Source organism: Leptidea sinapis, chromosome 16, assembly GCF_905404315.1.
Source record: "Leptidea sinapis chromosome 16, ilLepSina1.1, whole genome shotgun sequence".
Classification (NCBI taxonomy): Eukaryota; Metazoa; Arthropoda; class Insecta; order Lepidoptera; family Pieridae; genus Leptidea; species Leptidea sinapis.
Window position 1 is genome coordinate 14,128,549 of NC_066280.1, and position 288,358 is coordinate 14,416,906.

Consider the following 288,358-nt stretch of genomic DNA (forward strand, 5'->3'; position numbering starts at 1 on the left):
TATATATATATATACTTTTGATAAGTATTAAATAATATAGAGCATTTATTATCTTTCCTAATGTCAGGATCATTCATGTTAGTGTAATAGAACATTACTGTATGTAAATTTGCTATATAAATGAAATAGGCGCTGTGCTTAAGCTATATTATACAATAATTGCTCGCAGGCAGGCAAGGGGGTTCGTTTGTGGTAAAATGTTTTTATTACTTGCAATATTATAAGCGCAATGAAGTAGATGGATTTCTCTCAGCTGAAGTATTTTCTTTTTGGCGTCGGGTCTGGCCGTTAAAGCGATAGATTGCCCCTCCTCCATTTGCACAGGATATCTATTGCATTTCGAAGGATCTCGAACAAAATAAGTACTTAATATTGAAAACATGATAACTTGGTATGCATAAGACATGGAAGTTTACGATTTTATTATATTTATATATTACAACTTATTAGTTTATGTATATCTGTTGTCATAATCCCAATTTCATAGATGGACTTAAAATAATAGTAGGTACCTTTCACCTGTTGGAAAAGGGGTAATCTTTGCCCGGCTGCTTCATAAAGAATACTAACTAGCATTAATTAGCTGCAAATATAATATGTATTTAAAATATATTCTGTATTTCCAAAGTTTTCACAGAAATATACGATAAGGGGCTCATGAAATTTTCTGTCCTGTCCGCAGAGTAGCTGCCTCTTCGGGTTAGTTAGCATCTTCGCAGTACATGGATACTGACAGTAGTGACAAGTTCGGAAGAATAGTGACAAATAAAACCAGCTTGGTCGAATTGATTTGCATGTATTCAAAATCTAATTGAACCGGTAAGTTAAATTAAATCTTGATAAATAAGTAAAATCTCCACTGAGTTTCTTGCGCCCAGTCTGTTGAAACTGCTAAAAGACATGCCCGAATAGGATTCTGACTTCGAATGAATGATTGCAAAATATAATTAGAATCGAATATAAATGTCAAAGTTTCTCAAAACTGGCCAACTTTCCAATAGTGAGATTTATTATCATGTCATATTCTTAATTTAGCTAGACTAGGAAAAGTACGCGCTTGACAAAAAATTTATTTTCTACAATTTAATTAATTAAATAATAATTCAAAATAAAAAAAAACATCGTTAAAAATAGTCAACTGAAGCCGTTACGTTTAAACGCGTGCCATTTTTACGCTGTTGGTGCGTTCGTACATACGTCATAATTCATAACAAAAAAATACCGATCGAATTGATAACCTCCTCCTTTTTGAACTCGGTTAAAAAACAACCAAAATTCGATACCAACTAAAAAAATCTATATTTTCACAGCTGTCATAGTCTATCTAGACGTATAACTAATGATCTAAGATGTCCAACATACTTCATTGAAAATTTTAAATTATTGGGAAATGTATATATATATAAGAGATTTCCACGTATATAGTCACTCATCACGATATCTTTGGAACCATTAGAGCTAAAGACTTGAAATTTGGTAGGAATATTCTTTTCACCGAGTAGAGGTCACTTAAGAATTTTTTGGGAGTTTTTTTTTTATTATGAACAGAACAACGTCTGTCGGGTCAGCTAGTTACTAATAAAGCTGATCATACCAGTTAGATTCTAATAACTCTTCAAACTTTCTATTTACTATAAAAGTTCTGAATACAAGCATAAATAAGGCTTTACTTTTATTTATAGTAAATTGTTTGTAAGTTCCCATACAATTACTCTTTTGTTGCCACTTTTCGTTAAAAATAATGGATGTCGTTGTTTATTAACTATGCTTGCGTGATTTACGTTATTACACTAAAATGATTTTTACATTATAATACACAATTCTCACACCTTACCTTTACCTTTACCTTGGAATGTATTTCATTTTACTTATCTTTTACACAATCAAGCAATCTACAATAAAACAAGCTTTCATTTAATAATATTTAATCGTAATCGACTGTTTTGTAGTATAATTTGAATTCGAGTTTCAAGTTAAGAAATATACATAATATATAATCTCTAAATATATTTTATGTACAGATTAATAGAAAAAAGGTATTCAAGTTCTACCAACTATCTTTAGATCCAAGCGAGGGTGCAGGCGTCTGGCGAAGAGCGGTGCTGACGAGGCGCACCTCGCCATAAAATCTTTAGAAAAATAGATAAATCGATCAAAAAACGTCAGAATCAGTCAAGAAGATAGAATAGTTTGAAGTGGGCACTCTTTGGGCCCACGCTACTTGAACCACTCTAAGCATACTCCGTGTCCGTGGAGAGTGACCGTTCTGCTGGCGATCGCCTGCCTCCACCCTCGACTGGCGCCGGCTCGCTCGCTTGGGCTTGCGCGTACGCCAAGCTCTTCTGATAGCTGAACAACTGACGCTCCAAAGAGTAGTTCTCCGCTTGAAGAACAGCTATTTCTCGTCTGAAAATGAAAAGATTTTCCCAATTGTATAGCTGCTTTTTAAGGACTTAAAATGTTTAGCATCTTCGTGCAAATTTACCTCATTTGATGCGCATGCAAACGACATAGATCATCGTAAACATGATAAGTTGCTTGGAAGAGTAAATAAGTGTCTCCCCATTCCAGGCGCACTCGTAGCTCTCCCCCGGGGTGAACGTAAGGACATCCAGCTCTTGACACCTCCTCAACCCGCAATGCTGTTTCCATCATGAGCCCTTCATCTGCACTTTCTTGAGCATAATAGTTTTCAAACGGTGCTCCAGGGAGTTCAATAGCGTCTGCTTCACCAGGAGCAGTTGTAGTCCTCACTAACCATGCAGACCAACTCACATAACGAAGATGGTTTCTGGGTACGTGATGAACATCACGATATAGCATATGAAGACGAACTAGTTCAGAATGAGTATCACAGCGAAGGCCCCACGCTTGTTTGTCGCGATCGTAGCATGTTGATGCCCTTCCAGCGACGGGAATTGCCAACTCTGACAGAGCTCTAGCCCACAACAGTTCCACAGTCAGACGGGCACCTTTCTGAAGAAGGCGGGAAGGAGGACGAGGAGTCCACGGTGGAGTGCGCCCATCCCCATCACATAAACATTCTAGAGAACCAGACTGTATCCGTCGATCTCCTTCTCCAAGTGAGAGAGCATATCGAACTCTGCATAACTGTCCTTCACCCGACAGACGTACTAGCCTTAGACTTAAGGGGTCTTTTCCACTACCACCACTCGCAGATACCGACCAATCAAATCCAGCAAATGCGAAGGGAGGTGTATCAAGTCGTGGAGCGCGAAGTTCACAAGTGTATAGAGTTCTTACTCGCGACATGCTCAGTTCGAGCTGGAACTCTCCTCGAGCGTCTGCGAACTTGGTGTTGAGCTCTGCGATGGAGACAAGACGTCCCCGACCTTGAGCAGCACATCCTGCATTAAATCTGACTTGTTTTCCAGAGAAACTTTCGTTTGCAGTAAAGTGATCTCGACTTAGTAGAGTAAAAGTGAAGTCAACATAAACTCGCATGCCTTCGCATACTCCTCGCCACACCAAGTAAACTCCTGAAACAAACAAATTTAATGAGTTGATAAGGAATAATTATTAGGCCTGAGGAGATTATGAAAATACTCTAAATATAATTAATTGGGTATTGGTGCAACTGACCGCACCGAGGATGCCGTACGTAGAGATAACTAGAACAAAATCTTAAAGAAAAGTAATTAAAAAGTACAACGCAAACTTTGCTATCAATATTATTTAGGTGTTTATGGTTTAGGTTTCGCGCTTCGATATTTGTAATACTATACTCGTGTTGTAGAAACCGTAGGTACTCGCCAGATTTCATGATCCCAGTACATTGAGAAGTAGATAGAATATGTTATATAGGCTTAAGATAATCTATTGTGATTGTAACCAATCACAATAGATTCACCTTTTTTAACCGACTTAAAAAAGGAGGAGGTTATCAATTCGTTCGGTATTTTTTTTATATATGTACACCGATTAGTCTGAGATTTATGATCCAATTTACGTAATTTTACTTTAGTTCGATGCAGAATAGATGCCATTTGGTCCCATAATTTTGCAAAGTTTGGGCCAGTAGTGTTCATTTTATGAAAATTTTTGTTAACCTCGATGATATAATTGTCTTTTGTGTACAGCTTTTTTAGAAGTTTTCATTCAGGTTGATTATATATTATAATTATTAACTGAGTGGGCTTGGCACCGACATTAAACCAATATAATACAATACAAATAATAGTATTTTATTAATATTAAAGGTAAAGATGTATTAAATTAAATTTTTAGTTATTTGATACTTTTTAGTTTTTGAAGTCGGGTTTTTTAAACGAAGTTTTTTTATTGATTGGCAAATAGTAAGCATTTTTGGAATTAGCTACTATAAGCATTGAATTAGTTTTAAACTGGTTTTGAATAGCCATTAGGCTTAGCTAATGCTAACGCACACTTTAACAAATCACGCATTATCGAGCTGTCAGGTGGACTAATTTAATCTAAGTCTATGCATATAATGCCAGTTAATTTGGCGTTGTGAACGCATAGAGATTTCTGTATGATTGCTCAAATATAGCAGACGTGATATTTTACCAAATATTATGGATTTGTGTATTTCTCTCTCTTTATTGTGATTGGGGAAAATATAGACGGACAATATCTGCTTGTTTTCGGATAATAGACGAAAACGCACTGCGAATTGAAGTGACTGCAGTAGATATTATGTTATGACGTAATTTGAATGTAGGCAGTCTTTAAGGGAAATTCGAGTGTTAATCTCTGATAGTCTATACAACACGCAATAATTTAAAGGACTTTGTGATTTGATTGTAATAGAATTGTCGGGGACCCAGTGCTCTGTGAACGGCTCGATCACTTGGCGTTGCGTAGAGATGTCGGTTGTTTGTGTGTCTTCAACCACATTTATCACGGGGAGTGTTCGGAATGCTGTTTCACCTGATTCCTGCAGCCGAAAATCAGGCTATCACATTATATATCGAATTCCACCTTCGTACGACGCTCCAGAAATTAGACTATTATCCCCACCATCTGGATGTGTGGCGTTCCTCCACAGTGCGGTTATCTAGGAACTTTCTTCCACGTACAACAAAGCTGTGAAATGAGCTTTCTTGTGCGGTGTTTCTGGGACGATACGAAATTTGTACCTTCAAAAAAGCGTACACCTTCCTTAAAGGCCGGCTTAATTGTTCCTGTGATTCCTCTGGTGTTGCAAGGGAACGTGGGCTTACTTAACATCAGGTGACCCGAACACTCGTTTATCTTCCTCTTCCATAAATAAATAATAGATTTATTTTATATTATTGATGATTATACTTCTTTAGGCGGGTTATGAAAGAATGATGAGAGTGAAATTTTGTGTGAAGTAGGTTCCTAAGACTTTCTGACGTTTGCGTCATTCGGTATTTTTTTTTTGGTTTCTTCGTACATTATTAGGACAGGCAAAGGGTTCAAGCCCATACAGCCGTATTCATTATTTAATGATTAATTGTCAAAGCGATCTTTGCAAGACTGTTACAAAATTGATCTTTCTAAAAACATAGAATAGCACGGAGAATAAATCATTTCAATGAGTTTTGCTTCGTTAGGCCAAAGAAGTATAACTTCTTGCGTGCATACATAAGTACACACACAATTTTTTTTTAAATATACCAACCCAGCGAGGCATCCGTGCGACTGAAAGCGACGGCCCATCGCTGATGAGCACAGCAGAAGTCCTTGGAAGTCACGTCGCGGTCGGGCTCCCTCGTGGCAGATCGTGTGACGACGAACGTGAACACGTGGGAGTCGGCGCGGTCTTTGAGCCGCGTCGCGCGGTACAGCAGAGCCATGCGCCCGCGCTACGCAAGCCCGACCCGCCAGTCTCTGGAAACAATCAGAACATCCTTAACAAAACCGTGGAAAATTCATATTTAAATCAAGATATGCAACTCAGATAGGTCTTAATATCACAGCGGGTACCTTAATACCCTTCATTAAATGAATGCGAATTCTTAGGGAAGTTTCTTCCGTACACTCCCAAATTATTCAACGTAATAATCTTTTTTAATGGAAAAGGAGGACAAACGAGCGTACGGGTCACCTGGTGTTAAGTGATAATGGAACTTAATATAAAACACCACATTAGAGGTACCTACGATAAAAAATAAAAGAAAATGTATCCTGACTGCTTTTTTAATGCAAAGAAATTTTTCAAGTGATCGGAAAGCATCAGCCATAGTTTGGTGAGGGTTGTTTTGTAAATATATTTTTTAATACCGCCAAAGCTCATACGATTTATCGACAAGATACAATACCCGATGTATTTACCTGAGTAGGTTTGGTTAGGCCCGGCAACATAAATATTCGAATTTCAAAATTTAAAAAAATCTCATCGGCCCACGATTACGGATGACACTTCACTTATATTCAAATTGAAACGATGCCAAGTTTTACATGACGAAGTAAACAATGCCCTATCTGACATCGTGTACTGGTTTAGCGCCAATAACTTATTGTTAAATAGTCATAAAACCAAATATATTAAATTCACCGCGCCAAATGTCAAAAATGTAGAATGTAGTAGAAAAGCGAATATTTTATTAAATGGAGAGGTGGTAAAACCAGTGGAATCTGCTATATTTCTTGGCATTACTCTTGATTCCAAATTGCAGTGGGGCCCCCATATTGAAGGATTGGCGAATAGGCTTAGTGCTGCAGCATATGCGGTTAAGAAAATCAGACGGTTAACTGACATAGATACGGCGAGATTAGTATACTTTAGTTATTTTCATAGTATTATGTCCTATGGTATATTGTTATGGGGCAGTGCGGCCGATATTAATACTATCTTTGTGCTGCAGAAGAGGGCTATTCGCGCGATTTATAACCTAGGTCCTAAAGAATCATTAAGAGAAAAATTTAAAGAAATAAACATTTTGACTGTTGCTTCTCAATACATTTTTGATAATGTTTTGTATGTTCATAAGCACATTGAGGAATTTTCTAGAAACTGTGACATTCATAATGTTAACACGAGGAACAAACATAAACTTGTTATGCCTACTACTCGGTTGGGTCAAGTTAGTAAGTCTTTTGTTGGGCGATGTATATGCTTCTACAATATGATCCCAGAAAATGTACAAAACAAATGTGTTACGAAACTTAATAGAATTGTTAAAAAACGTTTGTGTGGGAAAGGTTATTATAGCATAAACGATTTTCTTAATGACACCACGGACTGGGATTAAAGCGAACACCCTCAGGCTCTTTAATTATTAATGTTTATTGTACGATATTACATTGTAATCCATATTTTATATAAAAAAAAAGCCCGCTGAGTTTCTTGCGCCCATTCTTCTCAGGTCTGAGGCAGTCTCTTTTGAATGGGTGGTAGATTTTGACGTTCAATAAGTGATTATAAATCCTATTTTGAATTAAAATATTTGAATTTGAATTTGAATTATCTAAGGTAACGCTTTAATTTTTAAAAAGTAAACCTTCGCTAAGTAATAATTCGTTAGGTTTATAAATTTTGTAAATAAATATATTTTCGCATAAGATTGAGGTAAAATAGGATATTCTGGAATGCAGATATCCCTCAGGGATAGAACAGGATGTATTTTTCGAAAGGAAAAATATACTTCTCTCACAGGAAAACTCAATTTCCAACGACATCGTTTGCATAAAATCACGTTATGCCGTGGGGAATACCTTGTAACGAAATTAAATATTTATTGATCTCTCAACGTAAAAAACAAGGGTTCTTTTGAAAAGTTGAAAATAATGTGAGTTTTGAATTAATTTCTTTATTGTTTTCGATTCTTTCTTTTACGTTGGGGACCGCTTTTAGTTGCTACTTTTGTTAATGATGTGAGTCAGCTGTACTTAAAAGGTTGTGGTTGTTATCAATGTTTATATTAGTTAATTTATTATTATATTACGGTTGTTCCATTAATAATGGATTGATTTATATCATATTGCTTGATTTACTGCTTTTTCACTAGGATACTAAATTGCATTTTTAGGGTTTCTGTTGAAAATTGGTAGGTAGATGTATTCTGTGAACCGCATTAACATTTTCATACGAAAATAGGTTCCCCATACTTAGAACTGAAACTCAAAAATTTTTTTCATCAAACCCATACGGGTATCTATGGATAGAACTTCAATGATATTGAGGTTTCTAATATGTTTTTTTCTAAACTGAATAGTTTGCGTGAGTCTCTCGCGCAAACTATTCCACTTCCAAAGCACTTCCAAAGTGGTAAAATGTGTGCGCCCCCCTGTAACTTCTAAAGCAAGAGAATGATAAAACTTAAATAAAATGTATGATGTACATTACCATGCAAACTTCCACCGAAAATTGTTTTGAACAAGATCTAGTAAGTAGTTTTTTTTAATACGTATAAATGATGAGAGCTCATTTGCCCTGTACGATCTTGAGCAAAGATTTTTTGCCTTTTCCATTTAAATAATTTTGATATCACTTTCCTTTCTATATAACTTCTATATTATGTTACTCGCTGCTACAAAACTCTTCATGGTCTAGTCCGACTCGCACTTGGCCGCTTTTTTATGCAATGGCCATACATTGCTAATTACTTCTCTAAAGTGCAAAATTTAATTATCACCTGTAAGCTTCTTATCTCGCAAAGTCACTTCGTGAAATATCCTGCCATCTAATGCAGACAGAATCTCGTAATCGTTACGATTTGGGACTTATTTTATCTGAAGAAGCTTAATTAGACATCAATATAAGACTTTAATTGGTCTTTTAGATTCTTATTTCTTATTATTTAATTTTAATTTAAGACTGTTGGTTCTTGAAAATAAAATATATTTATATATATATATATAGACGCTTCCCTAAAATGCTAAATGTATTTTTCGTTAATTAGTTATTTTTTTTCAAAAATAGTTTTTTATCTGTTTTAATGAATAAATTCGATGTATTTGGTGTGTTTGTAATGGATTGTCTTTTTTTGTCGTAAATATTATTAATACGAACTTTCGCTAAATGAAAATGAATTTAATATCCAGTTATATATCTGCACTAATATATTAATTATGAATGCAAATGTGAGTTTGTTGTTTATCATGAAAATTTTCATACACATTGTTTTTGAAGTGAAAACTTCTTAAGCGGCGTTGAGCACTTTCTTGTGATGAATTATGTAATATAAATTGGCATTATTGTGTACGATAGCGCAATAAATGAATATTGTATTTAACCACTTAATCATTTATACACACATACTTTTATACTGATGAATAAAGCAATATTTCGTGCGAAATTATTCTCTAACCATTTCAAAATATTTACAAATACACAACGTTAATGTTCAAGTTTTCACTTCTGCCGGCACTTCCGAAGTGCAACCCGTTATTTTTTTTAGAGTTCCCGAGGAAGCGCGACACTTATGTCTTTGAAATCGGATCACAGAACACAGGTGGGGTCGGATGCACATAATTTAACAAAATATCAAGGCGGATAAACTTTCTGGATCGATAATTATCATTACAGCAATATGTATATTGTTTCCAAGGTTCGCCAGGTTGCAAGTAACGTATTTGGAATCATTTTGTAAAAACCAAGATGGCCACCATGTAACGTCATTGTACGGAAAAGTTATTTTATATTTATTTTCTCAAAATTTAATATAACAAAATTATATTTGATGTAGCGTTTTACCAGTGGGAGGCTCTTTTGCACAGGATGCCGGCTAGATTATGGGTACCACAACGGTAACTTTTTCTGAAGCAGTAATGTTTAAGCATTTGTTTTTCGGTCTGAAGGGCGCAGTAGCTAGTGATATTATTGGGCAAATGAGACTTATCATCTTATGTGTCAAGGTGACGAGTCCTGAGTGGCACTGCATTGTAATGGGCAGGGCGTATTAGTTACCATCAGCTGAAGGTCCTGCTCGTCTCATCTTTTAGTGTCATAAAAAAAAGTCGCTATCACGATCGTCTCGATAATAAATGTCACATTGGTAGAGAAGAAATCATTCAAACTGAAACTGTCTGTCATTTCAAACTTAAGCAATTTTTATTAAAAAATTCTTAACTCAATGGTTTATCTTTGAAAAAATGTTTATACAATGCTCCACATACGATCTTGCACAGATAATAATCATTATCTAGTCCAACATTGTGGAAATAGAAAGATGCAGGAATTAATCTTTGTTTAAATTAGCAATTACACACTACCGTTTTCAATGGCAGAGAACCACAGATACGTAAAACAATTTATACCGCAGTTGAGTTCAACATAGTTACAAATCCAATAAGCTAAGCTACCACGAAAACCAAAGTATTAAATAAATATTACAAGACCTTTAACCCAGCACTCCAATCACAATAACCCCATGTTATATCTATAGACAAGCGTTTCGTAAGATATTCAGGAGCGAAACCTATCCCTCGTACGTTCAAAGAGATTACACCTGTCATTTTCAAGTTCATAAAATCATGTCTCAATTTCCGTGGGATGAAAGTATTTTCGATTTTACTACATCGTATAAGCTCGCACGTCAAATAGAACAAACATTTATGAAGAAAAATCCCAATACTCTTGTATAACAACGGATTTGCCTATTTCTGTATTAAATAATATAATAAAACTTTCACTCAGTATCACCAGTATTTCAATACAACTTATAGATAGCAAATTATAGACCTTTAAATTTTATTTTATTTAACTAGAGCTTATATTGTGTTACCGAGAGATGGGACCTGGTGAGTGGTGACTTGTATCACAGTTTATTTTTATGAAAATAAGGAATGAGACGAATAGGATGTTCAGCTGATGATAAATGATACGCCCTACCCATTACAATGCAGTGCCGCTCAGGATTCGGAAAAACCCAAAAATTCTGAGTGGCACTACAATTTCGCACGTCACCTTGAGACATAAGATGTTAAGTCTCATTTGCCCAGTAATTTCACTAGCTACGGCGCCCTTCCTACTGAAACACAGTAATGTTCACGGCAGAAATAGGCGCCGTTGTGGTACCCATAATTAAGGCGGCTTCCTGTAAAAAGGTGCCTCCCACTGATAAAACTGGTATGCCATATCACAAGCACCATTCTCACGCATAAAATAGGTGATTTATTAGTGTTGAATAATAAAATATTTATTATTAATATAATTATTATTTCTGTCAAATAATATTCCACTTTACTTCATCGGTTGCGATGTTTTTCAGTATTTGTAAATGTTATTTTATAGATCCCTTAAAATGTTGCCATTCTTGATTTTTTTTAATTATTTAGTAGTTTGTGTCAGCAACTTGGTCTGCGTGAACTATCGATCTTTATAACTCCGTAAACCCCTAATACAGAATTTTGCTCAGACTTAAGTAAAACTTGCTGAGTGTGAACTTTGATTTCGTTCTTATAGTCATTTGACAACTGAAATTACACTGAGCTTTAGCCAAGACGGCCCAATGCAAATTCAAATTGAAATTCAAATAATTTTATTCAAAATAGGATGTGAAATCATTTATTGAAAGTCAAAAAAATCTATCACCCATTCCAAAATGAATGCCTCAGGACTGAGAAGAATGGGCGCAACAAACTCAGTGGGCTTTTATTTTTTCATGTTTACAAATTAATATTATACATTAAACTTATTATTTAATAGCCTGAGGGTGGTCGCTCTATTCCCAATCTGTGGTACCATTAAGAAAGTCTTTTACGATATAGTAACCTTTACCACACAAACCTTTTTTAACAATTCTTTTGAACGTTATTACGTTCAAGTTTCAAGTCAAGTTCGCATTTTATCACACTTAGCTAAGTTTTACGTAAGCAAAGTCTGAGCAAACTCTAAGTTCGGTCTATAGATCTCAACCTTAAGAATACAGACTTTATATATACAGGAGCCGATTGTTTTTGATTACTTGTGATTGTAGCCTGACCAATTACAATATGATATTATTATTTCCTGACCAATGAGCATTCAGTATCCCGCGCCCGCTCACCTCAGTTGGTTGACTGAATTGTTTTCCTTGCGGATTTATAAGTATTTGCAGTTAACTAAGTTATGAGGTTTATGGAGTGGACATTATTTAAATTAACATACTATCTGTATTGAGTTATAATTACAATAAACATGTAGTGCTTCCCAAACCTACTTATTTACAAAATGGAACCCACAAACAGATCAGCTTAGCTATCTCTGAGATTATCGGGAATATAAGCGGCATAGACAAACAGACAGAAATATTTACCGAAACTAAGGATGCAAATAAATAATATTATATAATATTTAAAAAAAACTAAACAACACGATAAAAAGCACAAAATTCTCTTTTTGATATTCGCAAATTTTTCTAATATTATGAACGAAATCTGGCCGTTTAAATTGGGTCTAAATCGCGCCCAAATTAGTCGGTTACAAACAAACATACATACAGGTGAAGCTAATAAAAAGTGTGTAAAAACTAAACTGTCTTATTAATAAACGCAATGAAAAGTATTCCTAGTTTAAAATAACTTTTCCCTGTCAAGTAACTCTGTAGTGACGAAGGTAAGATAAAGACAAAAAGTTTTAAATTTGGAATAACTTCGCGTTTATTAATAACACACTATAGCCAAAACTTTAAAAAAAAAGGTAAGATAAACCACTTGGTGTGTTAATTACATTTTTAACATTACCACTGATTTGAATTTTGCTTATGATCTAAAGAAAGGGACAGAAATTTAACAATAATAGTTTATCTCAAATCTGTTGGAAAATGCACGATCCATTTACTAACGTACGAGAGATCGTTTTATTATAAGTACTAGCTTACGCTGTTCTTTCAAGAGAAAAAATAAAAGATGTAAGTTTTCGGTAATAATATAGTCTAACGCCTTCAGAAATGGGTAAAAAAATATAATGAAAATGAAACAAAACCGTATTTCTGAATGATTTTATATTCTGGAGTGATTAAATGATAAGGATAAATATCGTATTTGTGTAAACAGGCAGGACGACGACAGTCTCGTGCCAGATTTAGGCGAGACAATACGTCCTAAGGATGCCTCGTGTAGAAGCGAAACACGTGTCGAATTGTTTGGGGACAAATATTGACGGAATTAACACTAAAGAACACTCAAATCATTTGTATAATTATGGATTTCCGCAATGTAACGCCTACTTCAATAAATTTTCCTAAACAGCTTTTACATAAATGCCAATTTTTTTATGTATTTAAATGAATATCCTTAAGAGATAGACATATGCCATCGCGAACTTTTCGGTAGATTTTTATAAGATACACAATTCCGCCATGAATACTGGCAGAATTTTCGCGTTAGATAGCTAAGCTAGGCTGATTCGTTGACCGAAATAGCTGCCAGCGCTTAGGTTTCCAGTAGCCTTATTGAGTGTTTTGAACATTCTCCACGCCTCTGGGCCCCACAGGCCAAGTATCTCAACACCAAACGGCACAAAGATGCCTCACTGAGACCAACATATTTGCGACGCTTGCTGTCTTAGGCTACTGGAAACCCAAACGCTGGCAGCTATTTCGGTCAACGGACCAGCCTAGCTATCCAACACGGAAATGCTGCCAGTATTTTTGGTACGCTTCCACGTAATGATAGTTTTAATTATATGTAGTCAGTATTGTAAATATAGATATAAGATTTGTTTTGTTTGAATAATAAATACCAAATACTTATCCGCCATAATAATCCGCAATATATTATTTTATTATATATCTAAAAAGCGCTTAGACAGCGTTTTTGTTCGAAGCTCCCATACGGCTTATTTTTTTCCGAAAAAGGTCTAACAACATCTGTTAAAGGCAACAGATGTTGTTAAACCTAATTTATTCAATTTACACAAATATGTATACAAAAACTAAACAAATTATGTATATACTAGAACGTTCCTCGAGAACCACGCTATTCGTTGGTCAAAACAGCACGGAAATCGGTGTAGTTGTTTTAAAGTTTATCGCGAACAGACAGACAGACAAACGCGGCGGCAAAGTGGTTGCCATTTACATTCAAGTACTTGCTGCTGCGCAAAATTGCGTAGCGTCATTGAAAGCCTTTTCTAGAAATAGGATTGTTTATGTAATAAATAACGACAGGACAGGCGCTTCGATCCAATTTATCAAGTTACTGGAAATAAAAATTGGTTGTGAAAGCAACGATATATTTCTGAATTGTCTTCTGATTCTTAGATAATTTATACGTCTAGAGCCTCTTGCTGTAAGGCAACGCATGACAACAGACTAGGTTTGTTATTTGAGTGTGCACGATAAGGTACGTCTCATAGTCAAGAAATGTATTATACTTTGCAGTACTGGTTAATATTATAATATACTAGCAGACAGACGTTGTTCTGTAGATATTAAAAATATACTGTTTTAAAAATGCTCCCTGTTGTTATAATGAAATTGTTTCACAGTGGAACTGTCAAACCGTGTGTCACTAAATTCTCTCATAGAAAATATGTCCAGACAAAACAAATATTGAAAATAAAAATAATTATGGGTCCGAAATCGAAATAAAAACTATCCTATCTCTCAAATTGGACTAAACTGCACTCCATGAAGTAATCCCCATTAAATTCCGTTCATTAGTTTAGGAGTCCATCGCGGTCAAGAATCTTGTAATGTAATTAATATATATCAGGATAATAAACTAGCCGCTTTCGACGTGTTCACAGCAGTCACAGTTTAACTAGATAGATATTTACTTCACCCTTATTAATGTACAACAGGGAAACTTAATTTTAGTTTGCTCGATTAACAAAAAACCAGAGTGATTAATAAAAACATTTAGTACCTCGTAAGACAAATACTTATATCGCGTCCTAACCAGTACTCTTCCCCCTGTCCTATTTCGTCCTGCTTTCGCTAGACGCTCGCTGCCTCCTGTCCCCTTAATATGATCAAAAATCTAGTTTAAACTAGATTTTAACTTATAAAGCAAAATAGACCAAAGATTATAAACTCTAAGCACTGTTTCCGAACTGTTATTAATTCCATCTTACCGCAAGACAGTAGGAACAATGCGAACTATGTCACTCGATTGTTATCCGGCAACAAGTCCACGAAATTTTCGACAAGTTTCCAACAACTTCACTTAATATTGCTAGCAAGTGCTGGCATATAAATGGAATATTTGTTAACATCTTTTGTGCTTCAAATTGTCTTTCATATTTTATTTTTTTCATATTTCGTCAACTTATGTCATCCAAGTTATATAATTATGCCTTAGATACCTAAACAGATAAATAAAAGTTTTGGTAAAGGTAACTATAACATAAATGACATTCTTAATGATACAGATTGGGAATGGAGCGATCGGGCTATTAAATAATAAGTATAATTGTACAATATTACTTTGTAGACATATTTTTTTTGGTGAAAACCCGCTGAGTTTGTTGCGCCCGTTTTTCTCAGGTCTGAGGCATTCGTTTTGGAATGGGTGGTAGTTTTTGACTATCAATAAGTGATGTCACATCCTATTTTGAATATAAATAATTGAACTACTCACGACAAATATATATTAAAGTAAATTAACTATAGACTTAACAATGTTTTTCCTGCAACGTTAGCTATATTGATGCTAAGTAAAAATATTTTTGTATTAAAAGGTATTAACGGGAAAAATATTGGTCCCATATTATAGTTACATTTATTTGCTTGATTTTTAATCTCTGTAGTTTCCCAATAAATTTATGAAATTCACCAAATTCCTCACAATAACCAAGAGCATGACTGGATTTTTTAAATTTTTAATTTTGTTTTATAAAAATAAAGGACAAAACGAGCAGGACGTTCAGTTGATGGTAATTGACACGCCATGCCCATTACAATGTAGTGCCGCTCAGGATTCTTGAAAAACACAATAATTCTGAGCGGCAATAAAATTGAGGCATAAGATGTTAAGTCTCATTTGCCCAGTAATTCTTTAGCTACGGCGCCCTTGCGACCGAAACACAATGTTTACACATTACTGGTTCACGGCAGAAATAGGCGCCGTTGTGGTACCCATAATCTAGCCGGCGTCCTGTGCAAAGGATTTTAATATGAAATAGAATCCTTTGCACAGTCCTCTCCCACTGTATTTCTAATATGAAAATTCAACTCTCTAAATGAGAATTTCTACATAGAGGTTTTGAGGTGACAAAAAATAAATATTACTAGATTTCGTCTTACAAAAAACGAGTGTTATGTCTAATCAGATTTCAGAACAATATAGTCCAGGCGGAATCGGCGCATGAGTACCGAAAACTATTCCACCTCAATTTTTGGGTACGGTGTTGCCCCATGGCAACATGTATTTATATCATCAGTATCGAATTTGAAGAGGATCGCATAAAAAATTGAGGTGGAATAGATCTCGGTACTCAAGTGCCGATTCCTCCTGGACTAAGAGGCAATATTGATATAAATATAACGATTTGATTGTATCATTTATTGTATTAATTATCTATGAATAATGTACTACAATGTTTTATGAAATTTCATACTTATCAATAAATCATATATTTATTATATCTGACTATAATAATATGCTAAGATGGTATTCATGCAATTATTATAAAATGTAGAAGGGGTTGGAAGCCGCATGCAGACAATATCTAATTCAGTTAATGTGAACTTACTTTGAAGGAAATAATCACTTTATTTAGAAGGGTATTCTTTGAAAATTAAATGGTACATAAAAGACTTGGGTCACAGAATTAAACTACTAAGTACTTACTAAAAATAAACGTATCACTATGTTATGAAAAGTCTATTACACGTAGCAAGTTGATTACCGTTTTATCTATATATATACATATAAATAAAATTGGAGTGCTGTTTGTAATATTGAAATAACCGTTTTTTACTACATGTATATGAATATAATAATATATACGGTACATACACCAAAATATTTTTTTTTACAATTTTTGTCTGGGTGTTTGTTTGCTCCGGCTAATCACTGAAATGGCTGGATAGATTTTGAGGAGTTTTTTATTGGCAGGTAGCTGATGTAATAGGCTACGTTTATTTTAGAAAAAATCTTTAATTTTTAGAAAAATAAAGTAATGTTGCAATATCCAAGAAACGGTTTAACTCTAAAAATAATTTGTATGGCAAAACAACGTTTTCCGGGTCAGCTAGTTATAACTATATATACTATTTGACAGTCTGTTGAGTTGAAAATCAACAAGATTCGAATACACGAAATACTTAATGACGTGGCAAGTCAGAAACTTCTAGGACCCTTTTGTAAACTAACTAATTGGGTGTGTTGTGAAGTAAACAAAGTTAGCTATGTAACTGTTTTGATATTAATCATTTTGTACAAACAGTGTGGGGAAATCTGTTGTTTGAAGTTTATTTTGATACATGTAGTTTTGGAATTTAATAATATTCAAATTTCAGAAAAACAATTGTGGAATATACTCACTTTAAATTAACCGCCCCGTGATTCCTTAATTATAACATCTTAATAAACATTTAGTATCCTATCCAATAAATTCCGATACTACACAATATTATACGACTTATGATATGGCTTGATATAGGACTGAGGCAGATGAAAATATGATTTTTAGTTTTATGAAAATAAGGGACGAGACGAGCAGAATGTTCAGCTGATCATAATTGATACGACCTACCCATTACAATGTAGTGCCGCTCAGGATTCTTGAAAAGCTCAAAAATTCTGAGCGACACTACAATTGCGCTCGTCACAAGATGTTTAGTGTCATTTGCCGAGTAATTTCACTAGCTACGGCGCCCGAAACACAGTAATGTTTTTTCTGCTTCACGGCAGAAATAGGCGCCGTTGTGGTACCCATAATCTAGCCGGCTTCCTGTTCAGAGGAGCCTCCCAGTGGTAAAAATGACGCATGATTAAGAAAATTTGACCGAATAAATTGAACAGAAAGGTATATTGAGCACTGTAGGAGGGAATAAAAGATTTATATCGCATCACTGACATGCTGTGAACATAATGTGAACGTGTAATCTAATATATAAATATGACAGATTTTACCAGACCATTTTCATTATATATATCTAATATATAAAATTCTCATGTCGCGGTGTTTGTAGTTAAACTCCTTCGAAGCGGCTTGACCGATTCTCATGAATCTAGGTCTTAGGTCTGAGAATCGGACAACATCTATTTTTCATCCCCCTAAATGTTAAGGGTGGTCCACGCCAAATTTATTTTTTATTTTTTTGCAATTTTTTTTAAATTCCTTTGATTATGAGTCAGCATTAACTTCACCCATCTACGATCAACAGTTACTTTTGTATCGCGATTTTAATATCGGCAATACAACGTTTGCTGGGTCAGCTAGTATATATATAGATAAACTCCAGTGAAATAATTGTATTTCTTACGTTGTTAAGAGTACTTTATTATGTGTCAACATTACTCGTATATCATATGAGCGATTGCTTACAAAAAAGAATCTTTATTAAACTTAGTTTTTGCTATTTTAAACAACACGTCGATACTTTGTGCATAAAATCATTATGGTATTCTTTTAAAATTAATTTATAAAATATTTTACTTACTGACAAGGGGGTCGCCAGAATTTTTTAAAGCTCGACTGAAGTCGTGAAATATATAAGATTGGAAACGCTGCTCTAGTTTACTTATGTTTTCCATTAACACTTTGGCAGTAGTCATTTAATAGATGCCTGTATTTTAATATATTCTGCAGTCTTATTTAAGATACGGCTGTTTTCAATAACGTATCTCTAGTTACGGATACATTGCTGTCACCATTTAATGACAAGATCTTATCTATCCATAGTTATGTCCAATATAGTTATAGTCCAATGTCTTATGTCGATAGGTTATTGAAATGTAAGTAAGCGTAAAAGGATAGATTTGTCTACCTCTAGTGAGTTAAACTAACGATAGATAAGTTATTGAAAACGGCCGTTAGAAAACTAAGGTAATGTGTAGAAACTAGGTTATACCACATCGGATCGATATAGCACTATTGATAGTAAAAAGATTTGCTATGAAAATATTGTACCTTGGCTAGTCCCTCAGATAATAATAATGAATGAATAGATATCCGACAAACTTTCTAGCAAAAGTTGAACTTCCGTAGGGTTATTTGCAGAGGCTGTTAGTTCCCAACGGAGTTGAAGACACGATAATCCTTACAACAAGGCCGACGAAAATAGAAAAAGTTTCTATTAAAAAATAAGTTCGTTCATTCGTTTTAGTGCTCGTATAAATATATCTGTAAGTACTGTGTTGTTTATTGATCTATACAATTTTTTGGAAACTACGAAGTAGGCATATATTAAAGGATCCGGAACATATACGGATAATAATTACTGTAAATGTTCGTCGTTTAGGAGTACCTGTGGAGTGGTTTTTACCAGTGGGAGGCTCCTTTGCACAGTATGCCGGCTAGATTATGGGTACCACAATGGCGCATACTTCTGCCGTGAAGCAGTAATATGTAAGCATTACTGTGTTTCGGTCGGAAGGGCGCCGTAGCTAGTGAAATTACTGGGCAAATGAGACTAAACATCTCATGTCTCAAGGTGACTAGCGCATTGTAGTGCCGCTCAGAATATTTGGATTTTTCAAGAATCCTGGGTGGCACTGTATTGTAATGGGCAAGGCGTATCAGTTACCATCAACTAAACGTCCTGCTCGTCTCGTCCCTTATTTTTATAAAAATAAAAAATAAATAAACCATTTCTATTCACGTTCAGTCTTGTAATACCTAAACAACAAAAGCTCAAATATCACGCACCGATTCATCCGCCCAGTTCGTGTTTTTACCTCGTTAGGGGCGAACTTTGCCCCATGGACATTTTATGCCCCTTTATGACCCATTTCTCTGTGTCACAACCTACCCACCAATAATCGCGTCTATTATAACGTGCGCTGATTTTCCCGCTCATTTTACAAGCCTTTTGAAATGTTTTAAATGAATGTTTAATGTCCTAGAATTATTTCCCCTTTTGTATCGCTCACAAAGGCTATAATTTTTATGTGGCGTTTAATGTTGTTAATGTTGTAAAACTGTGTAATTTAACAGCAGATAGATGGATGGATTAGTGTTCAGATATTATGCTTGCGTGTTTATGAAAATGCAAATAACAAATTGTCGTAAATACATAGAGAAATACGGGCTAATAAGGACGTCCTCCGGTGGCTCGTGTTGCTCTGTGTACTAAATCCCTAATAATATTATATTTGTGGGTATTTGTTTTTCAAAATTTATTTGTGTATTAATCCTAGAAGTGAAGTCTATCACTTTAAAAACATAACACGGTTCGGAAATAGATTAAAGCTTGAGAAAGGACATAGGCTAACTTTTATCGCGAATAAGAGGCTTCCAAAAAATATCCATCCGTTCCGGGTTCAAATAGAGGTGGTATTTTTTATGGAAGATTGTCATTATCGAAGATAACACCATGATGCTTTGTATTTAGGCAGTTGATAAAAAATAAATAAATATTTGTTCTAGCGTTTTTAAAATTTAGACATGTGGGGATGAAAAAGGGGGATAAAAATTCTATAGTATGTAGCTTATAAAAATGTATTAACCACAGCAGTTTGTATATGTAGTATTTGCAAAGCGAGTATATTAAAAAATAGTAAGTAATATAATAGTTATTCTTTATTAATTGGTGATAACAATAATTCCACAGGCCGTAAAACCGTTTGGAGTTTTACAGAAATTTGACAATTGTCAATAACGTGACAGCTCATTTGTGAATTGTGACCACACAAAATAATAGTAGTATATTGTATTACTCATGCGGGAAGAGTAGTATCTTGGCGCTCGCTGTTGCGGTTGAAAAAGAGCCGTGTGCCCATTTTTAAATTTGAGTGCAAAAAGCTTACATGTCGCACGCAAATTATAAATGATAATTAATACTAACAAATTATAATTTAAGTTACAAAAGTTTAAAAACGAATATTGAGTCGGAAATAAAACATAAATCGTCGCATTTGTAATACAAAATAGTGTATGTGTAACTTAAATTATTATAATTTTATTTATTAATTTAAACTTTCAGACGCGTCAATCTCAAATCAGTTTGCGTGTGCCAAGTATAATTTCCGTGCGACAAGTAATCTTTTCGCACTCAATCAACAGTAAGTATAATTTGCGTGTGACAAGTAAACTTTTCGCACTCAATCAACAGCAAGTATAATTTGCGTGCGACAAGTAAACTTTTCGCACTCAATCAACAGCAAGTATAATTTATGTGCGACAAGTAAACTTTTCGCACTCAATCAACAGCAAGTATAATTTGCGTGCGACAACTAAACTTTTCGCACTCAATCAACAGCAAGTATAATTTGCGTGCGACAAGTAAACTTTTTGCACTCAATCAACAGCAAGTATAATTTGCGTGCGACAACTAAACTTTTCGCACTCAATCAACAGCAAGTATAATTTGCGTGCGACAACTAAACTTTTCGCACTCAATCAACAGCAAGTATAATTTGCGTGCGACAACTAAACTTTTCGCACTCAATCAACAGCAAGTATAATTTGCGTGCGACAAGTAAACTTTTTGCACTCAAATTTTAAAATGGGCAAACGGCTCTTTTTCAACCGCAACAGCGAGCGCCAAGATACTACTCTTCCCGCATGAGTAATACAAAAAGCATATTTAAGATGAACACCTAAATATGCTGTTATGTCTCTTATTTAAAAAAAAACTGGCCCTATAAGGAGCACCTGTTGATTGACACCAGAAGTATTAAAGCGACTAATGCACTTTCGACATACCCAGCTGGTAGTCCCGCACCCCTATAGGTTCACATATATCACTTTAAAAACGTAACATATTGTTTAAAAAAGGTTATCTAAAAGAAACTGGGTGGCATCAAAAGACGCGCACAATACTGTAACGTGAGAGTACATTACCAAAACAAACTGAAAATAATGATCAAATACTTGTATCAAATAAAAACAAATTCATGCTTCATATAACATTAGCAGAATTCCGCACAGTACATTTCCTTTATTAATGTTCCCGTAAAAGCAGAAAAGCGTCATGAAGCCGACGAGCTACATAAAAATAATCCCCAAGATATTATTCAATGCGCAGTGAGGCTTAGATCAAGATTAACGGCTCGCAACGAATAAATATACTTTATGCCTAATATATCCACGGCTTCCATAATATGACTGACCTTTTGTATGAGAAAGTTGTTATGTTTATATTAAGACAATGTAAACATACAAATCTTATGTATCAATGAATCAATAGTAAATTAATTTCTCAAGAAGCAATACAAATCACATTCACAGAGTTTGATAGATGAAGGTCCCAGAGTTCTACCGTAAAACCATAAATTACATTTCCGTGAGATGGCAAAAATATAGAAATAACGAGGGTAAATACTTCGATTAAATGTATATATATTTTGCCACACAAAAAATGTTAGAATTCTTCTTGAAAAAAGAATATAACCCCTTATATTATGTAGCAGCTCAACATGCTGGATTAGCAATATGAAATATATTTGTCTCTCTCTTGTTTGTAAATATAAACCTAGATTGATTATAGATTATAGAACCTCGGGATTGGCAAAAAGTATAATTTTCCCTTTAATAGACAGACTTATCTGGACACTTCTTTTTGGGATCTATTTCGTGTCACTTTAATGTAAAATTACCAATAAAATACTGTGAGTTATTCGCTAAAACTTTGGTAATTAACTATAACACACATCAAGCAGCTACCAACTTATATTTGCCACGGGCGCTATTGAATTTTCATCACACTTGCTCGTAAAGTGAACCGAACTATAACACACTCGTGCATAATAATATTGCACACTAGTGCGTAATAGGTTTATCCCTACAATGTTAAGTTAATACGTAACTGCAAATTATATGAGAGTAAATAGAGCTATTTCAATTAAGCTGGGTAATACAGTCTTTTTTTGTAACAACAACAAACAGGTTATATGCCGCTGATAATCCATTTACATTTTTAAAATACATAAATGTGTCCCTAACTAAAACGAAAAACATGTATTATTATCAAATTATTTATAATTCACCATAATTTGTTATAAAATATATGCATTTTATCACTACATGAAATCCATCACCTTACATTTGGCGCGAGAAAAAAAAATGCGCGCCATTTCACATAATTTTTATATTTTGTTTGTATTGCTTTTATTGCTGTGTGGTAAATAATTGTAAAAATGTCAAGTTTTAGTACAGAAGATGAACAATTGAAAGACTTAATAAATACTTAATGCAGCACAAAATGCAAACGAAAGCTTGCAAAATCTAGAGATCTATCTCGATCTAACTTGTACTTTGCTGTTTACGATAATTTTAAAATGTATGCAATACATACGGACTAGTAAAGAAAGGAGGACTCCGCGCCGTGATATTAGCAAGTGAAGCACCTTTATGCTAGTGTGTATGCGGTTACGGGGTACACCAGTAAAACAGTTTTTTCTCCCTTAAATAATCATATATCCACAATTACTTGTATAGTATTGTTTTAACACTTGTTCACAACTCACGACGGCATTTTTAAAATATTTTATTGCTACGCAAACTGATCTGTCACAGACGATGGCAAATCTCATAATGGCGGCCAATCGGCTTGTATTAGTGTAGGTGTACGGGTATGGCTATGTATTTACACGTTTACGGGCTTGTTTTTGTGCCTCACTGTTATGTAAGGTGACACAGAGTCCTTATTTTTTACTCGTCCGTGGCAATATATGTTTGTTTTTTCGGCTGACTTACACCCTCGCCCACGGCTCGTTCTGCAACCCACAGCCTTATTTGAGCAACCTAGCTCACTTGTTTCATAATATGCCATAGTGCAACCACGGACTATTAAAAAAATAAGGACTCCGTGTCACCTTACATAACAGTGTAGCACCAAAACTAGCCGATTAACGTGTAAATACATAGCCCCACGCACACACTTACACTACTACAGGCCGATAGGCGGCCATTATGAGAATTGTCATCGTCTGTGACAGATCAGTTTGCGTCTCAATAAATATTTTTAAAACCGTCCGTCCGTGCCGTCATGCGTTGTGAAAAATTGTAAAAACGATACTTTATAAGTATTTGTGGCCATATATGATTATTTCAGGGAGAAAAAATTGTGTAACTAGTATTCCCCGTAACCGCACACACACTAGCATAACGGTGCTTTACTTGCTAATCACAGCGCGGAGTCCTTCTTTTTTTACTTGTCCGTGAGTGCAACATAGTTTAACACAACGTGTTGTAACACCAAAGGAATTACAAAAGCTTTGCTGACCTTATTCAGTGTCGGAATAAACGTACATAATATTATGAATTTGAAAACCTAAAAGCAATACAAAGCACTTTACGATACATTTTTTCTAAGAACTGACAGAGGAGAATTTGTATTTGACTATTCAACTCACTTTACATATATTGTATTTGAAATATATCATTTCAAATTTAGTTAAACGTTGGAAATTTAAATCTTGATTTAAAAGAGTGGCAATGAATTTCTTGCTACTTCTCATTAGCTCAACCCTTTATGAAGTAGGTAGATTCTATAAAAAAAATGTTTTGACATTCATTAGAGTCATTTTCGTGACCTCCATGAATAAAGTGATATTGATTTGATTTGATTTGATATGTTATTCAACGAGCCTTTAAAAAAAGGCGAAGGTGTAATACAAAGAAGTCTCCCAATGTATCATAATTAGGAGACTTAACATCTTGTGTATCAAAGTGACGAGCGCAATTGCAATGCGGCTAAGATTTTTGGGTTCAATCAAAAACCCTGACTGGAGCTGCAACAGTTGCCCACTGAAGAGTGTCTCATTTACCGTAAGGTAAACGTTCATGCTCGTCTCGTCAATTTTCTCAAAAGAAAAACTTTTTCGCCCTTTGTTTCGGAAAACAATGAATAATTCACGTTTCTTCACAATCATTCATTTCCTTTTTAATTACAAAACCTCTCAAGGCCTTGCCAAGTTTATTTAGTAAAGTAAAATAAGATATTATTTTTTTACGAGAGATGTGAATGGTCATAATAAAGTAATCGTAAAGCAACCTGGGGATAAAGAAAATGTGGTTTTTCTCGCATTTGTTTCAGTTACGTTGCTCTTAGATATTTATTGGACAACTGAAATATACAGGAATACAAAATGGCTGCTGTTAAAAGTGCTAAGATTTTTAAGGTCACTTTTTAGTCAAGGAGTCAGTTTTTGTTTCGCTGAATTTATCACTTCGTAATCTTTTATACGAAATTCTCGTGTCACAATTTTAGATACCTTACTCCTCCGAAACGGCTTTACTGATTTTTACCAAATTTTATATGCATATTCAGTAGGTCTGACAAATTTTTTTTTTGACGTAAGTTTTTGTTTTTTTTATGATACAGCATTAAAAAATATCATTTTCAACCCTCTACAATCAACCCCTATGTTTGTATCGTGATTTTTATGTTATTCTGTTCCATCCACAAATCCGCTATTGGGTTGCAAGATGGCAATGGATCAATACTTACAATAATTGTAGTACGATAAATTTGGTAGGTCTGAGACTCGGTTTCATCTACTTTTTGCACCAAAAATCTTTTTTTTCTTTATATGGCAATACAAAGTTTGCAGAGTCAGCTATTATAATATATATTTAAAAATCAATACAACATTTACCTAGTCTTGCCATAAATACTGAAACAAAGAAAAAAAATGTTCTATTGCAAATAACATTTATTACTTTTACAGTGAAATATAAAACAATTTAAAATATAAAAAGCTTATTCGAATTGGTCTCGATTAGATGCAATAAAGTCCTATAAAATATAAACGTTGAGGCCAGTTATCAATAGAAGCACGCACTCTTTCCATGGGAAAATTCTTCACTGCCAATCGTATGGCTCGTTTTAGGGACATCAAATTATCATGGTGTTTAGAGTAAGCCATACTCTCTAAAACTCACCATAAATCATAAAACAGCGGATTAAGATCGGGACTAGACGAGGGCCAGTCGTCAGCTCTGATGAAGTCCAAAAAGTTCGTTTCCAACCAAGACTGCGTACACCGAGCTTTATGACCCGTGCCAAGTCTTACTGAAGGACCATTCTTTATTATTGAACATGGAGTTGTTAAGGGGCTTCACTACCTTCTCAAGAATGGTATCTTGATACACTTTTGCCGATGTTTACCTTTTTCACAAAAGTATGTGTCAGTCACTCCTTCTTAGCTAATACCCCACCAAATCATCACTGAAGTCCGAAAGTGCGCACGTTACACTCTGTTAACGAATTGGGAAGCTTCCTTAGAGCATTTAGCATAAATACGGTCATTTTGTTTGTTAAAATGTTGCTGAAATGTAAAAAAATTCTAATATGTAAACAATTTTTTTATTACATATTATTATAATTACTATTTCAAATTTATGTCAAATCACTGCACGTTTCATACTAAACTAAATTTCAATTTTTACTTAGGCACTCCCGCCTCTTATTACGTAGTATTTACGTCCTCTTTGCTCTAGCAATCAAGACTATACCTCCAATTTCTCGCCAACTGGCGGAGCGCTTACCTTAATCTACTCTGGTAATCTCGAATTAAAAAGCCAATCTTTTTTATGGTTTTTACTGAGCATTAAAGCGAAATTTATTCTTTTAATAAAAGTAGACCAAAGATCGAATATTGGAAAGGGCCTATAACGAATTGTTGGATGAGGATTAAATTTTAAATTTGAGATGAAATATTGGTAGCAATGTCCGCGGCTTCTTGATAATAATAGTTATTTGTTTCACAAGTGAGCAAAGTTATTTTTTGCTGCGAGTTCTGACTTTAAATCACGAATTGGCGAAGTAGTCTTTAATTGAATCACGAGCGTAGCGCGTGACGGCTATAATCTTGTATAAAACGGAGATAGACAAACAGTTGCTTAAAACGTAGTGTGTTTATTTAAATGTTTCAGATTCAATAGATCCTTTCAATTTAAAAACTTCATTCTTGGCCCTTATAATTTCAGATAAGGGAAAATGGATATTGCATAATTTTGTTGTTAGTTAACTTTAAGATAATGCTTTGATCATGATTTTACTTGAAAGCACATAAATGCCATGGTAAAATGTTATTCCCTTTTTAATGGGTCTCTAAGGGATACGCAATTCTAAAGTGGTGTTATTAAGTCAAGTACGGCATGGTTTAAAAGGGTTTCATTTCCATATTTTTAATGACTTAATCGCAATACATAGGAGAATCTGGGTTTTAATATTTTGTAACCGGTATATATGGTATTTAACCAGTACATTAAATGAAAAATAAAACGTTCACCCATTCATATGAATTGGGAAATTTGTTGACGATTTTACGTAAAAAATGAGTCTTGATGAAGACAACTGAGCTATGGAGACCATATAACCTTTAGTTATATTAAAAAAATATATAAAGACAACCTAAAATATTATTAACTACTTAAAATTTTTCATTTTTCCCTCTCTCCCCTATTTATTTTCGCTCAAGCCGTAATAATTAATCACCGCCGCCCACACTCTCCTGCAACACCAGAGGAATCACAAGAGCGTTGCCGGCCTTTAAGGAAGGTGTACGCGCTTTTCTTGAAGGGTACCCATGTCGTATCGTCCCGGAAACACCGCACAAGGAAGCTCATTCCACAGCTTCGTGGTACGAGGAAGAAAGCTGTGGAGGACCGCCACACATCCAAATGGTGGGGATGATATCGTAACTTGTGCGTGTCGTGCGAAGGTGAAATTCGGCGGCAGGAATCAGGTTGAACAGCTCTTCGGAACACTCCCCGTGATAAATGCGGTAGAAGACACACAATGAAGCGACGTCTCTACACAACACCAAGTGATCCAGCCATTCACAGAGTACTGGGTCCCCGACAATTCGAGCTGCTCTGCGTTGCACGCGGTCAAATGGGTCGAGCTGATACTGGGGTGCGCCAGACCAGAGATGACAGTAATACTCCATGTGAGGCCGGACCTGCGCTTTGTAGAGCGCTAGAATGTGGGCCGGCTTAAAGTATTGCCGTGCTCTATTTATGACGCCCAGTTTCTTTGAAGCCAGTTTGGCTTTGCCCTCCAGATGGCCACGGAATTGGCAATTGCTCGAGATTTTGAGACCCAGTATTCCGATACTAGGCGAGGCTTTAAGGGAAGTGTTCTCGAAGAGCGGTGATACGGCAAATGGGGTTTTTTTAGTGGTAAACGCGCAAACTTGAGTCTTCTGGTTAAATTGGACAAGGTTCAACTTACCCCATTCCGCGACCTTCTCGAGAGAGGACTCGATAGAAGACACAAGTTTCTCCCGGCACTGGTCGACGTTTTCCCGAGAGAGACCTGCATGTTCCGTGTATACGGCATCACCAGTGCTGTCGTCTGCATAGCAATGCATGTTGGCGGTGTCCAACATATCATTGATATGCAGAAGAAACAGCGTGGGAGATAGCACGCAGCCTTGGGACACTCCAGCGTTCACGGGCTTGGGATTCGAGCAATAACCGTCGATAACGACCTGTATGCTGCGCCCAGTGAGGAAGCTGGAGGTCCACTTGCATAAGCTCTCGGGAAGCCCAAATGATGGAAGTTTTGCGAGGAGCGCCTTGTGCCATACACGATCAAAGGCCTTCGCTATATCCAGGCTAACTGCCAGGCCTTCCCCCTTGCTTTCAATAGCCGCCGCCCATCTATGTGTTAGGTATACCAGAAGATCGCCAGTCGACCGACCATGGCGAAAGCCATACTGCCGGTCGTTGATCAACTGGTGACCCTCAAGGTATACCAAGAGCTGGCGGTTAATTATGCTTTCCGTGATTTTGGAGAGCAGGGAGGTAATAGCAATATGCCTGTAGTTTGCCGGATCCGAACTGTCTTACTTACCAAGAGCAGCTTTCGACAACGACCAGAACTTGCGTGTTCCGATCGGGTAACTGGAAAGCTGCTCTCCAATTTTGACGACGTGCTTCGATTTCGCACGGGCGATTTGCCGCTTAAAAAATCTGGAGGCACGGTTATATTTCCTCTTCAGAACTTTGCAGTTCGGATCCTTTGAGCCCAGCGCCGCAACCCAAGTTCGATACGCCTGTTTTTTGCAGTCAGATGCTGCTTTAACTGACGCATCGAACCAGGGCTGTGATCTGCCACCGATCAGTACTACAGAGCTTGGTATAAAAATATCCATGCCCTGCAGTATCACATCGGCTACTGCAACGGCGCAGGCACTAGGATCATCCGAAGGGAAACAAACCCTGCCCCAAGGGTAGGATACAAAAAAGGAACGCATCCTATCCCAATCTGCTGACTTGTAGTGCCAAACGCGGCGGGTCGCTGGTGGTCTGCGACGTTGGCGTCGGATAGGCACTACACTCCTGACCAGGCAATGGTCGGACGTTCCGAGAGGGGCGTCGACAGAGACCTGGTAACCATCGGGATGTGTAGTCAGCAGAAGATCTAATAAGGACGGCATGTGGCTATCCACATCCGGGAGCTGCGTCGGTGACTCAACCAATTGGGACAGACCATACGCCAATGCAAAATTATGCACAGATCGCCCTGCGTAGTCTGTGGTACGTGATCCAAGCCATTCGGCATTGTGCCCGTTGAAATCACCCAAGACTTTTCAGCGGAGGGGATCTGAGCAAGCACGTCATCAAATGCCGCTTGAACGCAGCCCATGAGGTGATCCGTTTCTGCGTCACCACTATGGGACCTGTAGACACACGCATAGATGCGGACGCGGTCCTCTAAATCTACGCGGAGCCAGAGAGTAGACAGGCCCCTACCCTCTTGGAATAGCCTCCGGTCCTCGACACTAACCTATGCGAAACATAGCGGCACTAGGCCGCTACTTCACGCCGGTATTCTGTGCGAGTGTGGTAAGTAACCCCGACGAGTCTGGCCCGATTTTGCTGATGTCATAAGACAGCAGCGTGACTCTCCCACTTTCAAAAAGCCCGTAGTCGCCTCTTACGACAGCCTTGGACCTGGGACTACCCTATTCTTTTTACGCCCCGGGGCAGCACAGGGCGTATAAAAATAATATTCACGGAAAAAACTTAAGTAAATTTGAAATAATATTGTAAAAAGCATTAGTTTCTAATAATTATTTTCTAATAATAATAATAGTGTCCTTTGCACAGGAGGCCGGCTAGATTATGGGTACCACAATGGCGCATACTTCTGCCGTGAAGCAGTAATACGTTAGCATTACTGTGTTTTGGTCTAAAGGGCGCCGTAGCTAGTGAAATTACTAGTTAAATGAGACTTAACATCTTATGTCTCAAGGAGACGAGCGCAATTATTGTAGTGCTGCTCAGAATTTATGGGATTTTCAAGAATCCTGAGTGGCATTACACTCTAACGGGCAAGGCGTTACAATTACCATCAGATGAACGTCCTGCCCGTCTCGTCCTTTATTGTCATTAAAAATAATATTTACATTCATATTTTATTTCTGTAACTGGGAGGGTGTACTCTTAGAGAAATCAAGTCTTATAGAGAGTCAAGAGGCCACGCACACAAGCATCTAATAGTTGACTTAATATAAAAGCTACTGTTCTTAGGTAGTGCTCTATCTAGTTGGAGCACAGCGGAGACCAATCCTTAATTTATGTCTAAGTGGTTTCATTCAATACAGAAATAAAAATTATGAGAAAATATCTTCTTACAATATATTTCAAACTTCGTGAATAATTTTTTCCTTGCATATTATTAATTTTTATACGAATTCAACTTAATTATTATAGGCACTTAAATAATATTTGACTTTCTTTTTTAGTAAAGAGGATTAATTATTTAAACAAAAAATTAACAAAAAAACAACCGACTTCAAAAACACTAATCCAAAACAATAGATATAATATGCACTAAAAAGTATAAAAATAATTGCGTGCAATCTAATTAATTAATCTAATTCTAGTTACGATTATTGCTATTTTTAGAATCGGTGTCGTTCCGCCGCGACCCGCTCTCGCATCTCGCCTCCTCACGATTCAAGCACATCTCACCTATAACTATGTATGTAGTTACAAACCTATCTTGGATGACACCGACTCCAAAAATTAATAAGCAAATATAAAAAAACATACCGACGCATTGAATACCTCCTCCTTTTTTGAAGTCGGTTAAAAAGGTTTAGATTTTTCTTCTTGCTGTTAAAGCAGCTTTCTAAAGAAAAGTGAAAACAAATTATTTAAAACACGCCCTATATTTCTATGTAGCCTCCTCAACGGATTTTCCCATAATGTGTTATTCTTATGCATATATCCAAAGTTTTGGAGATAATTTTATACTTAACCACAGTAAACCTGAGTTTGCCTCTTTATGGTTGCGTGGTTAACCCTTTGATAAAGTTTTGGGTGTTCCGACCCTATCTATCGTATCCGTTTAATCATTTATCTTATTTATTTTAGCATGTGTTGCTTTATTAATATTAATGGGTTAAATGTTGGTTCCGACAGTATTAATTTTTTTTACGATACATCCACGTTACAAGGTTGTGATCTCAGATTGAGGGTTAGTCTCTGCTGCGCTCCAGCTAAATACCGCAGCAGTAGTCGAAAAGTGCGGCTTATAATACCTCGCCCAATTGGGTGTACTTGAGCTAGTCTCGAACCATATGTGACGTTGACCTGCCACATTGTAGTATTAGTTGCCGCATATTGCGACTACGCCTGCGGTATTTAAATAAAGCACAGCGGAGACAAATCCTTAATATTAGCTCTAAATATTGTTAAACAGAGACTTTTAACTTAGTACCTTATATAAGGTTGCGTTGATGACAGCTGTTTATCTTCCAAATTAATTGACTCAGATAAACCCTGTTACCAACATCTTAACTGTAACATATTGCCTGTGATCGTGTGTAAATGTAAACAAAGGTTTGACTATTACATTACACATATTAGATTTCGTTTCGTGGGGTGCGCGGGCCCCATACATTACGGAATTAGGGACTCATGAGTAAGCACTCCTTTTGTTTTCAAATTAGTTTATGAAAGGTAACGGTGCTACCTCGATAAGATACGATATGTACCTTATTCACTTATATTATTAATTATCCGGAACAAAATGTATTATTAATCTTAATAATGTACACCATTATCCATCAAACGTGTCATGAATTAGCAGTGGAAGGCTCCTTTGCACAGGATGTCGGCTAGTTTATGGGTACCACAACGACGCCTTTTCTACCGTGAAGCAGTGATGTATAAACATTACTGTGTTTGGGTTTGAAGGGCGCCGTAGCTCGTGAAATTACTGGGCAAATATGACTTAACATCTTATGTCTCAAGGTGACGAGCGAAATTGTAGTGCCGCTCAGAATTTTTTGATTTTTCAAGAATCCTGAATGGCACTGCACTGTAATGAACCCTGCTCATCAATTACCATCAGTTGAGCGTCCTGCACCTCTCGTCCCTTATTATCATTAAAAAAAAAGATAAACAATTGCTCTGTGGTAATGTAGTCTAGCATCTATCTGTTTGTAATTCATTTTATAGTGAAGAAATAGGGATAACAGTTAAACACGAAATAGTGTAGTATTAATCCCAAACACAGCGAAGCTTAGTGGTTGATTTCACTGTTGATTTGTTTCACCAAACTTCAAAGTACGAAATCCCTTAAGCCCTTAAATCCTTGTGAAATAGGTAGTCATAACTTTACAATATGACACATTGACTTTATTAGGGCTGTTTGTATTCTAGGTCAGATAGTAAACCTTCAACCAGATTGGCATAATCTCTTTGAAATGAAGATGTAAATATTAAATACAATTGCCACTTCGTTGGTACATAACGGTCTGATGCAAATTTGGATTTGAATACACAATTCCGGGTGGGAGAAGAGCTTAATTAGAAAATTATGCTGTTTTAATGTTGGTATTACTTGTAATCTACCTGTTCATCTATATATTATCATCCAACCTATTCCGGCGATCTAGACCAGATCGAGGGGGCGATCGATGGGGCCTACCAGCACTACGACTTCCAGTCCGTGGTCGCATTTTGAGGACTTTACTGCCCCAACGAAGGCATAGTATATAATATATAATTAAAACCCTAGAAATGATTAAAATAAATTATGTTTTCGCCCCCTTAAGGCAAATGGTTGAATCGATTTCCGTTCACCGTTCAAAATACTTCGAGCTCTTCTGGCATTCTAAAAGAACATTATGTTCATAAGACTACTCACGATTCGTTGTGGAATCACAGAAAGACCAAATAGCAAAATTTGCATCATGACTGCTATGCTATGCGATCACAAGTCTGTGGTAATAAAAGAAATGCGTTAGTAGCCTAAGTAGTAAGATAGCTTTTCAGGTATAAAGGCACGAATTGCACGATGTGGCTGTCTTATATCCACCACTACACGTTGCCGACAGCCTTTTTTGATACTGATCTTCAATTCGCGAGAAATGATTTTTTTAAGAATTAATCGACACTCTAGCCCCTTCTAATGTTCAGGCCACTTCAATGTACAAAGTACTATCAACGCGCCTTAGTAAGACTATTGGAAACTCAAGCGCTGGCAGCTATTTCGGCCTAGCTATCCAACGCGGAAATCCTGCCAGTATTCTTGGTACACTTCTCCGTAGAAATTGTTTTTACATCACATAATCATATGAAGTATTTTAATTATAAGCATTGATTTTAGCTATTAATATTTATTATAGAACCCGGTCTTTAAGTTTAAGAGATTATTATATATTTTCCTTTCCTCCAGCTTCATCCATACTTTCGCAAACATTTCATTTCCCTTACATTTGGAACTGTACGTTCCAACAAAAGAGCACTTAAAGATATAGAACAGTCTGTCCACAAATATCATATTTTTTCTCTTTCAATATTTAGACATTAAATAAATTGGGGATCTCATTTAAGTTATTCACAAAACAATGATCGCTTTAGTTAAACGCCATTCAAACGAGTCGTTGTGTAAAATCGATCTGCGTGTAAAGGTGAGTTTCCACTATAGCTATATAGGAAATAAAACAAACTGAAAACTTCAAAAATGATGAAGAATTTTAGTATAAAAACGATGAAAAGTCTCTACAAACGTATAATATGAACGTATAATACACGAATACAAACTTTACTCATCACATTGAGCTACATGTTATGTTCCATGTAGCGCTATTTTGGGTCAGAAATCGGTATGGCTATCATAAATTACACTAGTAACAGAAAGCTAGTAGGCTACTATATAACACCTGCACAAAAATATTTGTTTAAGTAGGTTATACAAATGCATCAATACTTTGTTGTAATATGAACATACACAAACATAAAATAAAATAAATAAAAATAATACACATCAATTTCGAGTGCAGATATGCTGATTCAGAAAAGTTAAAAGAGTTCCAAATATGTTACCCTCATTCATTACCTAATTGTATGCTGTTGAGAATGATAGAGATTTTGTTCGCTCACCGTTCGTCAATGGAAACCCACCCTAAGGCTTAATAGTATTGCTATGGCCTAGCGAATACAACTAACTAGCTATTTAGCTTCGTTACGAGCTACGGAGGATTTAACGTTATCACTTTAGTGCGCAGTACAATGGGACGTTGATTAGAGTTGGTATATCACTAAGTTCTGTTTAATTTTTTTACGTGTGTTTCCGGTGCAATAATTTTTTTTATGGAATAGGAGGACAAACGAGCGTACGGGTCACCTGGTGTTAAGTGATCACCGCCGCCCACATTCTCTTGCAACGCCAGAGGAATCACAAGAGCGTTGCCGGCCTTTAAGGAAGTTTTTATTTGCTTGTTAACTTGATGTAGCTTTGTGGGATAACACAAAGAGTGTCAAAACATCCTCTGTTTTTAACCGACTTCAAAAAAGGAGGAGGTTCTCAATTCGTTGGATTTTTTTATATGTTGGATCTCAGAACTTTCGATTGGGTGAACCGATTTTGATAATTTTTATTTGAAAGCTAGTGCTTCCCGTGTGGTCCGATTGCAATTTGACCGCAAAACCGATTCCAAAAATAACAATAATCATAACTAGAATTATATTAATTAATTAGATTGTATAATATTCACAATTATTTTTAATTTATACTTTTCAGTGCATATTATATCTATTGTTTTGGTATAGTGTTTTAGAAGTCGGTTATTTTTTTGTTAAATTTTTTTTTATATCAATATTCAACTTGTTAATTTGGGTATCATACCCAATGGTTAAAACCATCTATAATTTACGTTGCAACTCAAGTAGAATTGAGTGCGGTTCACATGTCTTTTCTTTGTAAGGACTGTTTACTGTTACATTACGAAATTAAAGTATGAAATCAGCAAAATTGTATAACAGTAACAAAACGATTAGTTACAAAAATATTATAGACTCGAATTAACTTATATATGATTTTGTTTTTCTATTATTCACCTAAGCCCACCGAAACCCCAATAACAACTTAAAGGCCGACAACGCAAATAACGCGAGCCTTTTGCCCATTTGCCCCCTCTTATATAAAAAATATCTTATACCTGACTTATACCCAATTGTGATAAAAACGAATAACCTTTAAAAATAAATCATTCATGTTAGCAGCGCCGTAATTGTAACTGTTTATGTAACAGTAATAAATAAACAGAAAAATCTCGGTTATGAAAAGACCAAATCCTTAAATTTATCGTAAGCTTTCATTATAATTGAATTGCAGCGACTTCTCTTCACTTGAATGAATCCTTTAGAGTTGGATCATTAGTGAGAAACATTTCATAGTTTATTTTGAAAGCTGTAATTTTATCCAGATACTACTTATAATTACAGAATTAAATTTTAATTAAAATATAAAATTTATCTTAATTACGACTCTGCTAGAACTATCACAACTAAGTTACCACAAATGAAGCGGCTGATAGATTCACTGTTTCTTGAAGCTTCCTTTTATGGAGGAATCTGAACTGTCAGCTACTAAAAAGTTCAAGAAAGCGATGCTGCTAGCGAAGTATTGGGGAGAGTTTCATTGTGAAGGCATTTAGAAATAAAGTAATAAGTTATTGCTTCATTTAAATACCAAAACCTCAGCTTTACCCAGTGGGAGGCTCCTTCGCACAGGATGCCGGCTAGATTATGGGTACCACAACTTTACCCATTTCTCCCGTGAAGAAGTAAATAGTCTAAGCCTAATTGTGTTTCGGTCGGAAGGGCGCCGTAGCTAGTTAAATTACTGGGCAAATGAGACTAAACATCTTAAATCGCGCAATCGTAGCGATCAATCACCACCAGCTGAACGTCCTGCTCGTCTCGACCCTTACTGTTATAAAAAAGCTTGCTATGGGTAATTTCCGATATGCACTGCGAGCACTGTAGAAAAATTCGTTCCGTTATGGACTGCCAGTATACTGCCGCAGTACCCTAGGGAAATATAGGACGTCATAAATCGCCGACATATTCTACTGTGAGCACTGGCGTTTTCGAGGTAAGGTACTCGCAGTACTTTGATCACGTGATCAGTCAAAACCACTCGAGTGCCTAACGTTTTATAAACAATACCTACAGTTTAATCCCAAATATTTTTAAATTTGTCAGTACTCCAACAACAGTTTTTTTAATGAACTAGAAAACTTTAATACACTCATTTGAATGCTGCGTCAAAAAATGCGGCTGACAGTATACGGGATTGCGTTCCGTTTTAAATAGCAACCAATATAACTACCTACAAAGGAACGGCTTCACAGTATTCTAAATTGGCGTCACACTGTACAATGGTCGAAGTGCATATCGGAACATACCCCATATCAGTCGTGTTGGACAAAGCAAGTCAGAAAATTAAATAAATTTATAACTAGGTGATACATGAATAACAATGGTTTCATTTAAACCCTGAAATAGAGAACTAAACAAGATATATTTTTTTAATATTAATAATTCTGTTTGTTTAGACTACACTTGACCAGCTGCGATTGTAAATACATATATTTTATACACACCTAAATCAATACTATAAACAATTGAATAAACTAAAGTAAACAGAGAAATTCTTTATTTACTCAGCGAAACTCAAACATCAGTCGTAATTTATTATAAGTTATCAAAGTTATATTAGGGTAAATACGTATTAGAGCGCGGGCATACGATATAATAAAGTATTAACACACGATTTGAGTTAAGCCATTAGGCCCATGTGTGTCGTATCGACCGCGCCCACCTGATTCTCGATAAACATTTACTTAGTGAACATCGTGAATTATACCTACTTACTGACTCTGTTAATCTGTTGTGTTGTGTTGAATAAACACAATTTCATTTTTGTTGATACATGATAAGGTCTGTTAATCGTTTTTTTTTTTTTAATTAAAATATCTTTATTCGAAGATTACACTTACGAATGTCAAAAGATTTGTTCTTAAATAGCCGTTTTCAATAACTTATCTAAAACCTTAGTTTAACTTACTAGAGGTAGAAAATCAATCCTTTTACGCTTACTTGCATTTCAATAACCTATCGACAGATAACGTTGGACTATACCTACATTGTACTATAAATATGGATAGATAGGATATTGTCATTAAACAGTGACACCAATATTAAATCCGTAATTAGAGATACGTTACTGAAAACGGCCGTAAAACAATTTTTTATTTTAAACTGAGCCAACCGGTCGAGCCAACGTATAATTCGTAAATCTTGCTATGTCTTGTTCAACTCTCAGGTTGTAGCTCCATCTACAGGATCTACTTTACAGTTGATAACCTGCTCAACCCCAATAATTGCATATTAGGAAATTGACTTGAGATGTCACTCTTTTCACCGCCACGAGCAATTAAGTAAGCATGAGAAAGACTGTCTTAGACCTCAAACAATTTTTTATACATTTCTGCCAATTCTTTGGTTCAAATTAGGATTTCAAATCACTTAATATTGGAAGATGAGCAGAAAAGAGTATACGGATACGTACGGCAAGTGATCACTTTCGCTCCCAAACTCTGACAACACCAAAGTAATTTCAAAAGCATTGCAAGCCTTTAGGTTGTACGCACTTTTTTATATTAAGAATTCCAGATAACCGCGGAATTGGCAACCGCTTAAGATTACGAAACCAAGTATTTCGATACTAGTATAAGCGAGGCGCATTTTTTTAATATGTCTAATTATTAATCACTTGTTAAAAGTCGAAACCTACCACCAAGAAAAATTCCTAAAGTCCTCATTTTTAACATTTTTCTTTTTTTTCGTTCAAATTGCAAACAGGACTAGTAACGACCTTCTCAAGATCTTTTCAGTCATTTAACGTCACTAACGTTTTTTTATTCTGTTTTATTTCAGAAGTCACAACATATGCTTATTGCACATAATCTATGATCCTGTTTTACTTTGAAGCATAAGCTACAAAGCATTCTTATGCTTCGACGGTCTTGCGTCTCCGCGTTTGTCATAGGGTTTCGAGACGCGGATTGCCCGCGGGTTGGTTTCGATTGGAAACTGAAGTAGGTTCATGACTGCGCTGCAGGTGAAAAACACACATCCAAGGATGGTAACTGGGTTTCTAGCGTTTACTGAGCTGCTGGAATTGGGCGGCAGCAATCAGGCAAAACAACTCTTTGCAAGATTAACTCTTGCTTACAAAAAATGTATTCATTATATATACAAGTTGTGTCCTACACACCATCGTAATATACAATATGTCAACGGTTATTAAAAGATACACTGAGATAAACTCATTATATTCTTTCAGTAAGGCTTTACATTCACACCATGTTTCCTTTGTTTTTACACATACATTCATACCTGTGTCTCCCCGAGGCAGATATAAAGGACTCTTTTGTTTCTATAAGATAAGATAAACTTTATTTGTATTGAATAGGTACAGGTTTATGGTACAGTATAAATGTTTACAGTATGATACTCAGCTTTATACAAAGTATGCAAATATCAGTGATTGACAATTATTTATTTAAATAAGTAATTTAAATATCAATGACACAATTTAAGGATTCACCCACATTATAATTTACAGATGTCAATTGAAATATTTTAAGAGTGAGTATAAATTATGGGTAATTTTTGTACACGGTCAGTTATTTCATTAAATAACTAGCTGAACCGGCAAACGTTCTTTTACCATATTATTTATTTTTAGAGTTAGACATGGACATTGCAACATTACTTTATTTTTCGGAAATAAAAGATTTTTTCTAAAATAAACGTAGCCTAAGTTACTTCTTATTTAAGTAACTCCTAATTTAGTCCCGTCAAAATCGATCCAGCCATTTCAGAGATTAGCCGGAACAAACAGACAGACAGACAGATAAAAATTGTAAATAATATTATTTTGGTGTATGTAACGTATATAGTATATTCGTATACATTTTGTAAAAAACGGTTATTTCAATATTACAAACAGACACTCCAATTTTATATATATATGTATGTATTATACACATATTCCGTACGCGTTACTTTGAAGCAATGAAGTACGTTGTGGTCTAACCAAAACCAGTCTATGAACATTTCTGTTTTTTTTTTATTTGTTTTAAGCTTTTAATTAATAATTTTATAACACGTCTGAATATTATGATTATATGACCGTTTCGCTTATTTCCCAATATAGTTTTGAACTACGTAACGTTGATCGATTTACATTTATATTTTATATAGTTCATATTTATATGTTGTGCAATTTTATTTTTTTACTTCACTAAGCATTTGGAATATAGACGGAAAGAAAGCATTTCTGTATTTTTGTTACATTTTCTACAGCAGTGGTTAAATAATGAAAGTTTGTAAACTACAATTAATTCAATATATTAGAATGTATCAAAATGTTTTATATCTTCTACGAAGTTATGGAACTTTCATGTGTTAGTCTGGCTCGCACTTACTTTATAACAATTTCTGATGACATAAGATGTTTTTTCACTAATAGTTAGGAATAGTTGCTTGGAAACTTTTTTTTTATATATATAACTCGTATAAATATAATACATACTTTTTTATGACAATAAGGGACGAGACGAGCAAGATGTTCAGCTGATGGTAATTGACACGCCCAGCCCATTACAATGCAGTGCCACTCAGGATTTTCGAATCACCCAAGAATTCTGAGTCGCACTACAATTGTACTTGTCACCTTGAGACATAACATGTTAGTCTCATTTGCCCAGTAATTTCACTAGCTACGGCGCCCTTCAGACCAAAACACAGTAATGTTTACATATTACTGTTTCACGACAGAAAAAGACGCCGTTGTGGTGCCCATAATCTAGCCGGCATCCTGTGCAGAGGAGCCTCCCACTGTCCACTTTCAGCTCTTAGCTACATTAAGAGTTGGTGAGTATTACCATGGTTGAAACAATTTCACAGAGTGGATATGTATTACTATTGTTAACCGGTTATTTTTCTATTTCAAACAAACAGTGGAAAAAAAAATCGAAGCATTTATCTTCCCCTCTTTCTTTATATGAATGAAAACATAACTTTTAGTCAATATCCATTCCCCACTCAAGAAATCTTTCCACCAATATTTATGTTAAAAGATAATCTGATAACGCATGGAAGGGACTTGACATTGTCAATATTACTTAATGTCATCGCATCTTACTCTTAGCGTAATTTATTGAATTTTGTTGCGAATAGCATCTTGTTTGTTTTAATAGTGGTTGATAACACATAAAAGTTACAGTTTGATGTTGCAGCTTTATCATACCAATCGATAACTCAGGAATGAAATAAATTATTACGTTGAGTGCGGACTGTAAATTATATATATTACTTTAAGGCGAGGTTTTCCCAACACTTTAGGCAAAAATCACTCGAACGTATTTATCTATAGCGGTACATATTATACGTTCGACACGGGCATGGCCGAGACACTAGCCGAGCGATGCGGGTCAACGACCCCACCCCGGAAGGACCGCGTAATATTTTATAAAAATGGTTGCGCAAGAGTACGAAATGTTGTGATATTTTTATGCATTTTGAAGTGCAACTTCTTAAGGCGCATGAGGGTAATTTTTTTAGAAGAAAAGAACGTCACGGAAATTTGAGACGTTTTTGTTCAAGGGAGACACCGATTGAGGAAGAGTATTTCTTACTCTCGGGCTTCCCTACTAGCCTTGTATTGTGCAGGTTTAGCGCGCGGCCTCTAGTAAGTAGAACATCTTCCCTTCTAGCCTTGTGCAGGTTTTTTTCTAATTCCAAGATGGCCGCTGATTTATGATATTATGGGTTTCGTAACCGAGGTTCTGGAGGGTGAAGAGAACGATTTTGTGATCATTTTTGAAATCCAAGATGGCCGCCGCTCAAAATTATGATTTCAGCAATATGGATATCGTGTCTGAGGTCCTCGAGGGTGTAGAGAACGATTTTGGGATCATTTTTGAAATCTTCGATTTCAAAATTGATCACAAAATCGTTTCCTACCTGGTGTCCCACGACACCACATCATTTTTCTATTTCTATGTAGTTTCATGTTGTCAAACAAAAATAAGGAGACATATTTTGTTATTTTAATTGATAATTTGGATTACTATTTTTTATTTTTATTTTACGTAATTTATTATTTCCTAAAATACTGAATTTCATAAATACTTTCCTGTACTTAAATAAAAACTAATCTGCAAAATTTAAGAGAAAAATCAAGAAAACTTACATAAAATTGAACACGATTTTTTTTACAAATTGTGTCGATTCTACATTAGCCGAAGGAACTTCGCTCCTACCTGGTATCCCACGACACCACATCTTTTTTTATTTATTTAGATTATTTTTGGTAACAAGACCAAACCAAACCAAAATACAAAAAAAAGAATTTTAAATAGGTTTGCAGTTATAACTGCAAAATTACATTGACATAAAAGAAAAATATAATGACCTTTTTGATGTTATTGAAGACAACTTCTTTGACTGTTACGTTGCGCGCGCTCAACGACATCTAAAAATAAAAGTTTTCAGTAATTTCTGACGTTAATATTCAATAATTTATTTCACAATTTTTTCAGATTTTTAACATATCGTTCTTTCTACAAATGTAGAATAGCACGATGAATAAATAATTTTAAGAATTTGTTATGTTACGCCAAAGAAGTATAACTTTACATATACACACTTTTTCTTTAATTAACTGCATTGCATCACATAATTTTCGTACTCTATACGAAATAATGTTTGAAAGCTTCTTTAAAATGTGACTCAGTCACTCCTTGGACAACTCTTAGACTTTGCTCAGACTTTACTTACATAATACTTAGCAGAGTGTAAGCTTAGCATAATCTTTGATTTATTTTCCATACTCATTTGACAGCTGCAATTATTCTGAACTTAAGCTAAAACAGCCCAATCCAAAAGTCAAGTTCGCGTTTTATCACACTCCACCGGTGGGAGGCTCCTTTGCACAGGATGCCACACCACACCACAGCTGAACGTCCTGCTCATCTCGTCCCTTATTTCATAAAAAAAACTCGCCAAAGTATTAAATAAGTCTGAGCGAAGTCTATGTACGCTGTATATATCTCAGCCTAAGTAATCTGTTAAAATACGAGTAATGGTTCAAGGTGCTATATTCAATTCCAAAGATAAAATATTTTGCTTTCGGATGTGATTTTAAGTCTGAAGGAGTTTTACGGAAATTTATAAAAGAAAATATGTAAATACCTTTCGAAAAAGGTGCATGTAATTTTAAAAAAAACATGCTCTAAGCAAATTTGCAGAATATATATCTAAGGAGAGCTAGCGAAATGTTTACACAGTCACCTTTGGAGGAATATGAATATATTACTTACAGATAAATTTCGATCATACTTCTTTAATTTTTTTTCCATTGCTGTACCCTAACACAAGAAAATTACGGTTGAGATAGGTAGTACGTAAACAATCACAAATTCTACATCAATCTTCGTTATACTTTATCGTATTTGTCTGTCTCGTCCTATAACAAAACGAAATTTCACGAAGATATTTATAAAGTATGTTGTTATTTTGTTCGGTATCGATACATTTTACCCAACACTATCAACGCATAGATATTTCACGCTCACATGAACAATCAGATTTTGATCTCGCTCGATGTTTCCATTGCCAAATCTACCTACGTTAATACGTTTATAATTATAATCTATGACGTGAACGTCTAGGTCTTTTCTTTCACAATCATTGTCAAGTGGTCCCTCAACTTATCTCATCAGGTCACAGCGTGGCAAGCGGTAAATTTGTTATTGCCAAAGTCAATGACGTTCTATACATATGGACATATCATTCGCAGTCTGATAACGGAACGGCAAAAGTGTGCTTAAAGACAATGTAAGCACACTTTTCTCCTTAGTCGTGGGTCAACTGCGTGTCAATCAACAAGCCTAAGTGTGCTATAAAAAGTGCTTAATGTATACATTAACGACTCAAAAAAAGATGTTGCGACATATCATAGGTAAGGTTATTTTATTTACATAAGGTTAATATGCAAAAAGTGTAAGTAATTTAATAAAAACGAATATTTTTTCATTAAATATGGTACAATTATTGACAAGTCCCCAGACAAGACTCGCTTGTCAGAATGGGACAAATGAAAGGACACAGTCAGAAATGAAAACAATAGAGTCGCTCTTTTTAACCGACTTCAAAAAAGAAGGAGGCTCTCAATTCGTCGGTATGTTTTTTTTGTGTTCGTTGCCTCACAACTTTCGACTCTTTCTTTTTCGACGGTGAACCGATTTTGATAATTCATTTTTTGGCAACCATGAGAAAACCATAAAAGACTTAAATTTGCTATAAGCACATGCGCAACAAATTTACAAATATCGCGCCAACCGATTTCGATACTTCTTTTTTTAATGGAACGGATATACTTCGAAGGTTTGGTGATAGTAAGGTTAGGTTCTGCTTATGGAATTCATAATAAAGTAACGGAACTCAATAATTCTTAGGATCAACGATATTTTGCCGAATCTTCTACACAAATTTAGACAAATTATTAGTCAGTGTAGTTTAAAATCACTAAAATCTATTAATAAAAAAAATGATTAACAAAAAAATAATTGACTTCGAGAACACTATTCCAAAACAAAATTTTTTTTTTTTTTTGAGAGGAGGAAATACTGTTACGTATTTACGCCCCGGAACGGGGCGTAATATGTCGGACTCGAGTGTCCGCGTAAGCGTACGCCCCATACCGACTGAAACCTCCTCTGTGCTGTTAGCAGCCCTGGCTTTCACAGCGAAGTAGGACGTGGGCCGTGGAGGCCGCAAAGACTACGCAACAACAGTCGCGGGGCGTCTCCTAAGGAGACTCGAACCTCAGACCGGCTGTGTGCTTGTGGGAAGGAGAACCAAAACAATATATATAATATGCACTAAAAAGTATAAAATAATTGCTTATTTTTATTCAATTGGAGTCGGTGTCAGCCAAGGTAGGTTTGGAACTACATACATAGTTATAAGTGAGATGTGCTCTAGTCACACGCGACGTGAGGAGGCGAGAGGCGAGATCAGGGCGGGAGGACACCGATTAAAAAATAACAGTAATAGTTCCTAGAATTAGATTTATTAATTAGATTGTATAAAAATAAGCAACTTTTATACTTTTTAGTGCATATTATATCTGTTGTTTTGGAATACTGTTTTTGAAGTCGGTTGCTTTTTTGTTAATTTTTTTTGAAGGCCAAAGGAGTGTACATTGTTTAGCAGTATTGTATTTTATGTAATGTGAACGGCTTACAAGAACGTGAACATGCTTGTGCTATTTACACGTTATCACGGAAGTATCTTTATTTAATGATAATCGATACGTATTTACTTCCCTTACTTTCCCGTACACGAGATAATGAAAGAGAATTGGCGCCAGTTGGTAGTAAGAGAGAGATGTGAAGAAATTTACAAACCAAATAAGTATATTTATATTTAACCACTAAAGTATTTAAGTTTTTTGGATTTAACCACATTTAAAATTTGACAAAACCTGTCATACAAATATTTATGTTGATGTCCCTGGAAAAGATATGTAAGACTAAAAGACAAATTTTATTTAATTCAAGGAACCAAACATTAAAATAACCAGTTTAACTAATTATTTTATGTGAATAAAAAGATAATATTTGAGTATAAGTTTCTCTCATTAAAGGTTACCTTAACTTATTAAATCCTAATCCCTATAGAACGTAAAGAACTAACAAATATAAACACAAGCCAATAAATAAACATACAAACTTTCCCCTTTATAATATTAAAGGGGGTTTTTGATTAAAAACGTAAAAAACCTCCGACTGAACAGATCTTGATCGAAAAATAGGGACCGACAGACGAACGTAAAACTTATAGCAACGCTCTTTGTTTTGTTTGGGATTAAAAAAATACCTAACTACTACTCCACTGATGTCACTGTCCAAATCCGGTTCTAAATTCAAAATACTCAGCTGAAACTGAAATAGTGTTTACATTGCTGCGTATTGACCAATAAAATTTTATAAAACTAGAGTAAACGCAGAAATGTATAGATATAGCATTCGAAGCTTATTATGATGTCATTTGTGGCATGTGCCATATTTCGGCTTTGATTTTGTATGAGGTGCATAGTCTATTTTTATAAATGAACGTAGTGTTTAAATTCTCTTTGTGTATAGAACGTCATTGGCCAAAGTGATATAACATTGAGAACCTCCTCCTTTTTTGAAGTCGGTTAAAACCAATGACAAAATGACGTTTTCAAAATGGCTGAAGCAGCTGTAGTTTGTATTTTGTCCATGTGACCGCCAAATAGGTGGCCGTATAGTTATAGTATATTATATTTTATCCGTCGGTACTCAAACATTCGATTAATATTTCTGTCATACCGAACAGATGAACAATTTAAAAAAATTCATTGTGTCCATACCTATGTTTTTTGGAATACCTTTTTAGTTGAATAAGATGCTCGGTAATATTTCGATTATCTGTTCTTATCAAGGTCTCTCGATTGCGAACATAAACTGTTAGTGTCATATAGTTAGTTAGTATATCTGTTAGTTATAGAAAAAAGGTGTTATAGTAAAAAAAACTTAGATTTAACTAACGTTATTCTTATTAGTTTTTGCTTGAAAATATTAAGAACTTCTAAAAATATTTCTATTTATACAAATAAAACACAATATGACAGAGTGAAGCGTGAACCGTAAAGGAATAAAGGCGTCCGAGCCCATTGATCGCGTCAGTACACATGGTTGTGGCTGGAGGAAATATTTTGTATTCTGCGCTCTTTGAAGATTGAAAAGGCAATCAATCACTTCCAACTGTTTAGTAATACCATAAAGTACGTATGGACATTTATGTTTTAAGTAATACTATTCTATGATTTTTCGAAAATTTTATATGATTTTTCGATAAAAATATCGATATGTTCACGTAATCATATAAAAATACAGCTAAGTGCTCATTTTTTTTATTAAAATCTATGGTAGTTAGTAATCCATTTGTTTCCGAAGAGGTAGAAGTGACATCAGAAAGAATTTTATAGGAATAAATTTTGAGAAAATAATAGTATAGGGAGAAAAGTAGGTCATTCTCACCCGCGGAATATTGACCATCGCGGATGGCAATGTCCTACTTATCTCACGTGGTGCGTAAACGATTTTTTTCTCACCTGGATGAAAAGCTCGCTTTCAGTCAAAAGTCCTCTTGGCGGGAGAGAATCGGCCACTTTTGTCCCTCGTACCATCCCTGGTTAAGGATCTAAAAGACAGATTTTCATCGAGGTAGGAAAAAATGCATTTTTATGCCTTTTTTTAGAAAGGCTAAGCATGATTCAAACATTAAGATTGAATCACGAACACAAATTAATAAAGATTTTATAGGTGTCTTAGTTTAATGTTAACAGGTATAACATTCGTACCGTAATTACGAGCCCGACCCACCTGCCGTACTTTGGCAAACAGAAATGTTACCGGGTAAACATCATTTGTCAACTACCCGAGGGTACAAATGGGGTACAATTATTAAATCAAGCCCCTGTTAAGGAAATGTGAAGATTTATTACGACTTACAACAACATCTAGAGTGTATGTTGCTTTTATGTATGAAGATACTAGCTAGCGACCTCGTCCGTAATGATAAAGGGTTTTTAAAAATAATAAGCAAGTTTGGAATTGAAGATTATCTCATATCCTATTCTAGTTCCGGTTCCCGTTTTCGCTCCCATTCCCAGAATAGTATGAATTCAAATTCAATTATTTTTATTCAAAATAGGATGTGACAACACTTATTGAAACTCTAAAAAACTACCACCCATTCCAAAATCAAAATGAATGCCTCAGGCCTGAGAAGAATGGGCACAAATTCAGCGGGCTTTTTTTTGTAATATTACAATTAAACTTATTATTTAATAGCCTGAGGGCGGTCACTCCATTCCCAATCTGTGGTATCATTAAAAAGTCATTTATGTTATAGTAACCTTTACCACACTAACGTTTTTTAATCTTATGTCGAGGAAGTTTGCAATGGCAAACTAAGCCTACAATCGGTATAGATATAGGTCATCGACTTGAATTTCAGTTTTTTTCACCCCGCGGGAAACATGGATTTTTCTGGGATAAAATGTACCCTATGTCCTTTCCCAAGTCGGTGTACCAAATTTCATCAAAATCGGTTCAGTAGCTCGGGCGTAAATCCGTAACAAACAAACTTACACTCATATTTATAAAATAAAGCTAATATAAAGCAAATATAAGTTTAGTCCTAATAATAATATTTTAATTATGAGGAACATTCAAATGTAATGTATTGTTTCATTAAGGTCGACCTGCTTGTTGCCAACCTTACAAAGCCTCGACCATATGATTTCGAAAATTGAAAACGGATTCGTACATGGTGGCGAGGATCGAACCGCGGGCACAGTAGTCAGAATCAACGGCTCAGCCTATTGCGCTAACAAATAACTATGGTTATCTCTTTTTGTGTGTCGCAGGCGTGTTTTGAAAGAAAAAGTTACGGTTTGCACTCCGGGAGTGCCGGCAGAAAACTTGAACATTAACGTTGTGCATATCGATTTGAAAGGGAATAATTTTGCACGAATTGTTTCATTTATCAGTATGGAAGTAATATTCACATAAATGCTAGTAATAGCATTTATGTGAATATTTACACGAAAAGGGCAATTTATATTACAAAAAAATTGAACACTTCTTAACTTTTACTATTATGTTACATTCAAAAGGTTATCTTTCAGAAAAATCAACTGTCATCCATAATTTCAACGACTGTCTTACGAATTTTCGGTCAGGTCACGTGTCCTTTTGCGAGTTTAACATTTTATACTCATCCAAAGAAAAGTGCTCAACGCCGCTAAAGAAGTATTCACTTCAAATATATAATTTTGATTTGACGCACCTGATTTATGCATATTATGTACGTTTTGTTAAATTCATAATCTTGAAACAAATAATAAAAAATTTTGAATTTCAATCTTGAGAATTTCGAAACCGGCTAACAAGCAAAAATAAATAAAAAAACATCGCCTGGTACCAAAACACTGAATAATGCTTGGTATCTCATTCTCTCACCAGCCGAATCCTATACATTTACCTGTTTGTATCTCTATCGTCTCGCTTTTTCGTTTCATCGAGTTTCAAATCACAACCAACGATTCTAAAGAAGTTTAACTTGAAAAAGTAAATTACAAAGACGATAATTTGTTTATCAAAATGATATGCACCTAAAAAAAACAATTTTTTCTTTTCTCTATCTTTCCCCAAGCTGATTCATGAAAGTATAACCTCAAAAGTATTTCTTTAAAGAAAGGCTTTCATTAAAGACAACAATGCGGCTATCATGACTCTTAATTCAATCTACGACACAAGCGTTTACTTTGAGTTTCAAACTGTAATCAAAACCGCTGGTGACATTAATTAGTTCTTTAACGGAGACATTCTTCTTAGTTTAAATAATAATGCATTTTGTAATTGCTTATTAGGCGCTTATTACAATACCGGTTCGAATTATTTAATAGTCTCCAATTAAATCACTATTAGAAGACGGTAATTATTGTCAATAAGTAAAAAAACTCACCTTTGCCGGCAACTTCATTTGCGTAAATATCTGTTTTGGAATTCATTTGTTAAAATCATATACAGGGAAAATACCTACAAATTAATCTGAGTTACATTATTGAATCGATGAGCCAAAGTTTGTCAAAAATAGTCTTTAAATTACTTCAACATAACATTCAAAATTTTTCACGTTTCACCTTTTATGAAATAATATCTTGTAAAAAACACCAAAAACACGCCTTTTAAGTTAATCTTTATAAAACATCACACTCACACAAATTCAATCGTTTTCGAATTAATATGGAATCCATAAAGGAACACACATGCATACACAATTCGATTTTTACATAAGTATATATATTTTACATGTTAGTACTTATACCTATAAGTATAGGTATAGGTACTAACATGTAAAAATTCAATGAATTTAAAAAATAGTTGTGTGTTAAACTTATACAGATTACACACTATTAATACATTTTCCAAATACAGTACAAACAACGCTATCCAAAACTAATCTGAGCCAAAGCGCAGCTATTTTCAGGCTCTAGGTCAAATAATTCACTGGCCAAACCTTGCCAGCTTGCTGTTTGCTTGAGCATTAGAAAAAATACCAAATTTACTTTGTTTTCACATTATTTATTACATATTTATTTTCGTTTCTCATATGAAAGTATTTGTAGATTTTAGTTTTTAAATTGTAAAATATTGAAAACTATCTTATACTTAGATCACACTAAAAGTTTTGCCTAACTTAAAAAAAAATATATGTTATAACCAAAATATAATAATTATGTTTTTCAAAATACTCTCCTTTACATTTTAAACATTTTTTCGTGCGAGGACCACAGATCTGAAGGCATGTTTTTTCTACGTGCTGATTGAACGCTATCACTGTCTCTTCGGTATTGGTAGAAATGAAACCTCTCATCAAATCTTTGATTTTGGGGAAAATAAAGAAATTACAGGTTACTAGGTCGGGGCTATGTGCAGGATGGGTGACGAGTTGTACTTTTTCGGAAGCTAAAAATGACTGTTTTGTTGGCCATGTGTGAAGAAGCGTTGTCATGAAGTAGGAAAACACGGCTTGTTGGTCGTCGTTCGCGATCTTTTTTTTAACTCCCTGGGCAAACAAATGGTAGAATACCACTCGGCATTAACAGTCTTTTGATCTTCAAGTGGAATTGTGCAGATGGGACCCGTAGCTGATAAAAAAATGCGATCTTTTTTTACCAACGTTTCTCTCCTGCCTCACTTTTGTTGGCCTATTCTCATTTTCAAACACCGATTCACAAGATTGCTGTTTTTTTTCGGGTTCAAAACAATAAATCCACGTTTTGTCTCATGTGACAATGTCATAAACAGCATTAGAATGTCCGTGGTCGTACTTCATTAGCATCTGTGAGCACCATTCCATGCGAGCCCGCTTCTGATCCGCTGTCAGTTCAGGAGGGATCCATCGACAATTAAGTTTCCGAACCTTCAATTCTTTGTGTAAAATTATCTGAATTTGCCTCATACCAATCCCCAAATTGTCTTCGAATTGTCTGATAGGTAATGTTAGGAAAAATGATAGGAATAAAAACACTGCGATGAGATTACACTTGATTTTAATACTATGAGCGATAACAAACAAGACAAGTACGTACATTACCAATGACCATTAGCAGAGAACAGGAAGTTAAAGGGCTGACGTCTATTTGACATTACATATGTCACACTGAGCACAGACAAAATAAACTTTTAGGTTGCGTTTACATTTAAGCAATAGCTTCAACACTGGCCCTTAAACGCAAGCTAAACATAAACTACAACTTAACAAAGTTACATTCTAACTTAGTTCAGTTAAAACACAAACATTATAAGTTAACCTATGAACTTGTTAGCAACTGACTTGTGAAATAATTATGCTTTTCTTTACAAAGTGCTTTAGTTAATATGTCTGCTAACATATTTGCAGTTGACAAGTATTTTATTTCAACAACACCTTTATTAACAATTTCTTTAATAAAATGATGACGTATATCAATGTGCTTTGTTCTGGAATGAAATACAAAACTTTTACATAACTTAATAGCAGATTGATTGTCATTATAAATCGTGATTTTAGCCATGGTACCAAAAACTTCAAATAAAAATTTTCTAATAAATAAAGCTTCCTTACATGTGTCTGACAACGCCATGTACTCTGCTTCAGTGCTTGACAGAGCAACAGTGCGCTGCTTGCGGCTCTCCCAAGCAACAACGGACTTGCCCACGGTAAAAATGAAGCCAGTAAACGATTTACGGTCGATGTTGTCTGACGCCCAGTCAGCATCTGCGTAGGCTGAAATGTTCAAACCTGATTTGGAAAATACAAGGTTAAAATTAATTGTACCTTTCAAATAACGTAGTATTCTTTTGGCAGCTTTCCAGTGAGTTTCGCCGAAACAATCATTGAATTGACTGAGGTAGCTAACTGCATGACTGATGTCAGGTCTGGTGCAAACTGCCACATACATCAAAGAACCAATCAAACCTCTGTAGTCGTAGGTCTCGTACTGCTTGGGTTCTTTGGTAAGTTTAAGACCTGTCTCCATGGGTGTTGCAGCTGGTTTGCAGTCCTCCATGCGAAACTTTTTCAGTACCTTCTGAATGTAGTTCGACTGATTTAGGTAAATTTTGTTATCTTCCCTCATCAGCTTCATGCCAAGTACATGCTGAGCTGGCCCTAGATCAGTGATTTCGAATTCCTCCTGTAGTTCCTTCTTTATTTTATCCTTTCCTTGAAAATCTGGTGATGAAAATACAATCAAGTCGTCCACATACAACGCTATGATCATCATTGATCCATTTTCACACTTAAAGAATACGCATGGCTCAGAAGTCAAGCGGCAGAACTTTAATTTGTCACAGAGCACCTTAGTAATTTTATCGTACCAAGACTTGGAAGCTTGTTTAAGGCCGTACACAGCCTTGTCGAGCTTATATACCATATCTTCGCTCCCTTTAACCTTGAAACACTCTGGTTGCTCCATGTATACTGTTTCCTCAAGATCTCCATTGAGAAAAGCAGTTTTCACATCAAGATGTTCCAAATCCAAGTTGTATTCTGCTGCTAGAGCAAGAAGCATTCTTATTGTGGAGTACCTTACTACAGGTGAAAAAGTATCCTGGTAATCTATACCATATTTCTGGGTATAACCTTTGGCAACCAAACGAGCTTTAAATTTTATGAGCTCACCATTAGCACCATATTTCCTTTTAAAAATCCATTTACATTGAACGGGCTTATGGCCAGGTTTACGTTTTGTCAAAGTCCAACATTTGTTCTTAATGAATGAATTATACTCATCTGTCATTGCCCTCCGCCAACTGTCTGAATCCGGTCCCTTCAGTGCTTCGGTTGCAGTCTGCGGATCATCAGGGTAACCATCAGCCAGTGCCACAAAATTAGCAATTAGGCAGGACCCATCAGCTTCTTCGTAGGAGGTGTCTTCCTGCTCTGCTTGAGCCAGCGTGTCATCTCCTGGAACGTAAGTATAATCCAAACAGTTCTCCGTTTCAGAACTTGTGTTATCGCTCTCAGAATCATACAGTGTGATCATGCTGATCCTCTGTTCCTCTCTCTGTGATAATCTCATGTCATCAGATTGATCAGAACTCACAGTGGATGATTCTGATTGCTGAATTTCATTAGAAATCAGACTGTTGATGTCAACAATAGGATGTTGCTTGAAACTATCATCATGTGACATGTCTTTGTTCCAAAATTTATTTTCTATGAACACAACATTGCGAGAATTGACACAGTTTCTGTGGTTCTCAGTATCTATTAGTCGGTAGCCTTTCGACTCTTCATTGTATCCCACAAAAATATATGGTTTGCTTTTAGGATCAAGTTTCCTCCTATTCTTTACCATAGAATAAGCTACACAACCAAAAATTCTTAAATGGTTTAGATTTACCTTCTTGTTTGTCCACTTCTCCTCGGGGGTTTCACCAGGAACGGCCTTGGTAGGACTGCGGTTCTTTAAGTAGACTGCTGTGTTCACTGCCTCTGCCCAGAATTTCTTTTCCAGTCCAGCGTCACGCAGCATGCATCTAACCTTCTCCATCACCGTCCTATTGGCCCGTTCCGCGACGCCATTTTGTTGTGGGCAGTCGGGGATGGTCTTCTGGTGTTTGATCCCGCAGGTCTTTAGGTATTCCTTAAATTTAGAACTCATATATTCTCCGCCTCTATCACTTCTAAGAACTTTTAACTTCTTCCCAGTTTCATTCTCCACAAGGGCTTTGAATTTTTTGAAATTAGCAAAAGTTTCATTTTTTGATTTCAAAAAATAGACAAACTGCTTTCTTGTGTAGTCATCGATGAAACTAAGTATGTACCTAGCACCACTTATAGAGGGAACCTGTATGGGACCACATAAGTCTGTATGTATTAAACCCAGCACTTCTGTCGCTCTACTACTTGATTTCTTAGGAAAAGGGAGTCTACTTTGCTTTCCTTCAACACAAGACACACATTGCTGAAAATCAGAAGTATTAAAATGAACGCCAATTGCCATACCTTTTTGCAAAAGTTGCATACTTCTTAGATTAAGGTGACCGAGCCGCTTGTGCCACACTTCCTGGGATTTCAAGTCTGCCGCAGCTGATGCCATCATACTGCACTCCTGTTCCTCTGCAGTACAAACGCTATCAGACACAGTATCTAGCTGATAGACACCATTGACATGGGTACCTGTAGCTAAAATCTCGTTATTATCATAGATAGTACATGATGTACTATCAAAAGTAACAATATAACCTTTTTTGGTCATGGCACTGACTGACAACAAATTAGTACTTAAATTAGGAACATAATAAGTATCACTTATTGTCCTTACACAGTCTTTCAGCTGCACTTTTACTTGACCTAACCCCGCAGTGGATAGCTTTGCACCGTTTGCAATGCACACATCCACTGTTTTTTTCGGATCACATCCTACCATCACTTTTGCACTGTTACACATATGATTAGTGGCTCCGGAATCAATGTACCACTTGTTACTATTCACATTCACAGAGAGAGCCGTCACAAGCGCCTTGTTTTTAACAGGAACCTTCTTCTGCGAGCTCCTCGGTGGATGCCTCGTTCCCAGGCTGCTACTGTAGTTGCTTGCAGTTGCAATCTTTCTCTCCGGACAGTTCCGAGAAAGGTGTCCTTTGCCGTTGCACTTAAAACATTTGAATTGTTTCTGTGTGTGTGTGGTGACTAAGGCTGTACCACCTTCGTTCTTGTCTTCACGCCTTTGTACCTCTTGTAATAGTTTAGAGGAGATGGTATCGGTCGTCAACTTGGAACTAGAATTCTCAATTGCCATGATGAGCGGGTCGTAGTCTTCTGTGAGTCCACTCAACATTATCACTGCAACAAATTCATCATCCAGAGGTGATTCTATTTCCTCCAGTTGGTGAGAAATCTCCTTAATTTTGTGTAGGTATGACTCCATCGAGGGATTTTCACTCAACTTGGTGCTGAAAAGACTCCGCAGCAGGCCCAATCTTCTGCTCAGACCACGTCCTTCATAAGCCTTTTTCAGTATGTTCCACGCCTCAAACGCGGTTTTGGCAGAACGGATGTACGGTATTACCGTCGGTGCCACAGAGAGCGCGATCCTCGCCAGCGCTTTCTCACCTTTATTTTTGTCGCTTTCGTTATTGGTTTCAACGAAGTCCCACAATTCCTCGTGAATTAATAGCATGCGCATAGTAAACTTCCAAGTGGAGTAGTTTTCTGCCCCTTTTAGTTTCTCCATACCTTGTGCAAGCGGGGACGCCATGTTGTTCACCGAAGCAACGAAGTAACGCGTGCGTGATGAAAAATTGGTACGCGTAATCTCGCCGAAATAAATATTTTTTCCTATTCTCCCAACCACGCTCTGCTACCATGTTAGGAAAAATGATAAGAATAAAAACACTGCGATGAGATTACACTTGATTTTAATACTATGAGCGATAACAAACAAGACAAGTACGTACATTACCAATGACCATTAGCAGAGAACAGGAAGTTAAAGGGCTGACGTCTATTTGACATTACATATGTCACACTGAGCACAGACAAAATAAACTTTTAGGTTGCGTTTACATTTAAGCAATAGCTTCAACAGGTAATCCGCGGGTTTTCTTCAATTAGCCGCTTAACAGTAACCTCAATATTTTCGTTGACGCCGGTTGAAGGCCGCCCTTCACGAAATTCGTCATGTAAAGAAACCCGACCTCTCTCAAATTCAGCAAACCATCGCCTCACTGTGCTCAAGCAAGGTGCTCCTCTCCCAAAAGCATTTTAAAGACGAGCGGCACTATCTTGCGGAGAGAGAGAACTTTGAAAATCATAATCGCTCTAAAATCGATCGAAATAGCGGGGATTCGAATAACCTACTTTTTTTTTACGGCACGCGACGTTGTGGGAGTGTGGAGCCCGCGTAAATGAAAATGTTTTTTTTTGAAATTCATACAGATACTACGCATCGACCTATAAGAATGTGGCTGTATGGTGAAATTCTTTGCGCATGAAGGGATAAAAAAAACATAGGAGTGTTGTTATGAAATTCAGTACAACATTACAACACTCTTTTGGATGATGTAATGGTTATTAGAACATTGGGTGTTTTAATGTTGGCAATAAGCTAACTGTTTCAGAATCTTTAATAGAGAATTTAAAGCATGGGTGTAGATAAAAGCATGTAAATCGCCCAATACAATACTTACTTACTCGACAAGAACAAGGACAACTTCAAAAAGAACACTACAAAAACTTTGGATACTTATTAATAATAACTTTCAGGAGTGCTGATGGATCGGATACTGAATGCTGCAACTGGTATTATAAATGGTGAAGAGCTGCCAAAGCTGTGGTTGTTTTCGGGACATGAAAATAACGTGGGAGCGTTCATGTCTGCAATTAGGGTATTCTATGTTCACCAGCCCCAGTATGGTTCGACAGTATCGCTGGAGTTAAGAAAAGATTTAGTCACTGGACGAAATAGTTTTTTGGTAATGTGGCGCGTTGTTTTAATACAATAAGTTGAATGTTGCTCCAGAGTTTAACCAATATTAAAACTTTGTGGTTATTTTACTTGGCGAAATTTTTGTGGACAACATTTGTATGCAACGTTATTTTTTAGTGATTTAAGATTTTTATACAACATATAATAATATCGATAAAGGTTAACAGTTCAGTGGTTTATCAATTCGCAATCATAATTTGTCGTTTCCCGACTTCAGCACTTTTAAACACGAAAAATCTATCAATAGTTTGGCAACAAGTACAATTTTTTAATTTCTATAATTTTGTTGTGTTATCTTCTCATACTTTTACGTTACTATGGTGGTAGATGTATGGCAGAATTCTGTATAAAACAGACTATTCTTCATAACACTCGTTTCAGAAATATTCCTCCACAATTATGGAACCGCTCATAAAAATCGTTTATAATGACGCCAATGACGATGAAAATCGCTCTAAAATCTTTTCGACTTAATTCCATTTTTGTTGCGTACGAAGAACATTGATGTGTGATAAAAAACAATTGACAAATGATTTCCCGCCAATTGTTTTTTTACTACTAAGAAGGTTGCAATGTTTCAAAAGATATAACATTTGAAATTTAAATAGTTCCGATTAGCTAGAAATGCAAAACTTTTAGTGTGCCCCATGTAACGTTGTTTAAAATTATGAATTCAGTGTAACTTGTGAAAGAATTAACTCCTATTTATATTATTACTATATATAAGTGTGCATGTTATGTAAAGAGTGTAATTTGTTAGTGTACCCAATAACTAAATAAATATTTTCAGAATTTTATTTAAGTAAACTGTATATTTATTTCTTTAAACAGAGTCTGTAAAGAGTCTTGACTTCTAAGACCGCAACACGAACATCTCTTTTATGTTAAATTGAGTGCGATGAAGGTTTCTTCCTTGCTGGGAATTGGGAACTTTGCATATTTTTGTGCGTGTTAATTACATGTACTATTTTGATGTATATCCCGGATGGTAACAAGCTTCACAGTTTTATTAAAGTACCTGGACGAGCCTTTTTCGTATTTTTAAGAATGTACAAAACAAAACAAAAAACCTATAGGACATCTGGATTCGAACCGGGGTCTTCTACTTTCCGGAAATGTCTCATCGGAGCTATTATAGTCTTGTATAAAGTGGCGAAATTAACCTTTGTATTCTAATGTTATTGTAGTTGTTTCTCATAAACAATAAATACCTAACATAAATATCTAGCTAGGTTTCAATTTAAAAATAAGCGGATAAAACTACATCTTTTTAAATTGAAACCTAGCTAGATCGATTTATCGCCCCCGAAATCCCCAAATATATAAAATTTTATGAAAATTATTGGAGCCGTTTCCGAGATTCAGATTATATATATACAAGAATTGCTCGTTTAAAGATATATGATTAAATAACAACTGTCAGCGATTTCAATTTTTAAGCTATTCTTACGTTGCACATAAACCTACAGTACTAAATCTGGCCTGTTCTCTTGCCTTGCCTAGTAGCAACGGCTCTATCTAGACTAACTATCACAAATAAATTATCTAAGTATGTAGTATTAGAGCGTCGGTGCCACAAAAGGTAACGCTGTTTGTTTTGAACTTTGTATGTTTTACTACTTGTTGATTCCATGTTCCATTTTGATGTATATTCCGGATGGTAACAACCTCCCCAGTTTTATTAAATTAAACCACGAAAACCTAAGATTTGTGATTGATTTCTTTTGTTGGGCGATGTATATGCTTCTACAATATGATCCCAGAAAATGTACAAAACAAATGTGTTACGAAATTTAAAATAATTGTTAAAGAACGTTTATGTGGGAAAGGTTACTATAGCATAAACGATTTTCTTAATGACACCACAGACTATCGAAATAAAGCGAACATCCTCAGGCTTTTTAATTATAAATATTTATTATACGATATCACATAGTAATTCATATTTTTATATAAAAAAAAGCCCGCTGAGTTTCTTGCGCCCATTCTTCTCAGGTCTGGGGCAGTCTTTTTTGAATGGGTGGTAGTTTTTGACGTTCAATAATTAGTGATTTTGAATCCTATTTTGAATAAAAGTATTTGAATTTGAATTTATTAGCTTTATGAATATTATCAAATCTGTTTCGAGTGGCCATATAGCCCAGTGGCTAGTCACCCTGCCTACTAAGCTAGATGTCCCGGGTTCGAATCCCCGAATGCCAATAATATTTATAATTAAGATGAATATGGATATTTATATGTATTTATGTATGTTTAAGTAAGTATATCATATTAAATATATCGTTGTCTTGTAACCATAGCACAAGCTAGGAATATTTTAAAGCAAGATTATTTGTGTAAAAGTGTGTCAATATTATTATTATTATCTGATTTCTATATTATTAGAAATAGCAGCAAACATAATGCATTAAAATTTTTAATAAAATCTTTATATTTTTAGATATTGCTTTTGATTTTGGTTTTAATAGTGATTTTCATTCATTCTAGTAGGCTTCATAAGATACATAATAGCTTTAAGGGTAAATGTATACACTTTTATAATAAAGTCCCAGCCACTGTTCAGGCATTATCTATAAATAAATTTAAATGATTAATTAAAAAATGGCTCTGTCGTAAATCTTATTACTCCACAGCTGAATATCTACTTAGATTGCTATCACATAGATTATATTGATAGATTATACATTAGATTGATATCACTTGATCGGACAGCCTGGGACTAGATTATGTTTGTTTTATAGCGATAGAAATGACTACAATATTGTATATTAATATTGAAAAGAGCGCAAAAAAAAAGAATGTTGGGAGAGTTTCTTGCGCCGCTTCTTCTCTCTCAGAGCGCAATTTGTTTCCAAAGCGGTAGTAGTATCTAGTATATTAAAAATGACATCAAAAATAATTCTTCAATTTTGAGAAAATAAAAATGCCTTTATGCTTTTATAAAACAGCGGATTAGAGTAGTACCATAAATTTTGGAAAGTTATTTCGTCTTTTTTGAGAATCCACAAGAAAATTGGCTCGGCGATAACGTAATGCTCGTTTCAGTACAATAATTCAGAATAGGATTAAGGGACCTGTATGTCAATCTGACGCGGCCCGACGTGACGTAGTCTCAGGTAGAAATCAATACTTACAACTTTTGGTAAAAATGGGTGGAAATATATTCGGACAAATTTCAGCAGCGGGAGGCTCCTTTGCACCGGATGCCGGCTAGATTATGGGTACCACAAAGGCGCCTAATTCTGCCGTGAAGCAGTAATGTGTAAGCATTACTTGTGTTTCGGTTTGAAGGGCGCTGTAACTAGTGAAATTACTGGGCAAATGAGACTTGACATCTTATGTCTCAAGGTATCGAGCGCAGTTGTAGTGCCGCTCAGAATTTTTGGCTTTTTCAATCATATTCAACGTCACTGCATTGTAATGGGCAGGGCGTATCAATTACCATCGCTGTTCTGGTACCCATAATCTAGCCGGCATCCTGTGCAAAATATTTTCTGATTTCGAGAGATTTTGTCCTCTAAATATTTAAAAAATAAATATGATATTACTTCACTTCATTGTATAAATGAAGCAACTGAAACAGTAAAAAAAATTATAGAAGATATAAATATCGTATCACAGTCGATATTTATAAAGAGATCGTGGTTTGCAGCGAAACTAATAAAAATATGTGTTGTTCTTGGTACGTGTGGAAATTTTCAAGTAAATTGGACGTCTTGAAGTGGATGAAAATCACGTCCTAAGATTCCGTTATATGAATAAGATGCAATACAAGTGTATAAAAATTGAGAATATTTTATAAATGCTTGTTCTTTCCCACACAATTGTTCTTGCAAAAAGTTAAATATACCTACTTATTCCAGAATAATATGGCCAGCCATAAATACTGTTACAATTAAAAATACTCAAAATATTACATTTGAATTTGGAATGTGTCATTTTTATATGATTGTTCATTGAGTTTTTTCAATATGGCGCCAATACATTGTACAATATTTTGCAATATTAAAATGGAGTGGGGTGATAAAGAAAGCCGAATCGCTGTGATTGCATTACACAATGTAGGTATCGAGCCCAATGCAATTTTTAAAACTCTCCATACGCTTGGTATTAATTTTACTTTTACTAATAATTTGTGTTCCCGGCCATTAATAGGTACAATGAGACCTCCTCTGTTTGTGACGAGATCTGGCCCTGGCAATGGAAACCACTTCAAATAAGCTTTTTATATTTTAAATTGTTTTATGTATTAAACTTACACATTGTAAAAGTAATAAATGTTATTTGCAATAGAAAATTTCTTTTTTTTCTATGTATCATTATTTATGACAAGACTAGGTATATATTATTATTCAATGAATGACACATAATTTGGTCATTTTTTATAATAAATATATATTTTTTAAAATGTTCCGGTCGTTTTTTATTTTTCATTTCTCATACTCGGAAAGTAATGTTGTTTTGAACTGATTATTGGGTGGAAAATGCTGCTTCCCTCCATAGAGAGGTAAAAACTCAAATAAATTACTTCCCACCTAAGGGCCGGAAAGAACTTTAAAAATAGAACTGCTTTCAGCTATGAAGAGTTTTATGTAAAAAAACTAAATTAAAGAAACGCCATGTGTCTTTCTAAACAGCCAGTGTGAACTTAGCGCAAACTTCTTTGAACGGAATAAGCCGCAACAATTTCATGGTGAGTTCCATATTTAAAATTTAAAAAGTCGACATAAATTTGCGGGATACTGATCTGTAATGTATCTGTGACAGAATTCAAAATATAGGTAATAATCTTTTATGCTAAGATTTGAATATTAAAAATGAGTTCTAGCGATTGTGAAATGTTAACACCAGATTCAATTAGAGACGAGGCAAATTGTGTTATTGAAAATCTTTTGGCAGGAATCTCTAAAGAAATATATATAAATTGATGACATACAATGATTTTATGAAGTGGCGAGTAGAGAAGAATATAAAATCGTTTTCCGAAAGTGTATTTGTTACATATTTTAATGGCCTGTGTAGCAAACTACAGCCTTCTACGCTATGGAGCATTGAATGGATCTATGGAGCATTGAATGAATCTATGGAGTATTGAATATCGATTCAATACACAATGTAAATTTGAAAAAATTCCATAATTTAACATCATTTTTGAAAAGACAGTCTCAGGGTTTCAAGAGTAGGAAATCTAAGGTTTTCATGAGGGGTCATGAAGTGGGTTTTTTTTTAAATGATGCTCCTGACGAGATATATTTGGCAGTGAAGGTAAGTTTCCCTAAGTATTTATGTATTTATTTAACATAAAAATGAACGTATTTATTAGAAAAATACTAAAAAATTACGTGTTTCACATGTGGTATTGATACTTTATTAATTAAATTTTTATTAAATTAAATTTAAATTTCTTTTATTTCAAAGATTACATATACATTTTTTAGTGGTTGAGACTTCCCAGTAAGTTGTCTTAGGACAGTTGTATTGGGAATATCTCGCAACTTCCTTAAAAAACTATATATACTCGTTAAACGGCTCTTGCAGAAGCAGTGAACTCACAAATTTGACAATTAAGGACATTGAAAGTCAAGGCCAATTATTACTAGTAAAACTGACTAAAACAAAAACAAATATTGAGCGCTCGTTTGTAGTAAAAGAAGAGTTTGCACAAATAGTAAAGAAATATCAAAAAATGAGACCTAGTGATGTAAAAACGGACCGTTTTTTCATAACTATCAGAAGGGAAAATGCTATAAACAAGTGATCGGTAAAAATAAAATCTCAGGTATGCCGAAGTAGATAGCAACATATTTTAATTTACCAAACTGTGAGCAGTATCCGGACATTGTTATAGACGAACGTCAGCAACACTTTTAGCCGATGCTGGGGCAAACATGACAACGTTAAAAAGACATGGAGGCTGGAAATCCAGCACAGTCGCCGAAGGCTACATTGAAGATTCAGTCCAAAATAAAACTAATATTTCAACCAAATTAACTGAAACTATAAAAATACGCCCTAATCCGCCGACAACTTTCAGGGAGTACCCGCCATGGAATCCATCGTCTGATGAAACACCAGAGTCTCCCACTTTTACAGATATCCAGAACGGCCAAATTTGTCATAATATTATATCAAAGAGCATAAACATTCCAAACCAAAATGTAACTTTTAATTTCACGAATTGTCCTAATTTGACAATAAAATTTAAATAGGTGTTATTAATATTATTATATATTATTAATAAATAGTTTAGATGAACAACGAGTTTTATATTCCTCATATTCAAAATGAAAAGTACAGTGTTTAACACGGGTAAAAGAATCATTTCCTACTCGGACTATAGCCTAGTCTAAATACCTCGGGAAATGATTCTTTCGACCCTCGGTTAACAATCTACTATTTCCTTTCATTTTTGGTATATTCTCTTCCGTTTCTAATGGGTTTCATCCTACTATTATTTTTGTCACTTTTTATAATTTTCAAAGGCTTGAGCACTGGTCTACTAAGCTTACGCGTGTAAACGAGTTAAAAGATTCAGTTAAAACTTATTATCCCGTAGCACGAATTATGAGGTAAAAAATATTGTAATTGATAGAGCTTTGGTCCACGATTATAATGCTACATACAATAAACAACGCACGACTCGAGCGTAGCGGGCCGTGGCAGCGGCCCAGCAGTGCCAGAATCGAATTCTAGGCGTTTCCCTTTCTTTCCTCCCCATAAAAATGTCCCGATCCTTAAAAATGTCATAATTTGAGGTTAGATTATAATACTTATAATGCTTTTTTCTCTGGAATGATGCATTACCTTGTAATAAGAGTGGTATCATTATAATCGTGGACTAAAGCCATACAATTTTTATCTAATAATTGCCACGAGATACTAAGTCCAACCCACAGATTCAATTAGGATTTCCCCAATACAAACCAAACGCAGCTAAAACCTAAGCGCGCTTAAATGCTGACCGCCGAGTTTATGCCGTTGAACATATTTGATCGCATTCAAGAGCTGTCACTGTCATTATCGTAATAGAAACATTACAACAATTTGATTTTATTGATACTGACCGATGACAGTTTTGACAGCTATTTGATACATTCTATTGTGTATGACATGTAAACTGAGTTTACGTCAACACTTTCAAAAGGTATTGGTGAAATCGCTTTGTGTTAAATCGAGATCAAGACGTATATTTCAAATCGTTTACCTAAAACTGAATTAAACTCAGTTTGAAGTGTCATTGGTGTATCGGATCTTAATAATATATACATCTTCATGTAGTCTATGGTCTCCCAACATGACACTATTTATGACCCCGTTGCTCGGGGAGTTTACGTGTGAAGCCTCACAGTTAAATCACCTGTATAGGCCTACTGTAATGGGTTTCAGGTCCCAATTCAACGTTACATAATGCGAAAACGGCTATATGTGTCACCTAACCGTAAGTGATCACCGCAGCGCAACTACATCAGAGAACGAACAGGTGTGAATAATAATAAAAACAATCAATGATGCATTATAAGCGGGGCTTACCTTCAATTAAACCTTATCTCGTCCCGTGGCGACTAATAAAAAATAAAATACAAATAATGCCTTTTTTATGACAAAAAGGGACTAGACGAGCAGCTGATGGTAATTGACACGCCTTGCCAATAACAATACTATGCCGCTCAGGATTCTTGAAAAACCCAAAAATTCTGAGCGGACACCCCAATTGCGCTCGTCACCCTGATAAGATGAATAAGATGTTAAGTCTTATTTGTCCAGTAATTTCACTAGCTACGGCGCCCTTCAGACCGAAACACAATAATGCGTACACATTACTGCTTAACGGTAGAATTGGCGCCGTTGTGGTACCCATAATCTAGCCGGCATCCTTTGCAAAGGAGTCTTCCACTGGTAAAAACAACCTAAAATATTTACTTTCATTCGACCGGTACAATCTATTAAAAGAGATGCAAATTCGTCCGCCACCTGAACCAGGATACATTAAGGTAACTCCCGCAGGATGAATAAAATTAACCAAATTTGCTATCCATGGCGCTGACGGGTAGAGAGGGCGGTACCTTTGTTTTTCAACGAATAAAGACACATCGAATTAAAAGTTTTTTTTTTATCTAACTTTACAATTATTTTGTTGAAAATAATAGCTGCCCTTAATATTTATGAATGTACATAGAAACATATTTAATATCAATTTTTTTCATTTATTTACTCAGACTCAAATAGTCACATCTTATATCTTTAAACGAGCAATTCTTGTATATATATAATCTGAATCTCGGAAACGGCTCCAACGATTTCAATGAAATTTAGTATATAGGTAGTTTCGGGGGCGAGAAATCGATCCAGCTAGGTTTCTAAAAAAAATGTAGTTTTATCCGTGTTTTAATGAGAAACTGCTACATTAATATTAGAATACAAAGGTAAATTTCGCCACTCTATATAAGACTATAACAGCTCGGATGGGACATTGGATGATCCCGAAATCAGAATACCCGGGTTCGAATCCAGATGTCCTATTATTTTTTTTTTATTTCAAGTTTTGTACATTCTTAAAAATCCGAGCAAGGCTCGGTCGTCCGAATATTATATTATATTATATATAACTATATTAACACAGAAACACATTTTAACAGTAGACGTACAGTTTCCTACGTTTATAGAAACGAAATACATAATTGATTATTTAAACTAAATAGTCTACTATACTCTATTTTATTAAATAAAAAAAAATGCTTCACCTGAACACTAATCAATATAATATTAGATAAATTATTAGAAAAAGGATTGGTCTCCGCTGCGCTCCAACTAGATACCGAAGTCGTAGTCTCAAAGTGCTGCTACGAATACTACTCCCAAGTGGGCGTACTCTAGCTAGTCTCGAACAATATGTGACGTTGACGTGCCACATGTCCTGTTAAACTTTTCTAATAATTCAAACTAAAATGCCGGGTTGCGTAGTAAAACTTTGTGAAAATAATACAACAAGATATAAGAAAGACACTGTCATCACATATCATCAGTAATTATTTAGTATTTTATTAATTTTTGTAAAACTAATAATTCAAACTAAAATGCCGGGTTGCGTAGTAAAACTTTGTGAAAATAATACAACAAGATATAAGAAAGACACTGTCATCACATATCATCAGTAATTATTTAGTATTTTATTAATTTTTGTAAAACTAATAATTCAAACTAAAATGCCGGGTTGCGTAGTAAAACTTTGTGAAAATAATACAACAAGATATAAGAAAGACACTGTCATCACATATCATCAGTAATTATTTAGTATTTTATTAATTTTTGTAAAACTAATAATTCAAACTAAAATGCCGGGTTGCGTAGTAAAATTTTGTGAAAATAATACAACAAGATATAAGAAAGACACTGTCATCACATATCATCAGTAATTATTTAGTATTTTATTAATTTTTGTAAAACTAATAATTCAAACTAAAATGCCGGGTTGCGTAGTAAAATTTTGTGAAAATAATACAACAAGATATAAGAAAGACACTGTCATCACATATCATCAGTAATTATTTAGTATTTTATTAATTTTTGTAAAACTAATAATTCAAACTAAAATGCCGGGTTGCGTAGTAAAACTTTGTGAAAATAATACAACAAGATATAAGAAAGACACTGTCATCACATATCATCAGTAATTATTTAGTATTTTATTAATTTTTGTAAAACTAATAATTCAAACTAAAATGCCGGGTTGCGTAGTAAAATTTTGTGAAAATAATACAACAAGATATAAGAAAGACACTGTCATCACATATCATCAGTAATTATTTAGTATTTTATTAATTTTTGTAAAACTAATAATTCAAACTAAAATGCCGGGTTGCGTAGTAAAATTTTGTGAAAATAATACAACAAGATATAAGAAAGACACTGTCATCACATATCATCAGTAATTATTTAGTATTTTATTAATTTTTGTAAAACTAATAATTCAAACTAAAATGCCGGGTTGCGTAGTAAAACTTTGTGAAAATAATACAACAAGATATAAGAAAGACACTGTCATCACATATCATCAGTAATTATTTAGTATTTTATTAATTTTTGTAAAACTAATAATTCAAACTAAAATGCCGGGTTGCGTAGTAAAACTTTGTGAAAATAATACAACAAGATATAAGAAAGACACTGTCATCACATATCATCAGTAATTATTTAGTATTTTATTAATTTTTGTAAAACTAATAATTCAAACTAAAATGCCGGGTTGCGTAGTAAAATTTTGTGAAAATAATACAACAAGATATAAGAAAGACACTGTCATCACATATCATCAGTAATTATTTAGTATTTTATTAATTTTTGTAAAACTAATAATTCAAACTAAAATGCCGGGTTGCGTAGTAAAATTTTGTGAAAATAATACAACAAGATATAAGAAAGACACTGTCATCACATATCATCAGTAAGTATTTTCTATTTTATTAATTTCAATCTGAAATAACACGAAGCGTATGTTACAAAAATTGAAAGTTACCACTGAGTGTCAAGATGCCACGCACACAAGCATCTAATAGATGTTGTTCTTAGGTAGTGCGGTGTCTAAGGATAAATTACATTAAATTTAAAATGCTATTTGAGTTTAGCATTAAATTACAAACAAGACATATTCCTGATATATATATGGCTCTAGCAGGCGCGGTAACTGCTAACCAGAGACAAATGCCTCGAGCCTACATTCCCTTTACGCAGCTGATAAATAACTGCGGTAGCTTGACATTCTGTGAAATGGTAGGTTTAATTTTAAGAAGAACTTTTATGTAACGCTAACGTTCGTGCTATATATCAGCTTGGTTATAGACAGTCTCTCAAAGAAAAATTTAAAAAAATAAATATTTTGACTGTTCATTGTCAGTACATTTATGAAAATTTAATATACGTTCACAAAAATCGTCACCTTTTTGCTCTTAATAGTGATTTTCATTATTATAACACTAGAAATAAGGGATTGCTTGTAACTAATTCTAGTAGGCTTCATAAGATACATAATAGCTTTAAGGGTAAATGTATACACTTTTCTAATAAAGTCCCAGCCACTGTTCAGGCATTATCTATAAATAAATTTAGATGTTTTATAAAAAATGGCTCTGTCATAATTCCTATTACTCCACAGATGAATATCTCAGTGATCGGACAGCCTGGGAGTAGATTATGATTATTTTATAGCGATAGAAATGACTGCTCAATATTGTATATTTTTATTGAAAACAGCGTAAAAGAAGAATGCTGGGAGAGTTTATTGCGCCGCTTCTTCTCTCTCAGAGCGCCATTTGTTTCCGAAGCAGTAGTAGTATCTAGTATATTAGAAATGACATCAAACAGAATATTTTTCTGACGGAAGTAACGTTAGTACTTCCGGCAGAAAAAGTCAATTGAAACTATTTTTAACCATTATAATTGGTTTAAAAAAATATTTTCAAATTGCTCAGTAATATTTTCTGAAAATCTCCAAGTGTATTTGTTTATTTAAGACTACTTTTGTAATAAGTAATAAATAAAAGTTGTCAGTCTGACGTTTGCGACATTCGTTGATTTTTCTTCGTCCATTGGACAGGCAAAAGGTTCGAGCCCATACAGCCATATTCTATATAAATAATATATAATATTCTTTAATAATCAATAACAACGTTATATTAATATGTGTTATAATAATAATTTAATTTTCAATTTCTTATTATTTTTATTAAATTATCTATTAATAACACGGCTTTAAATAGAGTAAGTATATAATGGGACAAACAAGGGCAAACGAAAATAACATATTTTGTCTATGAGCAAAAATAAGTATGATTAAGTTTTACTTCAATCGCGCGTAAAGACTACGCCCACAATTTTTTTTTGGTTGTATAATATATTTGCTTCATTTTAACAAAGATTAATTAAATTGGTTTTACTGCGTTACGAAGACCATTATCTTTTATTTTCAATATCGTATAAAAAATAAGTACTTATTCCAATGTGTAAAGAATACATACGAAATAAAAAATTAATAAAAAATAAAATATGTATTGGAAATTAGTTAAATATATGCAAAATATCCGCAGTATTAACATGGCAATGGTAACATGTGTATACTAGTTAACGGTTAATTCTGAAATTCAAAATGAATCTAAAATTGACAAACCATGTTTGGAAAACATGATTATACAGTTGGAAGGAAAATCAGCGGTAGATATAGTTGAAAATTTGTGACGAGATTCCACAATGTTATTGTTCACAAAAATGTTACCTACGCCAAAAAGTATAAAATGATTCGAACTTCAGTCTAACAACAGGAGTAGTTTTTAAAGGATACTAGCAGACCCAGCAAACGTTGTATTGCCATATATAGTAATAATAATAAAAATCAATATTTAAAAATTATGAGGTATTGTATTATATAAAATTGATGACGACCAATTCTCAGACCTACCAAATATATCGTACTACAATTGGGTTTTTGAAAAAAAAAATTACTGATCCTTTTTTATGTATTTTAAAACTTTATTATTAATAATATTGATATTTAAGGCAAAAATCTTCAAAAAAATTTTTTTTTTTTCAATTTATTATAAACAATTAAAAATTGATAAAATTTAAATAAAAATCACGTGACTATAAACACGCCATGATTGGTCACCATAGTTGTGACGTCATAATGTTATAGCTATTTAATAACAGGACATCGTTTACGGTTATTACACGTGACTAGACAATAATATTGAAAATTTATTGCTAAAATACGAGTTGTTAGTTGGTTCCGATTAGCTTTGTGTGATAAAGGATTTATTAAGGCAAAGCTGATAATATTCCTGATGTTGATATATTTATGAACCCCGTTTTTTTAAAAAATTACGTTCGGTTTAATTCTGCTGAAGTTCGAGGTGCCAAGGCATTAAGGCATAAAAGGCATTTATTTTCTCAAAATTGATTCCTTTAGAATTCTTTTTGATGTCATTTCTAATAACTACTAGACATTACTACCGCTTCGGAAACAAATGGCGCTCTGTGAGAGAAGAAGCGGCGCAAGAAACTCTTTTTTTTTATGAAAATAAGGGACAAGTCGAGCAGGACGTTCAGCTGATGGTAATTGATACGCCCTGCCCATTACAATGCAGTGCTGCTTAGGATTCTTGAAACCCCCAAAAATTCTGAGCGGCACTACAACTGCGCCTGTCACCTTGAGACAAGATATTTAGTCTCATTTGACTCTCCCAACATTCTTTTTTTGCGCTCTTTTCAATAAAAATATACAATATTGTACAGGCATTTCTATCGCTATAAAATAATCACAATCTATTCCCAGGCTGTCCGATCATTTAGATATTCAGCAGTGGAGAAATAGGATTTACGACAGAGCCAAATTTATTTATAGATAATGCCTGAACTTTATTATAGCTGGCTGGGACTTTATTATAGAAGTGTATACATTTACCCTTAAAGCTATTATGTATCTTATGAAGCCTACTAGAATTAGTTACAAGCAATGCCTTATTTCTAGTGTTATAATAATGAAAATCACTATTAAGAGCAAAAAGGTGACGATTTTTGTGAACGTTTATTAAAATTTCATAAATGAACAGTCATAATATTTATTTCTTTAAATTTTTCTTTTCTTTCACATTCGAGGACTCTCTAATCTTTCTAACTGCATATGCCGCAGAGCTGAGTCTATCTACTAGATGGGCAATTTGTGGACTCCACTGAAGATTTTATCTAACGTGATACCCAAGAAGACCGTAGTGTCCACAAGCTCCAATCTCTGGTCATTTATAAGTACGTTGGTTTGTACCTCCGCTGTGTTTGGTGTAATAAACCGTAAACACTTTGTTTTTTTACTGTTTAAGTGCAGATTAATAATTAAGGTAAGTCTGTTAAAAAATAATATAATAAAAGAAAATATTTAACAATGACAACAAAAGTAAATAGATCAAAACACTGTAAGTATTTATTATTTTTCTCACACGCGCTCGGGTTTGTTCGAGAGTTGTCGGCGTGTCTTCGGTACTGGATTCAAAAATTAATTTTTAATCTGAAATAACTTTTGAATTATTACGGAAAAATAAATAGTTTTGTTATAAAACTTATACAACGTGAACCAGAAAGGGTATAACATTCCTTCAATGGTACGTTATTTGGTGTCATATGCAATAGTATGGTGATGTTTAAGTCTTAATAAATAAATAAAAAAAAAGAAAAAAACTTCCCTACGAAATACAAATATTCTTTTTCAATTTCTTTTCTTCGACAGCCCTAACTTTTAAAGAGACTGCCATTTTTAGGCCTTTGTTTGTATACAGAATGAGGTCACCTACCTATGGACTTAAACATAAACAATAATCTATGATTAAGGAGTATGCACACTACATGAAATGTGGCTTGTGTGTATGTATTTATTCATTAATTTTTTACTAAGACTAACAAAATAAGAAATTACATAACATTACACAGTTTCACATCTGTATTCCTGGAGGGTTAGAGGTGTATTTTTTCCAGCCACGTTTCACTATGTTTAATTCCCACGTAATAGGGGGCGAGCATCTACATTTCTGAACTATGCTATAACTACATAACTGCCCCATTCCATACCCGGTCCGGGTAGAAGACCCGGTCCGGGAATGGAATACCTACGTACCTATTATTAATACATGTTTGAATTAAAGTGTCAAGTCTCATTTGCCCAATAATAACAACAGCTACAGAGCAAACCATAATAATGCTTACACATTTTTGCTTCACGGCAGAAAAAGGTGCCGATGTGGTACCCATAATCTACAATTACAAATTTGGAATTATTTTCAATTTAACTCGAAGAAAACTTCAAATAATTCTACATTGAATTGCTTACTTAATAACTTATCAAAAATGTGAACTCATTTAATTTGAATTAAAAATGGTGCAGTGTGTAGGGTGCCTTTAGAATAGACATTTACACACACACAGAGCAGTAAATATCGTGTTTCAAAGCACAATTCAAAGAGTATTAACGCGGACAGGCCAATCTTTTCAACCTAACATATTTAAATAAACACAAAATGTAAAAACACAGTTACAATTACACTTGTTTTTATCTTTTAAACGTGTTTTATTTAAATGTGTAACACTCGCGGAAATCAGAGTAAATACTAACATAACATAGTTTCATAATTAGATTAGAATTAACTATCTTTATTGGTTAATACATAACTACAGTAAATACAAATTTAGAAGTATTTTCAATGTCAGCTAAAGCAAATGCACATACAAAATAACTTTGTCTTCATGGTAAAATGTGAACACAAATTCCTTCACAGCTGCAATGAATAGTAAGCATTTTACTATTATCTGATATTTTGTCACATCTACGTTTAATATCTGTTTTAGGTCAAAGAGAGTTCAAAAAAACAGCTGTTTAGGGTTGAGGGAATCATAGTTTTTGCGAAAATTTAGCACTTTAAATATTGTTTCAATATTGAATCATAATAAAAAAATTTGTCAATAAAATAAAATAAAATATATTTAGGGGTTCATAAAATTTTGTTTTCAAATTTTATTTGTGTATTAATCCCAGAAGTGAGGGTTATCACATTAAAAGCATAACAAATTGTTCAAACTCTTCATACTAAGAATCATACTACCTTGGTCCTAAGAATCATTAGGAGCAAAATTTAAAGTAATTACTGTTGCCTCTCAATGTATTCTCGATTATGTAATGTTTGTGCCTATACACAGCAAATTTTCTAGAATCTGCGAATAAAATAATGTTAACACAAGAAACTAACATAAACCTGTTATGTTATACACTCGGTTAAGTCGACTTGGTAGGCCTTTAACTGGACGATGTTTAGGGTGTTACAACATGTTCCCATAAATACGTAAATAAACAAATGTGTTACAAAATTCAAAATCATTGTTGAAGGTATTTATACGCTAAACGTTACAAGAACATAAATGACTTTCGTAATGATACCTTGAGAAGGGAGCGGCATACCATCTGCAACCCCTGTTATATTCCAGGTTAGTGCACTTGCTCCTAAAATCAGTCCTTTTGTTCACGCCTTAACTCATCCCGAAATTCACAGTCCATTTTAAATTATAGTAACTAAATCTAAATTCCATATCTATATTTTTGTATGAAAATAAGGGACGAGACGAGCAGGACGTTCAGCTAATGGTAATTGATACGCCCTACTCAGTAATTTCACTAGATACGGCGCCCTTCAGACCGAAACACATTAAAGTTTATACGTTACTGCTTTACGGCAGAAATAGGCGCCGTTGTGGTGCCCATTATCTAGCCGGCATCCTGTGCTCCTCCTCTGGTAAATTTCATTAAGTTCTATAACTAAATGAAAATAAAAATTAAATCAACAATATTGAGAAATATAAAAACAAAAATATAAACCAAAATATTAAGTTACGAAATAATAATTCTTTTACGTTACGAACACAGACTTACGTGTTCAACCTGATTAATCATTCCAATAATAATTCATTAACCATCGATTATTTAATCACAAAGACTTATTTAACGTTCATTTTGTGCTTTGAATAAATATTATTTCATTTACTTTTGGTAATGAGGATGAAGTTTGTTTTAATAAAGGTTTAATTAATTGTGAGCCGGCCTGGTTCAGAATGGATAATGTAATTCTAGGGTTTACAAACAATTTCTTCATTACGATCTCAAATATGTTGAACCACTTTAACGTAAAGCCTTAGATATAACATTAATAAAGTTAGTTTTTTTAGACGGTAACTGGTTTGCTAAACCTATAAAAACACGTTCATTTTAATGCAATTATTTTACATTAATTCAATTATTAGTGTTTGTCTTGAAATTAACGACGAATAAAGTACCGTTCGTTAACAATGAATCCAAGTTTATTGCAAAGCAATTAAAAATCGAGATCGAGTTGTCGACGGTAAATTTTTATTTGTCAAACAATTTCCTATGAAAAGAATAATTGTACAAATTAAATTTGAAAACAAAATTTATGAACGATGCGTTCCGTGTCTGCACTTTTCCACTGAGCCAACCATTCGAGTGACGTTAAAGTTCATAAATCTTGATATGTCTTTGTTCAACTGTAAGGTTGTGGCTCCATCTACGGGATCTTCATCTACTTTACAGTTGATATCCTGCTCAAGCCTAATATTTGCATGCTAGGAAATTGACATGAGATGTCGCTCTTTCAAATCTAAACAATTTACTATTTTTAAAGTAATAACCCTCGCTTCTGAAATTAATTACACAAATCAAATTTGAAAACAAAATTTATACTATATCGATAAGGGAGTCAAACCCGCGACCTCTTGCGTTCCGTGCGAGCGCTCTTCCAATGAGCCAACCATTCGAGTAACGTAAAGTTCATATATCTTGATATGACTGTTAAATGAAGCCACGACCTGAGATCTACTAACGGCTGTTCCCAATATACTATCTACAGATAGAGATAATTACTACCTTCGTCTTTCAGTAATTAGTTGTCAATAATCTGAAGCTGTCCCAATATACCCATTAAGTCATTCTTATCGCCTTATAATCGGACGCGTGAATGGAAATTTCCATACAAACTTCTATCGCTGGTAAGCCATACGTTGTCACATTGACAGACAGCATGTACAGATAAGGTGAGTTACCGTCGATAAGATTATTGGGACAGAAAAGTCAACGATAGTTACGATTTTTATCTCAAGTAAGAGTTAGACTGAATATTGGGAACGCCCGTAAGATCATCAATATTCTTTGACGATAATTGCAAGGTTGTGTTGGTAGTCAATTGACAGGTTTTACGTTTTTTATGATTTTCAGGGAGTTTCGAAAAAGGGGAATACGAAGAGAAACTATCATTTGACAGCTGTCATAGCAGTCATCACTGCAGCCTAAATATACTCTTTAGCATAAACAGAGGAATCGCGCTGTATTTGTTGGATAGTTGATATTATAAAAATTTTTTTTTGGAAGTTATTTTTGCATCTGAAATGAAATAGTTACAAATGAATCTGCCTTAAAAATAAGTATAATAAATGTATTATAATTCATTAATGATATTAAACTTTTCATCATAAATTTTATGGATATACAAGCCTATTTATTAATGGTAAATTAACGAAAAATTCATCATTTAGAAAACAACAAGTAACATCGTAAAGTGTTCTAATGAAGAAATCATAATTTATATTGGGGTTCTGTTTGATAAGTATGTGACGGGTAGAAATAAGTTAGTTGAAAGAAAAGGAGTAGAATGGTACCTACTATTGGACTAATCTGGTATTGAAGGCAATTATTTTTCGGAACTCCTTAATACAACAAAGTAATATAGCCCTGAATTGGATCATAATAATTGCTATTGTAATGAGGCGCAATCTTCAAATTTTTCATAAACTTTAAGGCCCCTATATGAAGAAATCGCCAAATTAGCGTGTAATTGAAACCATTTCCTGACGATTTATATAAAGTTGATATTTATACAGAAAATAATTAAATATCTACAGAATATGAGAAGAAAATTTATTTTTTCTTTACATTACCATTTTTTATAGACAGTACGAAAAAAATCACCAAACAACCCTTACTTTTACAGTTGCAGCCATGCTAATCAATCAATCTAGATAAAAATTGTACGAAAATTTATTAATTGTACACCAATACTATGGCAACTAAAGGCAATTGGCTTGGTCCCCAGCCTTAAGTAGTAAAATAAGGTACGTAGATGCGTAAAGTACGAAAAAGAGATCCATTATTTTATCGCCTGGGTATTAATTTTCTAGAAAACTTTGGAATATTTTTATCATCATTTATACCCAAAAAAACATAAGCGAAATAATGATAGCGTATTTTAGAAAAACTAATTTATTCCGCTTCGACATTGATTTTTTCAAAAAGGAGAAGCACGTCTTTTTATTTCTAATCTAATATTAAATATTATTTTACTAAGCGTTCGCGAAAAAATATTTATAGTTCTTTTATGAATGAAAAATCTAAAGAAACAGCCTAAATATTAAGTACTTCGACTACCAACAGTCTTGCCACCTCATGTTTTCATAATAATGAATCCTTAATTTATGCTAGTTCAATAGCTTTTGTAAGTTCAGCTTTAATATTTATAAATCCTCATTTTTATATTGATTACTAGCTGATGCCCGCGACTTCGTCCGCGTAGATAAAGGATTTAAAAAAATTATAAGCAAGTTTGGAATTGAAGATTATCACATATCCTATTCCAGTTCCGGTTCCCGTTTTCGCTCCCGTTGCCAACATATTATATGAATTTTATTTCGACAAAGTATTGCTATGGCAAACTAAACCTACTAATGGTTTAGTTTTAAATCATCGAATTTCAATTAAATTTCAGTTCTTAATAAATCCCGCGGAATTTTCGTGATAAAATGTAGCCTATGTCCTTTCCCAAGCTCTAATCTATCGCTGTACCAAATTTATCAAAATCAGTTCAGTAACTCCCGCGTAAAGCGTAACAAACAAACTTACATTCTCATTTATAATATTAGCAGGGATGTTATTGAATGAGACAATAATATTGTCACCTCATTCGTCACTTTCTAAATTACGCCACAATGGCTATGAAAACAAAGACCGTCGTAATAAGAATGGCAAAATAAGAAAACGGAGCTTTGCCGGTCATTAATCATGCTGTAACTCTCATAATATTCAAGATAAATTATTTATATAAGAAAGGACCTGCATTAAATTATGTATGTACAATATATCAAACGCTTCGTGTAGCACAGGTTCAACCAAGGTGTCACGTTTGAGTGAAATTAGGTCGATCGTTTTGTAAACATTCCTTCCTACGAGAAACTGTAATCGAGTTTTACTTATATTATCAAATTAACACATACAATTATCGCGCTGAATAATATCAGTTCGTATGGACTTTTAAATGTTTAGAATTCTTAAATAATTTGTCATTTAAATAAGTGAAAATTGAAGCACAATAATTTCTTTTGCAATTGTAAACTACAGCCAAAGACTAGATAGCGGACAGATAATTAACACCATAATTTAAAAATATAGCAGTAAGCGCGCGAAAAAATGCACATAGATTAAAAAGACTATAGGCGAAGTTTAAAAGAGGTGAGTTTGCATAGCATAAACATTGTGCAGTGCGCAACAGGATGGCGCGATGTGGATACTTGGATAGTACCTGAGGCGGTCGGTCGGGAACTGCGGAGCGCTAAGCCACCGCGCCGCCACACGCGGACTAACGGAGCGTCGAGCGCGCCATTACCAGGACGCGCCCAGTGCCTTCTGAGTTGCCAACTGTACGATTTCAATATCCCAAATACTTTCAATAAATTTTTAGGGAAAATGTAATTGTTAGTTAGTTTGTTAGTTGTTGAATACTACTACTAATATTTGCAATATAAATATATTCGGTAGCACGCTAAACTACAATAACGGTCTTGTGTTCTGTCAAATGCTTTTATAAAGATATTCTACTCATGGTTTAACCCATGTTTTTCTTTTCATGGTCTCATTATAACTTATTTTATTAGTAATAAAAGTTAATCTGAATTACCCTCTTTATCTTGTTATATCACCTAAATTGTATTTCACACTTCTGTTAAAATACTACTAACAAAAATATGCTTTATTAATTAAATAAATACTTTAATAATTAATAGTTTAAAGTCAACTAGCACTACATAATACAAAATTTTATTGTTACTTAAATAAAGAGAAAATTCAACATTGAAATACTTTTTCTTTATTGAAAAAGTTATTTTAATTTCATTTAAAATAAAATAAACAGAAACAATAACATGCAATACTAAAATAAGAACAATTAACATATTATGTGGGCTGTGAAATTATCTGCCTATGCTGACTATCATATTAACAAAAAACATATTGACAATCACATTTTTAATGTTAAAAAAAGAAAAGTGTTGCTAAATAGGATATAATAAATATATAGTTCCCGGTTTCAGGTAACACAAATTTCAAGTACAGGCAACACTGAATTCACCCTACCCCCTTCGACCCGGCCACCTTTAATGAAGGCAGCGGAGCGTAGTGAGGGGCACGGAAGATGACCCAGCACCGGATGGCCGACTTGGAGCCAACTTTCCCCGTTTCCACTTCTGAATAGAAACAAAAACGAACCACTAAAGCAGTTCAACAAGTTCGGCCAACATTTACAAACAAAAACTCATTCAATTTATGCATCACTTGAATTGAATACAGATTCGAAATAAATCTTGTAATAAAAGCAATCGAATCGTTTTCCGAGCGATTAATCTCTCGGTGACGATTGGAGTGTCGTTTGGATGAGGTATCGATTCTAATCGAGAGTAATTTCCCGAAGCAGGTGACTTGGGAGGTCGTTTATGAAACTCACTGGCCTGAGTTATTAAGTGACACATGGAAGTAGTGATCAATATTCTTTCTGATATTTGAAGCTAATTGGAGCTTAAATCGCACAAAATAAAAAGCGCTGAAAACTTTTGTTTTTGTCTGTGAGTATAATTATGATTTTGTTTATTGTTTCGCTTGGAGCACATATTAACAATTACAACAGCTTAACTAAGGATTAATTTAATTACAAGTACGGAATTGCATTCCATTTTATGATTATCAGCCGTTATTAATTAATTTTGTGATCAGTTGAAGCATGAAAACTATATACATTTACAGTAAATAACGTTTTCCTATTAACATGCGCAAAGTTCGATTTTGCGCATGCATTTACGTTCGCAAAGTACCACTTTCCCACACGTTGACACGAGCGTGCGGGAATGTAGCTGACCGTGCGGGAATGTTTGAAAATAATAATGGTTGTCGAACTTTCCGCAACTTAACAGGAAAAATAGTATACGATACTCGTGCGCACGTAGGTTATCCTCGCTTCGTTCGTGCGGGAACAACCTACTTTGCGGACTTGTATCGTAATGTACTTATTACTGCGAGTACCGTAAATACATCTAATTCTTGATCCGTTATGAGAAAATACCTTTCACGCAAAACGGATTCAACTGAGTAGTAATTTGGGTTTTATAACATAATTAAATCTTTAGTATTATTTCTATACGAATTTCAGCTTTATTATGACAATGTTTGATAATTATACTATCCTAAGGTTGCATGTTTAAACATTTCTTCATGTCTCAGTCGATATATTATTGCTATTGCAATATATTTCTATTGGAATATTTTACTCATCAACAATCAAAATTTTGGTCTGTGAGGCAAGAATCAGTTTATAAAGCTTCCCTATACTACTAGTTATTAATTAACTGAAATAGCTGCGGATTATTCACGATAACGCAATTTGTGTATTTTCTGTTTACAGTTATAGAGAAATACTTATTTTTCTTATGGAAAAGGAGACAAATGAGTGTGTAGGACACTTATCTTATTCTTATCTTAATAAATATAAATCCAGAGTAGGTACTAATGTTTGTTCCCAGTGAACTTCTAAACTAATGAACGGATTTTAATGGGGATTACTTCATGGAGTGTAGCTTGGTCCAACTGGAGAGACAGAATAGTTTTTATTTCGACTTAGGACCCATAATTATTTTTATTTCCAATATTTGTTTTGTATGGATAAATTTTCTATGAGATAATTTATTGACGGACTGTTCATAGTTCTGCTGTGAAACAATTTCATTTTAACAACAGGGAGCATATTTTAGGAAATTATTGTTGATGTTATGAATTATTATTTTCAAATTAAATAAAAAACAGTATTTTATTTATTATGTACAGAACAACGTCTGTCGGGTAAGCTAGTGATTTATTATTATAATAAGTGGATAACGACATCGAATCAAAAATGAGATCCGTAGGAGAACAGCGCATACTCCTTCCTTAAAGGCCGGTAACGCTCCTGTGATTTCTCTGGTGTTGCAAGAGATTGAGGGCGGCGGTGATCACTTAACACCAGATGACCTGTACGCTCGTTTGTCCTTCTATTCCATAAAAAAAAAACAAAGTAACCGACATAGCCCAGATGGTTGCGAACCTGAAGTGGCAGTGGGCAGGGCACATAGCTCGACGGAATGGCGACCACGTACCGGAAGACCCCCACAAGTTGGTAGACCCCCCACATGATGGACCGACGATCTGGTCAAGATCGCCTTAATGGGTTGGATGAGGGCAGTGCAGGAGCGATTATCGTGGCGAACTTTGGAGGAAGGCTTTGTCCTGCAGTGAACGTCTTTCGGCTTAAATAATGATGTAGACAACACTAATATTCCTTCTGTTACTAATCTGTGACCATCAGTCACTTAGTCATTAGTAACTTCAAAACTAATTCTAAAGTTTCTCGGCACCTGACCGAGCTTAACAGAAAATCGATACATATAACTGGCACCAATTCTGCCTAAGCAATGGGTTCGGAATGTCAAATTGAACCCTTAACGTCATTAATATTGCTAACGGACATTGATTACACCGTCGCCTAGTCACATTTGCATGTAAATGGACAATCAGATATCAACTCTATGGATGACTTTACTACAAACCATTACATTAACCCAATTACAGGGGAGAACTTTTAATGTAAGCAGTATTTTATATCTACATGAAAAATTATACGAGACTGACGAGACGGATAGGAGGTTCAGCTGATGGTAATTGATATGTGTTGCCCATTACAATTGCGCTCGTCTTCTTGAGACATAAGATGTTAAATCTCATTTGCCCAGTAATTTCAATAGCCACGCGCCCTTCAGACCAAAACACAATAATGCTTACACATTACTGCTCACGGCAGAAATAGGCGCCATTGTGGTACACATAATCTAGCCGGCATCTTGTGCAAAGGAGCCTCCCACTGGTATTGAACAGCTGGGTGCGTGCTGTTTTTTTAAGTACGGGCACCTAAAAAAGCACGTCATATCGTCTTGAGAATACTGCACAAAGATTTTCTCTTGTCAACTGTTAAGCGGTGATACGACAGATGAGATATTCCTAATGGTTAATGCGTAGATTTGAGTCTCAACTGAGGGTCTAATTCAAAATAAATAAATAAATCTCATTTTAATATAAAATAGCGAACTTTCACTAGGTCTTGATACAACTATCTTCCTGTACTGGTCGACGATTTACTGAAAATGCCCTACTCAAGTACACCTTACAGTGCCATATTCGATGAAAGCGACATATTTCGCTAGATGCAGACTATCGTTATCTGATTGTAAAGTAGCTGGATCCGACCAGTTGGTTTTCGGAATCCCATGAACAAAAGTTTAGTTCCATAAATTCGTATCGTAGTACCATACAGCATACAGACATTAACACTCTTTGAGTGTTAATGTCTGTATGCTGTATACATGTGTTGAGACCATGTCGGAGGAAAGCAATTTCAAGCCGCTTCTTTATATCATGGCAATCCAAATATATCTGAATACTTTTCCATCGAGACTAAATTAAAGGCATAAAGAGTGAGTCTTTCTATTCTTGTTAAGAGTCTAGTTAAAGGCAAAAATAATGGCATGATACTTTCCTCTTTGTCATCATATATGTTATAGATGTTATCATAAGCAGCTTTAGACAATGTCTAGAACAATCTGTAATTTCCTCTTTAGAACTTTATAGATGGACGCCTTGTGTCAATGCTTTGGCCGCTGCAAATGGCACAATCAATTTTATTTATTTATTTATTATTTATTAAAGCCTTTTTCAATATAAAACAGTAATCAATTAATTTACAATATTATATATATGATCCCACTGCTGGACAAGAATGGGGAGGCCATTCTTGTTCCATTCGTCCTTATTGTTTGCTGTGCGGGACCAAAGCACTCCTTCTTTCCTCTTTTGTTATTTTGTCTCCTTTAAGCTTTTTTCCATATTTGTTTGCGTTACTTTTAGTCTCTTCGCTTGGTGCTTATTGAGCATAAGCAATTATTGGAGGTAATAAACCCTGCCCCAAGTATAGGATAAAAAAGGAACTCACTAAAGGAGGAAGGAATATAGAATAATAATTATCTGCTAAATTATAATGTCATAAGGCTATCCCTGGTTTTCTGCCTAGTGGCAGTTAGAATCTTATATAAGAAATTAATGTAATATATATCTACTTCCTTTAAAACAAGACGAAATCAATTATTTGTCCCGGAAGTCTACTCACACAAAGAAAATCATTGAAATATTTGTCTAGAGAATGCCTTTTTCCGGCAAGGTAACGAACCGAGTGTGCGTGTTGAACGTTTCAATTCATAATAATCATCGTAATTTTGAACGAAAAATATTCAGTCCGTTATCAATGCTATGAAAAAATGAAAAATATTTATTTCAGTAACAAAAATGGCACAAACATAATAGTGTATGTGACCTTCTATTAAGTGAGGAACACCTGTGCCAGAAGGCCACGCTCTTCCATATCAATTAATATTAACAGTACCAAAAACAATTATTGTTTAAGTCAATAAAAATACTATTTATCAAAATAAACATATTATACGAACAGGATGTGTGTGAGTACGTGAGTGTGTGTCTGTGTGTGTATGAGTATGTGATTGTGTGTGATTATGTAAATATGTGTCAGTAACCAATACTTGCATGCCAGGGGTAAATTATTATCAAATTATTAAAAGAATTTTAAGTGATACTCACTGCTCTAATACTTCTATTATTGTAATGATTAGGAGAAGAGATAATTTAAATAAAAAAAATGTACAAAAACTATACAGTGAATTAAATAGCTTAAAAATAGCTAATCTTATAATGTACACATTGCCATATATGCCTGATTTGCCACAGGAAAACAAAATACGATACAATTTAAACAATTTGTTAACCCTATTGTCTAATTCTCATTATTTGACATGTAATAATAATATATTATCTAATAAAATACAGATAATAGACATTAATAACATAATTAATTATAAAAAATGTAAGGTTTGACACACATCTGATAGGTTACACCTATCTAATTTCTATAAAAAACAGATAGCAAAATCGCTATCATATTATTTATACTATAACACAGCCAACTATTTGGCAACCCTTGCTTCTTTTGAGCAGTTTAGTTGTAAGTCGATAAGCACTGCTTCTATTGAGCAGTGTGATAACTTTGTGGACTCCGCTTCTATTGAGCAGAGTAATAATTTAATAACCACTGCTTCTATTGAGCAGTGTACTAATTTAAGCAAAGTTTTGGAATATTTTCCATAAATTAAACATTAAGACAATAGGGGACTCCTCTAGCAGTGTAAAAACACAATGTAATATAACAAGTACTAGAATAAGTAATAATTGTGAAATTGCAAACCTGATGCACCAAAACATGCAAGGATTATTAGGTAAAGAACTTGAACTGGAGTTATTTTTAAATCATAAAGATATACATATTTTATGTTTAACAGAGCACTGGCTCAGAAAATATGAGCTCATCTTTAACTTCAGTGGTCATCAGGTGGCAAGTGCGTTTAGCAGAGAAAAAGCTACACGTGGCGGCTCTCTTATTCTTGTAAGTATATTATTTAAATTCAAAGAACGAGAAGATATTGTGGGCCTCTCTGTTGAACGTACAATTGAAATAGCCTGTGCAGAGCTCGAGCGCGCCATTGTTGTTAGTATATACAGACCCCCAGATGCAGTATATGAATTATTTGAAAGTGTATTGGAGGAGGTTTTATTAAAATTATCTGAGTCTAAGAAGTAGTACCACATATCATGTGTGGTGATTTTAATATTAATATATTAGAAAAATCCTCAACCATTATTAGATTCAGATCTTTATTCAAATCATATGATTTAACCAATATTTTCTTAGAGCCTACTAGAGTAACTGGCACCTCCAAAAGCTGTATTGATAACATATTTACCAATTATAAACCCATTTCTCAGGCAATAATTAACAAACTGAGTTCAGACCACTTTGGTCAGTTAGCCTCTTTTAAGATTGAGGTCAATAAATACTAGTATTAAAATTAAAAAGTTTACGTTTGTTCCTGTGAATAATAGGCGAATGGAGAAATATAGAGGCAATGAGTCAGTTAAACTCTCAAATTTGGATTTACTCAAATATAATATTAATCCAAATGAAATGTATGATATGTTATTTAAAATAATTAAAACAGAGTTTGCTTCTATATTTACTTCTAAGACAGTCAAATCAGGTGGTCTCCTGTCATTTAATGATTGGGCAACAGCTGACATTCATAGGAGCAGACAAAGGCTATATGAACTGTATAGTGAGAGATCATTGTATAATCATGATGCATCTTTTTTCGAGTATGTTAAAAAATACTCTAAATTATTTAAAAGTGTTTGTTCTATTGCAAAGTCTATGCATATCAGACAAATAATTAAAAATGCACCAAATAAAATAAAGATGACTTGGAATGTTATTAACTGGGAATCTGGAAGATTGAAAGACCGCAACATTGAATATAATCTATCAATAAACAATACAATAATTCAATCTCAGCAGGAAGTTGCTACTGCTTTTGAGAATTTTTTTCTGAGATTCCAGTTTCTACCACGAACACTCTTGTCTCCTCCACCAGTGTTGCTGAGTCACTTCTTCTGGAAAATGTTATAGGATGTCAACAAAGTTTCAATTTTAGTTTTGTTAGCCCTGGAGAAATAATTAAAACTTTTAAATCTCTAGACATGAAAAAAACTGCTGATATATGGGGCATTTCTGTTAAAATAATAAGTTCAATAATTGATGTCATAGCACCATATCTTGCAATAGTATTTAATAATTGTATTAATCGTGGCGTGTTTCCTGACCTTCTGAAACATAGTAAAATTACACCAATATTTAAGTCGGGATGCTCTTCTGACCCGAACAACTATCGCCCTGTGTCGGTTTTGCCGACCCTTAGTAAAATTTTTGAAAAAATAATTTTAAGCCAAATGCTTACTTACTTTAACTCTCATAAGTTACTTCATTTGAAACAATTTGGCTTTACTAGGGGACGTTCAACAACGGATGCAGGTGTTGAGCTGATCAAGAATATTTTTGATGCCTGGGAGGAATCGCAGAATGCACTTGGCATCTTCTGTGATTTATCTAAGGCTTTTGATTGTGTTCAACATTCAACGCTGGTCAGGAAGCTATACCACTATGGCATAAAAGGAACTGCGCTCGATCTTCTGACTTCATATCTAAACAATAGAATTCAGAGGGTCGACGTGAATGGCAGGAGATCTCCTGGGACTCCTCTCAGTATGGGGGTACCACAAGGGTCTATTCTTGCACCGTTCCTCTTCCTTATCTATATAAATGATCTTCCTAATCTTATAGAGAAAAAACATAAGGTAGTATTGTTTGCGGACGACACTTCACTGATTTTCAAAGTGAAAAGAAACCAAACTATGTATGACGAAGTGAACGATATTTTATCTGACATCGTGTACTGGTTTAGCGCTAATAACCTATTGTTAAATAGCAAGAAAACTAAATTCATTAAATTTACCGTACCAAATGTCAAAAATGTAAATGCAAATGTTTTGTTAAATGGAGAGGTGATAGAACCGGTGGAATCTGCTATATTTCTTGGCATAACTCTAGATTCCAAATTACAATGGGGCCCCCATATTGAAGGGTTGGCGAACAGACTTAGTTCTGCAGCATACGTGGTTAAAAAAATTGGACAATTAACTGACATAGATACGGCGCGACTAGTATACTTTAGTTATTTCCATAGTCCTATGGTATATTGCTATGGGGCAACGCTGCCGATATTAATACAATATTTGTGCTGCAGAAGAGGGCTATTCGCGCTATTTATAATCTAGGTCCTAGGGAATCATTGAGAGCAAAATTCAAAGAAATTAACATCTTGACCGTTGCTTCTCAATATATTCTTGATAATGTAATGTATGTTCATAGGCACATAAGTGAATTTGCCAGAAACTGTCATAACCATAATGTTAACACCAGGAACAGACATAAACTGATGATGCCTACTACTCGGCTAAGTCGAGTTAGTAAGTCTTTTGTGGGGCGATGTATATGCTTTTACAACAAGATCCCAGAAAATGTTCAAAACAAAGGTGTTACGTTATTCAAATGAATTGTTAAAAAACGTTTGTGTGGTAAAGGTTACTATAACATAAATGACTTTCTTAATGATACCACAGATTGGGAATGGAGCGACCGCCCTCAGGCTATTAAATAATAAGTTTAATTGTACAATGTTACTTTGTAAATGTTACTTTAATTGTAAAACATATTTTTGATGAAAAAAAAGGCCGCTGAGTTTGTTGCGCCCATTCTTCTCAGGCCTGAGGCATTCACTTTGGAATGGGTGGTAGTTTTTTTGACTTTCAATAAGTGATTTCACATCCTATTTTGAATAAAAATATTTGAATTTGGATTTGTGCCTGTGTGTGTGTTTGTGTGTGAGTTATGTGTGTGTGTGTGTGCCTGTGTATGTGCATATGTGGGCATGTATGGTGTGTTTTACTGAATGGCGTTTGGATTGCTTATGAAGAATGAACGAATTAAAATTGCGTTTCGAAACCTAAAATGATATGATTTTAGCGGTTTTTTTTGCGTAGAAAATACTAAAAATACATTTTAAAATTGCGCAATTGCGTCAAATTATAAACCATTAAACCCTTTTTTATACTTATTAAATAATAGTAATATAAATAAATATAGTTCTTTGAATTACAAATAAAATGTTTGCTTATGTGTTTTCGTAAAAATAACGAGTAATGAACGCAACTCCATTGATATTTGATTTGACAGGACCACAGAGTACATTTTTTTTTAATTCGTTCTTGCGAACAGGCTATGGCCCGGGCCCTTATTGCCTCGTCTTTAGTATTTTCATTTTTGGTATTCATTTTCAGTATTTTGTTTTACAAAAAGTCCAATAAAGTATTCTCATCTCATCTTTAGTCAATAAAATTTTTCTTTTCTATGTTTTTACTATTTTTTAAAAGTTATCAACAACACGATTCACTTTCCTCTAAGGAAGTGGCAGCTATTTTCGAATCGGTCACTTTGACAAATAAGCTATCCAATTTAGGTTCAAATAACACCTCATGGTACGAATGAATGAACGAACTAAATCAGTTTGCGATTCAGTTGATATCAGTTTTGACATTCAATTGACATCATTGCGATTTAATCAGTGGATTTAACGACAACCTAAATTAGATAGCTCTAATCACGTCGTGGTACGAAATAGCAAAGCAATTCATTTTAGGTTGTCAATTGAATCGCAATAAGAGTTGATGGTAGGCCCGCTGGGCTGATATTGCAAGATTAAGTCTGAGTCAATTTTAAAAATTTGTTATCGCACTTATACGCTGCATTACAACTATAACTAAAATTATAAGATTTTTATGATTGAAAGAATATTGTTATATGAATAATTTTTATAATTTGTTTCCTGGTCATTTCTGTCTGGTCAATTCTTAAACCGTTTCTCAACATCTTAAATTCTAAGCAATCTGATGCCGGTATAGCGTTAATTCGGCAAATCTTGGAAGAGATCAGAATCTGTAGGAATATTCTGTGATCTTTCGAAAGCATTTGATTGCGTAGACCATTCTACCCTTATCCGTAAGTTCAATTTTTATAGAATAAGAAGCAAATCACTTGATCTTATTACTTCATACTTAGCTAATAGATCCCAAAACATAGTAATTTATAATGAACGTTTATCAGAAGCTGTTACACGGATGGGCGTGCCTCAGGGATAAATCCTAGGAAATATATGAATGACTTCTGAAATGAAAACTTCGTTATTTGAGTTTCAATAATATCTGAAATGCTGTGGTGTCATAATACAATATGTTAATATATCCTTATTCTGATTATAATCCAGTATCTACACATAATATTAGAAGAAGTTTACGAATTACAATATGAATTATGTGTTGATATAAGGTTAATGAATACATGATATATATTATAAATTAAAATACAATTTTTGTTTAAACACTTAAATGTAAATAATAAGAGAAAGAAACAAAGAGAACACAACATAGAAGCTTTAAACAGAGCTACATGCTCAATAAACATTACTAGGAAATTAATTATCAAAATAAACACACACACACACACATCTAGCTTCGTAATACGTAATTACAATTCTAATTAAACTAAACGGTTGATACAACAGCCTTTATTCGTGGGTTGGCCTGTTAATGTGCGGAACAGCTTAGATTGAAGAGATAAATAAATGTCGTACTGTATACTGTAAATTATCGATGAACGATAATCGAATATCTTAATATATATAAATTACGTGACACGTTGTTTGTCCGCGATGGACTCCTAAACTAATGAACGGATTTTAATGGGGATTACTTCATCGAGTGCAGTTTAGTCCAACTTGAGAGATAGGATAGTTTTTATTTCGATTTGGGACTCATAATGATTTTTAGTTCCAATATTTGTTTTGTATGGACATCTTTTCTATGAGAGAATTTAATGACGCCCGGTTTGACAGTTCTGCTGTAAATCAATTTCATTATAGTTAACAACAGGGAGCAATGACGTTCTATGCATAATATAGATCGTATTCATAAAAAAACAGATTTTTATTTATTATGCACAGAACAACATCTGTTGGTTCAGCTAGTCGTTATATATGTATAATAATTTCTTATAGTTATAACAAATAATAAAAACGTCGTAAGCATATCAATACTATATAAATAATATATACCAAAAAAACAATAATGATCAAACGACTTTAATTAAAAAAAAATAACAAAAAACACTACTGACTTCAAAAACACTATTCCAAAACAATTACGCTCCTTGCCTCCTCAAGTAGCGCGAGGGTCTCAAGCATATCTCACCTATAACTATGTATGTAGCTACAAACCTTCCTTGGCTTACACCGACTAATATTTTTTTATTAGATCTAAACTGCAATGGAGCCATATAGGAAGCACTAACTTTCAAATAAAAATTAGTTTTTAGTTACTAGCTTTTAAAAAGAATTATCAAAATCGGTTCACCCAGTCGAAAGTTCTGTACAAACATAAAAAAAACATACCGACGAATTGAGAACCTCCTTCTTCTTTGGAGTTGGTTAGTTGAAGAAAACAGTATATCGATGGTACATTGAAAATACTATTACAAATTTCTGTTTACTTGAGAATATTAAATAATGTATTGTAACGTAAATAAATATATATGAATACATCCCAAACGTATAATGAATGCAGACGAAATGTTAACATTACATATTCGATGACGGAGTAGCCACTGATATATTTTGCGGAGCGGAGTATGTATTAGAGACAATATGAATACGTCGGCATCTCCGTTCCCCCGGGGTCAGGCACATGTTATATTCAGCGCAGATCTCAATGCAAATGAACACTTTGGTAAAGGATTTAGTTCTAAACAATGCTTTCATATTTTGGAGCAAAAGAGCTATATCAGTAAAATTTACATGTTTATAACATTTATTTATTATCACCGAAGGCGTCTCAGGCATTGAATCCGAATCGATTTTGCAATACATACAATAGAGACTGGGTGAAGAAGGTCACTTTAGGTGTTTAGGCACTTCAAAATACAATAAACCCGGTGGAATCCTACTAATATCATAAATGTGAAAGTTTGTATGTCTGGATGTATGGATGTATGTTTGAACTTCTTTAACGCAAAAACTACAGAATAGATTTTGATGAAACTTTACAATAATAAGTGAATTGACAAAATATAAAAGAAGTGTGAAGTAAGTAGAAAAGAAATCTGCAATCTGCAAGCTATTCATGCTTGCTCCTCAAAAATGACAGGAGTTACAAATATACATACTAATGTTTAATGAAAATATTTATATTAAATAATGCTACAAAAAATTGTTATTTCTACGGCACATTTGATAGTAAGTGCTTTTATAGCATCTGGTATTTAAAGTAGGTGATTTTTGTCTTTTACACTTCATTATTTGGACAAATATTTGTTGTATCCTTAATTCAAATTTATGTATTGTATGTATTGCAATAGTTTTAAAGGGTTTTTTTTTGGGGGGGGGGGGGGGGGGGGGGGAAACGTACAGAAAGAAGCTTTATTTTTATAAGATTACATCGGTAGGTTACTTTACTTTTATACAGCGTGTGATGTCATGTGATGCATTGCAAAGTATTCGCATGATACAGCCAGGCTCAAGCGATGGAAGACCACTGGCGGATGTCCCTTGGCTATGAATCTGTATATCGGTGACATAGTTGGTGAGATCTTTACATTTGCTAGACAGGGATGGGACATTTTGTCAAATTCGACGGCAAGAGAACATAACGGAACATGACACGATGTTAAGCTACATGGTATTTACGGTTTAATTCCATTTTATGAAATAGATTTAAATGATTTTTGTATATTTGCATGTTTAATGGATCCACTGGCTTCGAGTGCTTTAAAGTGGAAACTGCATTTGCTGCTTGGCGTGATGCGCAACGTCTACGGAAGAGGCGTGGAGTTCCAATTTACATACGTTACACAGTTGTTCCAACACTTATATCTGGAGAACAGCTGGACTGATTTTTATGATTTTTTATTTGTGGGATTTGTCCTCGTTCCCAATAGCAAAATAATATAAAAACATTGAAATGTTGACGAATAAGTAAAATACTTTCTAATAATGGTAATCTCTGGACCTACTAAAATGATTTTAAAATTTTTCTTATCTATAGGTAGGAGCTAATAGCTAAAAGAAAGTCACATTTTTTGCGAGTCCTATCTATATTCTTCTTCTTCGTGGTTTATTGGCTCTGCGCGCTAAGCGATTGAGCCATTGTCAAGTTTTCCTTTATTTCTTTTAAAAACGGAGGAAACCTATTTACTTAGAAAAAAATAGAAAATAACTAACGAAATTTTTGATAGGATCAGGAAAGGATAGAAAATAATATATAATGGAATACTTATTACTTATACTACTTATTTACAGTTTAATATCATTTAATAGGATAAATGAGGAAAGAAGTTTATATTATACACAAGGCTTATCAGAGGATAAGAGGATGTCAACAGAAGTAGGAAGTGGGATATGACACTGATTAATACCCGGGTATAACGACTCCCCTATCTATATTATAGTAACTCGAAAAAATTATAACTCTTTCGTGGTCGTGGCTGTCTGCTTAAAAAGTCTGAGAAAAAACGGTCGAACACTAAAAATAATTAATACGGCAAAACAACGTTTGCCGGGTCAGCTAGTCTACTATATTTCTTGGCATTCATTCCAATTTACAATGGGGCCCCCAAATAGAAGGATTGGCAAATAGACTTCTCTCCAGTGTATAATTTAAGTGATTTTAAATCCCATTTTGAATAAAAATATTTGAATTTGAATACCGTAAATATAACGTACAATTATATATACATTTGTATTAATAATATATAATTATAAATTTATAAAACCGGACGTCATTACTATCTGTAAAATTATTTCTTTACAACCGAATAAACCGGGCGAATAGAAACAAATCTGGGTGTGTCTTAACGTTGTCTACTTTGTCTATAGCCTATTTAGCGCTTGTTTATTTATATTTCAACTATTAATTACGCGCCAACATTTTTCATTGTATAATCGTATCAATATTCTTATTATATCTTGCTGGCAACCCACAAATTTACGTCTAAATAACGTTCTAAATAGCGGCATCTTGACACTCAATTGCATCTTTAAAATTTTGTAACTTACGCTTTGTGTTATTTTGCATTGAAATTAATAAAATAAAAAATAATTACTTACGATATGTGATTCCGATGTCTTTTTTAACAAAGTTTACTACGCAACCCAGTATTTTAGTTTCAATTATAAGCATATTTATTGAGTCGGTAGGGGATGTTTACACCCGAGCCCGACATATGGGCCCCGCTTCGGGGTCTTCATTACGTAAATGTATTTTCCTCCTCTCGAAAAAAAACGGCTCGAGTACGACCACTTGAGCGTAGTATCAGTTGCCGCACTTGGCGACTACGCCTGCGGACTAGTTGGAGCGCAGCGGAGACCAATCCTTAATCTAAGTTTCGTCGCTTATTTAATTAGACATTTTATCTTATACTGTGATATTCTAAAGAAACTCACACTTTAAACTAAACTATGAAAATAGCCTCGTTCCATACTGTTAATGCATTGATATGACTACATTCATACATCAAAAATGTGTACACCTAAATTAAATCATAAAATTTTCACGGCAATATTAAACTACCTTTGTTTAATACTGCCCTAAACATCCAATTTTGTAAATTTTCCTTATAAGTTAATCTGTTGTTTATTCTACGTAATCAGTTTCAATTAAATAACAAAATTGCGGGTAAAGTTTAATATCGTCATGGATTTATAAAACGTTGTGTCTATCAGAAATAAACGCCTCATATCCTTATCAAAACCTCACAGAACATAATAATTAAGCTAAAGGGATTACGTATTCACTTTCAGCCAGAAACTTTGTTTGATTTAGGTTGTTTTGAAGGAATATCTAGCTACAAATTCATTCAAAATAACTAATAATAACAATATACAGGGTGGCCGAGAAGTTGACGTCCAAAGCTAAAATTTAAATTTGGCTCATTTTATTGGCCAATGTTCTGGGAAGTTTTAAGGAATAGTAAGAAGCCATAGTATCCCCATTTTATTTTATTTTTTGGTACCTTGAACATTTTCATGAATTTAGCTGGAGCAGTAATCTTGGACTTACGAATCAATTCTAAACTAGTTCCGCATTGTCTAAAGTATTCATTGTTTCTTATGTGATTAGGGTATTTATGGTTATTTTATGCATGTTTTTGTTAAATTATAAAATATAATTGTATTTCTACAAAATTAAATAATTTTCAGTATAAATTATTATGTGGTGGGTGGTTTTATTCACATTAAATGGATGTATCTCGCCGTGCACATTACCAAGTGTCCAACAGTTTTGTGTTTATTTTGGGTGTATCTCGTGGTACACACTGCCAACTTTTCTAAGAAATTTTATAGAATCTTCCTGTATCTACACTTGCACACTGTCAAACCCATAAGTTGTATATGCTTTCAATGGGCAGTAAAATATTTGCTTTGGTTCCAGAACCCAATCAATCATCAAATAAGTGGAAAATTCGGAGTCTGATTGTGTATTTGACAATATTACTTTTCAAAAGCTCTTCAGTTATGAATCTTCACCGGTTCCTTTGCTTCTTTCTTCGCTTCAAAATCTTCACTTACTTTCTGATGATGAATGTGACCTTGGAAAAGTGCAAACGATATCCAATTCCGGCCCTTCAGAACCAGCACAACCCCTTATTGGAACCATTTCCATGGACTCTTCAGCTCAAGATTCTCTTCTTTCGCCATTCCTCCGTCACCAACTGCCTACTTGAATTTTGTCAAACCTAGATCTTTTATCTAGGATTAGCCGAATAGTACCTGAAATACCTGAGCCACCACCACCAACAGTAGTAGGTTCACCCACACAAAGAAAGCAATTAAATTTCTATTGAGTAATCAAGAAATTTGAACACGAGACTGAAATACATAATAAATAGTTACCAACTACGAACAGTATTAAAACGCCACTAGAATATTTCCATTATCTCCTCGATGATAACCTGAATATGATAACAGAACAAAGTAATTTATATTCAACTCAAACGATCGGTCGCTCCCTTATTTTGTAAAGCAAGTTGGTAAAAAAAAAATAATGCAATTAATTTTCGTGTGGGAATTGTGAATTACGATTACGTGGTGCGGAGAAGAAGCTTTTAACCGACAAAGCTCTAAAGAAAAAAAAAGGACCAGGCTCATACTCTCGAGTCGTGTTCAATAAAAATAAGGTATGCTTTGTAAAATGGCATGATAAAGTTGTCACCGTTGCTGCAAAATATGTGTTGGCCTGCTGGTCTGCTGTCCTGAAATCATCAGGCTTTACAAATCGCACATGGGAGGTGTAGATCTTGCGAACATGTTGCTTGCCCTCTACTGAACTGCAATAAAAATTCGTAGGTGGCACTTGCCAATATTTTCACAGATCTTGTTTGCTATGTTCGTAAGTAATGGCTGGATTTACTATATAATCATGTAATACAAAGGCTACTGATTTCTGGGATTACAATAACTATCAAACAAATCTGACAAACCTCGTACTGCAAGGCCAAATACTACGACAGATGATTCGATCGATATAATCATTTTCCGACATTTGGGCTCAAGGGTCGATGCAAACTTTGCATAAAAGGGCAGACCAAGGTCATGTGCATCAAGTGCAGTATCAGACTATGCCTTCTGTCCGTCAGAAATTGTTTGTTTAATTTCCATAGCAAGCATACCTGAGGAAATCTCATTTTGTCATATTGTTTCTCAGAGAAGCTTTTGTATTACTGTTTATTTTTATTGGTATATTTTTTTATATACGAACAAAACGAAGTAATTTTTGATTAAAAATGCAATCTTTTTAGTTATTTTTCTAACCAAGTTATCAATGAAGTCATAGGTAATCTGGCTTTGTATCTTCAGAGATACATTGAAATCATAACATATTATAAGGGACTCTTGGCACTGTATCCCACAGGATACATATGTTTTTTTTAAAACTACTCACATCGGATTTTTTTCTGTATTTTTCTAAGCATCTTTTCGATACAAAGTTTACGCCATATAAAATTTTGATAAACAAAGATTTTTTTCTCTGCCAAGTATAGGGTTAGTAAAATAATGAAAGCCAAATGTAATAGTAGGTACCTACACTCGCCACGCGTGATTTTGAGCGGGATAACTTCGTCTAGAACAAAACAACCCAAGCGGAGAGACTCGCGTGGCCAGACAACCTAAATAATTACAGTAAGTAAGCTGTTTATAATATTAAGTTTTATTTTATTTAGGGATTGTCACCGACTCAAAACCTATCAATAGGTAGCACGTATAAGTAATAGCATTTTATTAATATTAATGGAAAAGGTGTATTAAATCAAAAATTTAGTTATCTGCTACTTTTCAGATCTTGAAGTCAGTTTTTTTAAACGTAGTTTTTTTTATTTCAAGTCTTGTCTAGGTTAGTCAATGGTGCAAATCTCTTATATATATTTCAGAATTAACATGTTATAAATTTAAAAAAATATTATAACTGCTACTATTCTTACTATTTTCGTTTGATATTTTACTAAATCACTGCAACACGTATTTTGCTTCTACACGAGGCATCTCCAGAAGCTAATCTGCAAAACGCTATCGTCCAGCGCACTTACACAAACTCTAAATCAATTAATTTTCAAACAATTTATTGTATTATTGGAATAATAATTATTCCTGAATTCTAAAATTTTCGTAATCTGTTTATTAAAACATTTGTTGCGAAGTACGTGCTCATCCGTCAGGGAGAAGGGCTTAAATATCTTAATCTTATTACATTGTGGCTGAGATAAGCTTTGCTATCCAATACAATGCTGCTATATATCAGCTTGGTTATAGACAGTCTCTCAAAGAAAAAATTAAATAAATAAATAAAATGAGTGTTCATTGTCAGTACATTTATGAAAATTTAATATACGTTCACAAAAATCGTCACCTTTTTGCTTTTAATAGTGATTTTTATTATTATAACACTAGAAATAAGGGTTTGCATGTAACTAATTCTAGTAGGCTTCGTAAGATACATCCTTTAAGGGTAAATGTATACACTTTTATAATAAAGTCCCGGCCCCTGTTTAGGCATTACCTATCTATAAATAAATTTAAATGTTTTATTAAAAAATGGCTCTGTCGTAAGTCCTACTAATCCACAGCTGAATATCTAAGTGATCGGACAGGCTGGGACCAGATGATTGTTTTATAGCGATAGTAATGACTGCACAATATTGTATATTTTTATTGAAAAGAGCGCAAAAAATGAATGCTGGGAGAGTTTCTTGCGCCGCTTCTACTCTCTCAGAGCGCCATTTGTTTCCGAAGCGGTAGTAGTATCTTAGTATATTAGAAATGACATCAAAAAGAATTCTAAAGGAATCAATTTTGAGAAAATAAATGCCTTGTATGCCTTTTTTTGCCAAGGGAATTAATATGTCGATAACGCCAATGCTCTAACTGCTGGCTACAGTGAGGCAGATCTCAGTAAAAATTCACGTAGAACATCGCTGCGCCACTCACAGGATGTAATCCGATTAACCTACATAGACTACACATGTACGACATTGGAAAAATATTTTTTTTATTTTAAAAGACATTTAATAATAAACATTCAACAAACAAAACTTTACCAGTGGGAGGCTCCTTTGCACAGGATGCCGGCTACATTTTGGGTACCATAACGGAGTATATATCTGCCGTGAAGCAGTAATGTGTAAGCATTACTGTGTTTCGATCGGAAGGGCGCCATAGCTAGTAAAATTACTGGTCATTTGAGACTTAGCATCTTATGTCTCAAGGTGACGAGCGCAATTGAAGTGCCGCTCAGAATTTTTGGGTTTCTCAAGAATCCTGATCGGTACTGCATTGTAATGGGCAGAGCGTATCAATTTCCATCAGCTGAACGTACTGCTCGTCTCGTCCCTTAGTGTCATAAAAAAAAACACATCAACAGGATTAAATAAAACTTTCAGAAAAGATGAGGATAGTGAACAAAATGTAACAGTAGTACTACATTACTCATATAAAAATATATACAAGAACAATGAACCTAAAGCTAAAAACCAGGAACAGACATAAACTTATGATGCCTACTACTCGGCTAAGTCGAGTTAGTAAGTCTTTTGTGGGGCGATGTATATACTTTTACAACAAGATCCCAGAAAATGTTCAAAACAAAGTATTAAGTTATTCAAAATAATTGTTAAAAAACGTTTGTGTGGTAAAGGTTACTATAACATAAATGACTTTCTTAATAATACCACATATTGGGAATGGAGTGACCGCCCTCAGGCTATTAAAAAATAAGTTTAATTGTACAATATTACTTTGTAAACATATTTATTCGATGAAAAAAAAGCCCGCTGAGTTTGTTGCGCCCATTCTTCTCAGGTCTGAGGCATTCATTTTGGAATGGGTGGTAGTTTTTGACTTTCAATAAGTGATGTCACATCCTATTTTGAATAAAAATATTTGAATTTGAATTTGAATAGTTAGACTAATACTTTGTCCGAGGTAGCTGCTAGCTCTTCAGTGTCCTGTGATGTCGACTAACCTTTTTGTCATTTCCTTAAAAAGCCTTATAGCACTACTGCCCCATAGGATCATATTCGGAGCCTAGACCCCTGTGTTTGCATGCTTTAGCTTTTATATTGTAAAATAATATTTGGTATTTTTAGTATTGAAATTTATTCAACTATAATTATAATCGGCCTCACATGGAGTACTGTTCTCACCTCTGGGCGGGTGCTCCCCAGTACCAGCTTCTTCCATTTGACCGCATACAACGAAGAGCGGCTCGAATCATCGACGATCAAGTCATCTCCGATCGGCTTGATTCTCTAGCATTGCGTAAAGATGTGGGTTCTCTCTGCATCTTCTACCGCATTTATCACGGGGAGTGCTCAGAGGAGCTGTTCGGGTTGATTCCAGCGGCCGAATTCCACCACCGGACATTACGTGCAAAGTACCATCCGCATCACGTAGACGTCTGGCATTCCACAATCGCGCGTTTTGTCCGAAATTTCTTGCCTCGCACAGCCACTTTGTGGAATCAACTGAGTTAGTAGTTACTACCAGCATCGGTCTTCCCGAACAGATACGACTTAGGGACCTTCAAGAAAAAAGCATACTCCCACCTTAAAGGCCGGCAACGCATTTCTTGACACACCTGTTGTTGTGGATGTCCATGGGCGGTTGCCTCACCTCTCCCCATCCCGTTTGCCTCCTCTTGCCCGTTAGCCCCCTCTCATATAAAAAATAAAAGTTATAAATTAATTTGAAAGATTATGCTAAATTTGAATTTAATGCTTTTTGCGTAGCTTTTATAGCACAGATATAGCGAAATGGTCTCGGATTTAAGTTTATTTTATTCATTATTTTCCAACAATTCATTGGTGCATTTATTCATTCTTCAGTTAATTCACAGACTAGGAAAGGATACTACGTATTAAGTTAAATAATTAATATGAATGCTTCTATTTTGCGTATTCCACTCTAGAGCTAAGACCGTAACATATAAATAATAAAGTATGTTCCAGAGACAGTCAGAAGGAATTCTAATCATTCTTGATGGATTCTCCAACTTTCATTTTACCTGTGGTCATTTCAGAAGCGAAAGTTATTAGGAAGAACTAAAGTGACGTGAAATGAGATCATGCCCATCCAGGATAGCACTGCGGACGCACTCTAGCATAGCCGACTATTATTGTTACATCTTGTAGTGTTATATTGTTTGTTAATAAAATAATCACTCTGTATAAAAAGCAAAAATACTTCTAGTGTTAATATTGAGGGTATTTGTAAATTATTTAGTTTGTAATGTTCTTCATATAATCTCTGTGCACCTAAATGTGTATGCTTTTGTTTTGTTTTGTTTTTTTCTATATAATTAATATTTGTATGTTTTATAATGAATTACTAATTTAAATAATATTACGTATTCCGACAACCTTTTGTAAAACTTAAAAGTCTTAAGTAGGGCGTTCTAGTTGGAGCGCAGCGGAGACCAATTCTTAATATAATTTATTAAAATTTACCTCAAAGTTATATTTATCTAAACTTGCCTATTTTCCTCACTTTATATTAATGCCCCCAAGGCATTTCAAGACACAATTCAATGACCTTTTTAAATATAAATCTAATTTATATTACTATAACATCGCTTCAAATTTTTAATCCTTTCGTCTTGAAGACATTCTTTTTCCAACTTTAGAATTCAAAACATGTAAGTAGGTAATAATTACAAACTATTAAATACAAGTAAACTTGTTATCTATACTTACATATAAATAAAATAGAGTGTCTGTTTGTAATATTGAAATAACCATTTTTTACTACATGTATATGAATATAATATATACATGTACATACACCAAAATATTTTGATTTACAATTTTTTTCTGTCTGTCTATCTGTTTGTTCCGGCTAATCTTTTATTGGCAGGTAGCTGATGTAATAAGGAGTAATATAGGCAACGTTTATTTCAGAAAAATAAAGTAACTGTTGCAATGTGCAAGAAACGGTCAAACTAAAAATAATTTATGAGGCAAAATAACGTTTGCCGGGTCAGCTAGTTTGAATATATAATAGTTCTAAAGAGAACAAATGACTGGGAAGTTGTATTCAGTGTAACTCAAACGAAATCAACAAAACAGAGCTAATCAACCCTCGGTCCGTCGACCTCACTAACCGCACTCGGCTGCGGATTCACTCCCGTTAATACTCTTGTTCTTTTGCATACAGATTGGATCAATTTTGTTTACCATCAATAACAGGAAACCTATTCATTTTTTCACGTTCAAACTTTAGCTGAAGTAGTAAATCTCTTATGTTCGTAGTCATTTATGGTATGCTAGTCAAATCTGGAATCCGGTATATTTGATACACAGTAAAAGAATTGAACAAATACAGAAAAAGAATATTAGATTTTTAAATTATAAGCTTAGAATTCCCAAAACAGATTACAAAACTAGGTGTAGTCGTTTTCATCTCCTACCATTAACACTCCGTAGATACATTGCTGATATTACGACGATTATGAAAATTGCTCAGTGTAAGATAGACAGTCCAACCTTGTTATCTATATATATAAAAATGAATTGCTGTTCGTTAGTCTCGCTAAAACTCGAGAACGGCTGGACCGATTTGGCTAATTTTGATCTTGAATTATTTGTGGAAGACCAGAGGTTTAAAAGGTGAATAAATATGAAAATGCTCGGAATTAAATAAAAACAACAAATTTGTTTTTCCTTTGATCTGTCATCCGTCGTTCAGAAATCAAATTAAAAAAATAGTTTTAAACAAAAATAACTAAAAAGTATTTTTAACGAATAACTAAGAATATCTTACTAACTTTCTCTGACGGTAAAAAACAAACATAATTTTAACTACCTATAGTTGGTAGATTTTATGTACGATTTAATATTTGGTAGGTCTGAGACTCGGTTGTCATCTATTTTTATACCACAAAAATTGTAATTATTGATTTTTTAATTATTACTTTATATGGCAATACCACGTTTGCTGGGTCAGCTAGTCTATACATATATATAAAATTGGAGTGTCTGTTTGTAATATTGAAATAACCGTTTTTTATTACATGTATATATGAATAACACGGTACATACACCAAAATAACATTTTTTATAATTTTGTTCTGTCTGTCTGTCTGTTTGTTCCGGCTAATCTCTGAAATGGCTGGACCGATTTTTACGGGATTTTTATTGACAGATAGCTGATGTAATAAGGAGTAACTTAGGCTACGTTTATTTTAGAAAAATCCTTTGATTTTAGAAAAATAAAGTAATGTTGCAATGTCCAAGAAACGGTCTTACTCTAAAAATAATTTATATGGCAAAACAACGTTTGCCGGGTCAGCTAGTCTAAACTAAACCTCAATATAACGTACCAACATTCTAGAAAAAAGAATCAGCTCCATATTCCACTCATGCGCAGAAACTATATATCACTCTCCTTTTTACCACGAACTTCGAATAATTTTAACAAACTAAAATCATCCGAAATAGATCTTTTTGTTCCAGTTTAGGTAGTGTTAATTTATTTACTTTATTAGGACCAATAAACAGTAACACAATAATAATATTTAACTATAACTTATGCATATAAACCTTAATTAATTGTGAATCCAACTACATTAGCCACAGATAAATTATATGAGAGAGAGATAAACACGTACATCTATATAAACAAAAAATAAAATTTATGTGCTTAGTAACAATTAAAATAGAAAAGACAAAAAAAAAAGATCATCATAATAAATATTATTGTTTATAACATAGGTATCGGTTAGTAGCTTTCATTAAATATATCTATTTAAATTAAATCATACTCTAACATAAAGTTGAATAACTAATTTAAACTTTTCAATCTTACTATCTTACTAAGTTACTAGTTAAGAAACATATTATACAATATTATTTACAGGTCACAGAAATAATAATAAATAAATAATAATATAATGACTATATAATATGTGTATACTTTAAGTCAATTTAAATTGCAAAAATACTTATGATACCTACAGTAATGCCTTTAATTAGTTTAAGCATTTGTTAAAACGTTAAAAAACTATTTAATTCCAATTGTGGAGGCTTTTCAATAGCCCATATGTAAACAGGTACATATATTATGTATTTGTTTTGACGGATGTGAGCCACCCTTTGAAATAAAATAAAATTGTTGTAAGCATACATTAAGCTGAGTAATGAGTTTTAAATTTATACTTAAGAAAAAAGCGAACAACGCCCAGTCTGATTCGTTCCCGAGGGTTTCATAGTGACAAAATAGCGAAATATAACAAAGACTAAATAAAGTTTGAGTCTTAACTACACTAATATTATTTATAGAGGAAAGAATGAGGGATTAGTAATGTAGCGAGGATGGATTTTTTATGGAAAAGGAGGACAAGTGAGCGTACGGGTCACCTGATGTTAAGTGATCACCGCAACCCACATTCTCTTGCAACACCAGAGGAATCTCAGGAGCGTTGCTGGCTTTTAAGGAAGGTGTACGCGCTTCTTTTGAAAGTACCCATGTCGTATCGTCTCGAAAACACCGAACGAGGAAGCTTTTTCATAGCTTTGTGGTACGTGGAAGAAAGTTTCTTGAAAACCGCACTATGGAGGAACGCCACTCATCCAGATGGTGGGGATGATATTCTAATTTGTAGCGGGTCATGTGAAAGTGGAATTTGGCGGCAGGAATCAGCTCTTCGGAACACTCCCCGTGATAAATGCGATAGAAGAAACACAGTGAAGCGACGTCTATACGCAACGCACTTGGCGTGATGAAAATAAGACTACAATGGAGATTACGAGACCCAGTATTCCTATACTAGGCGAGGCATTAAGTGAAGCGTTCTCAAAGAGCGGTTATACGACAAATGGGGTTTTGTTAGTGGTAAACGCGGAAATTTGAGTGTTCTGGGGGTTAAATTGGACAAGGTTCATTTTACCCCATTCCCTGACATTTTGACTCGATAGAAGACACGAGTTTAAATGCAAGTATATCATTGCAATATGCTAAGCAGGAGACACTTGGTTGATAAAAACATGCTTGCAGTATGGCGTGTTTTTTTTTTTTTTTGAGAGGAGGAAATACGGTCACGTATTTACGCCCCGGAACGGGGCGTAATATGTCGGACTCGAGTGGCCGCGTAAGCGGACACCCCATACCGACTAAAACCTCCTCTGTGCTGTTAGCAGCCCTGGCTTTCACAGCGAAGTAGGACGTGGGCCGTGGAGGCCGCAAAGACTACGCAACAACAGTCGCGGGGCGTCTCCTAAAGAGACTCGAACCTCAGACCGGCTGTGCGCTTGTGGGAAGGAGAGAGAATGAAAATGAAGATGAAAGATGAAAAGGTGATAAGAACACACTCGCCGGCGAGTGTGGTGATGTTTTGTGTAATGTATGTAAGTGTGTATGTATGTGTTTATGATTGTATGTATGTGTGTTTGTATATATGTACGTAGTGTAAATGTTTGTGTGCATTTATGTTTGTGTTTGTGTCTGTTTGTGGAGTGTGTTTGTGATTGTGTAAGTGGTGTATGTCAGTCCGTCAGTCAGCCCGTGTGTGAGTGAGTGTAGTGAAGCAATTACAGGACGAGGACTAACGTCTCGTCGGGTATCAAAACAATGTGTGGTGTATCTAGGGTGCGGGCCGCTGGCCATCGTCAGAGCGACGAGTGCAAGTGGTTTGCGGTGGTTGACCGCGCCTACGCCTGCGAAGGCGGTTTGTGCGTGTCTGTGTCGGTGTTTGTGTGGGTGTCGCGTTCGCGATGGTGATGTCGTCATCCGGGTCTACCGTTACGTGTCTGGGACGTCTTATTGGGTTGAGACTATTGTGAAGGGGGGTGTACCCGCATGCCTTCCAAACCAAGATGTTGGGATGGTTAGGCGCCTTGTCAAAGAAGCGTCGCGAGATCTCGAGAGTCGCGGTGAAGGTCCTCGTTTCGGATGAACCACGGGGCTCCGGTTGCCATCAGCGTGAATTTATTTTGAACTACTTGCAAACGACGTAAGTAGCTCGGTCGGGTTTGCGCGAAAATGACGCTTGCGTATGACAGTATGGGCCGTACGATGGTTTTGTACAGCGTCACTTTGTGTTTGAGCGGAAGTTTGCTTCGCCCACACACAAGTGGATAAAGGCGACTGAGGACAAATCGGGCTCTATTGCATACCGTATCAATATGTTTCTTGAAGTTCATATTGCTGTTGAACGTGACTCCTAAGTATTTGTAATCCTTCACCCACGGTATGGGTGTTTCATACAATTTAATGACGTCGGTCGGTCGTTTTTTAGCGCGGATGCTATTCGCGTTACCGAAGAGTACCGCTGCACTCTTGGTGGGGTTCACTTCAATCCGCCATTTTCTGAACCCGTTGCCTAGTTCATCGACGGCGGCTTGAAGCACTTTGATGTTCCTGCTCAAGGTTGAGCGGTTCAATAGAGCGGAGCCAAAGTAGAGTGCCGTATCGTCAGAGTACTGAGCGAGCTGGACACTCGGAAACTTGGGAATGTCGCTCGTGAAGAGCGAGAAAAGAGTGGGAGAGACGACTGAACCCTGTGGCACGCCAGACCTAATGGGTCTGGGTGAGGAAAGGGTGCCCTCTACTCGATATCGGAAGGAGCGATCAGTAAGGTAGGCTCGTATGATGCGCACGAGCCTGTCTGGCACTCCCAGTTGATACAGCTTGAATACTAAGCCGTTGTGACATACCTTGTCGAATGCCGAATACGAGAATGTACTGGGTGAGTTGGTGAGCCTGCTGGGGACACGAGTGAGCGGTTCTGAATCCGAACTGTATGTCGGGTATCAGGTTGAGCTCCGCGATGTAATGATTAAGACGCGCGAGAATTAATCTTTCGTAAAGTTTCCCGATCGAGTTAATTAAGCTAATTGGCCTATAGCTACTCGGATTAGCTTTAGGTTTATTGGGTTTTGGGATACCGATAACAATGGAATCCTTCCATTGTTCGGCGAACGCGCTATTAGACAATAGAATATTAAAAATGGTAACCAATAAAGTAATAAGAGTCGAGGGTAGGATTTTAAGAACCCTATTGTTTATAGTGTCGGGCCCCGGGGCCTTCTTGGAGTGAAGCTCCTTAATGATTAGCTTCACCTCTTCGTAAGAGGTGGGTTTTATTACATCGCCTGAAGGGCTCAGAGCGGAGCGACGTTCAACTTCACGATCAACTTCGTCAACGTGTGTCGGGTCGGCTGCTGCATTTGGAGAAGACTGACTCTCGAGACTATCGGCGAGGCATTCAGCCTTCTCATCGTCATCGAGCGCCGGCTGCAGTCCCGGTCTGTCCAAAGGAGGCATGACAGTGGGCGGCTCCTGTTTTAACGCGCGAGGCAGCTTCCAGAAAGCCACATGTGATGGCTTAACGTTGCCGAGCAAGCGGTCCCAACGAGCAAGAGTTCCGCGATACGTTCCCGTACCACCCGCTGTAGGTAGCGGAGGTGGCGCCTATTCTCGACCGACGGATACCTATCGTAAAGTCTAGTGGCTCTGTGCTTCTGTGTGAGTAAGTTCCTGACCTCTGGAGGCAGGTTTAGGCGATGCGGTTGCATCGTCGGAACCTGCCTGGAGCAGGCCTTGATCCTATTCTGTATATGTGACGTCACATGAGAGATAGCACTGTGAGCCGTGTCGATCGAGTCGATGACGTCCGGTATAAGGTCAAGGTCGTCGGACTTGATAGACTCGAGATCCTTTTCCAGCCGTTGCCAGTCGATCACTGATTTCGCCGGTGGTCTGACTCTAATTCGTGAAAAACCTCGATTGAATTTACATTGAGCGTTACGTTTTTAAGTAACGCAACGTCTAGAATGTCGGGTCGGTGCGCGATGTTATCCGGATAAAGTGTTGGTTCGTCGGGTGCTATTACTGAAAAGTTCAGCGTGTCTGTCAGCGAATCTAATAAGATTCCGTTTTTATTTGTGGTTCCAGCTGGAGTGTTTGGCGTTAAGATCGCCGCCCACTATGACTGCGGCCCCGTGGCCGAGTAATGCTTCTATATCTGCGTCTAATACTTGTTTGTTAGGCGGAAGATAAGCTGAAATAACAGTGATCGGCTGGTGATTCGCCATACTGACTCGGATGGCAGAGGCCTCGATGTTAGTGAGGACCGGAGGATCTATAGGTATACAGTGTAGAGACCTTTTAAAATAAATGAGGGCACCGCCCATACGGGTGGTGCGATCATTTCTGACTAAGTAATAATTTGCGATACGCGGATCGCGTATACGTGGTTTTAGAAATGTCTCTTGCACTAAGAATAGGTCTAATTGATGTTCGTGAGCGAACTCCTTCACCAAGTCTAGTTGAGGCTTAAGGCCTTGGGCGTTAAAATACGCTATACGGAGCGTATGTGGTTTAACCCGTCCGCTTACGTAATTAGGCATCGCGAATGTTTTTATACTTTCGCCCTATATCGGTGAGGGCACGGAATATTTTGGCGTTGTCTGCCATAACTTGCAGAAGCGACGGCGGGTCGTCCCGGACAGCCTCGAGCCTGCTGGCCAGGGCTGTGATTTCGTCAATGTCAAACAGCTCTGAAAGCTCAAACATGAAGGCAAAGGCGCTGCCGCCTTGGTTGCTTGTTGACGTGGACGCGGGCGCCGATGGCCTCGGTCGCGGGACCGACGCCGCCGGGCGGGACGCTAGCGGTGGCTGGAGGGGCGCGGGGGCCGTGGTAGGCGCTGGTGCTGTCTCCTTGATAGGAGACTTTTCCCAGGCGTTCGTCTTGGGCGGTGGGGCCGGAATGAAGGCCTCTGGCTTCTTGTTCGGCCCCTGGGCCTGACGCAGCCTAGGCGGACCCTTGCACTTCGGTTTGGGTGCCTTGGGACACCCGCGGTAGTTTGCAGGGTGTCCTTCGGCACCACAGAGCACGCATGCCGGAGGCTCCGCGCACACTGTAGGGCGGGTGCACTCAGGAGTTCAATGGTTGCCAAGACACTTGACGCAGCGCGGTTTCTCCTCGCAGTTGCGGGCAGAGTGGCCGTATAACTGGCAGCGATGGCACTGCCCTGGACCGCAGCTTTTGTGCGGAGCCTCCACTTTGATGCCGTGTAGAGAGCACACGGCCTTTAGATTGAATATCGCCTTGCCCTCCTTAGTGAGGTCGAGAACGACCAGCACCAGGTTCAGCGGCGACCTATCAATTCGTTTGTGCATGCGTTGGACTTCATTCACAGGGTAGCCCTGCTCTTTGAGGTCAGCGTGGATCTCTTTAATGTCGAGTTACTTTGGGATGTTCCTAAGAACGACCCGCAGTTTTTTGTCCTCAGGGAGGGCGTACGTGTGGAAGCCAACACGTAGCTCCCTGAGTATAGATGTTAAAGAGCGGTGGTCCGCAATTGTCTTCAGCTCTATCTTAATAGAGCTGGTATAGGCCTTGGCCGTGTATTGAAGCGATGGGGGTATCGCTCTGCGTACTGCAAGCCACTGGGCCCTGTCGCTTATGAAAAGAGGCGGGGGCCGCACGGCTAGCGGATGGTCGCGCGAAGCGCGTTTTGCGGGCGGCGGGGAGGAAGGAGCGCTAGACGCTTCCTTTGTCCGCTTCTTTTTACGGCTCACGGTGGTGAAGCCATCCGTGTCCGACGCGACACTCTCTGCTCTCGACGGAAGAGCGGTATCCGGTTGGGCCGGTGAAGCACTGGAGGCCTGAGGGGCTTCCGTGCGGTCGAGAGTACCTACCGGGACCTTAGGGGTCGCCTGGGCGTTAAAATATGCCTGTAGAACAGGCGGACGAGCTAACCTTAAAATCATTTTCCTCGGTTTAACCGAGTCGGCGGAGCCCGCGTCAGAAATGCTTCCGACTTCCATTTCCGATTCTTCATCCGACGACTTATCGGATGCCGAGGCGTAATTTTTGGTTTTGGTGGCGGCTGCCACCTTATTTATCTGATCCGCTATGAGCGGTACCAATTGAGCCATGAGGGCCTTGAGGGATCACTCGTCAAGAACCATTGGTGAAGCCATGGTTCATAGAATGTTGGTTTATGTTAATTTAAAGGTAACAAACCCCGCTGCCCGAGTCAGGCAGAGGGGGAATATAATGATTAAGTGGACAACTATAGTTAAGTTGGACACTTGTACATTAATAAAATAATATTAATAATAATATGATATAGCAAAATTAAAAGAAATTAATAATGGTAATTAAGCCTAAGACTTAGCTTTACTCGATGTTGACTGGCTGGGCTGGAACCCCGATGCACGCTGTGCAGGCCCCCGCGGAGAAGACACAAACGGCACGAACTGCAACTCACAAACATACACGATTAGCGTGCAGAATCGCAAAACACAGCACAGGTGCTAACTAACACGATCGTAAACCGGGTAATTAACACTGATAATAACTAAGCTTCGTTCTGCGAAGGAACGTAGCAGATGCGAGACTCAAAGAGTCCCGAACAATAGCGCGCGATAACAATAGCTAGCCCAGGTGGCCTGAGCAGATAGTGCGAGAACGCAGGTAATAAGTATTCGAAGGAGGACAGATAACGCGGCACGTGTCTCGCGTTGCCTGCCTGAATCGAACTGTCTATGGCGTGCACCATTAGCAGACGGAAGATCTGTAGTCATGTCCCTGTAGTCATTCCTTACTGCTACTGCTACCTGCTACTACTACCCAACAAATTATCAATAACTACATAATAACGTAACTTTTACCAACTCTCATTTAATTCAGGACCTCGATGGACAATATCCTCAAGAGATGACCATACTTATGTTTATTCATTTAGGCCCAAGATTGTATGGAACGGTTTCTGCCTCCTAAAATAATTATTGACTTTGGCATTTTTTTGCGGATATACATAATTATTTTAATGTTATTAATAAGTGCGTTAACATAAGTATTACATGCAGAATTCGCCACGTGCTCGCCTGCACGGCATTGGCGGGTCCTCCACGCAAAAATCAGCTGTTCACTCGCCGAACTCTTCCCACTATAGTATAATTATTGATAGAACTTTGTATTTTTGTATATTAGAATAATTTATTTTGTATTCTTACAACAATTTATTTTGTGACGATTCAATGTGATCCTCGAGATTTTATTGAATCTTATATTCTGATTCCTGATTCCTGATTCCACTCACATTTCGTGGTTGGAAAGGATTATGTCGGGAATGTATTAAATTGGGGCCCGACAATGGGGCCCGCTTTTAATATCGGTCGGCATTGATTACTTTATGAAAAATCGCCATCATTATTATTATATTCAACAAACATCTATTTCTTAATTGATAGCAAAATAGCTTTGTTGACTATTCATAGAATACAAATAAACACGAACATAATTTAGTGAGTATAAATTAAGCTGCATAATAAATCATCTGACATAGCGGCCGCTTTTAATAAATAATTTGCCCTGCTTGCAGTAGAAAGTATACTGAATTTCATGAGTTTGTCTCTCAACAAGCGTAAAGTTGTTACTGACTATTCTTTAAACTCGTTTTATAACTAATTAGCTACTTAAGGTCCCACCTTCCATAAATGCGGTAAAATTTCTTGTTATGTGGTCTGCAGATTTGATTTTGAGAAGTATCAATTATTATTATATTTTTATATATATATATATAGATTAGACAGATTTGATTTTGTGAAGTATCAATTATTATTATATTTTTATATAAAGATATAATAATAATTGATACTTCACAAAATCAAATCTGTCTAATCTATATATATATATATAAATCCAGTGTCCTGAGTTTTATGGGAATTACTTCATGGAATGCAGTTAAGTCCAACTTGAGAGATAGGATAGTTTTTATTTTGATTCGGGACCCAAAATTATTTTTATTTCTAATATTTGTTTTATACGGACATATTTTCTATGAGAGTTTATTGACGCTTGGTTTGACAGTTCAGTTGTGAAACAATTTCATTAGACCAACAGTGAGCATATTTTACGAAATAATTCTTGATGTTATGACCGATTCTTATTCTAAGATTGACAAATTCATTAAAAAACTGTATTTTAGTTTTTATGAACAGAACAACGTCTAATACACACACATTTTAATAAGTGCATTCTTTTATTTTTCTAATACATATACTGTTATAGAAAAAAGCTTTAGACCCTTTATTTCCCTTTTCTATCTGTTCCAAGAACACTTGTTCAAAACCAGCAGAGTCACTGTCATAGTATGGATCCCTTATTATCCTGTCTCCCTCTGGATCAAAGTTACCAAATAATAAAAGCTTAGCTTTTGAACCTTTTGCTGCCTTAGAATTAAGTGACTTCTTGTTTTCTTCGTCCATACCAAATATGTAGTCATAATAGTTAAAATCATCTCTTGTTATCTAGACAGCTGTGTTATCATATGGGACATTGTGTTTTTCATAGTATCTAATGCACGCCAGTCAGGAGGATTCCCTAAAAACCCATCCTCCTATTGTAGTACTATCAATATCTCATAGATTACCTTTATTCAAATCGTTTACAACTTTCCTAAATACTCCTTCTGCTATCGGTGATCGGCATATATTACCGAGGCAAATAAAGAGAACTTTCTTTTTTTCGCTGGACACAATATTTACAATTAAAATTTATAGTTGGTTTAATTAGTTAGATAATCCTAGAAGTTTCAAGTTTTCAAATGTTTTCTTTGGCAAAAACACGAAAGCAGATCTTGAGGCGAAATTTTTACTGATTTACAAACTAAACAAAGCCTAATTTGAAGTTGACATGAGTTTGTTATTCTACTGTAATTTACTTATACTACTATAACAAATATTGTCACTTCATTGAAATTATTAATTATTAAATTGATTTAGATAATTTTGAACACTTACCTCTATCTATATTTTTATAAATGCCATGGAGTTGAAAAGAACATGGTCAAGCCACGCCAATGCAGTTACAAGCTATTTCTAATGTATGCCCTTAAAACAGAAATCGGTGCACTCCATATAAATTTATCTCACAACTCTTATGAAGAAGGAACTTGAATCCCCTGTCACAATTTACAAAATGCAAAATAATGATATTTTTAATTATTTCAAATAAACTTCATAGAACTGGTTGCCTTGGATACAACACTCTGGAAACCAGACGGGCTCTCGACCAGGCAACTACCTTGCTGAAAGTTAGCCGGGGCTTAATAGATGCCCCTGATATTCATAATGAGCTGATTCGATTGTATACACCTGACAATTATATTCGTTGTAGAAATCTCCGTCTGCTGACGGTACCCGCGTGTTGCACGGTAGCACGCACTGCGGCGCCCGTGCCGCGAGTCTTGAAATTGTTTAATCACCTCGTAGAAGCCCGCCCTGATTGTGATTTATTTACTAATAGACTTGAAGTGTTGGTGCAGGTGCTGCTCTAACTTTGTGAGTCCTCGCATAATAGCGTCTAACATTTATAGTTTAATGTACTTGATTATTGTAATTGGTGTTGTAACCGTTTTAATCAAAATAAATAAATAGATTATGTAACAGTAATTGGAATTATCGAGTGAATTATGTTACAGTAATTGGATAATTAATAATTATTATATATATTTTGTAAGTTTTCTTATAAAATAAAAAATAAGTAAATAGAAAATATCCACGCGTAGCAACTGAATACACATCTATTTCATCATCTCGTTGGTTAAATTAACTCCCCAACGATTTAAACAAAGGATAGAGTTGAATATAGATATAGATGAATTTCATAATCGCGAATTTAGTAACGGTGGAGTGTCGAAACCAATGTTGAGAAAATAAATGACACATATATGTGTTATATATAGCGTTTTATCGCGAACTTTAATTTATCTCTATTATACGTAAAAGAAAACTATTAAAATCCAAGATCTTTCTTAATAATTCAATAGGATTTTGTAATAGTTATTTTGAATCGTCAATAATTACATAATTACAGCTTTCAGCTGCTACTTTCATTCTTCTAAATAGTTGGAATCTTTATAAAAGTTTTTTCATAATAATATAATTTTTAACATTAGTTAAATTACAAGTTTCTTTGTAATTTATTATACCAGCGAGCAGTGTACCTTCCAGATTAATTCATAATACATCAATTGTCTTTTTACGTTTAAAGCTACAGTGAAAAACTAAATTGATGCTCAACTTTTGATGTCGAACGTAGCTTTTTATACAAACCTAATTACTTTTTCATTTAAATTACGCCGTAACTTTAAAATGTTAATTTAAAATTTGAAGCAGCTGAATATAAATTGAAAATTGAATTACAAATTTTATTCCTATTATGTTTTCAGTTAAAGTTACGTAACTATTTCATTTGTTTGTTCTAAATTCTCATATTTAAGTTGAATATTTATAAAACTTATGTAACAATTTAATTCATTGTAACGAGTAAAGTGACGTGAGGAGCGGGTGTCGGGGTGGTGGCGCTAGTGTAGCGATGTGAAGCGTGAGGCTAGTGGTGGAGGGGTGAGGAGAGAAGAGGGGGGTGGCGAAGGGTATATAATGTCTTGCTCGGGTTTAAATTATTTATTCTGCAGTGTTAGAGTTTTTAAATAATTATGAGATTTATAATAATTTGAAATCAAAAAGTTATAATTGTATATAGTTGAATTAGAATTAGAATTAGAATTTGATATATTATGTATTACTGTTTCTATGTTCCCTGACTGCTTTACATCAATTACTTAAACTATACAAAATTGAGCAATTCTAAAAAAAACTACATGTAAGGTTATAATTACTATTCTATAAATACTTTAAGGCATAATATTAATACAAAGGGTATTTACTATAGTCATAATATTGTAATCGATTGCAAAAGTAATCACTTCATTGGGCAGCGAACAACTGTATTAACAGAGTCTGGCGTGTGTCAACGCAAATAGACGGCGGTGTGTTCAATCACGGGGTGCCGCGGACGAACTGTCCTCGTCTCTGGCCACCGTCCACTAGATTAAGTTGGTCGTATAGATGGATAAGGCTTAGGTGAGCGAAGGATGGATATAAGGTAAGATATGGCGCGGATATATTACAAGAGCTGTTGTTATAAATAATGTTTACTTTGAAAAAATATACGAAAACAGATCTTGAGGCAATCGGTAAAAAAAAAATTTACAAATTAAACAAAGCCATATAACGATAATATCAATGAATCAGTGATGGCAAATAATATACAGTTCAATGTTCATGAAGCAATAATTAATTAAGCTTAATCTATCTTATATCTTTAAACGAGCAATTCTTGTATATATATAATCTGAATCTCGGAAACGGCTCCAACGATTTTCATAAAATTAAGTATGCAGGGGATTTCGGGGGTGATAAATCGATCTAGCTAGGTTTCAATTTAAAAAAAAAATGGTTTTATCCATGTTTCAATGAGAAACAGCTACAATAACATTAGAATACAAAGGTAAATTTCGCCACTATATACAATACTATTATAGCTCAGATGGGACATTGGGTGATCCGGAAAGCAGAAGACCCCGGTTAGAATCCAGAAGTCCTATTAGTTTTTTTTTGTTCAAGTTTTGTACATTCTTAAAAATCCGAGCAAGGCTCGGTCGTCCGGATATTACTAAATTATAATGTAAAATAATTTGTGTGAGTTACAAATCATTCTGCACAACAATCGTAGTATTAACTGATTTGAATTGTTGAACTAAGTTTAGAAGCATTTGTATATTATGTTTTCTCTTTTATATTTTCTTCATTAAACTCCATCCACTGTGTTAGTAACGAAAAAAAAATTACGGGTTGAGATCCGGGAGTGCCGGCAGAAGTGAAAACTTGAACATTAACGTTGTGTACTTTTGAATATTTTGGAATGGTTAGGAAATAAATTCGCACGAATTTCTTTATTTATCAATATAAAAGTACAAGCATTTATGTGGTTCAATACAATATTCATTTAATGCGTAGTAGTACACAAAAATTATAATTAATATTACATAAAAACTTTAATGCTTCAGAACTATTACAATTATTTTACATTAAAAAGTTTATCTGTCAGAAAAATCAACTTTCATCCATAATTTCAACGACTGACTTGCGAAAATTCAATCAGCTATCCCAAGGAAATTGCTCAACGCCACTTAGTACAAGTATTCACTTCAAATATCTATATCATCACGACGTCTCTTAGCTCTTTGAGAAACGTAATTAGGTGTCGATATTTCACCATCATTGCATACAGTATTGATCGCAGATTCTTAGGTATATTTATTAAATGGCAAAGTCCTTACTCTTATTTACAATAATACAATCGACAATGAGAACAAAGAAATTAAGTATAATAATCGCCTTAGGAAAAGTCTTCGCCATGATAAAGCTTAAAAACCAAATAATTCAACTTAACTGTAAAAATATTTCAGGGCTGAGATTCGATCTCTCGACCTCACGGTGTTTCGGTTTCGCAATCACAATGATTCAACCACTGGTCCAATGACCGTATGATAATTAGGTTGAAATAGCCGAACTATAATTAGTTAGAAGTATAAATCTTTCATCCATAATTCCAATGACTGTCTTTTCGATCAGGCCACGTCCTGACGCGAGTTCAACATCTTATAGCCATCCCAAGAAAAGTGCTCAACGCCGCTATAGAAGTATTCACTACAAAACTATGGCGAAATAATTGCTAATATAAATATAGTTTTTTTTCAATTCCTTAATACCTACTTCCCAATAATCAGGACTAGGGTAATCACGCCTTGTGAAGCTTGAAAAAGACTGCTAAGTACTTGGAATAGTGTCGGTAGGGAAGAATTCCGTATCCTAGCTCCTTAAGTTAAGCCAGAATATCTTAATTCTATTCTTAGTTTCCGAGGGTGCACAATTCTACATAGTATATTATTTTTGTATATGTATGTATTCTAGAACTAACAAAACAAAACCCCTTATTCCTTATTCCACATGTAAATCTTTACTGTACATAATGTATGACATTGAAAGAACGAAGTAAAGTCAAAAGTTAAAGTTTGTGGTAAATCTTTACGATCGTAATTTCCTTTCTCATTTCCGTGTGACAGTGTACAAAGGCTGCACTATAAAAAGGCCTGGAGTGTTTCAAGAAAACATCCATAATAAGATCCGCTTGTATTATCTCCCAAGCTAAAAATATATTTCGTCACAAATGCATTATCTCCTTAGAACGTTAAGAAAAATACAACCAACAACTGAACTACGACAAAAAAACAGTGTGTCCGACAACACTCGACGGTAGTGAATATTTCGAAATTCATGACTGCAGAAAAAACTTAAAAGTAACAAATTGTTTAGATTTGAAAGAGGGACTACATAACACAATTTCCTAATATGCAAATATTGGGGTTGAGCAGGTTATCAACTGTAAAGTAGATCCTGTAGATGAAGCCACAACCTGAGCATTGAATAAAGACATATTCAGATTTATGAACCTTACGTCACTCGAAGGGTTGGCTCAGTGGAAGAGCGCTCGCACGGTTCGAGTCCGGCATCGTTCATAAATTTTGTTTTTCAATTTAATTTGTGTAATTAATCCCGGAAGTGAGGATTATCACCAAAAAAAAACAAAAAGTTTATCTTAAAAGTAATTTAATTTCTTATTTACTTCATTGATTTTTAATTGCAGTCAAATCACTATTCGAGTTACAGTTTCACTACACGCTTTAATCATAATTTAGTCTCACTATAAATATATTACGCCATTAGATTATTTTAAACAAGTATTCATTCGATCTCGCTAAAAATTTTGTTGTTTGTTGGAGCCTAGATAAAAATTGTATGAAACAATATTCACTGTTTACTATTTAACATGACATAGTTATTTTGGCAAAGAAAATTGTATTATGTTTGCAATAAATTAAAAATACTTTGAATTCCGAATTAAAACTATGGCGATCTTGAATGGAGAGGAAACCCAGCTCCGCTCGATTCCTCAAGGTCGTTGGCTCGGTTCTCAGCCTTAAGGCGTTAATACAGTCCAGTGACTTTGAGCAATTTCTAATTAAACGTAACGTATAAATGATAATTAATAATAATTGATGACTAAAAAAATTCCGATAAAACATTTATTTCTACATTTTTGAAGAAAAAATTTTATTATTTTGAGTCATATTGAACGAACGTTTAGGTCTAAACTAAATATTCCGATATGATTTTTTAGTTATATGTGATTTGAAAAAATAAAAAGTACAACAACCATACGTCGAATAATATCATTCACTAAAATGTATTGTAAATAAATAATTTATAAGTATTCTTGATTTGTTTTATTAATTTAATTTCATTACATTATAGAATGGTTGTTTTATAACTTATACTTATTTTATGTAACTATTTCACACATAATTTAGCATGCGGTATTCACCATACAAGGTAATGCATTTAGTAATAAGACCCTTGTAAATTATCATAATAATTATAAATGTATTATTGTAATTACCACTGGTGAATCTAAATAAATAAATAAAATAAAATACACTACAATATTTTTATAGAACTGCTAGTTATATTAACTTAGAGAAAAACGGTTATAGCTAGAGTGAATTTTCTGTATTCAAAGTCAGTCATTAGAACTTGCTAGAAGTTCTGTTCAGGTAGTTTGAAATAGTTCAACGATTATTATCGTGTGTACGGGTTTTGCTCTTGGGATTCCGTTTTGATATCAGGAAACGTAGTTGTATTCCCTTTTCATTTATTATAAATTCTCCTTTCCCTGTAATCTAATCTTCGGAATACTTGACCCTATTAAGAGAAGATGTATATAAGTAATGCAGCCCGAAACGTAAATGTTAAATGGTGTTAAAGAATTTACATTTTTTGTTTGAGTAATAATAAATCATCATTCATCATTTCAGCCGGAAGACGTCCACTGATGAACAAAGACCTCCCCCATAGATCGCCACGATGATCGGTCCTGTGCTGCTCTCATCCAACCTATTCCGGCGATCTCGACCTGATCGGTCCATCTTGTGGGGGGAGTACCAACACTACGTCTTCCGGTCGCCATTCGAGGACTTTACTGCCCCAACGGCCGTCTGCCCGTCGAACTATGTGCCCTGCCTGATATAAATGAATAAATATTATTAAAATAACTGAACCAAATTTTTCAAGAAATTTTGTAAAAACTAAACAAACTTGTTGCGAGATTCAAAAATTATTTCTAAGAGATAATCGACCTAAAGCCATTTAAATAAAAATAAATTAATGCAAATTTATACGTTTACTATGAATGGAATAGTGTCCGATATAAAAATGCCAAAAACATAATGTTATTCATTCATTTATTATTTCATACATATACTTAATAAGAACTATAGAATAGTACTCTTTAAATTTTCTATAACGCGCCAACCGATTTCGTTGATTCTTTTTTTATTGGAAAGGATATCCTTCAAAGATAGTTTGGTTATGTTCTGATTACGGAATCTATGACAAAGTAACGGAACTCTTCAATTCTTAGGAGCAAATTAACATAGTTACGTTCAAGTAATTGTCGTAGTCGAATATGATGATTAATGGGACTCCTTAACGACTTATAGTAAGGGTGCGATCTGTGGCAGAATTTCTAACTGTCTGTAATAAAATTTCCAAGCACATACGTTCATTGCTGCATTGAAAAATTGAGTATATCTGTACTTCATCCTTCGTAGTGTAATTCACTAAAAATCATAAAATAAAAAATAAAATTACAAAAAATCAACAGACTTCAAAAACACTATTCCAAAACAATAGATATAATGTGCACTAAAAAGTATAAAATGAATTGCGTATTTTTATACAGTCTAATTAATTAATCTAATTCTAGTTACAATTATTGTAATTTTTGGAGTCGGTGTCATCCAAGATCGGTTTGTAATACTTACATAATTATGGGTGAGATATGCTTGAGTCGTGAGGAAGCAAGAGGCGAGAGCGGGTCGCGGCGGAAGGACACCGGCTACAAAAATAACAATAATCGTAACTAGAATTAGATTTATTAATTAGATAGAACCTAGTAGGGGGCACAATAGGGGGGGATAATTATGGATATCCACAAATAACGTCTAAATCAATAAAACAAATCTAATAACTATATTTACAATACTACATCTACATAAAATTAATTAGACTACATTAATTAGATTGTATAAAAATACGCAATTATTTTTATACTTTTAGTGTTTTGGAATGGGTGGTAGGTGGTAGTAAGTGATGTCACATCCTATTTTGAATAAAAATATTTGAATTTGAATTGCAAAATATTCTACAAATATATTGGCGCCCAAATGAGAAAACTCAATGAACAATCATGTAAAAATGACAGATACCAAATTAAAATGTAACATTTTGTTTATTTTTAATTATAACAGTATTTATGGCCAGTATATTTTGTAATAACTCAATTAACATTGCATTTAAAGCCATAACTTTAAAATTACGAAAAAAAAATAAAACTTAACAACTTACCGCTCAAAATTTGAGGTTTTTAATAATTTTGATAGTTGACATTGTACTGGGCTCGGCATAAAGCAGGTACTACGTACTTACTATTAGGTCAAAGTAGAGCTCGTCTAGAAAGTTATGATATGATTTTATTATATTTTTATCTATGGTAAGGATACTTTTCAAAACAATACAATACGTGACTAAAACCTTAACCTCCTTGTGGCACCATAAACTTCTAAACTAGGCTATAAAATTTAAATAATAGCAAAAGGGCAACAAAAGAATGATTCTTGTGTACCAAGATATAAATGGATAATGTGGTAGAGACGATATGGCCCCTGCGACTCACTCATTTCCGTGTGGCGGGTCACAAAGGCTGAAAATGTAGAGCAGCTAAACTGCTTAACTTTGGAGATTTTATGAGCCTTTTTAACAATATGAAAACAAGAGTAAGTAAAAACGAATCGATGACACTACAATATTATCGGAAAAGTTATAAATTAAATTCTACCTTAACTAGATACCGCTGGCGTAGTCGCAAAGTGCGGCAAATAATACAACATCCATTCTGATTACGGTATCCAAGTGGACGTACTCGAGCCAGTCTCGAACAATGTGTGACGTTGACATGCCACATATTCTGTTGAACTTTGCTAAAAATTTTATTGCTGGGTTGTGTAGTAAAACTATTTAAAATGATACTACATGAAATAAGAAAGACACTGGGATCACATATCATCAGTAAGTATTTTAACCGACTTCAAAAAGGAGGAGGTTATCAATTCGATCGGTTTTTTTAATGTATGTACACCGATTACTCTGAGATTTATGATCCAATTTACGTAATTCTTCTTTTGTTCGATGCGAAATAGATACCACTTGGTCCCATAAAAATTTCAAATAGTTTAGGCCCTGTAGTTTTCACTTTATGAACAGTTATATGAAAATTTTTGTCTACCTGGATGACATAATTGTTTTCTGTGTTCGGCTCTTTTTTGGAGTTTTCATTCAGGTTGATTATATATTATTATTAACTGACACTAAAACGTAAAAAATAAAAATAAAACTACGATTAAAAAAACCGACTTCAAAAACTGAAAAGTATCAAATAACTAAAAATTTAATTTAATACACCTCTTATGCAAACCTTTACCTTAAATATTAATAGAATATTATCATTTGTATGTGGTACAATAATGATAACTTTGAAGTCGGTGCCAAGCCAAATGTAATAAAGACACCGACACTCGCCACGCGTGACTTTGAGCGGGATAGCTTCGTCTAGTACCAAGCGGACAGACACGCGTGGCCAGACAACCTAAATAATTAAGTAAGTAAGCTGTTTATAATATTAAGTTTAATTTTATTTAGGGCTTGGCACAGACTTCAAACTTATCAATAGGTAGCACGTAGCCAATGACATTCTATAAAAAAACGTCATTGGGAAGCACATATAAATAATAGTATTTTATTAATATTAAAGGTAAAGGTTTGCATAAGAGGTGTATTAAATTAAATTTTTAGTTATTTGATACTTTTCAGTTTTTGAAGTCGGTTTGTTTATTTAGGCGTGAAAGCGTAACAAACAAACTTACATTCACATTTATAATATTAATAGGGATTTTGTTACGTAGAGCTAAAGGTATTCAAGTTGAGTACACTTAACTTAAAATAGACTTCGACCGCAATAAAGTAGGCGTTGATAATATCTCTCATCACAGCTAAGAGGCTTACGTAGAGTGTAATTTTAGTTAACTATGTTCTAAATCACAGGTAAATCCAAAAACCCTATACTTTGTTAAAGTATTCAAAACATTATGGATGAATAAGAAGTACCATATAGTCCGTTATATCAAGTCGGTTAGAGAAATTGAAAATTTATTTTCCGTTATTTTCAACGGATCTATTTATCTTGTCACATGTTCGTCACATCAATTATTTCGTCATGTCCATCCTAACGTTAACCCTTCGTTAACCCATATGATTACTTTATTTACTTGTTCAATGGCCTTTGTTCTTTTATTTGTTTGTCAAACTTGCTCAAAATTTTTAAAATTGTCAACGCAAAATATTTTATATATTATTTACGTAGTGTTTGCTGCTGCGAGTATCAGTCAAGATGTATATTTTTTGGGAGTCCCAGGGGCAAGTATTATATACAAAGTGCTATCAAAGCCTCTCTAGAATGCTAACAAAAGTTCAAGATAACGAATAACGTGTAATTAATCTACTAATCATCATCAGATTAACATCATCATCATCCGGAAGACGTCCACTGCTGGACAAAGGCCTCCCCCAAAGATTTCCACGACGATCGGTCCTGCGCTGCCAGTCCATCTTGTGGGGGGCCTACCAACACTGCGTCTTCCGGTATGTGGTCGCCATTCGAGGACTTTACTGCCCCAACAGCCTCTGTCCGTCGAACTATGTGCCCTGCACACTGCCACTTCAGTTTCGCAATCTTTTGGACTATGTCGGTAACTTTGGTTCTCCTACGGATCTCCTCATCGATATCGCACGTAACCTCATGACCACGAGTTTTCTCATAATCTAATAATCATTTCATGTTAAAAAACTATTTTAAGTACTCCCCCAGTTACTATTAATTAAGGTACTATAAATGAAAGTTTGTAATGAGACGAGTCTTGAAAAATAATTTTATAATTATGGGTTAAATCTTACCCTTTGTTTTTATGAAAACTTGGACTTGATTTATGAAACGAGAAATCGAGATGATAGAGAGACAAACAGGTAAATGTATAGGATTCAGTCGGAGAGAGAATGAGATAAAATACATAACACGATCTCAGTCTTTATAAATAATTTAAAGCCACAGTAAAAGAGATTTAACACAGTGTTTTGGTACCAGGCGATCATAATTGAAGAAGAGATTGTCTTATGTATGACGCGAGTATATATATTATATACCCACTGACGTCATGCGCACGACGTATTACCACATAGACACCAGGAGAACATAAATATGGTAGCGGTGATAGTAATGTCTTTCGTAGCGGTCTAAATCATGTGTCATCCTAGCAACATGGACTTCATATGCTGTTTAGAGGTTCATGCACAATGCAACTTTCACTTCTGACATGTGTACTTTGTACGCACGCAATTTTTTTCTTTATTGATTTTGCAGAGGAGTTTTCTTCGAACTAAATTATAGCTATTGTTGAGATCCTAAGAGATCTTGCAGTCTATTCTGCTTAACAAAATATGAGAGCTGGTAACATTAATTGGACGTAGTGTGGTACATGTTGATAAAGCTTCTCATCAAGCTTGTTAAGTCATAAAGACATTCATGAGCCTGAACTAATTATAATTTCGCCACGTTTGTAAAAGCTCGCAGTGCCTCGCAATTTAATGAGGATTTTCGCTTATAAAGAACTTTCATTGGTTTTGTTGAATCATTTTATTCAGAGTACAGACGTTGGGAATCCAAAATCATGATTCATTAAGGTCAAAAAACGAAATTATGAATATCAGAGTCTTAGAAGTGGTGGTACTTAAGCATTTATTGTATTATTACAAAGAAGTTAAAATCCTTTAACTGCATTTTTCTAGATGTCATTCTGAAATTAATGAGCTATCGCTAATATTATTCGGATCTTATCAAATAACAAGTCATAGATCTTTTCGAATAGTTCTGAATTATTCATGTTTCATTTTCCCCTCGCATAATTATACATAATTATTATATGAATGCGGACGATTTAAAATTAAAATTTTGAATGGAATCGTATATCTATAACTATTATTATACATCGATGGATGTAACGTTGTACCTACAACGGTAAGTTCAAAATAAGTTTTCTCTACAGCGTCAGTGATAAACACCATTAGCATTTGTAACCGTAACGTAGACTCCACTCACTTCTGAGTTTGTAGAGCACATCAGAGTCATTAAGCGAATTTTAAGCTATATTTCACCTGACACAGATCTTTGCTGGGTGACCATTCCTGGCAAGCACTGCACTGAGATACTGTTTTCATAAATCACTAAATTTGTCATTTTATTTGTTTTCCAGCGCCGTTTGTTCGTGAATTATGTTAGCATTTAACCACAGTATTTCTCTCTCTTACAAAGAAACGTCGTTTTCCTCCAGGTTAGCTAATAATATAATTATAATAATGTTGCTCCACTTGTTTTACACTTAAATAGGCTAATAATAATTCTACTTCAACTGCTACATAGACTAAACTAAGAATGTGTCCATTAACTATTCCCTTAATGTCTCTATTAAGGGTAAGTCAGTTTGTACATATGTCTTTTATAATATCACTATTTTTTACTATTCTTCTACTCACCAACTAGCACTACACTAACTGAAATGGTTTTGTTCAGTTTATTCTTCTTACTATATCAGTGTTGTCTTGTTTGTTGTATTTTTGTATAACTTTGTCAACAAACTCAATGACCCCGATAGAGATCGCTGTTTCGAATGTACCAAGGTGCGTTCACAATTACCCTTAATATATAATTCTCAAAGCATTGTCTGCTTTGAATATTTGTTTGTTTGGTGCAGCCCCACAGCTGGATCCCAAATGACCATACAGGCGTAAGTACTTGCTTGTATTATAAAACTTAATTTTGTCCTGATATCCCTAGAATCCAGGACAAATTTATAAAAAGAAGTTCTAATTCTTCTCTTTTTTCTTAAAGTCAAACTTCCAACGGTGCTTTGTATCAGCAGTCATGGCCAGATATGTAGCTATATTTTCGTATGGTACTATTTTCTTATTAATGTAAACTGTCTTGGAATCTGGTTTCTTATTACTAAAATTAACATGAATATATTTACTTTCTTAAAGTTTTATTCTGCATTTTAAGTCCACTTCTCTATTGTGTTTACCGCTATTTAAACTTTCTCCGGCTCTATGATTACTACCCACGCTCATTAGAGTAGTATCATCAACAAAGGTCGCAACAGCATTATTTTCTATTTCAAGAATGTTATTTGTGTATAGTAGGTACAGGACCGGACCTAATACACTTCCCTGAGACACTCCAGCTTTTATCCCGTTAATTTCTGAACAGCAATCAGTATATTATATTCAGGATGAAAAAAATAATAACAATGAAGGTTTTTAGTTATCATGTAATATAAACATGATTGGCGGTGGAGCGATTACCTCAAGTGATTCCCATCTTATTTCCTAAATTACTGAAAAAGATAAAAAAACACGTGACAAACACTAAAATAGATGTTGGCGTAACTATAATTGAAATTTTCATTTATTGTGTATAAGGTGAAAATTCATGTGTTATCCCACGAATATTAGATGTAGGATCAAATAAGAGAAATCTAAACGTTACGCAAAATAATTGAATAAGAATTTCATCTGTAAATATAATCCCTTTTTATCGAGAATATTATTATACAACAAGGAAAACGAGGAACGGGAAATATAATTTGAATTTCAAAGCTCGTGGCTCGCTTTCCAATTCTGAAGTAACCCAATATAGATTTAATTTTATAAAAATGTGTAAAGTTCTGTACAATCTGTGTTACGTTGTGATGTACTTATCTTTTATTTAAAATTGATGTCATTCATTGAAATTCAAAAACTACCACCCATTCGAAAAAGTAGGCATACTTATTTTTAGACCTAAGAAGAATAAGAATAAAAACGGGCACATGAAACTCAGCGGTTCTTTTTGTCACAAAAAATATGGTTACAATGGAATATCATACAATAAAACTTATTATTTAATAGCCTAAGAGCGCTCCATTCCCAATCTGGCAAGTCATTTATGTTGTAGTAACCTTTACCACACCAATGTTTTTTAACAATTCTTTTGAATTTCCTGATTTGTTTTGAACATTTTCTTGGTTCTTGTTGTAAAAGCTTATTGTAGATTTAGCCCTTTCAAAAGAGTTACTAGCTCGGCTGAGCCTACGCGCTTTCTTTGTTGGTACTCACGTTGTATTGTCCTGGAAACACTGCGCAAGGAAGCTCATCTTATAGTTTGTTTAAATTAGTATTTGGATAGAGGGTTTTATAACTTGAACTTTTAGCCGTTACTAAGCAAAATCTGGGATGCGGTAGCAAGCCAAAAAACACATGGAACTTGGGTGCTTTATTAAAACCCTTTCGAACTCGAACACAAAATTTTATAAGTACCACACTTAAGGTAATTGATAAGACAAGGTTTAGGGCAAAAGTCCACGCGGACGACCACCCAGCCGCTGGTCGAACCAGATTGAGACACTCATTGGCATATTACATAGGACTGCAATACGAAAGGCCGAAAGAAGTGAAAGGCTTTAGTTACCAACGTTACGAAAACTACGTACTAAAGTACGGACACGACCTTCAGAAATGAAGAATGCGAATAAGAAGAGAGGTGGTCAAAAAATCAGAATCAATATTTCTTTATTTGTACACAGTCATTTACAATCACATATGAAACACTGAGAATCGCTAATTCCAATTTATACAAACCAAAATTAAAAACTAAAAATAATGAAGTTATTGTCTCTTGTGACTTGGATTATAAACAAACAAAAGAGAAGAGGTAATTGATATTTATTGGTACTAATTATAACTTCACTCACTGACTCAACCACCTCTAGACGGGATTCATCCATTGTTTGTATATAAAGAAAAAAAATAGAAAACAAGGAATTTGTACCACGAAGTAATTATTGCAAAACTTTTTCCTTCGCAAGAGAATAGATTGCATGATGAAAGCTCGCTGTTATCGTTTTGTATATCAGATTATTTATGAAACTCTGACAACCAACAACAACACGAACTAAAGCTTCATTGCGAGCAATAAAACATCATTTTTGTACAACAAAACATTGCTTAAACCTATATTAACAATACATAATATGACTACTTCTAAAAATTGTAGCAATCGTATTACGAAGGATATAAAATTTGTGGTGAACCAAAAGAGTCCAAATTCCATTCGTGTTTAAAATTAACGTTTAATATTTTCATGCCTATTTATACCTACATTTTAGGAGTGATTACTCCTAAAATGTAGGTATAAATAGGTATGAAACACAGAACAGGTAAAATCTCTTTGAACTGTTCTGTGGTATGGAAGGATTCAATAGCATAATTTTTACACTCTTATATGAATGCAGCCTGGTCGGAATCGGATTTGAAGATTTATTTTTGGAAGAGAAAGAGGAACTAGCGTACGGGTCAACTGCAAGGAAGTGATTTACTCTTGCACCACTAGAGGGATCACAGGAGTGTTGCCGCCCTATTAAGTGAACACACTTTTTTTGAACATAAGATGTCGTATCATTCTGCAAACGCCGCGCCAGAAGTTAATTCTAAAGTATAATGTTCCTTGGAAACAGCGCTGTGGGAATTTCAAATATCCAGATATTGAGATAATATTTCCGTTTGTGGTGTTCGTGCAAAGGTGAAACCAGTCGTCAGGGATCAGGTCAAAGAAGTTCTTCGCAACATCATCGTAAGGAATCATTGAGAGCAAAATTCAAAGAAATTATCATCTTGACTGTTCCTTCTCAATATATTCTTGATAATGTAATGTATGTTCATAGGCACATAAGTAAATTTGCTAGAAACTGTCATAACCATAATGTTAATACCAGGAACAGACATAAGCTTATAATGCCTACTACTCGGCTAAGTCGAGTTAGCAAGTCTTTTGTGGGGCGGTGTATATGCTTTTACAACAGGATCCCAGAAAATGTTCAAAACAAAAGTATTACGTTATACAAAAGAATTGTTAAGAAACGTTTGTGTGGTCAAGGTTACTATAACATAAATGAATTTCTTACTGATACTACAGATTGGGAATGGAGCAACCGCCCTCAGGCTATTAAATAATAAGTTTAATTGTACAGTGATACTTTGTAAGCATATTTTTTGACGAAAAAATAAGGCCGCTGAGTTTGTTAGGCCCGTTCTTCTCAGGCCTGAGGATTCATTTTGGATTGGGTGGTAGTTTTTTGACTTTCAATAAGTGATGTCACATCCTATTTTGAATAAAAATATTTGAATTTGAATTGATCACAACGCAGCGTTCACAGAGTAATAGATCCCCGACTATTCGAGCAGCTCTGTGTTGTACGAAAGAATATTTAGGCTGGTTCGTTATAAATTGCAAATTGATGCGAAAATTTTGTGAGATATATAATAATGAAATACAAATATTTCACAGCAAATGGAAATAATATGTATCAGCGCCGGAAAGCGTTGAATTGTACACAGGTGCGTGGCTGCACACGGCGTTCCAACATAGCGTTGATATTTGACATGACGTCGCGCGATCAGATGCGATACAATAATTATCTGTTGTCTGTCACTGTTTGGAGTTACTCAAAATGTTTATTTCATAAATACAAATGACTACACTTGCTACAAACGCTGCACATTCATTACATTTTTTTATAATAATACAAATGTAAAAAAGGATCTGAATTTATTTATTTTATTAATATTTATTAGAGATAATTAGTCGTTACACAATAAGACTTAATTACCAATATACACAGAATAAACAGAACTGAAAGAATATTTATATGAAAAATAACAACAAAAATAGTCAGACAAATAATAGTTTTCTTATATATTCTCTCATATCATCCTAATTATAAGAAAACTATTAATACACATAAAATCAATGCGCTAAAATGAACGCTGCGCGCGCCAAAATGGCGCCGATCTATGGCAACCCGCGGCGCGGGAGCACTTGCCGATCATGGAAGGGTAATACCGATCAAGTGCGAGTTGAACACGCACACTAAGGATCCCGTAGTACTTCTTTCAAATCTTCTTCATCTTGTGCCTCTCCACTACTAGAGGTTAGCCGTCAACGATTTTTCGCGATCTTGCGCTTAAATAGTACTTATTTCTTCTTCCAGCGCGTCGTTTGCCCTCTACTTTGCCCATCATTATAAGTTCGAGCAGTTGGTATCTGTCGCATCAAGACGTGGTCCAAATATTCAACTTTTCTCTTCTTGACGGTTTGCAGTAACTCCCGGCTTCTAGAGACGCGCTGAAGTACTCTCACGTTCGAGACTTTCTGTTTCAAATACTTCTTTTATAAAATAAACATTTATATTTAATTGCTTGGTGCTCATTTTGGAATTTAAATCCTAATTTTGATTATTTTTTGTTATAATGGCAATTGGTATACACACAGTTATACAACTATTGCGAAATCTTAGTAAAAAAGAAATTTTTTGTATGGCAGAATATGGCAAATCACCAAAAATTTGGGTGACCTGACGGTATGTGATCTCCGTAGACCATACTCTCTTATGGTAACACAACAGGACTCATAAGAGCGTTGCCGACCTTATAAAATGTCTTTTACGTATATATAAATTCGAAAACTTAAAACACATTGGTACCTACGTTATTGGTGGCGGGCGAGGATAGAACCGGGTCTTCGTGGTGAGAGTCTACGTTACAACCTATATATGACGTCATCAACGCTTAAAACTGCTTATTCTTCTAAAAAGGCCAAGCGAGAGTCGGTCCATGAAGGGTTCCGTAGCAGCAAGTAACAGAATATAAAAGTTCTTGTAGTTCTACAAATGATTTCTTTAGTGTTAATTCCGCCCATATTTGTTTTTAAAACAATTCGACACGTGTTTCGCCTCTACACGAGGCATCCTCAGGACGTGTTGTCTCGTACCAGATTTTGGCGAAACTCGGAATGAACACTAAAGAAAACTTAAATCATTTGTATAAATATATTTCCGCAATGTAACGCCTAATTCAATAAATTTTCTTGTAATTCGTTGCAACTTTGATCGATATTTTAGTAATAGTGTATTTTTTTATATATTAAAAAACTACTTACTAGATCTCGTTCAAAGAAATTTTTGCATGGTAATTAATGTACATATTGTACATATAATTTTTAGTTTTATCATTCTCTTATTTTAGAAGTTACAGGGGGGCGGGGCACACTTTACCACTTTGGAAGAGTCTCTCGCGCAAACTATTCAGTTAAGAAAAAAATGTTTATAGAAACCTCAATATCATTTTTCCGTGGTGAGGGTCAACATTACGTATATATTATGACGTCATCAACGCTTAAAGCTGCACATTCTTCTAATAATAAACATCAATTATTTTGATTAAAGCAATTAGATATAAAAACCGTTAAAGAAAAAAAACGACTTGAATAAGACCTGTAATAAAAATACCCCAAAACAATGGATTGCATTTTCTAAAATACTTTTGTAGGCTAAACAACAAATCACAACATCAAATAAAAAAGTATAAGTAATGTACCTACTACGATCCCATTATTTCGCTCTGCGCTAATGAGCAACCAACTGTGATTGGTGACTCAAATTACGATATAATTTTGCTAATTAATGTATGATAACTGAATTATTTTACCTCCCATGATAATAACTAGAATATGCATATATCACATTCCTAATTATAATTCTCGTTGAAGTGAAAACATTTAGCCGAGCGGTTAGCGATCCTACCTACTAAGCTAGAGGTCCCGGGTTCGAATCCTGGTAGGTGCAAGCATTTATATGATGAATATGGATGTTTGTTTCCGAGTCATGGATGTTTAAATGTATTTATGTATGTTTATATGAATTTTTGTATGTTTAAGTAAGTATATTGTATTAAATATATCGTTGTCTTGTAACCTAGTAGCTACATCTGCTTAATTTGGGGCAAGATAATTTTTGTAAAAAGTGTGTCAATATTATTATTATTATTATTATTCGGCGCACTTAGGCATATTTAGGCAACATCTGAAACAAACTGACCTGAGGAGGAAGGAAAAAACACTCAAGGATCGTTTCACTGAGAATTTTATGTAACTATAGCTATATGAATAATGGATTAAGAGTATGATATGTTAGTAGAATATTATTGAGGTGAAAAGTTCATAAGTACCGTTGAGCACTATTCTTGAAATGGGTATAAAATGTTAAACTCGCGTCAGGACATGTGGCCTGATCGAAAATTCGTAAGACAGTCGTTGAAATTATGGATGAAAGATTTATTCTTCTAACTAAATATAGTTCGACTATTCCAACTTAATGATCATACGGTCATTGGAGCAGTTGTTGAATCATTGTAATTGCGAAGCCGAAACACCGCGAGGTCGAAGGATCGAATCTCAGCCGTGGAATATTTTTACAGTTTAATTACATGGTTTTTATTAAGCTTTGCTATTAGCGAAGACTCGCCCGAAAGCAATAGTTATACTTGTATTTCTTTGTTTAAGTTTTACTTCTGCCAGCACTCCCAGAGTGCAACCTGTATTTCTTTTTGATGGATCATTCATTATTCATTCATTCACCATTATCAAATTTATTTTGAGCAATTTGGGCAACTCAACAAGAAGTGAACTGAGATTGGAAATGAAAAAAATAGTCAAGTATAGCTTCACTGACAATTTAATTTAAATGTATTTCTATAACCTTAAGAATTTTGGATTGTGCATATGATATTTGAGTCCGATACTTTTTGGATGATTATTCATCATTCATTCATTCATCTTCATCAAAATAATTTTGATAAGTTTAGGCGACCCAACAAAACAAACTGAAATAGGACTGGTAAGTACTGAAACATGACTAATGATTTTGTTTACTTATTATTCATTTGAAATTTTTGGTTCCCGTAGTAGCAAACTAGTAGATTAATAAAATATAATAAAAATAATTTGAAGGAACGAAACATTTAACAATATAATAATTGTAGATAAGCCAGTAATTGTATTCAATTTCATGACAATAAGTTAAATTTTGTTGAAAATATATTGTACATGCATGAATGGAGACGTTTTAATGGAGTTGGTTGAGAACAAAAATTCTTTTTCGATTAATTCCATGCTGAAATCCACGAAATTTGAATTATTATGGCTTAAGCTTATGTGACTACTTGGACTATATAAACTCAAAGTTGTTTTTAGGATATTGTCTGTCATTCTGAGCCATGGAGCCACAAAAGACGATATAAAAGTATTTTAAGAGATTTATTCTTTTCAGGACGCTATATTATTATAGATATTCTTCTTTATTCAATTACATCTTAAATCTCATTTAGGTGACGTACGATACTTACGTTAGCCTCCGGTCAGTAATGTGATGCGTTATTGATATTATTGTCACTGTTATTATACACTATTACTCAACGCTTCTAAAGATGTTATCACTTTAAAAACGGGTTGCTCTGCGGGTGTCTCGGCAGAAGTGAAAACTTGAGTATTTTTGAATATTTTGGAATAGTTAGGGAATAATTTCGCACGAATCGATATATTTATCAGTATAAAAGTACTAGCATTCATGTGGTTAAATTCAATATTCATTTATTGCGCTGTCGTACACAAGAATGACAATTAATATAACATAAAAAATAACTATTACAATTATTTTACATTAAAAAGTTTATCTGACAGTCTTACGAATTTTCGATCAGGTCACGTCTCCTGACGCGAGTATAATACCTTGTACCCATCCCAAGAAAAGGCCTCAACGCCGCGATCTTTTCACTTCAAAATTTCGCCATTAAGTTTCTTAATTGACACCTTCCTTTGATAGTGTTAATGGTGAAAATGCATCGACTCTCAGTATAGCAAATTGGGCCATTAGGCCAACGAGAATATTTGTATAATGCCCATCTACTTGGGTTAGGCTTTATCAGTCATAGCAAAAAACACCACATTATTGCTAAAAAGAAGACTGATTTCCTGGACACTCTTTATAAATGTAAACTGGGGTGAGCAAATTCTTCTTTGGACCTTATAAATTAATTCAAAACTTGGGTCATTTTTATTTTGGCTACAACATAATTAGCAGGAACATAACATGTAACGGTAATTAGTTAGCAACGTTCAAAATTCGACGTAATGAAAAAGTAATTAAGTTTGACTGTTCAATGTCGTCTGTATTGTTTGCGGTTTTGTAAAAAACTAAATCTAAAAGTTTGCAACAAAATGTTTAATTTTGCCAATTTAAACTTACTCTTCTAAGGCTGCGTGGCGGCACACCGCTCAGGCGGAATGAATGAATGTGTCCGGAGTGCGAGCGGGCGCACACATTTCACGACGCATTCTACTAGCGGATGCGCTCGTTAATATATTACGTATTTTTATTGTAGGTACTCGCGGATAGTGAAATGTCGCAAATTAACGACTTTCCTGCTGAAGATTATGAACACTACCTTACATATTATGTTATGATGTTATTTTTATTTAACTCGATATTTTTAATTGTTCTTTATCCCAATAGAAAGGTAACCTTAAAGTCACAATTTTTCAGTAGGACTAATTAATTATCTGTGAAAATTTGCTTCAAAAGAAATGTTGTTCAATATCTTATAATATCTAAAATTTCTCCGATTATCGTCTTAATTCTTCATATAATCTAACGTTTTGGTTACAAATTTAAAACTGTTTTATAGTCTATATATATTCGTGCATTCATTTTTTTCACAAAAAAAATATATCATCGGTAAAAAAAACAGCTCCTTCTTAATATTTTAAACGTATAAGTTTGGATAACGAAGTTATTAAAACCAAATTAACATAAACACAACACATGCGCGCGAAGCTGATGAACTTTTCCGCGTGCACTAAGAACAGACAGCGACTTTTAAATCCGCTCTGCAATCCGCCATGACTCAGGACGCACACTAAGACATATATATTTAAGTATTTTATTTTATTGCTATGTACGCCACAATATTACTGTAGTAATATTAATGTAAAAGATATCCAACCTTTGGGAAGGTTCTGCTTATGATACATTTTTATTATTCAGTGAATAAAAGATGAGAATGTTCAAAAAGAACAGCAGAACTTGCAAAAGACATTCGTAAGCAAATATCCTGGGGCCGGTATAAAAGTACGGTAAATAAAGACCCACAGACGATAAACAGCCCTCTTTTGTACCTCTACGTTGAATCCATACAGTCAACGGTGAGAAGCAGTATGACTTTTTTATTTTTTTCCCCTTAATGAAAAAAACTTAATCTACTCAATATATTATTATATTTGCTTAAAATTGTTTTGCCAATTGAAATTAGTAGAAATAATAAATTTGTGCTACAGAAGAAGCGTAGATATTAACGTTACAAGTCAGTTTTCAAATAAGAAAAATATAAAAATCCCTACTTATATTATAAATGGGAATGTAAGTTTGTTTGTTATATCACGTCTAAACCACTGAAATGGTTTTGATGAAATGTAGTATTGAAATAGGCTAGATATTGGAAAAGGACATAGGCTACCTTTTATCATGTTTGTTTGGAAGTTCGTCATTCTCAAAGAAATAAATAAATATTTGGTCTAGCGTTTTTGAGTTTTCCACGTGCGTAGGGTTGAAATAAGGGATGAAAGTAAAAAAAGAACGCTTAAAGGTATCTAACAGGAGTACTTTAAGAAATAAAAAATTTTCACATGGGAAACTTTATTTGTGTATTTATGAACTATTATCAAACCCGTTTCAATTTTTATGTTTTAGAAAAGGATGGAAAAACAAAAATAAAGAAGTTTATAATTTATAGTTAGCCGCAACAGTTTGAATGTTTATGATTTGCAAAGTTTTCTAAAAAATTAATTTTGTTGCCCAATTGAATTAGAATTGTTACAATTCCACGCGGATGAAGTACCGGGAAAAAGCTAGTATTTAATAATGAGAAAAATTCAACAAAGGCATTATTTTCAATTCGGATTTTTCTGCATGGTGTGCAATGAAAATAAGAGCTCTTGACTGTAATAAAGAATGGCCAGCGTTGCTTTGTTCCTAATTGATCGTGAGACCTCCTCATCGGAAGGAAATAAGATATCCTGTAGACAAGGGCGCACTCGTTTCTAAAATTGTGTCTGTTTTTGAAGTGATTACTTCTTTAGCGACGTGTTAAGCGATTTTCTTGGGATGGGTATAAAAATATTAGACTCGCGTCGGCACACGTTACCTGATCGAGAATTCGTAAGACAGTCGTTGAAATTATGCATGATATTAAATTTTTCTGAGAGACTATACTTTTATACTGATAAATAAAGCAATTCGTGAGAAATTATTCCCTAACCATTACAATATATTAAAAAATGCACAACATTAATGTTCAAGTTTTCACTTCTGCCGGCACTCCCGGAGTACAACCCGTATTTTTCTATTATTCATTTTACTAATCAATATGTTATTCTTAAAGGGAAGTATCAGAAATAATTCAAAAGATCGCAAAAGATAATATAACATATCTCTCACGTTTGGCTAATTAAATACACTTATTTGTGAATTTTCCCAGAAAAATGTTCTAACATCTTTTATTTACATAAAAATAAATGCACCCTGAAAATCGTTATCCATTTGAATGTTATGTTACATTGTCACTATTATAAGCGTAAACTTGATACTTTTTAGATTAGTGAATGTACACATTATACTTATTTTGCCAGACTTGTGGCAAAATAAGTATAATGTGTACATTCACTACAACAATATCAGTAAGTGAAGCCTGAATATTCACGTACTCTCGCTGAAAATGTTATGTAGCTCATTCATATTCAACAGATACTTAAACAATGTGTTATTTGACGCCTACAGCATTTAAACTGTTTTCAGTTACATATAGCTTGCCATCCAATAAATACATAAACAGTATTTTTAAGTGAAACTTCTTTAGAATCGTTGTGATTTGAAACTCGAAGAAACGAAAAAGCGAAACGATAGAAGAAGATAAATAAAAAGATAAAGCCGGCGGGAGAATGAGAAGCATTATACACTGTTTTGGTACCAGGTGATCATAGTTGAAGAAGAGATTGTCTTATGTATGACGCGAGTATACCTTTATATATTCTGACGTCATGCGCACGATTTATTACTCCATGGACACCAATAACAGGAGAGAACATAAATATGGTAGCGGTGATGTCAAAGGTGTATCATGTGTCATCCTAGCAACATGTACCAGGACTTTATATGCAGCTTAGAGGTGTAATGTAAGTTTTGAAAACAGTATTTTGAAGCAGTATTCCAAAGATATATGGACAATATTAAGACCAAAGTATTTATTTGGTACTATAGTTACCATACCTCTTATATCATTTATCGAAAATATAAACTGAGTCTGAATACATCTATGAAATATAATTATTTGTATTATAAATAATATTAATAAAATGTAAAATAATTATCAAATTTTTTATCCCAATTATCATTGCTAAAACCTACAGTTATCCTCTTCCCGATTATTTTATGCACAATTTTTGAAGGTTTCACTTCTACCACGTGTGAACAGCACTCAATATGTGTTTTGAAGTGATAGTCTTAGACGCATGAGGGTAAAATTTTTACGAATGAAATGCAATAGAGCGTCACGAAACTGTGGGACGTTTTTGTTCAACATGAGGAGGAGGTTTTTGTTCAAGGGAGAGAGCGATTGACACCAATTATTGAGGAAGAGTATTTCTTACTCTCGGGCTTCCCTACTAGCGGCTTTTTTTTAAATCTAAGATGGCCGCCGCGTAAAATTATGTTTTCAAAAATATGAATATCGTATCCGAGGTTCTCGAGGGTGCAGAGAACGAATTTAAGATCCTTTTTTTAAACCAATGTCTATATGTGCCAATAAAGGGCCACGAAAATGTGGGACGTTTTGATTCAAGAAAGTTGTATCATTCAGGTTTAGCGCGCGGCCGCGAGTAAGTTGAAAATCTTCCCGACTATAGTTATTTCGTACACGTTCAGCGCGCGGCCGCACAAATATAGAACATCTTCTCCACTACCTTTGTATCGCACAGGTTTAGCGCGCGGATGCGTAAAAGTTCAACATCTTCCCTACTAGCGTTGTATCGTGCAGGTTTAGCGCACGGCCGCGAGTAAGTAGTACATCTAATAATTTCTAATATTGACAAAAAACATTTGGTTTAGAGAACAGATTAGGATAATTGATGTAAACGAGATTTAAAAATTAGTTTTCTAAAGAAGCTTCACTTCTGACAATATATTGTGTGCTTTGTACGCACACCCTTTTATTTTATTTTTAATGTTCATCTTAAACATCGACCATGTGACAGGCAAGTGAGCTCATTTAGTTTTGTTTAAAAAAAAACTTCGTGCGTACAACGTACACTTGAATTATATATAAAAGTCTAATTCATGAAACTTCAACACGAAAAAATCGATTTTGGTAAGGATCTCAAAGCAGTGGCGAATTAAAAAATATTTTTTTCGCGTTTGTTAATGAACAAATTTAAAATCTAAATTGCAACATGACTACGAGTACGATAATTATTGTACATAATTAGTACATAATTAGTACATAAGCTCGTAATGAGAGTTGCTAATTGCGTCTATGTTGCTCATTTTGTGGAAATTAATTGGCTCCCTTGGACATGGCTCACAATTGCGCCTATTTCTGCCGTGAAGCAGTAATGTACAAACATTGTTTTGGTCTGAAGGGCGCCGTATCTAATGAAATTACTGGGTAAATGAGACTTGACATCTTGTGTCTCAAGGTGACGAGCGCATTGTAGTGCCCCTCAGAATTTTTGGGTTTTTTCAATGAATCCTTAGCGGCTCTGCATTGTAATGGTCAGGGCGTATCAGTTACCCAATTACCATCAGCTGACCGTCCTGCTCGTCTCGCCCCTTATTTTCATAAAAAAAAAAAAACAGTTTTCAGCTTACAATTAGAATAATAAAATTTTGCTCCGGTACCGATCTACGTATGTAGCGTCGATCAATTGTAATAAAATAACGTTGGAATACCAAGAAAAAACGTACTTACAACTAAGAGGTCTCCATTTTGTTTCTAAAATGATTTTCATCTTAATTAAAGTTCATTAATGCCGCATGAAAAACACTTACAATGAGTATTATTACAAGTATATTAACAACAAAATATTGGTCTTTCTAATAGACAATCGTGATTACTTAAAAATAACTAAAAAATACTTTATAAATTATTGAACTCCTTAAGGCTAGTCTTTAAAATGTAAAATTCTTCTATTTTCTTCAGATAAGCGAGGTTCACAATCAATTAAGAACAAAGCAACGGAGAGCCATTCTTTATTACTTCCAAGAGCTCGTGTTTTATTACACTTCATGGAGAACACTTCGAATAGAAAATCAGTCTTTTGTTGACGTCTTTCTCATTAAGACGAGGTTTTCTTCTATTTATTTTGGAATTCATCGACGAAATTAAGAAAGGAATCTTGTGGTCATTCTGAAAAGTATTGAATCGTGGTGATAATATTTAAAGATAAGATTCTATATTCAATCATATTTTTATTGGTTAATATTTTAATCTATCGAAAGTTTTGGTGATCTATATAATCAATCCATCTTATGGATGACCAATGAAAGCGGCCGTTAGTCAGTACATCAGCATTTTCGCGTTGGTTAGTCAGGCTAATTGTTGACCGATATGAATTTGATCTTTCAGCAACTCTAAATGTTAGCTTGGATATTATCGTACACGACTGTACACATTGACATAAGCTTGTTTTCTTTGATCGCATTTGAGAATGATAAAATATTGATAGTAATGGCCATCAATATGAACTATCGATCAGTAAAAATAGCAATCTAAAAACAACAATCAAAGTCAACAAGTCTTTACCTCAGGCCCCGACCGCATTCAACTCATTATTACATCTAGCGTGAAATAAGGTGGTTAACATTTTAACTAAATATTATAATAAAAAGTTTTCGTATTTTGCTCCGACATAAAACAGCCAAAGAGACAAACAGGCAAAAATTCTATAAATTACTTTTGCACTGTAATGTAATGTTTTTTTTTTTAATTCCATAATGAAATGCCACTGTAGAGCACTTATGAATCAAGATAAACGTTTTATAATTAATAAAACATAACCTACTAAATTAAAGTTCTATTACAAATACACTATTACAAATTCAACAAACCTTTCGCAGAACACCGAGTAATTAATAATTATTATTCATTGAAAGTCCTAAAATATAATTCATAACATGATCCTGATATTATTGAAATCATGTTCACAGGAGGGTGGGCGTGTTTTGTACAAGTAAAATTAAAATTGGATCAATTTCAATGAAAATATACAAATGGAAGTTATTCATATTGAAAAGTTATTTACTTGGTAATTTTCTATGAATACTTGCGGGCACCTATTATTATGTTATTTTTTTTTAAAAAACCTAAGTTAGTTAAAGATAACTCGATGTTTTGGTATAACCATTTATAAGAAAAGCCTATGTCAGTAGCCTACGACTTTTCCCGCGCAGAAGTACCTACATAGATTTGTATTATAGCTCTTATTATTATATTATTAAAGATATAATTAGTATAAACATAATATTTGATGCACAAATTATTTAGTGCCAAACCAGGCATAGTGTGTACCAATAAAAAAGAAAACCATAATATGTATGTTTCCTATATCTTTGGTCTGTACTAGCTATGTGTGCGATACTGTCAATTAATTCAGTGTATTTTGCATTTTTTTTTCATTTATATTCTCTTAATTTACTGAGATGGACTCTTATTCTAGGTTTAATAGCGTCTTAAAGACTGTATTAAATGAAATGTCTAGATTCATTATCCTAAATCTAAACTAAACCTAAAATAAATAACTATATTGTTATATATTTTGTTTAAAAAGTTTAAGTTAAGTTCCTGTATCCCCTAGCTGGGGCAGAGGGTATCCACAGTGCATCTCCATCGCGATCGGTCCTGAGCATCTCTCTTAATTTCACTCCAGGTCTTTCCGATGTCTGTCGCTTCGTCAATGACAGTCCGCCACCATGATTGCTTTGGCGTCCACGTTTACTTGACGGTTCCAGTCTAGGGCTTGCCTCAGTATATGGTTGGGATCCCCCCGGAGTGTGTGGCCTATCAAGCTCAAAGCCAATTCAGCTGCAAAGGTTAAATTCGTACAAAATTGCAAAAGTTTTGTTATAATAGGTATAGATTTATTTGCTTAGTTTATTTATCAATTGTTTTTTTTTAATTTTATAAAAACTTAAACTGGATTTAGGCTTAGTATTATGCTGATATCAAATGTTAGAGGTAATGAATAACATTTTCATATTGAATGACGTAACAGGTACTGATATATTCTGTGGTCTGAAATACGGATCATGGACATTATAATAAATACTAAATGTATGTTTGACGGTCACCGCGGGCATACACAGAATATTAAATTTACTCCAATTCATTGCTGAATACAATAGGTACGTATATTTACAGTAATGCTTAATAAAACAAGATACAATATTGAGTAACTGGGGCGCACATATGAACAATTAATTAAGTACATTTATGATTACATTTGTGTACTTTAAAACTCCATTTAAATACACTTTTATTTTTTAACAGTATATAAGGGCATTGCATAATACATGTCACTTTTACTGATTACCGTTGCACGTACCATAACATATCTAGCAAAGAGGATGTAAATACTACGTAATAAGAGGCGGGCCTACCTAAGTAAATATTGAAAGAAGAAGAAAGAAAGTTTAGTATGAAACGTGCAGTGATTTGATATAAGTTTTAAATAGTAGTAATTACAGTAAGGCGATTGGCGACGAAGTATAATCCGGACAACTTTGCAATTTGCTGAAAACGTAGTGGATTTGGGCTATCTCCGTTTTTTACAAGATTATAGCCGTCATCTGTAAATCTATCAATGACTGCTCGCTTCATACAATCGAGTAAGAATCGAGTGAATCGCTTTTTTCTTAGAGAGTTTCACTCGGCTGATCTCTAGCAACACTAGAATAATTGAGAAGAATTTTAAGTCAACAATCAAACTGAGTGTCAGTTTGATTGTTTTCAATTACACTATTTCTTGAAAACCCTTAAAAGTTTAGTACGAATCTTTTCATCGTCAATCAAATGTTGTATGTGTGATTGACGGTGATCATAGTTGAAGAAGAGATTGTCTTATGTATGACGCGAGTATACCTTTATATATTCTGACGTCATGCGCACGATTTATTACTCCATGGACACCAATAACAGGAGAGAACATAAATATGGTAGCGGTGATGTCAAAGGTGTATCATGTGTCATCCTAGCAACATGTACCAGGACTTTATATGCAGCTTAGAGGTGTAATGTAAGTTTTGAAAACAGTATTTTGAAGCAGTATTCCAAAGATATATGGACAATATTAAGACCAAAGTATTTATTTGGTACTATAGTTACCATACCTCTTATATCATTTATCGAAAATATAAACTGAGTCTGAATACATCTATGAAATATAATTATTTGTATTATAAATAATATTAATAAAATGTAAAATAATTATCAAATTTTTTATCCCAATTATCATTGCTAAAACCTACAGTTATCCTCTTCCCGATTATTTTATGCACAATTTTTGAAGGTTTCACTTCTACCACGTGTGAACAGCACTCAATATGTGTTTTGAAGTGATAGTCTTAGACGCATGAGGGTAAAATTTTTACGAATGAAATGCAATAGAGCGTCACGAAACTGTGGGACGTTTTTGTTCAACATGAGGAGGAGGTTTTTGTTCAAGGGAGAGAGCGATTGACACCAATTATTGAGGAAGAGTATTTCTTAGTCTCGGGCTTCCCTACTAGCGGCTTTTTTTTAAATCTAAGATGGCCGCCGCGTAAAATTATGTTTTCAAAAATATGAATATCGTATCCGAGGTTCTCGAGGGTGCAGAGAACGAATTTAAGATCCTTTTTTTAAACCAATGTCTATATGTGCCAATAAAGGGCCACGAAAATGTGGGACGTTTTGATTCAAGAAAGTTGTATCATTCAGGTTTAGCGCGCGGCCGCGAGTAAGTTGAAAATCTTCCCGACTATAGTTATTTCGTACACGTTCAGCGCGCGGCCGCACAAATATAGAACATCTTCTCCACTACCTTTGTATCGCACAGGTTTAGCGCGCGGATGCGTAAAAGTTCAACATCTTCCCTACTAGCGTTGTATCGTGCAGGTTTAGCGCACGGCCGCGAGTAAGTAGAACATCTAATAATTTCTAATATTGACAAAAAACATTTGGTTTAGAGAACAGATTAGGATAATTGATGTAAACGAGATTTAAAAATTAGTTTTCTAAAGAAGCTTCACTTCTGACAATATATTGTGTGCTTTGTACGCACACCCTTTTATTTTATTTTTAATGTTCATCTTAAACATCGACCATGTGACAGGCAAGTGAGCTCATTTAGTTTTGTTTAAAAAAAAACTTCGTGCGTACAACGTACACTTGAATTATATATAAAAGTCTAATTCATGAAACTTCAACACGAAAAAATCGATTTTGGTAAGGATCTCAAAGCAGTGGCGAATTAAAAAATATTTTTTTCGCGTTTGTTAATGAACAAATTTAAAATCTAAATTGCAACATGACTACGAGTACGATAATTATTGTACATAATTAGTACATAATTAGTACATAAGCTCGTAATGAGAGTTGCTAATTGCGTCTATGTTGCTCATTTTGTGGAAATTAATTGGCTCCCTTGGACATGGCTCACAATTACGCCTATTTCTGCCGTGAAGCAGTAATGTACAAACATTGTTTTGGTCTGAAGGGCGCCGTATCTAATGAAATTACTGGGTAAATGAGACTTGACATCTTGTGTCTCAAGGTGACGAGCGCATTGTAGTGCCCCTCAGAATTTTTGGGTTTTTTCAATGAATCCTTAGCGGCTCTGCATTGTAATGGTCAGGGCGTATCAGTTACCCAATTACCATCAGCTGACCGTCCTGCTCGTCTCGCCCCTTATTTTCATAAAAAAAAAAAAACAGTTTTCAGCTTACAATTAGAATAATAAAATTTTGCTCCGGTACCGATCTACGTATGTAGCGTCGATCAATTGTAATAAAATAACGTTGGAATACCAAGAAAAAACGTACTTACAACTAAGAGGTCTCCATTTTGTTTCTAAAATGATTTTCATCTTAATTAAAGTTCATTAATGCCGCATGAAAAACACTTACAATGAGTATTATTACAAGTATATTAACAACAAAATATTGGTCTTTCTAATAGACAATCGTGATTACTTAAAAATAACTAAAAAATACTTTATAAATTATTGAACTCCTTAAGGCTAGTCTTTAAAATGTAAAATTCTTCTATTTTCTTCAGATAAGCGAGGTTCACAATCAATTAAGAACAAAGCAACGGAGAGCCATTCTTTATTACTTCCAAGAGCTCGTGTTTTATTACACTTCATGGAGAACACTTCGAATAGAAAATCAGTCTTTTGTACTGATATTATTGAAATCATGTTCACAGGAGGGTGGGCGTGTTTTGTACAAGTAAAATTAAAATTGGATCAATATCAATGAAAATATACAAATGGAAGTTATTCATATTGAAAAGTTATTTACTTGGTAATTTTCTATGAATACTTGCGGGCACCTATTATTATGTTATTTTTTTTTAAAAAACCTAAGTTAGTTAAAGATAACTCGATGTTTTGGTATAACCATTTATAAGAAAAGCCTATGTCAGTAGCCTACGACTTTTCCCGCGCAGAAGTACCTACATAGATTTGTATTATAGCTCTTATTATTATATTATTAAAGATATAATTAGTATAAACATAATATTTGATGCACAAATTATTTAGTGCCAAACCAGGCATAGTGTGTACCAATAAAAAAGAAAACCATAATATGTATGTTTCCTATATCTTTGGTCTGTACTAGCTATGTGTGCGATACTGTCAATTAATTCAGTGTATTTTGCATTTTTTTTTCATTTATATTCTCTTAATTTACTGAGATGGACTCTTATTCTAGGTTTAATAGCGTCTTAAAGACTGTATTAAATGAAATGTCTAGATTCATTATCCTAAATCTAAACTAAACCTAAAATAAATAACTATATTGTTATATATTTTGTTTAAAAAGTTTAAGTTAAGTTCCTGTATCCCCTAGCTGGGGCAGAGGGTATCCACAGTGCATCTCCATCGCGATCGGTCCTGAGCATCTCTCTTAATTTCACTCCAGGTCTTTCCGATGTCTGTCGCTTCGTCAATGACAGTCCGCCACCATGATTGCTTTGGCGTCCACGTTTACTTGACGGTTCCAGTCTAGGGCTTGCCTCAGTATATGGTTGGGATCCCCCCGGAGTGTGTGGCCTATCAAGCTCAAAGCCAATTCAGCTGCAAAGGTTAAATTCGTACAAAATTGCAAAAGTTTTGTTATAATAGGTATAGATTTATTTGCTTAGTTTATTTATCAATTGTTTTTTTTTAATTTTATAAAAACTTAAACTGGATTTAGGCTTAGTATTATGCTGATATCAAATGTTAGAGGTAATGAATAACATTTTCATATTGAATGACGTAACAGGTACTGATATATTCTGTGGTCTGAAATACGGATCATGGACATTATAATAAATACTAAATGTATGTTTGACGGTCACCGCGGGCATACACAGAATATTAAATTTACTCCAATTCATTGCTGAATACAATAGGTACGTATATTTACAGTAATGCTTAATAAAACAAGATACAATATTGAGTAACTGGGGCGCACATATGAACAATTAATTAAGTACATTTATGATTACATTTGTGTACTTTAAAACTCCATTTAAATACACTTTTATTTTTTAACAGTATATAAGGGCATTGCATAATACATGTCACTTTTACTGATTACCGTTGCACGTACCATAACATATCTAGCAAAGAGGATGTAAATACTACGTAATAAGAGGCGGGCCTACCTAAGTAAATATTGAAAGAAGAAGAAAGAAAGTTTAGTATGAAACGTGCAGTGATTTGATATAAGTTTTAAATAGTAGTAATTACAGTAAGGCGATTGGCGACGAAGTATAATCCGGACAACTTTGCAATTTGCTGAAAACGTAGTGGATTTGGGCTATCTCCGTTTTTTACAAGATTATAGCCGTCATCTGTAAATCTATCAATGACTGCTCGCTTCATACAATCGAGTAAGAATCGAGTGAATCGCTTTTTTCTTAGAGAGTTTCACTCGGCTGATCTCTAGCAACACTAGAATAATTGAGAAGAATTTTAAGTCAACAATCAAACTGAGTGTCAGTTTGATTGTTTTCAATTACACTATTTCTTGAAAACCCTTAAAAGTTTAGTACGAATCTTTTCATCGTCAATCAAATGTTGTATGTGTGATTGACGGTGAAATTAATAATTTAATATATAATCATTTTAATTCGTCATGATCAGTCGTGTTATCAGAGATTAGTTTATAATTACATGAAGTATTTTCTTCGATTACTAGGAAGCGTTAAAAAGGATTTACTAAAAGTCGGAACAAAATGTAATTGAAACAACATTATGTACAATGTTCTAATAAAATTGTAATCTTCTTTTACTATTTAGAAGAAAAGTAAATAGATAGATAATAAATATTTGTATTCAGTAAATTTGAAAAGTAAAGGTAATCATCAAAACAGGGCCAATCAACCCTCGGTCCGTCGACCTCACTAACCGCACTCGGCTGCGGATTCACTCCCGTTCTTTAGAATAGAATACTCTTGTTCTGTTGAATTCAAATTCGTGTTGCGTATTCTATTTTAAATGGAATAGTCTCTAAAACAGTGATAATATCTACAATGTTGCTGTTTTTAGCAAACTGTTTTAGTTTTTTCAAAACAATTTCTAAAAACGCCAATAAATTTACGTGTCTTTCTGCCCTACGAGAAAAGCTATTTAATACCGTTTTAAATAAAAATACAGGTCATTGTATATGTCATCAATAGTTTTCGAAGCGTTCACATATGACTTGTATACATTAAATTATGATAACCTGGGTTGCTTGGTAAGGATCTCTAATTTATATTTGATTTTGAATATAATTCTTCTAAAATAAGTCCACAATAATCGTAAATGATCTAGCTTTGAATAGGTGAAATATTTTTTGATATCGGTAAAGTCGCTACAAACAAATCATTAAAATCCCTTCTATTAATAATATCCTTAATATCTTTATCCATTCACTTTGTTGACGGTTTGTAAATGTAGAAAATTAACAATGTACGGTAACATAATCCCACGTTTTTCTTTAATATTTTTGTTTTTGGTTTTTTTACGTTTAGTTACTCAACCGATCATCATTAATTTTTCACAGTTGTCTAGCCTCCAGAAACATGGATACATGGTATATTTTTTCCCGAAAATTCTAAAATTTTCCAAGTGACCGCGATTCAAATTCAAATATTCACAGAGAAAAATAATGATAGTTGATCGTTCCCGCAAACATCAGCAAACGGAGACACTTGATAACTACGAGACCGTGGACCACTTCTTATACATAGTTATAGCGTAGCTTTGAGCAGCAGGAGTGGAAATGAAGCTGAAATCTGACGAAGAACAGGCATGGTGATATCAGCAATGTCACAGTTCAAGAAGATATGAAACGATAATAAGATGTTTTATCGCACTAAAATCAGGATAGTGCAAGCAATAGTCTTTAGCATATTTACATAGGGTGACTTAGTAGAATCTAAAAACGGCAAAAAATCGACGAATGTTGCGCATCACTGGACTGCCCGCCGCACCAATGTCTCTAAAACAGCCCAAATCGATATCAAATGGAAAATAACAATGGACACTGTCCAACGTCTGCAATACTTTGCTCACATGGCTGGTAGAGACCCGAACAACTTAGAGAGGCTTAGGTATGTTGATGGGGAAAATGGAAGGCTCCAGGCCTAGTAGGCAGCCCAACCCTCTGGTGCAGTTAGATATCGGCCGAGATAGAGATCTCTCTGAGTTAGGCTTTCTACAGAGCAGAGAAGTGGAGAGCTGCAATCAGGAAAATTTGCAAACCGGGTCACGATCCCCAGCAGGGAGGGACATATTTAGAAGATAGAAATAGATATGGAAATAGACTGTGATTATTATTTTATTCAGCGAGAACGGTAAGTTTTACATAAATTAAATTTAAAAACAAGCAAATTGGTTATTATGAATTTTGTTGAATAAACCCTTTTATTTCTTTTTAGATCTATGCTCCGAATAATTCCCGGCAATATACAGCTTTTTTGTATTGAAGGGCAATACTTAATGCATATTAATATTAAGCGTAGTGCGTAGTATTGCCAGATACAGGATATACAATAGACAAAGAAGTGAGGCGCTTTATGCGACCAGCCTTTGTATATTGTCACACGGAAATGAGAATGCAAAGCAGCATAATGCCTGTCAGCCAATCACGACCACAGATTATTTAACAGCTGCCAAATAATCAGATAACTTTTAACAAGAAATGATGACGTACATAAATTTCACAACAGGTTAAAAAAAAATTAAGTAAATATTAGAAATATTTACTTCAAAATATACAATAAATAATAAATATACCAAATTTTGAATTTGGTGCAAAGTAATAAATAAAAATCACATTGACTCTCTATAATTATAACTCTATTGCGCAATATACGAGACCCAAGTACGGAGGGGCACACTGAAAATGATCGGGAATAAGGAAAACCACATGCACAGTATGGCTAAATTGTATTTTATTGTTTTTCGAAGTATTCTCCGTTCAACTTAATGCAATTTTCCATTCGTGCAAAGCAATCATTAAAACAGTAATTCCAGTCTGAAGTTGACATTGACAAAATGGCTGATTTGTACGCTATCACAGCTGCTTCGGGGTCTTCAAACCGTTGTAACCGCGTAATAAATCTTTCATTCTAGCGAATGTAAAGAAATCGTTTGGGCTCTAGTCAGGACTGTACGCTATCATTACTGGCAAACGATCCGTGATATACCACTCAGCGGTAACCGTTCTGCGATCCTGTAAAGGAATTGTAGCAACATGCCGCTTTTTCGAGACAAACGTAGCGACCATTTTCTTTGACACGCTGCGGGAGCGAACCACTTTCGTTGGTTAGACCTCGTCTTCGAAGACCTAAACTTCTGACTGATGTTTTCATTCAGGTTCGTATGAATAAATCCATGATTTGTCACTAGAGACGATATTATAAACGGCATTTGACTTCCCTCCGTTGAAGCGTTGCAGAGTATTCCGGCACCAATCTACACGAGCCGCCTTTTGCTCTTCGGACTAATTGTGGGGTACCCATCGGGAAACTAGGTTTCTTACACAAAGTTCATTATGTAATATCGACTGAATTGCACTCATTCCGATACTGATCGTATGTCACATGACGGTCAACTAATACAATAGTTCGCACAGCTGCGATGTTTTCAGGCGTGACCGCTGTTCTTGGTCGACCTGCAGAAGAAACAGTGCTGAGCGACACACGACCGCGTCGGAACTCGGCATACCAGCGGTATAGTGTCGTTTGACTCGGTGCTTCAACATCATAAATCGGAACAAGTTTACTGAGACATCTATCTTGAGATAAGCCGCGACGAAAATTGTGATAAATTATGGCACGAAAATGTTCACACGTGAGCTCCATTTCTGTCAACGACGTGTCAACTTTAAACCAACATAGTTTTTGTTTTTGAACTTTTTTTAATTGTATGAATGTCATTAAGGTTCTAAGAGGGCATTTTTCGAATTCTAAAAAAGGTTTTATTGTAACTCAATCAGAAATATTCTATTCCCGATCATTCCAGTGTGCCCCTCGTAGTAATTACCACCATCTTCTTGGCGCCATTCGAAAGGGCTTGAACTAACTTAAATATTGAATACAATTCGGACCTATTAGATTTTAAGAAATCTCAAAAAACCTACGAAAAATTTTTTTTCATATGTTTTTTTTAATTACTTTTAAACGGCATTACCGATCGATTCCAACAAATAATCAGCTCTAAACCCACATCGAACGCCACCAAACAGGTCTAAATCGGTTAATTTAATCGTTCGTGACTTATCGTATACGAAAAAAAACCGCAAAAAGTGTTTTTCGGAATTACTTCGGAATTCCGAGTTCGATCAATTGAAACACAAAAATTCTTTATAAGGTTCAAAAAACTCCGTCGAATGCCGCCAACGCGTGAAAATCGGTTAAGCCTGAAATTCATTGAAAATTTTTTGCCGTTTGAACATTTACATAAATCTTTGTTAAATGTTACGAATTGAAGTAAAATCTGTAAATTCATTCGCAAAATATGCAATTTTGTAAACTGCGATATAAGATGATATACAAAATAACTTTTAGCTTCCTGCTAAGAAAATTGAAATTTTTCAAAAGTTGGGGAATTATTCATTATACCTCGTTTTTCAAAAATCGAGTTATCATCAGACATCGACGGTTAAAGGAAGCGTTCCTGACGATTCTGTCTGTTCCGATTGATACTGTCTGTATGTGTGACTGCATATGAGTGTGTGTTGCTAATCGAAAGGGCTTAATCAAAGTATCAAACTGAGATTTTTAGGTAGTTGCAATGTTAATCGTGCATGGAGGCAGAGGAAAACCCAGAACACGTGCTTATGGAGTGCAGCAGTGTGGCTGAACAACTGGGCACAAATACTACAATCACCAGCATAGCTTTCAGATGCCTGCAGAAACTTAAAAAGACTGCTAGACTTCTGGAATGATCTGGGCTGATTGGAGTAAGAAGACATTAAAAATAACGCACAATGGCCCAATCAAGAGGCTAAGTGTGTAATCAGGCCAGCTAAACTAACTAACTTGTCAATCGTGTCGACCACAGAGTATCGACGGTATCTCACGTAAATTGTTCTTCATTATTTAGTCTAATAGGACAAAACATAGCATAAGAGTTATTCTCGCCAATAAACTTTCTGGGAGAAATTTATGGATACAGTGCTCTCAAGTTAAAAATTAATGAAGGAAATACGAACAAGGACGTAAAACATAGCTTCGAAACTGTAGTGCATAGTTTCACACGAGGAATCGAGGTTCACTGCGCTACGTGTATTTTACAACGGATTGTTAAAGTTTATGAAGACAAGCTCCCGCTGAGGATAGGGTAACAAGAGTAGTAACCTCCATTTTTATTACACTTGATACTCTTTTCTAATATTGAGACTAAAGAGGCATTATTCATGTTGTTTATATTAAAAAATAAATGAAGCCTTTATTGCTGTTATTTTAACATTTTATAAGTTTAATAGAGGTAACAAAATATCATTAACTTACAGCCGTTTTCAATAACATATCTCTTACGGATTGATAGTTACGGATACATTGCTGTCACCGTTTAATGACAAGACAATCTATTCATAGTTATGTTCAATATAGTTATAGTCCAATGCTTTATGTCGATAGGTTATTGAAATGTGAGTAAGCGTAAAAGGATAGATTTGTCTACCTCTGGTGAGTTAAACTAAGGATAGATAGGATTTTGAAAACGGCCGTTAAACTAACTAGGTGCTACCGTTGGCATTCGGTTGTTCTCCCCTCGCAACAGTTTCTCTAAGGCTTTCCACTTGTTTCTATCTTTTGCTATACGTTACCATTCTGGGCCCGCTGCTTTCTTAAAATCATCTTCCCATCTTTTTGTCTGTCTTTCTCTGATTCGCCTGCTTTCTGTAGGGTACCATTCGGTTATAATTTTGTTCCATATCTCTTTCCTCTCAACATATGTCCTGTTCAGCGCCATTTAAATTTTCTATATAGTGTTTGAACTTAGTCATCCCTTTTATCTTTTTTATCTGTACTCTCTTGTTTATTTAATCGAATCTAAATATTTTTGTATTAGAGGGCAAACGGCCAAGTTGCTCGTCTGTAAGCAGCTTCAGACATCCAATCTGTATAGACCCTTACATATTTGAAATATTTAAAAAGTTGTGTCTAGTAGATTTATCTCTTAAATAATATGACTGTACACAAGCAAATGATTTAATATGGTCTGCAAAGTATTAACTTTAATTTTGCAAGGTCGAATCGTAATGTATTAATAAGATCTCGTTTCTATCAACTCTTACACCTTTTTTATTTGACAATTTATTATAACTTAAAATGAAATACCACTACTTTTCATGGCAACCTATCATGGCCAGAACAGGTTGAAAATTTCTGAAGACCCATAGTTCGACCACCATCATTGGCAACACACTGGTTAAAGCATTCGTCTTGAGAGACTGTGGTATTTGGGACGAGAAGCAGTACGCAAAAGTAGGTTGCAAGTGCAAATGCAAGTGCAAGTGACAGCAGTGACAACAGTGACAACAGGGTTTTAGGGGTTTTAGGAGTCTTGGCTTCCTCTTTTGTAACTGTAAGCAATTTAAGGATGCTCGCACTAAAATAATTATTTACTCAGCTTTGGTACGTAGCATCTTGGAATACTGCAGCGTTGTATGGAATCCACACTTTAATATTTACTCACAAAGAATCGAAAGGATACAAAAGAGATTTCTTTTGCATCTATCTTACGATCATAATCTAGTTAAAACTCTTAGGAGTTACGAGGATAAATTAAAGTACTTCAAGCTTCAGTCACTTTCGAATCGAAGACAGCTCCTCGATCTTACTTTCTTATATAAGTTGGCGAATGGCGTCATTGATAGTACCTATTTATTAGCTCAATTAAATATTCGTGCCCCACTGAAGACAATAAGGCCGTCGTCTTTTATGCCATTCGTAGAAAAAAGCACACGCTCACGTCAAAGACGCTATTCTCCAATTAATAGATTGATGTCGAGTTATAATGCTATATATAAATTATCACATTAGAAATGTATTGGTGTCATAACAACTACTGTTAATAAAGAAAAGATAAAGAAAAAGATAAAAAAGTTGATATTGATATATTTTCAGACCATATTTTGTCATTTAAACGGAATTTATTTCATTTATATTTTTTTTTTGTTAATTATAGGCAAAAAGTATATTTTATTCAAATAATTAATAAATACTTACTGATAAGTTTAAGTCTGTTTTATATAATTGTGAAATGATGTTTTAATTATTATATTATATTATTGATCTCTTATTCATTTAAGTTTAATTCAATTTGTAAATATTCCGATAATGTTTGCATTCATTTTAATTAAATATTTTGTGTCTATGTTTTTGAAATGTGTGTAACACCTATAATTAAGTCAACACTTAGAATTTATTATTTATTGTAATAATGTTATTATACTTTTGTTAGTGTTTGTCTTGTTGGTGTTAAATAAATAAATAAATAAATAAACAGTGACAGCAGTGACAGCAGTGACAACAGTGACAAAAGTGACATCAGTGAAAGCAGTGACAACAGTGACGACAGTGACAACAGTGACGACAGTGACAACAGTGACAACAGTGACAGCAGTAACAACAGTGACAGCAGTGACAACAGTGACAGCAGTGACCGCAGTGATAACAGTGACAGCAGTGACAGCAGGGACAACAGTGACCACAGTATGACAATCAATATCAACATAAAATATCTGTTGACGGTGACAATGGTCTTACTCCTTTGAAAATATTATACTTAACTAGTTACCTTATATCACTTTCATCAACTGATAATCCTTTTAAGCCATCAATAGTGATTTTCTTTGGGTAAATAACTAAAGGAGATGCAATGAAATCTGCAACGACACCGGTTAAAACGTTTCATCAGAATTAATTGTGACATTTGTAAAGTTACTATCATTGATATTATACAATTGATATTAAATGTCAAAATCCGTCCTAAGTAGGACACTTTTAGTCTGCTTTAATACTTTTACTTTATAATATTATTCGATATTAAATATAAATAGATTATTTATATTTAATATCGAATTATCGGTCCAGAAATGGCCGAGAAACAATTTAACACAGAAATCAATTGGAGTCACACGGTGGGAGCTCCGTTTAGCTTCTGTTTAACCAAATAATTATGGGTTCCAATAAAATGGGTTCGAAATAAAAACCATCCTATCTCTCAAGTTCGACTAAACTGCACTTCATGAAGCAATTCCCATCAGAATTTTTATACGAGTATATTACTAGCTGACCCAGCAAACATTGTATTACCATATAAATTTAAAAAAATGCACAAAAAAAAGTCGGGTATAAATAAAAGATGTTAGCCGCTTCTCAGACCTACCCGATACGCACACAAAATTTCATACAAATCAGTTAAGCCGTTTTGGAGTACTTTGGCGACCACACTCCTCGACCGCAGAGTATCGACGGTATCTCACCTAAATTGTTCCTTCATTATATAGTCTAATAGGACAAAACATAGCGTTATTTATAATTAAAGAATAAGTTTATTCTCGCTAATAAACTTTCTGGTGGAAATTTATGGAAACAGTCTTCTCAAGTTAAAAATTAACGAAGGAAATACGAACAAGGATATAAAAAATAGCTTCGAAACTGTAGTACATAGTTTCACACGAGGACTCGAGGCTCACTGCGCTACGTGTATTTTACAACGGATTGTTAAAGTTTATGAAGACAAGCTCCCGCTGAGGATAGGGTAACAACCTCCATTTTTATAACACTTCATACTCATTTCTAATATTGAGACTAAAGATGCATTATTTGTGTTGTTTATATAAAAGAGTGTAAATATTTTTATATTAGAAAGCAAACGGCCAAATTTATCACCTGTAAAAACCAATCGCCCATGGAAATTAGCAATATTGAAGGATTGGCGAATAGGTGTAGTTCTGCAGCACATGCGGTTAAAAAAATTAGACAGTTAACTGACATAGATACGGCGCGACTAGTTTAATTTATTTATTTTCATAGTATTATACCCTATGGTATATTGTTATGGGGCAGTGATATTAATACCATCTTTGTGCTGCAGAGGAGTGCTATTCGCGCTATTCATGACCTAGGTACTAAAGAATCGGTAAGAGAAAAATTAAAAGAAATAAACCATTTGACTGTTGCATCTCAATATATTCTTGATAATGTTCTATATGTTCATAAGCACAATAGGGAATCTTTTAGAAACTGTGACAATCATTATATTAACACGAGGAACAAACATAAACTTGTTATGCCTACTACTCGTTTGAGTCTAGTTAGTCTATTGTTGGGCGATGTACTTACAATATGATTCCAGAAAATGTACAAAACAAATGTATTACGAAATTTAAAAGAATTGTTAAAAAACGTTTGTGTGAGAAAGGTTATTTTATTATAAATGATTTTCTTAATGACTTAAAGACTTTGAATTAAGCGGACACCCTCAGGCTCTTCAATTATAAATTGTTTATTGTACGATATTACATTATAATCCCTATTTTTATTTAAATAAAGTTTGCTGAGTTTTTGCGCCAGTTCTTCTCAGGTCTGAGGCAGGCAGAGGCTATTTGGAATGAGTGGTAGTTTTTGATGTTCAATAAGTGATTTTGAATCCTATTTTGAATAAAAATATTTGAATTGAAAATATTAGTTTAATTACTCATTGCTTTTCATAGTGAATATTCAGTTTATTATATTATATATTCCACTCTCCAGGTGATCATTGATCATCCTATAAGCATTTTGATTAAGCCAGTCCTTTCACTGGTGGCCTCATTGAACACAGGATGGGACAATACCAATTGTTCCCTCAGCTCGGCAAGCTAGCAATTCAATGACGAAGTCTAGCTAGCCGATATTCGATACTCAATCATTCAGAATCAATATCAGTAGAAATTGGTATCTATGGAGCTGCATTAATTTGATGAGCTCCTTAGTCAGATAATGTCTAAATAATGTAATTAAAACGTTTCATCAGAATTAATTGTGACATACCATTACTATCACTGTAATTATAAAATTGATATTAAATGTCAAAATACGTCCTAAGTAGGACGCTTTTGATCTCTTACTTTTTACTTTATAATATTATTGAATATTATGTATAAATTGATTATTTCGTAAATTAGGTACGTACTGTTTCCTGAGTAATATAACAATAAATAAAACAAACTAAAGCTATACTATATAAATATAAACTAACTGTTTAACTATATAATTATGGGTCCCAAATCGAAATAAAAACTATCCTATCTCTCAAGTTAGACTAAACTGCACTTCATGAAGCAATCCCTATTAAAATCCGTTCATTAGCTTAGGAGTCTTAGGATCAGGACACATCAGGATTTATATATATTACTAGCAGACCGAGCAAACGTTATATTACCATATAAATAAAAAAAAATCCAACTAAAAAATGTTGGGTATAAAAAATAGATGTTAGCCGTTTTTCAGACCTACCCACGCACACAAAATTTCGTACAAATCAGTTAAGCCGTTTCGGAGGTGTGGTAACAAACACTGCGACACGAGGATTTTATATATTAGAAGATATTGAAATCGCGTTTGCAGGAGCGCTTTCCTAGACCTCTTTTGTGTTGTGTATAGTTTACATGGTTGGTTTGTTTTCATAAGCCGGTTGGTACAAGAAGGAAGAAGTGGTTTTCTTTGGTGGGTGTACGCGGCTCGAGTCAACAAGTGCTGCAGTGTACTATTCAACCACCACTATCCCTATTAATTCCGAGAAAAAGGCATCTCAATATTAATAAAAATAAAAATAAAAAAAAACAACTGACTTCAAAAACACCATTCCAAAACAATAGATATAATTTGAATTAAAACGTATAAAAATAATTGCGTATCTTTATACAATCTAATTAATTAAACTAATTCTAGTAACGATTATTGTTATTTTTGGAATCGGTGTCCTTCCGCGACCCGCTCTTGCCTCTCGCCTCTCGCCTCCTCACGACTCAAGCACATCTCAACTATAACTATGTATGTAGTAACAAACCTATCTTGGATGACCATACGGAAAGCACCAGCTTTCAAATAAAAAAATAATTATCAAAATCGGTTCACCCAGTCGAAAGTTTTGAGGTAACAAACATAAAAAAGAACATACCGACGAATTGGGAACCGGCTCCTTTTTTGAAGTCGGTTAAAAAGTCAGTAAAGTGTGTTGGCAACGTCACGTATTCGAGTTCGATTCAGGCAGGCAACGCGAGCACACGTGCCGCGTTATCTGTCCTCCGTCGAATACTTATTACCTGCGTTATCGCACTATCTGCTCAGGCCACCTGGGCTAGCTATTGTTATCGCGCGCTATTGTTCGGGACTCTTTGAGTCTCGCATCTGCTACGTTCCTTCGCAGAACGAAGCTTAATTATTATCAGTGTTAATTACCCGGTTTACGATCGTGTTAGTTAACACCTGTGCTGTGTTTCGCGATTCTGCACGCTAATCGTGTGTGTTTGTGAGTTGCAGTTCGTGCCGTGTGTGTCTTCTCCGCGGGGGCCTGCACAGCGTGCATCGGGGTTTCGGCCCAGCCAGTCTACATCCAGTAAAGCTAAGTCTTAGGCTTAATTATTATTATTTATTTCTTTTAATTTTTGTATATTTCATTATTATTAATAGTATTTTATTAATGTACAAGTGTACAACTTTACTATAGTTGTCCACTTAATTATTATATTCCCCCTCTGCCTGACTCGGGCAGCGGGGGTTGTCACACGCTCAACTTAGCTAAATATTACAACCATGGCTTCACCAATGGTTGCTGACGAGGGCTTTTTCAGCGCTCTACTTGATAGGTTCCTTACGGAGAAGATCGCTCCGCTAATGACTAAGACAATAAATAAGACAGTGGATGCCGCTATCAAAGCGAAATCCAAAAGCTATAACTCGTCGTCTGACGTTTCGGGTTCCGACGGGGAATCCGAAATGGAATTAGGCAACATCTCCGATGTTAGTTCCGTGGCCTCGGTCAAACCGAGAAAAGTGATCACCCGATCAGCCCGCCCGCCTGTCCTTCAGGCTTACTTTGACGTGCAGGCGACCCCTAAGGTCCGCGCGGTCACTCCTGACCGCACGGAAGCCCCTCAGGCTTCCAGTGCTTCACCGGCCCAGCCGGAAACCGCTCTACCGTCGAGAGCGGAGAGTGTCGCATCGGACACGGACGGCTTCACCACCGTGAGCCGTAAAAAGAAGCGCGGTCGCGAATCGCCTTCTGTCGATGGCACGCCCGCCAAGAAAGCCGCGGCCACGACTATCTCCACTCCCGCGCCCGCGTCCGCTAAAGCCCGCGTACCGCCTCCGACCAAGCGCCCGCCCCCTATTTTTATAGGAGACCGAGGCCGCTGGTTGGTGATCAAAAATAGGATCCCAAAGATGCTCTCCTTCCAGGCGAGGGCGTACCAATCTCTTATCAAATTAGAGACCAAAGAGGTAGCGGACCACCGCGCCTTGACATCTCTTCTTAGAGAGCTGAGTGTGGGTTTCCACACGTACGCCCTGCCTGAGGAGAAGCGTCTGAGGGTCGTTATTAGGAACGTCCCGAGAGAGATAGACGAGGCCGACATTCTGTCGGACCTCAAAGAGCAGGGTTACCCTGCACACGAGGTGCACCGTATGCGCGGCACCAACAACAAACAACCATTTAACATGGTTCTCGTCGTCCTCGACTTCACGCAAGAGGGAAAGGAAATTTTCAATATTAAATCGGTTTGCTCCCTTCAGGGCATCCGGGCTGAAGCTCCTCGTAATCGCGGGGGGCCCGGTCAGTGTCACAGATGCCAGTTATGCGAGCACTCGGCACGCAACTGTGAACACACCCCGAGGTGTATGAAGTGCCTCGGCAAACATGGCACGCCGGAGTGCCCTCGACCAGCGCAATGCGCGGAGCCCCCGGCCTGCGTCTTGTGCGGGGAGAAGGGGCACCCCGCGAGCTATTGCGGGTGTCCCAAGGCACCCAAACACAAGCGTCACCCAGGGCGCCGCCAGCCGCAAGGCAGAGCAAAGAAGGTGGAGTTCACTCCGACCTTCAAACCTGCGCCGCCTCCTAATGTAAACGCCTGGGCGAGGTCTCCTCCGGCTGCCAACGCTGCCACAGAGGCCACTCTCGCGGCCCCTGCGCCCCTCCGGCCACCGCTAGCGTCCCGCCCGGCGGCGTCGGTCCCGCGACCGAGGCCACCGACGCACGCTTCCGCGGCAACAGGTAATCAAGGCGGCAGCGCCTTTGCCTTCATGTTCGAGCTGTCAGAGCTGTTCGACATAGATGAAATCACAGCCCTGGCCAGCAGGCTCGAGGCTGTCCGGGACGACCCGCCGTCGCTTCTGCAAGTTATGGCAGACAACGCAAAAATTTTCCGAGCCCTCACCGATATAGGGCGAAAGTATAAAAACATTCGCGATGCCTAATTACGTAAGCGGACGGGTTAAACCACATACGCTCCGTATAGCGTATTTTAACGCCCAAGGCCTTAAGCCTCAACTAGACTTGGTGAAGGAGTTCGCTCACGAACATCAATTAGACCTATTCTTAGTGCAAGAGACATTTCTAAAACCACGTATACGTGATCCGCGTATCGCTAATTACAACTTAGTCAGCAATGATCGCACCACCCGTATGGGCGGTACCCTTATTTATTTTAAAAGGTCTCTACACTGTATACCTATAGATCCTCCGGTCCTCACTAACATCGAGGCCTCTGCCATCCGAGTCAGTATGGCGAATCACCAGCCGATCACTGTTATTTCAGCTTATCTTCCGCCCAACAAAAAAGTATTAGACACAGATATAGAAGCATTACTCGGCCACGGGGCCGCAGTCATAGTGGGCGACGATCTTAACGCCAAACACTCCAGCTGGAACAGTAGAGCCACAAATAGAAATGGAATTTTATTTTCTGGAAGCTGCCTCGCGTGTTCAAACAGGAGCCGCCCACTGTCATGCCTCCTTTGGACAGACCGGGACTGCAGCCGGCGCTCGATGACGATGAGAAGGCTGAATGCCTCGCCGATAGTCTCGAGAGTCAGTGCTCTCCAAATGCAGCAGCCGACGTTGACGAAGTTGATCGTGAAGTTGAACGTCGCTCCGCTCTGAGCCCTTCAGGCGATGTAATAAAACCCACCTCTTACGAAGAGGTGAAGCTAATCATTAAGGAGCTTCACTTCAAGAAGGCCCCGGGGCCCGACACTATAAACAATAGGGTTCTTAAAATCCTACCCTTGACTCTTATTACTTTATTGGTTACCATTTTTAATATTCTATTGTATAATAGCGCGTTCCCCAAACAATGGAAGGATTCCATTGTTATCCGTATCCCAAAACCCAATAAACCTAAAGCTAATCCGAGTAGCTATAGGCCTATTAGCTTAATTAACTTGATCGGGAAACTTTACGAAAGATTAATTCTCGCGCGTCTTAATCATTACATCGCGGAGCTCAACCTGATACCCGACATACAATTCGGATTCAGAACCGCTCACTCGTGTCCCCAGCAGGCTCACCGACTCACCGAGTACATTCTCGTACGGCGTCAACTTCACGCTACCACGGCAGCCGTGTTTTTCGATGTCGCGAAGGCATTCGACAAGGTATGGCACAACGGCTTAGTATTCAAGCTGTATCAACTGGGAGTGCCAGACAGGCTCGTGCGCATCATACGAGCCTACCTTACTGATCGCTCCTTCCGATATCGAGTAGAGGGCACCCTATCCTCACCCAGACCCATCAGGTCTGGCGTGCCACAGGGTTCAGTCCTCTCTCCCACTCTTTTCTCGCTCTTCACGAGCGACATTCCCAAGTTTCCGAGTGTCCAGCTCGCTCAGTACGCTGACGATACGGCACTCTACTTTGGCTCCGCTCTATTGAACCGCTCAACCTTGAGCAGGAACATTAAAGTGCTTCAAGCCGCCGTCTATGAACTAGGCAACTGGTTCAGAAAATGGCGGATTGAAGTGAACCCAACCAAGAGTGCAGCGGTACTCTTTGGTAACGCGAATAGCATCCGTGCTAAAAAACGACCGACCGACGTCATTAAATTGTATGAAACACCCATACCGTGGGTGAAGGATTACAAATACCTAGGAGTCACGTTCAACAGCAATATGAACTTCAAGAAACATATTGATACGGTATGCAATAGAGCCCGATTTGTCCTCAGGCGCCTTTATCCACTTGTGTGTGGCCACCACTTACACAACCACAAACACACTCCACAAACAGACACAAACACAAACATACATGCACACAAACATTTACACTACTTACACACATACAAATATACATACATACAATCATAAACACATACACACACACTTACATACATTACACTAAACATCACCACACTCGCCGGCGAGTGTGTTCTTCTCATCTTTTCATCTTCATTTTCATTTTCATTCTTTCTCCTTCCCACAAGCACACGGCCAGTCTGAGGTTCGAGTCTCCTTATTTGCCGCTTAAAAAATCTGGAGGAACAGTTATATTTCCTCTTAACCTTTCCGGATCGGCGCGCTCCGGATCTCGCTGTACACTATTGATCGGCAAGCTTCCGGCAATTTCGCGGCATTTTCCCCGTGTGTATTATTTTACGTGTAGTTATAAAATGCTTATAACTAGGGTGATATGAGTGACTGTCACTGAAAGCTATTGAAACATGCTATAAGACCATGTATAAATTATTCATATTGTCTTTCTTTTTTTTTTCACACAGACTTTTCATTCGAAAAAAAGTGTAAAAATAGGTATATTTTAAAATAAATATTGTTATTATTGTTAATTACTTGTTTTATTTATTTCCTTTTATGTTTTTGTAATGAATAGTATATGTTAATTATAAAATAAAGCTTAAATCTCCACAAAGAACGATCTTCGTGTAAAGTCTTGATAACGACCGCTCGCTGCGCCGGCCGGGAACAAGTGGACACATAAGTGCTTTGTCCGTAAAGCTATGACGTCGAATATTGGTGGCCTTGAATCGTAACGGATCGAAATGTGTTTGGGAATTCACTCGTTCATAACTGCGTAGGCAAATAAACCATCTTGTACACCTAATAAGGGTGAAAACTGGATGAGGTAAAAAAGTGCCCCGCGGCACAGCCGCTCTCATTGTTTTTTGAATTACCAGTGCCCGCGGGCACGGCCGATGCGGAAAGGTTAAGAACTTTGCAGTTCGGATCCTTTGTGCCCAGCGCCGCAACCCAAGTTCGATACGCCTGTTTTTTGCAGTCAGATACTGCTTTAACTGACGCATCGAACCAGGGCTGTGATGTTCCACGGATCGGTACTACAGAGCTTGGTATAAAAATATCCATGCCCTGCAGTATCACATCGGCTACTGCGCAGGCACTAGGATCATCCGAAGGGAAACAAACCTTGCCCCAAGGGTAGGATGCAAAAAAGGAACGCATCCTATCCCAATCTGCTGACTTGTAGTGCCAAACGCGGCGGGTCGCTGGTGGTCTGCGACGTTGGCGTCGGATAGGCACTACACTCCTGACCAGGCAATGGTCGGACGTTCCGAGAGGGGCGTCGACAAAGACCTGGTAACCATCGGGATGTGTAGTCAGCAGAAGATCTAATAAGGACGGCATGTGTCTATCCACATCCGGGAGCCGCGTTGGCGACTCAACCAATTGGGACAGACCATACGCCAATGCAAAATTATGCACAGATCGCACTGCGTAGTCTGCTCAACCCCATCGAGCACGCATGGGACATGCTCCAGAGACGTGTTTTGAAGGACTTGGACGGAGTGACAACAACACAACATTTGAAGGATTTCCTAGAATTCCATTGGGAGCGAATACCGCAAGATGACATAAACAGTCTCATTAATTCAATGAATAATCGTTGCCGACAAGTTCTGAATAGCAAAGGAGGCCATACTTTGTGTTTAATCATACTATTCTTTCACAATAAATTCATTTTCTTTAGAAATTTCATTTTGTTAAAAAAATGTTTAGTTGCTTATGTACCTTAGTTTCTGCAGTATACTCTAATACTGTTAATTTCTCTTATTAAAAGACAACAACTGTGATTTTTACATCATAGGACCCTAAAATATTATTTTAAAAATAAAAGACAACGTTATAATGTGAAAATCCATCCTAAAATTTAAATTAGTACATGTTGCTTAGACTTTTGATGTGTGTACTTCTATACATTTGAAAAGTTGATATATGTGCCGACAATAATCAAACAATACCTCTGTATTCATATCTACCACATTAAATACTTTTTAAAAGATCATTTCAATGCCCGTGAAATACTTTTTAAATTATTTAAATCAGACATTCTATTTATGTTAACAAAAATAAATCTATAGTCCGACTTAGTAGACATTCTACTACCACGAGATCGGTATATAAGCGAGTGAAACCGCGGGGCATTGCTAGTCTTTTATATAACGACCTATTGACTTTTCACTAACTAAACAAAGTAAACTAGAAATCAAATCATATCTTTAAATAGCCAACCAAGTTGCCATCCCTAATCTGTGGCCAAACCGTAGCAAGATAATTTGATGTTGCACCGCTCTCTGGAGACATAAGACAACTTCATAACTTATTAATGTCAGATTAAATAGACAGAGCTTTACAAAAGACAATTACCTATTTCGGATAAAAAGTAATAATTTACAGAAAATCCATATTTGAAATCTTAAGTCGCTGTTGTTTTAGACTAAGTTTTGATATTGTTTTCTCCAATTTTTAAAACACTTGAATGTAAGCTTTACTGAAACAAGTGTAAAGCTCTGTTCAAACTGAGGCTACTATCGCGCGGGACGCAGGACGGAAGTCGCTCGCGCCGATTGTGTCAGCTAACTTGTATGGACGTGTTCAATTTGACGCGAGTAGTGGCTCAAGTTGAAGCGAAACAAGAGCGGGACGCCTCACAATGCATGATGTTTCTACACTGAAGAACCAAAAATGACACGCGGGAAGTCGCGTCAGTTTGAGAGGCTAAGCGAGTGAGCGAATTGCTCTAAAACGCGTCCCGCGTCCCGCGCGTTATTCGCCTCGGTTTGAACAGAGCTTAAGAGGGTGTTTCTAGCGTTCTAACGTACCTAATGTATAATATCAATTTTCATAAGCTAGTAAAAAGCTTGGTAAGACTTAGAACAGCATTAATTTGTTCCGAAGCATTCACAAGGGTTGTGTAATTATAATTAATTAGGTACTTGGGACAGTAATTCTTCCGCGCCAGGAAATATATCTCAAACTTCTACTATGAAAAAGACACTTTAATTTTTCGTGTCGTTACAAAGTTTGGAGGGTAGCTGCGGGTCTAATTAGTGAAAGAAGATGTGAACGAATAGAATGATGTCTGGTCGAAGCAGCATGTAAAAGGTCAACATTAAATATTAAACTGTTGTACCCCTAATGTGCAAGTATTTTATGATATCTTCAATATAAACATTATACATTCAAAATATTACGATTGGAAGCTACGTTCGCCTAGGATTCAGAAGCATCATGGAGAGCAAAATTCAAAGAAATAAACATCGTTGCCTCTCAATATATTCATGATAATGTTATGTATATCCACATAACTGAATTTGCTAGAAACTGTCATAATCATAATTTTAACACGGAACAAACATTACATTTGGAACAGACATTACTTATAATGCTTACTAGTCGGCTTAGTTGAGTTAGTAATTCTTTTGGGGTGCAATGTAAATACTTTTACAACAAGATCCTAGAAGATGGTCAAAACAAGTGTATAATTACTAAATTCAAGAATTGTTTTAAAACGTTTGTATGGTAAAGGTAACTATAACATAAATAACTTCCTAATGATACCACTGATTGAGAATAGTCCACAGTCCAGGGACCACCCACACCGCCCACAGTCTATTAAATAATTACTTTTATTGTACGATTCAAATTCAATTTTTTTATTCAAAATAGGATGTGACATCGCTTATTGAAAGTCAAAAACTACCACCCATTCCAAAATGAATGCCTCAGACCTGAGAAGAATGGGCGCAACAAACTCCCCGGGCTTTTTTTTTTCATCGAAAAAATATGTTTACAAAGTAATATTGTACAATTAAACTTATTATATAATAGCCTGAGGGCGGTCACTCCATTCACAATCTGTGGTATCATTAAGAAAGTCATTTATGTGATAGTAACCTTTACCACACAAACGTTTTTTGACAATTCCTTTGAATAACGTAATACTTTTGTTCTGAACATTTTCTGGGATCTTGTTGTAAAAGTATATACATCGCCCCATAAAAGAATTACTACCTCGACTTAGCCGAGTAGTAGGCATCATAAGTTTATGTCTGTTCCTGGTGTTAATATTATGGTTATGACTGTTTCTGGCAAATTCACTTATGTGCCCATAAACATACATTACATTATCAAGAATATATTGAGAAGCAACAGTCAAGATGTTAAGGCGAGGTTTTCCCAACACTTTAGGCACAAAACACTCGAACGTATTTATCTATAATAAATAATAATAATAATAATAAAATTCTTTATTAGTTTTAACAAATTCTCCATAATAAATAGTGGCAAAAACCTCCTTTTAAGCATATAAACAATGCTTGTGCCAGGAGACTCCGCTCTTTCTTAGCCTTAAAATAACATGTTTAGAGAATTTAATAATATTTTAAATGTGCGTGTGCGTGTGTGTGTGTGTGTGTGTGTGTGTGTGTGTGATGTCCATCTTGGATTTCAAAAATGATCACAAAATCGTACTCTGCACCCTCCAGAACCTCGGATACGATCCCCATAATGTTGTAATCGTAATTTTGCGCGGCGGCCATCTTGGATTCCAAAAATTATCCCAAATTCGTTCTCTGCACCCTCGAGAACCTGTGACACGATATCGATATTGCTGAAATCATAATTATGAGCGGCGGCCAACTTGGATTTCAAAACTGATCCCAGAATTGTTCTCTGCACCCTCGAGAACCTCGGACACGATTTCCTGAATAAAATATTGCTGAAATCATAATTTTTTGCGGCGGCCATCTTGGATTTCAAAAATGATCACAGAATCGTTCTCTGTACCCTGGAGAACCTCGGATTCGATACCCATAATGCTGTAACCATAATTTTGCGCGGCGGCCATCTTGAATTTCAAAAATGATTACAAAATCGTTCTCTGCACCTTCGAGAACCTCGGATACGATACCCATAATGTTGTAATAATAATTTTGCGCGACGGCCATCTTGGATTTCTAAATTCCCTAAAGTACATACATACAAATATCCCGCGTGCCATAATATTCAAAATAATATTCTGTAAATTTTATTTTAGTACTTTCCGACTTCCATTTACCTATATATTTCAACAAATACGCTGTCGCATGATCATTATTTTTTTACTATGATTCCCGCTTTTTTGTACTTGTTTGCTAAAATCTTACGTAATGTGAGCCCGAGAGACATGAACACAGTACCTTCCTTGACAGTGGTCACGGGCGTACTGCTTGTATGAGCGTGAATGCAACCAAGGCGTCGCGTTTGGTTTATTACAAAAAAAAATATATAAAGTAATTCACAAAGCGTATTGATAAAACCCACAAGGAAAATTTATAAATACTAATAAACTATCGAATAAAATAAGTTTTGTGTTTATAGCTATCATAGTTTTATGATAATATAAACAATTCAAATAAAAAAGACTATTTTTCAAAAAATAAATCTATCGAGATTTTTTTTCGTAATCGTGTTTTCGAAACTGAGATAATTTAGATAAAGAAATGAAGATAAACATGTCAAAAAATTGGAACCGTAGTATTTGTAGATGTATTTTAAATTAGATTTTCAAAAAAGTTACTTTTTAGGACTATAGCGCCTTAATTTCTTTGAATTTTGCTCTCAATGATTCTTTAGGACCTAAGTTATAAATAGCGTGAATGTGAACGTGAGCAGCTCTTCTGCAGCACAAATATTGTATTAACCTTTTCGCATCGGCCGTGCCCGCGGGCACTGGTAATTCAAAAAACAATGAGAGCGGCTGTGCCGCGGGGCACTCTTTTACCTCATCCAGTTTTCACCCTTATTAGGTGTACAAGATGGTTTATTTGCCTACGCAGTTATGAACGAGTGAATTCCCAAACACATTTCGATCCGTTACGATTCAAGGCCACCAATATTCGACGTCATAGCTTTACGGACAAAGCACTTATGTGTCCACTTGTTCCCGGCCGGCGCAGCGAGCGGTCGTTATCAAGACTTTACACGAAGATCGTTCTTTGTGGAGATTTAAGCTTAATTTTATTATTAACATATACTATTCATTACAAAAACATAAAAGGAAATAAATAAAACAAGTAATTAACAATAATAACAATATTTATTTTAAAATATACCTATTTTTACACTTTTTTTCGAATGAAAAGTCTTTGTGAAATAAAAAAGAAAGACAATATGAATAATTTATACATGGTCTTATAGCTTGTTTCAATAGCTTTCAGTGACAGTCACTCAAATCACCCTAGTTATAAGCATTTTATAACTAGACGTAAAATAATACACACGGGGAAAATGCCGCGAAAATGCCGGAAGCTTGCCGATCTACAGTGTACAGCGAGATCCGGAGCGCGCTGATGCGGAAAGGTTAATATCGGCAGCGTTGCCCCATAGCAATATACCATAGGACATAATACTATGGAAATAACTAAAGTCTACTAGTATACTAGTCGCGCCGTATCTATGTCAGTTTATTGTCTAATCTTTTATATTATACATTTTCTATTATTATTATCTTTTATATTATAGATTTTACATTATAACTATATTTGTCTAAAAAAAGCCCGCTGAGCTTGTTGCGGCCGTTCTTCTCAGGTCAGAGGCACACCTTTTGAAATGGGTAGAATGAGTTTTTGATAATAAATGATTTTATATCCTATTTTTGAATAAAAATATTTGAATTTGAATTCTTGAAAAACCGAAAATTCTGAGCGGCACTGCTTTTGCAGTCTTCGTCTCAAGACATAGGTGATGTTTCAGAATCCCTGCAGTTCAATTACAATTTTACACGCATAATATGTATATTTGTAAACATATTATTAAAGCTGAATCACGAACATGAATTTAACAATAAGCTCAAGTTTATTGTAGAATGGCTTCATATTCAAAGTTCTAAGGAGAAATATGGAGTTGATTGTTAATAATTATTTAATAAAGTGTCTCTACGTTTCTTTGTCCCTAACTGATAGTTAATCTAGCTTTTCGCTGGAAATAGGACAACCTTACATAAAAGATAATTTAAAAAAGTGTATATGTATGCATGCATGCAAGAAGTTATACTTCTTTGGTCTAACGAAGCAAAAATCATAAGAAGCAAAAATATATTTATTCCTCGTGCTCTTTTACGTTTTTAGAAAGAAAACTTTTGAAAAAATCTTGCAATGATGGTTTTGACAATTTATTATTCAAATTCAAATTCAAAATTGAATAATGAATACGGCTGTATGGGCTTGAACCCTTTGCCTGTCCTAATAATGGATGAAGAAACCAAAAAAAAACGAATGATGCAAAAGTCAATAAATTTTAAGAACCAACTTCAACCTGTTACTTTTGTGTTACAGTGATGAGCGCGCATCTTAAAATTTCACTCCCATCATTTTTTCATAACGCGCCTAAGGAAGTATAACTTTAATAAAATAATATAAATTGCTGATTATACGATGAAAAGCCTTTTTGCTTTCGAATCTCTAGCAATTCATCAGTAGAGTCACATGTGGAGATACAAAGAACCCTTACTTTTTCATCTTCGAAATCTGTCTGAAACAAACTCCGTCACATAAGAGTTCTTTGGGACCGATAATGATTGAACAACAATCGAATTTCAAAATATATAGTTGCTCAGGAGAGCAGTAATTTTACTGCAGCTTCTACAGTGGAAACAGTTACAGACTGTAGTTGTCCATTGAATCGGTATAACTGAAGTTAGGCTGAGAATTTGCAACAATATTTCTTTTAAAGCGGGCGGTGTTTTGCGCTTCGCTTGCCCTCTCCGCATAACTGCACTGCATTTTCAATATATAAAATACTAGGTTTTACTTCGTCAGCGTCAAATAGTTACTTTGCGCAGCATTTTCATTTTTTAGGAAAGTTTCCAAATAATACAGATACCAACTGCTCTTTCCGCTGCTGGCGGCGCTCTTATATGATACAGTGGATATCCTTTCTCATTGTGGACAGTCTCTTTAATAGTATTTCCCTACGAACTTGAAATTCTATTTCATCCCCATTCTAATCCTATTTCATCCCCATGTAGGTAAAAATTACAAAAATGCTCGCACACATGTTTATAAATTACTACTTAATACGTGCCTAAATAAAGAGTTTCATAGTTTTATCTCCAAATAATGACGAATTCCCACGCAAACTTCCATCCTCTATTTGAACCCCTCCATTTATTTTTCTTTCCTCTGTCTCTTTACTAAATTTTATCAAAATCGTTTCGGTGGTTTAGGCGTGAAAGCGTAACAAACAAACTTACATTCACATTTATAATACTAGTATGGATGACAAGAAATAAAGTACTTTCCGCATATCGCAATGCAAATAGCTTCACTTCGTTCCTTCTCTTTTCCCCTTTTTAATGCACAGATAGCTTAACACAGTAACCTATCTCCGAAATATACCCTTACTTATAACCCTTACTTCTGGGAATAAATATACAAATTTATTTTATACCAAAATTCATGGTCTACTAGCTATGCCCCGCGGTTTCACTCGCTTAGATACCGATCTCGGGGTAGTGGAAAGTTTACTAAGTGAGACTATAGATTTATTTTTGGTAACATAAAAGTTTTATTTGATATAGTTATTATTTTATTATTGTACTGTTTTCTTTAGATTGACATTTTTAAATTCGTTATATATTTGAATGGAATGTCCGATTTTGATAATTTAAAAAGTATTTTACAGGCACTGAAACGGTCTTGTATAAAATAAACCTTGATGGGATGATAATGAATACAAAGGCATGAATAATATGGTTCGATTATTGTCGGCACTTTTAAAATGTAAAAAAGTAGTTATAGTGGCATAACAACAGTAGTTGGACATATGATATCCTGAACTTTTTTGTAAATATTGATACGTTCTATAATACTGTAGAAATTTTTTTTGTTCTATCATCAATAGAGACGCACGGGTTGACATATTTATTATGACAAACTTATTGACAGTTTGGGTTATATGATGGAATTTTTACTAAGCATCTCTATTTTATAAAGTGTATTATAGCCTATGTCACTTAGTGAAGATACTTTCTAGTGGTAAAAGAATTTTAGATATGGGCCCAGTAGTTTTTGTGTGAAAACATTACAAACATATATGCAAAAACACAAATGTTTTCTCGTTATAATATAAGTTTGGATCAATAATATATTATTTTAATATTAGTTCAATAGATAAAGCCTCTCTTGCTAGTATCACTATAAAACATATAACTATGGAGGCACCCGCGCGTTTCTAATCTGTCGTCGTTAGCTGAGCTTTATATATAAGCTGTTTCTCGTAGCTTGCTCGTCGCTACGACATCACGCTTTCAAACAAACTTTAATAGACTAGATTTTGTATATTATAAACCTTGCAATCATATCTAGTTTAGTTAATAATAAATCTATATCTATTTCCAACAACACTATACTTATTAATTGAGTAGTTAGAACCTCAAACATAATATTATGAAAATTGATAATGTAGCAAAGGTTAAAACTATCTTAAATAAAGCTGAAAAAAGTATTTTTATATGTTGATACTTATTCTCAGATCATTTATACTAGATCTACGTCTAGAAAGACGATAACGCTTGTGAAAACATCGAATAAAATGAGGTTAGAACTAACCTCTTTTTTGAACAATTCACGAACACTTACATAAAGTATCATACAAATCGCGAGTGTAAGACGTAGCTTGTCACGTATACTAAACGAATTTTTATTGGTTGTCAAAAGCAAGAGACCTTAGAATAATAACGCTTAGAACGTGAGTAGGCCGTAGCAAAATTTTAACTTAAGCTTATCCAGCAATAGCTAACAATCTCAACCAGCAATAGCTAAAAATCTCAACCAGATATAGCTAACAATCTCATCCAGCAATAGCTATCAATCTCACTCAGCAATGCTAACAATGTGTAACAGAAATAGCAAACATCTCAAACAGCTATAGGTAAAAATCTCAACCAGCATAGCTAACAATGTCATCCAGCAATAGCTAACAATGTCAACCAGAAATAGCCTACATCTAAACCAGCTATAGCTAATAATCTCAACCAGCATTAGCTAACAATGTTAAGCAGCAATAGCTTACATAGTAATCCAGCAATAGCTAAAAATCCCACCCAGCAATAGCTAATAATCTCAACCAACAATAGCTAACAATCTCAACCAGCAAAAGCTAACAATCTCAACCAGCAATACCTAATAATCTCTACCAGCAATAGCTAACAATGTCATCCTGCAATAGCAAACAATCTCACCCAGCAATAGCTAACAATCTCAACCAGCAATAACTAACAATCTCAACCAGCAATAACTAACAATCTCAACCAGTAACACCTAACAATGTCATCCAGCAATAGCTAACAATCTCACCCAGCAATAGCTAACAATGTCATCCAGCAATAGCTAAAAATCTCACCCAACAATAGCTAAAAATCTCAAACAGCAATAGATAACAATCTCAATCAGCAATGCTAGCAATGTGTACCAGAAATAGCTAACAGTCTGACCCAGCTATAGCTAACAATCTAGACCAGCAATAGCTAACAATGTCACCCACCAATACATAGTAATCTCATCCAGCAATAGCAAACAATTTCAACCAGAAATAGCTAACAATCTCACCCACCAATAGCTAACAATGTCAACCAGAAAGAGCTTACATCTCAACCAGCTATAGCTAACAATCACAACCAGCCATAGCTAAAAATGTCATCCAGCAATAGCTAACAATCTCAACCAGCAATAGCTAACAATGTCACCCAGCAATACCTAATAATCTCTACCAGCAATAGCTAACAATGTCAACCAGCAATACATAATAATCTCTAACAGCAATAACTAACAATTTCAGTCAGAAATAGCTAACAATCTAACCCAGAAATAGCTAACAATGTCAACCAGAAAGAGCTTACATCTCATCCAGCAATAGCTAACAATCTCACCCAGCAATAGCTAACAGTCTCAACCAGCAATAGCTAACAATCTCAACCAGCTATAGCTAATAATCTCAACCAGCAATAGCAAACAATATCATTCAGCAATAGCTAACAATCTCACCCAGCAATAGCTAACAATCTCAACCAGCGGTAGCTAACAATGTCACCCAGTAATAGCTAACAATATCAACCAGCAATAGCTAAAAATCTCACCCAGCACTTGCTAACAATCTCAACCAGCAATAGCTAACAATCTCAACCACAAATAGCTAACAATATCATCTATTAATAACTAACAATGTCATCCAGCAATAGCTAACAATCTCACCCAGCAATAACTAACAATCTCACCCAGCAATAGCTAACAATGTCAACCAGCGGTAGCTAACAATGTCACCCAGTAATAGCTAACACTATCAACCAGCAATAGCTAAAAATCTCACCCAACAATAGCTAAAAATCTCAAACAGCAATAGATAACAATCTCAATCAGCAATGCTAGCAATGTGTACCAGAAATAGCTAACAGTCTGACCCAGCTATAGCTAACAATCTAGACCAGCAATAGCTAACAATGTCACCCACCAATACATAGTAATCTCATCCAGCAATAGCAAACAATTTCAACCAGAAATAGCTAACAATCTCACCCACCAATAGCTAACAATGTCAACCAGAAAGAGCTTACATCTCAACCAGCTATAGCTAACAATCACAACCAGCCATAGCTAAAAATGTCATCCAGCAATAGCTAACAATCTCAACCAGCAATAGCTAACAATGTCACCCAGCAATACCTAATAATCTCTACCAGCAATAGCTAACAATGTCAACCAGCAATACATAATAATCTCTAACAGCAATAACTAACAATTTCAGTCAGAAATAGCTAACAATCTAACCCAGAAATAGCTAACAATGTCAACCAGAAAGAGCTTACATCTCATCCAGCAATAGCTAACAATCTCACCCAGCAATAGCTAACAGTCTCAACCAGCAATAGCTAACAATCTCAACCAGCTATAGCTAATAATCTCAACCAGCAATAGCAAACAATATCATTCAGCAATAGCTAACAATCTCACCCAGCAATAGCTAACAATCTCAACCAGCGGTAGCTAACAATGTCACCCAGTAATAGCTAACAATATCAACCAGCAATAGCTAAAAATCTCACCCAGCACTTGCTAACAATCTCAACCAGCAATAGCTAACAATCTCAACCACAAATAGCTAACAATATCATCTATTAATAACTAACAATGTCATCCAGCAATAGCTAACAATCTCACCCAGCAATAACTAACAATCTCACCCAGCAATAGCTAACAATGTCAACCAGCGGTAGCTAACAATGTCACCCAGTAATAGCTAACACTATCAACCAGCAATAGCTAAAAATCTCACCCAGCACTTGCTAACAATCTCAACCAGCAATAGCTAACAATCTCAACCACAAATAGCTAACAATATCATCTATTAATAACTAACAATGTCATCCAGCAATAGCTAATAATCTCAACCAGCAATAACTAACAATCTCACCCAGCAATAGCTAACAATGTCAACCAGCAGTAGCTAACAATGTCACCCAGTAATAGCTAACAATATCAACCAGCAATAGCTAATAATCTCAACCAGCAATAGCTGACAATGTCATCCAGCAATAGCTAGCAATCTCAACCAGCAATAGCTAACAATATCATTCAGCACTTGCTAACAATCTCAACCAGCAATAGCTAACAATCTCAACCACCAATAGCTTACAATGTCATCTATAAATAACTAACAATGTCATCCAGCAATAGCTAACAATATCACCCAGCAATAGCTAATAATCTCAACCAGCAATAGCTGATAATGTCATCCAGCAATAGCTGACAATGTCATCCAGTAATAGCTAGCAATCTCAACCAGCAATAGCTAACAATATCATTCAGCAATAGCTAACAATCTCACCCAGCAATAGCTTACAATCTCAACCAGCAATAGCTAACAATGTCACCCAGTAATAGCTAACAATATCAACCAGCAATAGCTAAAAATCTCACGCAGCACTTGCTATCAATCTCAACCACGACTAGCTTACAATGTCATCGATTAATAACTAACAATGTCATCCAGCAATAGCTAACAATCTCACCCAGCAATAGCTAATAATTTCAACCAGCAATAGCTTACAATGTCATCCAGCAATAGCTAGCAATCTCAACCAGCAATAGCTAACAATGTCATCTATTAATAACTAACAATGTCATCCAGCAATAGCTTACAATCTCAACCAGCAATAATTAACAATGTCATCCAGCAATAGCTAAAAATCTCACCCAGCAATAGCTTACAATCTCAACCAGCAATAGCTTAAAATATCATCCAGCATTAACTATCAATCTCCCACAGCAATGCTAACAATGTGAACCAGAAATAGCTAACATCTCAAACAGCTATAGGTAAAAATCTCAACCAGCAATAGCTAACAATGTCATCCAGCGATAGCTAACAATGTCAACCAGAAATAGCTTACATCTCAACCAGCTATAGCTAAAAATCTCAACCAGCATTAGCTTACAATATCAAGCAGCAATAGCTAACAATGTCATCCAGCAATAGCTAAAAATCTCACCCAGCGATAGCTAATAATCTCAACCAACAATAGCTAACAATCTCAACCAGCAATAGCTAACAATGTTATCCAACTATAGCTAATAATCTCACCCAGCAAAAGCTAACAATCTCAACCAGCAATACCTAATAATCTCTACCAGCAATAGCTAACAATGTCATCCTGCAATAGCAAACAATCTCACCCAGCAATAGCTAACAATCTCAACCAGCAATAACTAACAATCTCAACCAGCAATACCTAACAATCTCAACCAGCAATAACTAACAATCTCAACCAGCAATAGCTAACAATCTCACCCAGCAATAGCTAACAATGTCATCCAGCAATAGCTAAAAATCTCACCCAACAATAGCTAAAAATCTCAAACAGCAATAGATAACAATCTCAATCAGCAATGCTAGCAATGTGAACCAGAAATAGCTAACAGTCTGACCCAGCTATAGCTAACAATCTAGACCAGCAATAGCTAACAATGTCACCCAGCAATACATAGTAATCTCATCCAGCAATAGCAAACAATTTCAACCAGAAATAGCTAACAATCTCACCCAGCAATAGCTAACAATGTCAACCAGAAAGAGCTTACATCTCAACCAGCTATAGCTAACAATCACAACCAGCCATAGCTAAAAATGTCATCCAGCAATAGCTAAAAATCTCAACCAGCAATAGCTAACAATGTCACCCAGCAATACCTAATAATCTCTACCAGCAAAAGCTAACAATGTCAACCAGCAATACATAATAATCTCTACAAGCAATAACTAACAATTACAGTCAGAAATAGCTAACAATCTCACCCAGAAATAGCTAACAATGTCAACCAGAAAGAGCTTACATCTCATCCAGCATTAGCTAACAATCTCACCCAGCAATAGCTAACAGTCTCAACCAGCAATAGCTAACAATCTCAACCAGCTATAGCTAATAATCTCAACCAGCAATAGCAAACAATATCATTCAGCAATAGCTAACAATCTCACCCAGCAATAGCTAACAATCTCAACCAGCGGTAGCTAACAATGTCACCCAGTAATAGCTAACAATATCAACCAGCAATAGCTAAAAATCTCACCCAGCACTTGCTAACAATCTCAACCAGCAATAGCTAACAATCTCAACCACAAAGAGCTAACAATATCATCTATTAATAACTAACAATATCATCCAGCAATAGCTAACAATCTCACCCAGCAATAACTAACAATCTCACCCAGCAATAGCTAACAATGTCAACCAGCAATAGCTAAAAATCTCACCCAGCACTTGCTAACAATCTCAACCAGCAATAGCTAACAATCTCAACCACAAATAGCTAACAATATCATCTATTAATAACTAACAATATCATCCAGCAATAGCTAACAATCTCACCCAGCAATAACTAACAATCTCACCCAGCAATAGCTAACAATATCAACCAGCAATAGCTAATAATCTCAACCAGCAATAATTAACAATATCACCCAGCAATAGCTAATAATCTCAACCAGCAATAGCTGACAATGTCATCCAGCAATAGCTGGCAATCTCAACCAGCAATAGCTAACAATATCATTCAGCAATAGCTAACAATCTCACCCAGCAATAGCTTACAATCTCAACCAGCAATAGCTAACAATGTCACCCAGTAATAGCCAGTAAGATGTTGGTTGAGAATGTGATCGAGCCCTGCTCGTCGCCATGGGCAGCGCCTGTAGTCATGATTCCTTAGTGGATGGGAGCACCAGAGTCTGCGTAGACTACCGACAGCTTAACGCAGTCACGAACCCTGATGCATATCCACTGCCCAGAATTGACGACTTGCTCCATAACGCCAAACCATCGCCATACATGAGCACTATAGACCTTCGCGCTGGTTACTGGACAAAACTGGTTTCGTCACACCATTCGGGATGTACAGATTCCTCAGAATGCCTTTTGGTTTACGTAAGGCCCCGGCCACCTTTCAACGTATGATGGACCGATTCCGAATATCGCTTAGCCACATCAAGATGATGTATACCAAATGACTTGATTGTCATGTCCGCTACCTTTGCACAGCACCTGAAGGATTTGCAAGATGTCTTCAATCAATTTACAGAGTATAACCTGACAGCAAACCGAGAGAAGTGTAACGTTCTGGTCCAGGGGGAGGGAGAGACAGAGCACCCTGTCGAGTACGCCAGTCGACTCCTGACCAAGCCTGAGCGAAATTACTCCACGACGGAACGAGAGGCACTGGCAGTTGTGTGGGCAGTTACCAAATTTCGAGGCTACATTGAAGGAGGCAAGGTTACCGTTTTGACCGACCACCAAGCCCTTAAGTGGCTTATGTCCTTGAAATCCCCAACAGGGTGATTGGCCAGATGGGCCCTATTGCTGCAGCCCTACGATATCACTATTAAGTATATTCCTGGTAGGACGAATGTCGTCGCGGACTCCTTGTCCCACCCTAGCTGCGAACCTGCAACAGAAGATGACTGTGGACTCTGCACTGTAGTAATAGACATGCCTGTGAGAAGCAAGGAAGTTATAAGGACGGAGCAGCGTAAGGATGAGAATATTCTAAAGATAGCCAGTAGCTTAGAGAATAATGATGAAGAAAATGCTAGATACTGGAGTAGAAAGGGTTATCATATGGATAATGGACTGTTGTACCGCTATAACCCGCACTCTGACGCCGAAGCTAGTCAATTGGTGATCCCGAAACAGGAGCACTCTAGCATTATCCACGTTTACCATAATGAAGCAACTGCTGGACATTATGGCGCGGACAAAACCTTTGAACGCATAGCGAAGCGTTACTTCTGGAAAGGGATGAGGAAGGATATAGAAGCATACGTCCGTAATTGCATTTATTGCCAACGCTACAAGCCTTCAAATCAGAAGCCCGCTGGTTTGCTTCAGACTACTGCTCAGAATCAGCGCTTTGAAGTAGTAGCCTTCGATTTATTCGGACCCTTGCCTCGAACCGCTGCTAACCAGAACTGGATCTTGATTATTGAGGATGTTGCAACTCGTTGGGTGGAATTGTTTGCCCTAGAACGAGCCACTGCAGAAGAATGTGCCAAAATCCTCCTTGACGAAGTAGTATTGAGATATGGCACACCAAGAAGATTTATCAGCGACAATGGCACGCAATTCGTCAGTAGTGTTCTGCAGCAGTTGACCTTTTGCTTAGGTATCCAACACGGATTCACTCCCGTCTATCACCCAGAAACGAATCCTGTTGAAAGACGGAATCGCGACCTGAAGACGCAACTAGCCATCTTGGTAAAGGATAGTCAAACGATATGGGCAGAGAAGCTGCCAAGTATCCGTTTCGCAATGAATACAGCGACATCATGCTCCACTGGCACCTGCATAGCTCACGTTCGGACGCGAATTACGAACGCCAAATGATGTCCACCACGATCTTCGAAAGATTGTGGAGAACGAAAACTTCATCAAAGAAATCACTCCTCGCCTGCTTATGATGGCTGATACATTGCTCAAGGCGCGAGAAATACAAGAAGCAAAAGAATAAAAACGAAAGGACTATGTCGATCAGAAGAGACAAGCTTGTCCAGACTATCAACCCGGAGACTAGGTCTCCGGGTTGATAGTCTGGACTAGTATAGACTGTTGGTAACTACCCATGCACTGAGTAAATCCAGTCAAGGATTTAGCCCCAAACTGGCCCCGCGGCGCGATGGTCCTTACCTGATCGTGTGACGACACGGCCCCAGCTCATTTGAAGTCGCAAGCACTGAGACAAATACTACCGTTGGTGTATATCATGCATCGGCTTTGGTTCCATTCCGAGCAGGAGACACTAAAGTCCCAGAACCCACATTGCCGATACGCAAAAGAGGAAGGCCAAAGAAGCAGGGTGCTGTAAAGAAGGCTGTGCCTAGGCCTCGTGGTAGACCACGTAAAGAACGCTAATAGATCATTTAGGCCTGTCTCTCTCTCGTCGGGTCGACTTCGTGGACAGAGGGGGAGATCTGTAACACAATATTGATTACATAACATAGTTACGGCCTACCTGCACCTAGATGGCACTACGAGTCCTGCTGCCACCTCACCGTGCATACAACTATCAGCATGAGCGACATTTACTCCCGACGCCGCTAGATGACTCTGCCGTCAAGTTAGTCGTCGCTAACGTTTGTTTGTAAACAATAGGGACCTCTGGACCGCCTCAAATGTTATAGGTATCCTGAATAGGAACTAGTATGAGCACGCTACCCGCTTCCACCACTGTTGGGACGGCCTAGTGTCTTTTGCTAGTTTAGTAATACATTGCTGACCCAGAGTACTTCCACCCCCGTTGGGATACTCAGAGCCAGCAGTGTGCACTGCTCAGAATTGTATTGAATAATTTAAACGTATTCTTACGGAAATATAAGTTTTGCATGTCACGACTGTCGTCTCACTATCTCGCCCCCGCCTCTCAGTTATATATATATAATAATATATATAATTCTTGCGTGCGTGTGTATGTCACTGAACTCCTCCTAGACGGCTGGACCGATTCTAATGAAACTTTCTGTGTGTATTCAGGTGGATTCGAGAATGGTTTAGATTCACAATTGAACTACCTCCTAAACGGCTGGACCGATTTTGATGATATTTTTGTGTGTTCCAGTGAGTTTGAGATTGGTGTGTGTCTTCAGGTGGATTCGAAAATGGTTTAGATTCACAATTAAACTATCTCCTAAACGGCTGGACTGATTTTGATGACTTTTTTGTTTGTTTCAGTGAATTTGAGATTGGTTTAGATTCTCAATTCCGCCCATATAATATAATTCTCCTGCTCATGTGTATGTTAGTGAACTGCTCCTAACGGCTGGACCGATATTTCAAATTTAAAACATGTGTACAGGACAACGTCTGTTGGGTCCACTAGTAATATAATACAATTACAATTATTATTAAAATGTTTGTCGCTCAGTAAAATCATTTTTATCCATAATTTCAACGACTGTCTTACGAATCTTCGATCAGGTCACGTGTCCTGACGCGAGTTCAACATCTTATACCCACCCCAAAAAATTGTGCTCAACGCCACTAAAGATGTTTGCATTTAAGCAAATTGTTATTATTAAATATTGCAGTAACATTGCAATGACCGCTTTGCAAGTAACCTTACTTTAAGTGTTACCAAACAATGAATTCCAAACTGTCTTCTTCCACCTGCCAATGTTAATAATTTATAATTTAGGATTACCCTGTGTCTACAATGATTAAATATCCTTTAATTACATGATTAAATAACGCAACAACAGTGTGTGCAATAAACAACTTTTTTTTAAATAAACACAACAAACTAAAACAAACAGTGTTACAAACATAAATTTCTTATGCATACTACTCGGTTAAGGTGATAATCTTTTATTGGGCAATGTATATGCTTTTACAACATGATTCCAGATAATTTTCAAAACAAATGTGTTAATTAATTTACAATTAATGGTAAAAATATTTGTATGGTAAAGGTTACTATAACATTAATGATTTTTTTAAAGATATCACAGACTGGGAATAGAGCGAACGCCCTCAGGCTATTAAATTATAAATTTTTGTGTGATACTAAATATTATCCACTTTGTAACTAAATTAAGAAAAAACAGCGGCCAAGTACGAGTCGGACTCGCCCATGAAGGGTTCCGTAGCAGCAAGTAACATAATATAAAAGTTCTTGTAGTTTGTTGTAACTTTGATAGATGTTTTAATAATAGTGTATTTTTTTAAATTAAGTTATTTATGACGTATTAAATATACTACTTACTAAATATCGTTCAAACCAATTTCCGGTGGAAGTTTGCATGGTAATTAATGTACATCATATATTTTTTTTAGTTTTATCATTCTCGTATTTTAGAAGTTACAGGGAGGACACGCATTTTACCATTTTGGAAGTGTCTCTCGCGCAAACTATTCAGTTTAGAAAAAAATGATAATAGAAAACTCAATACCATTTTTGAAGACCTTTCCATAGATACTCCACACGTATGGGTTTGATGAAATATTTTTTTTAGTTTCAATTCTAAGTATGGGGAAACCCCAAAATTCATTGTTTTTTGTTTTTGTGTGAAAAATTTAAATCGGTTCACAGAATACATCTACTTACCCAGTTTCAACAGTATAGTTTCGGCTGTGACATACGGATGGACAGACAGACAGATATGACGAATCTATGAGAGTTCCTATTTTGGCCATTTGGCTACGCAATCCTAAAAACAAAAGCCTGCTGAGGTTCTTGCACCCGTTCTTCTCAGGTCTGAGGCATACTATTTCGAATGGGTGGCAGTTTTTTGAACTTCAATAAGTGATTTTAAATCCTTTTATTTGGAATAAAAATATTTGAATTAGAATTTTGACACATTTTGGCTTAAGTCTTCGCTGCATTTTCATAAAAATGGAACTTTGTAACGCCTTGATAAGAACCCCCTAAACCATGACTGACACAAGATGATGGCCACGTTACCCTTTTCGGACCACTAATTGTGAAGCTTCTATGGAGCAGTGACAGTTTTTTCATCAAAATTTTTAACCAGTCAAAAGGGCATTTCTGTACTTTTCAGCCGCGTACGCATTAAGCATTTTATGTCAATGAAGTGTTTTTATTTTATACCCATACTAGCTGAACCGACAGGCGCTGTTCTATCAAAAAAAAAAATAAGTATTTGGGAATAATGTGGTCCTTATTATTATTAATTTGTAATTATAGCCGTCTTATAATTGCCAATTTATAAAAGTATTTACATGGATATAGTATGCTATCCTTAGACCTATATAAGTTTTTTTTATGAAAATAAGGGACGAGACGAGCAGTACGTTCAGCTGATGGTAATTGATACGCTCTGCCCATTACAATGCAGTGCCGCTCAGGACTCTTGAAAAACCCAAAAATTGTGACCGGCACAATTATGGCGCTCGTCACCTTGAGACCTTAAGATGTCAAGTCTCATTTGCCCAGTAATTTCACTAGCTACGGCGCCCTTAAGACCGAAACATATTAATGGTTACACATTAGTATTACGCAGAAATGAGCCACGCTGTGGTAACCATAATCTAGCCAGCGTGTGGCAATACATAATTACACTTAAATTACTTATAGTTTTTTCCGACCCCTTCATCAAATATCGCTAATGTATATAAATATGCATACAAAAGCTTAAGAAAATATTATATTATTTTTTAGGGTTATTTTCAAATAATACACACTATACAAACTGCGCACATCCCTTGTCATTGTGGACAGCCTCTTAATTAGTATTTCCATGCGAACTTTAATATCCTATTTCATCCCCATGTAAGTCAAAGTTTCAAAAATGCTCGAACAAATGTTTATAAATTATTTCTTTTCAAGTGCCTAAATAAAAAGTTTCATGGTTTTATCTTCGATAATGACGAATTTCCATAGCAACTGCCATCCCCTATTTCAACAATAAAAGGTACACTATGTCGTTTTTCAAGCCCTAGTCTATCTCTGTACTAAATTTTATGAAAACCGGTTCGGTGGTTTAGGTGTGAAAGCGTAACAAACAAACTTACATTCACGTTTATAATATTAGTAGGGATACAAATGCGTAGTATAGAAAATGACATAAATAATCGAAATTAAGTTGAACATAGTATTACAGTGAATTGGTGCCAATAATGTTTTGTTCAACTTTTCGTTGATTACTTAATTCTGTTTGCCTACTGTTTCATATTTTATTGAATAATTTATTACCTATCTAACTATCTTTATAAAGCCAAATTAACAGGAATTCTGCGATTTGAAGATAGATTTAACCAATGATTAATGACTTGATCTAATGGAGGCATATTTCATCAATGGCAGACGTGCCAAAGTGATGACAAATAGAGAACTCATGACTTATTGAATGAAAGCACTTTTCTATTTCATTCTTGACATTTAATACGCCAATTACTCAGAGGGGTTCGTCGTAGGGTCTCACCACACGCAGTAGCAATAATAAGTAGCGAAGGGTGCGTAATCTTGTTAAGTCCGTAGCTGCCGAGTGCCCGTTGGGATATGAACGTTTTGTTTCATTTGCCCAGTAATTTCACTAGCTACGGGACCCTTCAGAATTAAACACAATAATGCTTTCACATGACAGCTTATGGCAGAAAACAGTGCGGTTAAAATAACACTGCAAGCGCTGTAAGTTGTTGCGATCAACACATCAGCCTAAATATGCATCACATAAATGCTGGCGGTACGCTTTCAGAAAGTGGCAATTAACAAATTTCAGTTACTAACTAATCTTTCACTCTCGGATAAAAGAGTGCTTTGGTAAATCCCTCTAGCTGTTTGCCGTATGGTAGATACTCAACTTCTAGATAGACTTTTTAAGTACATTCACGCTCAAACAGGTGTTAACCTCAATGTGAATTTAATTTTAAAATTCAATATTATTAATTATCATTATCTCGTTTATTTTAGGTCATCGTATTGTATTGGATATATCGCTGTAACAATATGAGAACCTAATTAAGGCAGATATTCACGTAGTTCTTTCTGAAAATAGCTACTTTTTACATACTGTAAAAAGATCATATATATTCAATAATTATTCATTCATGTCATCTTAAGACCAGTTCGAAACCTTATTAAGCTTTTCCAAAATATAGTTTACTCAAACTGATAAAATATATTTATTTAACTGACAGTAGGGATTTTTTTGTATCATATTTCAAAAAATCATGGTAATTATATCTTTTTAAGTAAAAAATGATTCTTCGCATTGTACCTACTGTTGGAACCTATGAAGATATTGTATCTATTATATGACAGTGGAAGCTAAAAGGTACTTAAAAACATTCCAAATTTTTGTTGTTGATTTTTGAAAACTATATTAGTAACAGTAATTGATCTGAAAAAAAGTTTTTGAAGTTATACTTCTTTAGGCGCGTTATGAAAAAATTATGAGAGTGAAATTTTAAGATGCGCATCATTGTAACACAAAAGTAGGGTGAAGTTGGTTCCTAAAATTTTCTGACGTTTGCGACATTCGTTACTTTTTTTTTGGTTTCTGCCGTATCCGTTAGTTAATAATAATTGACATCGGTGCAAGATTTTTACAATATTGTTCTTTCTACAAACGTAGAATAGCACGAGGAATAAATCATTTTAAGGATTTTTGCTTTGTTAGGCCAAAGAAGTATAACTTCTTGCGTGCATACATAAGTACACAAACTTTTTTTGAACATTTATTGAAAGTTCTGAATTCATACTATTAACCCTATCATTACTATATTGATATAGTAATATGGCAGATATAATGAACTTTCGCTAACTAGTTTTCTATGAAATAGCGTGTTGTAGCAATTGTGAAACGTCTCATGAGCCAGCACCGTTATCTTCCACACGGCAGCTAGGACGTGACACGGATAAATTGGGCTCACAGCTAGAACCAACATTATTCTCGTTCCTTTAATGACCTAAGTGCTTCTGAACGCGATAACAAAGTTATTAATACGAAACGGTGCGGTTGCGATAAGCGCGTTTGTATCCTAAATAATATGTCAGACTAAACCGTAGGCAATGGGTCCATGATACCTTTATATAAAAAAATACCTCCTGTAAAAATAATCCTGAAAATGTTGACTTGTTAAATAAATAGTAATTAAAAAAAATAGAAATTTTATTTTAAAATTTAAAATAAACATTAATTCCTGACTTATTGACGACAGATGAAATTTATATAAATTAACAAAATTCTTATAATGCACTTGACTTCGATAAATCTACGAAGTTTGAACGAAATCTGGCCGTTTAAAGTGGGTCAAAATCGCAAATGAGTTGGTTATAAGCAGACATACATACAGTTGGAGCTAATAAAAAGCGTGTAAAATATAACTTTTAGGCAAAGACTTAATGTAAAAATTCAGTTACAATACTTTAAAATCTATTTTACAAAACAAGACCTAAATGAGGTTAATATCAAACATACATACAGATGAAGCTAATAAAAAACGAGTAATATATAACTTTTAGGCAAAACCTAAAGTAAAAATTTTAACTTTAAAATGTATTATATTATAAAACAATAGTAGATTAGCATTTATGTGATATAGGCTGTGATATGCAGGAATCGGATGGGTGGGGGAGGCCCACTCGAGCAACAGGCGCACCTGATCAATGAAGCCCCTACCATCGCTGCGCCGCACTTGTTGCGCGTGCTAAACAAAGAACTTACACGAAAACTTGTCCCGAGTACTAAGTTTTGAGGGTACAACTTACTATTGTGAATTAAACAGGCGCAGGTTGAGAGAACTCACTCTGGAAACCATGCATAATGCAATTTAAATATAATATTGGATACATACAAGCAATCCCCTATTGTTCAAAACAAAGCATACAATAAAATTTCTACATCTAAATACCACGAAAACCCCTAAAGATAAACCCTTTACCTTTACCCTGGGGTAAGTTATCGTTAGCGATTTCAGCGCTACATTACTATAATTATAATAACTTCATAATGGAAGATATATTAATATTTACAGTAGTTTTCACATAAATGTGGTTGTTGTTCCAAAAATATTTTTTAGTAAGCCTGTATATTTTCCATTAATTTTATATAAATTTTTAAGATTATCTGGCAAATCGTTATAATATTAGGTATTATATTACTTGGTATATAAAAAAATTATGGGATTATATGTATCCTTGAGAAAAAAAAGCAGTAAAGTCCGAAACCTTCACCACGATCTTGAGCTACCAATCTTCGTTCAATTTTTCTCTCTTTTGATAAGGCGATCCCCTCACCCTAATACCTTGGTGAGGGTAGCATGCGACTACGTTTTATGGCACCCAACACATTAGTAGACCTCGTGACGACCTATAGGGACCCGAGAACGATGTCAGAATCTCAAACGCAGCAAATATTTCAATAAACTACTACAGAGAAATTGGACCTGTCAGAAGAAAATTCACTTCTTTCTTTCAGTTGAGAAACTAATGTCAATGTCACATTTTAGCATTTACAACCACTTTGCAAAAGTTTAGCTTTACCAACTATTACATATTCTTTGGCTTTACTTAGTATTTTCTTTGATTAATGCGAGTATTACACATTTAAATAAAACACTTTTAAGGAATTAAAACGCGTGTAATTGTAACTGTGTTTTAACATTAGATTAGGCCTTTCCAGATCTCATTTCAGGGGACTCTATTGAAACGTCGGGTTAACTAAAATAAAAATAAAAGTGTAACTTTTAGGCCAAAAACCTAAAGTAAAACACAATTACAACTACACGATTCTTAATCATTTAAAAGTGTTTTATTTAAAAATTTAGCTTTACTGAGAAGTGGCAACAAACTGATTGCCTCACGTACGCACATAACACCTTTTGAATGGTTGCTCATCCATCATTCCATTACCAGATAAAAGGAAAATAAATTTCCCTAGGCAAATAAATAATATTTCACGGATTAAAATAGAATTCTTTACGGATAAGACTATAAGTAAATGTATTATCTATGCGAAAATAGCCCTATAATTCTGAGCGCAATTATGTCATTTTGAGACGCAAGATGTTAAGTCTTATTATTCCAGATATTCGACGACGACGCCCTTCAGACCAAAATACAATAATGCTTGATGTTTACTGATTCATAGCAGAAAAAGAAGCTCAAGCAGATAAAGGTAATAGAGGCCTAGGCCACTAGCCAGCTTCCATTTTTCATATAAGAGGGTGCAAACGGGCTCACATGATGGGGATTGGCCGCCCATCGACATCCGTAGAACAAAAAGTCATGAGATATGTTGCCGGTCCTTAGGGTGGGAGTAAGATCTTTTCGTGAAGGTCGCTTAATCGTATTGGTTCGATTTCGGTTCGTATCATCAAATGCAAAGAATACTCCCTTCCAAGTGAAATCTTTGAAAACAGATCACGGTCCATAAAGCACATAGCATCCAATAAATCTTATCCACTTATATATGTAGATGAGAAAATATAAAACCTCATAAATAATAAAATTCTCGCAATATTTCGTAATGGGAAATTCCTGGAATATAAAACAGAATATGTGGCGATATTAGAATAAATTCGCAGTATCTTCTATTTGAAGACTGACGAAAGAAAAAATATCATTCTAGCTTGCGAGCTCTCTCGCTTGTTTTATGTAACATAAAATCTCAACCAGCAATAGCTAACAATGTCATCCAGCAATAGCTAAAAATCTCACCCAGCAATAGCTAACAATCTCAACCAGGAATAGCTAGCAATCTCACCCAGCTATTGCTAAAAATCTCAACCAGCAATAGCTAACAATGTCAACCAGCAATACCTAATAATCTCAACGAGCAAAAGCTAACAATTTCATCCAGCAATAGCTAACAATCTCGCCCAGCAATAGCTAACAATGTCAACCAGAAATAGCTAAAATCTCAACCAGCTATAGGTAAAAATCTCAACCAGCAATAGCTAACAATGTCAACCAGAAATAGCTTACATCTCAAACAGCTATAGCTAATAATCTCAACCAGCAATAGCTAACAATGTCATCCAGCAATAGCTAACAATCTAACCCAGCAATAGCTAACAATCTCAACTAGCAATAGCTCACAATGTCACCCAGCAATACCTAATAATCTCAACCAGCAATAGCTAACAATCTCAACCAGCAATAGCTAAAAATCTCAACCAGATATAGCTAACAATCTCAACTTGCAATAGCTAACAATCTCAACCAGCAATAGCTAACAATCTAAACTTGCAATAGCTAACAATCTCACCCAGCTATTGCTAACAATCTCAACCAGCAATAGCTAACAATGTCACCCAGCAATACCTAATAATCTCAACGAGCAAAAGCTAACAATTTCATCCAGCAATAGCTAACAATCTCACCCAGCAATAGCTAACAATGTCATCCAGCAATAGCTAAAAATCTCACCCAGCAATAGCTAACAATCTCAACCAGCAATAGCTAGCAATCTCACCCAGCTATTGCTAACAATCTCAACCAGCAATAGCTAACAATGTCACCCAGCAATACCTAATAATCTCAACGAGTAAAAGCTAACAATTTCATCCAGCAATAGCTAACAATCTCACCCAGCCATAGCTAACAATGTCAACCAGAAATAGCTAAAATCTCAACCAGCTATAGGTAAAAATCTCAACCAGCAATAGCTAACAATGTCAACCAGAAATAGCTTACATCTCAAACAGCTATAGCTAATAATCTCAACCAGCAATAGCTAACAATGTCATCCAGCAATAGCTAACAATCTAACCCAGCAATAGCTAACAATCTCAACTAGCAATAGCTCACAATGTCACCCAGCAATACCTAATAATCTCAACCAGCAATAACTAAAAATCTCAACCAGCAATAGCTAAAAATCTCAACCAGATATAGCTAACAATCTCAACTTGCAATAGCTAACAATCTCAACCAGCAATAGCTAAACATCTCATCCAGATATAGCTAACAATCTCAACCAGCAATAGATAACATACTCAACCAGCAAAAGCTAATATACTCAACGAGCAATAGCTAACAATGTCAACTAGAAATAGCTAACATCTCAATCAGCAACAGCTAACAATATAAACCAGCAATAGCTAACAATGTCAACCAGAAATAGCTAACATCTCAACCAGCACAAGCTAACAATGTCAACCAGAAATAGCTACCATCTCAACCAGCAATAGCCAACAATATCATCCATCAATAGCTAATAATCTCACCCAGCAATAGCTAACAATCTCACCCAGCTATAGCTAACAATCTCAACCAGCAATAGCTAACAATGTCACCCAGCAATACCTAATAAACTCAACGAGCAATAGCTAACAATCTCATCCAGCAATAGCTAATAATCTCAACCAGCAATAGCTAACAATCGCAACCAGCAATAGCTAAAAATCTCAACCAGATATAGCTAACAATCTCAACTTGCAATAGCTAACAATCTCAACCAGCAATAGCTAAACTTCTCATCCAGATATAGCTAACAATATCAACCAGCAATAGCTAACATACCCAACCAGCAAAAGCTAATATTCTCAACCAGCAATAGCTAACAATGTCAACTTGAAATAGCTAACATCTCAACCAGCAACAGCTAACAATATCAACCAGCAATAGCTAACAATGTCAACCAGAAATAGCTAACATCTCAACCAGCAATAGCTAACAATATCATTCAGCAATAGCTAACAATGTCATCCATTAATGTCTCGTTCGCGCGCGTTGGGCGCACGGTTGTATCAGTGATCGCGAAAATGACGAGTTCTCAAGTTCTTAAGTGCAATAACTGCAATATTGTGATCTGTGAATTATTAGCGTTCATCCAGAATAAAATGGATATAATGGACTAGGATAGTATGGTGAGGTTGTGCAACAGCGCGTTCACCGGTGATGATATTGAAGCGGCGAAGAATTTACTATTTGACTCTATCACGTCAGTAAAACTTAAAATTGTACGTCGAAAGGATGGGAAATCGCAAAGAGATCTCAATGACATTATATCCTTATTTAAGGGAACTGATCCTGAAGAAATGCCTATATTTGTGGCGCGTGAATTGCAGAAATTACCGGCCATTACATTCGATCATATCGATGTAACACGACTTCTTAAATACTTGCTACTTTTCCAAAATGAGCTCCGTACAATCAAGGAATGCTATATTACAAAGAAGGAATTTAGTACTCTAAAAGAAGAAGTATTGCAATCAAAACAGTCGTCACCAAAACATGATCAATATGTAAACTACGAGTACAAAAGGGGTGGAAGTTACCTAAAAACAGTTTTTGTATGGAAAGTGGCCCTATGGGCTTACCTCATTTATCTGAGAACACGTGCATATTACCAGCTGATTGCGAAACGGTAAACACTCATGCGCCCTCACCGCCCGCGTCTTATAATAAAAGCAGCATTAGCCCGCAAACGCACAGTACCGAGTGTAACAAAGGCAGCACTAGCCTACACAACACCAAGACTACTTCACAAACCGGTAATAACATTAGGTGACGTCCGGCGCACGAGCCGCAGTCAACTGAATCAGTGACGATACCTGTCGCTACGCCTGTATATGTACCGATTACAAAACCAGTTTCCGCTCGCATCATTTGTAATAAACATCGTAATATCACACAATCTATACGACATACAGATACGACCGCAGCTACGCCGCTAGCGGGGCACTTTGTGGGGCAGATGTGTACGCCTATAGCTACACCTGAACATAGAAATACAATGCAGGTACCGGGCGGCAATCGTACACAAAATAGCCAGGATAATAATGAATGGACAATAGTGCAGCGAAGAAAAACTAAATATCGTTTCTCTGGAAGTTGGGGCAAGGCAGCGTTGGAGGCGAATAATAAATTTCGGGCAGCAGATATTAAAGTACCACTTTTTATAACCAATGTGGATAAACAAACTACAAGTAGTGACATCACAGAGTACATTATGTCAAAAACTCACACAAAAGTGGTTCTTAAGAAAATAAATATGCAGTAACAGAGGGATTACAATGCATTTAAAGTACTTGTGCCTAAGCAAAACATAGGTATGTTTTTAGATGATAATCTATGGCCTGAAGGGGTTTCCTTCCGTCGGTTTGTTTATATAAACAGGGGGGTAAGAAATGAGAATAAGAATGGAGTCACGACTAAAAACACCTAATGCACTATCAGCTACATCGAAATTCAAAAACTATTTTTATTAGTTTTAACTGCAAGTCAGTTAAAAGATCCCTTGACTGTGTACGGGGCTTATGTAAGACCGCCGATATTGTAGCACTACAAGAGACATGGCTACTTCCTGAGGATCTCCCACTCCTCGGTACCATCGATAAAGATTTTGCATATACAGGCACTTCGGCTGTGCACACCTCGGTGGGGGTGCTGAGGGGCCGTCCCTACGGCGGAGTGGCTATATTGTGGCGTAAAACGAAATACACAAATGAATGTAATAATCCGTGAGTCTGTGCGATAAAGGTGTTATTACGAGATAGTGAGTTTTTGCTTTTTAGTGTATATATGCCGACGGACTCCACTGACAATTTGCCAGAGTTTACACAGTGCTTTAGCCAGATATGTGCTGTAGTTGAAAGTAGCTATGTTGAAGCTATATTACAAAGATATAAAGTTCTGGGGGATTTTAATGCTCACCCGGGGGAACACTTTGGGAAAGAATTAGAGAATTTGTGCGCGGATCAACAATGGGTGTGTGCGGACATTTATAGATTAGGTACTGACTCGTACACCTACACCTTTGTAAGTGATGCTCACGGATGTACAAGGTGGCTCGATCACTGTGTTGTTAGTCTATCAGCGCTGCAATCGGTGCGTAATATAACTATTCAATACAACACGTTTTGGTCGGATCACCTGCCTCTTGTTATTGAGTGTGAATTAAATGTAATTGTAAGTAAACTTAGAATTAAAGTTCAGATATTATACATAATAAAGTCAGTCTGGGGAAACAGAAATAAAGAACAGATAAATAATTATACAGAATTATGTAATAGTAAATTTCAGATTCTACATTTGCCAGTAGAATTACATAAATGTAGTTTTGGCTTATGTAATGAAGGGGAACATAAAGATAGACTAGATAAATTTTATAATGGTATTATAAATGTATTATCAGAATCAGCTATTAATAGTTACCATACCAAAAAATGTAAGTCACACTCAAAACGGTATGTGGTGGGGTGGAATAAACATGTAAGTGAAGCGCACAGGCAGGCCAAAAAGGCACACAGGCAGGTCTTTTCAAAATTGGGTTTGGCACCATAAACCAAGGTCTGGAAATATTTATAATGAAATGTGTAATACACGGAAAGAATTTAAAAAGAGATTGAAATGGTGTCAAGATAACAAAGAACAAATAAAAACGAATATAATTGCGGAACAACGAGCTGCAAAAAATTTTTGTGATTTTTGGAAGTCTACTAATAAGTTAAATGTAAAGCCTGGCCTGCCAGTAAGTGTGGAAGGTTTATGCGAGAGTAGGGATTTAGCCCATTTGTTTAAGGAACACTTTAAAGTGTGTTCACCCTTGGGTTCTTCTAAGGAAGCGCTGAATACTGGGTCCGTCATGTCCGGTGAGCTGTTTAATGTGTCGCCAAACAAATAGCTAATATAATTGCCAAAATGTCACGTGGCAAATCGCCAGGTCTTGATGGGCTCAGTATAGAGCATTTGAAGAACGCAGGAGTCCATTTACCCAATGTACTTGCCACATTCTTTAATCTCTGTCTTAATCATTCGTACCTACCTGCTGCACTCATGAGGACTATTGTTGTACCAATAGTTAAAAACAAAACGGGTGACTTATCAGATAAGCGCAACTATAGGCCCATTTCTCTGGCGACTGTTGTAGCAAAGGTGTTGGATAGTGTGCTTGACTCAGAACTGCAAAAATATGTGCAAATTCATGCGGCGCAATTCGGTTTTGTACCCGGACTTTCTACTGAAACTGCCATTCTGAGTCTCAAGCACACTGTCCAATACTATACTGATAGGCGGACGCCTGTGTATGCCTGCTTCCTTGGTTTATCAAAAGCATTTGATCTTGTTTCGTATGATCTTTTATGGAAAAAACTCGATAAGACTGACGTGCATACACAGGTGCAGCGTCTCTTTCAGTACTGGTACGCTAACCAGAAACCCTAATGTAAGATGGGCTGGCAGCCTCTCGGATGCGTACAGGCTGGAGTGCGGGTGAGGCAGGGGAGGTTGAGCTCACCCATGCTCTTCAATCTGTATGTCAACGAGCTCATAGTTGGGCTCAGCAGCGAGTGTGTCGGCTGCTCGGTTGATGGTGTTTATATAAACAACATTAGCTACGCGGATGACATGGTGCTGTTGGGTCCAAGTGTAGGCTCTATAAGAAGGCTGTTAGCTATCTGTGAAAGGTATGCGATGCAACATGGGCTCAAATAAAATTGCCAAAAAAGCAACTATTTGGTCTTCAGAGTCCCTGGAAAGAATATATGTAATATTCCGCCAATGAAGCTGAATGGTGTTGAGCTTAAGAAAGTTCAACATTTTAAGTACCTTGGACACTACGTCACCGGAACGCAGGGCACTGGCGGTGAGGAGTAATATGCTGGCACGCAGGTTTGCTTGATGTAGCAGTTAGGTAAAGATAACGCTTTTCAAAGCATATTGTCAAACCTTCTATACAAGCAGCCTGTGGGTCAGATATACTCAAAGAACGCTTAGTGCCTTTCGCGTTCAGTACAACAATGGTTTCAGGTTGATGTTGGGGCTGCCCCGCTTTTGCAGTGCTTCGGCAATGTTCGCGGATGCGAGGGTGGACGGCTTCCATGCCATCCAACGCAAAAGAACCGCGTCATTGCTGAGGAGGTTGCGGGGTAGCCCTAACATCATTCTGCAAACCATTGCTAGTCATTATGATGCGCCAATTATAAAGGCATTTATGCGGCTTCATGTGCCTGTTTAGTTATAATTATACTAATATAATTTAGGACATTTTACTAACAATTATTATGGATTTCTTTTTTTTGTCCGAATTTAAATTAATAATATTATTAAGTTTTTTCTTATAAATTTTGATTATGACATATCTTAAATTTTAAACTGTAATTTTATCTGTAATTTAATTAATATCAAATTAAACTCAACAGTATTATGTAATTTAATTTAAGTTAAGATTGTTTGTATATCTTTTTTTTTATGGAATAGGAGGACAAACGAGCGTACGGATCAAGGAAGCTCATTCCATAGCTTTGTAGTACGAGGGAGAAAGCTCCTTGAAAACCGCACTGTAGAGGACCGCCACACATCCAGATGGTGGGGATGAAATCCTAACTTGTGGCGTGTCGTGCGAAGGTGGAATTCGACGGCAGGAATCAGGTTATACAGCTCTTCGGAACACTCCCCGTGATAAATGCGGTAGAAGACACACAATGAAGCGACGTCTCTACGCAACGCCAAGAGATCCAGCCGTTCACAGAGCACTGAGTCCCCGACAATTCGAGCTGCTCTACATTGCACGCGGTCAAATGGATCGAGCAGATACTGGGGTGCGCCAGACCAGAGATGACAGCAATACTCCATGTGTGGCCGGACCTGCGCTTTGTAGAGCGCTAGAATGTGGGCCGGCTTGAAGTATTGCCGTGCTCTATTGATGACGCCCAGCTTCTTCGAAGACAATTTGGCTTTGCCCTCCAGATAGCCACGGAATTGGCAATCGCTCGAGATTTCGAGACCCAGTAATCCGATACTAGGCGCGGCTTTAAGAGAAGTGTTCTCGAAGAGCGGTGATACGGCAAATGGGGTTTTTTTAGTGGTAAACGCGCAAACTTGAGTCTTCTGGGGGTTAAATTGGACAAGGTTCAATTTACCCCATTCCGCGACCTTCTCGAGAGAGGACTCGATAGAAGACACAAGTTTTTCCCGGCACTGGTCGACGATTTCCCGAGAGAGACCTGCATGGCCCGTGTATACAGCATCACCAGTGCTGTCGTCCGCATAGCAATGTATGTTGGAGGTGTCCAACATATCATTGATGAGATAGCACACAGCCTTGGGGCACTCCAGCATTCACGGGCTTCGGGTTCGAGCAATATCCGTCGACAACGACCTGTATGTTACGCCCAGTGAGGAAGCTGGAGGTCCACTTGCACAAGCTCTCGGGAAGCCCAAATGATGGAAGTTTTGAGAGGAGCGCCTTGTGCCATACACGATCAAAGGCCTTCGCTATATCCAGGCTAACTGCCTTCCCCCTTGCTTTCAATAGCCGCCGCCCATCGATGTGTTAGGTATACCAGAAGATCACCTGCCGACCGTCCATGGAGAAAGCCATACTGTCGGTCGTTGATCAACTGGTGACCCTCTAGGTATACTAAAAGCTGGTGCTTATTATGCTCTCCATGATTTTAGAGAGCAGGGAGGTGATAGCAATAGGCCTGTAGTTCGCCGGATCCGAACTGTCTCCTTTTTTTTGGATCGGATGGACAAGGGCGTAGTCCCTGACTAATGGAAGTCATCCATTAGTCAGGGACTACGCCTTTGGAATAAGAGTGCCGGAATAAACGCGTTAGCACCGGCGTCAACTCAGGGGCACACGTTCTAAGCACGATTGGAGAAATGCCATCCGGCCCGCTCGACTTCCTGACGTCCAACGAAAACAGAGCTCGCCTAACAGTTTTCTGTCTGAACTGTACTTCAGGCATAGAGCTCTGACACCGCGGGATGGTCGGCGGTGTATTTCCGTTGTCGTCAAGAGTCGAGTTGGAGGCGAAGAGAGCGCACAGGAGCTCGGCTTTCTCTTTTGCCGTATGGGCCAGGGTGTCATTCTTCATGTGCAACGGCGGCATGGACGGCTGGTTGAAGTTACCAAGAGCAGCTTTCGACAACGACCAGAAATTGCGTGTTCCGGTCGGGTAACTGGAAAGCTGCTCGCCGATTTTGACGACGTGCTTAGACTTCGCACGGGCGATTTGCCACTTAAAAAATCTGGAGGCACGGTTATATTTCCTCTTAAGAACTTTGCAGTTTGGATCCTTTGTGCCCAGCGCCGCAACCCAAGTTCGATACGCCTGTTTTTTGCAGTCAGATGCTGCTTTAACTGACGCATCGAACCAGGGCTGTGATCTGCCACCGATCGGTACTACAGAGCTTGGTATAAAAATATCCATGCCCTGCAGTATCACATCGGCTACTGCAACGGCGCAGGCACTAGGATAATAATAATATCTATCGGTAATGCCTGAAAATAAAATGATTTATTATTATTATTATTATTAATAACTAACAATGTCAACCAGCAAAAGCTAACAATATCATACAGCAATAGCCAATAATCTCAACCAGCAATAGCTTATAACGTCATTTAGCAATAGCTAAAAATCTCACCCAGCAATAGCTAATGATCTCAACCAGCAAGAGCTAACAATCTCACCCAGCTATATCTAACAATCTCAACCAGCAATAGCTAACAATGTCACCCAGCAATACCTAATAATCTCAACGACAATATCTAACAATTTCATCCAGCAATAGCTAACAATCTCACCCAGCAATAGCTAACAATATCAGCCAGAAATAGCTAACATCTCAACCAACTATAGTTAAAAATCTCAACCAGCAATAGCTAACAATCTCAACCCGCAATAGCTAAAAATCTCAACAAGTTATAGCTTACAATCTCAACCAGCAATAGCTCACAATGTCACCCAGCCATACCTTATAATCTCAACCAGCAATAGCTAACAATCTCAACCAGCAATAGCTAAAAATCTCAACCAGATATAGCTAACAATCTCAACCAGCAATAGCTAACAATCTCAACCAGCAATAGCTAATAATGTCAACCAGAAATAGCCAACATCTCAACCACCAATAGCTAACAATGTCATTCAGCTATAGCTTACAATCTCACCCAGCAATAGCTAACAATCTCAACCAACAATAGCTAACAATGTCATCCATTGATAACTAACAATGTCATCCAACAATAGCTAATAATCTCACCCAGCAATAGCTAACAATTTCACCCAGCTATAGCTTACAATCTCAACCAGCAATAACTAACAATGTCACCCAGCAATACCTAATAATCTCAACGAGCAATAGCTAACAATCTCACCCAGCAATAGGTAACAATCTCAACCAGCAATAGCTACCAATCTCACCCAGCTATAGCTTATAATCTCAAACAGGAATAGCTAACAATGTCACCCAGCTATACCTAATAATCTCAACGAGCAATAGCTAGCAATTTCATCCAGCAATAGCTAACAATGTCAACCAGAAATAGCTAACATCTCAACCAGCTATGGGTTAAAATCTGAACCAGCAATATAGCTAGCTAATAATGTCAGCCAGCAATATTTTTTTCTTTTTAGGAGAGAGGTGTAGTATGTGTAACACCTTTATACACCTATACACACTTTACTCATCTCTCAAACTAGTATAAAAGATCTGCATAGCATAATAAAGGGGCTTATTATCGTAGTCAGACTATAATCATTTCAATACACGAACCTCCAACATCGCATGGCGACCCTGCCAGTGCTGCCTGTCGGCGGCGCTGCGCAGTTGGTACATAAATAAAGTATCTATATAAAAATAGATGTAAATATAATATGTATTAGTAAATAAATAAAGTTTAAATTATCTTAATTCTTTAAAATATACTTAATTTCAAACCAAAATTAAAAATTAAGAACGGTTCCAAAAAAAAAAAGTGAGAAGTGTTTGCTGTGCTGCTAATGAGGAATGCTGATGATGCCTATGATGTGGTGATGGTGCCTAGCAAGGTGCCGGTGTTGGAAGTGGATGCAGCAGAGAGCTGATCCAGTCAATATGAAGATATAGATCACAGGACAGGAAATATGTTTGCGGTTTACTGTATTTGTTTTAAAAGTTTTTTTTTCATAAGTGAACATTTAAACTTGGAAAAAACATCATAATTTGGATAATTAAATAACAATTTGACAATTTTTTAACTCTTCATAATGTAATTGTATCATTATGAGAAAAAAAATGAGAATATATATAAAGAGTAATAATTAATCTTTTAGAAAAATTTTGAAGAATTTATTTAATTAATAATATTGGTTTAATATTAAGCTCTATAAATTTAACTATTAAAGCTAAGTAATTTAATTATTAAAACAAAAAAAAAATTAAAAAAAAATATTGAATTAGGCGTTACTTTGCGGAAATCCATAATTATACTAATGGCTAGAGTCTCGTGCCAGATTTTGGCGAGACAACACGTCCTGAGGATGCCTCGTGTAGAGGCGAAACACGTGTCAAATTGTTTTTAAAAACAAATATTGGCGGAATTAACACTAAAGAAAACCTAAATCATTTGTATTATTAAAACAAAGTTAAAATTTGTAAAGAATTGAGTAAAAAGGTAATTATTATTTTTAAACTATATTGATGACTTTATTTTGTTCAAATTAAAATCTATTATCTATATCTGATTTATACAGTTGATTGCACAAAGAGAGAATAGTAATTTTAATTTGAAGATTTTGTGTATTGTGGTACAAATTTTATTAACATTGTTTTTTTTTGCATTTACAGTTCTAAGTATACAAGATACCCAGGTTTGTAAAAGGTTAATTTAATCTTGCACATAATATACTTTTCGACTACTTCGTTTCATTTCACCTCGTGACGAGATAAGTTTGTTCTATTTTTCAATTTTAGTATGAGTACAACTGTGTTATACTTTTTTAAATTTTATTAGATGGTCCTTAACGAAATAACTTTTTTTTTATTATTATAATATGGAGTTATTAGTTAAAAATTTCATGAGTTAAATCTAATAAAAAATAATTAACTACTTAATGGCATTCAACGTCGTGATGTCATACTTAATTAGCTGGCCTAGCAACACGTGTGGTGTTTATGCAGAAAAAGTAAAAACGTTTCACAGATAATAGAAATAGAGTTTTCCAATTCAATAATATAGAACATACTAGCTGACCCAGCAAAAGTTGTATTGCATAATATAATGTCATTAAACATAAATAAAATTTTTGGGGTGTAAAAAATAGATACAACCGATTCTCAGACCTGCCCGATATGCAGACAAAATTTCATATATTTCGATTTAGCCGTTTCGGATGAGTTTGGTAACATGCACCAGGACACGAGAATTTGATACTTTTAATAGATATCCATACGATATAATGCTTACAATTTGTTTCTACTCTCTTAATTATTATTTCACGAATAAGTATTAGATAAATTAATTTTAAATGTTCATTTTTTATTTTAGCGGAAGAACTTAGTTTCCAGTTTTTCTCATAAGTATTAAATATATTATATTAATATAACACTATTAAATATATTCTTACAATTTACATTCATTCACTTTATTTGGACTTATTCTATTGATTATAGTGATCTTCTATTCCATTCGATCTCGCGGCTTAACAATAACGTTTATAGTAAAAATATTTGTATTATTTTTCTTTTCCTTCAACATTCTGTTTAAGAGGATTCATAATGATATGGTTAAGCAAAGTAAGGTTTCATATGGATTATCTTGACTTTAACTTTGAAGTTTTTGTTTGTTTACAAATTATTAGAATTTATTATTTTCAAGTAATGCTACTTTAGTGCCTAGAAACTTAAATTCACAACTAAGTTTCACAGTACTATCCAGTACGGTACCAGCTCGACATAAAATTTAAAATAGAGTCACATTCAGAATTTTTTATGAATTATTAAATGTTGGCCCGCAGGTTTTCACGATGCACGGACACTGTTAAAGTTGCGCTTTTTAAATCGTACTGTCAGTCATTTTACACCTGCAGCCTATGGGTTAACTACACACTGCGGACATACAGCGATCTGCGTGTTCAATATAATACCGCGTTCCGGGTGCTGATGGGACTGCCGCGCCACTGCAGCGCCTCCGATATGTTCGCGGCAGCTCACACAGATGGCTTTGCGGCCATCATGCGCAAGCGGTGCGCTTCTACCATGCGCCGCATGCGCGACAGTCCCAACACCATACTGCATGCGCTGTCGGACCGGTGGGACTCCCCGATGCTGGATCGTTGGATACGGCTGCACGCAGTCGTAATAGTAATTTACCGTCATCATCGGGAAGTCCACCCGGACCAGCCTGTTATTTTATTTTATTTATTTTATAAATATGTGATTTAATTAGTAATTACTAACACTATTTTGTAAATTTGCAAATTGTACTAACAATTATGGATGTAATCCTATGAATGAATCCGAAATAAATGATTATTATTATTATTATTAATTTATTTAGTATAAAAATAAAATGTTAATTTAAAAACCCTACTTAAGTGTTTCGTACAGATTATCTAGTAAAAAAAGGTCTTTCTCTTTCATATTATGTACTTCATAGAACTAAACTTTTGTTAAGTTGGAAAAGATAAGTGTTTTCCTATAATGTACAAATTACATACTGTATTGTTTTCATATGTTATATCATTTTTAGTTTTGTTCGAAAAGTTATAGTTTAAAAATAAGTTTTTATAGCAGGTTCGAGTAACAAATCATCATTAGTAACAACAAGCCGTTTCTGTTTACACCTTTCGGACCACCTTTGATGGCCTGCCATATACGGGGACCGCCCCCGTCGTCCGCGAGTCAAATTTCAGCGGCGCGCATCTATTGTGATCAACATGAGTTTCTTTGTCTCGAACATGTACGAGGGGCACACTGAAATGATTGGGAATAAGAAAAACCACATGCACGGTATAGCTAAATTGTATTTTATTGATTTTCGAAGTATTCTCTGTTCAACTTAATGCAATTTTCCATTCGTGCAAACCAATCATTAAAACAGTAATTCCAGTCTGAAGTTGACATTGACAAAATGGCTGATTTGTACGCTTCCACAGCTGCTTCGGGGACTTTAAACCGTTGACCGCGTAATAAATCTTTCATTCTAGCGAATCTAAAGAAATCGTTTGGGCTCTGGTCAGGACTGTACGGAGGATGGCCCAATTCTCAACGTTTTCCAGCTTCAAAAAATCATTTGTATTCCGAGCCGTATGGGAGCTCGCATTTTCGTGATGTAAGATGATGCGACGTTTCGGGTTACTTTTTCGGAGTTCTGCTATCACTACTTACAAACAAACCGTGATATATCGCTCAGCGGTAACCGTTCTGCGATCCTATAAAGGAATTGTAGCAACATGCCCCTTTTTCGAGACAAACATAGCGACTATTTTCTTTGACACGCTGCGGGAGCGAACCACTTTCGTTGGTTAGACCTCGTCTTCGAAAACCCAAACTTCTGACTGATGTTTTCTTTCAGGTTCATATGAATAAATCCATGATTCGTCACTTGAGATGATATTATAAACGGTATTTGATTTCCCTCCGTTGAAGCGTTAATGAGTATTCCGGCACCAATCTACACGAGCCGCCTTTTGCTGTTCGGATAAATTGTGGGGTACCCATCGGGAAACTAGCTCTCTTACACAAAGTTGATTATGTAATATCGACTAAATTGCACTCATTCCGATACTGATAAATGCCTGAATCTGCTCGTATGTCACATGACGGTCAACTAATACAATCAACATCATATCATACATCAAATCAAGTGTCAACTTTAAACCAACATAGTTTTTGTTTTTGAACTTTTTTTTAATTGTATGAATGTCATTAAGGTTCTAAGAGGCCAGTTTTCAAATTCTAAAAAAGGTTTTATTGTAACTCAATCAGAAATATTCTATTCTCGATCATTTCAGTATACCCCTCGTACATTATAAATCGGTTTCTAACACAGAGACACATAATTGCACAATAGAAATAACTAGAAGATGGGAACTTCTCAGACGAAGCAAAATTTATATTGACATGGAAAACCAGAGCCATCTTATTAGATAGGTAACCTTCTCAGTTTTATAACAAAAGACGATTTACTTTATTCTCTTTCACATATAAGTATAACAATTTTTTTTTAGAAAACGGTATACTCAACCGTTCATAGTAGGTAATACATGTTTAACGTGATATGATTGCGAATTACTTATTTTATATTTAATATTTTATTAATTGAATATTTTATTCTTAAATGACACTTATGAATGTCAAAAAAAAAAATTTTTCTTATTGAATCTACCGCTACTTCGTAAAGGGTTGAGCTAATGAGAAGAAGTAGCAAGAAACTCATTGCCAATCTTTTATATCAAGATTTACAGATCATTTTAATTACAATATAATTTGTAAAATGTAAAATGATGCAACAAACACACTCAAACGTCAAATAGTCAATGTCTTACACGAGTAAGTCAAAGTTATTGAGTACAGTAGCTGCATCATCCACATACACCATAAATCAATAAAGGTATTCTGTGAGCATTTTATAAGCGATTATAAATAAATATACATGTATATATCCATACATATATATGTATACACAATAACTTTAAAGAATCTGAAACCACTGAACGGCAACAGGATCATCCCGTCACCACAAGCAGCGCCCGTTCACGAGCATGACGCATGAGCCAGCCATCGCCTCCCTCACCCATATTTTAGGGAAGGGGACGACCCGTCCCATGTCGCCGCCACAAGCAGTGACATTTGAGCGAGCATGATGAAACCTGTTACGAGAACTCAGCAAACAACAATAAAATAATCTTAATACATCCATATAATCCTACATATCATGCAATACTATAATATAAATACCTCTACTTACAATTTGATAATTCTGCTTAAACTTGTAATTAATATTATATTTTTACTAACAGTAATCAAAAGCTCAATCCTTTAGGGTAATCTAATCAAAATCACCTTATTCAGGCAGGTCAAGGAAATGACTTTTCGTTTTATATCCACCTCCTTTGAGGGTTGAGCTTTAATAAGAAGTGGCAAGAAACTCTTTGTGGCAATCACTCACAAATAATTTCAGTTACAATATATGTAAAGTGATGCAGCAATAATACTCAAACTACAAATACTCAAAAAAAATGTAAATTAATACGTAAAAAACAAGAGCTATTGGGTACATTCACGGCCGACTACTACAGCTGTATCAACAATAATACTCGTACCAGGCCATGGTACAGTTGATGCATCAATTCACACACACACCGCAAATAAATAAAGGTATTTAGCGACCATTTTATTAGCAATTATAAAAATATAAAATTTTTAATTTTATAACCATGAGGCAGAGTTTCCGGCTACAGGATCATCCTGCCACCGCAAGCATCGCCCGTTCACGAGCATGACGCATGGGCCAGCCATCGCCTCCCTCGACCATATATTAGGGAAGGGAACGACCCGTCCCATGTCACCGCCACAAGCAGTGACATTTAAGCGAGAATGATGAAAACTGTCACAGGAACTCAACCAAATAACTAAAAACAAGAATGTTCATCTAAACTATATTCAATAACACTCACTAAACACCTCTACCCATAATTTGACCATTATGCTTTTAGTAAAAATTATCAATTTTTCAAAAATTATTCATAATTATAAATACTATTATATTTAATTAAGCGTAACTAAAGCTCAAATCTTTTAGAGCAATTCATACCCATGCTTTCTTATCATCTAAATAATCCTTTAAATTGTAATATAATTTTTCCATAAGTTTATGTTTAATATAGGCTTTGAACTTGTTGAGAGACATTTCCGTTCTCTAGACTTATATTCTCAGGAAGCTTATTATAAAATCTAACGCAATTACCGATGAATGACTTGTCGAGTTTACTAAGCCTAGAAGTGGGCATTAACAGTTTATTTTTGTTTCTAGTATTAATATTATGTTTTTCATATACCTTTTGAAATTTATTGCCATTTTTATGAACATACACTAAATTTTCATATATATATTGGTTAGAAACAGGCATAATTTTAAATCTTTAAATTTAGATCTAAGCGACTCTCTTGGTCCCATACCATAAATTGCCCGAAGAGCTCTTTTCTGCAGCACGAAAATAGAATCAATATCAGCAGCATTACCCCATAATAATATACCATATGACATACTGCAGTGAATGTAACTAAAATAAACCAATCTTGCAGTTTCAATGTCTGTTAAGGAACGAATCTTTTTTACTGCGTATGCAGCAGAACTTAATCTACTTGATAAATTTTCTATATAAGGGCCCCATTGGAGTTTGGCATCTAGCGTTATTCGAAGAAAAACAGCGGTATCAACTATATCTAATTTCTCGTTTTTAAGCTGAATATCGATTGACACTTGCTTAACATTAGGTAAAGTAAATTTAATGAATTTCGTTTTATTAGTATTAAGTAACAAGTTATTACCTTCAAACCAATGCACAACTTTAGTTAAAGCATTGTTAACAACATCAAAATTAGGTATGCAACGGTGTATTTTAAACATGAGTGATGTATCATCAGCAAACAACACAATTTGATATTTATCCTTTGCAATATAAGATCATTTAAATAAATAAGGAATAGAAAAGGTCCTAAAATCGAGCCCTGTGGAACCCCCATTTTAACTGTTGATCCAGAGGACCTCTTTCCATTGATATCCACCTTTTGTATTCTACAATTTAAATAGGATGTCATTAAGTCCAATGCTTTATTTTTAATACCGTAATGGTGAAGTTTTCTAACTAATGTTTCGTGTTCAACACAATCGAACGCCTTGGATACGTCACAAAAGACGCCTAGTGCATCACGAGACTCCTCCCATCGCTTCAAATATATTATGTATCAAGTCAATACCAGCATCGGTAGTTGAACGACCCTGGGTGAAACCAAACTGTTTGGAGTGCAATAAATTATTATGGAAAAAATGACGAAGCAATTGATTTAAAATTAACTTTTCAAAAATTTTACTAAAAGTGGGTAGTACAGATATTGGTCTATAATTAGTAGGGTCACTGGTACAACCTGATTTAAACAGTGGAACTACTTTACTATGTTTAATTAGGTCAGGAAATTCACCATATTCTATACAATTGTTAAATATTATAGCTAAATCTGGCGCAATAATATCAATCAAAGACTGGACAAGTTTAACTGATATGCCCCAAAGATTATTTGTCGCCTTATTTTTAATTAATTTAAAAGCTTTTATGACATCAGAGCCAGAAACATGATCAAATTTAAGGGTTTTATCACATTCAAAAATGTTGTCTTTCAAAAGTGAAAGAGCGGAGTCTGGTGATGAGTTCAACGAATTTGTAGTGAGTGAGATCTATCTAATCACTCGTCTACCGTTCATACTTCTCTTAATAAAACAAATATATCCTTTATTTGTAGAATCCTTCCTACTTAAGGCGCTATAGTCCTAAAAAGTAACATTTTTTAAAATCTACTTAAAATACTTCTACAAATACTACGGTTCCAATTTTTTGACATTTTTATATTCATTTCTTTATCTAAATTATTGCAGTTTCGAAAACACGATTACGAAAAAAAATATCGATCAAACTTTTGAGCGGCGGCCATCTTGGATTTGAAAAATGATCACCAAATCGTTCTCTGCACCCTCAAGAACCTCGGGTACGATATCCATATTGCTGAAATCATAATTTTGTGCGGCGGCCATCTTGGATTTGAAAAATGATCACAAAATCGTTCTCAGCACCCTCGAGAACCTCTGATACGATAGCCATTATGTAGTTATCATACTTTTGAGCGGCGGCCATCTTGGATTTGAAAACTGATCACAAAATCGTTCACAGCACCTACGAGAACCTCTGATACGATACCCATAATGTAGTTATCATACTTTTGAGCGGCGGCCATCTTGGATTTGAAAACTGAGCACAAAATCTTTGTCTGCATCTTCGAGAATCTCGGGTACGATATCCATATTGCTGAAATCATAATTTTGTGCGGCGGCCATCTTGGATTTGAAAATGGATCACAAAATCGTTCTCTGCACCCTCGAGAACCTCGGGTACGATATCCATATTGCTGAAATCATAATTTTGTGCGGCGGCCATCTTGGATTTGAAAAATCATCACAAAATTGTTCTCAGCTTCCTCGAGAACCTGGGATACGATATCCATATTGCTGAAATTATAGTTTTTTGCGGCGGCCATCTTGGATTTGAAAAATGATCACGAAATAGTTCTCTGCACCCTCGAGAACCTCGGGTACGATATCCTTATTGCTGAAATCATAATTTTGTGCGGCGGCCATCTTGGCTTAGAAAAATGATCACAAAATCGTTCTCAGCACCCTCGAGAACCTCTGATACGATACCCATAATGTAGTTATCATACTTTTGAGCGGCGGCCATCTTGGATTTGAAAACTGACCACAAAATCTTTCTCTGCATCTTCGAGAATCTCGGGTACGATATCCATATTGCTGAAATCATAATTTTGTGCGGCGGCCATCTTGGATTTGAAAAATGATCACCAAATCGTTCTCAGCACCCTCTAGAACCTCTGATACGATATACATAATGTAGTTATCATACTTTTGAGTGGCGGCCATCTTGGATTTGAAAACTGATCACATAATCTTTCTTTGCACCCTCGAGAACCTAGGATACGATACCCATAATCTAGTTATCATACTTTTGAGCAGCGGCCATCTCGGATTTAAAAATGATCCCAAAATTGTATTCTGCACCCTCGAGAACCTCGGACACGATATCCACATTGGTGAAAACATAATTTTGTGCGTCGGCCATCTTGGATTTGAAAAATGATCACCAAATCGTTCTCTGCACCCTCGAGAACCTCTGGTACGATATCCATATTGCTGAAATCATAATTTTGTGCGGCGGCCATCTTGGATTTGAAAAATCATCACAAAATTGTTCTCAGCTTCCTCGAGAACCTGGGATACGATATCCATATTGCTGAAATTATAGTTTTTTGCGGCGGCCATCTTGGATTTGAAAAATGATCACGAAATAGTTCTCTGCACCCTCGAGAACCTCGGGTACGATATCCTTATTGCTGAAATCATACTTTTGAGCGGCGGCCATCTTGGATTTGAAAATGGATCACAAAATCGTTCTCTGCACCCTCGAGAACCTCGGGTACGATATCCATATTGCTGAAATCATAATTTTGTGCGGCGGCCATCTTGGATTTGAAAAATCATCACAAAATTGTTCTCAGCTTCCTCGAGAACCTGGAATACGATATCCATATTGCTGAAATTATAGTTTTTTGCGGCGGCCATCTTGGATTTGAAAAATGATCACGAAATAGTTCTCTGCACCCTCGAGAACCTCGGGTACGATATCCTTATTGCTGAAATCATAATTTTGTGCGGCGGCCATCTTGGCTTAGAAAAATGATCACAAAATCGTTCTCAGCACCCTCGAGAACCTCTGATACGATACCCATAATGTAGTTATCATACTTTTGAGCGGCGGCCATCTTGGATTTGAAAACTGACCACAAAATCTTTCTCTGCATCTTCGAGAATCTCGGGTACGATATCCATATTGCTGAAATCATAATTTTGTGCGGCGGCCATCTTGGATTTGAAAAATGATCACCATATCGTTCTCAGCACCCTCTAGAACCTCTGATACGATATACATAATGTAGTTATCATACTTTTGAGTGGCGGCCATCTTGGATTTGAAAACTGATCACATAATCTTTCTTTGCACCCTCGAGAACCTAGGATACGATACCCATAATCTAGTTATCATACTTTTGAGCGGCGGCCATCTCGGATTTAAAAATGATCCCAAAATTGTATTCTGCACCCTCGAGAACCTCGGACACGATATCCACATTGGTGAAAACATAATTTTGTGCGTCGGCCATCTTGGATTTGAAAAATGATCACCAAATCGTTCTCTGCACCCTCGAGAACCTCTGGTACGATATCCATATTGCTGAAATCATAATTTTGTGCGGCGGCCATCTTGGCTTAGAAAAATGATCACAAAATCGTTCTCAGCACCCCCTAGAACCTCTGATACGATACCCATAATGTAGTTATCATACTTTTGAGCGGCGGCCATCTTGGATTTGAAAACTGACCACAAAATCTTTCTCTGCATCTTCGAGAATCTCGGGTACGATATCCATATTGCTGAAATCATAATTTTTTGCGGCGGCAATCTTGGATTTGAAAAATGATCACCAAATCGTTCTCAGCACCCTCAAGAACCTAGGATACGATACCCATAATGTAGTTATCATACTTTTGAGCGGCGGCCATCTTGGATTTGAAAACTGACCACAATATCTTTCTGTGCATCCTCGAGAATCTCGGGTACGATATCCATATTGCTGAAATCATAATTTTGTGCGGCGGCCATCTTTGATTTTAAAAATGATCACAAAATTGTTCTCAGCTTCCTCGAGCACCTGGGATACGATACCCATAATGTAGTTATCATACTTTTGAGCGGCGGCCATCTTGCATTTGAAAAATCGTTCTCTGCACCCTCGAGAACCTTGGGTACGATATCCATATTGCTGAAATCATAATTTTGTGCGGCGGCCATCTTGGATTTGAAAAATGATCACAAAATTGATCTAAGCTTCCTTGAGAACCTGGGATACGATATCCATATTGCTGAAATCATAATTTTATGCGGCGGCCATCTTGTATTTGAAAAATGATCACCACATCGTTCTCTGCACCCTCGAGAACCTCGGGTACGATATCCATATTGCTGAAATCATAATTTTGTGCGGCGGCCATCTTGGATTTGAAAAATCATCACAAAATTGTTCTCAGCTTCCTCGAGAACCTGGGATACGATACCCATAATGTAGTTATCATACTTTTGAGCGGCGGCCATCTTAGATTTGAAAACTGACCACAAAATCTTTCTCTGCACCCTCGAGAACCTCGGGTACGATATCGATATTGCTGAAATCATAATTTTGTGCGGCAGCCATCTTGGATTTGAAAAATGATCACCAAGTCTTTCTCTGCACCCTCGAGAACCTAGGATACGATTCCCAAAATCTAGTTATCATACTTTTTAGCGGTGGCCATCTTGGATTTGAGAACTGACCACAAAATCTTTCTCTGCATCCTCGAGAATCTCGGGTACGATATCCATATTGCTGAAATCATAATTTTTTGTGCGGCGGCCATCTTGGATTTGAAAAATGATCACAAAATTGTTCTCTGCACCCTCGAGAACCTCGGGTACGATACCCCTAATGTAGTTATCATACTATTGAGCGGCGGCCATCTTAGATTTGAAAACTGATCACAAAATCGTTCTCAGCACCCTCGAGAACCTCGGGTACGATATCCATATTCCTGAAATCATAATTTTGTGCGGCGGCCAATTTGGATTTGAAATATGATCACAAAATTGTTCTCAGCTTCCTTGAGAACCTCGGATACGATAATCATAATGTAGTTATCATAGTTTTGAGCCGCGGCCATCTTGGATTTGAAAACTGATCACATAATATTTCCTTGCACCCTCGAGAACCTAGGATACGATACCCATAATGTAGTTATCATACTTTTGAGCGGCGGCCATCTTGGATTTAAAAACTGACCACAAAATCTTTCTCTGCATCCTCGAGAATCTCGGGTACGATATCCATATTGCTGAAATCATAATTTTGTGCGGCGGCCATATTGAATTTGAAAAATGATCACCAAATCGTTCTCTGCACCGTCAAGAACCTCGGGTACGATATCCATATTGCTGAAATCATAATTTTGTGCGGCGGCCATCTTGGATTTGAAAAATGATCTCAAAATCGTTCTCAGCACCCTCGAGAACCTCTGATAAGATATCCATAATGTAGTTATCATACTTTTGAGCGGCGGCCATCTTGGATTTGAAAACTGATCACAAAATCGTTCTCAGCACCCTCGAGAACCTCTGATACGATACTCATAATGTAGTTATCATACTTTTGAGCGGCGGCCATCTTGGATTTGAAAATGGATCACAATATCGTTCTCTGCACCCTCGAGAACCTCGGGTACGATATCCATATTGCTGAAATCATAATTTTGTGCGGCGTCCATCTTGGATTTGAAAAATCATCACAAAATTGTTCTCAGGTTCCTCGAGAACCTGTGATACGATATCCATATTGCTGAAATTATAGTTTTTTGGGGCGGCCATCTTGGATTTGAAAAATGAACACGAAATCGTTCTCTGCAACCTCGAGAACCTCGGGTACGATATCCTTATTGCTGAAATCATAATTTTGTGCGGCGGCCATCTTGGCTTAGAAAAATGATCACAAAATCGTTCTCAGCACCCTCGAGAACCTCTGATACGATACCCATAATGTAGTTATCATACTTTTGAGCGGCGGCCATCTTGGATTTGAAAACTGACCAAAAAATCTTTCTCTGCATCTTCGAGAATCTCGGGTACGATATCCATATTGCTAAAATCATAATTTTGTGCGGCGGCCATCTTGGATTTGAAAAATGATCACCAAATCGTTCTCAGCACCCTCAAGAACCTAGGATACGATACCCATAATGTAGTTATCATACTTTTGAGCGGCGGCCATCTTGGATTTGAAAACTGACCACAAAATCTTTCTCTGCATCCTCGAGAATCTCGGGTACGATATCCAATATACTGAAATCATAATTTTGTGCGGCGGCCATCTTGGATTTGAAAAATGATCACCAAATCGTTCTCTGCACCCTCAAGAACCTCGGGTACGATATCCATATTGCTGAAATCATAATTTTGTGCGGCGGCCATCTTGGATTTGAAAAATGATCACAAAATCGTTCTCAGCACCCTCGAGAACCTCTGATACGATATCCATAATGTAGTTATCATACCTTTGAGCGGCGGCCATCTTGGATTTGAAAACTGATCACAAAATCGTTCTCAGCACCCTCGAGAACCTCTGATACGATACCCATAATGTAGTTTTCATACTTTTGAGCGGCGGCCATCTTGGATTTGAAAACTGACCTCAAAATCTTTCTCTGCATCTTCGAGAATCTCGGGTACGATATCCATATTGCTGAAATCATAATTTTGTGCGGCGGCCATCTTGGATTTGAAAATGGATCACAAAATCGTTCTCAGCACACTCGAGAACCTCTGATACGATATCCATAATGTAGTTATCATACTTTTGAGCGGCGGCCGTCTTGGATTTGAAAACTGATCACATAATCTTTCTTTGCACCCTCGAGAACCTCTGGTACGATATCCATATTGCTGAAATCATAATTTTGTGCGGCGGCCATCTTGGATTTGAAAAATGATCACAAAATTGTTCTCAGCTTCCTCGAGCACCTGGGATACGATACCCATAATGTAGTTATCATACTTTTGAGCGGCGGCCATCTTGCATTTGAAAAATGATCACTCAATCGTTCTCTGCACCCTCGAGAACCTTGGGTACGATATCCATATTGCTGAAATCATAATTTTGTGCGGCGGCCATCTTGGATTTGAAAAATGATCACAAAATTGATCTAAGCTTCCTCGAGAACCTGGGATACGATATCCATATTGCTGAAATCATAATTTTATGCGGCGGCCATCTTGTATTTGAAAAATGATCACCAAATCGTTCTCTGCACCCTCGAGAACCTCGGGTACGATATCCAAGAACAATCTTGGATTTGAAAACTGATCACATAATCTTTATTTGCTCCCTCGAGAACCTAGGATACGATACCCATAATCTAGTTATCATACTTTTGAGCGGCGGCCATCTCGGATTTAAAAATGATCCGAAAATTGTATTCTGCACCCTCGAGAACCTCGGACACGATATCCACATTGGTGAAAACATAGTTTTGTGCGGCGGCCATCTTGGATTAGAAAAATGATCACAAAATCGTTCTCAGCACCCTCGAGAACCTCGGATACGATACCCATGATGTAGTTATCATACTTTTGAGCGGCGGCCATCTTGTATTTGAAAACTGATCACAAAATCTTTCTCTGCACCCTCGAGAACCTAGGATACGATACCCATAATCTAGTTGTCATACTTTTGAGCGGCGGCCATCTCGGATTTAAAAATGATCCCAAAATTGTTTACTGCACTCTCGAGAACCTCGGATACTATACCCATAATGTAGTTATCATACTTTTGAGCGGCGGCCATCTTGGATTTCAAAAATGATCACCAAATCGTTCTCTGCACCCTCGAGAACCTGGGATACGATATCCATATTGCTGAAATTATAGTTTTGTGCGGCGGCCATCTTGGATTTGAAAAATGATCACCAAATCTTTCTCTGCACCCTCGAGAACCTCGGGTACGATATCCTTATTGCTGAAATCATAATTTTGTGCGGCGGCCATCTTGGCTTAGAAAAATGATCACAAATTCGTTCTCAGCACCCTCGAGAACCTCTGATACGATACCCATAATGAAGTTATCATACTTTTGAGCGGCGGCCATCTTGGATTTGAAAACTGACCACAAAATCTTTCTCTGCATCTTCGAGAATCTCGGGTACGATATCCATATTGCTGAAATCATAATTTTGTGCGGCGGCCATCTTGGATTTGAAAAATGATCACCAAATCGTTCTCAAAACCCTCGAGAACCTCTGATACGATATCCATAATATAGTTATCATACTTTTGAGCGGCGGCCATCTTGGATTTGAAAACTGATCACATAATCTTTCTTTGCACCCTCGAGAACCTAGGATACGATACCCATAATCAAGTTATCATACTTTTGAGCGGCGGCCATCTCGGATTTAAAAATGTTCCGAAAATTGTATTCTGCACCCTCGAGAACCTCGGATACGATACCCATGATGTAGTTATCATACTTTTGAGCGGCGGCCATCTTGTATTTGAAAACTGATCACTAAATCTTTCTCTGCACCCTTGAGAACCTAGGATACGATACCCATAATCTAGTTGTCATACTTTTGAGCGGCGGCCATCTCGGATTTAAAAATGATCCCAAAATTGTTTTCTGCACTCTCGAGAACCTCGGATACGATACCCATAATGTAGTTATCATACTTTTGAGCGGCGGCCATCTTGGATTTGAAAACTGACCACAAAATCTTTCTCTGCATCTTCGAGAATCTCGGGTACGATATCCATATTGCTGAAATCATAATTTTGTGCGGCGGCCATCTTGGATTTGAAAAATGATCACCAAATCGTTCTCAGCACACTCGAGAACCTCTGATACGATATACATAATGTAGTTATCATACTTTCGAGTGGCGGCCATCTTGGATTTGAAAACTGATCACATAATCTTTCTTTGCACCCTCGAGAACCTAGGATACGATACCCATAATCTAGATATCATACTTTTGAGCAGCGGCCATCTCGGATTTAAAAATGATCCCAAAATTGTATTCTGCACCCTCGAGAACCTCGGACACGATATCCACATTGGTGAAAACATTATTTTGTGCGTCGGCCATCTTGGATTTGAAAAATGATCACAAAATTGTTCTCAGCTTCCTCGAGAACCTCGGACACGATATCCATATTGCTAAAATCATAATTTTGTGCGGCGGCCATCTTGGATTTGAAAAATGATCACCAAATTGTTCTCAGCACCCTCAAGAACCTAGGATACGATACCCATAATGTAGTTATCATACTTTTGAGCGGCGGCCATCTTGGATTTGAAAACTGACCACAAAATCTTTCTCTGCATCTTCGAGAATCTCGGGTACGATATCCATATTGCTGAAATCATAATTTTGTGCAACGGCCATCTTGGATTTGAAAAATGATCACCAAATCGTTCTCAGCACCCTCGAGAACCTCTGATACGATATCCATAATATAGTTATCATACTTTTGAGCGGCGGCCATCTTGGATTTGAAAACTGATCACATAATCTTTCTTTGCACCCTCGAGAACCTAGGATACGATACCCATAATCTAGTTATCATACTTTTGAGCGGCGGCCATCTCGGATTTAAAAATGATCCGAAAATTGTATTCTGCACCCTCGAGAACCTCGAATACGATACCCATGATGTAGTTATCATACTTTTGAGCGGCGGCCATCTTGTATTTGAAAACTGATCACAAAATCTTTCTCTGCACCCTTGAGAACCTAGGATACGATACCCATAATCTAGTTGTCATACTTTTGAGCGCCGGCCATCTCGGATTTAAAAATGATCCCAAAATTGTTTTCTGCACTCTCGAGAACCTCGGATACGATACCCATAATGTAGTTATCATACTTTTGAGCGGTGGCCATCTTGGATTTGAAAACTGACCACAAAATCTTTCTCTGCATCTTCGAGAATCTCGGGTACGATATCCATATTGCTGAAATCATAATTTTGTGCGGCGGCCATCTTGGATTTGAAAAATGATCACCAAATCGTTCTCAGCACACTCGAGAACCTCTGATACGATATACATAATGTAGTTATCATACTTTCGAGTGGCGGCCATCTTGGATTTGAAAACTGATCACATAATCTTTCTTTGCACCCTCGAGAACCTAGGATACGATACCCATAATCTAGATATCATACTTTTGAGCAGCGGCCATCTCGGATTTAAAAATGATCCCAAAATTGTATTCTGCACCCTCGAGAACCTCGGACACGATATCCACATTGGTGAAAACATTATTTTGTGCGTCGGCCATCTTGGATTTGAAAAATGATCACAAAATTGTTCTCAGCTTACTCGAGAACCTCGGACACGATATCCATATTGCTAAAATCATAATTTTGTACGGCGGCCATCTTGGACTTGAAAAATGATCACCAAATCGTTCTCAGCACCCTCAAGAACCTAGGATACGATACCCATAATGTAGTTATCATACTTTTGAGCGGCGGCCATCTTGGATTTGAAAACTGACCACAAAATCTTTCTCTGCATCCTCGAGAATCTCGGGTACGATATCCATATTGCTGAAATCATAATTTTGTGCGGCGACCATCTTGGATTTGAAAAATGATCACCAAATCGTTCTCTGCACCCTCAAGAACCTCGGGTACGATATCCATATTGCTGAAATCATAATTTTGTGCGGCGGCCATCTTGGATTTGAAAAATCATCACAAAATCGTTCTCAGCACCCTCGAGAACCTCTGATACGATATCCATAATGTAGTTATCAAACCTTTGAGCGGCGGCCATCTAAGATTTGAAAACTGATCACAAAATCGTTCTCAGCACCCTCGAAAACCTCTGATACGATACCCATAATGTAGTTTTCATACTTTTGAGCGGCGGCCATCTTGGATTTGAAAACTGACCACAAAATCTTTCTCTGCATCTTCGAGAACCTGGGATACGATATCCATATTGCTGAAATCATAATTTTATGCGGCGGCCATCTTGTATTTGAAAAATGATCACCAAATCGTTCTCTGCACCCTCGAGAACCTCGGGTACGATATCCAAGAACAATCTTGGATTTGAAAACTGATCACATAATCTTTCTTTGCACCCTCGAGAACCTAGGATACGATACCCATAATCTAGTTATCATACTTTTGAGCGGCGGCCATCTCGGATTTAAAAATTATCCGAAAATTGTATTCTGCACCCTCGAGAACCTCGGACACGATATCCACATTGGTGAAAACATAATTTTGTGCGGCGGCTATGTTGGATTAGAAAAATGATCACAAAATCGTTCTCAGCACCCTCGAGAACCTCGGATACGATACCCATGATGTAGTTATCATACTTTTGAGCGGCGGCCATCTTGTATTTGAAAACTGATCACAAAATCTTTCTCTGCACCCTCGAGAACCTAGGATACGATACCCATAATCTAGTTGTCATAATTTTGAGCGGCGGCCATCTCGGATTTAAAAATGATCCCAAAATTGTTTTCTGCACTCTCGAGAACCTCGGATACTATACCCATAATGTAGTTATCATACTTTTGAGTGGCGGCCATCTTGGATTTCAAAAATGATCACCAAATCGTTCTCTGCACCCTCGAGAACCTGGGATACGATATCCATATTGCTGAAATTATAGTTTTGTGCGGCGGCCATCTTGGATTTGAAAAATGATCACCAAATCGTTCTCTGCACCCTCGAGAACCTCGGGTACGATATCCTTATTGCTGAAATCATAATTTAGTGCGGCGGCCATCTTGGCTTAGAAAAATGATCACAAATTCGTTCTCAGCACCCTCGAGAACCTCTGATACGATACCCATAATGAAGTTATCATACTTTTGAGCGGCGGCCATCTTGGATTTGAAAACTGACCACAAAATCTTTCTCTGCATCTTCGAGAATCTCGGGTACGATATCCATATTGCTGAAATCATAATTTTGTGCGGCGGCCATCTTGGCTTAGAAAAATGATCACAAATTCGTTCTCAGCACCCTCGAGAACCTCTGATACGATATCCATAATGTAGTTATCATACTTTTGAGCGGCGGCCATCTTGGATTTGAAAACTGATCACAAAATCTTTCTTTGCACCCTCGAGAACCGAGGATACGATACCCATAATCTAGTTATCATACTTTTGAGCGGCGGCCATCTCGGATTTAAATATGATCCCAAAATTGTAATCTGCACCCTCCAGAACCTCGGACACGATATCCACATTGGTGAAAACATAATTTTGTGCGGCGGCCATCTTGGATTAGAAAAATGATCACAAAATCGTTCTCTGCACCCTCGAGAACCTCGGGTACGATATCCATATTGCTGAAATCATAATTTTGTGCGGCGGCCATCTTGGATTTGAAAAATGATCACCAAATCGTTCTCAGCTCCCTCGAGAACCTCTGATACGATATCAATAATGTAGTTATCATAGTTTTGAGCGGCGGCCATCTTGGATTTGAAAACTGACCACAAAATCTTCTCTGCATCTTCGAGAATCTCAGGTACGCTATCCATATTGCTGAAATCATAATTTTGTGCGGCGGCCATCTTGGATTTGAAAAATGATCACCAAATCGTTCTCAGCACCCTCGAGATCCTCTGATACGATATCCATAATGTAGTTATCATAATTTTGTGCGGCGGCCATCTTGGATTTGAAAAATGATCACCAAATCGTTCTCAGCACCCTCGAGAACTTCTGATACGATATCCATAATGTAGTTATCATACTTTTGAGCGGCGGCCATCTTGGATTTGAAAAATGATCACAAAATCGTTCTCAGCACCCTCGAGAACCTCTGATACGATATCCATAATGTAGTTATCATACCTTTGAGCGGCGGCCATCTTGGATTTGAAAACTGATCACAAAATCGTTCTCAGCACCCTCGAAAACCTCTGATACGATACCCATAATGTAGTTTTCATACTTTTGAGCGGCGGCCATCTTGGATTTGAAAACTGACCACAAAATCTTTCTCTGCATCTTCGAGAATCTCGGGTACAATATCCATATTGCTGAAATCATAATTTTGTGCGGCGGCCATCTTGGATTTGAAAATGGATCACAAAATCGTTCTCAGCACCCTCGAGAACCTCTGATACGATATCCATAATGTAGTTATCATAATTTTGGGATCATTTTTAAATCCGAGATTGCCGCCGATCAAAAGTATGATAACTACATTATGGGAATCGTATCCTAGGTTCTCGAGGGTGCAGAGAAAGACTTGGTGATCAGTTTTCAAATCCAAGATGGCTGCCGCACATAATTATGATTTTAGCAATATGGATATCGTACCCGAGGTTCTCGAGGGTGCAGAGAACGATTTGGTGATCATTTTTCAAATCCAAAATGGCCGCCGCACAAAATTATGATTTCAGCAATATGGATATCGTACCCGAGATTCTCGAGGATGCAGAGAAAGATTTTGTGGTCAGTTTTCCAATCCAAGATGGCCGCCGCTCAAAAGTATGATACCTATATTATGGATATTTTATCAGAGGTTCTCGAGGGTGCAGAGAATGATTTTGTGATCATTTTTCAAATCCAAGATGGCCGCCGCACAAAATTATGATTTCAGCAATATGGATATCGTACCCGAGGTTCTCGAGGGTGCAGAGAACGATTTTGTGATCATTTTTCAAATCCAAGATGGCCGCCGCTCAAAAGTAAGCTTACTACATTATGGGTATCGTATCAGAGGTTCTCGAGGGTGCTGAGAACGATTTTGTGGTCATTTTTCTAAGCCAAGATGGCCGCCGCACAAAATTAAGTTTTCACCAATGTGGATATCGTGTCCGAGGTTCTCGAGGGTGCAGAAAACAATTTTGGGATCATTTTTAAATCCGAGATGGCCGCCGCTCAAAAGTATGATAATTAGATTATGGGTATCGTATCCTAGGTTGTCGAGGGTGCAAAGAAAGATTATGTGATCAGTTTTCAAATCCAAGATGGCCGCCGCTCAAAAGTATGATAACTACATTATGGGTATCGTAACCCAGGTTCTCGAGGGTGCTGAGAACAATTTTGTGATCATTTTTCAAATCCAAGATGGCCGCCGCACAAAATTATGATTTCAGCAATATGGATATCGTACCCGAGGTTCTCGAGGGTGCAGAAAACAATTTTGTGATCATTTTTCAAATCCAAGATGGCCGCCGCACAAAATTATGTATTCAGCAATATGGATATCGTATCCTAGGTTCTCGAGGGTGCAGAGAAAGATTTGGTGATCATTTTTCAAATCCAAGATGGCTGCCGCACAAAATTATGTTTTCAGCAATATGGATATCGTATCCTAGTTTCTCGAGAGTGCAGAAAACAATTTTGGGATCATTTTCAAATCCAAGATGGCCGCCGCTCAAAATTATGATTTCAGCAATATGGATATCGTACCCGAGGTTCTGGAGGGTGCAGAGAACAATTTTGTGATCATATTTCAAATCCAAGATGGCCGCCGCACAAAATTATGATTTCAGCAATATGGATATCGTACCCGAGGTTCTCGAGGGTGCAGAAAACAATTTTGGGATCATTTTTAAATCCGAGATTGCCGCCGATCAAAAGTATGATAACTTGATTATGGGAATCGTTTCCTAGGTTCTCGAGGGTGCAGAGAAAGACTTGGTGATCAGTTTTCAAATCCAAGATGGCTGCCGCACAAAATTATGATTTCAGCAATATGGATATCGTACCCGAGGTTCTCGAGGGTGCAGAGAAAGATTTTGTGGTCAGTTTTCAAATCTAAGATGGCCGCCGCTCAAAAGTATGATAACTACATTATGGGTATCGTTTCCCAGGTTCTCGAGGAAGCTGAGAACAATTTTGTGAAGATTTTTCAAATCCAAGATGGCCGCCGCACAAAATTATGATATCAGCAATATGGATATCGTACCCGAGGTTCTCGAGGGTGCAGAGAACTATTTGGTGATCATTTTTCAAATACAAGTTGGCCGCCGCATAAAATTATGATTTCAGCAATATGGATATCGTATCCCAGGTTCTCGAGGAAGCTTAGAACAATTTTGTGATCATTTTTCAAATCCAATATGGCCGCCGCACAAAATTATGATTTCAGCAATATGGATATCGTACCCGAGGTTCTCGAGGGTGCAGAGAACGATTTGGTGATCATTTTTCAAATACAAGATGGCCGGCGCATAAAATTATGATTTAAGCAATATGGATATCGTATCCTAGGTTCTCGAGAGTGCAGAAAACAATTTTGGGATCATTTTCAAATCCAAGATGGCCGCCGCTCAAAAGTATGATAACTACATTATGGGTATCGTATCCCAGGTTCTCGAGGGTGCTGAGAACGATTTTGTGATCATTTTTCCAATCCAAGATGGCCGCCGCTCAAAAGTATGATACCTACATTATGGGTATCGTATCCCAGGTTCTCGAGGGTGCTGAGAACGATTTTGTGATCATTTCTCCAATCCAAGATGGCCGCCGCTCAAAATTATATTTTTCACCAATGTGGATATCGTGTCCGAGGTTCTCGAAGGTGCAGAAAACAATTTTGGGATCATTTTTAAATCGGAGATGGCCGCCGCTCAAAAGTATGATAACTAGATTATGGGAATCGTATCCTAGGTTCTCGAGGGTGCAGAGAAAGATTTGGTGATCATTTTTCAAATCCAAGATGGCTGCCGCACAAAATTATTTTTTCAGCAATATGGATATCGTATCCTAGGTTCTCGAGAGTGCAGAAAACAATTTTGGGATCATTTTCAAATCCAAGATGGCCGCCGCTCAAAAGTATGATAACTACATTATGGGTATCATATCCCAGGTTCTCGAGGGTGCTGAGAACGATTTTGTGATCATTTTTCAAATCCAAGATGGCTGCCGCACAAAATTATGTTTTCAGCAATATGGATATCGTATCCTAGGTTCTCGAGAGTGCAGAAAACAATTTTGGGATCATTTTCAAATCCAAGATGGCCGCCGCTCAAAAGTTTGATAACTACATTATGGGTATCGTATCCCAGGTTCTCGAGGGTGCTGAGAACGATTTTGTGATCATTTTTCCAATCCAAGATGGCCGCCGCTCAAAAGTATGATAACTTCATTATGGGTATCGTATCCCAGGTTCTCGAGGGTGCTGAGAACGATTTTGTGATCATTTTTCCAATCCAAGATGGCCGCCGCTCAAAAGTATGATAACTACATTATGGGTATCGTAACCCAGGTTCTCGAGGGTGCTGAGAACAATTTTGTTATAATTTTTCAATTCCAAGATGGCCGCCGCACAAAAATATGTATTAAGCAATATGGATATCGTGTCCGAGGTTCTCGAGAGTGCAGAAAACAATTTTGGGATCATTTTTAAATCCGAGATGGCCGCCGCTCAAAAGTATGATGACTAGATTATGGGTATCGTATCAGAGGTTCTCGAGGGTGCTGAGAACGATTTTGTGATCATTATTCAAATCCTAGATTGCCGCCGCACAAAATTATGATTTCAGCAATATGGATATCGTACCCGAGGTTCTCGAGGGTGCAGAGAAAGATTTTGCGGTCAGTTTTCAAATCCAAGATGGCCGCCGCTCAAAAGAATGATAACTACATTATGGGTATCGTAACCCAGGTTCTCGAGGGTGCTGAAAACAATTTTGTGATCATTGTTCTAATCCAAGATGGCCGCCGCACAAAATTATATTTTCACCAATGTGGATATCGTGTCCGAGGTTCTCGAAGGTGCAGAAAACAATTTTGGGATCATTTTTAAATCGGAGATGGCCGCCGCTCAAAAGAATGATAACTATGGGAATCGTATCCTAGGTTCTCGAGGGTGCAGAGAAAGATTTGGTGATCATTTTTCAAATCCAAGATGGCTGCCGCACAAAATTATGATTTCAGCAATATGGATATCGTATCCTAGGTTCTCGAGAGTTCAGAAAAAAATTTTGGGATCATTTTCATATCCAAGATGGCCGCCGCTCAAAAGTATGATAACTACATTATGGGTATCGTATCCCAGGTTCTCGAGGGTGCTGAGAACGATTTTGTTATCATTTTTCCAATCCAGGATGGCCGCCGCTCAAAAGTATGATAACTACATTATGGGTATCGTATCCCAGGTTCTCGAGGGTGCTGAGAACAATTTTGTGATAATTTTTCAAATCCAAGATGGCCGCCGCACAAAAATATGTATTCAGCAATATTGACATCGTGTCCGAGGTTCTCGAGGGTGAAGAAATCAATTTTGGGATCATTTTTAAATCCGAGATGGCCGCCGCTCAAAAGTATGATCACTAGATTATGGGTATCGTATCAGAGGTTCTCGAGGGTGCTGAGAACGATTTTGAGATCATTATTCAAATCCAAGATGGCCGCCGCACAAAATTATGATTTCAGCAATATGGATATCGTACCCGAGGTTCTCGAGGGTGCAGAGAAAGATTTTTTGGACAGTTTTCAAATCTAAGATGGCCGCCGCTCAAAAGTATGATAACTACATTATGGGTATCGTATCCCAGGTTCTCGAGGGTGCTGAGAACGATTTTGTGATCATTTTTCCAATCCAAGATGGCCGCCGCTCAAAAGTATGATAACTACATTATGGGTATCGTATCCCAGGTTCTCGAGGAAGCTGAGAACAATTTTGTGATCATTTTTCAAATCCAAGATGGCCGCCGCACAAAACTATGATTTCAGCAATATGGATATCGTACCCGAGGTTCTCGAGGGTGCAGAGAACGATTTTGTGGACAGTTTTCAAATCCAAGATGGCCGCCGCTCAAAAGTATGATAACTACATTATGGGTATAGTATCCGAGGTTCTCGAGAGTGCAGAAAACAATTTTGGGATCATTTTTAAATCCGAGATGGCCGCCGCTTAAAAGTATGATAACAAGATTATGGGTATCGTATCCTAGGTTCTCGAGGAAGCTGAGAACAATTTTGTGATCATTTTTCAAATCCATGATGGCCTCCGCACAAAATTATGATTTCAGCAATATGGATATCGTATCCTAGGTTCTCGAGAGTGCAGAAAACAATTTTGGGATCATTTTCAAATCCAAGATGGCCGCCGCTCAAAAGTATGATAACTACATTATGGGTATCGTATCCCAGGTTCTCGAGGGTGCTGAGAACGATTTTGTGATTATTTTTCCAATCCAAGATGGCCGCCGCTCAAAAGTATGATACCTACATTATGGGTATCGTATCCCAGGTTCTCGAGGGTGCTGAGAACGATTTTGTGATCATTTTTCCAATCCAAGATGGCCGCCGCTCAAAAGTATGATGACTACATTATGGGTATCGTAACCCAGGTTCTCGAGGGTGCTGAGAACAATTTTGTTATAATTTTTCAATTCCAAGATGGCCGCCGCACAAAAATATGTATTAAGCAATATGGATATCGTGTCCGAGGTTCTCGAGGGTGAAGAAAACAATTTTGGGATCATTTTTAAATCCGAGATGGCCGCCGCTCAAAAGTATGATGACTAGATTATGGGTATCGTATCAGAGGTTCTCGAGGGTGCTGAGAACGATTTTGTGATCATTTTTCAAATCCAAGATGGCTGCCGCACAAAATTATGTTTTCAGCAATATGGATATCGTATCCTAGGTTCTCGAGAGTGCAGAAAACAATTTTGGGATCATTTTCAAATCCAAGATGGCCGCCGCTCAAAAGTATGATAACTACATTATGGGTATCGTATCCCAGGTTCTCGAAGGTGCAGAAAACAATTTTGGGATCATTTTTCCAATCCAAGATGGCCGCCGCTCAAAAGTATGATAACTACATTATGGGTATCGTATCCCAGGTTCTCGAAGGTGCTGAGAACGATTTTGTGATCATTTTTCCAATCCAAGATGGCCGCCGCTCAAAATTATATTTTCACCAATGTGGATATCGTGTCCGAGGTTCTCGAAGGTGCAGAAAACAATTTTGGGATCATTTTTAAATCGGAGATGGCCGCCGCTCAAAAGTATGATAACTAGATTATGGGAATCGTATCCTAGGTTCTCGAGGGTGCAGAGAAAGATTTGGTGATCATTTTTCAAATCCAAGATGGCTGCCGCACAAAATTATTTTTTCAGCAATATGGATATCGTATCCTAGGTTCTCGAGAGTGCAGAAAACAATTTTGGGATCATTTTCAAATCCAAGATGGCCGCCGCTCAAAAGTATGATAACTACATTATGGGTATCATATCCCAGGTTCTCGAGGGTGCTGAGAACGATTGTGTGATCATTTTTCAAATCCAAGATGGCTGCCGCACAAAATTATGTTTTCAGGAATATGGATATCGTATCCTAGGTTCTCGAGAGTGCAGAAAACAATTTTGGGATCATTTTCAAATCCAAGATGGCCGGCGCTCAAAAGTATGATAACTACATTATGGGTATCGTATCCCAGGTTCTCGAGGGTGCTGAGAACGATTTTGTGATCATTTTTCCAATCCAAGATGGCCGCCGCTCAAAAGTATGATAACTTCATTATGGGTATCGTATCCCAGGTTCTCGAGGGTGCTGAGAACGATTTTGTGATCATTTTTCCAATCCAAGATGGCCGCCGCTCAAAAGTATGATAACTACATTATGGGTATCGTAACCCAGGTTCTCGAGGGTGCTGAGAAAAATTTTGTTATAATTTTTCAATTCCAAGATGGCCGCCGCACAAAAATATGTATTAAGCAATATGGATATCGTGTCCGAGGTTTTCGAGGGTGAAGAAAACAATTTTGGGATGATTTTTAAATCCGAGATGGCCGCCGCTCAAAAGTATGATGACTAGATTATGGGTATCGTATCAGAGGTTCTCGAGGGTGCTTAGAAAGATTTTGTGATCATTATTCAAATCCTAGATTGCCGCCGCACAAAATTATGATTTCAGCAATATGGATATCGTACCCTAGGTTCTCGAGGGTGCAGAGAAAGATTTTGCGGTCAGTTTTCAAATCCAAGATGGCCGCCGCTCAAAAGAATGATAACTACATTATGGGTATCGTAACCCAGGTTCTCGAGGGTGCTGAGAAGAATTTTGTGATCATTGTTCAAATCCAAGATGGCCGCCGCACAAAATTATATTTTCACCAATGTGGATATCGTGTCCGAGGTTCTCGAAGGTGCAGAAAACAATTTTGGGATCATTTTTAAATCGGAGATGGCCGCCGCTCAAAAGAATGATAACTAGATTATGGGAATCGTATCCTAGGTTCTCGAGGGTGCAGAGAAAGATTTGGTGATCATTTTTCAAATCCAAGATGGCTGCCGCACAAAATTATGATTTCAGCAATATGGATATCGTATCCTAGGTTCTCGAGAGTTCAGAAAAAAAATTTGGGATCATTTTCATATCCAAGATGGCCGCCGCTCAAAAGTATGATAACTACATTATGGGTATCGTATCCCAGGTTCTCGAGGGTGCTGAGAACGATTTTGTTATCATTTTTCCAATCCAGGATGGCCGCCGCTCAAAAGTATGATAACTACATTATGGGTATCGTATCCCAGGTTCTCGAGGGTGCTGAGAACAATTTTGTGATAATTTTTCAAATCCAAGATGGCCGCCGCACAAAAATACGTATTCAGCAATATTGACATCGTGTCCGAGGTTCTCGAGGGTGAAGAAATCAATTTTGGGATCATTTTTAAGTCCGAGATGGCCGCCGCTCAAAAGTATGATCACTAGATTATGGGTATCGTATCAGAGGTTCTCGAGGGTGCTGAGAACGATTTTGAGATCATTATTCAAATCCAAGATGGCCGCCGCACAAAATTATGATTTCAGCAATATGGATATCGTACCCGAGGTTCTCGAGGTTGCAGAGAAAGATTTTTTGGACAGTTTTCAAATCCAAGATGGCCGCCGCTCAAAAGTATGATAACTACATTATGGGTATCGTATCCCAGGTTCTCGAGGGTGCTGAGAACGATTTTGTGATCATTTTTCCAATCCAAGATGGCCGCCGCTCAAAAGTATGATAACTACATTATGGGTATCGTATCCCAGGTTCTCGAGGGTGCTGAGAACAATTTTGTGATAATTTTTCAAATCCAAGATGGCCGCCGCACAAAAATACGTATTCAGCAATATTGACATCGTGTCCGAGGTTCTCGAGGGTGAAGAAATCAATTTTGGGATCATTTTTAAGTCCGAGATGGCCGCCGCTCAAAAGTATGATCACTAGATTATGGGTATCGTATCAGAGGTTCTCGAGGGTGCTGAGAACGATTTTGAGATCATTATTCAAATCCAAGATGGCCGCCGCACAAAATTATGATTTCAGCAATATGGATATCGTACCCGAGGTTCTCGAGGGTGCAGAGAAAGATTTTTTGGACAGTTTTCAAATCCAAGATGGCCGCCGCTCAAAAGTATGATAACTACATTATGGGTATCGTATCCCAGGTTCTCGAGGAAGCTGAGAACAATTTTGTGATCATTTTTCAAATCCAAGATGGCCGCCGCACAAAACTATGATTTCAGCAATATGGATATCGTACCCGAGGTTCTCGAGGGTGCAGAGAAATATTTTGTGGACAGTTTTCAAATCCAAGATGGCCGCCGCTCAAAAGTATGATAACTACATTATGGGTATAGTATCCGAGGTTCTCGAGGGTGCAGAAAACAATTTTGGGATCATTTTTAAATCCGAGATGGCCGCCGCTCAAAAGTATGATAACTAGATTATGGGTATCGTATCCTAGGTTCTCGAGGAAGCTGAGAACAATTTTGTGATCATTTTTCAAATCCAAGATGGCCTCCGCACAAAATTATGATTTCAGCAATATGGATATCGTATCCTAGGTTCTCGAGAGTGCAGAAAACAATTTTGGGATCATTTTCAAATCCAAGATGGCCGCCGCTCAAAAGTATGATAACTACATTATGGGTATCGTATCCCAGGTTCTCGAGGGTGCTGAGAACGATTTTGTGATCATTTTTCCAATCCAAGATGGCCGCCGCTCAAAAGTATGATAACTACATTATGGGTATCGTATCCCAGGTTCTCGAGGGTGCTGAGAACGATTTTGTGATCATTTTTCCAATCCAAGATGGCCGCCGCTCAAAAGTATGATAACTACATTATGGGTATCTCAACCCAGGTTCTCGAGGGTGCTGAGAACAATTTTGTTATAATTTTTCAATTCCAAGATGGCCGCCGCACAAAAATATGTATTAAGCAATATGGATATCGTGTCCGAGGTTCTCGAAGGTGCAGAAAACAAGTTTGGGATCATTTTTAAATCGGAGATGGCCGCCGCTTAAAAGTATGATAACTAAATTATTGGAATCGTATCCTAGGTTCTCGAGGGTGCAGAGAAAGATTAGGTAATCATTTTTCAAATCCAAGATGGCTGCCGCACAAAATTATGATTTCAGCAATATGGATATCGTATCCTAGGTTCTCGAGAGTGCAGAAAACAATTTTGGGATCATTTTCAAATCCAAGATGGCCGCCGCTCAAAGTATGATAACTGCATTATGGGTATCGTATCCCAGGTTCTCGAGGGTGCTGAGAACGATTTTGTGATCATTTTTCCAATCCAAGATGGCCGCCGCTCAAAAGTATGATAACTACATTATGGGTATCGTATCCCAGGTTCTCGAGGGTGCTGAGAACGATTTTGTGATCATTTTTCCAATCCAAGATGGCCGACGCGCAAAATTATATTGTCACCAATGTGGATATCGTGTCCGAGGTTCTCGAAGGTGCAGAAAACAATTTTGGGATCATTTTTAAATCGGAGATGGCCGCCGCTCAAAAGTATGATAACTAGATTATGGGAATCGTATCCTAGGTTCTCGAGGGTGCAGAGAAAGATTTGGTGATCATTTTTCAAATCCAAGATGGCTGCCGCACAAAATTATGTTTTCAGCAATATGGATATCGTATCCTAGTTTCTCGAGAGTGCACAAAACAATTTTGGGATCATTTTCAAATCCAAGATGGCCGCCGCTCAAAAGTATGATAACTACATTATGGGTATCGTATCCCAGGTTCTCGAGGGTGCTGAGAACAATTTTGTGATCATTTTTCAAATCCACGATGGCTGCCGCACAAAATTATGTTTTCAGCAATATGGATATCGTATCCTAGGTTCTCGAGAGTGCAGAAAACAATTTTGGGATCATTTTCAAATCCAAGATGGCCGCCGCTCAAAAGTATGATAACTACATTATGGGTATCGTATCCCAGGTTCTCGAGGGTGCTGAGAACGATTTTGTGATCATTTTTCCAATCCAAGATGGCCGCCGCTCAAAAGTATGATAACTACATTATGGGTATCGTATCCCAGGTTCTCGAGGGTGCTGAGAACGATTTTGTGATCATTTTTCCAATCCAAGATGGCCGCCGCTCAAAAGTATGATAATTACATTATGGGTATCGTAACCCAGGTTCTCGAGGGTGCTGAGAACAATTTTGTTATAATTTTTCAATTCCATGATGGCCGCCGCACAAAAATATGTATTAAGCAATATGGATATCGTGTCCGAGGTTCTCGAGGGTGAAGAAAACAATTTTGTGATCATTATTCAAATCCTAGATTGCCGCCGCACAAAATTATGATTTCAGCAATATGGATATCGTACCCGAGGTTCTCGAGGGTGCAGAGAAAGATTTTGTGGTCAGTTTTCAAATCCAAGATGGCCGCCGCTCAAAAGAATGATAACTACATTATGGGTATCGTAACCCAGGTTCTCGAGGGTGCTGAGAACAATTTTGTGATCATTGTTCAAATCCAAGATGGCCGCCGCACAAAATTATATTTTCACCAATGTGGATATCGTGTCCGAGGTTCTCGAAGGTGCAGAAAACAATTTTGGGATCATTTTTAAATCGGAGATGGCCGCCGCTCAAAAGAATGATAACTAGATTATGGGAATCGTATCCTAGGTACTCGAGGGTGCAGAGAAAGATTTGGTGATCATTTTTCAAATCCAAGATGGCTGCCGCACAAAATTATGATTTCAGCAATATGGATATCGTATCCTAGGTTCTCGAGAGTTCAGAAAACAATTTTGGGATCATTTTCAAATCCATGATGGCCGCCGCACAAAAATATGTATTAAGCAATATGGATATCGTGTCCGAGGTTCGCGAGGGTGAAGAAAACAATTTTGTGATCATTATTCAAATCCTAGATTGCCGCCGCACAAAATTATGATTTCAGCAATATGGATATCGTACCCGAGGTTCTCGAGGGTGCAGAGAAAGATTTTGTCGTCAGTTTTCAAATCCAAGATGGCCGCCGCTCAAAAGAATGATAACCACATTATGGGTATCGTAACCCAGGTTCTCGAGGGTGCTGAGAACAATTTTGTGATCATTGTTCAAATCCAAGATGGCCGCCGCACAAAATTATATTTTCACCAATGTGGATATCGTGTCCGAGGTTCTCGAAGGTGCAGAAAACAATTTTGGGATCATTTTTAAATCGGAGATGGCCGCCGCTCAAAAGAATGATAACTAGATTATGGGAATCGTATCCTAGGTACTCGAGGGTGCAGAGAAAGATTTGGTGATCATTTTTCAAATCCAAGATGGCTGCCGCACAAAATTATGATTTCAGCAATATGGATATCGTATCCTAGGTTCTCGAGAGTTCAGAAAACAATTTTGGGATCATTTTCAAATCCAAGATGGCCGCCGCACAAAATTATATTTTCACCAATGTGGATATCGTGTCCGAGGTTCTCGAAGGTGCAGAAAACAAGTTTGGGATAATTTTTAAATCGGAGATGGCCGCCGCTCAAAAGAATGATAACTAGATTATGGGAATCGTATCCTAGGTACTCGAGGGTGCAGAGAAAGATTTGGTGATCATTTTTCAAATCCAAGATGGCTGCCGCACAAAATTATGATTTCAGCAATATGGATATCGTATCCTAGGTTCTCGAGAGTTCAGAAAACAATTTTGGGATCATTTTCAAATCCAAGATGGCCGCCGCTCAAAAGTATGATAAACTACATTATGGGTATCGTATCCCAGGTTCTCGAGGGTGCTGAGAACGATTTTTTGATCATTTTTCCAATCCAAGATGGCCGCCGCTCAAAAGTATGATAACTACATTATGGGTATCGTATCCCAGGTTCTAGAGGGTGCTGAGAACCATTTTGTTATCATTTTTCCAATCCAGGATGGCCGCCGCTCAAAAGTATGATAACTACATTATGGGTATCGTATCCAAGGTTCTCGAGGGTGCTGAGAACATATTTGTGATAATTTTTCAAATCCAAGATGGCCGCCGCCTAAAATATGTATTCAGCAATATTGATATCGTGTCCGAGGTTCTCGAGGGTGAAGAAATCAATTTTGGGATCATTTTTAAATCCGAGATGGCCGCCGCTCAAAAGTATGATCACTAGATTATGGGTATCGTATCCCAGGTTCTCGAGGGTGCTGAGAACGATTTTGTGATCATTTTTCTAATCCAAGATGGCCGCCGCACAAAATTATATTTTCACCAATATGGATATCGTATCCTAGGTTCTCGAGAGTGCAGAAAACAATTTTGGGATCATTTTCAAATCCAAGATGGCCGCCGCTCAAAAGTATGATAACTACATTATGGGTGTCGTATCCCAGGTTCTCGAGGGTGCTGAGAACGATTTTGTGATCATTTTTCCAATCCAAGATGGCCGCCGCTCAAAAGTATGATAACTACATTATGGGTATCGTATCCCAGGTTCTCGAGGGTGCTGAGAACAATTTTGGGATCATTTTTAAATCGGAGATGGCCGCCGCTCAAAATTATATTTTCACCAATGTGGATATCGTGTCCGAGGTTCTCGAAGGTGCAGAAAACAATTTTGGGATCATTTTTAAATCGGAGATGGCCGCCGCTCAAAAGTATGATAACTAGATTATGGGAATCGTATCCTAGGTTCTCGAGGGTGCAGAGAAAGATTTGGTGATCATTTTTCAAATCCAAGATGGCTGCCGCACAAAATTATGTTTTCAGCAATATGGATATCGTGTCCGAGGTTCTCGAAGGTGCAGAAAACCATTTTGGGATCATTTTTAAATCGGAGATGGCCGCCGCTCAAAAGTATGATAACTAGATTATGGGAATCGTATCCTAGGTTCTCGAGGGTGCAGAGAAAGATTTGGTGATCATTTTTCAAATCCAAGATGGCTGCCGCACAAAATTATGTTTTCAGCAATATGGATATCGTGTCCGAGGTTCTCGAAGGTGCAGAAAACAATTTTGGGATCATTTTTAAATCGGAGATGGCCGCCGCTCAAAAGTATGATAACTAGATTATGGGAATCGTATCCTAGGTTCTCGAGGGTGCAGAGAAAGATTTGGTGATCATTTTTCAAATCCAAGATGGCTGCCGCACAAAATTATGTTTTCAGCAATATGGATATCGTATCCTAGGTTCTCGAGAGTGCAGAAAACAATTTTGGGATCATTTTCAAATCCAAGATGGCCGCCGCTCAAAAGTATGATAACTACATTATGGGTATCGTATCCCAGGTTCTCGAGGGTGCTGAGAACGATTTTGTGATCATTTTTCCAATCCAAGATGGCCGCCGCTCAAAAGTATGATAACTACATTATGGGTATCGTATCCCAGGTTCTCGAGGGTGCTGAGAACGATTTTGTGATCATTTTTCCAATCCAAGATGGCCGCCGCTCAAAAGTATGATAACTACATTATGGGTATCGTAACCCAGGTTCTCGAGGGTGCTGAGAACAATTTTGTTATAATTTTTCAATTCCATGATGGCCGCCGCACAAAAATATGTATTAAGCAATATGGATATCGTGTCCGAGGTTCTCGAGGGTGAAGAAAACAATTTTGTGATCATTATTCAAATCCTAGATTGCCGCCGCACAAAATTATGATTTCAGCAATATGGATATCGTACCCGAGGTTCTCGAGGGTGCAGAGAAAGATTTTGTGGTCAGTTTTCAAATCCAAGATGGCCGCCGCTCAAAAGAATGATAACTACATTATGGGTATCGTAACCCAGGTTCTCGAGGGTGCTGAGAACAATTTTGTGATCATTTTTCAAATCCAAGATGGCCGCCGCACAAAATTATATTTTCACCAATGTGGATATCGTGTCCGAGGTTCTCGAAGGTGCAGAAAACAATTTTGGGATCATTTTTAAATCGGAGATGGCCGCCGCTCAAAAGAATGATAACTAGATTATGGGAATCGTATCCTAGGTACTCGAGGGTGCAGAGAAAGATTTGGTGATCATTTTTCAAATCCAAGATGGCTGCCGCACAAAATTATGATTTCAGCAATATGGATATCGTATCCTAGGTTCTCGAGAGTTCAGAAAACAATTTTGGGATCATTTTCAAATCCAAGATGGCCGCCGCTCAAAAGTATGATAAACTACATTATGGGTATCGTATCCCAGGTTCTCGAGGGTGCTGAGAACGATTTTTTGATCATTTTTCCAATCCAAGATGGCCGCCGCTCAAAAGTATGATAACTACATTATGGGTATCGTATCCCAGGTTCTAGAGGGTGCTGAGAACGATTTTGTTATCATTTTTCCAATCCAGGATGGCCGCCGCTCAAAAGTATGATAACTACATTATGGGTATCGTATCCAAGGTTCTCGAGGGTGCTGAGAACAATTTTGTGATAATTTTTCAAATCCAAGATGGCCGCCGCCTAAAATATGTATTCAGCAATATTAATATCGTGTCCGAGGTTCTCGAGGGTGAAGAAATCAATTTTGGGATCATTTTTAAATCCGAGATGGCCGCCGCTCAAAAGTATGATCACTAGATTATGGGTATCGTATCAGAGGTTCTCCAGGGTGCTGAGAACGATTTTGAGATCATTATTCAAATCCAAGATGGCCGTCGCACAAAATTATGATTTCAGCAATATGGATATCGTACCCGAGGTTCTCGAGGGTGCAGAGAAAGATTTTTTGGACAGTTTTCAAATCCAAGATGGCCGCCGCTCAAAAGTATGATAACCACATTATGGGTATCGTATCCCAGGTTCTCGAGGGTGCTGAGAACGATTTTTTGATCATTTTTCCAATCCAAGATGGCCGCCGCTCAAAAGTATGATAACTACATTATGGGTATCGTATCCCAGGTTCTCGAGGAAGCTGAGAACAATTTTGTGATCATTTTTCAAATCCAAGATGGCCGCCGCACAAAACTATGATTTCAGCAATATGGATATCGTACCCGAGGTTCTCGAGGGTGCAGAGAAATATTTTGTGGACAGTTTTCAAATCCAAGATGGCCGCCGCTCAAAAGTATGATGACTACATTATGGGTATAGTATCCGAGGGTCTCGAGAGTGCAGAAAACAATTTTTGGGATCATTTTTAAATCCGAGATGGCCGCCGCTCAAAAGTATGATAACTAGATTATGTGTATCGTATCCCAGGTTCTCGAGGGTGCTGAGAACGAGTTTTTGATCATTTTTCCAATCCAAGATGGCCGCCACTCAAAAGTATGATAACTACATTATGGGTATCGTATCCCAGGTTCTAGAGGGTGCTGAGAACGATTTTGTTATCATTTTTCCAATCCAGGATGGCCGCCGCTCAAAAGTATGATGACTAGATAATGGGTATCGTATCCTCGGTTCTCGAGGGTGCAGAGAAGGATTCTGTGATCAGTTTTCAAATACAAGATGGCCGCCGCTCAAAATTATGATAACTACATTATGGATATCGTATCAGACATTCTCGAGGGTGCTGAGAAAGATTTTGTGATCATTTTTCAAATCCAAGATGGCTGCCGCACAAAATTATGTTTTCAGCAATATGGATATCGTGTCAAAGGTTCTCGAGGGTGCAGAAAACAATTTTGGGATCATTTTTAAATCCGAGATGGCCGCCGCTCAAAAGTATGATAACTAGATTATGAAAATCGTATCCCAGGTTCTCGAGGGCGCTGAGAACGATTTTGTGATCATTTTTCTAATCCAAGATGGCCGCCGCACAAAATTATGATTTCAGCAATATGGATATCGTACCCAAGGTTCTCGAGGGTGCAGAGAAAGATTTGGTGATCATTTTTCAAATCCAAGATGGCCGCCGCTCAAAAGTATGATTTCAGCAATATGGATATCGTATCCTAGGTTCTCGAGAGTGCAGAAAACAATTTTGGGATCATTTTTTAATCTGAGATGGCCGCCGCTCAAAAGTATGATAACTAGATTATGGGTATCATATCCTAGGTTCTCGAGGGTTCAGAGAAAGATTTTGTGATCAGTTTGCTAATACAAGATGGCCGCCGCTCAAAAGTATGATAACTACATCATGGGTATCGTATCCGAGGTTCTCGAGGGTGCTGAGAACGATTTTGTGATCATTTTTCTAATCCAAGATGGCCGCCGCACAAAATTATATTTTCATCAATGTGGATATTGTGTCCGAGGTTCTCGAAGGTGCAGAAAACAATTTTGGGATCATTTTTAAATCGGAGATGGCCGCCGCTCAAAAGTATGATAACTAGATTATGGGAATCGTATCCTAGGTTCTCGAGGGTGCAGAGAAAGATTTGGAGATCATTTTTCAAATCCAAGATGGCTGCCGCACAAAATTATGATTTCAGCAATATGGATATCGTATCCTAGGTTCTCGAGAGTGCAGAAAACAATTTTGGGATCATTTTCAAATCCAAGATGGCCGCCGCTCAAAAGTATGATAACTACATTATGGGTGTCGTATCCCAGGTTCTCGAGGGTGCTGAGAACGATTTTGTGATCATTTTTCCAATCCAAGATGGCCGCCGCTCAAAAGTATGATAACTACATTATGGGTATCGTATCCCAGGTTCTCGAGGGTGCTGAGAACGATTTTGTGATCATTTTTCCAATCCAAGATGGCCGCCGCTCAAAAGTATGATAACTACATTATGGGTATCGTAACCCAGGTTCTCGAGGGTGAAGAAAACAATTTTGGGATCATTTTTAAATCCGAGATGGCCGCCGCTCAAAAGTATGATGACTAGATAATGGGTATCGTATCCTCGGTTCTCGAGGGTGCAGAGAAGGATTCTGTGATCAGTTTTCAAATCCAAGATGGCCGCCGCTCAAAAGTATGATAACTACATTATGGATATCGTATCAGACATTCTCGAGGGTGCTGAGAACGATTTTGTGATCATTTTTCAAATCCAAGATGGCTGCCGCACAAAATTATGTTTTCAGCAATATGGATACCGTGTCAAAGGTTCTCGAGGGTGCAGAAAACAATTTTGGGATCATTTTTAAATCCGAGATGGCCGCCGCTCAAAAGTATGATAACTGGATTATGGGAATCGTATCCCAGGTTCTCGAGGGTGCTGAGAACGATTTTGTGATCATTTTTCTAATCCAAGATGGCCGCCGCACAAAATTATGATTTCAGCAATATGGATATCGTATCCTAGGTTCTCGAGAGTTCAGAAAACAATTTTGGGATCATTTTCAAATCCAAGATGGCCGCCGCGCAAAAGTATGATAACTACATTATGGGTATCGTATATCAGGTTCTCGAGGGTGCTGAGAACAATTTTGGGATCATTTTCAAATCCAAGATGGCCGCCGCTCAAAAGTATGATAACAACATTATGGGTATCGTATCCCAGGTTCTCGATGGTGCTGAGAACGATTTTGTAATCATTTTTCCAATCCAGGATGGCCGCCGCTCAAAAGTATGATAACTACATTATGGGTATAGTATCCGAGGTTCTCGAGAGTGCAGAAAACAATTTTGGGATCATTTTTAAATCCGAGATGGCCGCCGCTCAAAAGTATGATAACTAGATTATGGGTATCGTATCCTAGGTTCTCGAGGGTGCTGAGATCGATTTTTTGATCATTTTTCCAATCCAAGATGGCCGCCGCTCAAAAGTATGATAACTACATTATGGGTATCGTATCCCAGGTTCTCGAGGAAGCTGAGAACAATTTTGTGATCATTTTCCAAATCCAAGATGGCCGCCGCACAAAACTATGATTTCAGCAATATGGATATCGTACCCGAGGTTCTCGAGGGTGCAGAGAAATATTTTGTGGACAGTTTTCAAATCCAAGATGGCCGCCGCTCAAAAGTATGATAACTACATTATGGGTATAGTATCCGAGGTTCTCGAGAGTGCAGAAAACAATTTTGGGATCATTTTTAAATCCGAGATTGCCGCCGCTCAAAAGTATGATAACTAGATTATGGGTATCGTATCCTAGGTTCTCGAGGGTGCAGAGAAAGATTTTGTGATCAGTTTGCTAATACAAGATGGCCGCCGCTCAAAAGTATGATAACTACATCATGGGTATCGTATCCGAGTTTCTCGAGGGTGCTGAGAACGATTTTGTGATCATATTTCTAATCCAAGATGGCCGCCGCACAAAATTATATTTTCACCAATGTGGATATCGTGTCCGAGGTTCTCGAAGGTGCAGAAAACAATTTTGGGATAATTTTTAAATCCGAGATGGCCGCCGCTCAAAAGTATGATGACTAGATAATGGGTATCGTATCCTCGGTTCTCGAGGGTGCAGAGAAGGATTCTGTGATCAGTTTTCAAATCCAAGATGGCCGCCGCTCAAAAGTATGATAACTACATTATGGATATCGTATCAGACATTCTCGAGGGTGCTGAGAACGATTTTGTGATCATTTTTCAAATCCAAGATGGCTGCCGCACAAAATTATGTTTTCAGCAATATGGATATCGTGTCAAAGGTTCTCGAGGGTGCAGAAAACAATTTTGGGATCATTTTTAAATCCGAGATGGCCGCCGCTCAAAAGTATGATAACTAGATTATGGGAATCGTATCCCAGGTTCTCGAGGGTGCTGAGAACGATTTTGTGATCATTTTTCTAATCCAAGATGGCCGCCGCACAAAATTATGATTTCAGCAATATGGATATCGTATCCTAGGTTCTCGAGAGTTCAGAAAACAATTTTGGGATCATTTTCAAATCCAAGATGGCCGCCGCGCAAAAGTATGATAACTACATTATGGGTATCGTATATCAGGTTCTCGAGGGTGCTGAGAGCAATTTTGGGATCATTTTCAAATCCAAGATGGCCGCCGCTCAAAAGTATGATAACAACATTATGGGTATCGTATCCCAGGTTCTCGAGGGTGCTGAGAACGATTTTGTAATCATTTTTCCAATCCAGGATGGCCGCCGCTCAAAAGTATGATAACTACATTATGGGTATCGTATCCCAGGTTCTCGAGGGTGCTGAGAACAATTTTGTGATAATTATTCAAATCCAAGATGGCCGCCGCACAAAAATATGTATTCAGCAATATTGATATCGTGTCCGAGGTTCTCGAGGGTGAAGATATGAATTTTGGGATCAATTTTAAATCCGAGATGGCCGCCGCTCAAAAGTATGATCACTAGATTATGGGTATCGTATCAGAGGTTCTCGAGGGTGCTGAGAACGATTTTGAGATCATTATTCAAATCCAAGATGGCCGCCGCACAAAATTATGATTTCAGCAATATGGATATCGTACCCGAGGTTCTCGAGGGTGCAGAGAAAGATTTTTTGGACAGTTTTCAAATCCAAGATGGCCGCCGCTCAAAAGTATGATAAATACATTATGGTATCGTATCCCAGGTTCTCGAGGGTGCTGAGAACGATTTTGTGATCATTTTTCCAATCCAAAATGGCCGCCGCTCAAAAGTATGATAACTACATTATGGGTATCGTATCCGAGGTTCTCGAGGGTGCTGAGAACAATTTAGTAATCATATTTCAAATCCAAGATGGCCGCCGCACAAAATTATAATTTCAGCAATATGGATATCGTATCCCAGGTTCTCGAGGAAGCTGAGAACAATTTTGTGATCATTTTTCAAATCCGAGATGGCCGCCGCACAAAACTATGATTTCAGCAATATGGATATCGTACCCGAGGTTCTCGAGGGTGCAGAGAACGATTTTGTGATCATTTTTCAAATCCAAGATGGCCGCTCAAAAGTATGATAACTACATTATGGGTATCGTATCCCAGGTTCTCGAGGGTGCTGAGAACAATTTTGGGATCATTTTCAAATCCAAGATGGCCGCCGCTCAAAAGTATGATAACTACATTATGGGTATCGTATCCCAGGTTCTCGAGGGTGCTGAGAACGATTTTGTAATCATTTTTCCAATCCAGGAAGGCCGCCGCTCAAAAGTATGATAACTACATTATGGGTATTGTATCCCAGGTTCTCGAGGGTGCTGAGAACAATTTTGTGATAATTTTTCAAATCCAAGATGGCCGCCGCACAAAAATATGTATTCAGCAATATTGATACCGTGTCCGAGGTTCTCGAGGGTGAAAAAATCAATTTTGGGATCATTTTTAAATCCGAGATGGCCGCCGCTCAAAAGTATGATCACTAGATTATGGGTATCGTATCAGAGGTTCTCGAGGGTGCTGAGAACGATTTTGAGATCATTATTCAAATCCAAGATGGCCGCCGCACAAAATTATGATTTCAGCAATATGGATATCTTACCCGAGGTTCTCGAGGATGCAGAGAAAGATTTTTTGGACAGTTTTCAAATCCAAGATGGCCGCCGCTCAAAAGTATGATAACTACATTATGGGTATAGTATCCGAGGTTCTCGAGAGTGCAGAAAACAATTTTGGGATCATTTTTAAATCCGAGATGGCCGCCGCTCAAAAGTATGATAACTAGATTATGGGTATCGTATCCTAGGTTCTCGAGGGTGCTGAGAACGATTTTTTGATCATTTTTCCAATCCAAGATGGCCGCCGCTCAAAAGTATGATAACTACATTATGGGTATCGTATCCCAGGTTCTCGAGGAAGCTGAGAACAATTTTGTGATCATTTTTCAAATCCAAGATGGCCGCCACACAAAACTATGATTTCAGCAATATGGATATCGTACCCGAGGTTCTCGAGGGTGCAGAGAAATATTTTGTGGACAGTTTTCAAATCCAAGATGGCCGCCGCTCAAAAGTATGATAACTACATTATGGGTATAGTATCCGAGGTTCTCGAGAGTGCAGAAAACAATTTTGGGATCATTTTTAAATCCGAGATTGCCGCCGCTCAAAAGTATGATAACTAGATTATGGGTATCGTATCCTAGGTTCTCGAGGGTGCAGAGAAAGATTTTGTGATCAGTTTGCTAATACAAGATGGCCGCCGCTCAAAAGTATGATAAGTACATCATGGGTATCGTATCCGAGGCTCCCGAGGGTGCTGAGAACGATTTTGTGATCATATTTCTAATCCAAGATGGCCGCCGCACAAAATTATATTTTCACCAATGTGGATATCGTGTCCGAGGTTCTCGAAGGTGCAGAAAACAAGTTTGGGATAATTTTTAAATCGGAGATGGCCGCCACTTAAAAGTATGATAACTAGATTATGGGAATCGTATCCTAGGTTGTCGAGGGTGCAGAGAAAGATTTGGTAATCATTTTTCAAATCCAAGATGGCTGCCGCACAAAATTATGATTTCAGCAATATGGATATCGTATCCTAGGTTCTCGAGAGTGCAGAAAACAATTTTGGGATCATTTTCAAATCCAAGATGGCCGCCGCTCAAAAGTATGATAACTGCATTATGGGTATCGTATCCCAGGTTCTCGAGGGTGCTGAGAACGATTTTGTGATCATTTTTCCAATCCAAGATGGCCGCCGCTCAAAATTATGATAACTACATTATGGGTATCGTATCCCAGGTTTTCGAGGGTGCTGAGAACGATTTTGTGATCATTTTTCCAATCCAAGATGGCCGCCGCTCAAAAGTATGATAACTACATTATGGGTATCGTAGCCCAGGTTCTCGAGGGTAATGAGAACGATTTTGTGATCATTTTTCCAATCCAAGATGGCCGCCGCTCAAAAGTATGATAACTACATTATGGGTATCGTAGCCCAGGTTCTCGAGGGTAATGAGAACAATTTTGTTATAATTTTTCCAATCCAAGATGGCCGCCGCTCAAAAGTATGATAACTACATTATGGGTATCGTAACCCAGGTTCTCGAGGGTGAAGAAAACAATTTTGGTATCATTTTTAAATCCGATATAGCCGCCGCTCAAAAGTATGATGACTAGATAATGGGTATCGTATCCTCGGTTCTCGAGGGTGCAGAGAAGGATTCTGTGATCAGTTTTCAAATCCAAGATGGCCGCCGCTCAAAAGTATGATGACTAGATAATGGGTATCGTATCCTCGGTTCTCGAGGGTGCAGAGAAGGATTCTGTGATCATTTTTCCAATCCAAGATGGCCGCCGCTCAAAAGTATGATAACTACATTATGGGTATCGTAACCCAGGTTCTCGAGGGTGAAGAAAACAATTTTGGGATCATTTTTAAATCCGAGATAGCCGCCGCTCAAAAGTATGATGACTAGATAATGGGTATCGTATCCTCGGTTCTCGAGGGTGCGGAGAAGGATTCTGTGATCAGTTTTCAAATCCAAGATGGCCGCCGCTCAAAAGTATGATAACTACATTATGGATATCGTATCAGACATTCTCGAGGGTGCTGAGAACGATTTTGTGATCATTTTTCAAATCCAAGATGGCTGCCGCACAAAATTATGTTTTCAGCAATATGGATATCGTGTCAAAGGTTCTCGAGGGTGCAGAAAACAATTTTGGGATCATTTTTAAATCCGAGATGGCCGCCGCTCAAAAGTATGATAACTAGATTATGGGAATCGTATCCCAGGTTCTCGAGGGTGCTGAGAACGATTTTGTGATCATTTTTCTAATCCAAGATGGCCGCCGCACAAAATTTTGATTTCAGCAATATGGATATCGTACCCGAGGGTCTCGAGGGTGCAGAGAACGATTTGGTGATCATTTTTCAAATACAAGATGGCCGCCGCACAAAACTATAATTTCAGCAATATGGATATCGTATCCCAGGTTCTCGAGGAATCTGAGAACAATTTTGTGATCATTTTCAAATCCAAGATGGCCGCCGCACAAAATTATGATTTCAGCAATATGGATATCGTACCCGAGGTTCTCGAGGGTGCAGAGAACGATTTTGTGATCATTTTTCAAATCCAAGATGGCCGCCGCTCAAAAGTATGATAACTACATTTTGGGTATAGTATCCGAGGTTCTCGTTAGTGCAGAAAACAATTTTGGGATCATTTTTAAATCCGAGATGGCCGCCGCTCAAAAGTATGATAACTAGATTATGGGTATAGTATCCTAGGTTCTCGAGGGTGCTGAGAACGTTTTTGTGATCATTTTTCAAATCCAAGATGGCCGCCGCACAAAATTATGATAACTACATTATGGGTATCGTAACCCAGGTTCTCGAGGGTGCTGAGAACAATTTTGTGATAAATTTTCAAATGCAAGATGGCCGCCGCACAAAAATATGTATTCAGCAATATGGATATCGTGTCCGAGGTTCTCGAGGGTGAAGAATACAATTTTGGGATCATTTTTAAATCCGAAATGGCCGCCGCTCAAAAGTATGATAACTAGATTATGGGTATCGTATCCTAGGTTCTCGAGGGTGCTGAGAACGATTTTTTGATCATTTTTCCAATCCAAGATGGCCGCCGCTCAAAAGTATGATAACTACATTATGGGTATAGTATCCGAGGTTCTCGATAGTGCAGAAAACAATTTTGGGATCATTTTTAAATCCGAGATGGCCGCCGCTCAAAAGTATGATAACTAGATTATGGGTATCGTATCCTAGGTTCTCGAGGGTGCTGAGAACGATTTTTTGATCATTTTTCCAATCCAAGATGGCCGCCGCTCAAAAGTATGATAACTACATTATGGGTATCGTATCCCAGGTTCTCGAGGTTGCTGAGAACGATTTTGTGATCATTTTTCTATTCCAAGATGGCCGGCGCACAAAATTATCATTTCAGCAATTTGGATATCGTACCCGAGATTCTCGAGAGTGCAGAGAACGATTTTGTGATCATTTTTCAAATCCAAGATGGCCGCCGCTCAAAAGTATGATAACTACATTATGGGTATAGTATCCGAGGTTCTCGATAGTGCAGAAAACAATTTTGGGATCATTTTTAAATCCGAGATGGCCGCCGCTCAAAAGTATGATAACTACATTATGGGTATCGTATCCCAGGTTCTCGAGGGTGCTGAGAACAATTTTGTGATAATTTTTCAAATCCAAGATGGCCGCCGCACAAAAATATGTATTCAGCAATATTGATACCGTGTCCGAGGTTCTCGAGGGTGAAGAAATAAATTTTGGGATCATTTTTAAATCCGAGATGGCCGCCGCTCAAAAGTATGATCACTAGATTATGGGTATCGTATCAGAGGTTCTCGAGGGTGCTGAGAACAATTTTGTTATAATTTTTCAAATCCAAGATGGCCGCCGCACAAAAATATGTATTAAGCAATATGGATATCGTGTCCAGGGTTCTCGAGGGTGAAGAAAATAATTTTGGGATCATTTTTAAATCCGAGATGGCCGCCGCTCAAAAGTATGATGACTAGATTATGGGTATCGTATCAGAGGTTCTCGAGGGTGCAGAGAACGATTTGGTGATCATTTTTCAAATCCAAGATGGCCGCCGCTCAAAAGTATGATAACTAGATTATGGGTATCATATCCTAGGTTCTCGAGGGTGCAGAGAAAGATTTTGTGATCAGTTTGCTAATACAAGATGGCCGCCGCTCAAAAGTATGATAACTAGATTATGGGAATCGTATCCCAGGTTCTCGAGGGTGCTGAGAACGATTTTGTGATCATTTTGCTAATCCAAGATGGCCGCCGCACAAAATTTTGATTTCAGCAATATGTATATCGTACCCGAGGGTCTCGAGGGTGCTGAGAACGATTTTGTGATCATTTTTCTAATCCAAGATGGCTGCCGCACAAAATTATATTTTCACCAATGTGGATATCGTGTCCAAGGTTCTCGAAGGTGCAGAAAACAATTTTGGGATCATTTTTAAATCGGAGATGGCCGCCGCTCAAAAGTATAATAACTAGATTATGGGAATCGTATCCTAGGTTCTCGAGGGTGCAGAGAAAGATTTGGTGATCATTTTTCAAATCCAAGATGGCTGCCGCACAAAATTATGATTTCAGCAATATGGATATCGTATCCTAGGTTCTCGAGAGTGCAGAAAACAATTTTGGGATCATTTTCAAATCCAAGATGGCCGCCGCTCAAAAATATGATAATTACATTATGGGTATCGTATTCCAGGTTCTCGAGGGTGCTGAGAACGATTTTGTGTTCATTTTTCAAATCCAAGATGGCCGCCGCTCAAAAGTATGATAACTACATTATGGGTATCGTATCCTCGGTTCTCGAGGGTGCAGAGAAAGATTCTGTGATCATTTTTAAAATCCAAGATGGCTGCCGCACAAAATTATCATTTCAGCAATATGGATATCGTACCCGATATTCTCGAGGGTCCTGAGAACGATTTTGTGATCATTTTTCCAATCCAAGATGGCCGCCGCTCAAAAGTATGATAACTACATTATGGGTATCGTAACCCAGGTTCTCGAGGGTGAAGAAAACAATTTTGGTATCATTTTTAAATCTATATATAGCCGCCGCTCAAATGTATGATGACTAGATAATGGGTATCGTATCCTCGGTTCTCGAGGGTGCAGAGAAGGATTCTGTGATCAGTTTTCAAATCCAAGATGGCCGCCGCTCAAAAGTATGATGACTAGATAATGGGTATCGTATCCTCGGTTCTCGAGGGTGCAGAGAAGGATTCTGTGATCATTTTTCCAATCCAAGATGGCCGCCGCTCAAAAGTATGATAACTTCATTATGGGTATCGTAACCCAGGTTCTCGAGGGTGAAGAAAACAATTTTGGGATCATTTTTAAATCCGAGATAGCCGCCGCTCAAAAGTATGATGACTAGATAATGGGTATCGTATCCTCGGTTCTCGAGGGTGCAGAGAAGGATTCTGTGATCAGTTTTCAAATCCAAGATGGCCGCCGCTCAAAAGTATGATAACTACATTATGGATATCGTATCAGACATTCTCGAGGGTGCTGAGAACGATTTTGGGATCATTTTCAAATCCAAGATGGCCGCCGCTCAAAAATATGATAATTACATTATGGGTATCGTATTCCAGGTTCTCGAGGGTGCTGAGAACGATTTTGTGATCATTTTTCAAATCCAAGATGGCCGCCGCTCAAAAGTATGATAACTACATTATGGGTATCGTATCCCAGGTTCTCGAGGGTGCAGAGAAAGATTCTGTGATCATTTTTCAAATCCAAGATGGCTGCCGCACAAAATTATCATTTCAGCAATATGGATATCGTACCCGAGGTTCTCGAGGGTGCTGAGAACGATTTTGTGATCATTTTTCCAATCCAAGATGGCCGCCGCTCAAAAGTATGATAACTACATTATGGGTATCGAAACCCAGGTTCTCGAGGGTGAAGAAAACAATTTTGGTATCATTTTTAAATCTATATATAGCCTCCGCTCAAAAGTATGATGACTAGATAATGGGTATCGTATCCTCGGTTCTCGAGGGTGCAGAGAAAGATTCTGTGATCAGTTTTCAAATCCAAGATGGCCGCCGCTCAAAAGTATGATAACTAGATAATGGGTATCGTATCCTCGGTTCTCGAGGGTGCAGAGAAGGATTCTGTGATCATTTTTCCAATCCAAGATGGCCGCCGCTCAAAAGTATGATAACTACATTATGGGTATCGTAACCCAGGTTCTCGAGGGTGAAGAAAACAATTTTGGGATCATTTTTAAATCCGAGATAGCCGCCGCTCAAAAGTATGATGACTAGATAATGGGTATCGTATCCTCGGTTCTCGAGGGTGCAGAGAAGGATTCTGTGATCAGTTTTCAAATCCAAGATGGCCGCCGCTCAAAAGTATGATAACTACATTATGGATATCGTATAAGACATTCTCGAGGGTGCTGAGAACGATTTTGTGATCATTTTTCTAATCCAAGATGGCCGCCGCACAAAATTATGATTTCAGTAATATGGATATCGTACCCGAGGTTCTCGAGGGTGCAGAGAACGATTTGGTGATCATTTTTCAAATACAAGATGGCCGCCGCACAAAACTATAATTTCAGCAATATGGATATCGTATCCCAGGTTCTCGAGGAAGCTTAGAACAATTTTGTGATCATTTTGAAATCCAAGATGGCCGCCGCACAAAATTATGATTTCAGCAATATGGATATCGTACCCGAGGTTCTCGAGGGTGCAGAGAACGATTTTGTGATCATTTTTCGAATCCAAGATGGCCGCCGCTCAAAAGTATGATAACTACATTATGGGTATCGTATTCCAGGTTCTCGAGGGTGCTGAGAACGATTTTGTGATCATTTTTCCAATCCAAGATGGCCGCCGCTCAAAAGTATGATAACTACATTATGGGTATCGTATCCTCGGTTCTCGAGGGTGCAGAGAAAGATTCTGTGATCATTTTTCAAATCCAAGATGGCTGCCGCACAAAATTATCATTTCAGCAATATGGATATCGTACCCGAGATTCTCGAGGGTGCTGAGAACGATTTTGTGATCATTTTTCCAATCCAAGATGGCCGCCGCTCAAAAGTATGATAACTACATTATGGGTATAGTATCCGAGGTTCTCGATAGTGCAGAAAATAATTTTGGGATCATTTTTAAATCCGAGATGGCCGCCGCTCAAAAGTATGATAACTAGATTATGGGTATCGTATCCTCGGTTCTCGAGGGTGCAGAGAAAGATTCTGTGATCATTTTTCAAATCCAAGATGGCTGCCGCACAAAATTATCATTTCAGCAATATGGATATCGTACCCGAGATTCTCGAGGGTGCTGAGAACGATTTTGTGATCATTTTTCCAATCCAAGATGGCCGCCGCTCAAAAGTATGATAACTACATTATGGGTATCGAAACCCAGGTTCTCGAGGGTGAAGAAAACAATTTTGGTATCATTTTTAAATCTATATATAGCCTCCGCTCAAAAGTATGATGACTAGATAATGGGTATCGTATCCTCGGTTCTCGAGGGTGCAGAGAAGGATTCTGTGATCAGTTTTCAAATCCAAGATGGCCGCCGCTCAAAAGTATGATGACTAGATAATGGGTATCGTATCCTCGGTTCTCGAGGGTGCAGAGAAGGATTCTGTGATCATTTTTCCAATCCAAGATGGCCGCCGCTCAAAAGTATGATAACTACATTATGGGTATCGTAACCCAGGTTCTCGAGGGTGAAGAAAACAATTTTGGGATCATTTTTAAATCCGAGATAGCCGCCGCTCAAAAGTATGATGACTAGATAATGGGTATCGTATCCTCGGTTCTCGAGGGTGCAGAGAAGGATTCTGTGATCAGTTTTCAAATCCAAGATTGCCGCCGCTCAAAAGTATGATAACTACATTATGGATATCGTATAAGACATTCTCGAGGGTGCTGAGAACGATTTTGTGATCATTTTTCTAATCCAAGATGGCCGCCGCACAAAATTATGATTTCAGCAATATGGATATCGTACCCGAGGGTCTCGAGGGTGCAGAGAACGATTTGGTGATCATTTTTCAAATACAAGATGGCCGCCGCACAAAACTATAATTTCAGCAATATGGATATCGTATCCCAGGTTCTCGAGGAAGCTTAGAACAATTTTGTGATCATTTTGAAATCCAAGATGGCCGCCGCACAAAATTATGATTTCAGCAATATGGATATCGTACCCGAGGTTCTCGAGGGTGCAGAGAACGATTTTGTGATCATTTTTCAAATCCAAGATGGCCGCCGCTCAAAAGTATGATAACTACATTATGGGTATCGTATTCCAGGTTCTCGAGGGTGCTGAGAACGATTTTGTGATCATTTTTCAAATCCAAGATGGCCGCCGCTCAAAAGTATGATAACTACATTATGGGTATCGTATCCTCGGTTCTCGAGGGTGCAGAGAAAGATTCTGTGATCATTTTTCAAATCCAAGATGGCTGCCGCACAAAATTATCATTTCAGCAATATGAATATCGTACCCGAGATTCTCGAGGGTGCTGAGAACGATTTTGTGATCATTTTTCCAATCCAAGATGGCCGCCGCTCAAAAGTATGATAACTACATTATGGGTATAGTATCCGAGGTTCTCGATAGTGCAGAAAATAATTTTGGGATCATTTTTAAATCCGAGATGGCCGCCGCTCAAAAGTATGATAACTAGATTATGGGTATCGTATCAGAGGTTCTCGAGGGTGCTGAGAACGATTTTGTGATCATTATTCAAATCCAAGATGGCCGCCGCACAAAATTATGATTTCAGCAATATGGATATCGTACCCGAGATTCTCGAGGGTGCAAGAACGATTTTGTGATCATTTTTCAAATCCAAGATGGCCGCCGCTCAAAAGTAGGATAACTACATTATGGGTATCGTATCCTCGGTTCTCGAGGGTGCAGAGAAAGATTCTGTATCATTTTTCAAATCCAAGATGGCCGCCACTCAAAAGTATGATAACTACATTATGGGTATCGTATCCTCGGTTCTCGAGGGTGCAGAGAAAGATTCTGTGATCATTTTTCTAATCCAAGATGGCTGCCGCACAAAATTATATTTTCACCAATGTGGATATCCTGTCCAAGGTTCTCGAAGGTGCAGAAAACAATTTTGGGATCATTTTTAAATCGGAGATGGCCGCCTCTCAAATGTATAATAACTAGATTATGGGAATCGTATCCTAGGTTCTCGAGGGTGCAGAGAAAGATTTGGTGATCATTTTTCAAATCCAAGATGGCTGCCGCACAAAATTATGATTTCAGCAATATGGATTTCGTATCCTAGGTTCTCGAGAGTGCAGAAAACAATTTTGGGATCATTTTCAAATCCAAGATGGCCGCCGCTCAAAAATATGATAATTACATTATGGGTATCGTATTCCAGGTTCTCGAGGGTGCTGAGAACGATTTTGTGATCATTTTTCAAATCCAAGATGGCCGCCGCTCAAAAGTATGATAACTACATTATGGCTATCGTATCCTCGGTTCTCGAGGGTGCAGAGAAAGATTCTGTGATCATTTTTCAAATCCAAGATGGCTGCCGCACAAAATTATCATTTCAGCAATATGGATATCGTACCCGATATTCTCGAGGGTCCTGAGAACGATTTTGTGATCATTTTTCCAATCCAAGATGGCCGCCGCTCAAAAGTATGATAACTACATTATGGGTATCGTAACCCAGGTTCTCGGGGGTGAAGAAAACAATTTTGGTATCATTTTTAAATCTATATATAGCCGCCGCTCAAAAGTATGATGACTAGATAATGGGTATCGTATCCTCGGTTCTCGAGGGTGCAGAGAAGGATTCTGTGATCAGTTTTCAAATCCAAGATGGCCGCCGCTCAAAAGTATGATAACTACATTATGGATATCGTATCAGACATTCTCGAGGGTGCTGAGAACGATTTTGGGATCATTTTCAAATCCAAGATGGCCGCCGCTCAAAAATATGATAATTACATTATGGGTATCGTATTCCAGGTTCTCGAGGGTGCTGAGATAGATTTTGTGATCATTTTTCAAATCCAAGATGGCCGCCGCTCAAAAGTATGATAACTACATTATGGGTATCGTATCCTCGGTTCTCGAGGGTGCAGAGAAAGATTCTGTGATCATTTTTCAAATCCAAGATGGCTGCCGCACAAAATTATCATTTCAGCAATATGGATATCGTACCCGAGATTCTCGAGGGTGCTGAGAACGATTTTGTGATCATTTTTCCAATCCAAGATGGCCGCCGCTCAAAAGTATGATAACTACATTATGGGTATCGAAACCCAGGTTCTCGATGGTGAAGAAAACAATTTTGGTATCATTTTTAAATCTATATATAGCCGCCGCTCAAAAGTATGATGACTAGATAATGGGTATCGTATCCTCGGTTCTCGAGGGTGCAGAGAAGGATTCTGTGATCAGTTTTCAAATCCAAGATGGCCGCCGCTCAAAAGTATGATGACTAGATAATGGGTATCGTATCCTCGGTTCTCGAGGGTGCAGAGAAGGATTCTGTGATCATTTTTCCAATCCAAGATGGCCGCCGCTCAAAAGTATGATAACTACATTATGGGTATCGTAACCCAGGTTCTCGAGGGTGAAGAAAACAATTTTGGGATCATTTTTAAATCCGAGATAGCCGCCGCTCAAAAGTATGATGACTAGATAATGGGTATCGTATCCTCGGTTCTCGAGGGTGCAGAGAAGGATTCTGTGATCAGTTTTTAAATCCAAGATTGCCGCCGCTCAAAAGTATGATAACTACATTATGGATATCGTATAAGACATTCTCGAGGGTGCTGAGAACGATTTTGTGATCATTTTTCTAATCCAAGATGGCCGCCGCACAAAATTATGATTTCAGCAATATGGATATCGTACCCGAGGGTCTCGAGGGTGCAGAGAACGATTTGGTGATCATTTTTCAAATACAAGATGGCCGCCGCACAAAACTATAATTTCAGCAATATGGATATCGTATCCCAGGTTCTCGAGGAAGCTTAGAACAATTTTGTGATCATTTTGAAATCCAAGATGGCCGCCGCACAAAATTATGATTTCAGCAATATGGATATCGTACCCGAGGTTCTCGAGGGTGCAGAGAACGATTTTGTGATCATTTTTCAAATCCAAGATGGCCGCCGCTCAAAAGTATGATAATTACATTATGGGTATCGTATTCCAGGTTCTCGAGGGTGCTGAGAACGATTTTGTGATCATTTTTCAAATCCAAGATGGCCGCCGCTCAAAAGTATGATAACTACATTATGGGTATCGTATCCTCGGTTCTCGAGGGTGCAGAGAAAGATTCTGTGATCATTTTTCAAATCCAAGATGGCTGCCGCACAAAATTATCATTTCAGCAATATGGATATCGTACCCGAGATTCTCGAGGGTGCTGAGAACGATTTTGTGATCATTTTTCCAATCCAAGATGGCCGCCGCTCAAAAGTATGATAACTACATTATGGGTATAGTATCCGAGGTTCTCGATAGTGCAGAAAATAATTTTGGGATCATTTTTAAATCCGAGATGGCCGCCGCTCAAAAGTATGATAACTAAATAATGGGTACCGCATCCTCGGTTCTCGAGGGTGCAGAGAAAGATTCTGTGATCATTTTTCAAATCCAAGATGGCTGCCGCACAAAATTATCATTTCAGCAATTTGGATATCGTACCCGAGATTCTCGAGGGTGCAGAGAACGATTTTGTGATCATTTTTCAAATCCAAGATGGCCGCCGCTCAAAAGTATGATAACTACATTATGGGTATCGTATCCGAGGTTCTCGAGAGTTCAGAAAACAATTTTAGGATCATTTTTAAATCCGAGATGGCCGCCGCTCAAAAGTATCATAACTAGATAATGGGTATCGTATCCTCGGTTCTCGAGGGTGCAGAGAAAGATTCTGTAATCATTTTTCAAATCCAAGATGGCCGCCGCACAAAATTATCATTTCAGCAATTTGGATATCGTACCCGAGATTCTCGAGGGTGAAGAAAACAATTTTGGTATCATTTTTAAATCCGATATAGCCGCCGCTCAAAAGTATGATGACTAGATAATGGGTATCGTATCCTCGGTTCTCGAGGGTGCAGAGAAGGATTCTGTGATCAGTTTTCAAATCCAAGATGGCCGCCGCTCAAAAGTATGATGACTAGATAATGGGTATCGTATCCTCGGTTCTCGAGGGTGCAGAGAAGGATTCTGTGATCATTTTTCCAATCCAAGATGGCCGCCGCTCAAAAGTATGATAACTACATTATGGGTATCGTAACCCAGGTTCTCGAGGGTGAAGAAAACAATTTTGGGATCATTTTTAAATCCGAGATAGCCGCCGCTCAAAAGTATGATGACTAGATAATGGGTATCGTATCCTCGGTTCTCGAGGGTGCAGAGAAGGATTCTGTGATCAGTTTTCAAATCCAAGATGGCCGCCGCTCAAAAGTATGATAACTACAATATGGGTATCGTATCCCAGGTTTTCGAGGGTGCTGAGAACGATTTTGTGATCATTTTTCCAATCCAAGATGGCCGCCGCTCAAAAGTATGATAACTACATTATGGGTATCGTAACCCAGGTTCTCGAGGGTGCTGAGAACAATTTTGTTATAATTTTTCAAATCCAAGATGGCCGCAGCACAAAAATATGTATTAAGCAATATGGATATCGTGTCCGAGGTTCTCGAGGGTGAAGAAAACAATTTTGGGATCATTTTTAAATCGGAGATGGCCGCGCTCAAAAGTATGATAACTTGATTATGGGAATCGTATCCTAGGTTCTCGAGGGTGCAGAGAAAGATTTGGTGATCATTTTTCAAATCCAAGATGGCCGCCGCTCAAAAGTATGATTTCAGCAATATGAATATCGTATCCTAGGTTCTCGAGAGTGCAGAAAACAATTTTGGGATCATTTTTAAATCCGAGATGGCCGCCGCTCAAAAGTATGATAACTAGATTGTGGGTATCATATCCTAGGTTCTCGAGGGTGCAGAGAAAGATTTTGTGATCAGTTTGCTAATACAAGATGGCCGCCGCTCAAAAGTATGATAACTACATCATGGGTATCGTATCCGAGGTTCTCGAGGGTGCTGAGAACGATTTTGTGATCATTTTTCTAATCCTAGATTGCCGCCGCACAAAATTATGATTTCAGCAATATGGATATCGTACCCGAGGTTCTCGAGGGTGCAGAGAAAGATTTTGTGGTCAGTTTTCAAATCCAAGATGGCCGCCGCTCAAAAGAATGACAACTACATTATGGGTATCGTAACCCAGGTTCTCGAGGGTGCTGAGAACAATTTTGTGATCATTTTTCAAATCAAAGATGGCCGGCGCACAAAATTATATTTTCACCAATGTGGATATCGTGTCCGAGGTTCTCGAAGGTGCAGAAAACAATTTTGGGATCATTTTTAAATCGGAGATGGCCGCGCTCAAAAGTATGATAACTAGATTATGGGAATCGTATCCTAGGTTCTCGAGGGTGCAGAGAAAGATTTGGTGATCATTTTTCAAATCCAAGATGGCCGCCGCTCAAAAGTATGATAACTACATTATGGGTATCGTATCCCAGGTTCTCGAGGGTGCTGAGAACGATTTTGTGATCATTTTTCCAATCCAAGATGGCCGCCGCTCAAAAGTATGATAACAACATTATGGGTATCGTAACCCAGGTTCTCGAGGGTGAAGAAAACAATTTTGGGATCATTTTTAAATCCGAGATGGCCGCCGCTCAAAAGTATGATGACTAGATAATGGGTATCGTATCCTCGGTTCTCGAGGGTGCAGAGAAGGATTCTGTGATCAGTTTTCATATCCAAGATGGCCGCCGCTCAAAAGTATGATAACTACATCATGGGTATCGTATCCGAGGTTCTCGAGGGTGCTGAGAACGATTTTGTGATCATTTTTCTAATCCAAGATGGCCGCCGCACAAAATTATATTTTCACCAATGTGGATATCGTGTCCGAGGTTCTCGAAGGTGCAGAAAATAATTTTGGGATCATTTTTAAATCGGAGATGGCCGCCGCTCAAAAGTATGATAACTATGTTATGGGAATCGTATCCTAGGTTCTCGAGGGTGCAGAGAAAGATTTGGTGATCATTTTTCAAATCCAAGATGGCTGCCGCACAAAATTATGATTTCAGCAATATGGATATCGTATCCTAGGTTCTTGAGAGTGCAGAAAACAATTTTGGGATCATTTTCAAATCCAAGATGGCCGCCGCTCAAAAGTATGATAACTACATTATGGGTATCGTATCCCAGGTTCTCGAGGGTGCTGAGAACGATTTTGTGATCATTTTTCCAATCGAAGATGGCCGCCGCTCAAAAGTATGATAACTTCATTATGGGTATCGTATCCCAGGTTCTCGAGGGTGCTGAGAACGATTTTGTGATCATTTTTCCAATCCAAGATGGCCGCCGCTCAAAAGTATGATAACTACATTATGGGTATCGTAACCCAGGTTCTCGAGGGTGAAGAAAACAATTTTGGGATCATTTTTAAATCCGAGATGGCCGCCGCTCAAAAGTATGATGACTAGATAATGGGTATCGTATCCTCGGTTCTCGAGGGTGCAGAGAAGGATTCTGTGATCAGTTTTCAAATCCAAGATGGCCGCCGCTCAAAAGTATGATAACTAGATTATGGGAATCGTATCCTAGGTTCTCGAGGGTGCAGAGAAAGATTTGGTGATCATTTTTCAAATCCAAGATGGCTGCCGCACAAAATTATGATTTCAGCAATATGGATATCGTATCCTAGGTTCTCGAGAGTGCAGAAAACAATTTTGGGATCATTTTCAAATCCAAGATGGCCGCCGCTCAAAAGTATGATAACTACATTATGGGTATCGTATCCCAGGTTCTCGAGGGTGCTGAGAACGATTTTGTGATCATTTTTCCAATCCAAGATGGCCGCCGCTCAAAAGTATGATAACTACATTATGGGTATCGTATCCCAGGTTCTCGAGGGTGCTGAGAACGATTTTGTGATCATTTTTCCAATCCAAGATGGCCGCCGCTCAAAAGTATGATAACTACATTATGGGTATCGTAACCCAGGTTCTCGAGGGTGAAGAAAACAATTTTGGGATCATTTTTAAATCCGAGATGGCCGCCGCTCAAAAGTATGATAACTAGATTATGGGTATCGTATCCTAGGTTCTCGAGGGTGCAGAGAAAGATTTTGTGATCAGTTTGCTAATACAAGATGGCCGCCGCTCAAAAGTATGATAACTACATCATGGGTATCGTATCCGAGGTTCCCGAGGGTGCTGAGAACGATTTTGTGATCTTATTTCTAATCCAAGATGGCCGCCGCACAAAATTATATTTTCACCAATGTGGATATCGTGTCCGAGGTTCTCGAGGGTGAAGAAAATAATTTTGGGATCATTTTTAAATCCGAGATGGCCGCCGCTCAAAAGTATGATGACTAGATTATGGGTATCGTATCAGAGGTTCTCGAGGGTGCTGTGAACGATTTTGTGATCATTATTCAAATCCTAGATTGCCGCCGCACAAAATTATGATTTCAGCAATATGGATATCGTACCCGAGGTTGTCGAGGGTGCAGAGAAAGATTTTGTGGTCAGTTTTCAAATCCAAGATGGCCACCGCTCAAAAGAATGACAACTACATTATGGGTATCGTAACCCAGGTTCTCGAGGGTGCTGAGAACAATTTTGTGATCATTTTTCAAATCCAAGGTGGCCGCCGCACAAAATTATATTTTCACCAATGTGGATATCGTGTCCGAGGTTCTCGAAGGTGCAGAAAACAATTTTGGGATCATTTTTAAATCGGAGATGGCCGCCGCTCAAAAGTATGATAACTAGATTATGGGAATCGTATCCTAGGTTCTCGAGGGTGCAGAGAAAGATTTGGTGATCATTTTTCAAATCCAAGATGGCCGCCGCTCAAAAGTATGATTTCAGCAATATGGATATCGTATCCTAGGTTCTCGAGAGTGCAGAAAACAATTTTGGGATCATTTTTAAATCCGAGATGGCCGCCGCTCAAAAGTATGATAACTAGATTATGGGTATCATATCCTAGGTTCTCGAGGGTGCAGAGAAAGATTTTGTGATCAGTTTGCTAATACAAGAAGACCGCCGCTCAAAAGTACATCATGGGTATCGTATCCGAGGTTCTCGAGGGTGCTGAGAACGATTTTGTGATCATTTTTCTAATCCAAGATGGCCGCCGCACAAAATTATATTTTCACCAATGTGGATATCGTGTCCGAGGTTCTCGAACGTGCAGAAAACAATTTTGGGATCATTTTTAAATCGGAGATGGCCGCCGCTCAAAAGTATGATAACTAGATTATGGGAATCGTATCCTAGGTTCTCGAGGGTGCAGAGAAAGATTTGGTGATCATTTTTCAAATCCAAGATGGCTGCCGCACAAAATTATGATTTCAGCGATATGGATATCGTATCCTAGGTTCTCGAGAGTGCAGAAAACAATTTTGGGATCATTTTCAAATCCAAGATGGCCGCCGCTCAAAAGTATGATAACTACATTATGGGTATCGTATCCCAGGTTCTCGAGGGTGCTGAGAACGATTTTGTGATCATTTTTCCAATCCAATATGGCCGCCGCTCAAAAGTATGATAACTACATTATGGGTATCGTATCCCAGGTTCTCGGGGGTGCTGAGAACGATTTTGTGATCATTTTTCCAATCCAAGATGGCCGCCACTCAAAAGTATGATAACTACATTATGGGTATCGTAACCCAGGTTCTTGAGGGTGAAGAAAACAATTTTGGGATCATTTTTAAATCCGAGATGGCCGCCGCTCAAAAGTATCATAACTAGATAATGGGTATCGTATCCTCGGTTCTCGAGGGTGCAGAGAAAGATTCTGTAATCATTTTTCAAATCCAAGATGGCCGCCGCACAAAATTATCATTTCAGCAATTTGGATATCGTACCCGAGATTCTCGAGGGTGAAGAAAACAATTTTGGTATCATTTTTAAATCCGATATAGCCGCCGCTCAAAAGTATGATGACTAGATAATGGGTATCGTATCCTCGGTTCTCGAGGGTGCAGAGAAGGATTCTGTGATCAGTTTTCAAATCCAAGATGGCCGCCGCTCAAAAGTATGATAACTACATTATGGGTATCGTATCAGAGGTTCTCGAGGGTGCTGAGAACGATTTTGAGATCATTATTCAAATCCAAGATGGCCGCCGCACAAAATTATGATTTCAGCAATATGGATATCGTACCCGAGGTTCTCGAGGGTGCAGAGAAAGATTTTTTGGACAGTTTTCAAATCCAAGATGGCCGCCGCTCAAAAGTATGATAACTACATTATGGGTATCGTATCCCAGGTTCTCGAGGGTGCTGAGAACGATTTTGAGATCATTATTCAAATCCAAGATGGCCGCCGCACAAAATTATGATTTCAGCAATATGGATATCGTACCCGAGGTTCTCGAGGGTGCAGAGAAATATTTTGTGGACAGTTTTCAAATCCAAGATGGCCGCCGCTCAAAAGTATGATAACTACATTATGGGTATAGTATCCGAGGTTCTCGAGAGTGCAGAAAACAATTTTGGGATCATTTTTAAATCCGAGATGGCCGCCGCTCAAAAGTATGATAACTAGATTATGGGTATCGTATCCTAGGTTCTCGAGGGTGCAGAGAAAGATTTTGTGATCAGTTTGCTAATACAAGATGGCCGCCGCTCAAAAGTATGATAACTACATCATGGGTATCGTATCAGAGGTTCTCGAGGGTGCTGTGAACGATTTTGTCATCATTATTCAAATCCTAGATTGCCGCCGCACAAAATTATGATTTCAGCAATATGGATATCGTACCCGAGGTTCTCGAGGGTGCAGAGAAATATTTTGTGGACAGTTTTCAAATCCAAGATGGCCGCCGCTCAAAAGTATGATAACTACATTATGGGTATAGTATCCGAGGTTCTCGAGAGTGCAGAAAACAATTTTGGGATCATTTTTAAATCCGAGATGGCCGCCGCTCAAAAGTATGATAACTAGGTTATGGGTATCGTATCCTAGGTTCTCGAGGGTGCAGAGAAAGATTTTGTGATCAGTTTGCTAATACAAGATGGCCGCCGCTCAAAAGTATGATAACTGCATTATGGGTATCGTATCCCAGGTTCTCGAGGGTGCTGAGAACGATTTTGTGATAATTTTTCCAATCCAAGATGGCCGCCGCTCAAAAGTATGATAACTACATTATGGGTATCGTATCCCAGGTTTTCGAGGGTGCTGAGAACGATTTTGAGATCATTTTTCCAATCCAAGATGGCCGCCGCTCAAAAGTATGATAACTACATTATGGGTATCGTAACTCAGGTTCTCGAGGGTGCTGAGAACAATTTTGTTATAATTTTTCAAATCCAAGATGGCCGCAGCACAAAAATATGTATTAAGCAATATGGATATCGTGTCCGAGTTTCTCGAGGGTGAAGAAAATAATTTTGGGATCATTTTTAAGTCCGAGATGGCCGCCGCTCAAAAGTATGATGACTAGATTATGGGTATCGTATCAGAGGTTCTCAAGGGTGCTGTGAACGATTTTGTGATCATTTTTCCAATCCAAGATGGCCGCTGCTCAAAAGTATGATAACTACATTATGGGTATCGTATCCCAGGTTTTCGAGGGTGCTGAGAACGATTTTGTGATCATTTTTCCAATCCAAGATGGCCGCCGCTCAAAAGTATGATAACTACATTATGGGTATCGTAACCCAGGTTCTCGAGGGTGCTGAGAACAATTTTGTGATCATTTTTCAAATCCAAGGTGGCCGCAGCACAAAAATATGTATTAAGCAATATGGATATCGTGTCCAAGGTTCTCGAGGGTGAAGAAAATAATTTTGGGATCATTTTTAAATCCGAGATGGCCGCCGCTCAAAAGTATGATGACTAGATTATGGGTATCGTATCAGAGGTTCTCGAGGGTGCTGAGAACGATTTTGTGATCATTTTTCCAATCCAAGATGGCCGCCGCTCAAAAGTATGATAACTACATTATGGGTATCGTATCCCAGGTTCTCGAGGGTGCTGAGAACGATTTTGTGATCATTTTTCCAAGCCAAGATGGCCGCCGCTCAAAAGTATGATGAATAGATAATGGGTATCGTATCCTCGGTTCTCGAGGGTGCAGAGAAGGATTCTGTGATCAGTTTTCAAATCCAAGATGGCTGCCGCACAAAATTATGATTTCAGCAATATGGATATCGTATCCTAGGTTCTCGAGAGTGCAGAAAACAATTTTGGGATCATTTTCAAATCCAAGATGGCCGCTGCTCAAAAGTATGATAACTTCATTATGGGTATCGTATCCCAGGTTCTCGAGGGTGCTGAGAACGATTTTGTGATCATTTTTCCAATCCAAGATGGCCGCCGCTCAAAAGTATGATAACTACATTATGGGTATCGTATCCCAGGTTCTCGAGGGTGCTGAGAACGATTTTGTAATCATTTTTCCAATCCAGGATGGCCGCCGCTCAAAAGTATGATAACTACATTATGGGTATCGTATCCCAGGTTCTCGAGGGTGCTGAGAACAATTTTGTGATAATTTTTCAAATCCAAGATGGCCGCCGCACAAAAATATGTATTCAGCAATATTGATATCGTGTCCGAGGTTCTCGAGGGTGAAGAAATCAATTTTGGGATCATTTTTAAATCCGAGATGGCCGCCGCTCAAAAGTATGATCACTAGATTATGGGTATCGTATCAGAGGTTCTCGAGGGTGCTGAGAACGATTTTGAGATCATTATTCAAATCCAAGATGGCCGCCGCACAAAATTATGATTTCAGCAATATGGATATCGTACCTGAGGTTCTCGAGGGTGCAGGGAAAGATTTTTTGGACAGTTTTCAAATCCAAGATGGCCGCCGCTCAAAAGTATGATAACTACATTATGGGTATCGTATCCCAGGTTCTCGAGGGTGAAGAAAACAATTTTGGGGTCATTTTTAAATCCGAGATGGTCGCCGCTCAAAAGTATGATGACTAGATAATGGGTATCAAATCCTCGGTTCTCGAGGGTGCAGAGAAGGATTCTGTGATCAGTTTTCAAATCCAAAATGGCCGCCGCTCAAAAGTATGATAACTAAATTATGGATATCGTATCAGACATTCTCGAGGGTGCTGAGAACGATTTTGTGATCATTTTTCAAAACCAAGATGGCTGCCGCACAAAATTATGTTTTCAGCAATATGGATATCGTGTCAAAGGTTCTCGAGGGTGCAGAAAACAATTTTGGGATCATTTTTAAATCCGAGATGGCCGCCTCTCAAAAGTATGATAACTAGATTATGGGAATCGTATCCCAGGTTCTCGAGGGTGCTGAGAACGATTTTGTGATCATTTTTCTAATCCAAGATGGCCGCCGCACAAAATTATGATTTCAGCAATATGGATATCGTACCCAAGGTTCTCCAGGGTGCAGAGAACGATTTGGTGATCATTTTTCAAATCCAAGATGGCCGCCGCACAAAATTTTGATTTCAGCAATATGGATATCGTACCCGAGGTTCTCGAGGATGCAGAGAACGATTTGGTGATCATTTTTCAAATACAAGATGGCCGCCGCACAAAACTATAATTTCAGCAATATGGATATCGTATCCCAGGTTCTCGAGGAAGCTGAGAACAATTTTGTGATCATTTTCAAATCCAAGATGGCCGCCGCACAAAATTATGATTTCAGCAATATGGATATCGTACCCGAGGTTCTCGAGGAAGCTGAGAACAATTTTGTGATCATTTTTCAAATCCAAGATGGCCGCCGCACAAAATTATGATTTCAGCAATATGGATATCGTACCCGAGGTTCTCGAGGGTGCAGAGAAAGATTTTGTGGTCAGTTTTCAAATCCAAGATGGCCGCCGCTCAAAAGAATGATAACTTCATTATGGGTATCGTATCCCAGGTTCTCGAGGGTGCTGAGAACGATTTTGTGATCATTTTTCCAATCCAAGATGGCCGCCGCTCAAAAGTATGATAACTACATTATGGGTATCGTATCCCAGGTTCTCGAGGGTGCTGAGAACGATTTTGTAATCATTTTTCCAATCAAGGATGGCCGCCGCTCAAAAGTATGATAACTACATTATGGGTATCGTATCCCAGGTTCTCGAGGGTGCTGAGAACAATTTTGTGATAATTTTTCAAATCCAAGATGGCCGCCGCACAAAAATATGTATTCAGCAATATTGATATCGTGTCCGAGGTTCTCGAGGGTGAAGAAATCAATTTTGGGATCATTTTTAAATCCGAGATGGCCGCCGCTCAAAAGTATGATCACTAGATTATGGGTATCGTATCAGAGGTTCTCGAGGGTGCTGAGAACGATTTTGAGATCATTATTCAAATCCAAGATGGCCGCCGCACAAAATTATGATTTCAGCAATATGGATATCGTACCCGAGGTTCTCGAGGGTGCAGGGAAAGATTTTTTGGACAGTTTTCAAATCCAAGATGGCCGCCGCTCAAAAGTATGATAACTACATTATGGGTATCGTATCCCAGGTTCTGGAGGGTGAAGAAAACAATTTTGGGATCATTTTTAAATCCGAGATGGCCGCCGCTCAAAAGTATGATGACTAGATAATGGGTATCGTATCCTCGGTTCTCGAGGGTGCAGAGAAGGATTCTGTGATCAGTTTTCAAATCCAAAATGGCCGCCGCTCAAAAGTATGATAACTAAATTATGGATATCGCATCAGACATTCTCGAGGGTGCTGAGAACGATTTTGTGATCATTTTTCAAAACCAAGATGGCTGCCGCACAAAATTATGTTTTCAGCAATATGGATATCGTGTCAAAGGTTCTCGAGGGTGCAGAAAACAATTTTAGGATCATTTTTAAATCCGAGATGGCCGCCTCTCAAAAGTATGATAACTAGATTATGGGAATCGTATCCCAGGTTCTCGAGGGTGCTGAGAACGATTTTGTGATCATTTTTCTAATCCAAGATGGCCGCCGCACAAAATTATGATTTAAGCAATATGGATATCGTACCCAAGGTTCTCCAGGGTGCAGAGAACGATTTGGTGATCATTTTTCAAATCCAAGATGGCCGCCGCACAAAATTTTGATTTCAGCAATATGGATATCGTACCCGAGGTTCTCGAGGATGCAGAGAACGATTTGGTGATCATTTTTCAAATACAAGATGGCCGCCGCACAAAACTATAATTTCAGCAATATGGATATCGTATCCCAGGTTCTCGAGGAAGCTGAGAACAATTTTGTGATCATTTTCAAATCCAAGATGGCCGCCGCACAAAATTATGATTTCAGCAATATGAATATCGTACCCGAGGTTCTCGAGGGTGCAGAGAACGATTTTGTGATCATTTTTCAAATCCAAGATGGCCGCCGCTCAAAAGTATGATAACTACATTATGGGTATAGTATCCGTGGTTCTAGATAGTGCAGAAAACAATTTTGGGATCATTTTTAAATCCGAGATGGTCGCCGCTCAAAAGTATGATAACTAGATTATGGGTATCGTATCCTAGGTTCTCGAGGGTGCTGAGAACGATTTTGTGATCATTTTTCAAATCCAAGATGGCTGCCGCACAAAATTATGTTTTCAGCAATATGGATATCGTGTCCGAGGTTCTCGAGGAAGCTGAGAACAATTTTGTGATCATTTTTCAAATCCAAGATGGCCGCCGCACAAAATTATGATTTCAGCAATATGGATATCGTGTCCGAGGTTCTCGAGGGTGAAGAAAATAATTTTGGGATCATTTTTAAATCCGAGATGGCCGCCGCTCAAAAGTATGATGACTAGATTATGGGTATCGTATCAGAGGTTCTCGAGGGTGCTGTGAACGATTTTGTGATCATTATTCAAATCCTAGATTGCCGCCGCACAAAATTATGATTTCAGCAATATGGATATCGTACCCGAGGTTCTCGAGGGTGCAGAGAAAGATTTTTTGGTCAGTTTTCAAATCCAAGATGGCCGCCGCTCAAAAGAATGACAACTACATTATGGGTATCGTAACCCAGGTTCTCGAGGGTGCTGAGAACAATTTTGTGATCATTTTTCAAATCCAAGATGGCCGCCGCACAAAAGTATGATAACTAGATTATGGGAATCGTATCCTAGGTTCTCGAGGGTGCAGAGAAAGATTTGGTGATCATTTTTCAAATCCAAGATGGCCGCCGCTCAAAAGTATGATTTCAGCAATATGGATATCGTATCCTAGGTTCTCGAGAGTGCAGAAAACAATTTTGGGATCATTTTTAAATCCGAGATGGCCGCCGCTCAAAAGTATGATAACTACATTATGGGTATCGTATCCCAGGTTCTCGAGGGTGCTGAGAACGATTTTGTGATCATTTTTCCAATCCAAGATGGCCGCCGCTCAAAAGTATGATAACTACATTATGGGTATCGTATCCCAGGTTCTCGAGGGTGCTGAGAACGATTTTGTGATCATTTTTCCAATCCAAGATGGCCGCCGCTCAAAAGTATGATGACTAGAAAATGGGTATCGTATCCTCGGTTCTCGAGGGTGCAGAGAAGGATTCTGTGATCAGTTTTCAAATCCAAGTTGGCTGCCGCACAAAATTATGATTTCAGCAGTATGGATATCGTATCCTAGGTTCTCGAGAGTGCAGAACACAATTTTGGGATCATTTTCAAATCCAAGATGGCCGCCGCTCAAAAGTATGATAACTTCATTATGGGTATCGTATCCCAAGTTCTCGAGGGTGCTGAGAACGATTTTGTGATCATTTTTCCAATCCAAGATGGCCGCCGCTCAAAAGTATGATAACTACATTATGGGTATCGTATCCCAGGTTCTCGAGGGTGCTGAGAACGATTTTGTAATCATTTTTCCAATCCAGGATGGCCGCCGCTCAAAAGTATGATAACTACATTATGGGTATCGTATCCCAGGTTCTCGAGGGTTCTGAGAACAATTTTGTGATAATTTTTCAAATCCAAGATGGCCGCCGCACAAAAATATGTATTCAGCAATATTGATATCGTGTCCGAGGTTCTCGAGGGTGAAGAAATCAATTTTGGGATCATTTTTAAATCCGAGATGGCCGCTGCTCAAAAGTATGATCACTAGATTATGGGTATCGTATCAGAGGTTCTCGAGGGTGCTGAGAACGATTTTGAGATCATTATTCAAATCCAAGATGGCCGCCGCACAAAATTATGATTTCAGCAATATGGATATCGTACCCGAGGTTCTCGAGGGTGCAGGGAAAGATTTTTTGGACAGTTTTCAAATCCAAGATGGCCGCCGCTCAAAAGTATGATAACTACATTATGGGTATCGTATCCCAGGTTCTCGAGGGTGCTGAGAACGATTTTGTAATCATTTTTCCAATCCAGGATGGCCGCCGCTCAAAAGTATGATAACTACATTATGGGTATCGTATCCCAGGTTCTCGAGGGTGCTGAGAACAATTTTGTGATAATTTTTCAAATCCAAGATGGCCGCCGCACAAAAATATGTATTCAGCAATATTGATATCGTGTCCGAGGTTCTCGAGGGTGAAGAAATCAATTTTGGGATCATTTTTAAATCCGAGATGGCCGCCGCTCAAAAGTATGATCACTAGATTATGGGTATCGTATCAGAGGTTCTCGAGGGTGCTGAGAACGATTTTGAGATCATTATTCAAATCCAAGATGGCCGCCGCACAAAATTATGATTTCAGCAATATGGATATCGTACCCGAGGTTCTCGAGGGTGCAGGGAAAGATTTTTTGGACAGTTTTCAAATCCAAGATGGCCGCCGCTCAAAAGTATGATAACTACATTATGGGTATCGTATCCCAGGTTCTCGAGGGTGAAGAAAACAATTTTGGGATCATTTTTAAATCCGAGATTGCCGCCGCTCAAAAGTATGATAACTAGATTATGGGTATCGTATCCTAGGTTCTCGAGGGTGCAGAGAAAGATTTTGTGATCAGTTTGCTAATACAAGATGGCCGCCGCTCAAAAGTATGATAACTACATCATGGGTATCGTATCCGAGGTTCCCGAGGGTGCTGAGAACGATTTTGTGATCATATTTCTAATCCAAGATGGCCGCCGCACAAAATTATATTTTCACCAATGTGGATATCGTGTCCGAGGTTCTCGAAGGTGCAGAAAACAAGTTTGGGATAATTTTTAAATCCGAGATGGCCGCCGCTCAAAAGTATGATGACTAGATAATGGGTATCGTATCCTCGGTTCTCGAGGGTGCAGAGAAGGATTCTGTGATCAGTTTTCAAATCCAAGATGGCCGCCGCTCAAAAGTATGATAACTACATTATGGATATCGTATCAGACATTCTCGAGGGTGCTGAGAACGATTTTGTGATCATTTTTCAAATCCAAGATGGCTGCCGCACAAAATTATGTTTTCAGCAATATGGATATCGTGTCAAAGGTTCTCGAGGGTGCAGAAAACAATTTTGGGATCATTTTTAAATCCGAGATGGCCGCCGCTCAAAAGTATGATAACTAGATTATGGGAATCGTATCCCAGGTTCTCGAGGGTGCTGAGAACGATTTTGTGATCATTTTTCTAATCCAAGATGGCCGCCGCACAAAATTATGATTTCAGCAATATGGATATCGTATCCTAGGTTCTCGAGAGTTCAGAAAACAATTTTGGGATCATTTTCAAATCCAAGATGGCCGCCGCGCAAAAGTATGATAACTACATTATGGGTATCGTATATCAGGTTCTCGAGGGTGCTGAGAGCAATTTTGGGATCATTTTCAAATCCAAGATGGCCGCCGCTCAAAAGTATGATAACAACATTATGGGTATCGTATCCCAGGTTCTCGAGGGTGCTGAGAACGATTTTGTAATCATTTTTCCAATCCAGGATGGCCGCCGCTCAAAAGTATGATAACTACATTATGGGTATCGTATCCCAGGTTCCCGAGGGTGCTGAGAACAATTTTGTGATAATTATTCAAATCCAAGATGGCCGCCGCACAAAAATATGTATTCAGCAATATTGATATCGTGTCCGAGGTTCTCGAGGGTGAAGATATGAATTTTGGGATCAATTTTAAATCCGAGATGGCCGCCGCTCAAAAGTATGATCACTAGATTATGGGTATCGTATCAGAGGTTCTCGAGGGTGCTGAGAACGATTTTGAGATCATTATTCAAATCCAAGATGGCCGCCGCACAAAATTATGATTTCAGCAATATGGATATCGTACCCGAGGTTCTCGAGGGTGCAGAGAAAGATTTTTTGGACAGTTTTCAAATCCAAGATGGCCGCCGCTCAAAAGTATGATAACTACATTTTGGGTATCGTAACCCAGAATCTCGAGGGTGCTGAGAACGATTTTGTGATCATTTTTCCAATCCAAAATGGCCGCCACTCAAAAGTATGATAACTACATTATGGGTATCGTAACCCAGGTTCTCGAGGGTGCTGAGAACAATTTTGTGATAATTTTTCAAATCCAAGATGGCCGCCGCACAAAATTATAATTTCAGCAATATGGATATCGTATCCCAGGTTCTCGAGGAAGCTGAGAACAATTTTGTGATCATTTTTCAAATTCAAGATGGCCGCCGCACAAAACTATGATTTCAGCAATATGGATATCGTACCCGAGGTTCTCGAGGGTGCAGAGAACGATTTTGTGATCATTTTTCAAATCCAAGATGGCCGCTCAAAAGTATGATAACTACATTATGGGTATCGTATCCCAGGTTCTCGTGGGTGCTGAGAACAATTTTGGGATCATTTTCAAATCCAAGATGGCCGCCGCTCAAAAGTATGATAACTACATTATGGGTATCGTATCCCAGGTTCTCGAGGGTGCTGAGAACGATTTTGTAATCATTTTTCCAATCCAGGAAGGCCGCCGCTCAAAAGTATGATAACTACATTATGGGTATTGTATCCCAGGTTCTCGAGGGTGCTGAGAACAATTTTGTGATAATTTTTCAAATCCAAGATGGCCGCCGCACAAAAATATGTATTCAGCAATATTGATACCGTGTCCGAGGTTCTCGAGGGTGAAAAAATCAATTTTGGGATCATTTTTAAATCCGAGATGGCCGCCGCTCAAAAGTATGATCACTAGATTATGGGTATCGTATCAGAGGTTCTCGAGGGTGCTGAGAACGATTTTGAGATCATTATTCAAATCCAAGATGGCCGCCGCACAAAATTATGATTTCAGCAATATGGATATCTTACCCGAGGTTCTCGAGGATGCAGAGAAAGATTTTTTGGACAGTTTTCAAATCCAAGATGGCCGCCGCTCAAAAGTATGATAACTACATTATGGGTATAGTATCCGAGGTTCTCGAGAGTGCAGAAAACAATTTTGGGATCATTTTTAAATCCGAGATGGCCGCCGCTCAAAAGTATGATAACTAGATTATGGGTATCGTATCCTAGGTTCTCGAGGGTGCTGAGAACGATTTTTTGATCATTTTTCCAATCCAAGATGGCCGCCGCTCAAAAGTATGATAACTACATTATGGGTATCGTATCCCAGGTTCTCGAGGAAGCTGAGAACAATTTTGTGATCATTTTTCAAATCCAAGATGGCCGCCGCACAAAACTATGATTTCAGCAATATGGATATCGTACCCGAGGTTCTCGAGGGTGCAGAGAAATATTTTATGGACAGTTTTCAAATCCAAGATGGCCGCCGCTCAAAAGTATGATAACTACATTATGGGTATAGTATCCGAGGTTCTCGAGAGTGCAGAAAACAATTTTGGGATCATTTTTAAATCCGAGATTGCCGCCGCTCAAAAGTATGATAACTAGATTATGGGTATCGTATCCTAGGTTCTCGAGGGTGCAGAGAAAGATTTTGTGATCAGTTTGCTAATACAAGATGGCCGCCGCTCAAAAGTATGATAAGTAAATCATGGGTATCGTATCCGAGGCTCCCGAGGGTGCTGAGAACGATTTTGTGATCATATTTCTAATCCAAGATGGCCGCCGCACAAAATTATGTTTTCACCAATGTGGATATCGTGTCCGAGGTTCTCGAAGGTGCAGAAAACAAGTTTGGGATAATTTTTAAATCGGAGATGGCCGCCACTTAAAAGTATGATAACTAGATTATGGGAATCGTATCCTAGGTTGTCGAGGGTGCAGAGAAAGATTTGGTAATCATTTTTCAAATCCAAGATGGCTGCCGCACAAAATTATGATTTCAGCAATATGGATATCGTATCCTAGGTTCTCGAGAGTGCAGAAAACAATTTTGGGATCATTTTCAAATCCAAGATGGCCGCCGCTCAAAAGTATGATAACTGCATTATGGGTATCGTATCCCAGGTTCTCGAGGGTGCTGAGAACGATTTTGTGATCATTTTTCCAATCCAAGATGGCCGCCGCTCAAAATTATGATAACTACATTATGGGTATCGTATCCCAGGTTTTCGAGGGTGCTGAGAACGATTTTGTGATCATTTTTCCAATCCAAGATGGCCGCCGCTCAAAAGTATGATAACTACATTATGGGTATCGTAGCCCAGGTTCTCGAGGGTAATGAGAACAATTTTGTTATAATTTTTCAAATCCAAGATGGCCGCCGCACAAAAATATGTATTAAGCAATATGGATATCGTGTCCGAGGTTCTCGAGGGTGAAGAAAATAATTTTGGGATCATTTTTAAATCCGAGATGGCCGCCGCTCAAAAGTATGATGACTAGATTATGGGTATCGTATCAGAGGTTCTCGAGGGTGCAGAGAACGATTTGGTGATAATTATTCAAATCCAAGATGGCCGCCGCACAAAAATATGTATTCAGCAATATTGATATCGTGTCCGAGGTTCTCGAGGGTGAAGATATGAATTTTGGGATCAATTTTAAATCCGAGATGGCCGCCGCTCAAAAGTATGATCACTAGATTATGGGTATCGTATCAGAGGTTCTCGAGGGTGCTGAGAACGATTTTGAGATCATTATTCAAATCCAAGATGGCCGCCGCACAAAATTATGATTTCAGCAATATGGATATCGTACCCGAGGTTCTCGAGGGTGCAGAGAAAGATTTTTTGGACAGTTTTCAAATCCAAGATGGCCGCCGCTCAAAAGTATGATAACTACATTTTGGGTATCGTAACCCAGAATCTCGAGGGTGCTGAGAACGATTTTGTGATCATTTTTCCAATCCAAAATGGCCGCCACTCAAAAGTATGATAACTACATTATGGGTATCGTAACCCAGGTTCTCGAGGGTGCTGAGAACAATTTTGTGATAATTTTTCAAATCCAAGATGGCCGCCGCACAAAATTATAATTTCAGCAATATGGATATCGTATCCCAGGTTCTCGAGGAAGCTGAGAACAATTTTGTGATCATTTTTCAAATTCAAGATGGCCGCCGCACAAAACAATGATTTCAGCAATATGGATATCGTACCCGAGGTTCTCGAGGGTGCAGAGAACGATTTTGTGATCATTTTTCAAATCCAAGATGGCCGCTCAAAAGTATGATAACTACATTATGGGTATCGTATCCCAGGTTCTCGTGGGTGCTGAGAACAATTTTGGGATCATTTTCAAATCCAAGATGGCCGCCGCTCAAAAGTATGATAACTACATTATGGGTATCGTATCCCAGGTTCTCGAGGGTGCTGAGAACGATTTTGTAATCATTTTTCCAATCCAGGAAGGCCGCCGCTCAAAAGTATGATAACTACATTATGGGTATTGTATCCCAGGTTCTCGAGGGTGCTGAGAACAATTTTGTGATAATTTTTCAAATCCAAGATGGCCGCCGCACAAAAATATGTATTCAGCAATATTGATACCGTGTCCGAGGTTCTCGAGGGTGAAAAAATCAATTTTGGGATCATTTTTAAATCCGAGATGGCCGCCGCTCAAAAGTATGATCACTAGATTATGGGTATCGTATCAGAGGTTCTCGAGGGTGCTGAGAACGATTTTGAGATCATTATTCAAATCCAAGATGGCCGCCGCACAAAATTATGATTTCAGCAATATGGATATCGTACCCGAGGTTCTCGAGGGTGCAGAGAAAGATTTTTTGGACAGTTTTCAAATCCAAGATGGCCGCCGCTCAAAAGTATGATAACTACATTATGGGTATAGTATCCGAGGTTCTCGAGAGTGCAGAAAACAATTTTGGGATCATTTTTAAATCCGAGATGGCCGCCGCTCAAAAGTATGATAACTAGATTATGGGTATCGTATCCTAGGTTCTCGAGGGTGCTGAGAACGATTTTTTGATCATTTTTCCAATCCAAGATGGCCGCCGCTCAAAAGTATGATAACTACATTATGGGTATCGTATCCCAGGTTCTCGAGGAAGCTGAGAACAATTTTGTGATCATTTTTCAAATCCAAGATGGCCGCCGCACAAAACTATGATTTCAGCAATATGGATATCGTACCCGAGGTTCTCGAGGGTGCAGAGAAATATTTTGTGGACAGTTTTCAAATCCAAGATGGCCGCCGCTCAAAAGTATGATAACTACATTATGGGTATAGTATCCGAGGTTCTCGAGAGTGCAGAAAACAATTTTGGGATCATTTTTAAATCCGAGATTGCCGCCGCTCAAAAGTATGATAACTAGATTATGGGTATCGTATCCTAGGTTCTCGAGGGTGCAGAGAAAGATTTTGTGATCAGTTTGCTAATACAAGATGGCCGCCGCTCAAAAGTATGATAAGTACATCATGGGTATCGTATCCGAGGCTCCCGAGGGTGCTGAGAACGATTTTGTGATCATATTTCTAATCCAAGATGGCCGCCGCACAAAATTATATTTTCACCAATGTGGATATCGTGTCCGAGGTTCTCGAAGGTGCAGAAAACAAGTTTGGGATAATTTTTAAATCGGAGATGGCCGCCACTTAAAAGTATGATAACTAGATTATGGGAATCGTATCCTAGGTTGTCGAGGGTGCAGAGAAAGATTTGGTAATCATTTTTCAAATCCAAGATGGCTGCCGCACAAAATTATGATTTCAGCAATATGGATATCGTATCCTAGGTTCTCGAGAGTGCAGAAAACAATTTTGGGATCATTTTCAAATCCAAGATGGCCGCCGCTCAAAAGTATGATAACTGCATTATGGGTATCGTATCCCAGGTTCTCGAGGGTGCTGAGAACGATTTTGTGATCATTTTTCAAATCCAAGATGGCCGCCGCTCAAAAGTATGATAACTACATTATGGGTATCGTATTCCAGGTTCTCGAGGGTGCTGAGAACGATTTTGTTATAATTTTTCAAATCCAAGATGGCCGCCGCACAAAAATATGTATTAAGCAATATGGATATCGTGTCCGAGGTTCTCGAGGGTGCAGAGAAAGATTTTGTGATCAGTTTGCTAATACAAGATGGCCGCCGCTCAAAAGTATGATAACTACATCATGGGTATCGTATCCGAGGTTCTCGAGGGTGCTGAGAACGATTTTGTGATCATTTTTCTAATCCAAGATGGCCGCCGCACAAAATTATATTTTCACCAATGTGGATATCGTGTCCGAGGTTCTCGAAGGTGCAGAAAACAATTTTGGGATCATTTTTAAATCGGAGATGGCCGCCGCTCAAAAGTATAATAACTAGATTATGGGAATCGTATCCTAGGTTCTCGAGGGTGCAGAGAAAGATTTGGTGATAATTTTTCAAATCCAAGATGGCTGCCGCACAAAATTATGATTTCAGCAATATGGATATCGTATCCTAGGTTCTCGAGAGTGCAGAAAACAATTTTGGGATCATTTTCAAATCCAAGATGGCCGCCGCTCAAAAATATGATAATTACATTATGGGTATCGTATTCCAGGTTCTCGAGGGTGCTGAGAACGATTTTGTGATCATTTTTCAAATCCAAGATGGCCGCCGCTCAAAAGTATGATCACTAGATTATGGGTATCGTATCAGAGGTTCTCGAGGGTGCTGAGAACGATTTTGAGATCATTATTCAAATCCAAGATGGCCGCCGCACAAAATTATGATTTCAGCAATATGGATATCGTACCCGAGGTTCTCGAGGGTGCAGAGAAAGATTTTTTGGACAGTTTTCAAATCCAAGATGGCCGCCGCTCAAAAGTATGATAACTACATTTTGGGTATCGTAACCCAGAATCTCGAGGGTGCTGAGAACGATTTTGTGATCATTTTTCCAATCCAAAATGGCCGCCACTCAAAAGTATGATAACTACATTATGGGTATCGTAACCCAGGTTCTCGAGGGTGCTGAGAACAATTTTGTGATAATTTTTCAAATCCAAGATGGCCGCCGCACAAAATTATAATTTCAGCAATATGGATATCGTATCCCAGGTTCTCGAGGAAGCTGAGAACAATTTTGTGATCATTTTTCAAATTCAAGATGGCCGCCGCACAAAACAATGATTTCAGCAATATGGATATCGTACCCGAGGTTCTCGAGGGTGCAGAGAACGATTTTGTGATCATTTTTCAAATCCAAGATGGCCGCTCAAAAGTATGATAACTACATTATGGGTATCGTATCCCAGGTTCTCGTGGGTGCTGAGAACAATTTTGGGATCATTTTCAAATCCAAGATGGCCGCCGCTCAAAAGTATGATAACTACATTATGGGTATCGTATCCCAGGTTCTCGAGGGTGCTGAGAACGATTTTGTAATCATTTTTCCAATCCAGGAAGGCCGCCGCTCAAAAGTATGATAACTACATTATGGGTATTGTATCCCAGGTTCTCGAGGGTGCTGAGAACAATTTTGTGATAATTTTTCAAATCCAAGATGGCCGCCGCACAAAAATATGTATTCAGCAATATTGATACCGTGTCCGAGGTTCTCGAGGGTGAAAAAATCAATTTTGGGATCATTTTTAAATCCGAGATGGCCGCCGCTCAAAAGTATGATCACTAGATTATGGGTATCGTATCAGAGGTTCTCGAGGGTGCTGAGAACGATTTTGAGATCATTATTCAAATCCAAGATGGCCGCCGCACAAAATTATGATTTCAGCAATATGGATATCTTACCCGAGGTTCTCGAGGATGCAGAGAAAGATTTTTTGGACAGTTTTCAAATCCAAGATGGCCGCCGCTCAAAAGTATGATAACTACATTATGGGTATAGTATCCGAGGTTCTCGAGAGTGCAGAAAACAATTTTGGGATCATTTTTAAATCCGAGATGGCCGCCGCTCAAAAGTATGATAACTAGATTATGGGTATCGTATCCTAGGTTCTCGAGGGTGCTGAGAACGATTTTTTGATCATTTTTCCAATCCAAGATGGCCGCCGCTCAAAAGTATGATAACTACATTATGGGTATCGTATCCCAGGTTCTCGAGGAAGCTGAGAACAATTTTGTGATCATTTTTCAAATCCAAGATGGCCGCCGCACAAAACTATGATTTCAGCAATATGGATATCGTACCCGAGGTTCTCGAGGGTGCAGAGAACGATTTTGTGGACAGTTTTCAAATCCAAGATGGCCGCCGCTCAAAAGTATGATAACTACATTATGGGTATAGTATCCGAGGTTCTCGAGAGTGCAGAAAACAATTTTGGGATCATTTTTAAATCCGAGATTGCCGCCGCTCAAAAGTATGATAACTAGATTATGGGTATCGTATCCTAGGTTCTCGAGGGTGCAGAGAAAGATTTTGTGATCAGTTTGCTAATACAAGATGGCCGCCGCTCAAAAGTATGATAAGTACATCATGGGTATCGTATCCGAGGCTCCCGAGGGTGCTGAGAACGATTTTGTGATCATATTTCTAATCCAAGATGGCCGCCGCACAAAATTATATTTTCACCAATGTGGATATCGTGTCCGAGGTTCTCGAAGGTGCAGAAAACAAGTTTGGGATAATTTTTAAATCGGAGATGGCCGCCACTTAAAAGTATGATAACTAGATTATGGGAATCGTATCCTAGGTTGTCGAGGGTGCAGAGAAAGATTTGGTAATCATTTTTCAAATCCAAGATGGCTGCCGCACAAAATTATGATTTCAGCAATATGGATATCGTATCCTAGGTTCTCGAGAGTGCAGAAAACAATTTTGGGATCATTTTCAAATCCAAGATGGCCGCCGCTCAAAAGTATGATAACTGCATTATGGGTATCGTATCCCAGGTTCTCGAGGGTGCTGAGAACGATTTTGTGATCATTTTTCAAATCCAAGATGGCCGCCGCTCAAAAGTATGATAATTACATTATGGGTATCGTATTCCAGGTTCTCGAGGGTGCTGAGAACGATTTTGTTATAATTTTTCAAATCCAAGATGGCCGCCGCACAAAAATATGTATTAAGCAATATGGATATCGTGTCCGAGGTTCTCGAGGGTGCAGAGAAAGATTTTGTGATCAGTTTGCTAATACAAGATGGCCGCCGCTCAAAAGTATGATAACTACATCATGGGTATCGTATCCGAGGTTCTCGAGGGTGCTGAGAACGATTTTGTGATCATTTTTCTAATCCAAGATGGCCGCCGCACAAAATTATATTTTCTCCAATGTGGATATCGTGTCCGAGGTTCTCGAAGGTGCAGAAAACAATTTTGGGATCATTTTTAAATCGGAGATGGCCGCCGCTCAAAAGTATAATAACTAGATTATGGGAATCGTATCCTAGGTTCTCGAGGGTGCAGAGAAAGATTTGGTGATAATTTTTCAAATCCAAGATGGCTGCCGCACAAAATTATGATTTCAGCAATATGGATATCGTATCCTAGGTTCTCGAGAGTGCAGAAAACAATTTTGGGATCATTTTCAAATCCAAGATGGCCGCCGCTCAAAAATATGATAATTACATTATGGGTATCGTATTCCAGGTTCTCGAGGGTGCTGAGAACGATTTTGTGATCATTTTTCAAATCCAAGATGGCCGCCGCTCAAAAGTATGATAACTACATTATGGGTATCGTATCCTCGGTTCTCGAGGGTGCAGAGAAAGATTCTGTGATCATTTTTCAAATCCAAGATGGCTGCCGCACAAAATTATCATTTCAGCAATATGGATATCGTACCCGAGATTCTCGAGGGTGCTGAGAACGATTTTGTGATCATTTTTCCAATCCAAGATGGCCGCCGCTCAAAAGTATGATAACTACATTATGGGTATCGTAACCCAGGTTCTCGAGGGTGAAGAAAACAATTTTGGTATCATTTTTAAATCCGATATAGCCGCCGCTCAAAAGTATGATGACTAGATAATGGGTATCGTATCCTCGGTTCTCGAGGGTGCAGAGAAGGATTCTGTGATCAGTTTTCAAATCCAAGATGGCCGCCGCTCAAAAGTATGATGACTAGATAATGGGTATCGTATCCTCGGTTCTCGAGGGTGCAGAGAAGGATTCTGTGATCATTTTTCCAATCCAAGATGGCCGCCGCTCAAAAGTATGATAACTACATTATGGGTATCGTAACCTAGGTTCTCGAGGGTGAAGAAAACAATTTTGGGATCATTTTTAAATCCGAGATAGCCGCCGCTCAAAAGTATGATGACTAGATAATGGGTATCGTATCCTCGGTTCTCGAGGGTGCGGAGAAGGATTCTGTGATCAGTTTTCAAATCCAAGATGGCCGCCGCTCAAAAGTATGATAACTACATTATGGATATCGTATCAGACATTCTCGAGGGTGCTGAGAACGATTTTGTGATCATTTTTCAAATCCAAGATGGCTGCCGCACAAAATTATGTTTTCAGCAATATGGATATCGTGTCAAAGGTTCTCGAGGGTGCAGAAAACAATTTTGGGATCATTTTTAAATCCGAGATGGCCGCCGCTCAAAAGTATGATAACTAGATTATGGGAATCGTATCCCAGGTTCTCGAGGGTGCTGAGAACGATTTTGTGATCATTTTTCTAATCCAAGATGGCCGCCGCACAAAATTTTGATTTCAGCAATATGGATATCGTACCCGAGGGTCTCGAGGGTGCAGAGAACGATTTGGTGATCATTTTTCAAATACAAGATGGCCGCCGCACAAAACTATAATTTCAGCAATATGGATATCGTATCCCAGGTTCTCGAGGAATCTGAGAACAATTTTGTGATCATTTTCAAATCCGAGATGGCCGCCGCTCAAAAGTATGATAACTAGATTATGGGTATCGTATCCTAGGTTCTCGAGGGTGCAGAGAAAGATTTTGTGATCAGTTTGCTAATACAAGATGGCCGCCGCTCAAAAGTATGATAACTACATCATGGGTATCGTATCCGAGGTTCCCGAGGGTGCTGAGAACGATTTTGTGATCTTATTTCTAATCCAAGATGGCCGCCGCACAAAATTATATTTTCACCAATGTGGATATCGTGTCCGAGGTTCTCGAGGGTGAAGAAAATAATTTTGGGATCATTTTTAAATCCGAGATGGCCGCCGCTCAAAAGTATGATGACTAGATTATGGGTATCGTATCAGAGGTTCTCGAGGGTGCTGTGAACGATTTTGTGATCATTATTCAAATCCTAGATTGCCGCCGCACAAAATTATGATAACTACATTATGGGTATCGTATCCCAGGTTCTCGAGGAAGCTGAGAACAATTTTGTGATCATTTTGCAAATCCAAGATGGCCGCCGCACAAAACTATGATTTCAGCAATATGGATATCGTAGCCGAGGTTCTCGAGGGTGCAGAGAAATATTTTGTGGACAGTTTTCAAATCCAAGATGGCCGCCGCTCAAAAGTATGATAACTACATTATGGGTATAGTATCCGAGGTTCTCGAGAGTGCAGAAAACAATTTTGGGATCATTTTTAAATCCGAGATTGCCGCCGCTCAAAAGTATGATCACTAGATTATGGGTATCGTATCAGAGGTTCTCGAGGGTGCAGAGAAAGATTTTTTGGACAGTTTTCAAATCCAAGATGGCCGCCGCTCAAAAGTATGATAACTACATTATGGGTATAGTATCCGAGGTTCTCGAGAGTGCAGAAAACAATTTTGGGATCATTTTTAAATCCGAGATGGCCGCCGCTCAAAAGTATGATAACTAGATTATGGGTATCGTATCCTTGGTTCTCGAGGGTGCTGAGAACGATTTTTTGATCATTTTTCCAATCCAAGATGGCCGCCGCTCAAAAGTATGATAACTACATTATGGGTATCGTATCCCAGGTTCTCGAGGAAGCTGAGAACAATTTTGTGATCATTTTGCAAATCCAAGATGGCCGCCGCACAAAACTATGATTTCAGCAATATGGATATCGTAGCCGAGGTTCTCGAGGGTGCAGAGAAATATTTTGTGGACAGTTTTCAAATCCAAGATGGCCGCCGCTCAAAAGTATGATAACTACATTATGGGTATAGTATCCGAGGTTCTCGAGAGTGCAGAAAACAATTTTGGGATCATTTTTAAATCCGAGATTGCCGCCGCTCAAAAGTATGATAACTAGATTATGGGTATCGTATCCTAGGTTCTCGAGGGTGCAGAGAAAGATTTTGTGATCAGTTTGCTAATACAAGATGGCCGCCGCTCAAAAGTATGATAACTACATCATGGGTATCGTATCCGAGGTTCCCGAGGGTGCTGAGAACGATTTTGTGATCATATTTCTAATCCAAGATGGCCGCCGCACAAAATTATATTTTCACCAATGTGGATATCGTGTCCGAGGTTCTCGAAGGTGCAGAAAACAAGTTTGGGATAATTTTTAAATCGGAGATGGCCGCCACTTAAAAGTATGATAACTAGATTATGGGAATCGTATCCTAGGTTCTCGAGGGTGCAGAGAAAGATTTGGTAATCATTTTTCAAATCCAAGATAGCTGCCGCACAAAATTATGATTTCAGCAATATGGATATCGTATCCTAGGTTCTCGAGAGTGCAGAAAACAATTTTGGGATCATTTTCAAATCCAAGATGGCCGCCGCTCAAAAGTATGATAACTGCATTATGGGTATCGTATCCCAGGTTCTCGAGGGTGCTGAGAACGATTTTGTGATCATTTTTCCAATCCAAGATGGCCGCCGCTCAAAATTATGATAACTACATTATGGGTATCGTATCCCAGGTTTTCGAGGTTGCTGAGAACGATTTTGTGATCATTTTTCCAATCCAAGATGGCCGCCGCTCAAAAGTATGATAACTACATTATGGGTATCGTAACCCAGGTTCTCGAGGGTGCTGAGAACAATTTTGTTATAATTTTTCAAATCCAAGATGGCCGCCGCACAAAAATATGTATTAAGCAATATGGATATCGTGTCCAGGGTTCTCGAGGGTGAAGAAAATAATTTTGGGATCATTTTTAAATCCGAGATGGCCGCCGCTCAAAAGTATGATGACTAGATTATGGGTATCGTATCAGAGGTTCTCGAGGGTGCAGAGAACGATTTGGTGATCATTTTTCAAATCCAAGATGGCCGCCGCTCAAAAGTATGATAACTAGATTATGGGTATCATATCCTAGGTTCTCGAGGGTGCAGAGAAAGATTTTGTGATCAGTTTGCTAATACAAGATGGCCGCCGCTCAAAAGTATGATAACTAGATTATGGGAATCGTATCCCAGGTTCTCGAGGGTGCTGAGAACGATTTTGTGATCATTTTTCTAATCCAAGATGGCTGCCGCACAAAATTATATTTTCACCAATGTGGATATCGTGTCCAAGGTTCTCGAAGGTGCAGAAAACAATTTTGGGATCATTTTTAAATCGGAGATGGCCGCCGCTCAAAAGTATAATAACTAGATTATGGGAATCGTATCCTAGGTTCTCGAGGGTGCAGAGAAAGATTTGGTGATCATTTTTCAAATCCAAGATGGCTGCCGCACAAAATTATGATTTCAGCAATATGGATATCGTATCCTAGGTTCTCGAGAGTGCAGAAAACAATTTTGGGATCATTTTCAAATCCAAGATGGCCGCCGCTCAAAAATATGATAATTACATTATGGGTATCGTATTCCAGGTTCTCGAGGGTGCTGAGAACGATTTTGTGATCATTTTTCAAATCCAAGATGGCCGCCGCTCAAAAGTATGATAACTACATTATGGGTATCGTATCCTCGGTTCTCGAGGGTGCAGAGAAAGATTCTGTGATCATTTTTAAAATCCAAGATGGCTGCCGCACAAAATTATCATTTCAGCAATATGGATATCGTACCCGATATTCTCGAGGGTCCTGAGAACGATTTTGTGATCATTTTTCCAATCCAAGATGGCCGCCGCTCAAAAGTATGATAACTACATTATGGGTATCGTAACCCAGGTTCTCGAGGGTGAAGAAAACAATTTTGGTATCATTTTTAAATCTATATATAGCCGCCGCTCAAATGTATGATGACTAGATAATGGGTATCGTATCCTCGGTTCTCGAGGGTGCAGAGAAGGATTCTGTGATCAGTTTTCAAATCCAAGATGGCCGCCGCTCAAAAGTATGATGACTAGATAATGGGTATCGTATCCTCGGTTCTCGAGGGTGCAGAGAAGGATTCTGTGATCATTTTTCCAATCCAAGATGGCCGCCGCTCAAAAGTATGATAACTTCATTATGGGTATCGTAACCCAGGTTCTCGAGGGTGAAGAAAACAATTTTGGGATCATTTTTAAATCCGAGATAGCCGCCGCTCAAAAGTATGATGACTAGATAATGGGTATCGTATCCTCGGTTCTCGAGGGTGCAGAGAAGGATTCTGTGATCAGTTTTCAAATCCAAGATGGCCGCCGCTCAAAAGTATGATAACTACATTATGGATATCGTATCAGACATTCTCGAGGGTGCTGAGAACGATTTTGGGATCATTTTCAAATCCAAGATGGCCGCCGCTCAAAAATATGATAATTACATTATGGGTATCGTATTCCAGGTTCTCGAGGGTGCTGAGAACGATTTTGTGATCATTTTTCAAATCCAAGATGGCCGCCGCTCAAAAGTATGATAACTACATTATGGGTATCGTATCCTCGGTTCTCGAGGGTGCAGAGAAAGATTCTGTGATCATTTTTCAAATCCAAGATGGCTGCCGCACAAAATTATCATTTCAGCAATATGGATATCGTACCCGAGATTCTCGAGGGTGCTGAGAACGATTTTGTGATCATTTTTCCAATCCAAGATGGCCGCCGCTCAAAAGTATGATAACTACATTGTGGGTATCGAAACCCAGGTTCTCGAGGGTGAAGAAAACAATTTTGGTATCATTTTTAAATCTATATATAGCCTCCGCTCAAAAGTATGATGACTAGATAATGGGTATCGTATCCTCGGTTCTCGAGGGTGCAGAGAAGGATTCTGTGATCAGTTTTCAAATCCAAGATGGCCGCCGCTCAAAAGTATGATGACTAGATAATGGGTATCGTATCCTCGGTTCTCGAGGGTGCAGAGAAGGATTCTGTGATCATTTTTCCAATCCAAGATGGCCGCCGCTCAAAAGTATGATAACTACATTATGGGTATCGTAACCCAGGTTCTCGAGGGTGAAGAAAACAATTTTGGGATCATTTTTAAATCCGAGATAGCCGCCGCTCAAAAGTATGATGACTAGATAATGGGTATCGTATCCTCGGTTCTCGAGGGTGCAGAGAAGGATTCTGTGATCAGTTTTCAAATCCAAGATTGCCGCCGCTCAAAAGTATGATAACTACATTATGGATATCGTATAAGACATTCTCGAGGGTGCTGAGAACGATTTTGTGATCATTTTTCTAATCCAAGATGGCCGCCGCACAAAATTATGATTTCAGCAATATGGATATCGTACCCGAGGGTCTCGAGGGTGCAGAGAACGATTTGGTGATCATTTTTCAAATACAAGATGGCCGCCGCACAAAACTATAATTTCAGCAATATGGATATCGTATCCCAGGTTCTCGAGGAAGCTTAGAACAATTTTGTGATCATTTTGAAATCCAAGATGGCCGCCGCACAAAATTATGATTTCAGCAATATGGATATCGTACCCGAGGTTCTCGAGGGTGCAGAGAACGATTTTGTGATCATTTTTCAAATCCAAGATGGCCGCCGCTCAAAAGTATGATAATTACATTATGGGTATCGTATTCCAGGTTCTCGAGGGTGCTGAGAACGATTTTGTGATCATTTTTCAAATCCAAGATGGCCGCCGCTCAAAAGTATGATAACTACATTATGGGTATCGTATCCTCGGTTCTCGAGGGTGCAGAGAAAGATTCTGTGATCATTTTTCAAATCCAAGATGGCTGCCGCACAAAATTATCATTTCAGCAATATGGATATCGTACCCGAGATTCTCGAGGGTGCTGAGAACGATTTTGTGATCATTTTTCCAATCCAAGATGGCCGCCGCTCAAAAGTATGATAACTACATTATGGGTATAGTATCCGAGGTTCTCGATAGTGCAGAAAATAATTTTGGGATCATTTTTAAATCCGAGATGGCCGCCGCTCAAAAGTATGATAACTAGATTATGGGTATCGTATCAGAGGTTCTCGAGGGTGCTGAGAACGATTTTGTGATCATTATTCAAATCCAAGATGGCCGCCGCACAAAATTATGATTTCAGCAATATGGATATCGTACCCGAGATTCTCGAGGGTGCAAGAACGATTTTGTGATCATTTTTCAAATCCAAGATGGCCGCCGCTCAAAAGTAGGATAACTACATTATGGGTATCGTATCCTCGGTTCTCGAGGGTGCAGAGAAAGATTCTGTATCATTTTTCAAATCCAAGATGGCCGCCACTCAAAAGTATGATAACTACATTATGGGTATCGTATCCTCGGTTCTCGAGGGTGCAGAGAAAGATTCTGTGATCATTTTTCTAATCCAAGATGGCTGCCGCACAAAATTATATTTTCACCAATGTGGATATCCTGTCCAAGGTTCTCGAAGGTGCAGAAAACAATTTTGGGATCATTTTTAAATCGGAGATGGCCGCCGCTCAAATGTATAATAACTAGATTATGGGAATCGTATCCTAGGTTCTCGAGGGTGCAGAGAAAGATTTGGTGATCATTTTTCAAATCCAAGATGGCTGCCGCACAAAATTATGATTTCAGCAATATGGATATCGTATCCTAGGTTCTCGAGAGTGCAGAAAACAATTTTGGGATCATTTTCAAATCCAAGATGGCCGCCGCTCAAAAATATGATAATTACATTATGGGTATCGTATTCCAGGTTCTCGAGGGTGCTGAGAACGATTTTGTGATCATTTTTCAAATCCAAGATGGCCGCCGCTCAAAAGTATGATAACTACATTATGGGTATCGTATCCTCGGTTCTCGAGGGTGCAGAGAAAGATTCTGTGATCATTTTTCAAATCCAAGATGGCTGCCGCACAAAATTATCATTTCAGCAATTTGGATATCGTACCCGAGATTCTCGAGGGTGCAGAGAACGATTTTGTGATCATTTTTCAAATCCGAGATGGCCGCCGCTCAAAAGTATTATAACTAGATAATGGGTATCGTATCCTCGGTTCTCGAGGGTGCAGAGAAAGATTCTGTAATCATTTTTCAAATCCAAGATGGCCGCCGCACAAAATTATCATATCAGCAATTTGGATATCGTACCCGAGATTCTCGAGGGTGAAGAAAACAATTTTGGTATCATTTTTAAATCCGATATAGCCGCCGCTCAAAAGTATGATGACTAGATAATGGGTATCGTATCCTCGGTTCTCGAGGGTGCAGAGAAGGATTCTGTGATCAGTTTTCAAATCCAAGATGGCCGCCGCTCAAAAGTATGATGACTAGATAATGGGTATCGTATCCTCGGTTCTCGAGGGTGCAGAGAAGGATTCTGTGATCATTTTTCCAATCCAAGATGGCCGCCGCTCAAAAGTATGATAACTACATTATGGGTATCGTAACCCAGGTTCTCGAGGGTGAAGAAAACAATTTTGGGATCATTTTTAAATCCGAGATAGCCGCCGCTCAAAAGTATGATGACTAGATAATGGGTATCGTATCCTCGGTTCTCGAGGGTGCTGAGAACGATTTTGTGATCATTTTTCCAATCCAAGATGGCCGCCGCTCAAAAGTATGATAACTACATTATGGGTATCGTAACCCAGGTTCTCGAGGGTGCTGAGAACAATTTTGTTATAATTTTTCAAATCCAAGATGGCCGCAGCACAAAAATATGTATTAAGCAATATGGATATCGTGTCCGAGGTTCTCGAGGGTGAAGAAAACAATTTTGGGATCATTTTTAAATCGGAGATGGCCGCGCTCAAAAGTATGATAACTTGATTATGGGAATCGTATCCTAGGTTCTCGAGGGTGCAGAGAAAGATTTGGTGATCATTATTCAAATCCAAGATGGCCGCCGCACAAAATTATGATTTCAGCAATATGGATATCGTACCCGAGGTTCTCGAGGGTGCAGAGAAAGATTTTTTGGACAGTTTTCAAATCCAAGATGGCCTCCGCTCAAAAGTATGATAACTACATTATGGGTATCGTATCCCAGGTTCTCGAGGGTGCTGAGAACGATTTTGAGATCATTATTCAAATCCAAGATGGCCGCCGCACAAAATTATGATTTCAGCAATATGGATATCGTACCCGAGGTTCTCGAGGGTGCAGAGAAATATTTTGTGGACAGTTTTCAAATCCAAGATGGCCGCCGCTCAAAAGTATGATAACTACATTATGGGTATAGTATCCGAGGTTCTCGAGAGTGCAGAAAACAATTTTGGGATCATTTTTAAATCCGAGATGGCCGCCGCTCAAAAGTATGATAACTAGATTATGGGTATCGTATCCTAGGTTCTCGAGGGTGCAGAGAAAGATTTTGTGATCAGTTTGCTAATACAAGATGGCCGCCGCTCAAAAGTATGATAACTACATCATGGGTATCGTATCAGAGGTTCTCGAGGGTGCTGTGAACGATTTTGTCATCATTATTCAAATCCTAGATTGCCGCCGCACAAAATTATGATTTCAGCAATATGGATATCGTACCCGAGGTTCTCGAGGGTGCAGAGAAATATTTTGTGGACAGTTTTCAAATCCAAGATGGCCGCCGCTCAAAAGTATGATAACTACATTATGGGTATAGTATCCGAGGTTCTCGAGAGTGCAGAAAACAATTTTGGGATCATTTTTAAATCCGTGATGGCCGCCGCTCAAAAGTATGATAACTAGATTATGGGTATCGTATCCTAGGTTCTCGAGGGTGCAGAGAAAGATTTTGTGATCAGTTTGCTAATACAAGATGGCCGCCGCTCAAAAGTATGATAACTACATCATGGGTATCGTATCCGAGGTTCCCGAGGGTGCTGAGAACGATTTTGTGATCTTATTTCAAATCCAAGATGGCCGCCGCACAAAATTATATTTTCACCAATGTGGATATCGTGTCCGAGGTACTCGAAGGTGCAGAAAACAAGTTTGGGATCATTTTTAAATCGGAGATGGCCGCCGCTTAAAAGTATGATAACTAGATTATGGGAATCGTATCCTAGGTTCTCGAGGGTGCAGAGAAAGATTTGGTATTCATTTTTCAAATCCAAGATGGCTGCCGCACAAAATTATGATTTCAGCAATATGGATATCGTATCCTAGGTTCTCGAGAGTGCAGAAAACAATTTTGGGATCATTTTCAAATCCAAGATGGCCGCCGCTCAAAAGTATGATAACTGCATTATGGGTATCGTATCCCAGGTTCTCGAGGGTGCTGAGAACGATTTTGTGATAATTTTTCCAATCCAAGATGGCCGCCGCTCAAAAGTATGATAACTACATTATGGGTATCGTATCCCAGGTTTTCGAGGGTGCTGAGAACGATTTTGAGATCATTTTTCCAATCCAAGATGGCCGCCGCTCAAAAGTATGATAACTACATTATGGGTATCGTAACCCAGGTTCTCGAGGGTGCTGAGAACAATTTTGTTATAATTTTTCAAATCCAAGATGGCCGCAGCACAAAAATATGTATTAAGCAATATGGATATCGTGTCCGAGTTTCTCGAGGGTGAAGAAAATAATTTTGGGATCATTTTTAAGTCCGAGATGGCCGCCGCTCAAAAGTATGATGACTAGATTATGGGTATCGTATCAGAGGTTCTCAAGGGTGCTGTGAACGATTTTGTGATCATTATTCAAATCCTAGAATGCCGCCGCACAAAATTATGATTTCAGCAATATGGATATCGTACCCGAGGTTGTCGAGGGTGCAGAGAAAGATTTTGTGGTCAGTTTTCAAATCCAAGATGGCCGCCGCTCAAAAGAATGACAACTACATTATGGGTATCGTAACCCAGGTTCTCGAGGGTGCTGAGAACAATTTTGTGATCATTTTTCAAATCCAAGGTGGCCGCCGCACAAAATTATATTTTCACCAATGTGGATATCGTGTCCGAGGTTCTCGAAGGTGCAGAAAACAATTTTGGGATCATTTTTAAATCGGAGATGGCCGCCGCTCAAAAGTATGATAACTAGATTATGGGAATCGTATCCTAGGTTCTCGAGGGTGCAGAGAAAGATTTGGTGATCATTTTTCAAATCCAAGATGGCCGCCGCTCAAAAGTATGATTTCAGCAATATGGATATCGTATCCTAGGTTCTCGAGAGTGCAGAAAACAATTTTGGGATCATTTTTAAATCCGAGATGGCCGCCGCTCAAAAGTATGATAACTAGATTATGGGTATCATATCCTAGGTTCTCGAGGGTGCAGAGAAAGATTTTGTGATCAGTTTGCTAATACAAGAAGACCGCCGCTCAAAAGTATGATAACTACATCATGGGTATCGTATCCGAGGTTCTCGAGGGTGCTGAGAACGATTTTGTGATCATTTTTCTAATCCAAGATGGCCGCCGCACAAAATTATATTTTCACCAATGTGGATATCGTGTCCGAGGTTCTCGAAGGTGCAGAAAACAATTTTGGGATCATTTTTAAATCGGAGATGGCCGCCGCTCAAAAGTATGATAACTAGATTATGGGAATCGTATCCTAGGTTCTCGAGGGTGCAGAGAAAGATTTGGTAATCATTTTTCAAATCCAAGATGGCTGCCGCACAAAATTATGATTTCAGCAATATGGATATCGTATCCTAGGTTCTCGAGAGTGCAGAAAACAATTTTGGGATCATTTTCAAATCCAAGACGGCCGCCACTCAAAAGTATGATAACTGCATTATGGGTATCGTATCCCAGGTTCTCGAGGGTGCTGAGAACGATTTTGTGATCATTTTTCCAATCCAAGATGGCCGCTGCTCAAAAGTATGATAACTACATTATGGGTATCGTATCCCAGGTTTTCGAGGGTGCTGAGAACGATTTTGTGATCATTTTTCCAATCCAAGATGGCCGCCGCTCAAAAGTATGATAACTACATTATGGGTATCGTAACCCAGGTTCTCGAGGGTGCTGAGAACAATTTTGTGATCATTTTTCAAATCCAAGGTGGCCGCAGCACAAAAATATGTATTAAGCAATATGGATATCGTGTCCAAGGTTCTCGAGGGTGAAGAAAATAATTTTGGGATCATTTTTAAATCCGAGATGGCCGCCGCTCAAAAGTATGATGACTAGATTATGGGTATCGTATCAGAGGTTCTCGAGGGTGCTGAGAACGATTTTGTGATCATTTTTCCAATCCAAGATGGCCGCCGCTCAAAATGTATGATAACTACATTATGGGTATCGTATCCCAGGTTCTCGAGGGTGCTGAGAACGATTTTGTGATCATTTTTCCAATCCAAGATGGCCGCCGCTCAAAAGTATGATGACTAGATAATGGGTATCGTATCCTCGGTTCTCGAGGGTGCAGAGAAGGATTCTGTGATCAGTTTTCAAATCCAAGATGGCTGCCGCACAAAATTATGATTTCAGCAATATGGATATCGTATCCTAGGTTCTCGAGAGTGCAGAAAACAATTTTGGGATCATTTTCAAATCCAAGATGGCCGCCGCTCAAAAGTATGATAACTTCATTATGGGTATCGTATCCCAGGTTCTCGAGGGTGCTGAGAACGATTTTGTGATCATTTTTCCAATCCAAGATGGCCGCCGCTCAAAAGTATGATAACTACATTATGGGTATCGTATCCCAGGTTCTCGAGGGTGCTGAGAACGATTTTGTAATCATTTTTCCAATCCAGGATGGCCGCCGCTCAAAAGTATGATAACTACATTATGGGTATCGTATCCCAGGTTCTCGAGGGTGCTGAGAACAATTTTGTGATAATTTTTCAAATCCAAGATGGCCGCCGCACAAAAATATGTATTCAGCAATATTGATATCGTGTCCGAGGTTCTCGAGGGTGAAGAAATCAATTTTGGGATCATTTTTAAATCCGAGATGGCCGCCGCTCAAAAGTATGATCACTAGATTATGGGTATCGTATCAGAGGTTCTCGAGGGTGCTGAGAACGATTTTGAGATCATTATTCAAATCCAAGATGGCCGCCGCACAAAATTATGATTTCAGCAATATGGATATCGTACCCGAGGTTCTCGAGGGTGCAGGGAAAGATTTTTTGGACAGTTTTCAAATCCAAGATGGCCGCCGCTCAAAAGTATGATAACTACATTATGGGTATCGTATCCCAGGTTCTCGAGGGTGAAGAAAACAATTTTGGGATCATTTTTAAATCCGAGATGGTCGCCGCTCAAAAGTATGATGACTAGATAATGGGTATCAAATCCTCGGTTCTCGAGGGTGCAGAGAAGGATTCTGTGATCAGTTTTCAAATCCAAAATGGCCGCCGCTCAAAAGTATGATAACTAAATTATGGATATCGTATCAGACATTCTCGAGGGTGCTGAGAACGATTTTGTGATCATTTTTCAAAACCAAGATGGCTGCCGCACAAAATTATGTTTTCAGCAATATGGATATCGTGTCAAAGGTTCTCGAGGGTGCAGAAAACAATTTTGGGATCATTTTTAAATCCGAGATGGCCGCCTCTCAAAAGTATGATAACTAGATTATGGGAATCGTATCCCAGGTTCTCGAGGGTGCTGAGAACGATTTTGTGATCATTTTTCTAATCCAAGATGGCCGCCGCACAAAATTATGATTTCAGCAATATGGATATCGTACCCAAGGTTCTCCAGGGTGCAGAGAACGATTTGGTGATCATTTTTCAAATCCAAGATGGCCGCCGCACAAAATTTTGATTTCAGCAATATGGATATCGTACCCGAGGTTCTCGAGGATGCAGAGAACGATTTGGTGATCATTTTTCAAATACAAGATGGCCGCCGCACAAAACTATAATTTCAGCAATATGGATATCGTATCCCAGGTTCTCGAGGAAGCTGAGAACAATTTTGTGATCATTTTCAAATCCAAGATGGCCGCCGCACAAAATTATGATTTCAGCAATATGGATATCGTACCCGAGGTTCTCGAGGGTGCAGAGAACGATTTTGTGATCATTTTTCAAATCCAAGATGGCCGCCGCTCAAAAGTATGATAACTACATTATGGGTATAGTATCCGTGGTTCTCGATAGTGCAGAAAACAATTTTGGGATCATTTTTAAATCCGAGATGGCCGCCGCTCAAAAGTATGATAACTAGATTATGGGTATCGTATCCTAGGTTCTCGAGGGTGCTGAGAACGCTTTTGTGATCATTTTTCAAATCCAAGATGGCCGCCGCACAAAATTATATTTTCACCAATGTGGATATCGTGTCCGAGGTTCTCGAGGAAGCTGAGAACAATTTTGTGATCATTTTTCAAATCCAAGATGGCCGCCGCACAAAATTATGATTTCAGCAATATGGATATCGTACCCGAGGTTCTCGAGGGTGCAGAGAAAGATTTTGTGGTCAGTTTTCAAATCCAAGATGGCCGCCGCTCAAAAGAATGATAACTTCATTATGGGTATCGTATCCCAGGTTCTCGAGGGTGCTGAGAACGATTTTGTGATCATTTTTCCAATCCAAGATGGCCGCCGCTCAAAAGTATGATAACAACATTATGGGTATCGTATCCCAGGTTCTCGAGGGTGCTGAGAACGATTTTGTAATCATTTTTCCAATCAAGGATGGCCGCCGCTCAAAAGTATGATAACTACATTATGGGTATCGTATCCCAGGTTCTCGAGGGTGCTGAGAACAATTTTGTGATAATTTTTCAAATCCAAGATGGCCGCCGCACAAAAATATGTATTCAGCAATATTGATATCGTGTCCGAGGTTCTCGAGGGTGAAGAAATCAATTTTGGGATCATTTTTAAATCCGAGATGGCCGCCGCTCAAAAGTATGATCACTAGATTATGGGTATCGTATCAGAGGTTCTCGAGGGTGCTGAGAACGATTTTGAGATCATTATTCAAATCCAAGATGGCCGCCGCACAAAATTATGATTTCAGCAATATGGATATCGTACCCGAGGTTCTCGAGGGTGCAGGGAAAGATTTTTTGGACAGTTTTCAAATCCAAGATGGCCGCCGCTCAAAAGTATGATAACTACATTATGGGTATCGTATCCCAGGTTCTCGAGGGTGAAGAAAACAATTTTGGGATCATTTTTAAATCCGAGATGGCCGCCGCTCAAAAGTATGATGACTAGATAATGGGTATCGTATCCTCGGTTCTCGGGGTGCAGAGAAGGATTCTGTGATCAGTTTTCAAATCCAAAATGGCCGCCGCTCAAAAGTATGATAACTAAATTATGGATATCGTATCAGACATTCTCGAGGGTGCTGAGAACGATTTTGTGATCATTTTTCAAAACCAAGATGGCTGCCGCACAAAATTATGTTTTCAGCAATATGGATATCGTGTCAAAGGTTCTCGAGGGTGCAGAAAACAATTTTGGGATCATTTTTAAATCCGAGATGGCCGCCTCTCAAAAGTATGATAACTAGATTATGGGAATCGTATCCCAGGTTCTCGAGGGTGCTGAGAACGATTTTGTGATCATTTTTCTAATCCAAGATGGCCGCCGCACAAAATTATGATTTCAGCAATATGGATATCGTACCCAAGGTTCTCCAGGGTGCAGAGAACGATTTGGTGATCATTTTTCAAATCCAAGATGGCCGCCGCACAAAATTTTGATTTCAGCAATATGGATATCGTACCCGAGGTTCTCGAGGATGCAGAGAACGATTTGGTGATCATTTTTCAAATACAAGATGGCCGCCGCACAAAACTATAATTTCAGCAATATGGATATCGTATCCCAGGTTCTCGAGGAAGCTGAGAACAATTTTGTGATCATTTTCAAATCCAAGATGGCCGCCGCACAAAATTATGATTTCAGCAATATGAATATCGTACCCGAGGTTCTCGAGGGTGCAGAGAACGATTTTGTGATCATTTTTCAAATCCAAGATGGCCGCCGCTCAAAAGTATGATAACTACATTATGGGTATAGTATCCGTGGTTCTAGATAGTGCAGAAAACAATTTTGGGATCATTTTTAAATCCGAGATGGTCGCCGCTCAAAAGTATGATAACTAGATTATGGGTATCGTATCCTAGGTTCTCGAGGGTGCTGAGAACGCTTTTGTGATCATTTTTCAAATCCAAGATGGCTGCCGCACAAAATTATGTTTTCAGCAATATGGATATCGTGTCCGAGGTTCTCGAGGAAGCTGAGAACAATTTTGTGATCATTTTTCAAATCCAAGATGGCCGCCGCACAAAATTATGATTTCAGCAATATGGATATCGTGTCCAAGGTTCTCGAGGGTGAAGAAAATAATTTTGGGATCATTTTTAAATCCGAGATGGCCGCCGCTCAAAAGTATGATGACTAGATTATAAGTATCGTATCAGAGGTTCTCGAGGGTGCTGTGAACGATTTTGTGATCATTATTCAAATCCTAGATTGCCGCCGCACAAAATTATGATTTCAGCAATATGGATATCGTACCCGAGGTTCTCGAGGGTGCAGAGAAAGATTTTTTGGTCAGTTTTCAAATCCAAGATGGCCGCCGCTCAAAAGAATGACAACTACATTATGGGTATCGTAACCCAGGTTCTCGAGGGTGCTGAGAACAATTTTGTGATCATTTTTCAAATCCAAGATGGCCGCCGCACAAAAGTATGATAACTAGATTATGGGAATCGTATCCTAGGTTCTCGAGGGTGCAGAGAAAGATTTGGTGATCATTTTTCAAATCCAAGATGGCCGCCGCTCAAAAGTATGATTTCAGCAATATGGGTATCGTATCCTAGGTTCTCGAGAGTGCAGAAAACAATTTTGGGATCATTTTTAAATCCGAGATGGCCGCCGCTCAAAAGTATGATAACTACATTATGGGTATCGTATCCCAGGTTCTCGAGGGTGCTGAGAACGATTTTGTGATCATTTTTCCAATCCAAGATGGCCGCCGCTCAAAAGTATGATAACTACATTATGGGTATCGTATCCCAGGTTCTCGAGGGTGCTGAGAACGATTTTGTGATCATTTTTCCAATCCAAGATGGCCGCCGCTCAAAAGTATGATGACTAGAAAATGGGTATCGTATCCTCGGTTCTCGAGGGTGCAGAGAAGGATTCTGTGATCAGTTTTCAAATCCAAGTTGGCTGCCGCACAAAATTATGATTTCAGCAATATGGATATCGTATCCTAGGTTCTCGAGAGTGCAGAAAACAATTTTGGGATCATTTTCAAATCCAAGATGGCCGCCGCTCAAAAGTATGATAACTTCATTATGGGTATCGTATCCCAAGTTCTCGAGGGTGCTGAGAACGATTTTGTGATCATTTTTCCAATCCAAGATGGCCGCCGCTCAAAAGTATGATAACTACATTATGGGTATCGTATCCCAGGTTCTCGAGGGTGCTGAGAACGATTTTGTAATCATTTTTCCAATCCAGGATGGCCGCCGCTCAAAAGTATGATAACAACATTATGGGTATCGTAACCCAGGTTCTCGAGGGTGAAGAAAACAATTTTGGGATCATTTTTAAATCCGAGATGGCCGCCGCTCAAAAGTATGATGACTTCATTATGGGTATCGTATCCCAAGTTCTCGAGGGTGCTGAGAACGATTTTGTGATCATTTTTCCAATCCAAGATGGCCGCCGCTCAAAAGTATGATAACTACATTATGGGTATCGTATCCCAGGTTCTCGAGGGTGCTGAGAACGATTTTGTAATCATTTTTCCAATCCAGGATGGCCGCCGCTCAAAAGTATGATAACTACATTATGGGTATCGTATCCCAGGTTCTCGAGGGTTCTGAGAACAATTTTGTGATAATTTTTCAAATCCAAGATGGCCGCCGCACAAAAATATGTATTCAGCAATATTGATATCGTGTCCGAGGTTCTCGAGGGTGAAGAAATCAATTTTGGAATCATTTTTAAATCCGAGATGGCCGCCGCTCAAAAGTATGATCACTAGATTATGGGTATCGTATCAGAGGTTCTCGAGGGTGCTGAGAACGATTTTGAGATCATTATTCAAATCCAAGATGGCCGCCGCACAAAATTATGATTTCAGCAATATGGATATCGTACCCGAGGTTCTCGAGGGTGCAGGGAAAGATTTTTTGGACAGTTTTCAAATCCAAGATGGCCGCCGCTCAAAAGTATGATAACTACATTATGGGTATCGTATCCCAGGTTCTCGAGGGTGAAGAAAACAATTTTGGGATCATTTTTAAATCCGAGATGGCCGCCGCTCAAAAGTATGATGACTAGATAATGGGTATCGTATCCTCGGTTCTCGAGGGTGCAGAGAAGGATTCTGTGATCAGTTTTCAAATCCAAAATGGCCGCCGCTCAAAAGTATGATAACTAAATTATGGATATCGTATCAGACATTCTCGAGGGTGCTGAGAACGATTTTGTGATCATTTTTCAAAACCAAGATGGCTGCCGCACAAAATTATGTTTTCAGCAATATGGATATCGTGTCAAAGGTTCTCGAGGGTGCAGAAAACAATTTTGGGATCATTTTTAAATTCGAGATGGCCGCCTCTCAAAAGTATGATAACTAGATTATGGGAATCGTATCCCAGGTTCTCGAGGGTGCTGAGAACGATTTTGTGATCATTTTTCTAATCCAAGATGGCCGCCGCACAAAATTATGATTTCAGCAATATGGATATCGTACCCAAGGTTCTCCAGGGTGCAGAGAACGATTTGGTGATCATTTTTCAAATCCAAGATGGCCGCCGCACAAAATTTTGATTTCAGCAATATGGATATCGTACCCGAGGTTCTCGAGGATGCAGAGAACGATTTGGTGATCATTTTTCAAATACAAGATGGCCGCCGCACAAAACTATAATTTCAGCAATATGGATATCGTATCCCAGGTTCTCGAGGAAGCTGAGAACAATTTTGTGATCATTTTCAAATCCAAGATGGCCGCCGCACAAAATTTTGATTTCAGCAATATGGATATCGTACCCGAGGTTCTCGAGGGTGCAGAGAACGATTTTGTGATCATTTTTCAAATCCAAGATGGCCGCCGCTCAAAAGTATGATAACTACATTATGGGTATAGTATCCGTGGTTCTCGAGAGTGCAGAAAACAATTTTGGGATCATTTTTAAATCCGAGATGGCCGCCGCTCAAATGTATGATAACTAGATTATGGGTATCGTATCCTAGGTTCTCGAGGGTGCTGAGAACGCTTTTGTGATCATTTTTCAAATCCAAGATGGCCGCCGCACAAAATTATGTTTTCAGCAATATGGATATCGTGTCCGAGGTTCTCGAGGAAGCTGAGAACAATTTTGTGATCATTTTTCAAATCCAAGATGGCCGCCGCACAAAATTATGATTTCAGCAATATGGATATCGTACCCGAGGTTCTCGAGGGTGCAGAGAAAGATTTTGTGGTCAGTTTTCAAATCCAAGATGGCCGCCGCTCAAAAGAATGATAACTTCATTATGGGTATCGTATCCCAGGTTCTCGAGGGTGCTGAGAACGATTTTGTGATCATTTTTCCAATCCAAGATTGCCGCCGCTCAAAAGTATGATAACTACATTATGGGTATCGTATCCCAGGTTCTCGAGGGTGCTGAGAACGATTTTGTAATCATTTTTCCAATCAAGGATGGCCGCCGCTCAAAAGTATGATAACTACATTATGGGTATCGTATCCCAGGTTCTCGAGGGTGCTGAGAACAATTTTGTGATAATTTTTCAAATCCAAGATGGCCGCCGCACAAAAATATGTATTCAGCAATATTGATATCGTGTCCGAGGTTCTCGAGGGTGAAGAAATCAATTTTGGGATCATTTTTAAATCCGAGATGGCCGCCGCTCAAAAGTATGATCACTAGATTATGGGTATCGTATCAGAGGTTCTCGAGGGTGCTGAGAACGATTTTGAGATCATTATTCAAATCCAAGATGGCCGCCGCACAAAATTATGATTTCAGCAATATGGATATCGTACCCGAGGTTCTCGAGGGTGCAGGGAAAGATTTTTTGGACAGTTTTCAAATCCAAGATGGCCGCCGCTCAAAAGTATGATAACTACATTATGGGTATCGTATCCCAGGTTCTCGAGGGTGAAGAAAACAATTTTGGGATCATTTTTAAATCCGAGATGGCCGCCGCTCAAAAGTATGATGACTAGATAATGGGTATCGTATCCTAGGTTCTCGAGGGTGCAGAGAAGGATTCTGTGATCAGTTTTCAAATCCAAAATGGCCGCCGCTCAAAAGTATGATAACTAAATTATGGATATCGTATCAGACATTCTCGAGGGTGCTGAGAACGATTTTGTGATCATTTTTCAAAACCAAGATGGCTGCCGCACAAAATTATGTTTTCAGCAATATGGATATCGTGTCAAAGGTTCTCGAGGGTGCAGAAAACAATTTTGGGATCATTTTTAAATCCGAGATGGCCGCCTCTCAAAAGTATGATAACTAGATTATGGGAATCGTATCCCAGGTTCTCGAGGGTGCTGAGAACGATTTTGTGATCATTTTTCTAATCCAAGATGGCCGCCGCACAAAATTATGATTTCAGCAATATGGATATCGTACCCGAGGTTCTCCAGGGTGCAGAGAACGATTTGGTGATCATTTTTCAAATCCAAGATGGCCGCCGCACAAAATTTTGATTTCAGCAATATGGATATCGTACCCGAGGTTCTCGAGGATGCAGAGAACGATTTGGTGATCATTTTTCAAATACAAGATGGCCGCCGCACAAAACTATAATTTCAGCAATATGGATATCGTATCCCAGGTTCTCGAGGAAGCTGAGAACAATTTTGTGATCATTTTCAAATCCAAGATGGCCGCCGCACAAAATTATGATTTCAGCAACATGGATATCGTACCCGAGGTTCTCGAGGGTGCAGAGAACGATTTTGTGATCATTTTTCAAATCCAAGATGGCCGCCGCTCAAAAGTATGATAACTACATTACGGGTATAGTATCCGTGGTTCTCGATAGTGCAGAAAACAATTTTGGGATCATTTTTAAATCCGAGATGGCCGCCGCTCAAAAGTATGATAACTAGATTATGGGTATCGTATCTTAGGTTCTCGAGGGTGCTGAGAACGCTTTTGTGATCATTTTTCAAATCCAAGATGGCCGCTGCACAAAATTATGTTTTCAGCAATATGGATATCGTGTCCGAGGTTCTCGAGGAAGCTGAGAACAATTTTGTGATCATTTTTCAAATCCAAGATGGCCGCCGCACAAAATTATGATTTCAGCAATATGGATATCGTGTCCAAGGTTCTCGAGGGTGAAGAAAATAATTTTGGGATCATTTTTAAATCCGAGATGGCCGCCGCTCAAAAGTATGATGACTAGATTATGGGTATCGTATCAGAGGTTCTCGAGGGTGCTGTGAACGATTTTGTGATCATTATTCAAATCCTAGATTGCCGCCGCACAAAATTATGATTTCAGCAATATGGATATCGTACCCGAGGTTCTCGAGGGTGCAGAGAAAGATTTTTTTGGTCAGTTTTCAAATCCAAGATGGCCGCCGCTCAAAAGAATGACAACTACATTATGGGTATCGTAACCCAGGTTCTCGAGGGTGCGGAGAACAATTTTGTGATCATTTTTCAAATCCAAGATGGCCGCCGCACAAAAGTATGATAACTAGATTATGGGAATCGTATCCTAGGTTCTCGAGGGTGCAGAGAAAGATTTGGTGATCATTTTTCAAATCGAAGATGGCCGCCGCACAAAAATATGTATTCAGCAATATTGATATCGTGTCCGAGGTTCTCGAGGGTGAAGAAATCAATTTTGGGATCATTTTTAAATCCGAGATGGCCGCCGCTCAAAAGTATGATCACTAGATTATGGGTATCGTATCAGAGGTTCTCGAGGGTGCTGAGAACGATTTTGAGATCATTATTCAAATCCAAGATGGCCGCCGCACAAAATTATGATTTCAGCAATATGGATATCGTACCCGAGGTTCTCGAGGGTGCAGGGAAAGATTTTTTGGACAGTTTTCAAATCCAAGATGGCCGCCGCTCAAAAGTATGATAACTACATTATGGGTATCGTATCCCAGGTTCTCGAGGGTGAAGAAAACAATTTTGGGATCATTTTTAAATCCGAGATGGCCGCCGCTCAAAAGTATGATGACTAGATAATGGGTATCGTATCCTCGGTTCTCGAGGGTGCAGAGAAGGATTCTGTGATCAGTTTTCAAATCCAAAATGGCCGCCGCTCAAAAGTATGATAACTAAATAATGGATATCATATCAGACATTCTCGAGGGTGCTGAGAACGATTTTGTGATCATTTTTCAAAACCAAGATGGCTGCCGCACAAAATTATGTTTTCAGCAATATGGATATCGTGTCAAAGGTTCTCGAGGGTGCAGAAAACAATTTTGGGA

The 288,358-nt window shown here is 37.4% G+C and overlaps 2 protein-coding genes across 3 annotated transcripts; both read right to left on the bottom strand.

Moving 5' to 3' along the window:
• Positions 1–1,908: 1,908 nt before the first annotated feature.
• LOC126968643 (uncharacterized) lies at positions 1,909–76,172 on the bottom strand. Of its 2 annotated transcripts, none has more exons than XM_050813664.1 (4): positions 76,064–76,172; positions 5,630–5,838; positions 2,486–3,500; positions 1,909–2,406 (listed from the first exon to the last, which is right to left on the bottom strand). In XM_050813664.1, the coding sequence occupies exons 2-4, from the start codon at positions 5,802–5,804 to the stop codon at positions 2,232–2,234; spliced, it is 1,365 nt and encodes a 454-aa protein (XP_050669621.1). In that variant the 5' UTR covers positions 5,805–5,838; positions 76,064–76,172; the 3' UTR covers positions 1,909–2,231. The 2 variants fall into 2 exon arrangements, with proteins under 2 accessions (XP_050669621.1, XP_050669620.1); XM_050813663.1 differs by lacking the exon at positions 76,064–76,172 and adding an exon at positions 46,464–46,483.
• LOC126968638 (low molecular weight phosphotyrosine protein phosphatase-like) lies at positions 72,644–108,500 on the bottom strand (the record flags this gene model as incomplete). Its single annotated transcript, XM_050813656.1, has 3 exons — positions 72,644–72,668; positions 108,070–108,260; positions 108,375–108,500. Coding segments are annotated over 3 exons (342 nt in total), but the record flags the coding sequence as incomplete, so codon positions are not given.
• Between the last annotated feature and the right edge of the window lie 179,858 nt (positions 108,501–288,358).

Coding starts and splice junctions, on each gene's coding strand:
- LOC126968643 (XM_050813664.1), bottom strand. CDS start 5,804: ATGGCTCTGCTGTACCGCGCGACGCGGCTCAAAGACCGCGCCGACTCC. Junction 3,501..5,629: donor TCGCACGGATGCCTCGCTGG/GTTGGTATATTT, acceptor TGTTTGTTTCAG/GAGTTTACTTGGTGTGGCGA. Junction 2,407..2,485: donor TTGCATGCGCATCAAATGAG/GTAAATTTGCAC, acceptor TTTCATTTTCAG/ACGAGAAATAGCTGTTCTTC.